General features: G+C 45.1%; 1 long non-coding RNA gene across 2 annotated transcripts; it reads left to right on the plus strand.

Moving 5' to 3' along the window:
• The first annotated feature begins 18,800 nt into the window (after nt 1-18,800).
• On the plus strand, nt 18,801-150,548 carry LOC125963620 (uncharacterized). Of its 2 annotated transcripts, none has more exons than XR_007475798.1 (3): nt 18,801-18,869; nt 20,362-20,443; nt 150,441-150,548. It is a non-coding gene; the product is annotated as an uncharacterized LOC125963620 (long non-coding RNA). The 2 variants fall into 2 exon arrangements; XR_007475797.1 differs by lacking the exon at nt 150,441-150,548 and adding an exon at nt 148,861-148,968.
• The last annotated feature ends 137,810 nt before the right edge of the window (nt 150,549-288,358 follow it).

The following is a 288,358-nucleotide window of genomic DNA, read 5'->3' on the forward strand; positions in this document are numbered from 1 at the left end:
AGGACACTCTTGCCAGGTTCCCATCCCCATGGGGATATGGGCCTTCTGCTCTGAGGTCAAAACGGCTGGCTTGCTCACAGTACCATGATGTGGGCCCTCTGCTGTGAGTTCACTCCGGCAAGGATCCCTTATCATCGGTGCTCTGAGCCGCCTGCTGGGAGGTAACAACTGCTGGATTCCTCAACTTTTTTATTCTATGTGCCCTCTGTTGTGAGGCTCCTCCTGCCTGCCTCACTGCCAGCCCCTTGGTGATGACTGTCCTATGGCTTGAGGCCACATGTGCTGTGTTCCTCACCTTTCGATGATGTGGCCCCACTCGTGTGAGGACACTCCTGCCTGGTTCCCATCCCCTTGGTGAGGTGGGCCCTCTGGCGAGAGTCTAATCCTGGCTGGGTTCCTCAGCGTTCTGTGAGGTAGGCCCTCTGCTGTGAGGTCACTCCTGCCTGGCTGGCACACGTCACCTTGGAGACGTAAGCCCTCTGGTGGCAGTTGGAGCGTGCAGGGTGCCTCCTCCTCTTGGTGATGACGGCCCTCTGGCGTCAGGCCCTAAATGGTGGGCTCCCCACATTTTCTGATGTGCGCCCAGTGGTGCGAGGACACTCCAGCCAGGTTCCCATTCCCATGGGGATGTGGGCCTTCTGCGCTGAGGTCCCAACGCCTGGGTTGCTCACAGTTTTATGATGTGGGCCCTCTGCTGTGAGTTCACTGTGGCCTGGATCCCATAGCCTCTGTGCTCTTGGCCGCCTGCTGGGAGGTTCCAACTGCTCGATTCCTCAACTTTTGTATTCTATGGGTCCTGTGTTGTGATGCTCCTCCTGCCTGCCTCACTCGCAACCCCTTCGTGATGTGAGTCTTCTGGTTTGAGGCCACATGTGCTGGGTTCCGCAACTTTCAATGATGTGGCCCCACTGGTGTGAGGACACTCCTGCCTGGTTCCCATCCCCTTGGTGATGTGGGCCTTCTGGTTACAGTCTTATCCTGGCTGGGTTCCTCACTCTTCTGTGAGGTAGGCCCTCTGCTGTGAGGTCAATCCTGCCTAACTTGCACACATCACCTTGGTGACGTGGGCCCTCTGTTGGCACATGGAACCTGCTGGGAGCCTCCTGCCCTCGGTGATGACGGCCCTCTAGCATCAGGCTCTAACTGCTGGGCTCCCCACGTTTTCTGATGTGAGCCCAGTGATGCCAGGACACTCCTGTCAGGTTCCCATCCCCATGGGGATGTGGGCTTTCTGCTCTGAGGTCCCAACGCCTGGGTTGCTCACAGTTTCATGATGTGGGCTCTCTGGTGTTAGTTCACTCCTGCCTGCATCCCATAGCTTCTGTGCTCTCGGCCGCCTGCTGGGAGGTTCCAAATGCTGGATTCCTCACCTTTTTTATTCTTTGGGCCCTCTGTTTTTAGGCTACTCCTACCTGCCTCACTCCCATCCCCTTCGTGATGTATGTCCTCTGATATGAGGCCACATGTGCTGGGTTCCTCACCTTTCGATGATGTGGCCCCACTGGTGGGAGGACAGTCCTGACTGGTTCCCATCACCTTGGTGTTGTGGGCCCTCTGGCGAGAGTCCCATCCTGCCTCGGTTCCTCACCCTTCTGTGAGATAGGCCCTCTGCTGTGAGGTCACTACTGCCTGGCTGGCGCATGCCACCTTGTAGACGTGGGCCCTCTGTTGGCAGTTGGAACCTGCTGGGAGTCTCCTCCCCTCAGTTATGAGGGACCCCTGGCGTCAGGCCCTAACTGCTGGGCTTCTGACATTTTCTGATATGTGCTAAGTGGTGCGAAGCCACTCCTGCCAGGTTCCCATCCCAATGGGGATGTGGGCCTTCTGTTCTGAGGTCCCAACGGCTGGGCTGCTCACAGGTTCATGATGTGGGCCCTCTGCTGTGAGTTCACTGCGGCCTGGATCCCATAGCCTCGGTGCTCTGGGCCACTTGCTGGGAGGTTCCAACTGCTGGATTCCTCAACTTTTATATTCTATGGACCCTGTGTTGTGAGGCCGGTCCTGGCAGCCTCATTCCGAACCCCTTGGTGATGTGGTTCCTGTGGTTTGAGGTTACATGTGCTGGGATCCTCACCTTTCGATGATGTTGTCCCACTGGTGTGGGGACACTCCTGCCTGGTTCCCATCCCCTTGGTGATGTGGGCCCTCTGGTGAGAGTCTGATCCTGGCTGTGTTCCTCACCCTTCTGTGAGGTGGGCCCTCTGCTGTGAGGTCACTCCTGCTGGGCTGGCACACATCGCCTTGGCGACGTCAGCCCTCTGGTGGCAGCTGGAGCCTGCTGGGAGCCTCCTCCTCTCGGTGATGAGTGCCCTCTAGCGTCAGGCCCTAACTTCTGAGCACCCCACATTTTCTGATGTGAGCCCAGTGATGCCAGGACACTCCTGTCATGTTCCCATCACCATGGGGATGTGGGCCTTCTGCTCTGAGGTCCCAATGTCTGGGTTGCTCACAGTTTCATGATGTGGGCTGTCTGGTGTTAGTTCACTCCGGCCTGGATCCCCTAGCCTCTGTGCTCTGGGCCGCCTGCTGGGAGGTTCCAACTGCTGGATTCCTCACCTTTCTTATTTTTGGGCCCTCTGTTATGAGTCTCCTCCTGCCTGCCTCACTCCCAGCCCCTTGGTGATGGGTGTCCTATGGTTTGAAGCCACATGTTCTGGGTTCCTCACATTTAGATGATGTGGCCCTACTCATGTGAAGACACTCCTGCCTGGTTCCAATCCATTTGGTGATGTGGGCCCTCTGGTGCGAGTCTGATCCTGACTGGGTTCGTCACACTTCTCTGAGGTGGGCCCTCTGCTGTGAGGTCATTCGTGCCTGGTTGGCACACATCGCCTTGGCGACGTCAGCCCTCTGGTGGCAGTTGGAGCCTGCTGGGAGCCTCCTTCCCTTGGTGATGAGGGTCCTCTGGCGTCAGGCCCTAACTGCTGGTCTCCCAAAATTTTCTGATACGTTCTCAGTGGTGCGAGGACACTCCTACCAGATTTCCATCCCCATGGGGATGTGGGCCTCCTGCTCTGAGGTCCCAATGGCTGGGTTGCTAAGTTTCATGACATGGGCCCTCTTCTGTGAGTTCACTGTGGCCTGGATCCCATAGCCTCAGTGCTCTGGGCCGCCTGCTGGGAGGTTCCAACTGCTGGATTCCTCACTTTTTTATTCTATGGGCCCAGTGTTGTGAGGCTACTCCTGCCTGCCTCACTCCGAGGCCCTTGGTGATGTGGGTCCTCTGGTTTGAGGACACATGTGCTGAGTACCTCACCTTTCGATGATGTGGCCCCACTGGTGTGAAGACACACCTGCCTGGTTCCCATCCCCTTGGTGATGTGGGCCCTCTGGTGAGAGTCTGATGTTGGCTGGGTTTTTCACCCTTCTGTGAGGTGGGACATCTGCTGTGAGGTAACTCCTGCCTGGCTTGCTCACGTTGCCTTGGCAACGTGAGCCCTCAGGTGGCAGTTGGAGCCTGCTGGGAATCTCCTCCCCTCAGTTACGAGAGCTCTGGATAAAACACATATGCCGTTTTTTGCCAAGTGCATTATTTTCCAAGTTCTGTCTATTTTCCTATGTTTTAAGAGCGACTCCCGTGTACCTTCTGAAACCGGTTTCCAGCAATTCTACCCCGCATTCAAGTCCTCTTCGCAGCCTTACTTCAGTATAATTTTGGATGATAGCTGTCATTTATAACTCGGCAGGTTTGTGAATTACAGTGCCCCTGAGCTCCTTTCTTCAACTCGCTTTCTTGTGAGCTGGCCGCAACACCGCAGGATCTCTTCAGGCCCTAATCTAGTTCCAGCACGGCACACGGAGCCTTTGGTTCATTCGTCTTCCTGGTGGGAAATGAGAGTTATATTTGCCCGTCCAGACACCTCCAGCTAGTCTCCCATTGCTTCTCCTTATTCCTGTTCATCTTCCGAAGAAATTGCAAACTGGGCCAAACAGGAGGTTAAAGGCACTGACTCTCCAAGTGGGGAGAGTGTTAGTAAAGCATCTGGAATGTTGCACCTGAGTACCAGGGGACGAAAACTGAGACACATTTGAACACGTTTCCCGATCACTCGGTAGATAATACTCTGCGTTCCACATGCATGTTTTAGCTGAAGGAAGAATCCCTTAAACCTGGAGAGTTGAGATCCATGGAATGGGTACCATGCAATATGACTTCAAAGGGTCTGCATTTGCTCACCGAACCTCACCAATCCTATCACTGCTGCCTTTATGCCACTGTACACATGCTTGATTCTCTTTCGGAGACATATAACTCCATAGGTTTTAAGATTCTTACTAGTCAGGTATATTATTAGGCGTTTAATATGGGGTGTTGTGTCCACTTCGTTGAGCAAGGAGTAGCTCTTGTCTATTACATATTTGGCTTATGGAACGGTATCTGTGCTAATTTCAATCTCTGGTTTTATGCAGCACCCCAACTCACCTTTCCTCTTAAGCAAGCATAAGTTGGTTTTCTACATTTGAGACCCTGTTCTGTTTTGTAATTCAGTTCCTGTGTAGCCAACTTTACATTCGGTGTAGTAGTGATATCTTATGATGTTTCTTTTTCTGTGTGACTTATTTCACTTAGAATCATCGTACCTGAATCCACTCATTATGCTGCTACAGGCCTGATGACATAGATTTCATTGCTGAGTGATATTGCATTGTACGTAAGTACCACAACTTCTTTATACATTTTTCGCTTTCTGCGATATTGAACTTGTACCGTAAACGAGGTTCTTGTAAACAGAGCCATCCCAAACTTTGGGGTGGCTGTGTCTTTTTGATTTTAATTTCCCTAAGCTATAGGACCATAAGTGGAAGTGCCCTAGGCTCTGTTGCTTTGTTTTGTAGATGTTTCAGGAAACACCATTCACTTCTCCAGAGTGGCTGTTGGCAATTTACATCCCGCCCATCAGCATAACAAGGCTCCCAGTTCTCCATGGCCTGTCCTGCCTTTCTGGATTTTACACTTTTTTCAGATGGCCCTTTTGACCGGGGGGCAGTGAGACTTCATTGTAGTGCAGATTTCCTTTGCAAGCTTGCTTGGTTGGCCAAAAAGGGCATATGCGTTTTTTCCTGAATATATTCAGGAAAAAACGCACATGCCCTTTTTGGCCAAGTGCATCATTGTGGACGTTCTGCCTCTTTTCCTATGCTTTACATGCAATTCCAGTCTACCTCCTGAAATCGGTTTCCTGCAATTCTGCCCCACTTTCAAGTCCTCTTGGCAGCATTACTTCAATATATTTTTGGACAATAGCTGTCATTTATAAGTCTGCAGGTTTGTGAATTACAGTGCCCCTGAGCTCCTTTCTTCAACTCGCTTTCTTTTGAGCTGGCCGCAACACCGCAAGATTGCTTCAGGACTTAGTGTGTTTCCGGCATGGCACGCTGACCCTTTGGTTAATTCCTCTTCCTGGTTGGAAATGAGAGTTAAATTTGCCCGTCCAGACACCTCCAGCTAGTCTCTCATTGGTTCTCCCTATTCCTGTTCATCTTCCGCAGAAATTGCAAAGTGGGCCAAACAGGAGGTTAAAGGCACTGACTCTCCAAGTGGGGAGAGTGTCAGTAAAGCGTCTGGAATGTTGAACCCGAGTACCAGGGGACGAAAACTGAGACACTTTGGAACACGTTTCCCGATCACACAGTGGATCATACTCTGGGTTCCACATGCATGTTTTAGCTGAAGGAAGAATCCCTTAAACCAGGAGAGTTGAGACCCATGGAATGGGTACCATGCAATATGACTTCAAAGGGTCTGCATTTGCTCACTGAACCTCACCAATCCTATTACTGCTGCGCTTATGCCGCTGTACACATGCTTGATTCTCTTTCGGAGACATATAAATACATAGGTTTTAAGGTTCTTACTAGTCAGGTATATTCTTAGGCGTTTAATATGGCGTCTTGAGTCCAATTCGTTGAGCAAGGAGTAGCTCTTTTCTATTACATATTTGGCTTATGGAACGGTATCTGTGCCAATTTCAATCTCTGGTTTCATGCAGCACCCCAATTCACCATTCCGCTTAAGCAAGCATAAGTTGGTTTTCTACATTTGAGACCCTGTTCTGTTTTGTAATTCAGTCCCTGTGTAGCCAAGTTTACATTCCGTGTAGTAGTGATATTTTATGATGTTTCTTTTTCTGTGTGACTTTTTTCACTTAGAATCATCGTACCTGACTCCACTCATTATGCTGCTATGGGCCTGATGACATAGATTTCATTGCTGAGTGATATTGCATTGTACGTAAGTACCACAACTTCTTTATCCATTTTTCACTTTCTGCGATATTGAACTTGTACCATAAACGAGGTTCTTGTAAACAGAGCCGTCCCAAACTTTGGGGTGGTTCTGTCTTTTTGATTTTAATTTCACTAAGCTATAGGACCATATGTGGAAGTGCCCTAGGCTCTGTTGCTTTGTTTTTTAGATGTTTCAGGAAACACCATACACTTCTCCAGAGTGGCTCTTGGCAATTTACATCCCGCCCATCAGCATAACAAGGCTCCCAGTTCTCCATGGCCTGTCCTGCCTTTCTGGATTTTACACTTTTTTCAGATGGCCCTTTTGACCAGGAGGCAGTGAGACTTCATTGTAGTGCAGATTTCCTTTGCAAGCTTGCTTGGTTGGCCAAAAAGTGCGTATGCGTTTTTTCCTGAATATATTCAGGAAAAAACGCATACGCCCTTTTTGGCCACGTGCATCACTGTGGACGTTCTGCTTCTTTTCCTATGCTTTGCATGCAATTCCAGTCTACATCCTGAAATCGGTTTCCTGCAATTCTGCCCCGCTTTCAAGTCCTCTTGGCAGCCTTACTTCAATATATTTTTGGACGATAGCTGTCATTTATAACTCTGCATGTTTGTGAATGACATTGCCCCTGAGCTTCTTTCTTCAACTCGCTTTCTTGTGAGCTGACCGCAACACCACTGGATTGCTTCAGGCCCTAGTGTGGTTCCGGCACGGCACACTGAGCCTTTGGTTAATTCCTGTTCCTGGTGGAAATGAGAATTAAGTTTGCCCGTCCAGACACCTCCAGCTGGTCTCTCATGGGTTCTCTCTATTCCTGTTCATCTTACGCAGAAATTGCAAACTGGGCCAAACAGGAGGTTAAAGGCACTGACTCTCCAAGTGGGGAGAGTGTTAGTAAAGCGTCTGGAATGTTGCACCCGAGTACCAGGGGACGAAAACTGAGACACATTCGAACACGTTTCCCAGTCACATGGTGGATCATACTCTGGGTTCCACATGCATGTTTTAGCTGAAGGAAGAATCCCTTAAACCTGGAGAGTTGAGAACCATGGAATGGGTACCATGAAATATGACTTCAAAGGGTCCGCATTTGCTCACCGAACCTCACCAATCCTATCACTGCTGCGTTTATGCCGCTGTACACACGCTTGATTCTCTTTCGGAGACATATAACTCCATAGGTTTTAAGATTCTTACTTGTCAGGTATATTCTTAGGCGTTTAATATGGGGTGTTGAGTCCACTTCGTTGAGCAAGGAGTAGCTCTTGTCTATTACATATTTGGCTTATGGAATGGTATCTGTGCTAATTTCAATCTCTGGTTTTATGCAGCACCCCAACTCACCTTTCCCCTTAAGCAAGCATAAGTTGGTTTTCTACATTTGAGACCCTGTTCTGTTTTGTAATTCAGTTCCTGTGTAGCCAAGTTTACATTCCGTGTAGTAGTGATATCTTCTGATGTTTCTTTTTCTCTGTGACTTATTTCACTTAGAATCATCGTACCTGAATCCACTCATTATGCTGCTATGGGCCTTATGACATAGATTTCATTGCTTAGTGATATTGCATTGTACGTAAGTACCACAACTTCTTTATCCATTTTTCGCTTTCTGTGATATTGAACTTGTACCATAAACGAGGTTCTTGTAAACAGAGCCGTCCCAAACTTTGGGGTGGCTGTGTCTTTTTGATTTTAATTTCCCTAAGCTATAGGACCATAAGTGGAAGTGCCCTAGGTTCTGTTGCTTTGTTTTTTAGATGTTTCAGGAAACACCATACACTTCTCCAGAGTGGCTGTTGGCAATTTACATCCCGCCCATCAGCATGACAAGGCTCCCAGTTCTCCATGGCCTGTCCTGCCTTTCTGGATTTTACACTTATTTCAGATGGCCCTTTTGACCAGGGGGCAGTGAGACTTCATTGTAGTGCAGATTTCCTTTCAAGCTTGCTTGGTTGGCCAAAAAGGGCGTATGCGTTTTTTCCTGAATATATTCAGGAAAAAACGCATACGCCCTTTTTGGCCAAGTGCATCATTGTGGACGTTCTGCCTCTTTTCCTATGCTTTACATGCAATTCCAGTCAACCTCCTGAAATCGGTTTCCTGCAATTCTGCCCCGCTTTCAAGTCCTCTTGGCAGCCTTACTTCAATATATTTTCGGACGATAGCTGTCATTTATAACTCTGCAGGTTTCTGAATTACAGTGCCCCTGAGCTCCTTTCTTCAACTCGCTTTCTTGTGAGCTGGCCGCAACACTGCAGGATTGCTTCAGGCCCTCGTGTGGTTCCGGCATGGCATGCTGAGCCTTTGGTTAATTTCTCTTCCTGGTGGGAAATGAGAGTTAAATTTGCCCGTCCAGACACCTACAGCTAGTCTCTCATTGGTTCTCCCTATTCCTGTTCATTTTCCACAGAAATTGCAAACTGGGCCAAACAGGAGGTTAAAGGCACTGACTCTCCAAGTGGGGAGAGTGTTAGTAAAGCGTCTGGAATGTTGCACCCGAGTACCAGGGGACGAAAACTGAAACACATTTGAACACGTTTCCCGATCACACGGTGGATCATACTCTGGGTTCCACATGCATGTTTTAGCTGAAGGAAGAATCCCTTAAGCCTGTAGAGTTGAGACCCATGGAATGGGTACCATGCACTATGACTTCAAATGGTCTGCATTTGCTCACCGAACCTTACCAATCCTATCACTACTGCATTTATGCCGCTGTACACACGCTTGATTCTCTTTCGGAGACATATATATCCATAGGTTTTAAGATTCTTACTAGTCAAGTATATTCTTAGGCGTTTAATATGGGGTGTTGAGTCCACTTCGTTGAGCAAGGAGTAGCTCTTGTCTATTACATATTTGGCTTATGGAATGGTATCTGTGCTAATTTCAATCTCTGGTTTTATGCAGCACCCCAACTCACCTTTCCCCTTAAGCAAGCATAAGTTGGTTTTCTACATTTGAGACCCTGTTCTGTTTTGTAATTCAGTTCCTGTGTAGCCACGTTTACATTCCGTGTAGTAGTGATATCTTCTGATGTTTCTTTTTCTCTGTGACTTATTTCACTTAGAATCATCGTACCTGAATCCACTCATTATGCTGCTATGGGCCTGATGACATAGATTTCATTGCTGAGTGATATTGCATTGTACGTAAGTACCACAACTTCTTTATCCATTTTTCACTTTCTGTGATATTGAACTTGTACCGTAAACGATGTTTTTGTAAACAGAGCCGTCCCAAACTTTGGGGTGGCTGTGTCTTTTTGATTTTAATTTCCCTAAGCTATAGGGCCATAAGTGGAAGTGCCCTAGGTTCTGTTGCTTTGTTTTTTAGATGTTTCAGGAAACACCATACACTTCTCCAGGGTGGCTGTTGGAAATTTACATCCCGCCCATCAGCATGACAAGGCTCCCAGTTCTGCATGGCCTGTCCTGCCTTTCTGGATTTTACACTTTTTTCAGATGGCCCTTTTGACTGGGGGGCAGTGAGACTTCATTGTAGTGCAGATTTCCTTTGCAAGCTTGCTTGGTTGGCCAAAAAGGTCGTATGCGTTTTTTCCCGAATATATTCAGGAAAAAACGCATACGCCCTTTTTGGCCAAGTGTATCATTGTGGACGTTCTGCCTCTTTTCCTATGCTTTACATGCAATTCCAGTCTACCTCCTGAAATCGGTTTCCTGCAATTCTGCCCCGCTTTCAAGTCCTCTTCGCAGCCTTACTTCAATATATTTTTGGACGATAGCTGTCATTTATAACTCTGCATGTTTGTGAATGACAGTGCCCCTGAGCTCCTTTCTTCAACTCGCTTTCTTGTGAGCTGGCCGCAACACTGCAGGATTGCTTCAGGCCCTAGTGTGGTTCCGGCATGGCATGCTGAGCCTGTGGTTAATTCCTCTTCCTGGTTGGAAATGAGAGTTAAATTTGCCCGTCCAGACACCTCCAGCTATTCTCTCATTGGTTCTCCCTATTCCTGTTCATTTTCCGCAGAAATTGCAAAGTGGGCCAAAGAGGAGATTAAAGGCACGGACTCTACAAGTGGGGAGAGTGTTTGTAAAGAGTCTGGAATGTTGCACCCGAGTTCCAGGGGACGAAAACTGAGACACATTTGAACACGTTTCCCGATCACACGGTGGATCATATTCTGGGTTCCACATGCATGTTTTAGCTGAAGGAAGAATCCCTTAAACCTGGAGAATGGAGACCCATGGAATGGGTACCATGCAATATGACTTCAAAGGGTCTGCATTTCTCATTGAACCTCACCAATCCTATCACTGCTGCCTTTATGCCGCTGTACACACGCTTGTTTCTCTTTCGGAGACATATAAATCCATACGTTTTAAGATTCTTATTAGTCAGGTATATTATTAGGCGTTTAATATGGGGTGTTGAGTCCACTTCGTTGAGCAAGGAGTAGCTCTTGTCTATTACATATTTGGCTTATCGAACGGTATCTTTGCTAATTTCAATCTCTGGTTTTATGCAGCACCCCAACTCACCTTTCCCCTTAAGCAAGCATAAGTTGGTTTTCTACATTTGAAACCCTGTTCTGTTTTGTAATTCAGTTCCTGTGTAGCCAAGTTTACATTCCGTGTAGTAGTGATATCTTCTGATGTTTCTTTTTCTCTGTGACTTATTTCACTTAGAATCATCGTACCTGAATCCACTCATTATGCTGCTACATGCCTGATGACATAGATTTCATTGCTGAGTGATATTGCATTGTACGTAAGTACCACAACTTCTTTATCCATTTTTCGCTTTCTGTGATATTGAACTTGTACCGTAAACGAGGTTCTTGTAATCAGAGCTGTCCCAAACTTTGGGGTGGCTGTGTCTTTTTGATTTTAATTTCCCTAAGCTATAGGACCATAAGTGGAAGTGCCCTAGGTTCTGTTGCTTTGTTTTTTAGATGTTTCAGGAAACACCATACACTTCTCCAGAGTGGCTGTTGGCAATTTACATCCCGCCCATCAGCATGACAAGGCTCCCAGTTCTCCATGGCCTGTCCTGCCTTTCTGGATTTTACACTTTTTTCAGATGGCCCTTTCGACCGGGGGGCAGTGAGACTTTATTGTAGTGCAGATTTCGTTTGCAAGCTTGCTTGGTTGGCCAAAAAGGGCGTATGCGTTTTTTCCTGAATATATTCAGGAAAAAACGCATACGCCCTTTTTGCCCAAGTGCATCATTGTGGACGTTCTGCCTCTTTTCTTATGCTTTACCTGCAATTCCAGTCTACCTCCTGAAATCGGTTTCCTGCAATTCTGCCCCGCTTTCAAGTCCTCTTGGCAGCCTTACTTCAATATATTTTTGGACGATAGCTGTCATTTATAACTCTGCAGGTTTGTGAATTACAGTGCCCCTGAGCTCCTTTCTTCAACTCGCTTTCTTGTGAGCTGGCCACAACACTGCAGGATTGCTTCAGGCCCTAGTGTGGTTCCGGCATGGCACGCTGACCCTTTGGTTAATTCCTCTTCCTGGTGGGAAATGAGAGTTAAATTTGCCCGTCCAGACACCTCCAGCTAGTCTCTCATTGGTTCTCCCTATTCCTGTACATTTTCCGCAGAAATTGCAAACTGGGCCAAACAGGAGGTTAAAGGCACTGACTCTCCAAGTGGGGAGAGTGTTAGTAAAGCGTCTGGAATGTGGCACCCGAGTTCCAGGGGACAAAAACTGAGACACATTTGAACACGTTTCCCGATCACACGGTGGATCATACTCTGGGTTCCACATGCATGTTTTAGGTGAAGGAAGAATCCCTTAAGCCTGGAGAGTTGAGACCCATGGAATGGGTACCATGCAATATGATTTTAAAGGGTCTGCATTTCTCACCGAACCTAACCAATCCTATCACTACTGTGTTTATGCTGCTGTACACACGCTTGATTCTCTTTCGGAGACATATAAATCCATAGGTTTTAAGCTTCTTACTAGTCAGGTATATTCTTAGGCGTTTAATATGGGTTGTTGAGTCCACTTCGTTGAGCAAGGAGTAGCTCTTGTCTATTACATATTTGGCTTATGGAATGGTATCTGTGCTAATTTCAATGTCTGGTTTTATGCAGCACCCCAACTCACCTTTCCCCTTAAGGAAGCATAAGTTGGTTTTCTACATTTGAGACCCTGTTCTGTTTTGTAATTCAGTTCCTGTGTAGCCAAGTTTACATTCCGTGTAGTAGTGATATCTTCTGATGTTTCTTTTTCTCTGTGACTTATTTCACTTAGAATCATCGTACCTGAATCCACTCATTATGCTGCTACGGGCCTGATGACATAGATTTCATTGCTGAGTGATATTGCATTGTAGGTAAGTACCACAACTTCTTTATCCGTTTTTCATTTTCTGTGATATTGAACTTGTACCGTAAACGAGGTTCTTGTAAACAGAGCCGTCCCAAAATTTGGGGTGGCTGTGTCTTTTTGATTTTAATTTCCCTAAGCTATAGGACCATAAGTGGAAGTGCCCTAGGTTCTGTTGCTTTGTTTTTTAGATGTTTCAGGAATCACCATACACTTCTCCAGAGTGGCTGTTGGCAATTTACATCCCGCCCATCAGCATAACAAGGCTCCCAGTTCTCCATGGCCTGTCCTGCCTTTCTGGATTTTACACTTCCTTCAGATGACCCTTTTGACCGAGGGGCAGTGAGACTTCATTGTAGTGCAGATTTCCTTTGCAAGCTTGCTTGGTTGGCCAAACAGGGCGTATGCGTTTTTTCCTGAATATATTCAGGAAAAAATGCATACGCCCTTTTTGGCCAAGTGCATCATTGTGGACATTCTGCCTCTTTTCCTATGCTTTACATGCAATTCCAGTCTACCTCCTGAAATCGGTTTCCTGCAATTCTGCCCCGCTTTCAAGTCCTCTTGGCAGCCTTACTTCAATATATTTTTGGACAATAGCTGTCATTTATAACTCTGCAGATTTGTGAATTACAGTGCCCCTGAGCTCCTTTCTTCAACTCGCTTTCTTGTGAGCTGGCCGCAACACTGCAGGATTGCTTCAGGCCCTAGTGTGGTTCCGGCTTGGCACGCTGACCCTTTGGTTAATTTCTCTTCCTGGTGGGAAATGAGAGTTAAATTTGCCCGTCCAGACACCTCCAGCTAGTCTCTCATTGGATCTCCCTATTCCTGTTCAATTTCCGCAGAAATTGCAAACTGGGTCAAACAGGAGGTTAAAGGCACTGACTCTCCAAGTGGGGAGAGTGTTAGTAAAGCGTCTGGAATGTTGCACCCAAGTACCAGGGGACGAAAACTGAGACACATTTGAACACGTTTCCCGATCACACGGTGGATCATACTCTGGGTTCCACTTGCATGTTTTAGCTGAAGGAAGGATCCCTTAAACCTGGAGAGTGGAGACCCATGGAATGGTTACCATGCAATATGACTTCAAAGGGTCTGCATTTGCTCACCGAACCTCACCAATCCTATCACTACTGCGTTTATGCCACTGTACACATGCTTGATTCTCTTTCGGAGACATATAAATCCATAGGTTTTAAGATGCTTACTAGTCAGGTATATTCTTAGGCGTTTAATATGGGGTGTTGAGTCCACTTCGTTGAGCAAGGAGTAGCTCTTGTCTATTACATATTTGGCTTATGGAATGGTATCTGTGCTAATTTCAATGTCTGGTTTTATGCAGCACCCCAACTCACCTTTCCCCTTAAGCAAGCATAAGGTGGTTTTCTACATTTGAGACCCTGTTCTGTTTTGTAATTCAGTTCCTGTGTAGCCAAGTTTACATTCCGTGTAGTAGTGATATCTTCTGATGTTTCTTTTTCTCTGTGACTTATTTCACTTAGAATCATCGTACCTGAATCCACTCATTATGCTGCTATGGGCCTGATGACATAGATTTCATTGCTGAGTGATATTGCATTGTACGTAAGTACCACAACTTCTTTATCCATTTTTCGCTTTCTGTGATATTGAACTTGTACCGTAAACGAGGTTCTTGTAAACAGAGCCGTCCCAAAATTTGGGGTGCCTGTGTCTTTTTGATTTTAATTTCCCTAAGGTATAGGACCATAAGTGGAAGTGCCCTAGTTTCTGTTGCTTTGTTTTTTAGATGTTTCAGGAAACACCATACACTTCTCCAGAGTGGCTGTTGGCAATTTACATCCCACCCATCAGCATAACAAGGCTCCCAGTTCTGCATGGCCTGTCCTGCCTTTCTGGATTTTACACTTTTTTCAGATGGCCCTTTTGACCGGGGGCAGTGAGACTTCATTGTAGTGCAGATTTTCTTTGCAAGCTTGCTTGGATGGCCAAAAAGAGCATATGCGTTTTTTCCTGAATATATTCAGGAAAAAACGCATACGCCCTTTTTGGCCAAGTGCATCATTGTGGACGTTCTGCCTCTTTTCCTATGCTTTACATGCAATTCCAGTCTACCTCCTGAAATCGGTTTCCTGCAATTCTGCCCCGCTTTCAAGTCCTCTTGGCAGCCTTACTCCAATATATTTTTGGACGATAGCTGTCATTTATAACTCTGCAGGTTTGTGAATTACAGTGCCCCTGAGCTCCTTTCTTCAACTCGCTTTCTTGTGAGCTGGCCGCAACACTGCAGGATTGCTTCAGGCCCTAGTGTGGTTCCAGCTTGGCACGCTGACCCTTTGGTTAATTCCTCTTCCTGGTGGGAAATGAGAGTTAAATTTGCCCGTCCAGACACCTCCAGCTAGTCTCTCATTGTTTCTCCCTATTCCTGTTCATTTCCGCAGGAATTGCAAACTGGGCCAAACAGGAGGTTAAAGGCACTGACTCTCCAAGTGGGGAGAGTGTTAGTAAAGCGTCTGGAATGTTGCACCCGAGTACCAGGGGACGAAAACTGAGACACATTTGAACACGTTTCCGATCACTCGGTGGATCATACTCTGGGTTCCACATGCATGTTTTAGCTGAAGGAAGAATCCCTTAAACCTGGAGAGTGGAGACCCATGGAATGGGTACCATGCAATATGACTTCAAAGGCTATGCATTTGCTCACTGAACCTCACCAATCCTATCACTGCTGCGTTTATGCCACTGTACACACGCTTGATTCTCTTTCGGAGACATATAAATCTATAGGTTTTAAGATTCTTACTAGTCAGGTATATTCTTAGGCGTTTAATATGGGGTGTTGAGTCCACTTCGTTGAGCAAGGAGTAGCTCTTGTCTATTACATATTTGGCTTATGGAACGGTATCTGTGCTAATTTCAAAGTCTGGTTTTATGCAGCACCCCAATTCACCTTTCCCCTTAAGCAAGCATAAGTTGGTTTTCTACATTTGAGACCCTGTTCTGTTTTGTAATTCAGTTCCTGTGTAGCCAAGCTTACATTCCGTGTAGTGGTGTTATCTTATGATGTTTCTTTTTCTCTGTAACTTATTTCACTTAGAATCATCGTACCTGAATCCACTCATTAGGCTGCTATGGGCCTGATGACATCGATTTCATTGCTGAGTGATATTGCATTGTACGTAAGTACCACAACTTCTTTATCCATTTTTCTCTTTCTGTGATATTGAACTTGTACCGTAAACGAGGTTCTTGTAAACAGAGCCGTCCCAAACTTTGGGATGGCTGTGGCTTTTTGATTTTAATTTCCGTAAGCTATAGGACCATAAGTGGAAGTGCCCTAGGCTCTGTTGCTTTGTTTTTTAGATGTTTCAGGAAACACCATACACTTCTCCAGAGTGGCTGTTGGCAATTTACATCCCGCCCTTCAGCATAACAAGGCTCCCAGTTCTGCATGGCCTGTCCTGCCTTTCTGGCTTTTACACTTTTTTCAGATGGCCCTTTTGACCGGGGGGCAGTGAGACTTCATTGTAGTGCAGATTTCCTTTGCAAGCTTGCTTGGTTGGCCAAAAAGGCCGTATGCGTTTTTTCCTGAATATATTCAGGAAAAAACGCATACGCCCTTTTTGGCCAAGTGCATCATTGTGGACGTTCTGCCTCTTTTTCTATGCTTTACATGCAATTCCATTCTACCTCCTGAAAAAAGTTTCGTGCAATTCTGCCCCGCTTTCAAGTCCTCTTGGCAGCCTTACTTCAATATATTTTTGGACGATAGCTGTCCTTTATAACTCTGCAGGTTTGTGAATTACGGTGCCCCTGAGCTCCTTTCTTCAACACGCTTTCTTGTGAATTGGCCGCAACACTGCATGATTGCTTCAGGCCCTAGTGTGGTTCCGGCATAGCACACTGAGCCTTTGGTTAATTCCTCTTCCTGGTGGGAAATGAGAGTTAAGTTTGCCCGTCCAGACACCTCCAGCTAGTCTCTCATTGGTTCTCCCTATTCCTGTTCATTTTCCGCAGAAATTGCAAACTGGGCCAAACAGGAGGTTAAAGGCACTGACTCTCCAAGTGGGGAGAGTGTTAGTAAAGCGCCTGGAATGTTGCACCCAAGTACCAGGGGACGAAAACTGAGACACATTTGAACACGTTTCCCAATCACATGGTGGATCATACTCTGGGTTCCACATGCATGTTTTAGGTGAAGGAAGAATCCCTTAAACCTGGAGAGTTGAGAACCATGGAATGGGTACCATGCACTATGACTTCAAAGGGTCTGCATTTGCTCACCGAACCTCACCAATCCTATCACTGCTGCGTTTATGCCGCTGTACACACGCTTGATTCTCTTTAGGCGACATATAAATCCATAGGTTTTAAGATTCTTACTAGTCAGGTATATTCTTAGGCGTTTAATATGGGGTGTTGAGTCCACTTCGTTGAGCAAGGAGTAGCTCTTGTCTATTACATATTTGGCTTATGGAACGGTATCTGTGCTAATTTCAATCTCTGGTTTTATGCAGCACCCCAACTCACCTTTCCCCTTAAGCAAGCATAAGTTGGTTTTCTACCTTTGAGACCCTGTTCTGTTTTGTAATTCAGTTCCTGTGTAGCCAAGTTTACATTCCGTGTAGTAGTGATATCTTACGATGTTTCTTTTTTTCTGTGACTTATTTCACTTAGAATCATCGTACTTGAATCCAGTCATTATGCTGCTATGGGCCTGATGACATAGATTTCATTGCTGAGTGATATTGCATTGTACGTAAGTACCACAACTTCTTTATCCATTTTTCGCTTTCTGTGATATTGAACTTGTACCGTAAACGAGGTTCTTGTAAACAGAGCTGTCCCAAACTTTGGGGTGGCTGTGTCTTTTTGAATTTAATTTCCCTAAGCTATAGAACCATAAGTGGAAGTGCCCTAGGTTCTGTTGCTTTGTTTTGTAGATGTTTCAGGAAACACCATACACTTCTCCAGAGTGGCTGTTGGCAATTTACATCCTGCCCATCAGCATAACAAGGCTCCCAGTTCTCCATGGGCTGTCCTGCCTTTCTGGATTTTACACTTTTTTCAGATGGCCCTTTTGACCGGGGGGCAGTGAGACTTCATTGTAGTGCAGATTTCCTTTGCAAGCTTGCTTGGTTGGCGAAAAAGGGCGTATGCGTTTTTTCCCGAATATATTTAGGAAAAAATGCATACGCCCTTTTTGGCCAAGTGCATCATTGTGGACGTTCTGCCTCTTTTCCTGTGCTTTACATGCAATTCCAGTCTACCTCCTGAAATTGGTTTCCTGCAATTCTGCCCCGTTTTCAAGTCCTCTTCGCAGCCTTACTTGAATATATTTTTGGACGATAGCTGTCATTTATAACTCTGCAGGTTTGTGAATGACAGTGCCCCTGAGCTCCTTTCTTCAACTCGCTTTCTTGTGAGCTCGCCGCAACACTGCAGGATTGCTTCAGGCCCTAGTGTGGTTCCGGAATGGCATGCTGAGCCTTTGGTTAATTCCTCTTCCTGGTGGGAAATGAGAGTTAAATTTGCCCGTCCAGACACCTCCAGCTAGTCTCTCATTGGTTCTCCCTATTCCTGTTCATTTTCCGCAGAAATTGCAAACTGGGCCAAAGAGGAGGTTAAAGGCACTGACTCTACAAGTGGGGAGAGTGTTAGTAAAGCGTCTGGAATGTTGCACCCGAGTTCCAGGGGACGAAAACTGAGACACATTTGAACACGTTTCCCGATCACACGGTGGATCATACTGTGGGTTCCACATGCATGTTTTAGCTGAAGGAAGGATCCCTTAAACCTGTATAGTTGAGACCCATAGAATGGGTACCATGCAATATGACTTCAAAGGGTCTGCATTTGCTCACTGAGCCTCACCAATCCTGTCACTGCTGCGTTTATGCCGCTGTACACGCGCTTGATTCTCTTTCGGAGACATATAAATCCATAGGTTTTAAGATTCTTACTAGTCAGGTATATTCTTAGGCTTTTAATATGGGGTGTTGAGTCCACTTCGTTGAGCAAGGAGTAGCTCTTGTCTATTACATATTTGGCTTATGGAACGGTATCTTTGCTCATTTCAATCTCTGGTTTTATGCAGCACCCCAACTCACCTTTCCCCTTAAGCAAGCATAAGTTGGTTTTCTACATTTGAGACCCTGTTCTGTTTTGTAATTCAGTTCCTGTGTAGCCAAGTTTACATTCCATGTAGTAGTGATATCTTATGATGTTTCTTTTTCTCTGTGACTTATTTCACTTAGAATCATCGTACCTGAATCCACTCATTATGCTGCTACGGGCCTGATGACATAGATTTCATTGCTGAGTTATACTGCATTGTACGTAAGTACCACAACTTCTTTATCCATTTTTCGCTTTCTGTGATATTGAACTTGTACCGTAAACGAGGTTCTTGTAAACAGAGCCGTCCCAAACTTTGGGGTGGCTGTGTCTTTTTGATTTTAATTTCCCTAAGCTATAGGACCATAAGTGGAAGTGCCCTAGGTTCTGTTGCTTTGATTTTTAGATGTTTCAGGAAACACCATACACTTCTCCAGAGTGGCTGTTGGCAATTTACATCCCGCCCATCAGCATAACAAGGCTCCCAGTTCTGCATGGCCTGTCCTGCCTTTCTGGATTTTACACTTTTTTCAGATGGCCCTTTTGACCGTGGGGCAGTGAGACTTCATTGTAGTGCAGATTTCCTTTGCAAGCTTGCTTGGTTGGCCAAAAAGGGCGTATGCGTTTTTTCCTGAATATATTCAGGAAAAAACGCATACGCCCTTTTTTGCCAAGTGCATCATTGTGGACGTTCTGCCTCTTTTCCTATGCTTTACATGCAATTCCAGTCTACCTCCTGAAATCGGTTTCCTGCAATTCTGCCCCGCTTTCAAGTCCTCTTGGCAGCCTTACTCCAATATATTTTTGGACGATAGCTGTCATTTATAACTCTGCATGTTTGTGAATGACAGTGCCCCTGAGCTCCTTTCTTCAACTCGCTTTCTTGTGAGCTGGCCGCAACACTGCATGATTGCTTAAGGCCCTAGTGTGGTTCCAGCTTGGCACACTGAGCCTTTGGTTAATTCCTCTTCCTGGTGGGAAATGAGAGTTAAATTTGCCCGTCCAGACACCGCCAGCTAGTCTCTGATTGTTTCTCCCTATTCCTGTTCATGTCCGCAGAAATTGCAAACTGCGCCAAACAGGAGGTTAAAGGCACTGACTCTCCAAGTGGGGAGAGTGTTAGTAAAGCATCTGGAATGTTGCACCCGAGTACCAGGGGACGAAAACTGAGACACATTTGAACACGTTTCCGATCACACGGTGGATCATACTCTGGGTTCCACATGCATGTTTTAGCTGAAAGAAGAATCCCTTAAACCTGGAGATTTGAGACCCATGGAATGGGTACCATGCAATATGACTTCAAAGGATCTGCATTTGCTCACCGAACCTCACCAATCCTATCACTGCTGCGTTTATGCCACTGTACACACGCTTGATTCTCTTTCGGAGACATATAAATCTATAGGTTTTAAGATTCTTACTAGTCAGGTATATTCTTAGGCGTTTAATATGGGGTGTTGAGTCCACTTCGTTGAGCAAGGAGTAGCTCTTGTCTATTACATATTTGGCTTATGGAATGGTATCTGTGCTAATTTCAATGTCTGGTTTTATGCAGCACCCCAATTCACCTTTCCCCTTAGGCAAGCATAAGTTGCTTTTCTACATTTGAGACCCTGTTCTGTTTTGTAATTCAGTTCCTGTGTAGCCAAGTTTACATTCCGTGTAGTAGTGATATCTTCTGATGTTTCTTTTTCTCTGTGACTTATTTCACTTAGAATCATCGTACCTGAATCCACTCATTATGCTGCTACGGGCCTGATGACATAGATTTCATTGCTGAGTTATACTGCATTGTACGTAAGTACCACAACTTCTTTATCCATTTTTCGCTTTCTGTGATATTGAACTTGTACCGTAAACGAGGTTCTTGTAAACAGAGCCGTCCCAAACTTTGGGGTGGCTGTGTCTTTTTGATTTTAATTTCCCTAAGCTATAGGACCATAAGTGGAAGTGCCCTAGGTTCTGTTGCTTTGATTTTTAGATGTTTCAGGAAACACCATACACTTCTCCAGAGTGGCTGTTGGCAATTTACATCCCGCCCATCAGCATAACAAGGCTCCCAGTTCTGCATGGCCTGTCCTGCCTTTCTGGATTTTACACTTTTTTCAGATGGCCCTTTTGACCGTGGGGCAGTGAGACTTCATTGTAGTGCAGATTTCCTTTGCAAGCTTGCTTGGTTGGCCAAAAAGGGCGTATGCGTTTTTTCCTGAATATATTCAGGAAAAAACGCATACGCCCTTTTTTGCCAAGTGCATCATTGTGGACGTTCTGCCTCTTTTCCTATGCTTTACATGCAATTCCAGTCTACCTCCTGAAATCGGTTTCCTGCAATTCTGCCCCGCTTTCAAGTCCTCTTGGCAGCCTTACTCCAATATATTTTTGGACGATAGCTGTCATTTATAACTCTGCATGTTTGTGAATTACAGTGCCCCTGAGCTCCTTTCTTCAACTCGCTTTCTTGTGAGCTGGCCGCAACACTGCATGATTGCTTAAGGCCCTAGTGTGGTTCCAGCTTGGCACGCTGAGCCTTTGGTTAATTCCTCTTCCTGGTGGGAAATGAGAGTTAAATTTGCCCGTCCAGACACCTCCAGCTAGTCTCTGATTGTTTCTCCCTATTCCTGTTCATGTCCGCAGAAATTGCAAACTGCGCCAAACAGGAGGTTAAAGGCACTGACTCTCCAAGTGGGGAGAGTGTTAGTAAAGCATCTGGAATGTTGCACCCGAGTACCAGGGGACGAAAACTGAGACACATTTGAACACGTTTCCGATCACACGGTGGATCATACTCTGGGTTCCACATGCATGTTTTAGCTGAAGGAAGAATCCCTTAAACCTGGAGATTTGAGACCCATGGAATGGGTACCATGCAATATGACTTCAAAGGATCTGCATTTGCTCACCGAACCTCACCAATCCTATCACTGCTGCGTTTATGCCACTGTACACACGCTTGATTCTCTTTCGGAGACATATAAATCTATAGGTTTTAAGATTCTTACTAGTCAGGTATATTCTTAGGCGTTTAATATGGGGTGTTGAGTCCACTTCGTTGAGCAAGGAGTAGCTCTTGTCTATTACATATTTGGCTTATGGAACGGTATCTGTGCTAATTTCAATCTCTGGTTTTATGCAGCACCCCAACTCACCTTTCCCCTTAAGCAAGCATAAGTTGGTTTTCTACATTTGAGACCCTGTTCTGTTTTGTAATTCAGTTCCTGTGTAGCCAAGTTTACATTCCGTGTAGTAGTGTTATCTTATGATGTTTCCTTTTCTCTGTGACTTATTTCACTTAGAATCATCGTACCTGAATCCACTCATTATGCTGCTATGGACCTGATGACATAGATTTCATTGCTGAGTGATATTGCATTGTACGTAAGTACCACAACTTCTTTATCCATTTTTCTCTTTCTGTGATATTGAACTTGTACCGTAAACGAGGTTCTTGTAAACAGAGCCGTCTCAAACTTTGGGGTGGCTGTGTCTTTTTGATTTTAATTTCCCTAAGCTATAGGACCATAAGTGGAAGTGCCCTAGGCTCTGTTGCTTTGTTTTGTAGATGTTTCAGGAAACACCATACACTTCTCCAGAGTGGCTGTTGGCAATTTACATCCCGCCCATCAGCATAACAAGGCTCCCAGTTCTCCATGGCCTGTCCTGCTTTTCCGGATTTTACACTTTTTTCAGATGGCCCTTTTGACCGGGGGGCAGTGAGACTTCATTGTAGTGCAGATTTCCTTTGCAAGCTTGCTTGGTTGGCCAAAAAGAGCATATGCGTTTTTTCCTGAATATATTCAGGAAAAAACGCATACGCCCTTTTTGGCCAAGTGCATCCTTGTGGACGTTCTGCCTCTTTTCCTATGCTTTACATGCAATTCCAGTCCACCTCCTGAAATCAGTTTCCTGCAATTCTGCCCCGCTTTCAAGTCCTCTTGGCAGCCTTACTTCAATATATTTTTGGACGATAGCTGTCATTTATAACTCTGCAGGTTTGTGAATTACACTGCCCCTGAGCTCCTTTCTTCAACTCGCTTTCTTGTGAGCTGGCCGCAGCATGGCAGGATTGCTTCAGGCCCTAGTGTGGTTCCGGCATGGCACGCTGAGCCTTTGGTTAATTCCTCTTGCTGGTGGGAAATGAGAGTTAAATTTGCCCGTCCAGACACCTCCAGCTAGTCTCTCATTGGTTCTCCCTATTCCTGTTCATTTTCCGCAGAAATTGCAAACTGGGCCAAACAGGAGGTTAAAGGCACTGACTCTCCAAGTGGGGAGAGTGTTAGTAAAGCGTCTGGAATGTTGCACCCGAGTACCAGGGGACGAAAACTGAGACACATTTGAACACGTTTCCCGATCACATGGAGGATCATACTCTGGGTTCCACATGCATGTTTTAGCTGAAGGAAGAATCCCTTAAACCTGTATAGTTGAGACCCATGGAATGGGTACCATGCAATATGACTTCAAAGGGTCTGCATTTGCTCACCGAATCTCACCAATCCTATCACTGCTCTGTTTATGCCGCTGTACACATGCTTGATTCTCTTTCGGAGACATATAAATCCATAGGTTTTAAGATTCTTACTAGTCAGGTATATTCTTAGGCGTTTAATATGGGGTGTTGAGTCCACTTCGTTGAGCAAGGAGTAGCTCTTGTCTATTACATATTTGGCTTATGGAACGGTATCTGTGCTAATTTCAATCTCTGGTTTTATGCAGCACCCCAACTCACCTTTCCCCTTAAGCAAGCATAAGTTGGTTTTCTACATTTGAGACCCTGTTCTGTTTTGTAATTCAGTTCCTGTGTAGTCAAGTTTACATTCCGTGTAGTAGTGATATCTTATGATGTTTCTTTTTCTCTGTGACATATTTCACTTAGAATCATCGTACCTGAATCCACTCATTATGCTGCTATGGGCCTGATGACATAGATTTCATTGCTGAGTGATATTGCATTGTACGTAAGTACCACAACTTCTTTATCCATTTTTCGCTTTCTGTGATATTGAACTTGTACCGTAAACGAGGTTCTTGTAAACAGAGCCGTCCCAAACTTTGGGGTGGCTGTGTCTTTTTGATTTTAATTTCCCTAAGCTATAGGACCATAAGTGGAAGTGCCCTAGGCTCTGTTGCTTTGTTTTGTAGATGTTTCAGGAAACACCATACACTTCTCCAGAGTGGCTGTTGGCAATTTACATCCCGCCCATCAGCATAACAAGGCTCCCAGTTCTCCATGGCCTGTCCTGCCTTTCTGGATTTTACACATTTTTCAGATGGCCCTTTTGACCGGGGGCAGTGAGACTTCATTGTAGTGCAGATTTCCTTTGCAAGCTTGCTTGGTTGGCCAAAAAGGGCTTATGCGATTTTTCCTGAATATACTCAGGAAAAAACGCATACGCCCTTTTTGGCCAAGTGCATCATTGTGGACGTTCTGCCTCTTTTCCTATGCTTTACATGCAATTCCAGTCTACCTCCTGAAATTGGTTTCCTGCAATACTGACCCGCTTTCAAGTCCTCTTGGCAGCCTTACTTCAATATATTTTTGGACGATAGCTGTCATTTATAACTCTGCAGGTTTGTGAATGACAGTGGCCCTGAGCTCCTTTCTTCAACTCGCTTTCTTGTGAATTGGCCGTAACACTGCATGATTGCTTCAGGCCCTAGTGTGGTTCCGGCATAGCACACTGAGCCTTTGGTTAATTCCTCTTCCTGGTGGGAAATGAGAGTTAAATTTGCCCGTCCAGACACCTCCAGCTAGTCTCTCATTGGTTCTTCCTATTCCTGTTCATTTTACGCAGAAATTGCAAACTGGGCCAAACAGGAGGTTAAAGGCACTGACTCTCCAAGTGGGGAGAGTGTTAGTAAAGCGTCTGGAATGTTGCACCCGAGTACCAGGGGAGGAAAACTGAGACACATTTGAACACATTTCCCGATCACACGGTGGATCATACTCTGGGTTCCACATGCATGTTTTAGCTGAAGGAAGAATCCCTTAAACCTGGAGAGTTGGGACCCCTGGAATGGGTACCATGCAATATGACTTCAAGGTTCTGCGTTTGCTCACCGAACCTCACCAATCCTATCACTGCTCTGTTTATGCCGCTGTACACATGCTTGATTCTCTTTCGGAGACATATAAATCCATAGGTTTTAAGATTCTTACTAGTCAGGTATATTCTTAGGCGTTTAATATGGGGTGTTGAGTCCACTTCGTTGAGCAAGGAGTAGCTCTTGTCTATTACATATTTGGCTTATGGAACGGTATCTGTGCTAATTTCAATCTCTGGTTTTATGCAGCACCCCAACTCACCTTTCCCCTTAAGCAAGCATAAGTTGGTTTGCTACATTTGAGCCCCTGTTCTGTTTTGTAATTCAGTTCCTGTGTAGCCAAGTTTACATTCCGTGTAGTAGTGATATCTTATGATGTTTCTTTATCCGTGTGACTTATTTCACTTAGAATCATCGTAGCTGAATCCACTCATTATGCTGCTATGGGCCTGATGACATAGATTTCATTGCTGAGTGATATTGCATTGTACGTAAGTACCACAACTTCTTTATCCATTTTTCGCTTTCTGTGATATTGAACTTGTACCGTAAACGAGGTTCTTGTAAACAGAGCCGTCCCAAACTTTGGGGTGGCTGTGTCTTTTTGATTTTAATTTCCCTAAGCTATAGGACCATAAGTGGAAGTGCACTAGGCTCTGTTGCTTTGTTTTGTAGATGTTTCAGGAAACACCATACACTTCTCCAGAGTGGCTGTTGGCAATTTACATCCCGCCCATCAGCATAACAAGGCTCCCAGTTCTCCATGGCCTGTCCTGCCTTTTTGGATTTTACACTTTTTTCAAATGGCCCTTTTGACCGGGGGCAGTGAGACTTCATTGTAGTGCAGATTTCCTTTGCAAGCTTGCTTGGTTGGCCAAAAAGGGCTTATGCGATTTTTCCTGAATATACTCAGGAAAAAAAGCATACGCCCTTTTTGGCCAAGTGCATCATTGTGGACGTTCTGCCTCTTTTCCTATGGTTTACATGCAATTCCAGTCTACCTCCTGAAATTGGTTTCCTGCAATACTGACCCGCTTTCAAGTTCTCTTGGCAGCCTTACTTCAATATATTTTTGGACGATAGCTGTCATTTATAACTCTGCAGGTTTGTGAATGACAGTGGCCCTGAGCTCCTTTCTTCAACTCGCTTTCTTGTGAATTGGCCGCAACACTGCATGATTGCTTCAGGCCCTAGTGTGGTTCCGGCATAGCACACTGAGCCTTTGGTTAATTCCTCTTCCTCATGGGAAAGGAGAGTTAAATTTGCCCGTCCAGACACCTCCAGCTAGTCTCTCATTGGTTCTTCCTATTCCTGTTCATTTTCCGCAGAAATTGCAAACTGGGCCAAACAGGAGGTTAAAGGCACTGACTCTCCAAGTGGGGAGAGTGTTAGTAAAGCGTCTGGAATGTTGCACCCGAGTACCAGGGGAGGAAAACTGAGACAAATTTGAACACGTTTCCCGATCACACGGTGGATCATACTCTGGGTTCCACATGCATGTTTTAGCTGAAGGAAGAATCCCTGAAACCTGGAGAGTTGAGACCCATGGAATGGGTACCATGCAATATGACTTCAAAGGCTATGCATTTGCTCACTGAACCTCACCAGTCCTATCACTGCTGCGTTTATGCCGCTGTACACACGCTTGATTCTCTTTCGGAGACATATAAATCCCTAGGTTTTAAGATTCTTACTAGTCAGGTATATTCTTAGGCGTTTAATATGGGGTGTTGAGTCCACTTCGTTGAGCAAGGAGTAGCTCTTGTCTATTAAATATTTGGCTTATGGAACGGTATCTGTGCTAATTTCAATCTCTGGTTTTATGCAGCACCCCAATTCACCTTTCCCCTTAAGCAAGCATAAGTTGGTTTTCTACATTTGAGACCCTGTTCTGTTTTGTAATTCAGTTCCTGTGTAGCCAAGTTTACATTCCGTGTAGTGGTGTTATCTTATGATGTTTCTTTTTCTCTGTGACTTATTTCACTTAGAATCATCGTACCTGAATCCACTCATTATGCTGCTACGGGCCTGATGACATAGATTTCATTGCTGAGTGATATTGCATCGTATGTAAGTACCACAATTTCTTTATCCATTTTTTGCTTTCTGTGATATTGAACTTGTACCGTAAACGAGGTTCTTGTAAACAGAGCCGTCCCAAACTTTGGGGTGGCTGTGTCTTTTTGATTTTAATTTCCCTAAGCTATAGGACCATAAGTGGAAGTGCCCTAGGCTCTGTTGCTTTGTTTTTTAGATGTTTCAGGAAACACCATACAGTTCTCCAGAGTGGGTGTTGGCAATTTACTTCCTGCCCATCAGGATAACAAGGCTCCCAGTTCTGCATGGCCTGTCCTGACTTTCTGGATTTTACACTTTTTTCAGATGGCTCTTTTGACCGGGGGGCAGTGAGACTTCATTGTAGTGCAGATTTCCTTTGCAAGCTTGCTTGGTTGGCCAAACAGGGCGTATGCGTTTTTTCCTGAATATATTCAGGAAAAAACGCATATGCCCTGTTTGGCCAAGTGCATCATTGTGGACGTTCTGCCTCTTTTCCTATGCTTTACATGCAATTCCAGTCTACCTCCTGAAATCGGTTTCCTGCAATTCTGCCCCGCTTTCAAGGTCTCTTGGAAGCGTTACTTCAATATATTTTTAGACGATAGCTGTCATTTATAACTCTGCATGTTTGTGAATTACAGTGCCCCTGAGCTCCTTTCTTAAACTCGCTTTCTTGTGAGCTGGCCGCAACACTGCAGTATTGCTTCAGGCCCTAGTGTGGTTCCGGCACGGCACGCAGACCCTTAGGTTAATTCCTCTTCCGGGTGGGAAATGAGAGTTAAATTTGCCCGTCCAGACACCTCCAGCTAGTCTCTCATTGGTTCTCCCTATTCCTGTTCATTTTCCGCAGAAATTGCACACTGGGCCAAACAGGAGGTTAAAGGCACTGACTCTCCAAGTGGGGAGAGTGTTAGTAAAGCGTCTGGAATGTTGCACCCGAGTACCAGGGTATGAAAATTGAGACACATTTGAACACGATTCCCGATCACACGGTGGATCATACTCTGGGTTCCACATGCATGTTTTAGCTGAAGGAAGAATCCCTAAAACCTGAAGAGTTGAGACCCATGGAATGGGTACCATGCAATATGACTTCAAAGGGTCTGCATTTGCTCACCGAATCTCACCAATCCTATCACTGCTGTGTTTATGCCGCTGTACACACGCTTGATTCTCTTTCGGAGACATATAAATCCATAGGTTTTAAGATTCTTACTAGTCAGGAATATTCTTAGGCGTTTAATATGGGGTGTTGAGTCCACTTCGTTGAGCAAGGAGTAGCTCTTGTCTATTACATATTTGGCTTATGGAATGGTATCTATGCTAATTTCAATCTCTGGTTTTATGCAGCACCCCAATTCACCTTTCCCCTTAAGCAAGCATAAGTTGGTTTTCTACATTTGAAACCCTGTTCTGTTTTGTAATTCAGTTCCTGTGTAGCCAAGTTTACATTCCGTGTAGTACTGATATCTTATGATGTTTCTTTTTCTCTGTGACTTATTTCACTTAGAATCATCGTACCTGAATCCACTCATTATGCTGCTACGGGCCTGATGACATAGATTTCATTGCTGAGTGATATTGCATTGTACGTAAGTACCACAACTTCTTTATCCATTTTTCGCTTTCTGTGATATTGAACTTGTACCGTAAACGAGGTTCTTGTAAACAGAGCCGTCTCAAACTTTGGGGTGGCTGTGTCTTTTTGATTTTAATTTCCCTAAGCTATAGGACCATAAGTGGAAGTGCCCTAGGCTCTGTTGCTTTGTTTTGTAGATGTTTCAGGAAACACCATACACTTCTCCAGAGTGGCTGTTGGCAATTTACATCCCGCCCATCAGCATAACAATGGTCCCAGTTCTGCATGGCCTGTCCTGCCTTTCTGGATTTTACACTTTTTTCAGATGGCCCTTTTGACCGGGGGGCAGTGAGACTTCATTGTAGTGCAGATTTCCTTTGCAAGCTTGCTTGGTTGGCCAAAAAGGGCTTATGCGTTTTTTCCTGAATATACTCAGGAAAAAACGCACACGCCCTTTTGGCCAAGTGCATCATTGTGGACGTTCTGCCTCTTTTCCTATGCTTTACCTGCAATTCCAGTCTACCTCCTGAAATCGGTTTCCTGCAATTCTGCCCCGCTTTCAAGTCCTCTTGGCAGACTTACTTCAATATATTTTTGGACGATAGCTGTCATTTATAACTCTGCAGGTTTGTGAATGACAGTGGCCCTGAGCTCCTTTCTTCAACACGCTTTCTTGTGAGCTGGCCGCAACACCACAGGATTGCTTCAGGCCCTAGTGTGGTTCCGGCACGGCACACTGAGCCTTTGGTTAATTCCTGTTCCTGGTGGAAATGAGAATTAAAGTTTCCCGTCCAGAAACCGCCAGCTGGTCTCTCATTGGTTCTCCCTATTCCTGTTCATCTTACGCAGAAATTGCAAACTGGGCCGAACAGGAGGTTAAAGGCACTGACTCTCCAAGTGGGGAGAGTGTTAGTAAAGCGTCTGGAATGTTGCACCCGAGTACCAGGGGACGAAAACTGAGACAAATTTGAACACGTTTCCCAATCACACGGTGGATCATACTCTGGGTTCCACATGCATGTTTTAGCTGAAGGAAGAATCCCTTAAACCTGGAGAGTTCAGACCCATGGAATGGGTACCACGCAATACGACTTCAAAGGGTCTGCATTTGCTCACCGAACCTCACCAATCCTATCACTGCTGCGTTTATGCCGCTGTACACACGCTTGATTCTCTTTCGGAGACATATAAATCCATAGGTTTTAAGATTCTTACTTGTCAGGTATATTCTTAGGCGTTTAATATGGCGTCTTCAATCCACTTCTTTGAGCAAGGAGTAGCTCTTGTCTATTACATATTTGGCTTATGGAACGGTATCTGTGTCATTTAAATCTCTGGTTTTATGCAGCACCCCAACTCACCTTTCCCCTTAAGCAAGCATAAGTTGGTTTTCTACATTTGAGACCCTGTTCTGTTTTGTAATTCAGTTCCTGTGTAGCCAAGTTTACATTCCGTGTAGTAGTGATATCTTATGATGTTTCTTTTTCTCTGTGACTTATTTCACTTAGAATCATCGTACATGAATCCACTCATTATGCTGCTACAGGCCTGATGACATAGATTTCATTGCTGAGTGATATTGCATTGTACGTAAGTACCACAACTTCTTTATCCATTTTTCGCTTTCTGTGATATTGAACTTGTACCGTAAACGAGGTTCTTGTAAACAGAGCCATCCCAAACTTTGGGGTGGCTGTGTCTTTTTGATTTTAATTTCCCTAAGCTATAGGACCATAAGTGGAAGTGCACTAGGCTCTGTTGCTTTGTTTTGTAGATGTTTCAGGAAGCACCATACACTTCTCCAGAGTGGCTGTTGGCAATTTACATCCCGCCCATCAGCATAACAAGGCTCCCAGTTCTCCATGCCCTATCCTGCCTTTCTGGATTTTACACTTTTTTCAGATGGCCCTTTTGTCCGGGGGACAGTGAGACTTCATTGTAGTGCAGATTTCCTTTGCAAGCTTGCTTGGTTGGCCAAACAGGGCGTATGCGTTTTTTCCTGAATATATTCAGGAAAAAACGCATATGCCCTTTTTGGCCAAGTGCATCATTGTGGACGTTCTGCCTCTTTTCCTATGCTTTACCTGCAATTCCAGTCTACCTCCTGAAATCGGTTTCCTGCAATTCTGCCCCACTTTCAAGTCCTCTTGGCAGGCTTACTTCAATATATTTTTGGACGATAGCTGTCCTTTATAACTCTGCAGGTTTGTGAATTACTGTGCCCCTGAGCTCCTTTCTTCAACTCGCTTTCTTGTGAATTGGCTGCAATACTGCATGATTGCTTCAGGCCCTAGTGTGGTTCCGGCATGGCACACTGAGCCTTTGGTTAATTCCTCTTCCTGGTGGGAAATGAGAGTTAAATTTGCCCGTCCAGACACCTCCAGCTAGTCTCTCATTGGTTCTCCCTATTCCTGTTCATTTTCCGCAGAAATTGCAAACTGGGCCAAACAGGAGTTTAAAGACACTGACTCTCCAAGTGGAGAGAGTGTTAGTAAAGCGTCTGGAATGTTGCACCCGAGTACCAGGGGACAAAAACTGAGACACATTTGAACACGTTTCCCAATCACACGGTGGATCATACTCTGGGTTCCACATCCATGTTTTAGCTGAAGGAAGAATTCCTTAAACCTGGAGAGTTGAGACCCATGGAATGGGTACCATGCACTATGACTTCAAAGGGTCTGCATTTGCTCACCAAACCTCACCAATCCTATCACTGCTGCGTTTATGCCGCTGTACACACGCTTGATTCTCTTTCGGAGACATATAAATCCATAGGTTTTAAGATTCTTACAAGTCAGGTATATTCTTAGGCGTTTAATATGGGGTGTTGAGTCCACTTCGTTGAGCAAGGAGTAGCTCTTGTCTATTACATATTTGGCTTATGGAACGGTATCTGTGCTAATTTCAATCTCTGGTTTTATGCAGCACCCCAACTCACCTTTCCCCTTAAGCAAGCATAAGTTGGTTTTCTACATTTGAGACCCTGTTCTGTTTTGTAATTCAGTTCCTGTGTAGCCAAGTTTACATTCCGTGTAGTAGTGATATCTTATGATGTTTCTTTTTCCGTGTGACTTATTTCACTTAGAATCATCGTAGCTGAATCCACTCATTATGCTGCTACGGGCCTGATGACATAGATTTCATTGCTGAGTGATATTGCATCGTACGTAAGTACCACAACTTCTTTATCCATTTTTTGCTTTCTGTGATATTGAACTTGTACCGTAAACGAGGTTCTTGTAAACAGAGCCGTCCCAAACTTTGGGGTGGCTGTGTCTTTTTGATTTTAATTTCCCTAAGCTATAGGACCATAAGTGGAAGTGCCCTAGGCTCTGTTGCTCTGTTGTTTAGATGTTTCAGGACACACCATACACTTCTCCAGAGTGGCTGTTGGCAATTTACATCCCGCCCATCAGCATAACAAGGCTCCCAGTTCTCCATGGCCTGTCCTGCCTTTCTGGATTTTACACTTTTTCAGATGGCCCTTTTGACCGGGGGCAGTGAGACTTCATCGTAGTGCAGATTTCCTTTGCAAGCTTGCTCGGTTGGCCAAAAAGGGCTTATGCGATTTTTCCTGAATATACTCAGGAAAAAACGCATACGCCCTTTTTGGCCAAGTGCATCATTGTGGACGTTCTGCCTCTTTTCCTATGGTTTACATGCAATTCCAGTCTACCTCCTGAAATTAGTTTCCTGCAATACTGACCCGCTTTCAAGTCCTCTTGGCAGCCTTACTTCAATATATTTTTGGACGATAGCTGTCATTTATAACTCTGCAGGTTTGTGAATTACAGTGCCCCTGAGCTCCTTTCTTCAACTCGCTTTCTTGTGAATTGGCCACAACACCGCAGGATTGCTTCAGGCACTAGTGTGGTTCCGGCATGGCACGCTGAGCCTTTGGTTAATTCCTCTTCCTGGTGGGAAATGAGAGTTAAATTTGCCCGTCCAGACACCTCCAGCTAGTCTCTCATTGGTTCTCCCTATTCCTGTTCATTTTCCGCAGAAATTGCACACTGGGCCAAACAGGAGGTTAAAGACACTGACTCTCCAAGTGGGGAGAGTGTTAGTAAAGCGTCTGGAATGTTGCACCCGAGTACCAGGGGACGAAAATTGAGACACATTTGAACACATTTCGCGATCACACGGTAGATCATACTCTGGGTTCCACATGCATGTTTTAGCTGAAGGAAGAATCCCTAAAACCTGGAGAGTTGAGACCCATGGAATGGGTACCATGCAATATGACTTCAAAGGGTCTGCATTTGCTCACCGAATCTCACCAATCCTATCACTGCTCTGTTTATGCCGCTGTACACATGCTTGATTCTCTTTCGGAGACATATAAATCCATACGTTTTAAGATTCTTACTAGTCAGGTATATTCTTAGGCGTTTAATATGGGGTGTTGAGTCCACTTCGTTGAGCAAGGAGTAGCTCTTGTCTATTACATATTTGGCTTATGGAACGGTATCTGTGCTAATTTCAATCTCTGGTTTTATGCAGCACCCCAACTCACCTTTCCCCTTAAGCAAGCATAAGTTGGTTTTCTACATTTGAGACCCTGTTCTGTTTTGTAATTCAGTTCCTGTGTAGTCAAGTTTACATTCCGTGTAGTAGTGATATCTTATGATGTTTCTTTTTCTCTGTGACATATTTCACTTAGAATCATCGTACCTGAATCCACTCATTATGCTGCTATGGGCCTGATGACATAGATTTCATTGCTGAGTGATATTGCATTGTACGTAAGTACCACAACTTCTTTATCCATTTTTCGCTTTCTGTGATTTTGAACTTGTACCGTAAACGAGGTTCTTGTAAACAGAGCCGTCTCAAACTTTGGGGTGGCTGTGTCTTTTTGATTTTAATTTCCCTAAGCTATAGGACCATAAGTGGAAGTGCCCTAGGCTCTGTTGCTTTGTTTTGTAGATGTTTCAGGACACACCATACACTTCTCCAGAGTGGCTGTTGGCAATTTACATCCCGCTCATCAGCATAACAAGGCTCCCAGTTCTCCATGGCCTGTCCTGCCTTTCTGGATTTTACACTTTTTTCAGATGGCCCTTTTGACCGGGGGCAGTGAGACTTCATTGTAGTGCAGATTTCCTTTGCAAGCTTGCTTGGTTGGCCAAAAAGGGCTTATGCGATTTTTCCTGAATATACTCAGGAAAAAACGCATACGCCCTTTTTGGCCAAGTGCATCATTGTGGACGTTCTGCCTCTTTTCCTATAGTTTACATGCAATTCCAGTCTACCTCCTGAAATTAGTTTCCTGCAATACTGACCCGCTTTCAAGTCCTCTTGGCAGCCTTATTTCAATATATTTTTGGACGATAGCTGTCATTTATAACTCTGCAGGTTTGTGAATTACAGTGCCCCTGAGCTCCTTTCTTGAACTCGCTTTCTTGTGAGCTGGCCACAACACCGCAGGATTGCTTCAGGGACTAGTGTGGTTCCGGCATGGCACGCTGAGCCTTTGGTTAATTCCTCTTCCTGGTGGGAAATGAGAGTTAAATTTGCCCGTCCAGACACCTCCAGCTAGTCTCTCATTGGTTCTCCCTATTCCTGTTCATTTTCCGCAGAAATTGCACACTGGGCCAAACAGGAGGTTAAAGACACTGACTCTCCAAGTGGGGAGAGTGTTAGTAAAGCGTCTGGAATGTTGCACCCGAGTACCAGGGGATGAAAATTGAGACACATTTGAACACATTTCCTGATCACACGGTAGATCATACTCTGGGTTCCACATGCATGTTTTAGCTGAAGGAAGAATCCCTAAAACCTGGAGAGTTGAGACCCATGGAATGGGTACCATGCAATATGACTTCAAAGGGTGTGCATTTGCTCACCGAATCTCACCAATCCTATCACTGCTCTGTTTATGCCGCTGTACACATGCTTGATTCTCTTTCGGAGACATATAAATCCATAGGTTTTAAGATTCTTACTAGTCAGGTATATTCTTAGGCGTTTAATATGGGGTGTTGAGTCCACTTCGTTGAGCAAGGAGTAGCTCTTGTCTATTACATATTTGGCTTATGGAACGGTATCTGTGCTAATTTCAATCTCTGGTTTTATGCAGCACCCCAACTCACCTTTCCCCTTAAGCAAGCATAAGTTGGTTTTCTACATTTGAGACCCTGTTCTGTTTTGTAATTCAGTTCCTGTGTAGTCAAGTTTACATTCCGTGTAGTAGTGATATCTTCTGATGTTTCTTTTTCTCTGTGACATATTTCACTTAGAATCATCGTACCTGAATCCACTCATTATGCTGCTATGGGCCTGATGACATAGATTTCATTGCTGAGTGATATTGCATTGTACGTAAGTACCACAACTTCTTTATCCATTTTTCGCTTTCTGTGATATTGAACTTGTACCGTAAACGAGGTTCTTGTAAACAGAGCCGTCCCAAACTTTGGGGTGGCTGTGTCTTTTTGATTTTAATTTCCCTAAGCTATAGGACCATAAGTGGAAGTGCCCTAGGCTCTGTTGCTTTGTTTTGTAGATGTTTCAGGAAACACCATACACTTCTCCAGAGTGGCTGTTGGCAATTTACATCCCGCCCATCAGCATAACAAGGCTCCCAGTTCTCCATGGCCTGTCCTGCCTTTCTGGATTTTACACTTTTTTCAGATGGCCCTTTTGACCGGGGGCAGTGAGACTTCATTGTAGTGCAGATTTCCTTTGCAAGCTTGCTTGGTTGGCCAAAAAGGGCTTATGCGATTTTTCCTGAATATATTCAGGAAAAAACGCATATGCCCTGTTTGGCCAAGTGCATCATTGTGGACGTTCTGCCTCTTTTCCTATGCTTTACATGCAATTCCAGTCTACCTCCTGAAATCGGTTTCCTGCAATTCTGCCCCGCTTTCAAGGTCCCTTGGAAGCCTTACTTAAATATATTTTTGGACGATAGCTGTCATTTATAACTTTGCAGGTTTGTGAATGACAGTGCCCCTGAGCTCCTTTCTTCAACTCGCTTTCTTGTGAGCTGGCCGCAACACTGCAGGATTGCTTCAGGCCCTAGTGTGGTTCCGGCACGGCACGCAGACCCTTAGGTTAATTCCTCTTCCGGGTGGGAAATGAGAGTTAAATTTGCCCGTCCAGACACCTCCAGCTAGTCTCTCATTGGTTCTCCCTATTCCTGTTCATTTTCCGCAGAAATTGCACACTGGGCCAAAGAGGAGGTTAAAGGCACTGACTCTCCAAGTGGGGAGAGTGTTAGTAAAGCGTCTGGAATGTTGCACCCGAGTACGAGGGTATGAAAATTGAGACACATTTGAACACGATTCCCGATCACACGGTGGATCATACTCTGGGTTCCACATGCATGTTTTAGCTGAAGGAAGAATCCCTAAAACCTGAAGAGTTGAGACCCATGGAAAGGGTACCATGCAATATGACTTCAAAGGGTCTGCATTTGCTCACCGAATCTCACCAATCCTATCACTGCTGTGTTTATGCCGCTGTACACACGCTTGATTCTCTTTCGGAGACATATAAATCCATAGGTTTTAAGATTCTTACTAGTCAGGTATATTCTTAGGCGTTTAATATGGGGTGTTGAGTCCACTTCGTTGAGCAAGGAGTAGCTCTTGTCTATTACATATTTGGCTTATGGAACGGTATCTATGCTAATTTCAATCTCTGGTTTTATGCAGCACCCCAACTCACCTTTCCCCTTAAGCAAGCATAAGTTGGTTTTCTACATTTGAAACCCTGTTCTGTTTTGTAATTCAGTTCCTGTGTAGCCAAGTTTACATTCCGTGTAGTACTGATATCTTATGATGTTTCTTTTTCTCTGTGACTTATTTCACTTAGAATCATCGTACCTGAATCCACTCATTATGCTGCTACGGGCCTGAAGACATAGATTTCATTGCTGAGTGATATTGCATTGTACGTAAGTACCACAACTTCTTTATCCATTTTTCGCTTTCTGTGATTTTGAACTTGTACCGTAAACGAGGTTCTTGTAAACAGAGCCGTCTCAAACTTTGGGGTGGCTGTGTCTTTTTGATTTTAATTTCCCTAAGCTATAGGACCATAAGTGGAAGTGCCCTAGGCTCTGTTGCTTTGTTTTGTAGATGTTTCCGGAAACACCATACACTTCTCCAGGGTGGCTGTTGGCAATTTACATCCCTACCATCAGCATAACAATGGTCCCAGTTCTGCATGGCCTGTCCTGCCTTTCTAGATTTTACACTTTTTTCAGATGGCCCTTTTGACCGGGGGGCAGTGAGACTTCATTGTAGTGCAGATTTCCTTTGCAAGCTTGCTTGGTTGGCCAAAAAGGGCTTATGCGTTTTTTCCTGAATATACTCAGGAAAAAACGCACACGCCCTTTTGGCCAAGTGCATCATTGTGGACGTTCTGCCTCTTTTCCTATGCTTTACCTGCAATTCCAGTCTACCTCCTGAAATAGGTTTCCTGCAATTCTGCCCCGCTTTCAAGTCCTCTTGGCAGACTTACTTCAATATATTTTTGGACGATAGCTGTCATTTATAACGCTGCAGGTTTGTGAATGACAGTGGCCCTGAGCTCCTTTCTTCAACACGCTTTCTTGTGAGCTGGCCGCAACACCACAGGATTGCTTCAGGCCCTAGTGTGGTTCCGGCACGGCACACTGAGCCTTTGGTTAATTCCTGTTCCTGGTGGAAATGAGAATTAAAGTTTCCCGTCCAGACACCGCCAGCTGGTCTCTCATTGGTTCTCCCTATTCCTGTTCATCTTACGCAGAAATTGCAAACTGGGCCGAACAGGAGGTTAAAGGCACTGACTCTCCAAGTGGGGAGAGTGTTAGTAAAGCGTCTGGAATGTTGCACCCGAGTACCAGGGGACGAAAAGTGAGACACATTTGAACACGTTTCCCAATCACACGATGGATCATACTCTGGGTTCCACATGCATGTTTTAGCTGAAGGAAGAATCCCTTAAACCTGGAGAGTTGAGACCCATGGAATGGGTACCACGCAATACGACTTCAAAGGGTCTGCATTTGCTCACCGAACCTCACCAATCCTAACACTGCTGCGTTTATGCCGCTGTACACACGCTTGATTCTCTTTCGGAGACATATAAATCCATAGGTTTTAAGATTCTTACTTGTCAGGTATATTCTTAGGCGTTTAATATGGCGTCTTCAATCCACTTCTTTGAGCAAGGAGTAGCTCTTGTCTATTACATATTTGGCTTATGGAACGGTATCTGTGCTCATTTCAATCTCTGGTTTTATGCAGCACCCCAACTCACCTTTCCCCTTAAGCAAGCATAAGTTGGTTTTCTACATTTGAGACCCTGTTCTGTTTTGTAATTCAGTTCCTGTGTAGCCAAGTTTACATTCCGTGTAGTACTGATATCTTATGATGTTTCTTTTTCTCTATGACTTATTTCACTTAGAATCATCGTACTTGAATCCAGTCATTATGCTGCTATGGGCCTGATGACATAGATTTCATTGCTGAGTGATATTGCATTGTACGTAAGTACCACAACTTCTTTATCCATTTTTCGCTTTCTATGATATTGAACTTGTACCGTAAACGAGGTGCTTGTAAACAGAGCCATCCCAAAATTTGGGGTGGCTGTGTCTTTTTGATTTTAATTTCCCTAAGCTATAAGACCATAAGTGGAAGTGGCCTAGGCTCTGTTGCTTTGTTTTTTAGATGTTTCAGGAAACACCATACACTTCTCCAGAGTGGCTGTTGGCAATTTACATCCCGCCCATCAGCATAACAAGGCTCCCAGTTCTCCATGGCCTGTCCTGCCTTTCTGGATTTTACACTTTTATCAGATGGCCCTTTTGACCGGGGGGCAGTGAGACTTCATTGTAGTGCAGATTTCCCTTGCAAGCTTGCTTGGTTGGCCAAACAGGGCGTATGCGTTTTTTCCTGAATATATGAAGGAAAAAACGCATACGCCCTCTTTGGCCAAGTGCATCATTGTGGACGTTCTGCCTCTTTTCCTATGCTTTACATGCAATTGCAGTCTACATCCTGAAATCGGTTTCCTGCAATTCTGCCCCGCTTTCAAGTCCTCTTGGCAGCCTTACTTCAATATATTTTTGGACGATAGCTGTCATTTATAACTCTGCATGTTTGTGAATGACAGTGCCCCTGAGCTCCTTTCTTCAACTCCCTTTCTTGTGAGCTGGCCGCAACACTGCAGGATTGCTTCAGGCCCTAGTGTGGTTCCTACACGGCACGCAGAGCCTTTGGTTAATTCCTCTTCCTGGTGGGAAATGAGAGTTAAATTTGCCCGTCCAGACACCTCCAGCTAGTCTCTCATTGGTTCTCCCTATTCCTGTTCATTTTCCGCAGAAATTGCAAACTGGGCCAAACAGGAGGTTAAAGGCACTGACTCTCCAAGTGGGGAGAGTGTTAGTAAAGCGTCTGGAATGTTGCACCCGAGTACCAGGGGACGAAAACTGAGACACATTTGAACACGTTTCCCGATCACACGGAGGATCATACTCTAGGTTCCACATGCAAGTTTTAGCTGTAGGAAGAATCCCTAAAACCTGGAGAGTTGAGACCCATGGAATGGGTACCATGCAATATGACTTCAAAGGGTCTGCATTTGCTCACCGAACCTCAACAATCCTATCACTGCTGTGTTTATGCCGCTGTACACACTCTTGATTCTCTTTCGGAGACATATAAATCCATAGGTTTTAAGATTCTTACTAGTCAGGTATATTCTTAGGCGTTTAATATGGGGTGTTGAGTCCACTTCGTTGAGCAAGGAGTAGCTCTTGTCTATTACATATTTGGCTTATGGAACGGTATCTGTGCTAATTTCAATCTCTGGTTTTATGCAGCAACCCAACTCACCTTTCCCCTTAAGCAAGCATAAGTTGGTTTTCTACATTTGAGACCCTGTTCTGTTTTGTAATTCAGTTCTTGTGTAGCCAAGTTTATATTCCGTGTAGTAGTGATATCTTATGATGTTTCTTTTTCTCTGTGACTTATTTCACTTAGAATCATCGTACCTGAATCCACTCATTATGCTGCGACGGGCCTGATAACATAGATTTCATTGCTGAGTGATATTGCATTGTACGTAAGTACCACAACTTCTTTATCCATTTTTCGCTTTCTGTGATATTGAACTTGTACCGTAAACGAGGTTCTTGTAAACAGAGCCGTCCCAAACTTTGGGGTGGCTGTGTCTTTTTGATTTTAATTTCCCTAAGCTATAGGACCATAAGTGGAAGTGCCCTAGGCTCTGTTGCTTTGTTTTTTAGATGTTTCAGGAAACACCATACACTTCTCCAGAGTGGCTGTTGGCAATTTACATCCTGCCCATCAGCATAACAAGGCCCCCAGTTCTCCATGGCCTGTCCTGCCTTTCTGGATTTTACACTTTTTTCAGATGGCCCTTTTGACCGGGGGGCAGTGAGACTTCATTGTAGTGCAGATTTCCTTTGCAAGCTTGCTTGGTTGGCCAAAAAGGGCTTATGCGTTTTTTCCTGAATATACTCAGGAAAAAACGCATATGCCCTTTTTGGCCAAGTGCATCATTGTGGACGTTCTGCCTCTTTTCCTATGCTTTACCTGCAATTCCAGTCTACCTCCTGAAATCGGTTTCCTGCAATTCTGCCCCACTTTCAAGTCCTCTTGGCAGCCTTACTTCAATATATTTTTGGACGATAGCTGTCCTTTATAACTCTGCAGGTTTGTGAATTACTGTGCCCCTGAGCTCCTTTCTTCAACTCGCTTTCTTGTGAATTGGCCGCAATACTGCATGATTGCTTCAGGCCCTAGTGTGGTTCCGGCATGGCACACTGAGCCTTTGGTTAATTCCTCTTCCTGGTGGGAAATGAGAGTTAAATTTGCCCGTCCAGACACCTCCAGCTAGTCTCTCATTGGTTCTCCCTATTCCTGTTCATTTTCCGCAGAAATTGCAAACTGGGCCAAACAGGAGGTTAAAGACACTGACTCTCCAAGTGGAGAGAGTGTTAGTAAAGCGTCTGGAATGTTGCACCCGAGTACCAGGGGACAAAAACTGAGACACATTTGAACACGTTTCCCAATCACACGGTGGATCATACTCTGGGTTCCACATCCATGTTTTAGCTGAAGGAAGAATCCCTTAAACCTGGAGAGTTGAGACCCATGGAATGGGTACCATGCACTATGACTTCAAAGGGTCTGCATTTGCTCACCAAACCTCACCAATCCTATCACTGCTGCGTTTATGCCGCTGTACACACGCTTGATTCTCTTTTGGAGACATATAAATCCATAGGTTTTAAGATTCTTACTAGTCAGGTATATTCTTAGGCGTTTAATATGGGGTGTTGAGTCCACTTCGTTGAGCAAGGAGTAGCTCTTGTCTATTACATATTTGGCTTACGGAACGGTATCTGTGCTAATTTCAATCTCTGGTTTTATGCAGCACCCCAACTCACCTTTCCCCTTAAGCAAGCATAAGTTGGTTTTCTACATTTGAGACCCTGTTCTGTTTTGTAAATCAGTTCCTGTGTAGCCAAGTTTACATTCCGTGTAGTACTGATATCTTATGATGTTTCTTTTTCTCTATGACTTATTTCACTTAGAATCATCGTACTTGAATCCAGTCATTATGCTGCTATGGGCCTGATGACATAGATTTCATTGCTGAGTGATATTGCATTGTACGTAAGTACCACAACTTCTTTATCCATTTTTCGCTTTCTATGATATTGAACTTGTACCGTAAACGAGGTGCTTGTAAACAGAGCCATCCCAAAATTTGGGGTGGCTGTGTCTTTTTGATTTTAATTTCCCTAAGCTATAAGACCATAAGTGGAAGTGGCCTAGGCTCTGTTGCTTTGTTTTTTAGATGTTTCAGGAAACACCATACACTTCTCCAGAGTGGCTGTTGGCAATTTACATCCCGCCCATCAGCATAACAAGGCTCCCAGTTCTCCATGGCCTGTCCTGCCTTTCTGGATTTTACACTTTTATCAGATGGCCCTTTTGACCGGGGGGCAGTGAGACTTCATTGTAGTGCAGATTTCCCTTGCAAGCTTGCTTGGTTGGCCAAACAGGGCGTATGCGTTTTTTCCTGAATATATGAAGGAAAAAACGCATACGCCCTCTTTGGCCAAGTGCATCATTGTGGACGTTCTGCCTCTTTTCCTATGCTTTACATGCAATTGCAGTCTACATCCTGAAATCGGTTTCCTGCAATTCTGCCCCGCTTTCAAGTCCTCTTGGCAGCCTTACTTCAATATATTTTTGGACGATAGCTGTCATTTATAACTCTGCATGTTTGTGAATGACAGTGCCCCTGAGCTCCTTTCTTCAACTCCCTTTCTTGTGAGCTGGCCGCAACACTGCAGGATTGCTTCAGGCCCTAGTGTGGTTCCTACACGGCACGCAGAGCCTTTGGTTAATTCCTCTTCCTGGTGGGAAATGAGAGTTAAATTTGCCCGTCCAGACACCTCCAGCTAGTCTCTCATTGGTTCTCCCTATTCCTGTTCATTTTCCGCAGAAATTGCAAACTGGGCCAAACAGGAGGTTAAAGGCACTGACTCTCCAAGTGGGGAGAGTGTTAGTAAAGCGTCTGGAATGTTGCACCCGAGTACCAGGGGACGAAAACTGAGACACATTTGAACACGTTTCCCGATCACACGGAGGATCATACTCTAGGTTCCACATGCAAGTTTTAGCTGTAGGAAGAATCCCTAAAACCTGGAGAGTTGAGACCCATGGAATGGGTACCATGCAATATGACTTCAAAGGGTCTGCATTTGCTCACCGAACCTCAACAATCCTATCACTGCTGTGTTTATGCCGCTGTACACACTCTTGATTCTCTTTCGGAGACATATAAATCCATAGGTTTTAAGATTCTTACTAGTCAGGTATATTCTTAGGCGTTTAATATGGGGTGTTGAGTCCACTTCGTTGAGCAAGGAGTAGCTCTTGTCTATTACATATTTGGCTTATGGAACGGTATCTGTGCTAATTTCAATCTCTGGTTTTATGCAGCAACCCAACTCACCTTTCCCCTTAAGCAAGCATAAGTTGGTTTTCTACATTTGAGACCCTGTTCTGTTTTGTAATTCAGTTCTTGTGTAGCCAAGTTTATATTCCGTGTAGTAGTGATATCTTATGATGTTTCTTTTTCTCTGTGACTTATTTCACTTAGAATCATCGTACCTGAATCCACTCATTATGCTGCTACGGGCCTGATAACATAGATTTCATTGCTGAGTGATATTGCATTGTACGTAAGTACCACAACTTCTTTATCCATTTTTCGCTTTCTGTGATATTGAACTTGTACCGTAAACGAGGTTCTTGTAAACAGAGCCGTCCCAAACTTTGGGGTGGCTGTGTCTTTTTGATTTTAATTTCCCTAAGCTATAGGACCATAAGTGGAAGTGCCCTAGGCTCTGTTGCTTTGTTTTTTAGATGTTTCAGGAAACACCATACACTTCTCCAGAGTGGCTGTTGGCAATTTACATCCTGCCCATCAGCATAACAAGGCCCCCAGTTCTCCATGGCCTGTCCTGCCTTTCTGGATTTTACACTTTTTTCAGATGGCCCTTTTGACCGGGGGGCAGTGAGACTTCATTGTAGTGCAGATTTCCTTTGCAAGCTTGCTTGTTTGGCCAAAAAGGGCTTATGCGTTTTTTCCTGAATATACTCAGGAAAAAACGCATACGCCCTTTTTGGCCACGTGCATCATTGTGGACGTTCTGCCTCTTTTCCTATGCTTTACCTGCAATTCCAGTCTACCTCCTGAAATCGGTTTCCTGCAATTCTGCCCCGCTTTCAAGTCCTCTTGGCAGCCTTACTTCAATATATTTTTGGACGATAGCTGTCATTTATAACTCTGCAGGTTTGTGAATGACAGTGCCCCTGAGCTCCTTTCTTCAACGCGCTTTCTTGTGAGCTGGCCGCAACACCACAAGATTGCTTCAGGCCCTAGGGTGGTTCCGGCATATCACACTGAGCCTTTGGTTAATTCCTGTTCCTGGTGGAAATGAGAATTAAATTTTCCCGTCCAGACACCTCCAGCTGGTCTCTCATTGGTTCTCCCTATTCCTGTTCATCTTACGCAGAAATTGCAGACTGGGCCAAACAGGAGGTTAAAGGCACTGACTCTCCAAGTGGGGAGAGTGTTAGTAAAGCGTCTGGAATGTTGCACCCGAGTACCAGGGGACGAAAACTGAGACACATTTGAACACGTTTCCCAATCACACGGTGGATCATACTCTGGGTTCCACATGCATGTTTTAGCTGAAGGAAGAATCCCTTAAACCTGGAGAGTTGAGACCCATGGAATGGGTACCACGCAATACGACTTCAAAGGGTCTGCATTTGCTCACCGAACCTCACCAATCCTATCACTGCTGCGTTTATGCCGCTGTACACACGCTTGATTCTCTTTCAGAGACATATAAATCCATAGGTTTTAAAATTCTTACTTCTCAGGTATATTCTTAGGCGTTTAATATGGCGTCTTGAATCCACTTCTTTGAGCAAGGAGTAGCTCTTGTCTATTACATATTTGGCTTATGGAACGGTATCTGTGCTAATTTCAATCTCTGGTTTTATGCAGCACCCCAACTCAGCTTTCCCCTTAAGCAAGCATAAGTTGGTTTTCTACATTTGAGACCCTGTTCTGTTTTGTAATTCAGTTCCTGTCTAGCCAAGTTTACATTCCGTGTAGTAGTGATATCTTCTGATGTTTCTTTTTCTCTGTGACTTATTTCACTTAGAATCATCGTACCTGAATCCACTCATTATGCTGCTACAGGCCTGATGACATAGATTTCATTGCTGAGTGATATTGCATTGTACGTAAGTACCACGACTTCTTTATCCATTTTTCGCTTTCTGTGATATTGAACTTGTACCGTAAACGAGGTTCTTGTAAACAGAGCCGTCCCAAAATTTGGGGTGGCTGTGTCTTTTTGATTTTAATTTCCCTAAGCTATAGGACCATAAGTGGAAGTGGCCTAGGCTCTGTTGCTTTGTTTTTTAGATGTTTCAGGAAACACCATACACTTCTCCAGAGTGGCTGTTGGCAATTTACATCCCGCCCATCAGCATAACAAGGCTCCCTGTTCTGCAAAGCCTGTCCTGCCTTTCTGGATTTTACAGTTTTTTCAGATGGCCCTTTTGACCGGGGGGCAGTGAGACTTCATTGTAGTGCAGATTTCTTTGCAAGCTTGCTTGGTTTGCCAAAAAGGGTGTATGCGTTTTTTCCTGAATATACTCAGGAAAAAATGCATACGCCCTTTTTGGCCAAGTGCATCATTGTGGACGTTCTGCCTCTTTTCCTATGCTTTACCTGCAATTCCAGTCTACCTCCTGAAATCGGTTTCCTGCAATTCTGCCCCGCTTTCAAGTCCTCTTGGCAGCCTTACTTGAATATATTTTTGGACGATAGCTGTCATTTATAACTCTGCAGGTTTGTGAATTGCAGTTCCCCTGTGCTCCTTTCTTCAACTCGCTTTCTTGTGAATTGGCCGCAACACTGCAGGAATCCTTCAGGCCCTAGTGTGGTTCCGGAATAGCACGCTGAGCCTTTGGTTAATTCCTCCTCCTGGTGGGAAATGAGAGTTAAATTTGCCCGTCCAGACACCTCCAGCTAGTCTCTCATTGGTTCTCCCTATTCCTGTTCATTTTCCACAGAAATTGCAAACTGGGCCAAACAGGAGGTTAAAGGCACTGACTCTGCAAGTGGGGAGAGTGTTAGTAAAGCATCTGGAATGTTGCACCCGAGTACCAGGGGACGAAAACTGAGACACATTTGAACACGTTTCCCGATCACACGGTGGATGATACTCTGGGTTCCACATGCATGTTTTAGCTGAAGGAAGAATCCCTTAAACCTGGAGAGTTGAGACCCATGGAACGGGTACCATGCACTATGACTTCAAAGGGTCTGCATTTGCTCACCGAACCTCACCAATCCTATCACTGCTGCGTTTATGCCGCTGTACACACACTTGATTCTCTTTCGGAGACATATAAATCCATAGGTTTTAAGATTCTTACTAGTCAGGTATATTCTTAGGCGTTTAATATGGGGTGTTGAGTCCACTTCGTTGAGCAAGGAGTAGCTCTTGTCTATTACATATTTGGCTTATGGAACGGTATCTGTGCTAATTTCAATCTCTGGTTTTATGCAGCACCCCAACTCACCTTTCCCCTTAAGCAAGCATAAGTTGGTTTTCTACATTTGAGACCCTGTTCTGTTTTGTAATTCAGTTCCTGTGTAGCCAAGTTTACATTCCGTGTAGTAGTGATATCTTATGATGTTTCTTTTTCTGTGTGACTTATTTCACTTAGAATCATCGTACCTGAATCCACTCATTATGCTGCTATGGGCCTGATGACATAGATTTCATTGCTGAGTGATATTGCATTGTACGTAAGTACCACAACTTCTTTATCCATTTCTCGCTTTCTGTGATATTGAACTTGTACCATAAACGAGGTTCTTGTAAACAGAGCCATCCCAAACTTTGGGGTGGCTGTGTCTTTTTGATTTTAATTTCCCTAAGGTATAGGACCATAAGTGGAAGTGCCCTAGGCTCTGTTGCTTTGTTTTGTAGATGTTTCAGGAAACACCATACACTTCTCCAGAGTGGCTGTTGGCAATTTACATCCCGGCCATCAGCATGACAAGGCTCCCAGTTCTCCATGGCCTGTCCTGCCTTTCTGGATTTTACACTTTTTTCAGAGGGCCCTTTTGACCGGGGCGCAGTGAGACTTTATTGTAGTGCAGATTTCCTTTGAAGGGTTGCTTGGTTGGCCAAAAAGTGCGTATGCATTTTTTCCTGAATATATTCGGGAAAAAACGCATATGCCCTTCTTGGCCAAGTGCATCATTGTGGACGTTCTGTCTCTTTTCCTATGCTTTACATGCAATTCCAGTCTACCTCCTGAAATCGGTTTCCTGCAATTCTGCCCCACTTTCAAGTCCTCTTGGCAGCCTTACTTCAATATATTTTTGGACGATAGCTGTCATTTATAACTCTGCAGGTTTGTGAATGACAGTGCCCCTGAGCTCCTTTCTTCAACTCGCTTTCTTGTAAGCTGGCCGCAACCCCGCAGGATTGCTTCAGGCCCTAGTGTGGTTCTGGCATGGCACGCTGAGCCTTTGGTTAATTCCTCTTCCTGGTGGGAAATGAGAGTTAAATTTGCCCGTCCAGACACCTCCAGCTAGTCTCTCATTTGTTCTCCCTATTCCTGTTCATTTTCCGCAGAAATTGCAAACTGGGCCAAACAGGAGGTTAAAGGCACTGACTCTCCAAGTGGGGAGAGTGTTAGTAAAGCGTCTGGAATGTTGCACCCGAGTACCAGGGGACGAAAACTGAGACATATTTGAACACATTTCCCGATCACACAGTGGATCATACTCTGGGTTCCACATGCATGTTTTAGCTGAAAGAAGAATCCCTTAAACCTGGAGAGTTGAGACCCATGGAATGGGTACCATGCAATATGACTTCAAAGGGTCTGCATTTGCTCACCGAACCTCACCAATCCTATCACTGCTGCGTTTATGCCACTGTACACACGCTTGATTCTCTTTCGGAGACATATAAATCTATAGGTTTTAAGATTCTTACTAGTCAGGTATATTCTTAGGCGTTTAATATGGGGTGTTGAGTCCACTTCGTTGAGCAAGGAGTAGCTCTTGTCTATTACATATTTGGCTTATGGAACGGTATCTGTGCTAATTTCAATCTCTGGTTTTATGAAGCACCCCAACTCACCTTTCCCCTTAAGCAAGCATAAGTTGGTTTTCTACATTTGAGACACTGTTCTGTTTTGTAATTCAGTTCCTGTGTAGCCAAGTTTACATTCCGTGTAGTAGTAATATCTTATGATGTTTCTTTTTCTGTGTGACTTATTTCACTTAGAATCATCGTACCTGAATCCACTCATTATGCTGCTTTGGGCCTGATGACATAGATTTCATTGCTGAGTGATATTGCATTGTACGTAAGTACCACGTCTTCTTTATCCATTTTTCGCTTTCTGTGATATTGAACTTGTACCATAAACGAGATTCTTGTAAACAGAGCCATCCCAAACTTTGGGGTGGCTGTGTCTTTTTGATTTTAATTTCCCTAAGCTATAGGACCATAAGTGGAAGTGCCCTAGGCTCTGTTGCTTTGTTTTTAGATGTTTCAGGAAACACCATACACTTCTCCAGAGTGGCTGTTGGCAATTTACATCCCGCCCATCAGCATGACAAGGCTCCCAGTTCTCCATGGCCTGTCCTGCCTTTCTGGATTTTACACTTTTTTCAGATGGCCCTTTTGAATGGGGGGAAGTGAGACTTCATTGTAGTGCAGATTTCCTTTGCAAGCTTGCTTGGTTGGCCAAAAAGCGCTTATGCGTTTTTTCCTGAATATACTCAGGAAAAAACGCATACGCCCTTTTTGGCCAAGTGCATCATTGTGGACGTTCTGCCTCTTTTCCTATGCTTTACCTGCAATTCCAGTCTACCTCCTGAAATCGGTTTCCTGCAATTCTGCCCCGCTTTCAAGTCCTCTTGGCAGCCTTACTTCAATATATTTTTGGACGATAGCTGTCATTTATAACTCTGCAGGTTTGTGAATGACAGTGCCCCTGAGCTCCTTTCTTCAACGCGCTTTCTTGTGAGCTGGCCACAACACCACAGGATTGCTTCAGGCCCTAGGGTGGTTCCGGCATAGCACACTGAGCCTTTGGTTAATTCCTGTTCCTGGTGGAAATGAGAATTAAATTTTCCCGTCCAGACACCTCCAGCTGGTCTCTCATTGGTTCTCCCTATTCCTGTTCATCTTACGCAGAAATTGCAGACTGGGCCAAACAGGAGGTTAAAGGCACTGACTCTCCAAGTGGGGAGAGTGTTAGTAAAGCGTCTGGAATGTTGCACCCGAGTACCAGGGGACGAAAACTGAGACACATTTGAACACGTTTCCCAATCACACGGTGGATCATACTCTGGGTTCCACATGCATGTTTTAGCTGAAGGAAGAATCCCTTAAACCTGGAGAGTTGAGACCCATGGAATGGGTACCACGCAATACGACTTCAAAGGGTCTGCATTTGCTCACCGAACCTCACCAATCCTATCACTGCTGCGTTTATGCTGCTGTACACACGCTTGATTCTCTTTCGGAGACATATAAATCCATAGGTTTTAAGATTCTTACTTGTCAGGTATATTCTTAGGCGTTTAATATGGCGTCTTGAATCCACTTCTTTGAGCAAGGAGTAGCTCTTGTCTATTACATATTTGGCTTATGGAACGGTATCTGTGCTAATTTCAATCTCTGGTTTTATGCAGCACCCCAACTCAGCTTTCCCCTTAAGCAAGCATAAGTTGGTTTTCTACATTTGAGACCCTGTTCTGTTTTGTAATTCAGTTCCTTTCTAGCCAAGTTTACATTCCGTGTAGTACTGATATCTTATGATGTTTCTTTTTCTCTGTGACTTATTTCACTTAGAATCATCGTACCTGAATCCACTCATTATGCTGCTTTGGGCCTGATGACATAGATTTCATTGCTGAGTGATATTGCATTGTACGTAAGTACCACGTCTTCTTTATCCATTTTTCGCTTTCTGTGATATTGAACTTGTACCATAAACGAGATTCTTGTAAACAGAGCCATCCCAAACTTTGGGGTGGCTGTGTCTTTTTGATTTTAATTTCCCTAAGCTATAGGACCATAAGTGGAAGTGCCCTAGGCTCTGTTGCTTTGTTTTTAGATGTTTCAGGAAACACCATACACTTCTCCAGAGTGGCTGTTGGCAATTTACATCCCGCCCATCAGCATGACAAGGCTCCCAGTTCTCCATGGCCTGTCCTGCCTTTCTGGATTTTACACTTTTTTCAGATGGCCCTTTTGAATGGGGGGAAGTGAGACTTCATTGTAGTGCAGATTTCCTTTGCAAGCTTGCTTGGTTGGCCAAAAAGCGCTTATGCGTTTTTTCCTGAATATACTCAGGAAAAAACGCATACGCCCTTTTTGGCCAAGTGCATCATTGTGGACGTTCTGCCTCTTTTCCTATGCTTTACCTGCAATTCCAGTCTACCTCCTGAAATCGGTTTCCTGCAATTCTGCCCCGCTTTCAAGTCCTCTTGGCAGCCTTACTTCAATATATTTTTGGACGATAGCTGTCATTTATAACTCTGCAGGTTTGTGAATGACAGTGCCCCTGAGCTCCTTTCTTCAACGCGCTTTCTTGTGAGCTGGCCACAACACCACAGGATTGCTTCAGGCCCTAGGGTGGTTCCGGCATAGCACACTGAGCCTTTGGTTAATTCCTGTTCCTGGTGGAAATGAGAATTAAATTTTCCCGTCCAGACACCTCCAGCTGGTCTCTCATTGGTTCTCCCTATTCCTGTTCATCTTACGCAGAAATTGCAGACTGGGCCAAACAGGAGGTTAAAGGCACTGACTCTCCAAGTGGGGAGAGTGTTAGTAAAGCGTCTGGAATGTTGCACCCGAGTACCAGGGGACGAAAACTGAGACACATTTGAACACGTTTCCCAATCACACGGTGGATCATACTCTGGGTTCCACATGCATGTTTTAGCTGAAGGAAGAATCCCTTAAACCTGGAGAGTTGAGACCCATGGAATGGGTACCACGCAATACGACTTCAAAGGGTCTGCATTTGCTCACCGAACCTCACCAATCCTATCACTGCTGCGTTTATGCTGCTGTACACACGCTTGATTCTCTTTCGGAGACATATAAATCCATAGGTTTTAAGATTCTTACTTGTCAGGTATATTCTTAGGCGTTTAATATGGCGTCTTGAATCCACTTCTTTGAGCAAGGAGTAGCTCTTGTCTATTACATATTTGGCTTATGGAACGGTATCTGTGCTAATTTCAATCTCTGGTTTTATGCAGCACCCCAACTCAGCTTTCCCCTTAAGCAAGCATAAGTTGGTTTTCTACATTTGAGACCCTGTTCTGTTTTGTAATTCAGTTCCTTTCTAGCCAAGTTTACATTCCGTGTAGTACTGATGTCTTATGATGTTTCTTTTTCTCTGTGACTTATTTCACTTAGAATCATCGTACCTGAATCCACTCATTATGCTGCTACAGGCCTGATGACATAGATTTCATTGCTGAGTGATATTGCATTGTACGTAAGTACCACGACTTCTTTATCCATTTTTCGCTTTCTGTGATATTGAACTTGTACCGTAAACGAGGTTCTTGTAAACAGAGCCGTCTCAAACTTTGGGGTGGCTGTGTCTTTTTGATTTTAATTTCCCTAAGCTATAGGACCATAAGTGGAAGTGCACTAGGCTCTGTTGCTTTGTTTTGTAGATGTTTCAGGAAACACCATACACTTCTCCAGAGTGGCTGTTGGCAATTTACATCCCGCCCATCAGCATGACAAGGCTCCCAGTTCTCCATGGCCTGTCCTGCCTTTCTGGATTTTACACTTTTTTCAGATGGCCCTTTTGAATGGGGGGAAGTGAGACTTCATTGTAGTGCAGATTTCCTTTGCAAGCTTGCTTGGTTGGCCAAAAAGCGGCTATGCGTTTTTTCCTGAATATACTCAGGAAAAACGCATACGCCCTTTTTGGCCAAGTGCATCATTGTGGACGTTCTGCCTCTTTTCCTATGCTTTACCTGCAATTCCAGTCTACCTCCTGAAATCCGTTTCCTGCAATTCTGCCCCGCTTTCAAGTCCTCTTGGCAGCCTTACTTCAATATATTTTTGGACGATAGCTGTCATTTATAACTCTGCAGGTTTGTGAATGACAGTGCCCCTGAGCTCCTTTCTTCAACGCGCTTTCTTGTGACCTGGCCGCAACACCACAGGATTGCTTCAGGCCCTAGGGTGGTTCCGGCATGGCACACTGAGCCTTTGGTTAATTCCTGTTCCTGGTGGAAATGAGAATTAAATTTTCCCGTCCAGACACCTCCAGCTGGTCTCTCATTGGTTCTCCCTATTCCTGTTCATCTTACGCAGAAATTGCAAACTGGGCCAAACAGGAGGTTAAAGGCACTGACTCTCCAAGTGGGGAGAGTGTTAGTAAAGCGTCTGGAATGTTGCACCCGAGTACCAGGGGACGAAAACTGAGACACATTTGAACACGTTTCCCAATCACACGGTGGATCATACTCTGGGTTCCACATGCATGTTTTAGCTGAAGGAAGAATCCCTTAAACCTGGAGAGTTGAGACCCATGGAATGGGTACCACGCAATACGACTTCAAAGGGTCTGCATTTGCTCACCGAACCTCACCAATCCTATCACTGCTGCGTTTATGCCGCTGTACACACGCTTGATTCTCTTTCGGAGACATATAAATCCATAGGTTTTAAGATTCTTACTTGTCAGGTATATTCTTAGGCGTTTAATATGGCGTCTTGAATCCACTTCTTTGAGCAAGGAGTAGCTCTTGTCTATTACATATTTGGCTTATGGAACGGTATCTGTGCTCATTTCAATCTCTGGTTTTATGCAGCACCCCAACTCACCTTTCCCCTTAAGCAAGCATAAGTTAGTTTTCTACATTTGAGACCCTGTTCTGTTTTGTAATTCAGTTCCTGTGTAGTCAAGTTTACATTCCGTGTAGTAGTGATATCTTATGATGTTTCTTTTTCTCTGTGACATATTTCACTTTGAATCATCGTACCTGAATCCACTCATTATGCTGCTACAGGTCTGATGACATAGATTTCATTGCTGAGTGATATTGCATTGTACGTAAGTACCACAACTTCTTTATCCATTTTTCGCTTTCTGTGATATTGAACTTGTACCGTAAACGAGGTTCTTGTAAACAGAGCCGTCTCAAACTTTGGGGTGGCTGTGTCTTTTTGATTTTAATTTCCCTAAGCTATAGGACCATAAGTGGAAGTGCACTAGGCTCTGTTGCTTTGTTTTGTAGATGTTTCAGGAAACACCATACACTTCTCCAGAGTGGCTGTTGGCAATTTACATCCCGCCTATCAGCATAACAAGGCTCCAAGTTCTGCATGGCCTGTCCTGCCTTTCTGGATTTTACACTTTTTGCAGATGGCCCTTTTGACCGGGGGGCAGTGAGACTTCATTGTAGTGCAGATTTCCTTTGCAAGCTTGCTTGGTTGGCCAAAAAGGGCTTATGCGTTTTTTCCTGAATATACTCAGGAAAAAACGCATACGCCCTTTTTGGCCAAGTGCATCATTGTGGACGTTCTGCCTCTTTTCCTATGCTTTACCTGCAATTCCAGTCTACCTCCTGAAATTGGTTTCCTGCAATTCTGCCCCTCTTTCAAGTCCTCTTGGCAGCCTTACTTCAATATATTTTTGGACGATAGCTGTCCTTTATAACTCTGCAGGTTTTTGAATTACAGTGCCCCTGAGCTCCTTTCTTCAACTCGCTTTCTTGTGAATTGGCCGCAACACTGCACGATTGCTTCAGGCCCTAGTGTGGTTCCGGCATGGCACACTGAGCCTTTGGTTAATTCCTCTTCCTGGTGGGAAATGAGAGTTAAATTTGCCCGTCCAGACACCTCCAGCTAGTCTCTCATTGGTTCTCCCTATTCCTGTTCATTTTCTGAAGAAATTGCAAACTGGGCCAAACAGGAGGTTAAAGGCACTGACTCTCCAAGTGGGGAGAGTGTTAGTAAAGCGTCTGGAATGTTGCACCCGAGTACCAGGGGACGAAAACTTAGACACATTTGAACACGTTTCCGATCACACGGTGGATCATACTCTGTGTTCCACATGCATGTTTTAGCTGAAGGAAGAATCCCTTAAACCTGGAGATTTGAGACCCATGGAATGGGTACCATGCAATATGACTTCAAAGGGTCTGCATTTGCTCACCGAACCTCACCAATCCTATCACTGCTGCGTTTATGCCGCTGTACACACGCTTGATTCTCCTTCGGAGACATATAAATCCATAGGTTTTAAGATTCTTACTAGTCAGGTATATTCTTAGGCGTTTAATATGGGGTGTTGAGTCCAATTCGTTGAGCAAGGAGTAGCTCTTGTCTATTACATATTTGGCTTATGGAATGGTATCTGTGCTAATTTCAATGTCTGGTTTTATGCAGCACCCCAACTCACCTTTCCCCTTAAGCAAGCATAAGTTGGTTTTCTACATTTGAGACCCTGTTCTGTTTTGTAATTCAGTTCCTGTGTAGCCAAGTTTACATTCCGTGTAGTACTGATATCTTATGATTTTTCTTTTTCTCTGTGACTTATTTCACTTAGAATCATCGTACTTGAATCCAGTCATTATGCTGCTATGGGCCTGATGACATAGATTTCATTGCTGAGTGATATTGCATTGTACGTAAGTACCACAACTTCTTTATCCATTTATCGCTTTCTGTGATATTGAACTTGTACCGTAAACGAGGTTCTTGTAAACAGAGCCGTCCCAAAATTTGGGGTGGCTGTGTCTTTTTGATTTTAATTTCCCTAAGCTATAGGACCATAAGTGGAAGTGCCCTAGGCTCTGTTGCTTTGTTTTTTAGATGTTTCAGGAAACACCATACACTTCTCCAGAGTGGCTGTTGGCAATTTACATCCCGCCCATCAGCATAACAAGGCTCCCAGTTCTCCATGGCCTGTCCTGCCTTTCTGGATTTTACACTTTTTGCAGATGGCCCTTTTGACCGGGGGGCAGTGAGACTTCATTGTAGTGCAGATTTCCTTTGCAAGCTTGCTTGGTTGGCCAAAAAGGGCGTATGCGTTTTTTCCTGAATATATTCTGGAAAAAACGCATACGCCCTTTTTGGCCAAGTGCATCATTGTGGACGTTCTGCCTCTTTTCCTATGCTTTACATGCAATTCCTGTCTACCTTCTGAAATCGGTTTCCTGCAATTCTGGCCCGCTTTCAAGTTCTCTTGGCAGCCTTACTTCAATATATTTTTGGACGATACCTGTCATTTATAACTCTGCAGGTTTGTGAATTACAGTGCCCCTGAGCTCCTTTCTTCAACTCGCTTTCTTGTGAGCTGGCCGCAACACCGCAGGATTGTTTCAGGACCTAGTGTGGTTCCGGCACGGCATGCTGAGCCTTTGTTTAATTCCTCTTCCTGGTGGGAAATGAGACTTAAATTTGCCTGTCCAGACACCTCCAGCTAGTCTCTCATGGGTTCTCCCTATTCCTGTTCATTTTCCGCAGAAATTGCAAACTGGGCCAAACAGGAGGTTAAAGGCACTGACTCCCCAAGTGGGGAGAGTGGTAGTAAAGCGTCTGGAATGTTGCACCTGAGTACCATGGGACAAAAACTGAGACACATTTGAACACATTTCCCGATCACACGGTGGATCATACTCTGGGTTCCACATGCATGTTTTAGCTGAAGGAAGAATCCCTTAAACCTGGAGAGTTGAGACCCATGGAATGGGTACCATGCAATATGACTTCAAAGGGTCTGCATTTGCTCACCGAACCTCACCAATCCTATCACTGCTGCGTTTATGCCACTGTACACACGCTTGATTCTCTTTCGGAGACATATAAATCCATAGGTTTTAAGATTCTTACTAGTCAGGTATAAGCTTAGGCGTTTAATATGGGGTGTTGAGTCCACTTTGTTGAGCAAGGAGTAGCTCTTGTCTATTACATATTTGGCTTATGGAACGGTATCTGTGCTAATTTCAATCTCTGGTTTTATGAAGCACCCCAACTCACCTTTCCCCTTAAGCAAGCATAAGTTGGTTTTCTACATTTGAGACACTGTTCTGTTTTGTAATTCAGTTCCTTTCTAGCCAAGTTTACATTCCGTGTAGTAGTAATATCTTATGATGTTTCTTTTTCTGTGTGACTTATTTCACTTAGAATCATCGTACCTGAATCCACTCATTATGCTGCTTTGGGCCTGATGACATAGATTTCATTGCTGAGTGATATTGCATTGTACGTAAGTACCACGACTTCTTTATCCATTTTTCGCTTTCTGTGATATTGAACTTGTACCATAAACGAGATTCTTGTAAACAGAGCCATCCCAAACTTTGGGGTGGCTGTGTCTTTTTGATTTTAATTTCCCTAAGCTATAGGACCATAAGTGGAAGTGCCCTAGGCTCTGTTGCTTTGTTTTTAGATGTTTCAGGAAACACCATACACTTCTCCAGAGTGGCTGTTGGCAATTTACATCCCGCCCATCAGCATGACAAGGCTCCCAGTTCTCCATGGCCTGTCCTGCCTTTCTGGATTTTACACTTTTTTCAGATGGCCCTTTTGAATGGGGGGAAGTGAGACTTCATTGTAGTGCAGATTTCCTTTGCAAGCTTGCTTGGTTGGCCAAAAAGCGCTTATGCGTTTTTTCCTGAATATACTCAGGAAAAAACGCATACGCCCTTTTTGGCCAAGTGCATCATTGTGGACGTTCTGCCTCTTTTCCTATGCTTTACCTGCAATTCCAGTCTACCTCCTGAAATCGGTTTCCTGCAATTCTGCCCCGCTTTCAAGTCCTCTTGGCAGCCTTAGTTCAATATATTTTTGGACGATAGCTGTCATTTATAACTCTGCAGGTTTGTGAATGACAGTGCCCCTGAGCTCCTTTCTTCAACGCGCTTTCTTGTGAGCTGGCCACAACACCACAGGATTGCTTCAGGCCCTAGGGTGGTTCCGGCATAGCACACTGAGCCTTTGGTTAATTCCTGTTCCTGGTGGAAATGAGAATTAAATTTTCCCGTCCAGACACCTCCAGCTGGTCTCTCATTGGTTCTCCCTATTCCTGTTCATCTTACGCAGAAATTGCAGACTGGGCCAAACAGGAGGTTAAAGGCACTGACTCTCCAAGTGGGGAGAGTGTTAGTAAAGCGTCTGGAATGTTGCACCCGAGTACCAGGGGACGAAAACTGAGACACATTTGAACACGTTTCCCAATCACACGGTGGATCATACTCTGGGTTCCACATGCATGTTTTAGCTGAAGGAAGAATCCCTTAAACCTGGAGAGTTGAGACCCATGGAATGGGTACCACACAATACGACTTCAAAGGGTCTGCATTTGCTCACCGAACCTCACCAATCCTATCACTGCTGCGTTTATGCTGCTGTACACACACTTGATTCTCTTTCGGAGACATATAAATCCATAGGTTTTAAGATTCTTACTTGTCAGGTATATTCTTAGGCGTTTAATATGGCGTCTTGAATCCACTTCTTTGAGCAAGGAGTAGCTCTTGTCTATTACATATTTGGCTTATGGAACGGTATCTGTGCTAATTTCAATCTCTGGTTTTATGCAGCACCCCAACTCAGCTTTCCCCTTAAGCAAGCATAAGTTGGTTTTCTACATTTGAGACCCTGTTCTGTTTTGTAATTCAGTTCCTTTCTAGCCAAGTTTACATTCCGTGTAGTACTGATATCTTATGATGTTTCTTTTTCTCTGTGACTTATTTCACTTAGAATCATCGTACCTGAATCCACTCATTATGCTGCTACAGGCCTGATGACATAGATTTCATTGCTGAGTGATATTGCATTGTACGTAAGTACCACGACTTCTTTATCCATTTTTCGCTTTCTGTGATATTGAACTTGTACCGTAAACGAGGTTCTTGTAAACAGAGCCGTCTCAAACTTTGGGGTGGCTGTGTCTTTTTGATTTTAATTTCCCTAAGCTATAGGACCATAAGTGGAAGTGCACTAGGCTCTGTTGCTTTGTTTTGTAGATGTTTCAGGAAACACCATACACTTCTCCAGAGTGGCTGTTGGCAATTTACATCCCGCCCATCAGCATGACAAGGCTCCCAGTTCTCCATGGCCTGTCCTGCCTTTCTGGATTTTACACTTTTTTCAGATGGCCCTTTTGAATGGGGGGAAGTGAGACTTCATTGTAGTGCAGATTTCCTTTGCAAGCTTGCTTGGTTGGCCAAAAAGCGGCTATGCGTTTTTTCCTGAATATACTCAGGAAAAACGCATACGCCCTTTTTGGCCAAGTGCATCATTGTGGACGTTCTGCCTCTTTTCCTATGCTTTACATGCAATTCCAGTCTACCTCCTGAAATCGGTTTCCTGCAATTCTGCCCCGCTTTCAAGTCCTCTTGGCAGCCTTACTTCAATATATTTTTGGACGATAGCTGTCATTTATAACTCTGCAGGTTTGTGAATGACAGTGCCCCTGAGCTCCTTTCTTCAACGCGCTTTCTTGTGAGCTGGCCGCAACACCACAGGATTGCTTCAGGCCCTAGGGTGGTTCCGGCATGGCACACTGAGCCTTTGGTTAATTCCTGTTCCTGGTGGAAATGAGAATTAAATTTTCCCGTCCAGACACCTCCAGCTGGTCTCTCATTGCTTCTCCCTATTCCTGTTCATCTTACGCAGAAATTGCAAACTGGGCCAAACAGGAGGTTAAAGGCACTGACTCCCCAAGTGGGGAGAGTGGTAGTAAAGCGTCTGGAATGTTGCACCCGAGTACCAGGGGACGAAAACTGAGACACAATTGAACACGTTTCCCAATCACACGGTGGATCATACTCTGGGTTCCACATGCATGTTTTAGCTGAAGGAAGAATCCCTTAAACCTGGAGAGTTGAGACCCATGGAATGGGTACCACGCAATACGACTTCAAAGGGTCTGCATTTGCTCACCGAACCTCACCAATCCTATCACTGCTGCGTTTATGCCGCTGTACACACGCTTGATTCTCTTTCGGAGACATATAAATCCATAGGTTTTAAGATTCTTACTTGTCAGGTATATTCTTAGGCGTTTAATATGGCGTCTTGAATCCACTTCTTTGAGCAAGGAGTAGCTCTTGTCTATTACATATTTGGCTTATGGAACGGTATCTGTGCTCATTTCAATCTCTGGTTTTATGCAGCACCCCAACTCACCTTTCCCCTTAAGCAAGCATAAGTTAGTTTTCTACATTTGAGACCCTGTTCTGTTTTGTAATTCAGTTCCTGTGTAGTCAAGTTTACATTCCGTGTAGTAGTGATATCTTATGATGTTTCTTTTTCTCTGTGACATATTTCACTTTGAATCATCGTACCTGAATCCACTCATTATGCTGCTACAGGTCTGATGACATAGATTTCATTGCTGAGTGATATTGCATTGTACGTAAGTACCACAACTTCTTTATCCATTTTTCGCTTTCTGTGATATTGAACTTGTACCGTAAACGAGGTTCTTGTAAACAGAGCCGTCTCAAACTTTGGGGTGGCTGTGTCTTTTTGATTTTAATTTCCCTAAGCTATAGGACCATAAGTGGAAGTGCACTAGGCTCTGTTGCTTTGTTTTGTAGATGTTTCAGGAAACACCATACACTTCTCCAGAGTGGCTGTTGGCAATTTACATCCCGCCCATCAGCATAACAAGGCTCCAAGTTCTGCATGGCCTGTCCTGCCTTTCTGGATTTTACACTTTTTGCAGATGGCCCTTTTGACCGGGGGGCAGTGAGACTTCATTGTAGTGCAGATTTCCTTTGCAAGCTTGCTTGGTTGGCCAAAAAGGGCTTATGCGTTTTTTCCTGAATATACTCAGGAAAAAACGCATACGCCCTTTTTGGCCAAGTGCATCATTGTGGACGTTCTGCCTCTTTTCCTATGCTTTACCTGCAATTCCAGTCTACCTCCTGAAATTGGTTTCCTGCAATTCTGCCCCTCTTTCAAGTCCTCTTGGCAGCCTTACTTCAATATATTTTTGGACGATAGCTGTCCTTTATAACTCTGCAGGTTTTTGAATTACAGTGCCCCTGAGCTCCTTTCTTCAACTCGCTTTCTTGTGAATTGGCCGCAACACTGCACGATTGCTTCAGGCCCTAGTGTGGTTCCGGCATGGCACACTGAGCCTTTGGTTAATTCCTCTTCCTGGTGGGAAATGAGAGTTAAATTTGCCCGTCCAGACACCTCCAGCTAGTCTCTCATTGGATCTCCCTATTCCTGTTCATTTTCTGCAGAAATTGCAAACTGGGCCAAACAGGAGGTTAAAGGCACTGACTCTCCAAGTGGGGAGAGTGTTAGTAAAGCGTCTGGAATGTTGCACCCGAGTACCAGGGGACGAAAACTTAGACACATTTGAACACGTTTCCGATCACACGGTGGATCATACTCTGTGTTCCACATGCATGTTTTAGCTGAAGGAAGAATCCCTTAAACCTGGAGATTTGAGACCCATGGAATGGGTACCATGCAATATGACTTCAAAGGGTCTGCATTTGCTCACCGAACCTCACCAATCCTATCACTGCTGCGTTTATGCCGCTGTACACACGCTTGATTCTCCTTCGGAGACATATAAATCCATAGGTTTTAAGATTCTTACTAGTCAGGTATATTCTTAGGCGTTTAATATGGGGTGTTGAGTCCAATTCGTTGAGCAAGGAGTAGCTCTTGTCTATTACATATTTGGCTTATGGAATGGTATCTGTGCTAATTTCAATGTCTGGTTTTATGCAGCACCCCAACTCACCTTTCCCCTTAAGCAAGCATAAGTTGGTTTTCTACATTTGAGACCCTGTTCTGTTTTGTAATTCAGTTCCTGTGTAGCCAAGTTTACATTCCGTGTAGTACTGATATCTTATGATTTTTCTTTTTCTCTGTGACTTATTTCACTTAGAATCATCGTACTTGAATCCAGTCATTATGCTGCTATGGGCCTGATGACATAGATTTCATTGCTGAGTGATATTGCATTGTACGTAAGTACCACAACTTCTTTATCCATTTTTCGCTTTCTGTGATATTGAACTTGTACCGTAAACGAGGTTCTTGTAAACAGAGCCGTCCCAAAATTTGGGGTGGCTGTGTCTTTTTGATTTTAATTTCCCTAAGCTATAGGACCATAAGTGGAAGTGCCCTAGGCTCTGTTGCTTTGTTTTTTAGATGTTTCAGGAAACACCATACACTTCTCCAGAGTGGCTGTTGGCAATTTACATCCCGCCCATCAGCATAACAAGGCTCCCAGTTCTCCATGGCCTGTCCTGCCTTTCTGGATTTTACACTTTTTGCAGATGGCCCTTTTGACCGGGGGGCAGTGAGACTTCATTGTAGTGCAGATTTCCTTTGCAAGCTTGCTTGGTTGGCCAAAAAGGGCGTATGCGTTTTTTCCTGAATATATTCTGGAAAAAACGCATACGCCCTTTTTGGCCAAGTGCATCATTGTGGACGTTCTGCCTCTTTTCCTATGCTTTACATGCAATTCCTGTCTACCTTCTGAAATCGGTTTCCTGCAATTCTGGCCCGCTTTCAAGTTCTCTTGGCAGCCTTACTTCAATATATTTTTGGACGATACCTGTCATTTATAACTCTGCAGGTTTGTGAATTACAGTGCCCCTGAGCTCCTTTCTTCAACTCGCTTTCTTGTGAGCTGGCCGCAACACCGCAGGATTGTTTCAGGCCCTAGTGTGGTTCCGGCACGGCACGCTGAGCCTTTGTTTAATTCCTCTTCCTGGTGGGAAATGAGACTTAAATTTGCCTGTCCAGACACCTCCAGCTAGTCTCTCATGGGTTCTCCCTATTCCTGTTCATTTTCCGCAGAAATTGCAAACTGGGCCAAACAGGAGGTTAAAGGCACTGACTCCCCAAGTGGGGAGAGTGGTAGTAAAGCGTCTGGAATGTTGCACCCGAGTACCAGGGGACGAAAACTGAGACATATTTGAACACATTTTCCGATCACACGGTGGATCATACTCTGGGTTCCACATGCATGTTTTAGCTGAAGGAAGAATCCCTTAAACCTGGAGAGTTGAGACCCATGGAATGGGTACCACGCAATACGACTTCAAAGGGTCTGCATTTGCTCACCGAACCTCACCAATCCTATCACTGCTGCGTTTATGCCACTGTACACACGCTTGATTCTCTTTCGGAGACATATAAATCCATAGGTTTTAAGATTCTTACTACTCAGGTATAATCTTAGGCGTTTAATATGGGGTGTTGAGTCCACTTCGTTGAGCAAGGAGTAGCTCTTGTCTATTACATATTTGGCTTATGGAACAGTATCTGTGCTAATTTCAATCTCTGGTTTTATGCAGCACCCCAACTCACCTTTCCCCTTAAGCAAGCATAAGTTGGTTTTCTACATTTGAGACCCTGTTCTGTTTTGTAATTCAGTTCCTGTGTAGCCAAGTTTACATTCCGTGTAGTAGTAATATCTTATGATGTTTCTTTTTCAGTTTGACTTATTTCACTTAGAATCATCGTACCTGAATCCACTCATTATGCTGCTTTGGGCCTGATGACATAGATTTCATTGCTGAGTGATATTGCATTGTACGTAAGTACCACAACTTCTTTATCCATTTCTCGCTTTCTGTGATATTGAACTTGTACCATAAACGAGGTTCTTGTAAACAGAGCCATCCCAAACTTTGGGGTGGCTGTGTCTTTTTGATTTTAATTTCCCTAAGCTATAGGACCATAAGTGGAAGTGCCCTAGGCTCTGTTGCTTTGTTTTTAGATGTTTCAGGAAACACCATACACTTCTCCAGAGTGGCTGTTGGCAATTTACATCCCGCCCATCAGCATAACAAGGCTCCCAGTTCTCCATGGCCTGTCCTGCCTTTCTGGATTTTACACTTTTTTCAGATGGCCCTTTTTACCGGGGGGAAGTGAGACTTCATTGTAGTGCAGATTTCCTTTGCAAGCTTGCTTGGTTGGCCAAAAAGGGCGTATGCATTCCTTCCTGAATATATTCAGGAAAAAACGCATACGCCCTTTTTGGCCAAGTGCATCATTGTGGAAGTTCTGCCTCTTTTCCTATGCTTTACATGCAATTCTAGTTTACCTCCTGAAATCGGTTTCCTGCAGTTCTGCCCCGCTTTCAAGTCCTCTTGGCAGCCTTACTTCAATATATTTTTGGACGATACCTGTCATTTATAACTCTGCAGGTTTGTGAATTACAGTGCCCCTGAGCTCCTTCCTTCAACTCGCTTTCTTGTGAGCTGGCCGCAACACCGCAGGATTGCTTCAGGCCCTAGTGTGGTTCTGGCATGGCACGCTGAGCCTTTGGTTAATTCCTCTTCCTGGTGGGAAATGAGAGTTAAATTTGCCCGTCCAGACACCTCCAGCTAGTCGCTCATGGGTTCTCCCAATTCCTGTTCATCTTCCACAGAAATTGCAAACTGGGCCAAACAGGAGGTTAAAGGCACTGACTCTCCAAGTGGGGAGAGTGTTAGTAAAGCGTCTGGAATGTTGCACCACAGTACCGCGGGACAAAAACTGAGACACATTTGAACACATTTCCCGATCACACGGTGGATCATACTCTGGGTTCCACATGCATGTTTTAGCTGAAGGAAGAATCCCTTAAACCTGGAGAGTTGAGACCCATGGAATGGGTACCATGCAATATGACTTCAAAGGGTCTGCATTTGCTCACCGAACCTCACCAATCCTATCACTGTTGCGTTTATGCCACTGTACACACGCTTGATTCTCTTTCGGAGATATATAAATCCATAGGTTTTAAGATTCTTAGTAGTCAGATATATAGTTAGGTGTTTAATATGGGGTGTTGAGTCCACTTCGTTGAGCAATGAGTAGCTCTTGTTATTACATATTTGGCTTATGGAACGGTATCTGTGCTAATTTCAATCTCTGGTTTTATGCAGCACCCCAACTAACCTTTCCCCTTAAGCAAGCATAAGTTGGTTTTCTACATTTGAGACCCTGTTCTGTTTTGTAATTCAGTTCCTGTGTAGCCAAGTTTACATTCCGTTAATTAGAGATATATTATGATGTTTCTTTTTCTGTGTGACTTATTTCACTTAGAATCATCGTACCTGAATCCACTCATTATGCTGTTACGGGCCTGATGACATAGATTTCATTGCTGAGTGATATTGCATTGTACGTAAGTACCACAACTTCTTTATCCATATTTCACTTTCTGCGATATTGAACTTGTACCGTAAACGAGGTTCTTGTAAACAGAGTCGTCCCAAACTTTGGGGTGGCTGTGTCTTTTTGATTTTAATTTCCCTAAGCTATAGGACCATAAGTGGAAGTGCCCTAGGCTCTGTTACTTTGTTTTGTAGATGTTTCAGGAAACACCATACACTTCTCCAGAATGGCTGTTGGCAATTTACATCCCGCCCATCAGCATAACAAGGCTCCCAGTTCTGCATGGCCTGTCCTGCCTTTCCGGATTTTACACTTTTTTCAGATAACCCCTTAGACTGGGGGGCAGTGAGACTTCATTGTAGTGCATATTTCCTTTGCAAGCTTGCTTGGTTGGCCAAAAAGTGTGTATGCGTTTCTTCCTGAATATATTCTGGAAAAAACGCATACGCCCTTTTTGGCCAAGTGCATCATTGTGGACGTTCTGCCTCTTTTCCTATGCTTTACATGCAACGCCAGTCTACCTCCTGAAATTGGTTTCCTGCAATTCTGCCCCGCTTTCAAGTCCTCTTGGCAGCCTTATTTCAATAAATTTTTGGACGATAGCTGTCATTTATAACTCTGTAGGTTTGTGAATTACAGTGCCCCTGAGCTCCTTTCTTCAACTCGCTTTTTTGTGAGCTGGCCGCAACACCACAGGATTGCTTCAGGCCCTAGTGTGGTTCTGGCATGGCACGCTGAGCCTTTGGTTAATTCCTCTTCCTGGTGGGAAATGAGAGTTAAATTTGCCCGTCCAGACACCTCCAGCTAGTCTCTCATTGGTTCTCCCTATTCCTGTTCATTTTCCGCAGAAATTGCAAACTGGGCCAAACAGGAGGTTAAAGGCACTAACTCTCCAAGTCGGGAGAGTGTTAGTAAAGCATCTGGAATGTTGCACCCGAGTACAAGGGGACGAAAACAGAGACACATTTGAACACGTTTCCTGATCACACGGTGGATCATACTCTGGGTTCCACATGCATGTTTTAGCTGAAGGAAGAATCCCTTAAACCTGGAGAGTTGAGACCCATGGAATGGGTACCATGCAATATGACTTCAAAGGGTCTGCATTTGCTCACCGAACCTCACCAATCCTATCACTGCTGCATTTATGCCGCTGTACACATGCTTGATTCTCTTTCGGAGACATATAAATCCATAGGTTTTAAGATTCTTACTACTCAGGTATATTCTTAGGCGTTTAATATGGGGTGTTGGGTCCACATCGTTGAGCAAGGAGTAGCTCTTGTCTATTACATATTTGGCTTATGGAACGGTATCTGTGTTAATTTCAATCTCTTGTTTTATGCAGCACCCCAGCTCACGTTTCCCCTTAAGCAAGCATAAGTTGGTTTTCTGCATTTGAGACCCTGTTCTGTTTTGTAATTCAGTTCCTGTGTAGCCATGTTTACATTCCGTGTAGTCGTGATATCTTATGATGTTTCTTTTTCTCTGTGACTTATTTCACTTAGAATCATCGTACCTGAATCCACTCATTATGCTGCTAAGGGCCTGATGACATAGATTTCATTGCTGAGTGATCTTGCATTGTACGTAAGTACCACAATATCTTTATCCATTTTTCGCTTTCTGTGATATTGAACTTGTACTGTAAATGATGTTCTTGTAAACAGAGCCATCCCAAACTTTGGGGTGGCTGTGTCTTTTTGATTTTAATTTCCCTAAGCTATAGGACCATAAGTGGAAGTGCCCTAGGCTCTGTTGCTTTGTTTTTTGGATGTTTCAGGAAACACCATAGACTTCTCCAGAGTGGCTGTTGGCAATTTACATCCCGCCCATCAGCATAACAAGGCTCCCAGTTCTCCATGGCCTATCCTGACTTTGTGGATTTTACACTTTTTTCAGATGGCTCTTTTGACCTGGGGGCAGTGAGACTTCATTGTAGTGCAGATTTCCTTTGCAAGCTTGCTTGGTTGGCCAAAAAGTGCGTATGCGTTTTTTCCTGAATATATTCAGGAAAAAACGCATACGCCCCTTTTGGCCAAGTGCATCATTGTGGACGTTCTGCCTCTTTTCCTATGCTTTACATGCAATTCCAGTCTACCTCCTGAAATCGGTTTCCTGCAGTTCTGCCCCGCTTTCAAGTCCTCTTGGCAGCCTTACTTCAATATATTTTTGGACGATAGCTGTCATTTATAACTCTGCAGGTTGTGAATTACAGTGCCCCTGAACTCCTTCCTTCAACTCGCTTTCTTCTTAGCTGGCAGCAACACCGCAGGATTGCTTCAGGCCCTAGTGTGCTTCCGGCACGGCATGCTGAGCCTTTGGTTAATTCCTCTTCCTGGTGGGAAATGAGAGTTAACTTTGCCAGCCCAGACACCTCCAGCTAGTCTCTCATTGGTTCTCCCTATTCCTGTTCATCTTCCGCAGAAATTGCAAACTGGGCCAAATAGGAGGTTAAAGGCACTGACTCTCCAAGTGGGGAGAGTGTTAGTAAAGTGTCTGGAATGTTGCACCAGAGTACCAGGGGACAAAAACTGAGACACATTTGAACACGTTTCCAGATCACACGGTGGATCATACTCTGGGTTCCACATGCATGTTTTAGCTGAAGGAAGAATCCCTTAAACCTGGAGAGTTGAGACCCATGGAATGGGTACCATGCAATATGACTTCAAAGGGTCTGCATTTGCTCACCGAACCTCACCGATCCTATCACTGCTGCGTTTATGCCGCTGTACACACACTTGATTCTCTTTCGGAGACATATAAATCCATAGGTTTTAAGATTCTTACTAGTCAGGTATATTCTTAAGCGTTTAATATGTGGTGTTGTGTCCACATCGTTGAGCAAAGAGTAGCTCTTGTCTATTACATATTTGGCTTATGGAGTGGTATGTGTGCTAATTTCAATCTCTGGTTTTATGCAGCACCCCAACTCACCTTTCCCCTTAAGCAAGCATAAGTTGGTTTTCTACATTTGAGCCCCTGTTCTGTTTTGTAATTCAGTTCCTGTGTAGCCAAGTTTACATTCCGTGTATTAGTGATATCTTATTATGTTTCTTTTTCTGTGTGACTTATTTCACTTAGAATCATCGTAGCTGAATCCACTCATTATGCTTCTACAGGCCTGATGACATAGATTTCATTGCTGAGTGATATTGCATTGTACGTAAGTACCACAATTTCTTTATCCATTTTTCGCTTTCTGCGATATTGAACTTGTACCGTAAACGAGGTTCTTGTAAACAGAGCCGTCCCAAACTTTGGGGTGAATGTGTCTTTTTGATTTTAATATCCCGAAGGTATAGGACCATAAGTGGCAGTGCCCTAGGCTCTGTTGCTTTGTTTTTTACATGTTTCAGGAAACACCATACACTTCTCCAGAGTGGCTGTTGGCAATTTACATCCCGCCCATCAGCATAACAAGGCTCCCAGTTCTCCATGGCCTGTCCTGCCTTTCTGGATTTTACACTTTTTTCAGATGGCCCTTTTGACCGGGGGGAAGTGAGACTTCATTGTAGTGCAGATTTCCTTTGCAAGCTTGCTTGGTTGGCCAAAAAGGGCGTATGCGTTTTTTCCTGAATATATTCAGGAAAAAACGCATACGCCCTTTTTGGCCAAGTGCATCATTGTGGACGTTCTGCCTCTTTTCCTATGCTTTAAATGCAATTCCAGTCTACCTCCTGAAATCGGTTTCCTGCAATTCTGCCCCGCTTTCAAGTCCTCTTGGCAGCCTTACTTCAATATATTTTTGGACGATAGCTGTCATTTATAACTCTGCAGGTTTGTGAATTACAGTGCCCCTTTCTTCAACTCGCTTTCTTGTGAGCTGGCCGCAACACCGCAGGATTGCTTCAGGCCCCAGTGTGGTTCCGGCACGGCAAGCTGAGCCTTTGGTTAATTCCTCCTCCTGGTGGGAAATGAGAGTTAAATATGCCCGTCCAGACAGCTACCTCACTCTCAACCCCTTGATGATGTGGGTCCTCTGGTTTGTGGCCACCTTTGCTGGGTTCCTCACCTTTCGATGATGTGGCCCCACTAGTGTGAGGACACTCCTGCCTGGTTCTCATCTACGTGGCTATGTGGACCCCCTGGTGAGAGTCTGTTCCTGGCTGTGTTCCTCACCTTCTGTGAGGGAGACCCTCTGCTGATAGGTCACTCCTGCATGGCTGGCACACATTGCCTTGGTGAAGTCAGCTATGTGGTGGCAGTTGGAACCTGCTGGGAATCTCCTCCCCCCGGTGATGAGGGCCCTCTTGCCTCAGGCCCTAACTGCTGGGCTCACCAACTTTTCTTAGTGAGCCCAATGATGCTTCGGCACGCCTCTTAGGATCCCATCTCCATGGGGATGTGGGCCTTCTGCTCTGAGGTCCGAACGGCTGGGTTGTTCACATTTTCATGATGTGGGCTCTCTGGTGTTAGTTCACAGAGGCCTGGATCCCATAGCCTCTGTGCTCTTGGCCGCCTGCTGAGAGGTTCCAACTGCTGGATTCCTCACTTTTTCAATTTTTTGGGCCCTCTGTTGTGAGGATCCTCCTGCCTGCCTCACTCCCAGCCCCTTCGTGATGTGTGTCGTCTGGTTTGAGGCCACATGTGCTGGGTTCATCACCTTTCGATGATGTGGGAGCAATGGTCTTAGGAGACTCCTGCCTGGTTCACATCCCCTTGGTGATGTGGGCCCTCTGTTGAGAGTCTGATGCTGGCTAGGTTCCTCACCCATCTGTGAGGTGGGCCGTCTGCTGTGAGGTCACTCCTGCCTGGCTTGCTCACCTCGCCTTGTGGACATGAGCCCTCTGGTGGCACTTGGAGCCTGCTGGGAGCCTCCTCCCCTCGGTGATGAGGGCCCTCTGGCGTCAGGCCCTAACTGCTGGGCTCCCCACATTTTGTGATGTGCACACAGTGGTGCGAGGACACTCCAGCCAGGTTCACATCCCCATTGGGATGTGGGCCTTCTGCTCTGAGGTCCCAATGCCTGGGTTGCTCACAGTTTCATGATGTGGGCTCTCTGGTGTTAGTTCACTCCTGCCTGCATCCCATAGCTTCTGTGCTCTGGGCCGCCTGCTGGGAGGTTCCAACTGCTGGATTCCTCACCTTTCTTATTCTTTGGGCCCTCTGTTTTTAGGCTACTCCTGCCTGCCTCACTCCCATTCCCTTTGTGATATGTGTCCTCTGATTTGAGGCCACATGTGCTGGGTTCCGCACCTTTTGATGATGTGGCCCCACTGGAGGGAAGACAGTCCTGACTGGTTCCCATCCCCTTGCTGATGTGGGCCCTCAGGTGAGAGTCTGATCCTGTCTGGGTTCCTCACCCTTCTGTGAGGTGGGCCCTCTGCTGTGAGGTCAATCATGCCTGTCTGGCACACGTCACCTTGGCGATGTGGGCCCTCTGGTGGCAGTTGGAGTGTGCTGGGATCCTCCTCCCCTCGGTGATGAGGGCCCTCTTGCCTTAGGCCATAACTGCTGGGCTCCCCACATTTTCTGATGTGCGCCAAGTGAGTGAGGACACTCTTGCCATGTTCCCATCCCCATGGGGATATGGGCCTTCTGCTCTGAGGTCAAAACGGCTGGCTTGCTCACAGTACCATGATGTGGGACCTCTGCTGTGAGTTCACTCTGGCAAGGATCCCTTATCATCGGTGCTCTGAGCTGCCTGCTGGGAGGTTCCAACTGCTGGATTCCTCAACTTTTTTATTCTATGTGCCCTCTGTTGTGAGGCTCCTCCTGCCTGCCTCACTGCCAGCCCCTTGGTGATGACTGTCCTATGGCTTGAGGCCACATGTGCTGCGTTCCTCACCTTTCGATGATGTGGCCCCACTTGTGTGAGGACACTCCTGCCTGGTTCCCATCCCCTTGGTGAGGTGGGCCCTCTGGCGAGAGTCTAATCCTGGCTGGGTTCCTCAATGTTCTGTGAGGTAGGCCCTCTGCTGTGAGGTCACTCCTGCCTGGCTGGCACACGTCACCTTGGAGACGTGAGCCCTCTGGTGGCAGTTGGAGCGTGCAGGGTGCCTCCTCCTCTCGGTGATGATGGCCCTCTGGCGTCAGGCCCTAAATGGTGGGCTCCCCACATTTTCTGATGTGCGCCCAGTGGTGCGAGGACACTCCAGCCAGGTTCCCATTCCCATGGGGATGTGGGCCTTCTGCGCTGAGGTCCCAACGCCTGGGTTGCTCACAGTTTTATGATGTGGGCCCTCTGCTGTGAGTTCACTGCAGCCTGGATCCCATAGCCTCGGTGTTCTGAGCCGCCTGCTGGAAGGTCTAAATGCTGGAATCCTCACGTTTTTTATATTATGTGCCCTGTGTTGTGAGGCTACTCCTGCCTGCCTCACTCCAAGGCCCTTGGTGATGTGGGTCCTCTGGTTTGAGGACACATGTGCTGGGTTCCTCACCTTAAGATGATGAGGCCCCACTGGTGTGAGGATAATCCTGACTGGTTCCCATCCCCTTTGTGATGTGGGCCCTCTGGTGAGAGTCTGATCCTGGCTGGGTTCCTCACCCATCTGTGAGGTGGGCCCTCTACTATCAGGTAACTCTTGCCTGGCTTGCTCACCTCGCCTTGTTGACATGAGCCTTCTGGTGGCACTTGGACCCTGCTGGGAGCCTCCTCACCTCTGTGATGAAGGCCCTCTGACGTCAGGCCCTAACTGCTGGGCTCCCCAACTTTTCTTAGTGAGCCCAGTGATGCTTGGGCACTCCTCTTAGGTTCCCATCTCCATGGGGATGTGGGCCTTCTGCTCTGAGGTTCCAACAGCTGGGTTGATCACAATTTCATGATGTGGGCTCTCTGGTGTTAGTTTACTGTGGCCTGGATCCCATAGCCTCTGTGCTCTTGGCCGCCTGCTGGGAGGTTCCAACTGCTCGATTCCTCAACTTTTGTATTCTATGGGTCCTGTGTTGTGATGCTCCTCCTGCCTGCCTCACTCGCAACCCCTTCGTGATGTGGGTCCTCTGGTTTGAGGCCACATGTGCTGGGTTCCTCACCTTTCAATGATGTGGCCCCACTGGTGTGAGGACACTCCTGCCTGGTTCCCATCCCCTTGGTGATGTGGGCCTTCTGGTGACAGTCTTATCCTGGCTGGGTTCCTCACTCTTCTGTGAGGTAGGTCCTCTGCTGTGAGGTCAATCCTGCCTGACTTGCACACATCACCTTGGCGACGTGGGCCCTCTGTTGGCACATGGAACCTGCTGGGAGCCTCCTGCCCTCGGTGATGATGGCCCTCTAGCATCAGGCCCTAACTGCTGGGCTCCCCACGTTTTCTGATGTGAGCCCAGTGATGCCAGGACACTCCTGTCAGGTTCCCATCCCCATGGGGATGTGGGCTTTCTGCTCTGAGGTCCCAACGCTTGGGTTGCTCACAGTTTCATGATGTGGACTCTCTGGTGTTAGTTCACTCCTGCCTGCATCCCATAGCTTCTGTGCTCTCGGCCGCCTGCTGGGAGGTTCCAAATGCTGGATTCCTCACCTTTTTTATTCTTTGGGCCCTCTGTTTTTAGGCTACTCCTACCTGCCTCACTCCCATCCCCTTTGTGATGTATGTCCTCTGATATGAGGCCGCATGTGCTGGGTTCCTCACCTTTCGATGATGTGGCCCCACTGGTGGGAGGACAGTCCTGACTGGTTCCCATCCCCTTGGTGTTGTGAGCCCTCTGGCGAGAGTCTCATCCTGCCTCGGTTCCTCACCCTTCTGTAAGATAGGCCTTCTGCTGTGAGGTCACTACTGCCTGGCTGGTGCATGCCACCTTGTAGACGTGGGCCCTCTGTTGGCAGTTGGAACCTGCTGGGAGTCTCCTCCCCTCAGTTATGAGGGCCCCCTGGCGTCAGGCCCTAACTGCTGGTCTCCCAAAATTTTCTGATACGTTCTCAGTGGTGCGAGGACACTCCTACCAGATTTATATCCCCATGGGGATGTGGGCCTCCTGCTCTGAGGTCCCAATGGCTGGGTTGCTCAGTTTCATGACATGGGCCCTCTTCTGTGAGTTCACTGTGGCCTGGATCCCATAGCCTCGGTGCTCTGGGCCGCCTGCTGGGAGGTTCCAAATGCTGGATTCCTCACTTTTTTATTCTATGGGCCCAGTGTTGTGAGGCTACTCCAGCCTGCCTCACTCCGAGGCCCTTGGTGATGTGGGTCCTCTGGTTTGAGGACACATGTGCTGAGTACCTCACCTTTCGATGATGTTGTCCCACTGGTGTGAAGACACTCCTGCCTGGTTCCCATCCCCTTGGTGATGTGGGCCCTCTGGGGAGAGTCTGATGTTGGCTGGGTTTCTCACCCTTCTGTGAGGTGGGACCTCTGCTGTGAGGTAACTCCTGCCTGGCTTGCTCACCTCACCTTGTGGACATGAGCCCTCTGGTGGCACTTGGAGCCTGCTGGGAGCCTCCTCCCCTCGATTATGAGAGCTCTGGATAAAACACATATGCCCTTTTTTGCCAAGTGCATTATTTTCCAAGTTCTATCTCTTCTCCTATGCTTTAAGAGTGACTCCCGTGTACCTTCTGAAATCGGTTTCCAGCAATTCTGCCCCGCATTCAAGTCTTCTTCACAGCCTTACTTCAGTATAATTTTGGATGATAGCTGTCATTTATAACTCTGCAGGTTTGTGAATTACAGTGCCCCTGAGCTCCTTTCTTCAACTCGCTTTCTTGTGAGCAGGCCGCAACACCTCAGGATTGCTTCAGGCTCTAATCTAGTTCCAGCACGGCCCGCTGAGCCTTTGGTTAATTCCTCTTCCTGGTGGGAAGTGAGAGTTAAATTTGCCCGTCCAGACAACTCCAACTAGTCTCTCATTTGTTCTCCCTATTCCTGTTCATCTTCCGCAGAAATTGCAAACTGGGCCAAACAGGAAGTTAAAGGCACTGACTCTCCAAGTGGGGAGAGTGTTAGTAAAGCGTCTGGAATGTTGCACCTGAGTACCATGGGACAAAAACTGAGACACATTTGAACACATTTCCCGATCACATGGTGGATCATATTCTGGGTTCCACATGCATGTTTTAGCTGAAGGAAGAATCCCTTAAACATGGAGAGTTGAGACCCATGGAATGGGTACCATGCAATATGACTTCAAAGGGTCTGCATTTGCTCACCGAACCTCACCAATCCTATCACTGCTGCCTTTATGCCACTACACACACGCTTGATTTTCTTTCGGACACATATAAATCCATAGGTTTTAAGATTCTTACTAATAAGGTATATTCTTAGGTGTTTAATATGGGGTGTTGAGTCCATTTCGTTGAGCAAGGAGTAGCTCTTGTCTGTTACATATTTAGCTTATGGAAAGGTATGTGTGCTATTTTCAATCTCTGGTTTTATGCAGTACCCGAACTCACCTTTCCCCTTAAGCAAGCATAAGTTGGTTTTCTACATTTGAGACCCTGTTCTGTTTTGTAATTCAGTTCCTGTGTAGCCAAGGTTACATTCCGTGTATTAGTGATATCTTATGATGTTTCTTTTTCTGTGTGACTTATTTCACTTAGAATCATCGTAGCTGAATCCACTCATTATGCTGCTATGGGCCTGATGACATAGATTTCATTGCTGAGTGATATTCCATTGTACGTAAGTATCACAACTTCTTTATCCATTTTTCGCTTTCTGCGATATTGAACTTGTACCGTAAACACAGTTCGTGTAAACACAGCCGTCCCAAACATTGGGGTGGCTGTGTCTTTTTGATTTTAATTTCCCTAAGCTATAGGACCATAAGTGGAAGTGCCCTAGGCTCTGTTGCATTGTTTTTTAGATGTTTCAGGAAACACCATACACTTCTCCAGAGTGGCTGCTGGCAATTTACATCCCGCCCATCAGCATAACAAGGCTCCCAGTTCTCCATGGCCTGTCCTGCCTTTCTGGATTTTACACTTTTTTCAGATGGCCCTTTTGACTGGGGGGAAGTGAGACTTCATTGTAGTGCAGATTTCCTTTGCAAGCTTGCTTGGTTGGCCAAAAAGGGCGTATGCGTTTTTTCCTGAATATATTCAGGAAAAAACGCATACGCCCTTTTTGGCCAAGTGCATCATTGTGGACGTTCTGCCTCTTTTCCTATGCTTTAAATGCAATTCCAGTCTACCTCCTGAAATCGGTTTCCTGAAATTCTGCCCCGCTTTCAAGTCCTCTTGGCAGCCTTACTTCAATATATTTTTGGACGTTATCTGTCATTTATAACCCTGCAGGTTTGTGAATTACAGGGACCCTGAGCTCCTTTCTTCAACTCGCTTTCTTGTGAGCTGGCCGCAAACCTGCAAGACTGCTTCAGGCCCTAATCTGCTTCTGGCAGGGCATGCTGAGCCTTTGGTTAATTCCTCTTTCTGGTGGGAAATGAGTGTTAAATATGCCCGTCCAGACACCTACCTCACTCTCAACCCCTTGGTGATGTGGGTCCCCTGGTTTGTGGCCACCTTTGCTGGGTTCCTCACCTTTCGATGATGTGGCCCCACTAGTGTGAGGACACTCCTGCCTGGTTCTCATCCACGTGGCTATGTGGACCCCCTGGTGAGAGTCTGTTCCTGGCTGTGTTCCTCACCCTTCTGTGAGGGAGACCCTCTGCTGATAGGTCACTCCTGCATGGCTGGCACACATTGCCTTGGTGAAGTCAGCCGTGTGGTGGCAGTTGGAACGTGCTGGGAATCTCCTCCCCCCGGTGATGAGGGCCCTCTTGCGTCAGGCCCTAACTGCTGGGCTCACCAAATTTTCTTAGTGAGCCCAATGATGCTTGGGCACTCCTCTTAGAATCCCATCTCCATGGGGATGTGGGCCTTCTGCTCTGAGGTCCCAACGGCTGGGTTGTTCGCATTTTCATGATGGGGGCTCTCTGGTGTTAGTTCACAGAGGCCTGGATCCCATAGCCTCTGTGCTCTTGGCCACCTGCTGAGAGGTTCCAACTGCTGGATTCCTCACTTTTTAAATTTTTTGGGCGCTCTGTTGTGAGGATCCTCCTGCCTGCCTCACTCCCAGCCCCTTCGTGATGTGTGTCGTCTGGTTTGAGGCCACATGTGCTGGGTTCCTCACCTTTCGATGATGTGGGACCAATGGTCTTAGGAGACTCCTGCCTGGTTCACATCCCCTTGGTGATGTGGGCCCTCTGTTGAGAGTCTGATGCTGGCTGGGTTCCTCACCCATCTGTGAGGTGGGCCGTCTGCTGTGAGGTCACTCCTGCCTGGCTTGCTCACCTCGCCTTGTGGACATGAGCCCTCTGGTGGCACTTGGAGCCTGCTGGGAGCCTCCTCCCCTCGGTGATGAGGGCCCTCTGGCGTCAGGCCCTAACTGCCGGGCTCCCCATATTTTGTGATGTGTGCCCAGTGGTGCGAGGACACTCCAGCCAGGTTCACATCCCCATTGGGATGTGGGCCTTCTGCTCTGAGGTCCCAACGCCTGGGTTGCTCACAGTTTCATGATGTGGGCTCTCTGCTGTTACTTCACTCCTGCCTGCATCCCATAGCTTCTGTGCTCTGGGCCGCCTGCTGGGAGGTTCCAACTGCTGGATTCCTCACCTTTCTTATTCTTTGGGCCCTCTGTTTTTAGGCTACTCCTGCCTGCCTCACTCCCATTCCCTTTGTGATATGTGTCCTCTGATTTGAGGCCACATGTGCTGGGTTCCGCACCTTTCGATGATGTGGCCCCACTGGAGGGAAGACAGTCCTGACTGGTTCCCATCCCCTTGCTGATGTGGGCCCTCAGGTGAGAGTCTGATCCTGGCTGGGTTCCTCACCCTTCTGTGAGGTGGGCCCTCTGCTGTGAGGTCAATCATGCCTGTCTGGCACACGTCACCTTGGCGACATGGGCCCTCTGGTGGCAGTTGGAGTGTGCTGGGATCCTCCTCCCCTCGGTGATGAGGGCCCTCTTGCCTTAGGCCATAACTGCTGGGCTCCCCACATTTTCTGATGTGCGCCAAGTGAGTGAGGACACTCTTGCCATGTTCCCATCCCCATGGGGATATGGGCCTTCTGCTCTGAGGTCAAAACATCTGGCTTGCTCACAGTACCATGATGTGGGACCTCTGCTGTGAGTTCACTCCGGCAAGGATCCCTTATCATCGGTGCTCTGAGCTGCCTGCTGGGAGGTTCCAACTGCTGGATTCCTCAACTTTTTTATTCTATGTGCCCTCTGTTGTGAGGCTCCTCCTGCCTGCCTCACTGCCAGCCCCTTGGTGATGACTGTCCTATGGCTTGAGGCCACATGTGCTGCGTTCCTCACCTTTCGATGATGTGGCCCCACTTGTGTGAGGACACTCCTGCCTGGTTCCCATCCCCTTGGTGAGGTGGGCCCTCTGGCGAGAGTCTAATCCTGGCTGGGTTCCTCAATGTTCTGTGAGGTAGGCCCTCTGCTGTGAGGTCACTCCTGCCTGGCTGGCACACATCACCTTGGAGACATGAGCCCTCTGGTGGCAGTTGGAGCGTGCAGAGTACCTCCTCCTCTCGGTGATGACGGCCCTCTGGCGTCAGGCCCTAAATGGTGGGCTCCCCACATTTTCTGATGTGCGCCCAGTGGTGCGAGGACACTCCAGCCAGGTTCCCATTCCCATGGGGATGTGGGCCTTCTGCACTGAGGTCCCAACGCCTGGGTTGCTCACAGTTTTATGATGTGGGCCCTCTGCTGTGAGTTCACTGCAGCCTGGATCCCATAGCCTCGGTGTTCTGAGCCATCTGCTGGAAGGTCTAAATGCTGGAATCCTCACGTTTTTTATATTATGTGCCCTGTGTTGTGAGGCTACTCCTGCCTGCCTCACTCCAAGGCCCTTGGTGATGTGGGTCCTCTGGTTTGAGGACACATGTGCTGGGTTCCTCACCTTAAGATGATGAGACCCCACTGGTGTGAGGATAATTCTGAGTGGTTCCCATCCCCTTTGTGATGTGGGCCCTCTGGTGAGAGTCTGATCCTGGCTGGGTTCCTCACTCATCTGTGAGGTGGGCCCTCTACTATCAGGTAACTCTTGCCTGGCTTGCTCACCTCGCCTTGTTGACATGAGCCCTCTGGTGGCACTTGGACCCTGCTGGGAGCCTCCTCACCTCTGTGATGAGGGCCCTCTGACGTCAGGCCCTAACTGCTGGGCTCCCCAACTTTTCTTAGTGAGCCCAGTGATGCTCGGGCACTCCTCTTAGGTTCCCATCTCCATGGGGATGTGGGCCTTCTGCTCTGAGGTTCCATCGGCTGGGTTGATCACAATTTCATGATGTGGGCTCTCTGGTGTTAGTTTACTGTGGCCTGGATCCCATAGCCTCTGTGCTCTTGGCCACCGGCTGAGAGGTTCCAACTGCTCGATTCCTCAACTTTTGTATTCTATGGGTCCTGTGTTGTGATGCTCCTCCTGCCTGACTCACTCGCAACCCCTTCGTGATGTGGGTCCTCTGGTTTGAGGCCACATGTGCTGGGTTCCTCACCTTTCAATGATGTGGCCCCACTGGTGTGAAGACACTCCTGCCTGGTTCCCATCGCCTTGGTGATGTGGGCCTTCTGGTGACAGTCTTATCCTGGCTGGGTTCCTCACTCTTCTGTGAGGTAGGCCCTCTGCTGTGCGGTCAATCCTGCCTGACTTGCACACATCACCTTGGTGACGTGGGCCCTCTGTTGGCACATGGAACCTGCTGGGAGCCTCCTGCCCTCAGTGATGAGGGCCGTATAGCATCAGGCCCTAACTGCTGGGTTCCCCACGTTTTCTGATGTGAGCCCAGTGATGCCAGGACACTCCTGTCAGGTTCCCATCCCCATGGGGATGTGGGCTTTCTGCTCTGAGGTCCCAACGCTTGGGTTGCTCACAGTTTCATGATGTGGGCTCTCTGGTGTTAGTTCACTCCTGCCTGCATCCCATAGCTTCTGTGCTCTCGGCCACCTGCTGGGAGGTTCCAAATGCTGGATTCCTCACCTTTTTTATTCTTTGGGCCCTCTGTTTTTAGGCTACTCCTACCTGCCTCACTCCCATCCCCTTTGTGTTGTATGTCTTCTGATATGAGGCCGCATGTGCTGGGTTCCTCACCTTTCGATGATGTGGCCCCACTGGTGGGAGGACAGTCCTGACTGGTTCCCATCCCCTTGGTGTTGTGAGCCCTCTGGCGAGAGTCTCATCCTGCCTCGGTTCCTCACCCTTCTGTGAGATAGACCCTCTGCTGTGGGGTCACTACTGCCTGGCTGGCGCATGCCACCTTGTAGATGTTGGCCCTCTGTTGGCAGTTGGAACCTGCTGGGAGTCTCCTCCCCTCAGTTATGAGGGCCCACTGGCGTCAGGCCCTAACTGCTGGGTTCCTAACATTTTCTGATATGTGCTAAGTGGTGCAAGGCCACTCCTGCCAGGTTCCCATCCCAATGCGCATGTGGGCCTTCTGTTCTGTGGTCCCAAAGGCTGGGCTGCTCACAGGTTCATGATGTGGGCCCTCTGCTGTGAGTTCACTGTGGCCTGGATCCCATAGCCTCGGTGCTCTGGGCCGCTTGCTGGGAGGTTCCAACTGCTGGATTCCTCAACTTTTATATTCTATGGACCCTGTGTTGTGAGGCCGGTCCTGCCTGCCTCATTCCGAACCCCTTGGTGATGTGGTTCCTCTGGTTTGAGGACACATGTGCTGGGATCCTCACCTTTCGATGATGTTGTCCCACTGGTGTGGGGACACTCCTGCCTGGTTCCCATCCCCTTGGTGATGTGGGCCCTCTGGTGAGAGTCTGATCCTGGCTGTGTTCCTCACCCTTCTGTGAGGTGGGCCCTCTGTTGTGAGGTTACTCCTGCCGGGCTGGCACACATCGCCTTGGCGACGTTGACCCTCTGTTGGCACATGGAGCCTGCTGTGAGCCTCCTCCCCTTGGTGATGAGTGCCCTCTAGCATCAGGCCCTAACTTCTGAGCACCCCACGTTTTCTGATGTGAGCCCAGTGATGCCAGGACACCCCTGTCATGTTCCCATCACCTTGGGGATGTGGACCTTCTGCTCTGAGGTCCCAATGTCTGGGTTGCTCATAGTTTCATGATGTGGGCTGTCTGGTGTTAGTTCACTCCGGCCTGGATCCCCTAGCCTCTGTGCTCTGGGCCACCTGCTGGGAAGTTGCAACTGCTGGATTCCTCACCTTTCTTATTTTTGGGCCCTCTGTTGTGAGGCTCCTCCTGCCTGCCTAACTCCCAGCCCCTTGGTGATGGGTGTCCTATGGTTTGAAGCCACATGTTCTGGGTTCCTCACCTTTAGATGATGTGGTCCTACTCATGTGAGGACACTCCTGCCTGGTTCCAATCCATTTGGTGATGTGGGCCCTCTGGTGCGAGTCTGATCCTGACTGGGTTCGTCACACTTTTCTGAGGTGGGCCCTCTGCTGTGAGGTCATTCGTTCCTGGTTGGCACACATCGCCTTGGCGCCGTCAGCCCTCTGGTGGCAGTTGGAACCTGCTGGGAGCCTCCTTCCCTTGGTGATGAGGGTCCTCTGGCGTCAGGCCCTAACTGCTGGTCGCCCAAAACTTTCTGATACGTTCTCAGTGGTGCGAGGACACTCCTACCAGATTTCCATCCCCATGGTGATGTGGGCCTCCTGCTCTGAGGTCCCAATGGCTGGGTTGCTCAGTTTCATGACATGGGCCCTCTTCTGTGAGTCCACTGTGGCCTGGATCCCATAGCCTCGGAGCTCTGGGCTGCCTGCTGGGAGGTTCCAACTGCTGGATTCCTCACTTTTTTATTCTATGGGCCCAGTGTTGTGAGGCTACTCCAGCCTGCCTCACTCTGAGGCCCTTGGTGATGTGGGTCCTCTGGTTTGAGGACACATGTGCTGAGTACCTCACCTTTCGATGATGTGGCCCCACTGGTGTGAAGACACTCCTGCCTGTTTCCCATCCCCTTGGAGATGTGGGCCCTCTGGTGAGAGTCTGATGTTGGCAGGGTTTCTCACCCTTCTGTGAGGTGGAACCTCTGCTGTGAGGTAACTCCTGCCTGGCTTGCTCACATTGCCATGGCAATGTGAGCCCTCAGGTGGCAGTTGGAGCCTGCTGGGAATCTCCTCCCCTCAGTTATGAGAGCTCTGGATAAAACACATATGCCCTTTTTTGCCAAGTGCATTATTTTCCAAGTTCTGTCTCTTTTCCTATGCTTTAAGAGCGACTCCCGTGTACCTTCTGAAATCGGTTTCCAACAATTCTGCCCCGCATTCAAGTCCTCTTCGCAGCCTTACTTCAGTATAATTTTGGATGACAGCTGTCATTTATAACTCTGCAGGTTTGTGAATTACAGTGCCCCTGAGCTCCTTTCTTCAACTCGCTTTCTTGTGAGCTGGCCGCAATACCGCAGGATCTCTTAAGACCCTAATCTAGTTCCAGCACGGCACGCGGAGCCTTTGGTCCATTCGTCCTCCTGGTGGGAAATGAGAGTTAAATTTGCCCGTCCAGACACCTACAGATAGTCTCCCATTGCTTCTCCTTATTCCTGTTCATCTTCCGAAGAAATTGCAAACTGGGCCAAACAGGAGGTTAAAGGCACTGACTCTCCAAGTGGGGAGAGTGTTAGTAAAGCGTCTGGAATGTTGCATCCGAGTACCAGGGGACAAAAACTGAGACACATTTGAACACGTTTCCCGATCACACAGTGGATCATACTCTGCGTTCCACATGCATGTTTTAGCTGAAGGAAGAATCCCTTAAACCTGGAGAGTTGAGACCCATGGAATGGGTACCATGCAATATGACTTCAAAGGGTCTGCATTTGCTCACCGAACCTCACCAATCCTATCACTGCTGCGTTTATGCCACTGTACACACGCTTGATTCCCTTTTGGAGACATAAAAATCCATAGGTTTTAAGATTCTTACTAGTCTGGTATATTCTTAGGCGTTTAATATGGGGTGTTGAGTCCACTTCGTTGAGCAAGGAGTAGCTCTTGTCTATTACATATTTGGCTTATGGAACGGTATCTGTGCTAATTTCAATCTCTGGTTTTATGCAGCACCTCAACTCACCTTTCCCCTTAAGCAAGCATAAGTTGGTTTTCTATATTTGAGACCCTGTTCTGTTTTGTACTTCAGTTCCTGTGTACCCAAGTTTACATTCCGTGTAGTAGTGATATCTTATGATGTTTCTTTTTCTGTGTGACTTATTTCACTTAGAATCATCGTACCTGAATCCACTCATTATGCTGCTACGGGCCTGATGACATAGATTTCATTGCTGAGTGATATTGCATTGTACGTAAGTACCACAACATCTTTATCCATTTTGTGCTTTCTGTGATATTGAACTTGTACCGTAAACGAGGTTCTTGTAAACAGAGCCGTCCCAAACTTTGGGGTGGTTGTGTCTTTTTGATTTTAATTTCCCTAAGCTATTGGACCATAAGTGGAAGTGCCCTAGGCTCTGTTGCTTTGTTTTTTAGATGTTTCAGGAATCACCATACACTTCTCCAGAGTGGCTGTTGGCAATTTACATCCCGCCCATCAGCATAACAAGGCTCCCAGTTCTCCATGGCCTGTCCTGCCTTTCTGGATTTTACACTTTTTTCAGATGGCCCTTTTGACTGGGGGGCAGTGAGACTTCATTGTAGTGCAGATTTCCTTTGCAAGCTTGCTTGGTTGGCCAGGAAGGGCGTATGCGTTTTTTCCTGAATATATTCAGGAACAAACTCATACGCCCTTTTTGGCCAAGTGTATCATTGTGGAAATTCTGCCTCTTTTCCTATGCTTTACATGCAATTCCAGTCTACCTCCTGAAATCGGTTTCCTGCAATTCTGCCCGCTTTCAAGTCCTCTTGGCAGCCTTACTTCAATATATTTTTGGAGGATAGCTGTCATTTGTAACTCTGCAGGTTTGTGACTGACAGTGCGCCTGAGATACTTTCTTCAACTCGCTTTCTTGTGAGCTGGCCGCAACACTGCAGTATTTCTTCAGGCCCTAGTGTGGTTCCGGCACGGCATGCTGAGCCTTTGGTTAATTCCTCTTCCTGGTGGGAAATGAGAGTTAAATTTGCCCGTCCAGACACCTCCAGCTACTCTCTCATTGGTTCTCCCTATTCCTGTTCATTTTCCGCAGAAATTGCAAACTGGGCCAAACAGGAGGTTAAAGGCACTGACTCTCCAAGTGGGAAGAGTGTTAGTAAACCTTCTGAAAAGTTGCACCCGAGTACCAGGGGACGAAAACTGAGACACATTTGAACATGTTTCCCGATCACATGGTGGATCATACTCTGGGTTCCACATGCATGTTTTAGCTGAAGGAAGAATCCCTTAAACCTGGAGAGTTGAGACCCATGGAATGGGTACCATGCAATATGACTTCAAAGGGTCTGCATTTGCTCACCGAACCTCACCAATCTTATCACTGCTGCTTTTATGCTGCTGTACACACGCTTGATTCTCTTTCGGAGACATATAAATCCATAGGTTTTCAGATTCTTACTAGTCAGGTATATTCTTAGGCGTTTAATATGGGGTGTTGAGTCCACTTCGTTGAGCAAGGAGTAGCTCTTGTCTATTACATATTTGGCTTATGGAATGGTATCTGTGCTAATTTCAATCTCTGGTTTTATGCAGCACCCCAACTCACCTTTCCCCTTAAGCAAGCGTAAGTTGGTTTTCTACTTTTGAGACCCTGTTCTGTTTTGTAATTCAGTTCCTGTGTAGACAAGTTTACATTCCGTGTATTAGGGATATCTTATGATGTTTCTTTTTCTGTGGGACTTATTTCACTTAGAATCATCGTAGCTGAATCCACTCATTATGCTGCTATGGGCCTGATGACATAGATTTCATTGCTGAGTGATATTGCATTGTACGTAAGTACCACAACTTCTTTATCCATTTTTCGCTTTCTGCGATATTGAACTTGTACAGTAAACGAGGTTCTTGTAAACAGAGCCGTCCCAAACTTTGGGGTGGCTGTGTCTTTTTGATTTTAATTTCCCTAAGCTATAGGACCATAAGTGGAAGTACCCTAGGCTCTGTTGCTTGGTTTTTTAGATGTTTCAAGAAACACCATAGACTTCTCCAGAGTGGCTGTTGGCAATTTACATCCCGCCCATAAGCATGACAAGGCTCCCAGTTCTCCATGGCCTGTCATGACTTTCTGGATTTTACACTTTTTTCAGATGGCCCTTTTGACCGGGGGGCAGTGAGACTTCATTGTAGTGCAGATTTCCTTTGCAAGCTTGCTTGGTTGGCCAAAAAGAGCATATGCGTTTTTTCCTCAATATATTCGGGAAAAAACTCATACGCCCTTTTTGGCCAAGTGCATCATTGTGGATGTTCTGCCTCTTTTCCTATGCTTTACATGCAATTCCAGTCTACCTCCTGAAATCGGTTTCCTGCAATTCTGCCCCGCTTTCAAGTCCTCTTGGCAGTCTTACTTCAATATATTTTTGGACGATAGCTGTCATTTATAACTCGGCAGGTTGTGAATTACAGTGCCCCTGAGCTCCTTTCTTCAACTCGCTTTATTGTGAGCTGGCCGCAACACCGCAGGATTGCTTCAGGCCCTAGTGTGGTTCTGGCATGGCCCGCTGAGCCTTTGGTTAATTCCTCTTCCTGGTGGGAAATGAGAGTTAAATTTGCCCGTCCAGACACCTCCAGCTAGTCTCTCATGGGTTCTCCCTATTCCTGTTCATCTTCCGCAGAAATTGCAAACTGGGCCAAACAGGAGGTTAAAGGCACTGACTCTCCAAGTGGGGAGAGTGTTAGTAAAGCGTCTGGAATGTTGCACCCGAGTACCAGGGGACGAAAACTGAGACACATTTGAACACGTTTCCCGATCACACGGTGGATCATACTCTGGGTTCCACATGCATGTTTTAGCTGAAGGAAGAATCCCTTAAACCTGAAGAGTTGACACCCATGGAATTGGTAATATGCAATATGACTTCATAGGGTCTGCATTTGCTCACCGAACCTCACCAATCCTATCACTGCTGCGTTTATGCCGCTGTACACACGCTTGATTCTCTTTTGGAGACATATAAATCCATAGGTATTAAGATTCTTACCAGTCACGTATATTCTTAGGTGTTTAATATTCGGTGTTGAGTCCACTTCGTTGAGCAAGGAGTAGCTCTTGTCTATTACATATTTGGCTTATGGAACGGTATCTGTGCTCATTTCAATCTCTGGTTTTATGCAGCACCCCAACTCATCTTTCCCCTTAAGTAAGCATAAGTTGATTTTCTACATTTGAGACCCTGTTCTGTTTTGTAATTCAGTTCCTGTGTAGCCAAGTTTACATTCTCTGTATTAGTGATATACTATGATGTTTCCTTTTCTGTGTGACTTATTTCACTTAGAATCATCGTACCTGAATCCACTCTTTATGTTGCTATGTGCCTGATCTCATAGATTTCATTGCTGAGTGATATTGCATTGTACGTAAGTACCACAACGTCTTTATCCATTTTTCGCTTTCTGCGATATTGAACTTGTACCGTAAACGAGGTTCTGGTAAACAGAGCCGTTCCAAACTTTGGGGTGGCTGTGTCTTTTTAATTTTAATTTCCCTAAGCTATAGGACCATAAGTGGAAGTACCCTAGGCTCTGTTGCTTTGTTTTTTAGATGTTTCAGGAAACACCATACACTTCTCCAGAGTGGCTGTTGGCAATTTACATCCCGCCCATCAGCATAACAAGGCTCCCAGTTCTCCATGGCCTGTCCTGCCTTTCTGGATTTTACACTTTTTTCAGATGGCCCTTTTGACCGGGGGGCAGTGAGACTTCATTGTAGTGCAGATTTCCTTTGCAAGCTTTCTTGGTTGGCCATAAAGTGCGTATGCGTTTTTTCCCGAATATATTCTGAAAAAAACGCATACGCCCTTTTTGGCCAAGAGCATCATTGTGGACGTTCTGCCTCTTTTCCTATGCTTTACATGCAATTCCAGTCTACCTCCTGAAATTGGTTTCCTGCAATTCTGCCCCGCTTTCAAGTCCTCTTGGCAGCCTTACTTCAATATATTTTTGGACGATAGCTGTCATTTATAACTCTGCAGGTTTGTGAATGACAGTGCCCCTGAGCTCCTTTCTTCAACTCGCTTTCTTGTGAGCTGGCCGCAACACCGCAGGATTGCTTCAGGCCCTAGTGTGTTTCCGGCATGGCACTCTGAGCCTTTGGTTAATTCCTCTTCCTGGTGGGAAATGAGAGTTAAATTTGCCCGTCCAGACACCTCCAGCTAGTCTCTCATTGGTTCTCCCTATTCCTGTTCATTTTACGCAGAAATTGCAAACTGGGCCAAACAGGAGGTTAAAGGCACTGACTCTCCAAGCGGGGAGAGTGTTAGTAAAGCGTCTGGAATGTTGCACCCGAGTACCAAGGATGAAAACTGAGACACATTTGAACACGTTTCCCGATCACACAGTGGATCATACTCTGCGTACCTCATGCATGTTTTAGCTGAAGGAAGAATCCCTTAAACCTGGAGAGTTGAGACCCATGGAATGGGTACCATACAATATGACTTCAAAGGGTCTGCATTTGCTCACCGAACCTCACCAATGCTATCACTGCTGCGTTTATGCCGCTGTACACACACTTCATTCTCTTTCAGAGACATATACATCCATAGGTTTTAAGATTCTTACTAGTCAGGTATATTCTTTGGCGTTTAATATGGGGTGTTGTGTCCACTTCGTTGAGCAAGTAGTAGCTCTTGTCTATTACATATTTGGCTTATGGAACGGTATCTGTGCTAATTTCAATCTCTGGTTTTATGCCGCACCCCAACTCACCTTTCCCCTTCAGCAAGCATAAGTTGGTTTTCTACATTTGAGACCGTGTTCTGTTTTGTAATTCAGTTCCTGTGTAGCCAAGTTTACATTCCGTGTATTAGTGATATCTTATGATGTTCCTTTTTCTCTGTGACTTATTTCACTTAGAATCATTGTATCTGAAATCACTCATTATGCTGCTAAGGGCGTGATGACATAGATTTCATTGCTGAGTGATATTGCATTGTACGTAAGTACCACAACTTCTTTATCCATTTTTCGCATTCTGTGATATTGAACTTGTACCGTAAACGAGGTTCTTGTAAACAGAGCCGTCCCAAACTTTGGGGTGGCTGTGCCTTTTTGATTTTATTTTCCCTAAGCTGTAAGACCATAAGTGGAAGTGCCCTAGGCTCTGTTGCTTTGTTTCTTAGATGTTTCAGGAAACAGGATACACTTCTCCAGAGTGGCTGTTGGCAATTTACATCCCGCCCATCAGCATAACAAGGCTCCCAGTTCTCCATGGCCTGTCCTGCCTTTCTGGATTTTACACTTTTTTCAGATGGCCCTTTTGACTGGGGGGAAGTTAGACTTCATTGTAGTGCAGATTTCCTTTGCAAGCTTGCTTGGTTGCGCAAAAGGGCGTATGCGTTTCTTCCTGAATATATTCAGGAAAAAACCCATCCGCCCTTTTTGGCCAAGTGCATGATTGTCTATGTTCTGAATCTTTTCATATGTTTTCAATGCAATTCCAGTCTACCTCCTGAAATCGGTTTCCTGCAATTCTGCCTTGCTGTCAGTGCCTCTTCATAGCCTTACCTCAATATACTTTGGAAAATAGTTGGCGTTTATAACTGCAGTTTTTTGAATTGCAGTTGCCCTTAGTTCCATTTTTCAGCTCTTATTTTTGTGATCTTGCCTCATATCCACAGGATTTCTTCAGGCCCTATTCTTCTTCTGGGGCGCCTTGCTGTGCCTTTGGTTAATTCTTCTTCCTATGTGAAATTACAGTGACATGTGCCCATTGAAACCGCTACAGCTATTTTCTCACTGGTTCCCCCTATTCCCATTCATCCTCCGCACTAACTGCAGACTGTGCGATACCGGAACTTAAAGGCATTGACTCTCCATGTGGGGATGTTGTTAGTAAAGTGGCTGGAATGTTGATCCGGAGCCCCAGGAGAGGAAAATGAGGTGCATTTTAGAAACCTTTCCCGATCATATGGTATACCATCTGCTGGATTTCCCATGCATGGTTTAGCTGTAGGAAGATTCCCTTCAACCTGGAGTGTTGGGACCCTTGGAATGAGTAGCATGAAGTATTGCATTAAACTTTCAGCATTTGCTCACCAAAGCTCACCAATCCTCTCAGCCCCAAGTGTCCAGCCTTATGTCTTATCCAGCTGTGGGTTTATATGTGGTCATTACAGGTTGCATCACAGCCCCTGAGCGAATTTTGTAAGAATTTTTCTCTCTTTCATTGTTTCTGCATTTTGGTTTTAAAATTTATTTCTATAACGGGGTTTAGCTCATTTTCACTGCTGTGTTTGTGCCGCTCTGCACACACTTGATTCCCTTATGGAGATATATCAATACATGGGTTTTAAGATTCTTATTACTCAGATATATTTCTCTGTGGTGTATAGGGTGTGTTGAGGTCAGTTCATTGAGCAAGGTGTAGATCTTGTCTAATACCTATTTGGTTTATTGAACGGTATCTGTGCTAATTTCAAACTCTGGTTTTATGCATCACCCCACCTCTCCTTTCCCCTTAAGCTGACATAAGTGTGTTTTCTAAATGTGAGACACTGTTGTATTTTGTAATTCATTTTTTCTGGAGCCATATTTATCCTCCCTCTATAAGTGATATCTTATGATATGTTTCTTTTTCTGTTTGACTTATTTCAAGTAGTATTATCGGACCTAAATCCACTCTTTATCCTTCTACTAGCCTTATTACATTGATTTCATGGTGAAGAGATATTCCATTGTACATAAGTACCACATTTTCTTTATCCATTGTTCTCTTTCCTGGGATATTTAAGGTGTACTGAAGTTGAGGTTCTTGTAAACAGAGTAGCCCTAAACTGTGGTGTGCTTGTGTCTTTTTGATTTTAATTTCCCTAAGCTATAGGACCATAAGTCGAAGTGCCCTAGGCTCTGTTCCTTTGTTTTTTAGATGTGTCAGGAAACACCATACACTTCTCCAGAGTGGCTGTTGGCAATTTACATCCCTCCCATCAGCATAACAAGGCTCCCAGTTCTCCATGGCCTGTCCTGCCTTTCTGGATTTTACACTTTTTTCAGATGGCCCTTTTGACTGGGGGGAAGTTAGACTTCATTGTAGTGCAGATTTCCTTTGCAAGCTTGCTTGGTTGCGCAAAAGGGCGTATGCGTTTCTTCCTGAATATATTCAGGAAAAAACCCATCCGCCCTTTTTGGCCAAGTGCATGATTGTCTATGTTCTGAATCTTTTCATATGTTTTCAATGCAATTCCAGTCTACCTCCTGAAATCGGTTTCCTGCAATTCTGCCTTGCTGTCAGTGCCTCTTCATAGCCTTACCTCAATATACTTTGGAAAATAGTTGGCGTTTATAACTGCAGTTTTTTGAATTGCAGTTGCCCTTAGTTCCATTTTTCAGCTCTTATTTTTGTGATCTTGCCTCATATCCACAGGATTTCTTCAGGCCCTATTCTTCTTCTGGGGCGCCTTGCTGTGCCTTTGGTTAATTCTTCTTCCTATGTGAAATTACAGTGACATGTGCCCATTGAAACCGCTACAGCTATTTTCTCACTGGTTCCCCCTATTCCCATTCATCCTCCGCACTAACTGCAGACTGTGCGATACCGGAACTTAAAGGCATTGACTCTCCATGTGGGGATGTTGTTAGTAAAGTGGCTGGAATGTTGATCCGGAGCCCCAGGAGAGGAAAATGAGGTGCATTTTAGAAACCTTTCCCGATCATATGGTATACCATCTGCTGGATTTCCCATGCATGGTTTAGCTGTAGGAAGATTCCCTTCAACCTGGAGTGTTGGGACCCTTGGAATGAGTAGCATGAAGTATTGCATTAAACTTTCAGCATTTGCTCACCAAAGCTCACCAATCCTCTCAGCCCCAAGTGTCCAGCCTTATGTCTTATCCAGCTGTGGGTTTATATGTGGTCATTACAGGTTGCATCACAGCCCCTGAGCGAATTTTGTAAGAATTTTTCTCTCTTTCATTGTTTCTGCATTTTGGTTTTAAAATTTATTTCTATAACGGGGTTTAGCTCATTTTCACTGCTGTGTTTGTGCCGCTCTGCACACACTTGATTCCCTTATGGAGATATATCAATACATGGGTTTTAAGATTCTTATTACTCAGATATATTTCTCTGTGGTGTATAGGGTGTGTTGAGGTCAGTTCATTGAGCAAGGTGTAGATCTTGTCTAATACCTATTTGGTTTATTGAACGGTATCTGTGCTAATTTCAAACTCTGGTTTTATGCATCACCCCACCTCTCCTTTCCCCTTAAGCTGACATAAGTGTGTTTTCTAAATGTCAGACACTGTTGTATTTTGTAATTCATTTTTTCTGGAGCCATATTTATCCTCCCTCTATAAGTGATATCTTATGATATGTTTCTTTTTCTGTTTGACTTATTTCAAGTAGTATTATCGGACCTAAATCCACTCTTTATCCTTCTACTAGCCTTATTACATTGATTTCATGGTGAAGAGATATTCCATTGTACATAAGTACCACATTTTCTTTATCCATTGTTCTCTTTCCTGGGATATTTAAGGTGTACTGAAGTTGAGGTTCTTGTAAACAGAGTAGCCCTAAACTGTGGTGTGCTTGTGTCTTTTTGATTTTAATTTCCCTAAGCTATAGGACCATAAGTCGAAGTGCCCTAGGCTCTGTTCCTTTGTTTTTTAGATGTTTCAGGAAACACCATACACTTCTCCAGAGTGGCTGTTGGCAATTTACATCCCTCCCATCAGCATAACAAGGCTCCCAGTTCTCCATGGCCTGTCCTGCCTTTCTGGATTTTACACTTTTTTCAGATGGCCCTTTTGACCGGGGGGCAGTGAGACTTCATTGTAGGGCAGATTTCCTTTGCAAGCTTGCTTGCTTGGCCAAAAAGTGCGTATGCATTTTTTCCTGAATATATTCAGGAAAAAACGCATACGCCCTTTTTGGCCAAGTGCATCATTGTGGACGTTCTGCCTCTTTTCCTATGCTTTACATGCAATACCAGTCTACCTCCTGAAATTGATTTCCTGCAATTCTGCCCCGCTTTCCAATCCTCTTGGCAACCTTACTTCAATATATTTTTGGACGATTGCTGTCATTTATAACTCTGCAGGTTTGTGAATGACAGTGTCCCTCAGCTCCTTTCTTCAACTTGATTTCTTATGAGCTGGCCACAACACCGCAGGATTCCTTCAGGCCCTAATGTGGTTCAGGCATGGCACACTGAGCCTTTGGTTAATTCCTCTTCCTGGTGGGAAATGAGAGTTAAATTTGCCCGTCCAGACACCTCCAGCTGGTCTCTCATTGGTTCTCCCTGTTCCTGTTCATTTTCCGCAGAAATTGCAAACTCGGCCAAACAGGAGGTTAAAGGCACTGACTCTCCAAGTGGGGAGAGTGTTAGGAAAGCGTCTGGAATGTTGCACCCGAGTACCAGGGGACGAAAACTGAGACACATTTGAACACGTTTCCCGATCACACGGTGGACCATACTCTGGGTTCCACATGCATGTTTTAGCTGAAGGAAGAATCCCTTAAACCTGGAGAGTTGAGACCCATTGAATGGATACCATGCAATATGACTTCAAAGGGTCTGCATTTGCTCACTGAACCTCACCAATCCTATCACTGCTGCGTTTATGCCGCTGTACACACACTTGATTCTCTTTCAGAGACCTATAAATCCATAGGTTTTAAGTTTCTTACTAGTCAGGTATATTCTTAGGCGTTTAATATGGGATGTTGAGTCCACTTCGTTGAGCAAGGAGTAGCTCTTGTCTATTACATATTTGGCTTATGGAACGGTATTTGTGGTCATTTCAATCTCTGGTTTTATGCAGCACCCCAACTCACCATTCCCCTTAAGCAAGCATAAGTTGGTTTTCTACATTTGAGCCCCTGTTCTGTTTTGTAATTCAGTTCCTGTGTAGCCAAGTTTACATTCCGTGTATTAGTGGTATCTTATGATGTTCCTTTTTCTCTGTGACTTATTTCACTTAGAATCATCGTACCTGAATCGACTCATTATGCTCCTACAGGCCTGATGACATAGATTTCATTGCTGAGTGATGTTGCATTGTACGTAAGTACCACAACTTCTTTATCCATTTTTCGCTTTCTGTGATATTTAACATGTACCGTAAACGAGGTTCTTGTAAACAGAGCCATCACAAACATCGGGGTGGCTGTGTCTCTTTGATTTTAATTTCCCTAAGCTATAGGACCATAAGTGGAAGTGCCCTAGGCTCTGTTGCTTTGTTTTTTAGATGTTTCAGGAAACACCATACACTTCTCCAGAGTGGCTGTTGGCAATTTACATCCCGGCCATCAGCATAACAAGGCTCCCAGTTCTCCATGGCCTGTCCTACCATTCTGGATTTTACACTTTTTTCAGATGGCCCTTTTGACTGGGGGGCAGTGAGACTTCATTATAGTGCAGACTTCCTTTGCAAGCTTGCTTGGTTGGCCAAAAAGGGCGTATGCGTTTTTTCCTGAATATATTCAGGAAAAAACGCATACGCCCTTTTTGGCCAAGTGCATCACTGTGGACGTTCTGCCTCTTTTCCTATGCTTTACATGCAATTCCAGTCTACCTCCTGAAATCGGTTTCCTGCAATTCTGACCCGCTTTCAAGTCCTCTTGGCAGCCTTACTTCAATATATTTTTGGACGATAGCTGTCATTTATAACTCTGCAGGTTTGTGAATTACAGTGCCCCTGAGCTCCTTTCTTCAACTCGCTTTCTTGTGAGCTGGCCGCAGCACCACAGGATTGCTTCAGGCCCTAGTGTGGTTCCGGCATGGCACGCTGAGCCTTTGGTTAATTCCTCTTCCTGGTGGGAAATGAGAGTTAAATTTGCCCGTCCAGACACCTCCAGCTAGTCTCTCATGGGTTCTCCCTATTCCTGTTCATTTTCCACAGAAATTGCAAACTGGGCCAAACAGGAGGTTAAAGGCACTGACTCTCCAAGTGGGGACAGTGTTAGTAAAGCGTCTGGAATGTTGCACCCGAGTACCAGGGGACGAAAACTGAGACACATTTGAACACGTTTCCCGATCACACGGTGGATCATACTCTGTGTTCCACATGCATGTTTTAGCTGAAGGAAGAATCCCTTAAACCTGGAGAGTTGAGACCCATGGACTGGGTACCATGCAATATGACTTCAAAGGGTCTGCATTTGCTCACCGAACCTCACCAATCCTATCACTGCTGCGTTTATGCCGCTGTACACACGCTTGTTTCTCTTTCGGAGACATATATATCCATAGCTTTTAAGATTCTTACTAGTCAGGTATATTCTTAGGCGTTTAATATGGGGTATTGAGTCCACTTCGTTGAGCAAGGCGTAGCTCTTGTCTATTACATATTTGGCTTATGGAACGGTATCTGTGCTCATTTCAATCTCTAGTTTTATGCAGCACCCAAACTCACTTTTCCACTTAAGGAAGCATAAGTTGGTTTTCTACATTTGAGACCCTGTTCTGTTTTGTAATTCAGTTCCTGTGTAGCCAAGTTTACATTCAGTGTATTAGTGATATCTTATGATGTTTCTTTCTCTGTGTGACTTATTTCAGTTAGAATCATCGTACCTGAATCCACTCATTTTGCTGCTACGGGCCTGATGACAAAGATTTCATTGCTGAGTGATATTTCATTGTATGTAAGTACCACAACATCTTTATCCATTTTTCGATTTCTGTGATATTGAACTTGTACCGTAAACGAGGTTCTTGTAAACAGAGCCGTCCCAAATTTTGGGGTGGCTGTGTCTTTTTGATTTTAATTTCCCTAAGCTATAGGACCATAAGTGGAAGTGCCCTAGGCTCTGTTGCTTTGTTTTTTAGATGTTTCAGGAAACACCATACACTTCTCCAGAGTGGCTGTTGGCAATTTACATCCCCCCCATCAGCATAACAATGCTCCCAGTTCTCCATGGCCTTTGCTGCCTTTCTGGATTTTACACTTTTTTCAGATGGCCCTTTTGACCAGGGGCAGTGAGACTTCATTGTAGTGCAGATTTCCTTTGCAAGCTTGCTTGGTTGGCCAAAAAGGGCGTATGCGTTTTTTCCTGAATATATTCAGGAAGAAACGCATACGCCCTTTTTGGCCAAGTGCATCATTGTGGACGTTCTGCCTCTTTTCCTATGCTTTACATGCAATTCCAGTCTACCTCCTGAAATCGGTTTCCTGCAATTCTGCCCCGCTTTCAAGTCCTCTTGGCAGCCTTACTTCAATATATTTTTGGACGATAGCTGTCATTTATAACTCAGCAGGTTGTGAATTACAGTGCCCCTGAGCTCCTTTCTTCAACTCGCTTTATTGTGAGCTGGCCGCAACACCACAGGATTGCTTCAGGCCCTAGTGTGGTTCCGGCATGGCACGCTGAGCCTTTGGTTAATTCCTCTTCCTGGTGGGAAATGAGAGTTAAATTTGCCCGTCCAGACACCTCCAGCTAGTCTCTCATGCGTTCTCCCTATTCCTGTTCATCTTCCGCAGAAATTGCAAACTGGGCCAAACAGGAGGTTAAAGGCACTGACTCTCCAAGTGGGGAGAGTGTTAGTAAAGTGTCTGGAATGTTGCACCCGAGTACCAGGGGACGAAAACTGAGACACATTTGAACACGTTTCCCGATCACACGGTGGATCATACTCTGGGTTCCACATGCATGTTTTAGCTGAAGGAAGAATCCCTTAAACCTGAAGAGTTGAGACCCATGGAATTGGTAATATGCAATATGACTTCATAGGGTCTGCATTTGCTCACCGAACCTCACCAATCCTATCACTGCTGCGTTTATGCCACTGTACACACGCTTGATTCTCTTTTGGAGACATATAAATCCATAGGTATTAAGATTCTTACCAGTCACGTATATTCTTAGGTGTTTAATATTCGGTGTTGAGTCCACTTCGTTGAGCAAGGAGTAGCTCTTGTCTATTACATATTTGGCTTATGGAACGGTATCTGTGCTCATTTCAATCTCTGGTTTTATGCAGCACCCCAACTCATCTTTCCCCTTAAGTAAGCATAAGTTGATTTTCTACATTTGAGACCCTGTTCTGTTTTGTAATTCAGTTCCTGTGTAGCCAAGTTTACATTCTCTGTATTAGTGATATACTATGATGTTTCTTTTTCTGTGTGACTTATTTCACTTAGAATCATCGTACCTGAATCCACTCTTTATGTTGCTATGTGCCTGATCTCATAGATTTCATTGCTGAGTGATATTGCATTGTACGTAAGTACCACAACGTCTTTATCCATTTTTCGCTTTCTGCGATATTGAACTTGTACCGTAAACGAGGTTCTGGTAAACAGAGCCGTCCCAAACTTTGGGGTGGCTGTGTCTTTTTGATTTTAATTTCCCTAAGCTATAGGACCATAAGTGGAAGTGCCCTAGGCTCTGTTGCTTTGTTTTTTAGATGTTTCAGGAAACACCATACACTTCTCCAGAGTGGCTGTTGGCAATTTACATCCCGCCCATCAGCATAACAAGGCTCCCAGTTCTCCATGGCCTGTCCTGCCTTTCTGGATTTTACACTTTTTTCAGATGGCCCTTTTCACCGGGGGGCAGTGAGACTTCATTGTAGTGCAGATTTCCTTTGCAAGCTTTCTTGGTTGGCCATAAAGTGCGTATGCGTTTTTTCCCGAATATATTCTGAAAAAAACGCATACGCCCTTTTTGGCCAAGAGCATCATTGTGGACGTTCTGCCTCTTTTCCTATGCTTTACATGCAATTCCAGTCTACCTCCTGAAATCGGTTTCCTGCAATTCTGCCCTGCTTTCAAGTCGCCTTGGCAGCCTTACTTCAATATATTTTTGGACGATAGCTGTCATTTATAACTCTGCAGGTTTGTGAATTACAGTGCCCCTGAGCTCCTTTCTTCAACTCGCTTTCTTGTGAGCTGGCCGCAACACCGCAGGATTGCTTCAGGCCCTAGTGTGTTTCTGGCATGGCACTCTGAGCCTTTGGTTAATTCCTCTTCCTGGTGGGAAATGAGAGTTAAATTTGCCCGTCCAGACACCTTCAGCTAGTCTCTCATTGGTTCTGCCTATTCCTGTTCATTTTCCGCAGAAATTGCAAACTGGGCCAAACAGGAGGTTAAAGGCACTGACTCTCCAAGCGGGGAGAGTGTTAGTAAACCATCTGGAATGTTGCACCCGAGTACCAAGGACGAAAACTGAGACACATTTGAACACGTTTCCCGATCACACGGTGGATCATACTCTGCTTACCTCATGCATGTTTTAGCTGAAGGAAGAATCCCTTAAACCTGGAGAGTTGAGACCCATGGAATGGGTACCATGCAATATGACTTCAAAGGGTCTGCATTTGCTCACCGAACCTCACCAATCTTATCACTGCTGCTTTTATGCTGCTGTACACACGCTTGATTCTCTTTCGGAGACATATAAATCCATAGGTTTTCAGATTCTTACTAGTCAGGTATATTCTTAGGCGTTTAATATGGGGTGTTGAGTCCACTTCGTTGAGCAAGAGTAGCTCTTGTCTATTACATATTTGGCTTATGGAATGGTATCTGTGCTAATTTCAATCTCTGGTTTTATGCAGCACCCCAACTCACCTTTCCCCTTAAGCAAGCGTAAGTTGGTTTTCTACATTTGAGACCCTGTTCTGTTTTGTAATTCAGTTCCTGTGTAGACAAGTTTACATTCCGTGTATTAGGGATATCTTATGATGTTTCTTTTTCTGTGGGACTTATTTCACTTAGAATCATCGTAGCTGAATCCACTCATTATGCTGCTATGGGCCTGATGACATAGATTTCATTGCTGAGTGATATTGCATTGTACGTAAGTACCACAACTTCTTTATCCATTTTTCGCTTTCTGCGATATTGAACTTGTACCGTAAACGAGGTTCTTGTAAACAGAGCCGTCCCAAACTTTGGGGTGGCTGTGTCTTTTTGATTTTAATTTCCCTAAGCTATAGGACCATAAGTGGACGTGCCCTAGGCTCTGTTGCTTGGTTTTTTAGATGTTTCAAGAAACACCATAGACTTCTCCAGAGTGGCTGTTGGCAATTTACATCCCACCCATAAGCATGACAAGGCTCCCAGTTCTCCATGGCCTGTCCTGACTTTCTGGATTTTACACTTTTTTCAGATGGCCCTTTTGACCGGGTGGCAGTGAGACTTCATTGTAGTGCAGATTTCCTTTGCAAGCTTGCTTGGTTGGCCAAAAATGGTGTATGCGTTTTCTCCTGAATATATTTAGGAAAAACCGCTTATGCCCTTTTTGGCCAAGTGCATCATTGTGGACGTTCTGCCTCTTTTCCTATGCTTTACATGCAATTCCAGTCTACCTCCTGAAATCGGTTTCCTGCAATTCTGCCCCGCTTTCAAGTCCTTTCGGCAGCCTTACTTCAATATATTTTTGGACGATAGCTGTCATTTATAACTCTGCAGGTTTGTGAATGACAGTGCCCCTGAGCTCCTTTCTTCAACTTGATTTCTTGTCAGCTGGCCGCAACACCGCAGGATTGCTTCAGGCCCTAGTGTGGTTCCGGCACGGCATGCTGAGCTTTTGGTTAATTCCTCTTCCTGGTGGGAAATGAGAGTTAAATTTGCCCGTCCAGACACCTCCAGCTAGTCTCTCATTGGTTCTCCCTATTCCTGTTCATTTTCCGCAGAAGTTCCAAACTGGGCCAAACAGGAGGTTAAAGACACTGACTCTCCAAGTGGGGAGAGTGTTAGTAAAGCGTCTGGAATGTTGCACACGAGTACCAGGGGACGAAAACTGAGACACATTTGAGCACGTTTCCCGATCACACGGTGGATCATACTCTGGGTTCCACATGCATGTTTTAGCTGAAGGAAGAATCCCTTAAACCTGGAGAGTTGAGATCCATGAAATGGGTACCATGCAATATGACTTCAAAGGGTCTGCATTTGCTCACCGAACCTCACCGATCCTATCACTGCTGCATTTATGCCGCTGTACACACGCTTGATTCACTTTCGGAGACCTATAAATCCATAGGTTTTAATATTCTTACCTGTCAGCTATATTCTTAGGCGTTCAATATGGGGTGTTGAGTCCACTTCATTGAGCAAGGAGTAGCTCTTGTCTATTACATATTTGGCTTATGGAACGGTATCTGTGCTAATTTCAATCTCTGGTTTTATGCAGCACCCCAACTCACCTTTCCCCTTAAGCAAGCATAAGTTGGTTTTCTACATTTGAGCCCCTGTTCTGTTTTGTAATTCAGTTCCTGTGTAGCCAGGTTTACATTCCATGAATTAGTGATATCTTATGATGTTTGTTTTTCTGTGTGACTTATTTCACTTAGAATCATCGTACCTGAATGCACTCTTTATGCTGCTACGGGCCTGATGACATAGATTTCATTGCTGAGTGATATTGCATTGTACGTAAGTATCACAACTTCTTTATCCATTTTTCGATTTCTGTGATATTGAACTTGTACCGTAAACGAGGTTCTTGTAAACAGAGCCGTCCCAAATTTTGGGGTGGCTGTGTCTTTTTGATTTTAATTTCCCTAAGCTATAGGACCATAAGTGGAAGTGCCCTAGGCTCTGTTGCTTTGTTTTTTAGATGTTTCAGGAAACACCATACACTTCTCCAGAGTGGCTGTTGGCAATTTACATCCCCCCCATCAGCATAACAATGCTCCCAGTTCTCCATGGCCTTTGCTGCCTTTCTGGATTTTACACTTTTTTCAGATGGCCCTTTTGACCAGGGGCAGTGAGACTTCATTGTAGTGCAGATTTCCTTTGCAAGCTTGCTTGGTTGGCCAAAAAGGGCGTATGCGTTTCTTCCTGAATATATTCAGGAAGAAACGCATACGCCCTTTTTGGCCAAGTGCATCATTGTGGACGTTCTGCCTCTTTTCCTATGCTTTACATGCAATTCCAGTCTACCTCCTGAAATCGGTTTCCTGCAATTCTGCCCCGCTTTCAAGTCCTCTTGGCAGCCTTACTTCAATATATTTTTGGACGATAGCTGTCATTTATAACTCAGCAGGTTGTGAATTACAGTGCCCCTGAGCTCCTTTCTTCAACTCGCTTTATTGTGAGCTGGCCGCAACACCACAGGATTGCTTCAGGCCCTAGTGTGGTTCCGGCATGGCACGCTGAGCCTTTGGTTAATTCCTCTTCCTGGTGGGAAATGAGAGTTAAATTTGCCCGTCCAGACACCTCCAGCTAGTCTCTCATGGGTTCTCCCTATTCCTGTTCATCTTCCGCAGAAATTGCAAACTGGGCCAAACAGGAGGTTAAAGGCACTGACTCTCCAAGTGGGGAGAGTGTTAGTAAAGTGTCTGGAATGTTGCACCCGAGTACCAGGGGACGAAAACTGAGACACATTTGAACACGTTTCCCGATCACACGGTGGATCATACTCTGGGTTCCACATGCATGTTTTAGCTGAAGGAAGAATCCCTTAAACCTGAAGAGTTGAGACCCATGGAATTGGTAATATGCAATATGACTTCATAGGGTCTGCATTTGCTCACCGAACCTCACCAATCCTATCACTGCTGCGTTTATGCCACTGTACACACGCTTGATTCTCTTTTGGAGACATATAAATCCATAGGTATTAAGATTCTTACCAGTCACGTATATTCTTAGGTGTTTAATATTCGGTGTTGAGTCCACTTCGTTGAGCAAGGAGTAGCTCTTGTCTATTACATATTTGGCTTATGGAACGGTATCTGTGCTCATTTCAATCTCTGGTTTTATGCAGCACCCCAACTCATCTTTCCCCTTAAGTAAGCATAAGTTGATTTTCTACATTTGAGACCCTGTTCTGTTTTGTAATTCAGTTCCTGTGTAGCCAAGTTTACATTCTCTGTATTAGTGATATACTATGATGTTTCTTTTTCTGTGTGACTTATTTCACTTAGAATCATCGTACCTGAATCCACTCTTTATGTTGCTATGTGCCTGATCTCATAGATTTCATTGCTGAGTGATATTGCATTGTACGTAAGTACCACAACGTCTTTATCCATTTTTCGCTTTCTGCGATATTGAACTTGTACCGTAAACGAGGTTCTGGTAAACAGAGCCGTCCCAAACTTTGGGGTGGCTGTGTCTTTTTGATTTTAATTTCCCTAAGCTATAGGACCATAAGTGGAAGTGCCCTAGGCTCTGTTGCTTTGTTTTTTAGATGTTTCAGGAAACACCATACACTTCTCCAGAGTGGCTGTTGGCAATTTACATCCCGCCCATCAGCATAACAAGGCTCCCAGTTCTCCATGGCCTGTCCTGCCTTTCTGGATTTTACACTTTTTTCAGATGGCCCTTTTCACCGGGGGGCAGTGAGACTTCATTGTAGTGCAGATTTCCTTTGCAAGCTTTCTTGGTTGGCCATAAAGTGCGTATGCGTTTTTTCCCGAATATATTCTGAAAAAAACGCATACGCCCTTTTTGGCCAAGAGCATCATTGTGGACGTTCTGCCTCTTTTCCTATGCTTTACATGCAATTCCAGTCTACCTCCTGAAATCGGTTTCCTGCAATTCTGCCCTGCTTTCAAGTCGCCTTGGCAGCCTTACTTCAATATATTTTTGGACGATAGCTGTCATTTATAACTCTGCAGGTTTGTGAATTACAGTGCCCCTGAGCTCCTTTCTTCAACTCGCTTTCTTGTGAGCTGGCCGCAACACCGCAGGATTGCTTCAGGCCCTAGTGTGTTTCTGGCATGGCACTCTGAGCCTTTGGTTAATTCCTCTTCCTGGTGGGAAATGAGAGTTAAATTTGCCCGTCCAGACACCTCCAGCTAGTCTCTCATTGGTTCTGCCTATTCCTGTTCATTTTCCGCAGAAATTGCAAACTGGGCCAAACAGGAGGTTAAAGGCACTGACTCTCCAAGCGGGGAGAGTGTTAGTAAACCATCTGGAATGTTGCACCCGAGTACCAAGGACGAAAACTGAGACACATTTGAACACGTTTCCCGATCACACGGTGGATCATACTCTGCGTACCTCATGCATGTTTTAGCTGAAGGAAGAATCCCTTAAACCTGGAGAGTTGAGACCCATGGAATGGGTACCATGCAATATGACTTCAAAGGGTCTGCATTTGCTCACCGAACCTCACCAATCTTATCACTGCTGCTTTTATGCTGCTGTACACACGCTTGATTCTCTTTCGGAGACATATAAATCCATAGGTTTTCAGATTCTTACTAGTCAGGTATATTCTTAGGCGTTTAATATGGGGTGTTGAGTCCACTTCGTTGAGCAAGAGTAGCTCTTGTCTATTACATATTTGGCTTATGGAATGGTATCTGTGCTAATTTCAATCTCTGGTTTTATGCAGCACCCCAACTCACCTTTCCCCTTAAGCAAGCGTAAGTTGGTTTTCTACATTTGAGACCCTGTTCTGTTTTGTAATTCAGTTCCTGTGTAGACAAGTTTACATTCCGTGTATTAGGGATATCTTATGATGTTTCTTTTTCTGTGGGACTTATTTCACTTAGAATCATCGTAGCTGAATCCACTCATTATGCTGCTATGGGCCTGATGACATAGATTTCATTGCTGAGTGATATTGCATTGTACGTAAGTACCACAACTTCTTTATCCATTTTTCGCTTTCTGCGATATTGAACTTGTACCGTAAACGAGGTTCTTGTAAACAGAGCCGTCCCAAACTTTGGGGTGGCTGTGTCTTTTTGATTTTAATTTCCCTAAGCTATAGGACCATAAGTGGACGTGCCCTAGGCTCTGTTGCTTGGTTTTTTAGATGTTTCAAGAAACACCATAGACTTCTCCAGAGTGGCTGTTGGCAATTTACATCCCACCCATAAGCATGACAAGGCTCCCAGTTCTCCATGGCCTGTCCTGACTTTCTGGATTTTACACTTTTTTCAGATGGCCCTTTTGACCGGGTGGCAGTGAGACTTCATTGTAGTGCAGATTTCCTTTGCAAGCTTGCTTGGTTGGCCAAAAATGGTGTATGCGTTTTCTCCTGAATATATTTAGGAAAAACCGCTTATGCCCTTTTTGGCCAAGTGCATCATTGTGGACGTTCTGCCTCTTTTCCTATGCTTTACATGCAATTCCAGTCTACCTCCTGAAATCGGTTTCCTGCAATTCTGCCCCGCTTTCAAGTCCTTTCGGCAGCCTTACTTCAATATATTTTTGGACGATAGCTGTCATTTATAACTCTGCAGGTTTGTGAATGACAGTGCCCCTGAGCTCCTTTCTTCAACTTGATTTCTTGTCAGCTGGCCGCAACACCGCAGGATTGCTTCAGGCCCTAGTGTGGTTCCGGCACGGCATGCTGAGCTTTTGGTTAATTCCTCTTCCTGGTGGGAAATGAGAGTTAAATTTGCCCGTCCAGACACCTCCAGCTAGTCTCTCATTGGTTCTCCCTATTCCTGTTCATTTTCCGCAGAAGTTCCAAACTGGGCCAAACAGGAGGTTAAAGACACTGACTCTCCAAGTGGGGAGAGTGTTAGTAAAGCGTCTGGAATGTTGCACACGAGTACCAGGGGACGAAAACTGAGACACATTTGAGCACGTTTCCCGATCACACGGTGGATCATACTCTGGGTTCCACATGCATGTTTTAGCTGAAGGAAGAATCCCTTAAACCTGGAGAGTTGAGATCCATGAAATGGGTACCATGCAATATGACTTCAAAGGGTCTGCATTTGCTCACCGAACCTCACCGATCCTATCACTGCTGCATTTATGCCGCTGTACACACGCTTGATTCACTTTCGGAGACCTATAAATCCATAGGTTTTAATATTCTTACCTGTCAGCTATATTCTTAGGCGTTCAATATGGGGTGTTGAGTCCACTTCATTGAGCAAGGAGTAGCTCTTGTCTATTACATATTTGGCTTATGGAACGGTATCTGTGCTAATTTCAATCTCTGGTTTTATGCAGCACCCCAACTCACCTTTCCCCTTAAGCAAGCATAAGTTGGTTTTCTACATTTGAGCCCCTGTTCTGTTTTGTAATTCAGTTCCTGTGTAGCCAGGTTTACATTCCATGAATTAGTGATATCTTATGATGTTTGTTTTTCTGTGTGACTTATTTCACTTAGAATCATCGTACCTGAATGCACTCTTTATGCTGCTACGGGCCTGATGACATAGATTTCATTGCTGAGTGATATTGCATTGTACGTAAGTACCACAACGTCTTTATCCATTTTTCGCTTTCTGCGATATTGAACTTGTACCGTAAACGAGGTTCTGGTAAACAGAGCCGTCCCAAACTTTGGGGTGGCTGTGTCTTTTTGATTTTAATTTCCCTAAGCTATAGGACCATAAGTGGAAGTGCCCTAGGCTCTGTTGCTTTGTTTTTTAGATGTTTCAGGAAACACCATACACTTCTCCAGAGTGGCTGTTGGCAATTTACATCCCGCCCATCAGCATAACAAGGCTCCCAGTTCTCCATGGCCTGTCCTGCCTTTCTGGATTTTACACTTTTTTCAGATGGCCCTTTTCACCGGGGGGCAGTGAGACTTCATTGTAGTGCAGATTTCCTTTGCAAGCTTTCTTGGTTGGCCATAAAGTGCGTATGCGTTTTTTCCCGAATATATTCTGAAAAAAACGCATACGCCCTTTTTGGCCAAGAGCATCATTGTGGACGTTCTGCCTCTTTTCCTATGCTTTACATGCAATTCCAGTCTACCTCCTGAAATCGGTTTCCTGCAATTCTGCCCTGCTTTCAAGTCGCCTTGGCAGCCTTACTTCAATATATTTTTGGACGATAGCTGTCATTTATAACTCTGCAGGTTTGTGAATTACAGTGCCCCTGAGCTCCTTTCTTCAACTCGCTTTCTTGTGAGCTGGCCGCAACACCGCAGGATTGCTTCAGGCCCTAGTGTGTTTCTGGCATGGCACTCTGAGCCTTTGGTTAATTCCTCTTCCTGGTGGGAAATGAGAGTTAAATTTGCCCGTCCAGACACCTCCAGCTAGTCTCTCATTGGTTCTGCCTATTCCTGTTCATTTTCCGCAGAAATTGCAAACTGGGCCAAACAGGAGGTTAAAGGCACTGACTCTCCAAGCGGGGAGAGTGTTAGTAAACCATCTGGAATGTTGCACCCGAGTACCAAGGACGAAAACTGAGACACATTTGAACACGTTTCCCGATCACACGGTGGATCATACTCTGCGTACCTCATGCATGTTTTAGCTGAAGGAAGAATCCCTTAAACCTGGAGAGTTGAGACCCATGGAATGGGTACCATGCAATATGACTTCAAAGGGTCTGCATTTGCTCACCGAACCTCACCAATCTTATCACTGCTGCTTTTATGCTGCTGTACACACGCTTGATTCTCTTTCGGAGACATATAAATCCATAGGTTTTCAGATTCTTACTAGTCAGGTATATTCTTAGGCGTTTAATATGGGGTGTTGAGTCCACTTCGTTGAGCAAGAGTAGCTCTTGTCTATTACATATTTGGCTTATGGAATGGTATCTGTGCTAATTTCAATCTCTGGTTTTATGCAGCACCCCAACTCACCTTTCCCCTTAAGCAAGCGTAAGTTGGTTTTCTACATTTGAGACCCTGTTCTGTTTTGTAATTCAGTTCCTGTGTAGACAAGTTTACATTCCGTGTATTAGGGATATCTTATGATGTTTCTTTTTCTGTGGGACTTATTTCACTTAGAATCATCGTAGCTGAATCCACTCATTATGCTGCTATGGGCCTGATGACATAGATTTCATTGCTGAGTGATATTGCATTGTACGTAAGTACCACAACTTCTTTATCCATTTTTCGCTTTCTGCGATATTGAACTTGTACCGTAAACGAGGTTCTTGTAAACAGAGCCGTCCCAAACTTTGGGGTGGCTGTGTCTTTTTGATTTTAATTTCCCTAAGCTATAGGACCATAAGTGGACGTGCCCTAGGCTCTGTTGCTTGGTTTTTTAGATGTTTCAAGAAACACCATAGACTTCTCCAGAGTGGCTGTTGGCAATTTACATCCCACCCATAAGCATGACAAGGCTCCCAGTTCTCCATGGCCTGTCCTGACTTTCTGGATTTTACACTTTTTTCAGATGGCCCTTTTGACCGGGTGGCAGTGAGACTTCATTGTAGTGCAGATTTCCTTTGCAAGCTTGCTTGGTTGGCCAAAAATGGTGTATGCGTTTTCTCCTGAATATATTTAGGAAAAACCGCTTATGCCCTTTTTGGCCAAGTGCATCATTGTGGACGTTCTGCCTCTTTTCCTATGCTTTACATGCAATTCCAGTCTACCTCCTGAAATCGGTTTCCTGCAATTCTGCCCCGCTTTCAAGTCCTTTCGGCAGCCTTACTTCAATATATTTTTGGACGATAGCTGTCATTTATAACTCTGCAGGTTTGTGAATGACAGTGCCCCTGAGCTCCTTTCTTCAACTTGATTTCTTGTCAGCTGGCCGCAACACCGCAGGATTGCTTCAGGCCCTAGTGTGGTTCCGGCACGGCATGCTGAGCTTTTGGTTAATTCCTCTTCCTGGTGGGAAATGAGAGTTAAATTTGCCCATCCAGACACCTCCAGCTAGTCTCTCATTGGTTCTCCCTATTCCTGTTCATTTTCCGCAGAAGTTCCAAACTGGGCCAAACAGGAGGTTAAAGACACTGACTCTCCAAGTGGGGAGAGTGTTAGTAAAGCGTCTGGAATGTTGCACACGAGTACCAGGGGACGAAAACTGAGACACATTTGAGCACGTTTCCCGATCACACGGTGGATCATACTCTGGGTTCCACATGCATGTTTTAGCTGAAGGAAGAATCCCTTAAACCTGGAGAGTTGAGATCCATGAAATGGGTACCATGCAATATGACTTCAAAGGGTCTGCATTTGCTCACCGAACCTCACCGATCCTATCACTGCTGCATTTATGCCGCTGTACACACGCTTGATTCACTTTCGGAGACATATAAATCCATAGGTTTTAATATTCTTACCTGTCAGCTATATTCTTAGGCGTTCAATATGGGGTGTTGAGTCCACTTCATTGAGCAAGGAGTAGCTCTTGTCTATTACATATTTGGCTTATGGAACGGTATCTGTGCTAATTTCAATCTCTGGTTTTATGCAGCACCCCAACTCACCTTTCCCCTTAAGCAAGCATAAGTTGGTTTTCTACATTTGAGCCCCTGTTCTGTTTTGTAATTCAGTTCCTGTGTAGCCAGGTTTACATTCCATGAATTAGTGATATCTTATGATGTTTGTTTTTCTGTGTGACTTATTTCACTTAGAATCATCGTACCTGAATGCACTCTTTATGCTGCTACGGGCCTGATGACATAGATTTCATTGCTGAGTGATATTGCATTGTACGTAAGTATCACAACTTCTTTATCCATTTTTCGCTTTCTGTGATATTGAACTTGTACCGTAAACGAGGTTCTTGTAAATAGAGCCATCCCAAACTTTGGGGTGGCTGTGTCTTTTTGATTTTAATTTCCCTAAGCTATAGGACCATAAGTGGAAGTACCCTAGGCTCTGTTGCTTTGTTTTTTAGATGTTTCAGGAAACACCATACATTTCTCCAGAGTAGCTGTTGGCAATTTACATCCCGCCCATCAGCATAACAAGGCTCCCAGTTCTCCATGGCCTGTCCTGCCTTTCTGGATTTTACACTTTTTTCAGATGGCCCTTTTCACCGGGGGGCAGTGAGACTTCATTGTAGTGCAGATTTCCTTTGCAAGCTTTCTTGGTTGGCGAAAAAGGGCATATGCGTTTTTTCCTGAATATATTCAGGAAAAAACGCATATGCCCTTTTTGGCCAAGAGCATCATTGTGGACGTTCTGCCTCTTTTCCTATGCTTTACATGCAATTCCAGTCTACCTCCTGAAATCGGTTTCCTGCAATTCTGCCCCGCTTTCAAGTCCTCTTGGCAGCCTTACTTCAATATATTTTTGGACGATAGATGTCATTTATAACTCTGCAGGTTTGTGAATGACAGTGCCCCTGAGCTCCTTTCTTCAACTCGCTTTCTTGTGAGCTGGCCGCAACACCGCAGGATTGCTTCAGGCCCTAGTGTGTTTCCGGCATGGCACTCTGAGCCTTTGGTTAATTCCTCTTCCTGGTGGGAAATGAGAGTTAAATTTGCCCGTCCAGACACCTCCAGCTAGTCTCTCATTGGTTCTCCCTATTCCTGTTCATTTTACGCAGAAATTGCAAACTGGGACAAACAGGAGGTTAAAGGCGCTGACTCTCCAAGCGGGGAGAGTGTTAGTAAAGCATCTGGAATGTTGCACCCGAGTACCAAGGACGAAAACTGAGACACATTTGAACACGTTTCCCGATCACACAGTGGATCATACTCTGCGTACCTCATGCATGTTTTAGCTGAAGGAAGAATCCCTTAAACCTGGAGAGTTGAGACCCATGGAATGGGTACCATACAATATGACTTCAAAGGGTCTGCATTTGCTCACCGAACCTCACCAATGCTATCACTGCTGCGTTTATGCCGCTGTACACACACTTCATTCTCTTTCAGAGACATATACATCCATAGGTTTTAAGATTCTTACTAGTCAGGTATATTCTTTGGCGTTTAATATGGGGTGTTGAGTCCACTTCGTTGAGCAAGGAGTAGCTCTTGTCTATTACATATTTGGCTTATGGAACGGTATCTGTGCTAATTTCAATCTCTGGTTTTATGCCGCACCCCAACTCACCTTTCCCCTTCAACAAGCATAAGTTGGTTTTCTACATTTGAGACCGTGTTCTGTTTTGTAATTCAGTTCCTGTGTAGCCAAGTTTACATTCCGTGTATTAGTGATATCTTATGATGTTTCTTTTTCTGTGTGACTTATTTCACTTAGAATAATTGTATCTGAAATCACTCATTATGCTGCTAAGGGCGTGATGACATAGATTTCATTGCTGAGTGATATTGCATTGTATGTAAGTACCACAACTTCTTTATCCATTTTTCGCATTCTGTGATATTGAACTTGTACCGTAAACGAGGTTCTTGTAAACAGAGCCGTCCCAAACTTTGGGGTGGCTGTGCCTTTTTGATTTTATTTTCCCTAAGCTGTAAGACCATAAGTGGAAGTGCCCTAGGCTCTGTTTCTTTGTTTCTTAGATGTTTCAGGAAACAGGATACACTTCTCCAGAGTGACTGTTGGCAATTTACATCCCGCCCATCAGCATAACAAGGCTCCCAGTTCTCCATGGCCTGTCCTGCCTTTCTGGATTTTACACTTTTTTCAGAGGGCCCTTTTGACTGGGGGGAAGTTAGACTTCATTGTAGTGCAGATTTCCTTTGCAAGCTTGCTTGGTTGCCCAAAAGGGCGTATGCGTTTCTTCCTGAATATATTCAGGAAAAAACCCATCCGCTCTTTTTGGCCAAGTGCATGATTGTCTATGTTCTGAATCTTTTCATATGTTTTCAATGCAATTCCAGTCTACCTCCTGAAATCGGTTTCCTGCAATTCTGCCCTGCTTTCAAGTCCTCTTGGCAGCCTAAGTTCAATATATTTTTGGATGATAGCTGTCATTTATAACTCTTTAGTTTTGTGAATGACAGTGCCCCTGAGCTCCTTTCTTCAACTCACTTTCTTGTGAGCTGGCCGCAACACTGCAGGATTGCTTCAGGCCCTAGTGTGGTTCCGGCATGGCATGGTGAGACTTTGGTTAATTGCACTTCCTGGTGGGAAATGAGAGTTAAATTTGCCCATCCAGACACCTCCAGCTAGTCTCTCGTTGGCTCTCCCTATTCCTGTTCATTTTCCGCAGAAAGTGCAAACTGGGCCAAACAGGAGGTTGAAGGCATTGACTCTCCAAGTGGGGAGAGTGTTAGTAAAGCGTGTAGAATTTTGCACCCAAGTACCAGGGGATGAAAACTGAGACACATTTGAACATGTTTCCCGATTACACGGTGGATCATACTCCGGGATCCAAATGCATGTTTTAGCTGAAGGAAGAAACCCTTAAACCTGGAGAGTTGAGACCCATGGAATGGGTACCATGCAATATGACTTCAAAGGGTCTGCATTTGCTCACCAAACCTTACCAATCCTATCACTGCTGTGTTTATGCTGCTGTACACACGCTTGATTCTCTTTCGGAGACATATAAATCCATAGGTTTTAAGATTCTTACTAGTCAGGTATATTCTTAGGCGTTTAATATGTGGTGTTGAGTCCACTTCGTTGAGCAAGGAGTAGCTCTTGTCTATGACATATTTTGCTTATGGAACGGTTTCTGTGCTACTTTCAATCTCTGGTTTTATGCAGCACCCCAACTCACCTTTCCCCTTAAGCAAGCATAAGTTGGTTTTCTGCATTTGAGACCCTGTTCTGTTTTGTAATTCAGTTCCTGTGTAGCCAAGTTTACATTCCGTGTATTAGTGATATCTTATGATGTTTCTTTTTCTGTGTGACTTATTTCACTTAGAATCATCGTACCTGAATCCACTCATTATGCTGCGATGGGCCTGATGACATAGATTTCGTTGCTGAGTGATATTGCATTGTACGTAAGTACCACAACTTCTTTATCCATTTTTCGCTTTCTGTGATATTGAACTTGTACCGTAGACGAGGTTCTTGTAAACAGAGCCGTCCCAAACTTTGGTGTGGCTGTGTCGTTTTGATTTTAATTTCCCTAAGCTATAGGACCATAAGTGGAAGTGCCCTAATGCTCTGTTGCTTTGTTTTTTACATGTTTCAGGAAACACCATACACTTCTCCAGAGTGGCTGTTGGCAATTTACATCCCGCCCATCAGCATAACAAGGCTCCCAGTTCTCCATGGCCTGTCCTGCCTTTCTGGGTTTTACACTTTTTTCAGATGTCCCTTTTGACTGGGGGGAAGTGAGACTTCATTTTAGTGCAGATTTCCTTTGCAAGCTTGCTTGGTTGGCCATAAAGGGCGTATGCGTTTTTTCCTGAATATATTCAGGAAAAAACGCATACGCCCTTTTTGGCCAAGTGCATCATTGTGGACGTTCTGCCTCTTTTCCTATGCTTTACATGCAATTCCTGTCTACCTCCTGAAATCGGTTTCCTGCAATTCTGCCCCGCTTTCAAGTCCTCTTGGCAGCCTTACTTCAATATATTTTTGGACGATAGCTGTCATTTATAACTCTGCAGGTTTGTGAATGACAGTGCCCCTGAGCTCCTTTCTTCAACTTGCTTTCTTGTGAGCTGGCCGCAACACTGCAGGATTGCTTCAGGCCCTAGTGTGGTTCCGGCATGGCACGCTGAGCCTTTGGTTAATTCCTCTTCCTGGTGGGAAATGAGAGTTAAATTTGCCCTTACAGACACCTCCAGCTACTCTCTCATTGGTTCTCCCTATTCCTGTTCATTTTCCGCAGAAATTGCAAACTGTGCCAAACAGGAGGTTAAAGGCATTGACTCTCCAAGTGGGAAGAGTCTTAGTAAAGCGTCTGGAATGTTGCACCCAAGTACCAGGAGACATAAACTGAGACACATTTGAACACATTTGCCGATGACACGGTGGTTCATACTCTGGGTTCCACATGCATGTTTTAGCTGAAGGAAGAATCTCTTATACCTGGAGAGTTCAGACCCATGGAATGGGTAATATGCTATATGACTTCAAAGGGTCTGCAATTACTCACCGAACCTCACCAATCCTATCATTGCTGCGTTTATGTCACTGTACACACGCTTGATTCTCTTTCGGAGACATATAAATCCATAGGTTTTAAGATTCTTACTAGTCAGGTATATTCTTAGACGTTTAATATGGGGTGTTGAGTCCACTTCGTTGAGCAAGGAGTAGCTCTTGTCTATTACATATTTGGCTTACGGAACGGTATCTGTGCTAATTTCAATCTCTGGTTTTATGCAGCACCCAAACTCACCTTTCCCCTTAAGCAAGCATAAGTTGGTTTTCTACATTTGAGACCCTGTTCTGTTTTGTAATTCAGTTCCTGTGTAGCCATGTTTACATTCCGTGTATTAGTGATATCTTATGATGTTTCTTTTTCTGTGTGACTTATTTCACTTAGAATCATCGTACCTGAATCCACTCATTATGCTGCTATGGGCCTGATGACATAGATTTCTTTGCTGAGTGACATTGCATTGTACGTAAGTACCATAACTTCTTTATCCATTTTTCGCTTTCTGTGATACTGAACTTGTACCGTAAATGAGTTTCTTGTAAACAGAGCCGTCCCAAAATTTGGGGTGGCTGTGTCTTTTTGATTTTAATTTCCCTAAGCTATAGGACCATAAGTGGAAGTGCCCTAGACTCTGTTGCTTTGTTTTTTAGATGTTTCAGGAAACACCATACATTTCTCCAGAGTGGCTGTTGGCAATTTACATCCCGCCCATCAGCATAACAAGGCTCCCAGTTCTCCATGGCCTGTCCTGCCTTTCTGGATTTTACACTTTTTTCAGATGGCCCTTTTGACCTGGGGGCAGTGAGACTTCATTGTAGTGCAGATTTCCTTTGCAAGCTTGCTTGGTTGGCCGAAAATTGCGTATGCGTTTTTTTCCTGAATATATTCAGGAAAAAACGCATATGCTGTTTTTGGCCAAGTGCATCATTGTGGACGTTCTGCCTCTTTTCCTATGCTTTACATGCAATTCCAGTCTACCTCCTGAAATCGGTTTCCTGCAATTCTGCCTTGTTGTCAGTGCCTCTTCATCGCCTTACCTCAATATACTTTTGGAAAATAGTTGGACTGTATAACTCTGCAGGTTTTTGAATTGCAGTTGCCCTTAGTTCCATTTTTCAGCTCTTATTTTTGTGATCTTGCCTCATATCCACAGGATTTCTTCAGGCCCTATTCTTCTTCTGGGGCACCTTGCTGTGCCTTTGGTTAATTCTTCTTCCTATGTGAAATTAGAGTGACATGTGGCCATTGAAACTGCTACAGCTATTTTCTCACTGGTTCCCCCTATTCCCATTCATCCTCCGCACTAACTGCAGACTGTGCGATACCAGAACTTAAAGGCATTGACTCTCCATGTGGGGATGTTGTTAGTAAAGTGGCTGGAATGTTGATCCGGAGCCCCAAGAGAGGAAAATGAGGTGCGTTTTAGAAACCGTTCCTGATCATATGGTATACCATCTGCTGGATTTCCCATGCATGGTTTAGCTGTAGGAAGATTCCCTTCAACCTGGAGTGTTGGGACCCTTGGAATGAGTAGCATGAAGTATTGCATTAAACTTTCAGCATTTGCTCACCAAAGCTCACCAATCCTCTCAGCCCCAAGTGTCCAGCCTTATGTCTTATCCAGCTGTGGGTTTATATGTGGTCATTCCAGGTTGCATCACAGCCCCTGAGCGAATTTTGTAAGAATTTTTCTCTCTTTCATTGTTTCTGCGTTTTGGTTTTAAAATTTATTTCTATAATGGGGTTTAGCTCATTTTCACTGCTGTGTTTGTGCCACTCTGCACACACTTGATTCCCTTATGGAGATATATCAATACATGGGTTTTAAGATTCTTATTACTCAGATATATTTCTCTGTGGTGTATAGGGTGTGTTGAGGCCAGTTCATTGAGCAAGGTGTAGATCTTGTCTAATACCTATTTGGTTTATTGAACGGTATCTGTGCTAATTTCAAACTCTGGTTTTATGCATCACCCCACCTCTCCTTTCCCCTTAAGCTGACATAAGTGTGTTTTCTAAATGTGAGACAGTGTTCTGTTTTGTAATTCATTTTTTGTGCAGCCATATTTATCCTCCCTCTATAAGTGATATCTTATGATATATTTCTTTTTCTGTTTGACTTATTTCAAGTAGTATTATCGGACCTAAATCCACTCTTTATCCTTCTACTAGCCTTATTACATTGATTTCATGGTGAAGAGATATTCCATTGTACATAAGTACCACATTTTCTTTATCCATTGTTCTCTTTCCTGGGATATTTAAGGTGTACTGAAGTTGAGGTTCTTGTAAACAGAGTAGCCCTAAACTGTGGTGTGCTTGTGTCTTGTTGATTTTTAGACTTCCCTAGATATACTCCCGTGATTGGAAGTGCCCTATGCTCTGTAGCTCTGTTTTTTAGATGATTTAGGAACCACCATACACTTCTCCGGAGTGGCTCTCGGCAGGTCACACACTGTCCATCAGCGTATAAAGGCTCCCTGTTCTCTATGGCCTGTCCTGCATTTCTGGTTTTTACAATTTTTTCGGATGGCCCTTTTGACCGGTGGGAAATGAGACTTCTTTGTTGTGCACATTTGCATTGCTTGCTTGCTTCGTTGCCCATAAAGTGCGTATGCGTTTTTTCCTGGATATATTCAGGAAAAAAACGCATACTCCCTTTTGGGCCAACTGCATCATTGTCGAAATTCTGCCGCTTTTCATGTGCTTTAAAGACGAGTCCAATCTATCTCTTGAAATCTGTTTCTTGCAATTCTGTCTTGCATTCAGATCCTCTTCTTTGCCTTACCTCAACATATTTTTGGACGTTAGTTTTCATTTATAACTCTGCAGGTTTGTGAATTGCAGTGACCCTGAGCTCCATTTTTTAAGTTGCTCTTTTGTGAGCTGGCCTCAAAGCTGCAGGATTGCTTCAGGCCCTATTTTGGCTCCAGCGAGGCGGGCTGAGCCTTTTTTTAATTCTTATTCTTAATGGGAAATTAGAGAGACATGTGCCCGTCCAAACCCCTACAACTATTCTCTCATTGGTTCCCCCTCTTCCCGTTCATCCTCCTCACAATTTGCAAAATGTGTGAAACAGAAGTTTAAATGTGCTGATTCTCTAAGTGGGGAGATTCTAAGTAACGTGGCTGGAATGATGAACAGGAGCACCAGGAGAGGATAAATGAGGTGCATTTTAGACACATCTCCCGATCACATGGTGTACAGTCCTCTGGGTTTTCCATGCATGTTTTAGCTGTAGGAAGATTCCTTGAACCTGCAGATTTGGGACCCATTGAATGGGTACCAGGTAGTATTACTTTAAAGGGTGTGCATTTCCTCACCCAACCTCACATTTCTCTTAGCGCGAACAGTTTCCAGCCTTATGTCTCATCCTGCTGTGGGTCTAGATGTGTTCAATCCATGTTGCATCACCGTCCCTGAGGAAAAGTTGTAAGAGGTTTTCTCTGTCTCTCTGTCGTTTATTTTTTTCAATTTATTACTATATTGGTTACAGCTGATTTTCAAAGCTCTGTTTCTTGCTGCTGTACATCCACTTGATTCACGTACAGAGAGACATCAATAAATTCTTTTTCAGATTCTTACCAGTCATAGATATTCTTTTCCGGTGACTTGAGTGTGCTGAGTGCAGTCCTTTTAGCTACCGTGTAGGCCTTGTTGATTATCAGTTTGGTATTTGGAATGGTATCTTTGCTAATTTCAACCTCCTGGATGATGCCTCACCCCTCCCCACCTTTCCCGTTTAGCAGCCTTACGCGTGTTTTCTACATATTTGACTATGTTTTTGTTTTGTAATTTATTTCATGTGTAGCCATTTTGGATTCCACCTTTAAGTGATATCTTATGATATGTGTCTTTTTCTTTTTGAATTATGTCACTTAGAACGATCATACGTAACTCCTCCGGAGTTGTTACAACTGGCCATATTTCATTGATTTCCAGGCTGAGTAATATTCCACTCTACATAAGTACCACATCTCTATCCATTTTTTCCCTCCAGAGACATTTAAGTTATATCCTAGTCGAGGATCTTTTAAACAGAGAGGCAGTAAACATTAGGGTGCCTGTGTCCTCTCGATTTTTGTTTTTCCCAAGATATACTCCCATGAGTGCAAGTGCCCTATGCTCTGTAGCTCATTTTTTAGATGCTTTAGTAAACACAATACACTTCTCCAGAATGGCCGTTGGCAATATACATTTCCACTATAAGCCTCACAGGGCTCCCTCTTCTCCTTGCCCTGTCCTGCATTTCTGGTGTTTACACTTTATGAGGATGGCTCTTCTGACTGATGTGAAGTGATATCTTTTGTAGTATTGATTTCCAGTGCCCACCTGTTTGGTTGGCTAAAAAAGTGTATGCCCTTTTCTTGAATATATACAGAAAAAAACGCATACAGCCTTTTTGGCCAACTGCAATGTTGGCAATGTTCAGCCCCTTTTCTTGTGCTTAATGGCGAGTCCTTTCTACCTCCTCAAATCCCTTTCCTGCCATTCTCCCTTGCTTACCAATCCTTTTCTCTGACTTTCCTCAAGACATTTTTCAGTGATAGATATTTTCAACTCTGCAGTTTCGTGAATTTTACTGCCCCTGAGTTCCATTGTTCAACTTGTGTTTATGGGAACTGGCCACAAAGCAGTGGGATTTCCTCAAGCCCTATACTCTTTCCATGGGCAACCCTAGCCTTTGGTCAATTCGTCTTCCTGATTGGAAATTAGAGTGACATGTGCCTGTCTGAACACCTAGGACTTGTCTCTCATTGTTCCTCATCCTTCCGCTTCATCCTCTGGACAAATTCCAAACTGTACGCAACAGGATTTTGACAGTGCTGACATCTCCAAGTGGGGAGACTGTTAGTAAAGACGCTGGAGGGGTGAACCCGAGCACCAGGAGATGAGGAGATGAGATGCCTTTTCCAAACTCTTCCCGATCAGACGGTATACCATCCTCTGGGTGTGACAGACATGTTTTAGCAGTAGGAAGAGTCCCATTCATGTAAGGAGAACACCAGGGCTTTTTCAAAATCAGTGTCTCCCCGAAACCCAAACTGGGGAGTTTTTTAAGCTACGGCTACACATATGTTCATTAAGGGCCTTGGGAAGTAGGCAGAGTCCAAACTTTAGATGATTGAAGTCTTCAGGGTCAGAAGCACTCACCACCGGCTTCCCTTAGGTTACACTTTAACTGTCATTGATAGATGATGTCAATAAAAATATCTATTCTTTTTCCGATTATTTCCCCTTATAGGTTATTGCAAAATATTGAGTGTAGTTCCCTGTGCTATACAGTAGTTCCTTGTTGATGATCTATTTTATACATAGCAGTGTGTATGTGTTAATTCCAAACTGTTAATTTATCCCTCCTCCCACCTTTCCCCTTTGGTAATAATAAATTATAAGATTTTATACTTCTCAGAAATGGGGGAGCTGAAAGAGAGGTATCATTTTCAATGGAAAAGCATTTAAAACAAGATTGAAGCTTTAACCAAGATTATTAGATGTACATCCTTGGAAAGAAATCACTTCATTTCTCTAATATTGACTTGACAAATAAGACAAACCTTTTCACTGAACTTGCTTATAATAAAGTGATGGAAATATCAAATGGAAGTGTTAGAAACATCTTATTTTACCCGAGCCTTACAAACTGTTCTATGTTAACTACAGTTTGACTCACACATCTGTTCATTGAAGTTACAATAGTCTCAATTTCTGTTACTGATCCTCCAGAGTGGACCCCAACAAGTGTCCCCCTGCCCAGTGTCATTGAGGCCAACAGATCGAGACTGAGTTTGGTTCACAAGCAAAGGAAACTTTATATTTTGATCAGAGAATGGAGAGGTGAGAGCATGCACTACCCCGTGGGCTGTGGGCTGGGCTGCTGTGTAGAGATCCTGTGAGAGTCAGTGGGAGGGAGGGGCTGGAGCTCTCGAGGGCCGGGTTGGCTGCAGCTCAGGCTCTATATCTCGGAGTCTGCACTGGGCCCCAGGAGCTGAGGTGTCGACCCAGCCATTCTGCACTAAGAAATCTGGTCTGAAGTGCCGGGTGTGGAACCTCTGCATGCGGAACCCTAGGAGCACGTGAAATTAGACAAAGCACAAAGGATAAAAAAGGTCAGACTTGACTTTATTGCCCAGATTCTATTTTTATCTCCCAGGGATTTTTAATGGGCTTTGCTGGGGACAAACCCCTCCTCTGCCTTTTGTCCCGTTCCTCATTCTTGGAGTGCTGAGGGTGCAGACCCTTCTTCTGTAACTGCTGAGTGCTGAGTTGGGAGCCCTCATACCAGGGGACGAGGGTCAGAACTTCTCCCCAGCAGCCTCCAGGTGACGTTGATTGGCCCCAGGACCCCTGCCTCCCTGCTCGTCCGCCTGAGCACCAGCATTGGAAGTGTTATAGATTCTAATGACCTTTAAGGGTCCAGGAAAGAGATGTGCAGAGATGCTGTGGGGGCCGGTTTCACCCCGCCCCACATTTGTTCGGCCACCTTAGGCTGACCGTTTCTGCCAGCCTAGATGCTCTGACCAGTAGTCTGCTCTTTCTTCAATTAGGCCCCTGAATTAACGTAAAAACAGCACCAGGTGTCAGAGCCCTGCCCGCTCAACTCCCAGACAGTCCAGGGTCAGTGGTGATCAAGGACCATGATGGCCACTGAGTCAACAGCCTTTTGAAGTAAACAGGAGTCCAGCCGGTCTTATTGGCCACCATCATCACGGTGTCTGTAGGCTTTTCTATGGTGACAGTGTGATATACGGTTCCCCCGCCAAGATTATTAGCTCCCCTCTGGGTGCAGTAAGTCCTGCAAGCAGTAGTCTACTCCTTCGGGACACACTATTGTTGTTTTATGAGAGAAACTCCAGGTCAAGTGATGTTCACACGAGTCGTCATGGTGCCCTGTTGCCCCCGGTTATCTCTCTGGATGTTGGAGTTGGAGGGCCTCCTCACTCGAGGTCGGTGTGCCCACGGAGCGAACCCTGCAACTTCAGGGCATGGTTGGTGATTAGGATCACCACGTGGGGTCCTTTTCCCTTAGGAGGGAGGTGGCCTTTTGGGCTGCTGATTTCCAGGTTTTTAGATACCGCCAGTATCTTGGCCAGATGTGGCAGTGGGCCAAGCCCCTTGGTGACTGTAGTTTATCCTACCTGGATGGCATTCTTGCATTGTTCCATTTCAAGTGGTCCCAGTTTTTGCACTAATTCTCCAATGGCGATTCACCTTTCACTGGGAATGGAAAGGTCAAAGGGTTTAGCTCAATTAGGGAGTTCCAGGGCAAGGGTCTGAATTGACTGCTCTTTCCATTCTTGAAAGGCCACTTCTGGATTCTGTTCAAAAGGATCATCATCTTTTCCTTTCAGTGTTTCATATAGAGGCCCAGCTAGTAGACTGTAGTTAGGGATCCAGAAGCAGCAAACCCTGGCCTCCCCAGGAACCCCTAAGCTGTCTTCTAGTTTTAGAAAGGGGTAAGGCTGCAAATGGTTTCTTCCCTTTCCTGGGATGGGCTTCTCTGACCTTGTGTGAGAATGAAGCCCAGGCAGGTCACCGCAGTCAGTGATATTTGAGCTTTTTCTTGGACAACTTCTATCCTTTATTGGCTTGGTAGTTCAGAGACCTCCTTAGTAGGGCTGGCGATCAGAATGTCATCTGCATATTGAAGGAGGGTTTCCTTTTCCAGAGGTAGAACTTTTCGGTCTTTAGCTAAGCTTTCCCCAAAGATGGTGTGGGAATTTTTGAACCCTTGGGGCAAGACGGCCCGGAAGTATTGTTTTAGTTGTATGTTGAGTCCTGCCACTCACAAGCCAAAATTTCTTGTGACTCTGGGACTAATAGAATACAAAAGAAGGCATCATTGAAGACTAATACAGAATACCATATCCTGGTGGTTGGTAGAATGACCAGCAGGGTGTAGGAATCAGGAGCAACTGGAGGTATATCCTTGGTGGCTTCACTGACTGTCCTGACATCCTTTACCAGGTCCCCAGCAGCCCATGGGGCTCTCGTGGTCAGGCCAATCCCAGGATATGGAGCTCTCCTGGGCAGGTACCCCACCCCCAACCCAGCCCACGGGGCTCTCATGGTCAGGCCCTTCCCAGGATACAGAGCTACCCTTGCAGGTACCGTGGCAGGGCTGGGCACACAGGAACCGTGCACATAGCCCTCATTGAAGAGCACCCCCATCTCACCTGTCGCTCAGAGCTGACACAGAGCACCTCAGAGCAGGACTTGAACTAACAAACAGCAGCTCCGACAGGTCTGTGACCCTGGGCATCACTCTGTGTGGCCTCCCTCCACCTGGTCTTCCAGAGAATTCCACTGCACCCGGGGCACCAGGCCTCTGTCTCCAACCACCACCCACCCCCTCCTCTCCCTGACTCCTGGGTTCCTCTCATTAGGAGAGGGTTTTCTTGAAGTTGTCTCCCACTCATGGGCCAGATAAAATGATTAGAAAACAAGCCAAAGCTGCAGCCCCTTGTCTATCCTGACTCTCAGGAGCCCACACGTGTTCCTTGGACCTGGCCAAGGTTCAGCAAGTTCCATTTTCTGCAACTGTGAGCCCCTGAGGGGTGATGATTGGCTGACCTGGGCAGCCTTACCGTGCCAGCCAGCCCTCCCCAGGTGTGCCTGGGTTGAGATCAATATAAATACCACTCCAGGCAGCAAGAGCCCCTACAGCTGTGCCTGATGCCATTTTCTCTGCCCTGTCAGCAGTCTCGGGGCTGGGCTGGTGGGAGGGAGTGAGAGGCCACGGCTTTGTGGGTGGCCCAGTGTGAGTGGGGCTCTGCTGGACTTTCTGCAGCAGTTGCCAGGCTGCCACCTGCTAAAGAAGAGGATGTGTCACCCATACCTGCTGCTGGAATTTCTCCCTGGGCAGAGGTGAGGAAGGAAAAAAGCAGTGGGGGCAGGGACAGGACGGGTATCTCAGGCAGGGAAATGGAAATCTTCCAGAAGAGCACCCAGGGCCAGGACCATCCTGGCTGGCCTGCAGGCACCAAGTCAGCTGGCATGCTGCCACTCGTGTGGCTCCATGGCCCTTCCTCTAGGCTTTCAAGTCCTTGTATATATTCAGGTGTTTTACCTGGGAAGGGTGGGAACAGTTCAGCAGCAACTGGCCTGGGGCTCAGCTCACGTTTACTCACAGATGCCTCGGCACGGTGCCCCAGCTTTGCAATGAGGACGCTTGTTGTGTGGGGGCTGCTGGCTGAATGGGAGACGATTCCCCACCACTGACCAACTTCAGAATTGTTTACAACTGGAGCAAGTGCCCTGATACGGTTTTCCTCTGAGTAACTGGCGGGTTCTGTTTTTTTTTTCTCTTTTTCGTTTTTGGTTCAAGGTAGATTTTATTCCTCTTTTTTGTATTTACAGATATAAGCATGGAAATAATTTATTCATATAAATACATGTATGTGAAGGGAATAATTGTTTATTCTGTTTTATTTTTTAAATTTTATTTCTTTTTAATTTTGAATTTTATTTTATATTTTTATACAGCAGGTTCTTATTGGTTATCTATTTTATACATATAAATGTTTACATGCCAATCCCAATCTCTCAACTCCTCCCACCACCACCCCCCCAAGAGCTTTCCCCCCTTGTTGTCCATACGATTGTTGTCTACATCTGTTGCTCTATTTATGCCTTGCAAAACAGTTAATCTGTACAGTTTTTCTAGGTTCCACATATATGCATGAATATACAAGATTTGTTTTTCTCTTTCTGACTTACTTCACTCTGTATGACAGTCTCTAGATCCATCGACGTCTCTACAAATGACCCAATTTCATTCCTTTCATGGCTTAGTAATATTCCATTTTATATATGTACCACATCTTTATGCATTCGTCTGTCTGTGGGCATTTAGGTTGCTTCCATTACCTCGATATTGTAAATAGTGATGCAATGAACATTGCGGTGAATGTCTCTTTTTGATTTATGGTTTTGTCTGGGTATATGTCCAGTACTGGGATTGCTGTATCATATGGTAATTCTATTATTAGTTTCTTAAGAAACTCCATATTGTTCTCCATAGTGACTGTATCAATTTATATTCCCAACAATAGTGGAAGAGGGTTCCTTTTCTCCACACCCTTTCCAGCATTTGTTGTTTGTAGATTTTCAGATGATGCCCATTCTAACAGGTGTGAGGTGATACCTCATTGTTGAGTCCATTTCGTTGAGCAAGGGGTAGGTCTTGTCTATTACATATTTGGCTTATGGAACGGTATCTGTGCTAATTTCAAACTCTGGTTTTATGCAGCACCCCAACTCACCTTTCCCCTTAAGCAAGCATAAGTTGGTTTTCTAAACTTGAGACCCTGTTCTGTTTTGTAATTCAGTTCATGTGTAGCCAAGTTTACATTCCATGCATTAGTGATACCTTATGATGTTTCTTTTTCTGTGTGACTTATTTCACTTAGAATCATCGTGCCTCAATCCACTCATTATGCTGCTACAGGCCTGGTGACACAGATTTCATTGCTGAGTGGTATTCTGTTGTACGTAAGTACCGCAACTTCTTTATCAATTATTTGTTCTCTGGGATATTTAACTTGTATTGTAGAAGAGGTTCCTGTAAACAGAGCCGTCCCAAATTTTGGGGTGGCTGTGTCTTTTTGATTTTAATTTCCCTAAGCTATAGGACCATAAGTGGAAATGCCCTAGACTCTGTTGCTTTGTTTTTCAGATGTATCAGGAAACACCATACACTTCTCCAGAGTGGCTGTTGGCAATTTACATCCTGCCCATCAGCATAACAAGGCTCCTTTTTCCCCATGGCCTGTCTTGCCTTTCTGGATTTTACACTTTTCTCAGATGGCCCTTTAGACCGGGGGGAAGTGACACTTCATAGTAGTTCGGATTTCCATTGCAAGCTTGCTTGGTTTGCCAAAAAGGGCGTATGTGTTTTTTCCTGAATATATTCAGGAACAAACTCATACGCCCTTTTTTGCCAAGTGCATCATTGTCGATGTTCTGCCTCTTTTCCTATGCTTTAAATGCAAATCCAGTCTACCTCCTGAAATCGGTTTCCTGCAATTCTGCCCCGCTTTCAAGTCCTCTTGGCAGCCTTACTTCAATATATTTTTGGACGATAGCTGTCATTTATAACTCTGCAGGTTTGTGAATGACAGTGCCCCTGAGCTCCTTTCTTCAACTCGCTTTCTTGTGAGCTGGCCGCAAACCCGCAAGACTGCTTCAGGCCCTAATCTGCTTCTGGAAGGGCATGCTGAGCCTTTGGTTAATTCCTCTTCCTGGTGGGAAATGAGTGTTAAATATGCCCGTCCAGACACCTACCTCACTCTCAACCCCTTGGTGATGTGGGTCCTCTGGTTTGTGGCCACCTTTGCTGGGTTCCTCACCTTTCAATGATGTGGCCCCACTAGTGTGAGGACACTCCTGCCTTGTTCTCATCCACGTGGTTATGTGGACCCCCTGGTGAGAGTCTGTTCCTGGCTGTGTTCCTCACCCTTCTGTGAGGGAGACCCTCTGCTGATAGGTCACTCCTGCATGGCTGGCACACATTGCCTTGGTGAAGTCAGCCGTGTGGTGGCAGTTGGAGCGTGCTGGGAATCTCCTCCCCCCGGTGATGAGGGCCCTCTTGCGTCAGGCCCTAACTGCTGGGCTCACCAACTTTTCTTAGTGAGCCCAGTGATGCTTTGGCACTCCTCTTAGGATCCCATCTCCATGGGGATGTGGGCCTTCTGCTCTGAGGTCCGAACGGCTGGGTTGTTCACATTTTCATGATGTGGGCTCTCTGGTGTTAGTTCACAGAGGCCTGGATCCCATAGCCTCTGTGCTCTTGGCCGCCTGCTGGGAGGTTCCAACTGCTGGATTCCTCACTTTTTTAATTTTTGGGGCCCTCTGTTGTGAGGATCCTCCTGCCTGCCTCACTCCCAGCCCCTTCGTGATGTGTGTCGTCTGGTTTGAGGTCACATGTGCTGGGTTCCTCACCTTTCGATGATGTGGGACCAATGGTCTTAGGAGACTCCTGCCTGGTTCACATCCCCTTGGTGATGTGGGCCCTCTGTTGAGAGTCTGATCCTGGCTGGGTTCCTCACCCATCTGTGAGGTGGGCCGTCTGCTGTGAGGTCACTCCTGCCTGGCTTGCTCACCTCGCCTTGTGGACATGAGCCCTCTAGTGGCAATTGGAGCCTGCTGGGAGCCTCCTCCCCTAGGTGATGTGGGCCCTCTGGCGTCAGGCCCTAACTGCTGGGCTCCCCACATTTTGTGATGTGCGCCCAGTGGTGCGAGGACACTCCAGCCAGGTTCACATCCCCATTGGGATGTGGGCCTTCTGCTCTGAGGTCCCAACGCCTGGGTTGCTCACAGTTTCATGATGTGGGCTCTCTGCTGTTAGTTCACTCCTGCCTGCATCCCATAGCTTCTGTGCTCTCGGCCGCCTGCTGGGAGGTTCCAACTGCTGGATTCCTCACCTTTCTTATTCTTTGGGCCCTCTGTTTTTAGGCTACTCCTGCCTGCCTCACTCCCATTCCCTTTGTGATATGTGTCCTCTGATTTGAGGCCACATGTGCTGGGTTCCGCACCATTCGATGATGTGGCCCCACTGGAGGGAAGACAGTCCTGACTGGTTCCCATCCCCTTGCTGAAGTGGGCCCTCAGGTGAGAGTCTGATCCTGGCTGGGTTCCTCACCCTTCTGTGAGGTGGGCCCTCTGCTGTGAGGTCAATCATGCCTGTCTGGCACACGTCACCTTGGCGACGTGGGCCCTCTGGTGGCAGTTGGAGTGTGCTGGGATCCTCCTCCCCTCGGTGATGAGGGCCCTCTTGCCTTAGGCCATAACTGCTGGGCTCCCCACATTTTCTGATGTGCGCCAAGTGAGTGAGGACACTCTTGCCAGGTTCCCATCCCCATGGGGATATGGGCCTTCTGCTCTGAGGTCAAAACGTCTGGCTTGCTCACAGTACCATGATGTGGGACCTCTGCTGTGAGTTCACTCCGGCAAGGATCCCTTATCATCGGTGCTCTGAGCCGCCTGCTGGGAGGTTCCAACTGCTGGATTCCTCAACTTTTTTATTCTATGTGCCCTCTGTTGTGAGGCTCCTCCTGCCTGCCTCACTGCCAGCCCCTTGGTGATGACTGTCCTATGGCTTGAGGCCACATGTGCTGCGTTCCTCACCTTTCGATGATGTGGCCCCACTCGTGTGAGGACACTCCTGCCTGGTTCCCATCCCCTTGGTGAGGTGGGCCCTCTGGCGAGAGTCTAATCCTGGCTGGGTTCCTCAACGTTCTGTGAGGTAGGCCCTCTGCTGTGAGGTCACTCCTGCCTGGCTGGCACACGTCACCTTGGAGACGTGAGCCCTCTGGTGGCAGTTGGAGCGTGCAGGGTGCCTCCTCCTCTCGGTGATGATGGCCCTCTGGCGTCAGGCTCTAAATGGTGGGCTCCCCACATTTTCTGATGTGCGCCCAGTGGTGCGAGGACACTCCAGCAAGGTTCCCATTCCCATGGGGATGTGGGCCTTCTGTGCTGAGGTCCCAACGCCAGGGTTGCTCACAGTTTTATGATGTGGGGCCTCTGCTGTGAGTTCACTGTGGCCTGGATCCCATAGCCTCGGTTTTCTGGGCCGCCTGCTGGAAGGTCTAAATGCTGGAATCCTCACGTTTTTTATATTATGTGCCCTGTGTTGTGAGGCTACTCCTGCCTGCCTCACTCCAAGGCCCTTGGTGATGTGGGTCCTCTGGTTTGAGGACACATGTGCTGGGTTCCTCACCTTAAGATGATGAGGCCCCACTGGTGTGAGGATAATCCTGACTGGTTCCCATCCCCTTTGTGATGTGGGCCCTCTGGTGAGAGTCTGATCCTGGCTGGGTTCCTCACCCATCTGTGAGGTGGGCCCTCTACTATCAGGTAACTCTTGCCTGGCTTGCTCACCTCGCCTTGTTGACATGAAGCCCTCTGGTGGCACTTGGACCCTGCTGGGAGCCTCCTCACCTCTGTGATGAGGACCCTCTGACGTCAGGCCCTAACTGCTGGGCTCCCCAACTTTTCTTAGTGAGCCCAGTGATGCTCGGGCACTCCTTTTAGGTTCCCATCTCCATGGGGATGTGGGCCTTCTGCTCTGAGGTTCCAACGGCTGGGTTGATCACAATTTCATGATGTGGGCTCTCTGGTGTTAGTTCACTGTGGCCTGGATCCCATAGCCTCTGTGCTCTTGGCCGCCTGCTGGGAGGTTCCAACTGCTCGATTCCTCAACTTTTGTATTCTATGGGTCCTGTGTTGTGATGCTCCTCCTGCCTGCCTCACTCGCAACCCCTTCGTGATGTGGGTCCTCTGGTTTGAGGCCACATGTGCTGGGTTCCGCAACTTTCAATGATGTGGCCCCACTGGTGTGAGGACACTCCTGCCTGGTTCCCATCCCCTTGGTGATGTGGGCCTTCTGGTGACAGTCTTATCCTGGCTGGGTTCCTCACTCTTCTGTGAGGTAGGCCCTCTGCTGTGAGGTCAATCCTGCCTGACTTGCACACATCACCTTGGTGATGTGGGCCCTCTGTTGGCACATGGAACCTGCTGGGAGCCTCCTGCCCTCGGTGATGACGGCCCTCTAGCATCAGGCCCTAACTGCTGGGCTCCCCACGTTTTCTGATGTGAGCCCAGTGATGCCAGGACACTCCTGTCAGGTTCCCATCCCCATGGGGATGTGGGCTTTCTGCTCTGAGGTCCCAACGCCTGGGTTGCTCACAGTTTCATGATGTGGGCTCTCTGGTGTTAGTTCACTCCTGCCTGCATCCCATAGCTTCTGTGCTCTCGGCCGCCTGCTGGGAGGTTCCAAATGCTGGATTCCTCACCTTTTTTATTCTTTGGGCCCTCTGTTTTTAGGCTACTCCTACCTGCCTCACTCCCATCCCCTTTGTGATGTATGTCCTCTGATATGAGGCCACATGTGCTGGGTTCCTTACCTTTCGATGATGTGGCCCCACTGGTGGGAGGACAGTCCTGCCTGGTTCCCATCCCCTTGGTGTTGTGGGCCCTCTGGCGAGAGTCTCATCCTGCCTCGGTTCCTCACCCTTCTGTGAGATAGGCCCTCTGCTGTGAGGTCACTACTGCCTGGCTGGCGCATGCCACCTTGTAGACGTGGGCCCTCTGTTGGCAGTTGGAACCTGCTGGGAGTCTCCTCCCCTCATTTATGAGGGCCTCCTGGCGTCAGGCCCTAACTGCTGGGCTCCTAACATTTTCTGATATGTGCTAAGTGGTGCGAAGCCACTCCTGCCAGGTTCCCATCCCAATGGGGATGTGGGCCTTCTGTTCTGAGGTCCCAACGGCTGGGCTGCTCACAGGTTCATGATGTGGGCCCTCTGCTGTGAGTTCACTGCGGCCTGGATCCCATAGCCTCGGTGCTCTGGGCCACTTGCTGGGAGGTTCCAACTGCTGGATTCCTCAACTTTTGTATTCTATGGACCCTGTGTTGTGAGGCCGGTCCTGCCAGCCTCATTCCGAACCCCTTGGTGATGTGGTTCCTGTGGTTTGAGGCTACATGTGCTGGGATCCTCACCTTTCGATGATGTTGTCCCACTGGTGTGGGGACACTCCTGCCTGGTTCCCATCCCCTTGGTGATGTGGGCCCTCTGGTGAGAGTCTGATCCTGGCTGTGTTCCTCACCCTTCTGTGAGGTGGGCCCTGTGCTGTGAGGTCACTCCTGCCGGGCTGGCACACATCGCCTTGGCGACCTTGGCCCTCTGGTGGCAGCCTGAGCCTGCTGGGAGCCTCCTCCTCTCGGTGATGAGTGCCCTCTAGCGTCAGGCCCTAACTTCTGAGCACCCCACGTTTTCTGATGTGAGCCCAGTGATGCCAGGACACTCCTGTCATGTTCCCATCACCATGGGGATGTGGGCCTTCTGCTCTGAGGTCCCAATGTCTGGGTTGCTCACAGTTTCATGATGTGGGCTGTCTGGTGTTAGTTCACTCCGGCCTGGATCCCCTAGCCTCTGTGCTCTGGGCCGCCTGCTGGGAGGTTCCAACTGCTGGATTCCTCACCTTTCTTATTTTTGGGCCCTCTGTTATGAGGCTCCTCCTGCCTGCCTCATTCCCAGCCCCTTGGTGATGGGTGTCCTATGGTTTGAAGCCACATGTTCTGGGTTCCTCACCTTTAGATGATGTGGCCCTACTCATGTGAGGACACTCCTGCCTGGTTCCAATCCATTTGGTGATGTGGGCCCTCTGCTGCGAGTCTGATCCTGGCTGTGTTCCTCACCCTTCTGTGAGGTGGGCCCTCTGCTGTGAGGTCATTCGTGCCTGGTTGGCACACATCGCCTTGGCGACGTCAGCCCTCTGGTGGCAGTTGGAGCCTGCTGGGTGCCTCCTTCCCTTGGTGATGAGGGTCCTCTGGCGTCAGGCCCTAACTGCTGGTTGCCCAAAATTTTCTGATACGTTCTCAGTGGTGCGAGGACACTCCTACCAGATTTCCATCCCCATGGTGATGTGGGCCTCCTGCTCTGAGGTCCCAATGGCTGGGTTGCTCAGTTTCATGACATGGGCCCTCTTCTGTGAGTTCACTGTGGCCTGGATCCCATAGCCTCGGTGCTCTGGGCCGCCTGCTGGGAGGTTCCAACTGCTGGATTCCTCACTTTTTTATTCTATGGGCCCAGTGTTGTGAGGCTACTCCTGCCTGCCTCACTCCGAGGCCCTTGGTGATGTGGGTCCTCTGGTTTGAGGACACATGTGCTGAGTACCTCACCTTTCGATGATGTGGCCCCACTGGTGTGAAGACACTCCTGCCTGGTTCCCATCCCCTTGGTGATGTGGGCCCTCTGGTGAGAGTCTGATGTTGGCTGAGTTTCTCACCCTTCTGTGAGGTGGGACCTCTGCTGTGAGGTAACTCCTCCCTGGCTTGCTCACATTGCCTTGGCAATGTGAGCCCTCAGGTGGCAGTTGGAGCCTGCTGGGAATCTCCGCCCCTCAGTTATGAGAGCTCTGGATAAAACACATATGCCCTTTTTTGCCAAGTGCATTATTTTCCAAGTTCTGTCTCTTTTCCTATGCTTTAAGAGCGACTCCCGTGTACCTTCTGAAATCGGTTTCCAGCAATTCTGCCCCGCATTCAAGTCGTCTTCGCAGCCTTACTTCAGTATAATATTGGATGATAGCTGTCATTTATAACTCCGCAGGTTTGTGAACTACAGTGCACCTCAGCTCCTTTCTTCAACTCGCTTTCTTGTGAGCTGGCCGCAAAACCGCAGGATCTCTTCAGGCGCTAATCTAGTTCCAGTACGGCACACGGAGCCTTTGGTTCATTCGTCTTCCTGGTGGGAAATGAGAGTTAAATTTGCCCGTCCAGACACCTACAGATAGTCTCCCATTGCTTCTCCTTATTCCTGTTCATCTTCCGAAGAAATTGCAAACTGGGCCAAACAGGAGGTTAAAGACACTGACTCTCCAAGTGGGGAGAGTGTTAGTAAAGCGTCTGGAAAGTTGCACCGAGTAGCAGGGGACGAAAAATGAGATACATTTGAACACGTTTCCCGATCACACGGTGGATCATACTCTGGGTTTCACATGCATGTTTTAGCTGAAGGAAGAATCCCTTACACCGGGAGAGTTGGGACCCATGGAATGGGTACCATGGAATATGACTTCAAAGGGTCTGCATTTGCCACCGAACCTCACCAATCCTATCACTGCTGCGTTTATGCCGCTGTACACACGCTTGATTCTCTTTCGGAGACATATAAATCCATAGGTTTTAAGATTCTTACTAGTCAGGTATATTCTTAGGCGTTTAATATGGGGTGTTGAGTCCACTTCGTTGAGCATGGAGTAGCTCTTGTCTATTACATATTTGGCTTATGGAACGATATCTGTGCTAATTTCAATCTCTGGTTTTATGCAGCACCCCAACTCACCTTTCCCCTTAAGCAAGCATAAGTTGGTTTTCTACATTGGAGACCCTGTTCTGTTTTGTAATTCAGTTCCTGTGTAGCCAAGTTTACATTCCGTGTAGTAGTGATATCTTATGATGTTTCTTTTTCTCTTTGACTTATTTCACTTAGAATCATCGTACCTGAATCCACTCATTTTGCTGCTACGGGCCTGATAACATAGATTTCATTGCTGAGTGATATTGCATTGTACATAAGTACCACAACTTCTTTATCCATTTTTCGCTTTCTGCGATATTGAACTTGTACCGTAAACGAGGTTCTTGTAAACAGAGCCGTCCCAAACTTTGGGGTGGCTGTGTCTTTTTGATTTTAATTTCCCTAAGCTATAGGACCATAAGTGGAATTGGCTTAGGCTCTGTTGCTTTGTTTTGTAGATGTTTCAGGAAACACCATACACTTCTCCAGAGTGGCTGTTGGCAATTTACATCCCACCCATCAGCATAACAAGGTTCCCAGTTCTCCATGGCCTGTCCTGCCTTTCTGGATTTTACACTTTTTTCAGATGGCCCTTTTGACCGGGGGGCAGTGAGACTTCATTGTAGTGCAGATTTCCTTTGCAAGCTTGCTTGGTTGGCCAAACAGGGCGTATGCGTTTTTTCCTGAATATATTCAGGAAAAAACGCATACACCCTGTTTGGCCAAGTGCATCATTGTGGACGTTCTGCCTCTTTTCCTATGCTTTACATGCAATTCCAGTCTACCTCCTGAAATCGGTTTCCTGCAATTCTGACCCGCTTTCAAGTCCTCTTGGCAGCCTTACTTCAATATATTTTTCGACGATAGCTGTCATTTATAACTCTGCATGTTTGTGAATTACAGTGCCCCTGAGCTCCTTTCTTCAACTCGCTTTCTTGTGAGCTGGCCGCAACACCACAATATTGCTTCAGGCCCTAGTGTGGTTCCGGCATGGCACGCTGAGCCTTTGGTTAATTCCTCTTCCTGGTGGGAAATGAGAGTTAAATTTGCTCGTCCAGACACCTCCAGCTAGTCGCTCATGGGTTCTCCCTATTCCTGTTCATCTTCCACAGAAATTGCAAACTGGGTCAAACAGGAGGTTAAAGGCACTGACTCTCCAAGTGGGGAGAATGTTAGTAAAGCGTCTGGAATGTTGCAGCCGAGTACCAGGGGACGAAAACTGAGACACATTTGAACACGTTTCCCGATCACACGGTGGATCATACTCTGGGTTCCACATGCATGTTTTAGCTGAAGGAAGAATCCCTTAAACTTGGAGAGTTGAGACCCATGGAATGGGTACCATGCAATATGACTTCAAAGGCTCTGCATTTGCTCACTGAACCTCACCAATCCTATCACTGCTGCGTTTATGCCGCTGTACACACACTTGATTCTCTTTCGAAGACATATAAATCCATAGGTTTTAAGATTCTTACTAGTCAGATATATTGTTAGGCGTTTAATATGGGGTGTTGAGTCCACTTCGTTGAGCAAGGAGTAGCTCTTGTCTATTACATATTTGGCTTATGGAACGGTATCTGTGCTAATTTCAATCTCTGCTTTTATGCAGCACCCCAACTCACCTTTCCCCTTAAGCAAGCATAAGTTGGTTTTCTACATTTGAGACCCTGTTCTGTTTTGTAATTCAGTTCCTGTGTAGCCAAGTTTACATTCCGTGTAGTAGTGATATCTTATGATGTTTCTTTTTCTGTGTGACTTATTTCACTTAGAATCATTGTACCTGAATCCACTCATTATGCTGCTATGGGCATGATGATATAGATTTCATTGCTGAGTGATATTGCATTGTACGTAAGTACCACAACTTCTTTATCCATTTTTCGCTCTCTGTGATATTGAACTTGTACCGTAAATGAGGTTCTTGTAAACACAGCCGTCCCAAACTTTGGGGTGGCTGTGTCTTTTTGATTTTAATTTCCCTAAGCTATAGGACCATAAGTGGAAGTGCCCTAGGCTCTGTTGCTTTGTTTTGTAGATGTTTCAGGAAACACCATACACTTCTCCAGAGTGGCTGTTGGCAATTTACATCCCGACCATCAGCATAACAAGGCTCCCTGTTCTGCATGGCCTGTCCTGCCTTTCTGGATTTTACACTTTTTTCAGATGGCCCCTTTGACCAGGGGGCAGTGAGACTTCATTGTAGTGCAGATTTCCTTTGCAAGCTTGCTTGGTTGGCCAAAAAGGGCGTATGCGTTTTTTCCTGAATATATTCAGGAAAAAACGCATACGCCCTTCTTGGCCAAGTGCATCATTGTGGACGTTCTGCCTCTTTTCCTATGCTTTACATGCAATTCCAGTCTACCTCCTGAAATCGGTTTCCTGCAATTCTGCCCCGCTTTCAAGTCCTCTTGGCAGCCTTACTTCAATATATTTTTGGACGATAGCTGTCATTTATAACTCTGCAGGTTTGTGAATGACAGTGCCCCTGAGCTCCTTTCTTCAACTCGCTTTCTTGTGAGCTGGCCGCAACCCCGCAGGATTGCTTCACACTCTAGTGTGGTTCTGTCATGGCACGCTGAGCCTTTGGTTAATTCCTCTTCCTGGTGGGAAATGAGAGTTAAATTTGCCCGTCCAGACACCTCCAGCTAGTCTCTCATTGGTTCTCCCTATTCCTGTTCATTTTCCGCAGAATTTGCAAACTGGGCCAAACAGGAGGTTAAAGGCACTGACTCTCCAAGTGGGGAGAGTGTTAGTAAAGCGTCTGGAATGTTGCACCCGAGTACCATGGGACGGAAACTGAGACACATTTGAACACGTTTCCCGATCACACGGTGGATCATACTCTGGGTTCCACATGCATGTTTTAGCTGAAGGAAGAATCCCTTAAACCTGGAGAGTTGAGACCCATGGAATGGGTACCATGCAATATGACTTCAAAGGGTCTGCATTTGGTCAGCGATCCTCACCAATCCTATCACTGCTGCGTTTATGCCGCTATACACACACTTGATTCTCTTTCGGAGACATATAAATCCATAGGTTTTAAGATTCTTACTAGTCAGGTATATTCTTGGGCATTTAATATGGGGTGTTGTGTCCACTTCATTGAGCAAGGAGTAGCTCTTGTCTATTACATATTTGGCTTATGGAATGGTATCTGTGGTAATTTTAATCTCTGGTTTTATGCAGCACCCCAAGTCACCTTTCCCCTTAAGCAAGCATAAGTTGGTTTTCTACATTTGAGACCCTGTTCTGTTTTGTAATTCAGTTCCTGTGTAGCCAAGTTTACATTCCGTGTATTAGTGATATCTTATGATGTTTCTTTTTCTGTGTGACTTATTTCACTTAGAATCATCATAGCTGAATCCACTCATTATGCTGCTACGGGCCTGATGACATAGATTTCATTGCTGAGTGATATTGCATTGTACCTAAGTACCACAACTTCTTTATCCAATTTTCGCTTTCTGTGATATTGAACTTGTACCGTAAACGAGGTTCTTGTAAACAGAGCCGTCCCAAACTTTGGGGTAGATGTGTGTTTTTGATTTTAATTTCCCTAAGCTATAGGACCATAAGTGGAAGTACCCTAGGCTCTGTTGCTTTGTTTTTTAGATGTTTCAGGAAACACCATACACTTCTCCAGAGTGGCTGTTGGCAATTTACATCCCACCCATCAGCATAACAAGGCTCCCGCTTCTCCATGGCCTGTCCTGCCTTCCTGGATTTTACACTTTTTTCAGATGGCCCTTTTGACTGGGGGGAAGTGAGACTTCATTGTAGTGCAGATTTCCTTTGCAAGCTTGCTTGGTTGGCCAAAAAGGACGTATCCGTTTTTTCCTGAATATATTCAGGAAAAAACGCATACGCCCTTCTTGGCCATGTGCATCATTGTGGACGTTCTGCCTCTTTTCCTATGCTTTAAATGCAATTCCAGTCTACCTCCTGAAATCGGTTTCCTGCAATTCTGCCCCGCTTTCGAGTCCTCTTGGCAGCCTTACTTCAATATATTTTTGGACGATAGCTGTCATTTATAACTCTGCAGGTTTGTGAATTACAGTGCCCCTGAGCTCCTTCCTTCAACTCGCTTTCTTGTGAGCTGGCCGCAACACCGCAGGATTGCTTCAGGCCCTAGTGTGGTTCTGGCATAACACGCTGAGCCTTTGGTTAATTCCTCTTCCTGGTCGGAAATGAGAGATAAATTTGCCCATCCAGACACCTCCAGCTAGTCTCTCATGGGTTCTCCCTATTCCTGTTCATCTTCCACAAAATTTGCAAACTGGGCCAAACAGGAGATTAAAGGCACTGACTCTCCAAGTGGGGAGAGTTTTAGTAAAGCGTCTGGAATGTTGCACCCGAGTAGCAGGGGACAAAAACTGAGACACATTTGAACACGTTTCCCGATCACATGGTGGATCATACTCTGGGTTCCACATGCATGTTTTAGCTGAAGGAAGAATCCCTTAAACCTGGAGAGTTGAGACCCATGGAATGGGTACTATGCAATATGACTTCAAAGGGTCTGCATTTGCTCACCAAACCTCACCAATCCTATCACTGCTGCATTTATGCCGCTGTACACACGCTTCATTCTCTTTCACAGACATATAAATCCATAGGTTTTAAGATTCTTACTAGTCAGGTATATTCTTAGGCGTTTAATATGGTGTCTTGAGTCCACTTTGTTGAGCAAGGAGTAGCTCTTGTCTATTACATATTTGGCTTACGGAACGGTATCTGTGCTAATTTCAATCTCTGGTTTTATGCAGCACCCCAACTCTCCTTTCCCCTTAAGCAAGGATATGTTGGTTTCCTACATTTGAGACCCTGTTCTGTTTTGTAATTCAGTTCCTGTGTAGCCAAGTTTACCTTCCGTGTAGTAGTGATTTCTTATTATGTTTCTTTTTCTGTGTGACTTATTTCACTTAGAATCATCGTACCTGAATCCACTCATTATGCTGCTATGGGCCTGATGACATAGATTTCATTGCTGAGTGATATTGCATTGTACGTAAGTACCACGACTTCTTTATCCATTTTTCACTTTCTGTGATATTGAACTTGTACCGTAAACGAGGTTCTTGTAAACAGAGCCGTTCCAAACTTTGGGGTGGCTGTGTCTTTTTGATTTTAATTTCCCTAATCTATAGGACCATAAGTGGAAGTGCCCTAGGCTCTGTTGCTTTGTTTTTTAGATGTTTCAGGAAACAGCATACACTTCTCCAGAGTGGCTGTTGGCAATTTACATCCCGCCCATCAGCGTAACAAGGCTCCCAGTTTTCCATGGCCTGTCCTGCCTTTCTGGATTGTACCCTTTTTTCAGATGGCCCTTTTGACCGGGGAGCAGTGAGACTTCGTTGTAGTGCAGATTTTCTTTGCAAGCTTGCTTGGTTGGCCAAAAAGGCCGTATGCGTTTTTTCCTGAATATATTCAGGAAAAAACGCATGCGCCCTTTTTGGCTAAGTGCATCATTGTGGACGTTCTGCCTCTTTTCCTATGCTTTACATGCAATTCCAGTCTACCTCCTGAAATCGGTTTCCTGCAATTCTGCCCCGCTTTCAAGTCCTCTTGGCAGCCTTACTTCAATATATTTTTGGAAGATAGCTGTCATTTATAACTCTGCAGGATTGTGAATGACAGTGCCCCTGAGCTCCTTTCTTCAACTTGCTTTCTTGTGAGCTGGCCGCAACACCGCAGGATTGCTTCAGGCCCTAGTGTGGTTCCGGCATGGCACGCTGAGCCTTTGGTTAATTCCTCTTCCTGGTGGGAAATGAGAGTTAAATTTGCCCGTCCAGACACCTCCAGCAAGCCTCTCATTGGTTCTCCCTATTCCTGTTCATTTTCCGCAGAAATTGCACACTGGGCCAAACAGGAGGTTAAAGGCACTGACTCTCCAATGGGGAGAGTGTTAGTAAAGCGTCTGCAATGTTGCACCCGAGTACCAGGGGACGAAAACTGAGACACATTTGAACACGTTTCCCGATCACACGGTGGATCATACTCTGGGTTCCACATGTATGTTTTAGCTGAAGGAAGAATCCCTTAAACCTGGAGAGTTGAGACCCATGGAATGGGTACCAGGCAATATGACTTCAAAGGGTCTGCATTTGCTCACTGAACCTCACCAATCCTATCACTGCTGCGTTTATGCCGCTGTACACACGCTTGATTCTCTTTCGGAGACATATAAATCCATAGGTTTTAAGATTCTTACTAGTCAGGTATATTCTTAGGCGTTTAATATGGGGTGTTGAGTCCACTTCGTTGAGCATGGAGTAGCTCTTGTCTATTACATATTTGGCTTATGGAACGATATCTGTGCTAATTTCAATCTCTGGTTTTATGCAGCACCCCAACTCACCTTTCCCCTTAAGCAAGCATAAGTTGGTTTTCTACATTGGAGACCCTGTTCTGTTTTGTAATTCAGTTCCTGTGTAGCCAAGTTTACATTCCGTGTAGTAGTGATATCTTATGATGTTTCTTTTTCTCTTTGACTTATTTCACTTAGAATCATCGTACCTGAATCCACTCATTTTGCTGCTACGGGCCTGATAACATAGATTTCATTGCTGAGTGATATTGCATTGTACATAAGTACCACAACTTCTTTATCCATTTTTCGCTTTCTGCGATATTGAACTTGTACCGTAAACGAGGTTCTTGTAAACAGAGCCGTCCCAAACTTTGGGGTGGCTGTGTCTTTTTGATTTTAATTTCCCTAAGCTATAGGACCATAAGTGGAATTGGCTTAGGCTCTGTTGCTTTGTTTTGTAGATGTTTCAGGAAACACCATACACTTCTCCAGAGTGGCTGTTGGCAATTTACATCCCGCCCATCAGCATAACAAGGCTCCCAGTTCTCCATGGCCTGTCCTGCCTTTCTGGATTTTAAACATTTTTCAGATGGCCCTTTTGACCTGGGGGCAGTGAGACTTCATTGTAGTGCAGATTTCCTTTGCAAGCTTGCTTGGTTGGCCAAACAGGGCGTATGCGTTTTTTCCTGAATATATTCAGGAAAAAACGCATACACCCTGTTTGGCCAAGTGCATCATTGTGGACGTTCTGCCTCTTTTCCTATGCTTTACATGCAATTCCAGTCTACCTCCTGAAATCGGTTTCCTGCAATTCTGCGCCGCTTTCAAGTCCTCTTGGCAGCCTTACTTCAATATATTTTTCGACGATAGCTGTCATTTATAACTCTGCATGTTTGTGAATTACAGTGCCCCTGAGCTCCTTTCTTCAACTCGCTTTCTTGTGAGCTGGCCGCAACACCACAATATTGCTTCAGGCCCTAGTGTGGTTCCGGCATGGCACGCTGAGCCTTTGGTTAATTCCTCTTCCTGGTGGGAAATGAGAGTTAAATTTGCTCGTCCAGACACCTCCAGCTAGTCGCTCATGGGTTCTCCCTATTCCTGTTCATCTTCCACAGAAATTGCAAACTGGGTCAAACAGGAGGTTAAAGGCACTGACTCTCCAAGTGGGGAGAATGTTAGTAAAGCGTCTGGAATGTTGCAGCCGAGTACCAGGGGACGAAAACTGAGACACATTTGAACACGTTTCCCGATCACACGGTGGATCATACTCTGGGTTCCACATGCATGTTTTAGCTGAAGGAAGAATCCCTTAAACTTGGAGAGTTGAGACCCATGGAATGGGTACCATGCAATATGACTTCAAAGGCTCTGCATTTGCTCACTGAACCTCACCAATCCTATCACTGCTGCGTTTATGCCGCTGTACACACACTTGATTCTCTTTCAGAGACATAGAAATCCATAGGTTTTAAGATTCTTACTAGTCAGGTATATTCTTAGGCGTTTAATATGGGGTGTTGAGTCCACTTCGTTGAGCAAGGAGTAGCTCTTGTCTATTACATATTTGGCTTATGGAACGGTATCTGTGCTAATTTCAATCTCTGGTTTTACGCAGCACCCCAACTCACCTTTCCCCTTAAGCCAGCATAAGTTGGTTTTCTACATTTGAGACCCTGTTCTGTTTTGTAATTCAGTTCCTGTGTAGCCAAGTTTATATTCCGTGTAGTAGTGATATCTTATGATGTTTCTTTTTCTGTGTGACTTATTTCATGTAGAATTATCGTACCTGAATCCACCTATTATGATGCTACGGGCCTGATGACATAGATTTCATTGCTGAGAGATATTGCATTGTTCGTAAGTACCACAACTTCTTTATCCATTTTTCGCTTTCTGTGATATTGAACTTGTACCGTAAACGAGGTTTTTGTAAACAGAGCCATCCCAAACTTTGCGGTGGCTGTGTCTTTTTGATTTTAAATTCCCTAAGCTATAGGACCATATGTGCAAGTGCCCTAGCCTTTGCTGCTTTGTTTTTTAGATGTTTCAGGAAACACCATACACTTCTCCAGAGTGGCTGTTGGTAATTAAATCCCGCCCATCAGCATAACAAGGCTCACAGTTCTCCATGGCCTGTCCTGCTTTTCTGTATTTTACACTTCTTTCTGATGGCCCTTTTGACCAGGGGGAAGTGAGACTTCATTGTAGTGCAGATTTCCTTTGCAAGCTTGCTTGGTTGGCCAAAAAGGGCGTATGCGTTTTTTCCTGAATATATTCAGGAAAAAACGCATACGGGCTTTTTGGCCATGTGCATCATTGTGGACGTTCTGCCTCTTTTCCTATGCTTTACATGCAATTCCAGTCTACCTCCTGAAATCGGTTTCCTGCAATTCTGCCCCGCTTTCAAGTCCTCTTGGCAGCCTTACTTCAATATATTTTTGGACGATAACTGTCATTTATAACTCTGCAGGTTTTTGAATGACAGTGCCCCTGAGCTCCTTTCTTCAACGCGCTTTCTTGTGAGCTGGCCGCAACACCGCAGGATCGCTTCAGGCCCTAGTGTTGTTCCGGCACGGCACGCTGAACCTTTGGTTAATTCATCTTCCTGGTGGGAAATGAGAGTTAAATTTGCCCGTCCAGACACCTCCAGCTAGTCTCTCATTGGTTCTCCCTATTGCTGTTCATCTTCCGCAGAAATTGCAAACTGGCCCAAACAGGAGGTTAAAGGCACTGACTCTCCAAGTGGGGAGAGTGTTAGTAAAGCGTCTGGAATGTTGCACCCGAGTACCAGGGGACGAAAACTGAGACACATTTGAACACGTTTCCCGATCACACGCTGGATCATACTCTGGGTTCCACATGCATGTTTTAGCTGAAGGAAGAATCCCTTAAACCTGGAGAGTTGAGACCCATGGAATGGGTACCATGCAATATGACTTCAAAGGGTCTGCATTTGCTCACCGAACCTCACCGATCCTATCACTGCTGCGTTTATGCCGCTATACACACACTTGATTCTCTTTCGGAGACATATAAATCCATAGGTTTTAAGATTCTTACTAGTCAGGTATATTCTTAGGCATTTAATATGGGGTGTTGTGTCCACTTCATTGAGCAAGGAGTAGCTCTTGTCTATTACATATTTGGCTTATGGAATGGTATCTGTGGTAATTTTAATCTCTGGTTTTATGCAGCACCCCAAGTCACCTTTCCCCTTAAGCAAGCATAAGTTGGTTTTCTACATTTGAGACCCTGTTCTGTTTTGTAATTCAGTTCCTGTGTAGCCAAGTTTACATTCCGTGTATTAGTGATATCTTATGATGTTTCTTTTTCTGTGTGACTTATTTCACTTAGAATCATCATAGCTGAATCCACTCATTATGCTGCTACGGGCCTGATGACATAGATTTCATTGCTGAGTGATATTGCATTGTACCTAAGTACCACAACTTCTTTATCCAATTTTCGCTTTCTGTGATATTGAACTTGTACCGTAAACGAGGTTCTTGTAAACAGAGCCGTCCCAAACTTTGGGGTAGATGTGTGTTTTTGATTTTAATTTCCCTAAGCTATAGGACCATAAGTGGAAGTACCCTAGGCTCTGTTGCTTTGTTTTTTAGATGTTTCAGGAAACACCATACACTTCTCCAGAGTGGCTGTTGGCAATTTACATCCCACCCATCAGCATAACAAGGCTCCCGCTTCTCCATGGCCTGTCCTGCCTTCCTGGATTTTACACTTTTTTCAGATGGCCCTTTTGACTGGGGGGAAGTGAGACTTCATTGTAGTGCAGATTTCCTTTGCAAGCTTGCTTGGTTGGCCAAAAAGGACATATCCGTTTTTTCCTGAATATATTCAGGAAAAAACGCATACGCCCTTCTTGGCCATGTGCATCATTGTGGACGTTCTGCCTCTTTTCCTATGCTTTAAATGCAATTCCAGTCTACCTCCTGAAATCGGTTTCCTGCAATTCTGCCCCGCTTTCGAGTCCTCTTGGCAGCCTTACTTCAATATATTTTTGGACGATAGCTGTCATTTATAACTCTGCAGGTTTGTGAATTACAGTGCCCCTGAGCTCCTTCCTTCAACTCGCTTTCTTGTGAGCTGGCCGCAACAGCGCAGGATTGCTTCAGGCCCTAGTGTGGTTCTGGCATAACACGCCTTTGGTTAATTCCTCTTCCTGGTGGGAAATGAGAGAAAAATTTGCCCATCCAGACACCTCCAGCTAGTCTCTCATGGGTTCTCCCTATTCCTGTTCATCTTCCACAAAATTTGCAAACTGGGCCAAACAGGAGATTAAAGGCACTGACTCTCCAAGTGGGGAGAGTTTTAGTAAAGCGTCTGGAATGTTGCACCCGAGTAGCAGGGGACAAAAACTGAGACACATTTGAACACGTTTCCCGATCACATGGTGGATCATACTCTGGGTTCCACATGCATGTTTTAGCTGAAGGAAGAATCCCTTAAACCTGGAGAGTTGAGACCCATGGAATGGGTACTATGCAATATGACTTCAAAGGGTCTGCATTTGCTCACCGAACCTCACCAATCCTATCACTGCTGCATTTATGCCGCTGTACACACGTTTGATTCTCTTTCGGAGACATATAAATCCATAGGTTTTAAGATTCTTACTAGTCAGGTATATTCTTAGGCGTTTAATATGGGGTGTTGAGTCCACTTCGTTGAGCAAGTAGTAGCTCTTGTCTATTACATATTTGGCTTATGGAACGGTATCTGTGCTAATTTCAATCTCTGCTTTTATGCGGCACCCCAACTCACCTTTCCCCTTAAGCAAGCATATGTTGGTTTTCTACATTTGAGACCCTGTTCTGTTTTGTAATTCAGTTCCTGTGTAACCAAGTTTACATTCCGTGTAGTAGTGATATCTTATGATGTGTCTTTTTCTGTGTGACTTATTTCACTTACAATCATCATACGTGAATCCACTCATTATGCTGCTATGGGGCTGATGACATAGATTTCATTGCAGAGTGATATTGCATTGTTCGTAAGTACCACAACTTCTTTATCCATTTTTCGCTTTCTGCGATATTGAACTTGTACCGTAAACGACGTTCTTGTAAACACAGCCGTCCCAAATTTTGGAGTGGCTGTGTCGTTTTGATTTTAATTTCCCTAAGCTATAGGACCATAAGTGGAAGTGCCCTAGGCTCTGTTGCTTTGTTTTTTGGATGTTTCAGGAAACACCATACACTTCTCCAGAGTGGCTGTTGGCAATTTACATCCCGCCCATCAGCATAACAAGGCTCCCAGTTCTCCATGGCCTGTCCTGCCTTTCTGGATTTTACACTTTGTTCAGATGGCCCTTTTGACCGGGGGGCAGTGAGACTTCATTGTAGTGCAGATTTCCTTTGCAAGCTTGCTTGTTTGGTGAAAAAGGGCGTATGCGTTTTTTCCTGAATATATTCAGGAAAAAACGCATACGCCCTTTTTGGCCAAGTGCATCATTGTGGACGTTCTGCCTATTTTCCTATGCTTTACATGCAATTCCAGTCTACCTCCTGAAATCGGTTTCCTGCAATTCTGCCCCACTTTCAAGTCCTCTTGGCAGCCTTACTTCAATATATTTTTGGACGATAGCTGTCATTTATAACTCTGCAGGTTTGTGAATTACAGTGCCCCAGAGCTCCTTTCTTCAACTCGCTTTCTTGTGAGCTGGCCGCAACACCGCAAGATTGCTTCAGGCCCTAGTGTGGTTCTGGCATGGCACGCTGAGCCTTTGGTTAATTCCTCTTCCTGGTGGGAAATGAGAGTTAAATTTGCCCGTCCAGACACCTCCAGCTAGTCTCTCATTGGTTCTCCCTATTCCTGTTCATTTTCCGCAGAAATTGCAAACTGGGCCAAACAGGAGTTTAAAGGCACTGACTCTCCAAGTGGGGAGAGTGTTAGTAAAGCGTCTGCAATGTTGCACCCGAGTACCAGGGGACGAAAACTGAGACACATTTGAACACGTTTCCCGATCACACGGTGGATCATACTCTGGGTTCCACATGTATGTTTTAGCTGAAGGAAGAATCCCTTAAACCTGGAGAGTTGAGACCCATGGAATGGGTACCAGGCAATATGACTTCAAAGGGTCTGCATTTGCTCACTGAACCTCACCAATCCTATCACTGCTGCGTTTATGCCGCTGTACACACGCTTGATTCTCTTTCGGAGACATATAAATCCATAGGTTTTAAGATTCTTACTAGTCAGATATATTCTTAGGCGTTTAATATGGGGTGTTGAGTCCACTTCGTTGAGCAAGGAGTAGCTCTTGTCTATTACATATTTGGCTTATGGAACTGTATCTGTGCTAATTTCAGTCGCTGGTTTTATGCAGCACCCCAACTCACCTTTCCCCTTAAGCAAGCATAAGTTGGTTTTCTACATTTGAGACCCTGTTCTGTTTTGTAATTCAGTTCCTGTGTAGCCAAGTTTACATTCCGTGTAGTAGTGATATCTTATGATGTTTCTTTTTCTGTGTGACTTATTTCACTTAGAATCATCGTACCTGAATCCACTCATTATGCTGCTACGGGCCTGATGACATAGATTTCATTGCTGAGTGATATTGCATTGTACGTAAGTACCACAACTTCTTTATCCATTTTTCACTTTCTGTGATATTGAACTTGTACCGTAAACGAGGTTCTTGTAAACAGAGCCGTCCCAAACTTTGGGGTGGCTGTGTCTTTTTGATTTTAATTTCCCTAAGCTATAGAACCATAAGTGGAAGTGCCCTAGGCTCTGTTGCTTTGTTTTGTAGATGTTTCAGGAAACACCATACACTTCTCCAGAGTGGCTGTTGGCAATTTACATCCCGCCCATCAGCATAACAAGGCTCCCAGTTCTCCATGGCCTGTCCTGCCTTTCTGGATTTTACACTTTTTTCAGATGGCCCTTTTGACCGGGGGGCAGTGAGACTTCATTGTAGTGCAGATTTCCTTTGCAAGCTTGCTTGGTTGGCCAAAAAGGGCGTATGCGTTTTTTCCTGAATATATTCAGGAAAAAACGCATACGCCCTTTTTGGGCAAGTGCATCATTGTGGACCTTCTGCCTCTTTTCCTATGCTTTACGTGCAATTCCAGTCTACCTCCTGAAATCGGGTTCCTGCAATTCTGCCCCACTTTCAAGTCCTCTTGGCAGCCTTACTTCAATATATTTTTGGACGTTAGCTGTCATTTATAACTCTGCAGGTTTGTGAATGACAGTGCCCCTGAGCTCCTTTCTTCAACTCGCATTCTTGTGAGCTGGCTGCAACACCGCAGGATTGCTTCAGGCCCTAGTGTGGTTCCGGCACGGCACGCTGAGCCTTTGGTTAATTCCTCTTCCTGGTGGGAAATCAGAGTTAAATTTGCCCGTCCAGACACCTCCAGCTAGTCTCTCATTGGTTCTCCGTATTCCTGTTCATTTTCCGAAGATATTGCAAACTGGGCCAAACAGGAGGTTAAAGGCACTGACTCTCCAAGTGGGGAGAGTGTTAGTAAAGCGTCTGGAATGTTGCACCCGAGTACCAGGGTACGAAAACTGAGACACATGTGAACACGTTTCCCGATCACACGGTGGATCATACTCTGGGTTCCACATGCATGTTTTAGCTGAAGGAAGAATCCCTTAAACCTGGAGAGTTGAGACCCATGGAATGGGTACCATGCAATATGACTTCAAAGGGTCTGCATTTGCTCACCGAACCTCATCTATCCTATCACTGCTGCGTTTATGCCGCTGTACACACGCTTGATTCTCTTTCGGAGACATATAAATCCATAGGTTTTAAGATTCTTACTAGTCAGGTATATTCTTAGGCGTTTAATATGGGGTGTTGAGTCCACTTCGGAGAGCAAGGAGTAGCTCTTGTCTATTACATATTTGGCTTATGGAACGGTATCTGTGCTAATTTCAATCTCTGGTTTTATGCAGCACCCCAACTCACCTTTCCCCTTAAGCAAGCATAAGTTGGTTTTCTGCATTTGAGACCCTGTTCTGTTTTGTAATTCAGTTCCTGTGTAGCCAAGTTTAAATTCCGTGTATTAGTGATATCTTATGATGTTCCTTTTTCTCTGTGACTTATTTCACTTAGAATCATTGTACATGAATCCACTCATTATGGTGCTAAGGGCCTGATGACATAGACTTCATTGCTGTGTGATATTTCATTGTACGTAAGTACCACAACTTCTTTATCCATTTTTCGCTTTCTGTGATATTGAACTTGTACCATAAACGAGGTTCTTGTAAACAGAGCCGTCCCAAACTTTAGGGTGGCTGTGTCTTTTTGATTTTAATTTCCCTAATCTATAGGACCATAAGTGGAATTGGCCTAGGCTCTGTTGCTTTGTTTTTTAGATGTTTCAGGAAACACCATACACTTCTCCAAAGTGGCTGTTGGCAATTTACATCCCGCCCATCAGCATAACAAGGCTCCCAGTTCTCCATGGCCTGTCCTGCCTTTCTGGATTTTACACTTTTTTCAGATGGCCCTTTTGACCGGGGGGCAGTGAGACTTCATTGTAGTGCAGATTTCCTTTGCAAGCTTGCTTGGTTGGCCAAAAAGTGCGTATGCGGTTTTTCCTGAATATATTTAGGAAAAAACGCATACGCCCTTTTTGGGCAAGTGCATCATTGTGGACGTTCTGCCTCTTTTCCTATGCTTTACATGCAATTCCAGTCTACCTCCTGAAATCGGTTTCCTGCAATTCTGCCCCGCTTTCAAGTCCTCTTGGCAGCCTTACTTCAAGATATTTCTGTACGATAGCTGTCATTTATAACTCTGCAGGTTTGTGAATTACAGTGCCCCTGAGCTCCTTTCTTCAACTCGCATTCTTGTGAGCTGGCTGCAACACCGCAGGATTTCTTCAGGCCCTAGTGTGGTTCCGGCATGGCACGCTGAGCCTTTTGTTAATTCCTCTTCCTGGTGGGAAATGAGAGTTAAATTTGCCCGTCCAGACACCTCCAGCTAGTCTCTCATGGGTTCTCCCTATTCCTGTTCATTTTCCGCAGAAATTGAAAACTGGGCCAAACACGAGGTTAAAGGCACTGACTCTCCAAGTGGGGAGAGTGTTAGTAAAGCGTCTGGAATGTTGCACCCGAGTACCAGGGGACGAAAACTGAGATACATGTGAACACGTTTCCCGATCACACGGTGGATCATACTCTGGGTTCCACATGCATGTTTTAGCTGAAGGAAGAATCCCTTAAACCTGGAGAGTTGAGACCCATGGAATGGGTACCATGCAATATGACTTCAAAGGGTCTGCATTTGCTCACCGAACCTCATCTATCCTATCACTGCTGCGTTTATGCCGCTGTACACACGCTTGATTCTCTTTCGGAGACATATAAATCCATAGGTTTTAAGATTCTTACTAGTCAGGTATATTCTTAGGCGTTTAATATGGGGTGTTGAGTCCACTTCGGAGAGCAAGGAGTAGCTCTTGTCTATTACATATTTGGCTTATGGAACGGTATCTGTGCTAATTTCAATCTCTGGTTTTATGCAGCACCCCAACTCACCTTTCCCCTTAAGCAAGCATAAGTTGGTTTTCTGCATTTGAGACCCTGTTCTGTTTTGTAATTCAGTTCCTGTGTAGCCAAGTTTACATTCCGTGTATTAGTGATATCTTATGATGTTCCTTTTTCTCTGTGACTTATTTCACTTAGAATCATTGTACATGAATCCACTCATTATGGTGCTAAGGGCCTGATGACATAGACTTCATTGCTGTGTGATATTTCATTGTACGTAAGTACCACAACTTCTTTATCCATTTTTCGCTTTCTGTGATATTGAACTTGTACCATAAACGAGGTTCTTGTAAACAGAGCCGTCCCAAACTTTGGGGTGGCTGTGTCTTTTTGATTTTAATTTCCCTATTCTATAGAACCATAAGTGGAAGTGCCCTAGGCTCTGTTGCTTTGTTTTGTAGATGTTTCAGGAAACACCATACACTTCCCCAGAGTGGCTGTTGGCAATTTACATCCCACCCATCAGCATAACAAGGCTCCCAGTTCTCCATGGCCTGTCCTGCCTTTCTGGATTTTACACTTTTTTCAGATGGCCCTTTTGACCGGGGGGCAGTGAGACTTCATTGTAGTGCAGATTTCCTTTGCAAGCTTGCTTGGTTGGCCAAAAAGGGCGTATGCGTTTTTTCCTGAATATATTCAGGAAAAAACGCATACGCCCTTTTTGGGCAAGTGCATCATTGTGGACGTTCTGCCTCTTTTCCTATGCTTTACGTGCAATTCCAGTCTACCTCCTGAAATCGGTTTCCTGCAATTCTGCCCCACTTTCAAGTCCTCTTGGCAGCCTTACTTCAATATATTTTTGGACGTTAACTGTCATTTATAACTCTGCAGGTTTGTGAATGACAGTGCCCCTGAGCTCCTTTCTTCAACTCGCATTCTTGTGAGCTGGCTGCAACACCACAGGATTGCTTCAGGCCCTAGTGTGGTTCCGGCACGGCACGCTGAGCCTTTGGTTAATTCCTCTTCCTGGTGGGAAATGAGAGTTAAATTTGCCCGTCCAGACACCTCCAGCTAGTCTCTCATTGGTTCTCCGTATTCCTGTTCATTTTCCGAAGATATTGCAAACTGGGCCAAACAGGAGGTTAAAGGCACTGACTCTCCAAGTGGGGAGAGTGTTAGTAAAGCGTCTGGAATGTTGCACCCGAGTACCAGGGGACGAAAACTGAGACACATGTGAACACGTTTCCCGATCACACGGTGGATCATACTCTGGGTTCCACATGCATGTTTTAGCTGAAGGAAGAATCCCTTAAACCTGGAGAGTTGAGACCCATGGAATGGGTACCATGCAATATGACTTCAAAGGGTCTGCATTTGCTCACCGAACCTCATCTATCCTATCACTGCTGCGTTTATGCCGCTGTACACACGCTTGATTCTCTTTCGGAGACATATAAATCCATAGGTTTTAAGATTCTTACTAGTCAGGTATATTCTTAGGCGTTTAATATGGGGTGTTGAGTCCACTTCGGAGAGCAAGGAGTAGCTCTTGTCTATTACATATTTGGCTTATGGAACGGTATCTGTGCTAATTTCAATCTCTGGTTTTATGCAGCACCCCAACTCACCTTTCCCCTTAAGCAAGCATAAGTTGGTTTTCTGCATTTGAGACCCTGTTCTGTTTTGTAATTCAGTTCCTGTGTAGCCAAGTTTACATTCCGTGTATTAGTGATATCTTATGATGTTCCTTTTTCTCTGTGACTTATTTCACTTAGAATCATTGTACATGAATCCACTCATTATGGTGCTAAGGGCCTGATGACATAGACTTCATTGCTGTGTGATATTTCATTGTACGTAAGTACCACAACTTCTTTATCCATTTTTCGCTTTCTGTGATATTGAACTTGTACCATAAACGAGGTTCTTGTAAACAGAGCCGTCCCAAACTTTAGGGTGGCTGTGTCTTTTTGATTTTAATTTCCCTAATCTATAGGACCATAAGTGGAATTGCTCTAGGCTCTGTTGCTTTGTTTTTTAGATGTTTCAGGAAACACCATACACTTCTCCTGAGTGGCTGTTGGCAATTTACATCCCGCCCATCAGCATAACAAGGCTCCCAGTTCTCCATGGCCTGTCCTGCCTTTCTGGATTTTACACTTTTTTCAGATGGCCCTTTTGACCGGGGGGCAGTGAGACTTCATTGTAGTGCAGATTTCCTTTTCAAGCTTGCTTGGTTGGCCAAAAAGTGCGTATGCGGTTTTTCCTGAATATATTCAGGAAAAAACGCATACGCCCTTTTTGGGCAAGTGCATCATTGTGGACGTTCTGCCTCTTTTCCTATGCTTTACATGCAATTCCAGTCTACCTCCTGAAATCAGTTTCCTGCAATTCTGCCCCGCTTTCAAGTCCTCTTGGCAGCCTTACTTCAAGATATTTCTGTACGATAGCTGTCATTTATAACTCTGCAGGTTTGTGAATTACAGTGCCCCTGAGCTCCTTTCTTCAACTCGCATTCTTGTGAGCTGGCTGCAACACCGCAGGATTTCTTCAGGCCCTAGTGTGGTTCCGGCATGGCACGCTGAGCCTTTGGTTAATTCCTCTTCCTGGTGGGAAATGAGAGTTAAATTTGCCCATCCAGACACCTCCAGCTAGTCTCTCATGGGTTCTCCCTATTCCTGTTCATTTTCCGCAGAAATTGAAAACTGGGCCAAACACGAGGTTAAAGGCACTGACTCTCCAAGTGGGGAGAGTGTTAGTAAAGCGTCTGGAATGTTGCACCCGAGTACCAGGGGACGAAATCTGAGACACATGTGAACACGTTTCCCGATCACACGGTGGATCATACTCTGGGTTCCACATGCATGTTTTAGCTGAAGGAAGAATCCCTTAAACCTGGAGAGTTGAGACCCATGGAATGGGTACCATGCAATATGACTTCAAAGGGTCTGCATTTGCTCACCGAACCTCATCTATCCTATCACTGCTGCGTTTATGCCGCTGTACACACGCTTGATTCTCTTTCGGAGACATATAAATCCATAGGTTTTAAGATTCTTACTAGTCAGGTATATTCTTAGGCGTTTAATATGGGGTGTTGAGTCCACTTCGGAGAGCAAGGAGTAGCTCTTGTCTATTACATATTTGGCTTATGGAACGGTATCTGTGCTAATTTCAATCTCTGGTTTTATGCAGCACCCCAACTCACCTTTCCCCTTAAGCAAGCATAAGTTGGTTTTCTGCATTTGAGACCCTGTTCTGTTTTGTAATTCAGTTCCTATGTAGCCAAGTTTACATTCCGTGTATTAGTGATAACTTATGATGTTTCTTTTTCTGTGTGACTTATTTCACTTAGAATCATCGTACCTGAATCCACTCATTATGCTGCTATGGGCCTGATGACATAGATTTCATTGCTGAGTGATATTGCATTGTACATAAGTACCACAACTTCTTTATCCATTTTTCGCTTTCTGTGATATTGAACTTGTACCGTAAACGATGTTCTTGTAAACAGAGCCGTCCCAAAATTTGGGGTGGCTGTGTCTTTTTGATTTTAATTTCCCTAAGCTATAGGACCATAGTGGAAGTGCCCTAGGTTCTGTTGCTTTGTTTTTTAGATGTTTCAGGAAACACCATACACTTCACCAGAGTGGCTGTTGGCAATTTACATCCCGCCCATCAGCATAACAAGGCTCCCAGTTCTGCATGGCCTGTCCTGCCTTTCTGGATTTTACACTTTTTTCAGATGGCCCTTTCGACCGGGGGGCAGTGAGACTCCATTGTAGTACAGATTTCCTTTGCAAGCTTGCTTGGTTGGCCAAAAAGGGCGTATGCGTTTTTTCCTGAATATATTCAGGAAAAAACGCATACGCCCTTTTTGGGCAAGTGCATCATTGTGGACGTTCTGCCTCTTTTCCTATGCTTTACATGCAATTCCAGTCTACCTCCTGAAATCGGTTTCCTGGAATTCTAACCCGCTTTCAAGTCCTCTTGGCAGCCTTACTTCAATATATTTTTGGACGATAGCTGTCATTTATAACTCTGCAGGTTTGTGAATTACAGTGCCCCTGAGCTCCTTTCTTCAACTCGCTTTCTTGTGAGCTGGCCGCAACACTGCAGGATTGCTTCAGGCCCTAGTGTGGTTCCAGCATGGCACGCTGAGCCTTTGGTTAATTCCTCTTCCTGGTGGGAAATGAGAGTTAAATTTGCCCGTCCAGACACCTCCAGCTTGTCTCTCATTGGTTCTCCCTATTCCTGTTCATTTTCCGCAGAAATTGCAAACTGGGCCAAACAGGAGGTTAAAGGCACTGACTCTCAAGTGGGGAGAGGGTTAGTAAAGCGTCTGGAATGTTGCACCCGAGTACCAGGGGACGAAAACTGAGACACATTTGAACACGATTCCCGATCAAATGGTGGATCATACTCTGGGTAACACAGGCATGTTTTAGCTGAAGGAAGAATTCCTTAAACCTGGAGAGTTGAGACCCATGGAATGGGTACCATGCAATATGACTTCAAAGGGTCTGCATTTCTCACCGAACCTCACCAATCCTATCACTGCTGCGTTTATGCCGCTGTACACACGCTTGATTCTCTTTTGGAGACATATAAATCCATAGGTTTTAAGATTCTTACTTGTCAGGTATATTCTTAGGCGTTTAATATGGGGTGTTGAGTCCACTTCGTTGAGCAAGGAGTAGCTCTTGTCTATTACATATTTGGCTTATGGAATGGTATCTGTGCTAATTTCAATCTCTGGTTTTATGCAGCACCCCAACTCACCTTTCCCCTTAAGCAAGCATAAGTTGGTTTTCTACATTTGAGACCATGTTCTGTTTTGTAATTCAGTTCCTGTGTAGCCAAGTTTACATTCCGTGTAGTACTGATATCTTATGATGTTTCTTTTTCTCTGTGACTTATTTCACTTAGAATCATCGTACCTGAATCCACTCATTATGCTGCTACGGGCCTGATGACATAGATTTCATTGCTGAGTGATATTGCATTGTACGTAAGTACCACAACTTCTTTATCCATTTTTCGCTTTCTGTGATATTGAACTTGTACCGTAAACGAGGTTCTTGTAAACAGAGCCATCCCAAACTTTGCGGTGGCTGTGTCTTTTTGATTTTAATTTCCCTAAGCTATAGCACCATAAGTGGAAGTGCCCTAGGCTCTGTTGCTTTGTTTTTTAGATGTTTCAGGAAACACCGGTCACTTCTCCAGAGTGGCTGTTGGCAATTTACATCCCGCCCATCTGCATAACAAGGCTCCCAGTTCTCCATTGCCTGTGCTGCCTTTCTGGATTTTACACTTTTTTCAGATGGCCCTTTTGACCGGAGGGCTGTGAGACTTCATTGTAGTGCAGATTTCGTTTGCAAGCTTGCTTGGTTGGCCATAAAGGGCGTATGCGTTTTTTCCTGAATATATTCAGGAAAAAACGCACACGCCCTTTTTGGGCAAGTGCATCATTGTGGACGTTTTGCCTCTTTTCCTATGCTTTACATGCAATTCCAGTCTATCTCCTGAAATCAGTTTCCTGCAATTCTGCTCCGCTTTCAAGTACTTTGGCAGCCTTACTTCAATATATTTTTGGACGATAGCTGTCATTTATAACTCTGCAGGTTTGTGAATGACAGTGCCCCTGAGCTCCTTTCTTCAACTCGCTTTCTTGTGAGCTGGCCGCAACACCGCAGGATTGCTTCAGGCTTTAGTGTGGTTCCGGCACGGCACACTGAGCATTTGGTTAATTCTTCTTCCTGGTGGGAAATGAGAGTTAAATTTGCCCGTCCAGACACCTCCAGCTAGTCTCTCATGGGTTCTCCCTATTCCTGTTCATTTTCCGCAGAAATTGCAAACTGGGACAAACAGAAGGTTAAAGGCACTGACTCTCCAAGTGGGGAGAGTGTTAGTAAAGCGTCTGGAATGTTGCACCCGAGTACCAGGGGACGAAAACTGAGACACATTTGAACACGTTTCCCGATCACACGGTGGATCATACTCTGGGTTCCACATGCATGTTTTAGCTGAAGGAAGAATCCCTTAAACCTGGAGAGTTGAGACCCATGGAATGGGTACCATGCAATATGACTTCAAAGGGTCTGCATTTGCTCACCGAACCTCAGCAATACTATCACTGCTGCATTTATGCCGCTGTACACATGCTTGATTCTCTTTCGGAGACATATAAATCCGTACGTTTTAAGATTCTTACTAGTCAAGTATATTCTTAGGCATTTAATATAGGGTGTTGAGTCCACTTCGTTGAGCAAGGAGTAGCTCTTGTCTATTACATATTTGGCTTATGGAACGGTATCTGTGCTAATTTCAATCTCTGGTTTTATGCAGCACCCCAACTCACCTTTCCCCTTAAGCAAGCATAAGTTGGTTTTCTACATTTGAGACACTGTTCTGTTTTGTAATTCAGTTCCTGTGTAGCCAAGTTTACATTCCGTGTAGTAGTGATATCTTATGATGTTTCTTTTTCTCTGTGACTTATTTCACTTAGAATCATCGTACCTGAATCCACTCATTATGCTACTATGGGCCTGATGACATAGATTTCATTGCTGAGTGATATTGCATTGTACGTAAGTACCACAACTTCTTTATCCATTTTTCACTTTCTGTGATATTGAACTTGTACCATAAACGAGGTTCTTGTAAACAGAGCAGTCCCAAAATTTGGGGTGGCTGTGTCTTTTTGATTTTAATTTCCCTAAGCTATAGGACCATAAGTGGAAGTGCCCTAGGTTCTGTTGCTTTGTTTTGTAGATGTTTCAGGAAACACCATACACTTCTCCAGAGTGTCTGTTGGCAATTTACATCCCGCCCATCAGCATAACAAGGCTCCCAGTTCTCCATGGCCTGTCCTGCCTTTCTGGATTTTACACTTTTTTCAGATAGCCCTTTTGACCAGGGGGCAGTGAGACTTCATTGTAGTGCAGATTTCCTTTGCAAGCTTGCTTGGTTGGCCAAAAAGGGCTTATGCGTTTTTTCCTGAATAAACTCAGGAAAAAACGCATACGCACTTTTTGGCCAAGTGCATCATTGTGGACGTTCTGCCTCTTTTCCTATGCTTTACCTTCAATTCCAGTCTACCTCCTGAAATCGGTTTCCTGCATTTCTGCCCCGCTTTCAAGTCCTCTTGGCAGCCTTACTTCAATATATTTTTGGACGATAGCTGTCCTTTATAACTCTGCAGGTTTGTGAATTACAGTGCCCCTGAGCTCCTTTCTTCAACTCGCTTTCTTGTGAATTGGCCGCAACACTGCATGATTGCTTCAGGCCCTAGTGTGGTTCTGGCATAGCACACTGAGCCTTTGGTTAATTCCTCTTCCTGGTGGGAAATGAGAGTTAAATTTGCCCGTCCAGACACCTCCAGCTAGTCTCTCATTGGTTCTCCCTATTCCTGTTCATTTTCCACAGAAATTGCAAACTGGGCCATACAGGAGGTTAAAGGCACTGACTCTCCAAGTGGGGAGAGTGTTAGTAAAGCGTCTGGAATGTTGCACCCGAGTACCAGGGGACGAAAACTGAGACACATTTGAACACGTTTCCCGATCACACGGTGGATCATACTCTGAGTTCCACATGCATGTTTTAGCTGAAGGAAGAATCCCTTAAACCTGGAGAGTTGAGACCCATGGAATGGGTACCATGCAATATGACTTCAAAGGGTCTGCATTTGCTCACCGAACCTCAGCAATACTATCACTGCTGCATTTATGCCGCTGTACACATGCTTGATTCTCTTTCGGAGACATATAAATCCGTACGTTTTAAGATTCTTACTAGTCAAGTATATTCTTAGGCATTTAATATAGGGTGTTGAGTCCACTTCGTTGAGCAAGGAGTAGCTCTTGTCTATTACATATTTGGCTTATGGAACGGTATCTGTGCTAATTTCAATCTCTGGTTTTATGCAGCACCCCAACTCACCTTTCCCCTTAAGCAAGCATAAGTTGGTTTTCTACATTTGAGACACTGTTCTGTTTTGTAATTCAGTTCCTGTGTAGCCAAGTTTACATTCCGTGTAGTAGTGATATCTTATGATGTTTCTTTTTCTCTGTGACTTATTTCACTTAGAATCATCGTACCTGAATCCACTCATTATGCTACTATGGGCCTGATGACATAGATTTCATTGCTGAGTGATATTGCATTGTACGTAAGTACCACAACTTCTTTATCCATTTTTCACTTTCTGTGATATTGAACTTGTACCATAAACGAGGTTCTTGTAAACAGAGCAGTCCCAAAATTTGGGGTGGCTGTGTCTTTTTGATTTTAATTTCCCTAAGCTATAGGACCATAAGTGGAAGTGCCCTAGGTTCTGTTGCTTTGTTTTGTAGATGTTTCAGGAAACACCATACACTTCTCCAGAGTGTCTGTTGGCAATTTACATCCCGCCCATCAGCATAACAAGGCTCCCAGTTCTCCATGGCCTGTCCTGCCTTTCTGGATTTTACACTTTTTTCAGATAGCCCTTTTGACCAGGGGGCAGTGAGACTTCATTGTAGTGCAGATTTCCTTTGCAAGCTTGCTTGGTTGGCCAAAAAGGGCTTATGCGTTTTTTCCTGAATAAACTCAGGAAAAAACGCATACGCACTTTTTGGCCAAGTGCATCATTGTGGACGTTCTGCCTCTTTTCCTATGCTTTACCTGCAATTCCAGTCTACCTCCTGAAATCGGTTTCCTGCATTTCTGCCCCGCTTTCAAGTCCTCTTGGCAGCCTTACTTCAATATATTTTTGGACGATAGCTGTCCTTTATAACTCTGCAGGTTTGTGAATTACAGTGCCCCTGAGCTCCTTTCTTCAACTCGCTTTCTTGTGAATTGGCCGCAACACTGCATGATTGCTTCAGGCCCTAGTGTGGTTCTGGCATAGCACACTGAGCCTTTGGTTAATTCCTCTTCCTGGTGGGAAATGAGAGTTAAATTTGCCCGTCCAGACACCTCCAGCTAGTCTCTCATTGGTTCTCCCTATTCCTGTTCATTTTCCACAGAAATTGCAAACTGGGCCATACAGGAGGTTAAAGGCACTGACTCTCCAAGTGGGGAGAGTGTTAGTAAAGCGTCTGAAATGTTGCACTGAGTACAAGGGGACGAAAACTGAGACACATTTGAACACGTTTCCCAATCACACGGTGGATCATACTCTGGGTTCCACATGCATGTTTTAGCTGAAGGAAGAATCCCTTAAACCTGGAGAGTTGAGACCCATGGAATGGGTACCATGCAATATGACTTCAAAGGGTCTGCATTTGCTCACCGAACCTCACCAATCCTGTCACTGCTGCGTTTATGCCGCTATACACGCGCTTGATTCTCTTTCGGAGACATATAAATCCATAGGTTTTAAGATTATTACTAGTCAGGTATATTCTTAGGCGTTTAATATGGGGTGTTGAGTCCACTTCGTTGAGCAAGGAGTAGCTCTTGTCTATTACATATTTGGCTTATGGAATGGTATCTGTGCTAATTTCAATCTCTGGTTTTATGCAGCACCCCAACTCACCTTTCCCCTTAAGCAAGCATAAGTTGGTTTTCTACATTTGAGACCCTGTTCTGTTTTGTAATTCAGTTCCTGTGTAGCCAAGTTTACATTCCGTGTAGTAATGATATCTTATGATGTTTCTTTTTCTCTGTGACTTATTTCACTTAGAATCATCGTACCTGAATCCACTCATTATGCTGCTACTGGCCTGATGACATAGATTTCATTGCTGAGTGATATTGCATTGTACATAAGTACCACAACTTCTTTATCCATTTTTCGCTTTCTGCGATATTGAACTTGTACCGTAAACGAGGTTCTTGTAAACAGAGCCGTCCCAAACTTTGGGGTGGCTGTGTCTTTTTGATTTTAATTTCCCTAAGCTATAGGACCATAAGTGGAAGTGCCCTAGGCTCTGTTGCTTTGTTTTGTAGATGTTTCAGGAAACACCATACACTTCTCCAGAGTGGCTGTTGGCAATTTACATCCCGCCCATCAGCATAACAAGGCTCCCAGTTCTGCATTGCCTGTGCTGCCTTTCTGGATTTTACACTTTTTTCAGGTGGCCCTTTTGACCAGGGGGCAGTGAGACTTCATTGTAGTGCAGATTTCCTTTGCAAGCTTGCTTGGTTGGCCAAAAAGAGCATATGTGTTTTTTCCTGAATATATTCAGGAAAAAAGGCATACGCCCTTTTTGGCCAAGTGCATCATTGTGGACGTTCTGCCTCTTTTCCTATGCTTTACATGCAATTCCAGTCTACCTCCTGAAATCGGTTTCCTGCAATTCTACCCCGCTTTCAAGTCCTCTTGGCAGCCTTACTTCAATATATTTTTGGACGATAGCTGTCATTTATAACTCTGCAGGTTTGTGAATGACAGTGTCCCTGAGGTCCTTTCTTCAACTCGCTTTCTTGTGAGCTGGCCGCAACACCGCAGGATTGCTTCAGGCCCTAGTGTTGTTCCGGCATGGCACGCTGAGCCTTTGGTTAATTCCACTTCCTGGTGGGAAATGAGAGTTGAATTTGCCTGTCCAGACACCTCCAGCTAGTCTCTCATTGGTTCTCCCTATTCCTGTTCATTTTCCGCAGAAATTGCAAACTGGGCCAAACAGGAGGTTAAAGGCACTGACTCTCCAAGTGGGGAGAGTGTTAGTAAAGCGTCTGGAATGTTGCACCCGAGTACCAGGGGACGAAAACTGAGACACATTTGAACACGTTTCCGATCACACGGTGGATCATACTCTGGGTTCCACATGCATGTTTTAGCTGAAGGAAGAATCCCATAAACCTGGAGAGTTGAGACCCATGGAATGGGTACCATGCAAAATGACTTCAAAGGGTCTGCATTTGCTCACCGAACCTCACCAATCGTATCACTGCTGCGTTTATGCCGCTGTACACACGCTTGATTCTCTTTCAGAGACATATAAATCCATAGGTTTTAAGATTCTTACTAGTCAGGTATATTCTTAGGCGTTTAATATGGGGTGTTGGGGCCACCTCATTGAGGAAGGAGTAGCTCTTGTCTATTACATATTTGGCTTATGGAACGGTATCTGTGCTAATTTCAATCTCTGGTTTTATGCAGCACCCCAACTCACCTTTCCCCTTAAGCAAGCATAAGTTGGTTTTCTACATTTGAGACCCTGTTCTGTTTTGTAATTCAGTTCCTGTGTAGCCAAGTTTACATTCCGTGTATTAGTGATATCTTATGATGTTTCTTTTTCTGTGTGACTTATTTCACTTAGAATCATCGTACCTGAATCCACTCATTATGCTGCTACAGGCCTGATGACATAGATTTCATTGCTGAGTGATATTGCATTGTACGTAGGTACCACAACTTCTTTATCCATTTTTCGCTTTCTGTGATATTGAACTTGTACCGTAAACGAGGTTCTAGTAAACAGAGCCGTCCCAAACTTTGGGGTGGCTGTGTCTTTTTGATTTTAATTTCCCTAAACTATAGAACCATAATCGGAAGTGCCCTAGGCTCTGTTGCTTTGTTTTTTAGATGTTTCAGGAAACACCATACCCTTCTCCAGAGTGGTTGTTGGCAATTTACATCCCACCCATCAGCATAACAAGGCTCCCAGTTCTCCATGGCCTGTCCTGCCTTTCTGGATTTTACACTTTTTTCAGATGGCCCTTTTGATCGGGGAGAAGTGAGACTTCATTGTAGTGCAGATTTCCTTTGCAAGCTTGCTTGGTTGGCCAAAAGGGCGTATGCGTTTTTTCCTGAATATATTCAGGAAAAAACGCATACGCCCTTTTTGGCCAAGTGCATCATAGTGGACGTTCTGCCTCTTTTCCTATGCTTTACATGCAATTCCAGTCTACCTCCTGAAATCGGTTTCCTGCAATTCTGCCCCGCTTTCAAGTCCTCTTGGCAGCCTTACTTCAATATATTTTTGCACGATAACTGTCATTTATAACTCTGCAGGTTTGTGAATTACAGTGCCCCTGAGCTCCTTTCTTCAACTCACTTTCTTGTCAGCTGGCCGCAACACTCCAGGATTGTTTCAGGCCCTAGTGTGGTTCCGGCACGGCACGCTGAGTCTTTGGTTAATTCCTCTTCCTGGTGGGAAATGAGAGTTAAATTTGCCCGTCCAGACACCTCCAGCTACTCTCTCATTGGTTCTCCGTATTCCTGTTCATTTTCCGAAGATATTGCAAACTGGGCCAAACAGGAGGTTAAAGGCACTGACTCTCCAAGTGGGGAGAGTGTTAGTAAAGCGTCTGGAATGTTGCACCCGACTACCAGGGGACGAAAACTGAGAGAGATGTGAACACGTTTCCCGATCATATGGTGGATCATACTCTGGGTTCCACATGCATGTTTTAGCTGAAGGAAGAATCCCTTAAACCTGGAGAGTTGAGACCCATGGAATGGGTACCATGAAATATGACTTCAAAGGGTCTGCATTTGCTCACCGAACCTCATCTATCCTATCACTGCTGCGTTTATGCCGCTGTACACACGCTTGATTCTCTTTCGGAGACATATAAATCCATAGGTTTTAAGATTCTTACTAATCAGGTATATTCTTAGGCGTTTAATATGGGGTGTTGAGTCCACTTCGGTGAGCAAGGAGTAGCTCTTGTCTATTACATATTTGGCTTATGGAACGGTATCTGTGCTAATTTCAATCTCTGGTTTTATGCAGCTCCCCAACTCACCTTTCCCCTTAAGCAAGCATAAGTTGGTTTTCTGCATTTGAGACCCTGTTCTGTTTTGTAATTCAGTTCCTGTGTAGCCAAGTTTACATTCCGTGTATTAGTGATATCTTATGATGTTTCTTTTTCTGTGTGACTTATTTCACTTAGAATCATCGTACCTGAATCCACTCATTATGCTCCTACAGGCCTGATGACATAGATTTCATTGCTGAGTGATATTGCATTGTACGTAAGTACCACAACATCTTTATCCATTTTTCGCTTTCTGTGATATTGAACTTGTACCATAAACGAGGTTCTTGTAAACAGAGCCGTCCCAAACTTTGGGGTGGCTGTGTCTTTTTGATTTTAATTTCCCTAATCTATAGGACCATAAGTGGAAGTGCCCTAGGCTCTGTTGCTTTGTTTTTTAGATGTTCCAGGAAACACCATACACTTCTCCAGAGTGGCTGTTGGCAATTTACATCCGGCCCATCAGCATAACAAGGCTCCCAGTTCTCCATGGCCTGTCCTGCTTTTCTGGATTTTACACTTTTTTCAGATGGCCCTTTTGATTGGGGGAAGTGAGACTTCATAGATGTGCAGATTTCCTTTGCAAGCTTGCTTGGTTGGCCAAAAAGGGCGTATGCGTGTTTTCCTGAATATACTCAGGAAAAAACGCTTACGCCCTTTTTGGCCAAGTGCATCATTGTGGACTTTCTGCCTCTTTTCCTATGCTTTACATGCAATTCCAGTCTACATTCTGAAATCGGTTTCCTGCAATTCTGCCCCGCTTTCAAGTCCTCTTGGCAGCCTTACTTCAATATATTTTTGGGTGATAGCTGTCATTTATAACTCTGCAGGTTTGTGAATTACAGTGCCCCTGAGATCCTTCCTTCAACTCGCTTTCTTGTGAGCTGGCCGCAACACCGCAGGATTGCTTCAGGCCCTAGTGTGGTTCAGTCATGGCACGCTGAGCCTTTGGTTAATTCCTCTTCCTGTTGGGAAATGAGAGTTAAATTTGCCCGTGCAGACACCTCCAGCTAGTCTCTCATTGGTTCTCCCTATTCCTGTTCATCTTACGCAGAAATTGCAAACTGGGGCAAACAGGGGGTTAAAGGCACTGACTCTCCAAGTGGGGCGAGTGTTAGTAAAGCATCTGGAATGTTGCACCCAAGTACCAGGGGACGAAAACTGAGACACATTTGAACACGGTTCCCAATCACACGGTGGATCATACTCTGGGTTCCACATGCATGTTTTAGCTGAAGGAAGAATCCCTTAAACCTGGAGAGTTGAGACCCATGGAATGGGTACCATGCAATATGACTTCAAAGGGTCTGCATTTGCTCACCGAACCTCACCAATCCTATCACTGCTGCGTTTATGCCGCTGTACACACGCTTGATTCTCTTTCGGAGACATATAAATCCATAGGTTTTAAGATTCTTACTAATCAGGTATATTCTTAGGCGTTTAATATGGGGTGTTGAGTCCACTTCGGTGAGCAAGGAGTAGCTCTTGTCTATTACATATTTGGCTTATGGAACGGTATCTGTGCTAATTTCAATCTCTGGTTTTATGCAGCACCCCAACTCACCTTTTCCCTTAAGCAAGCATAAGTTGGTTTTCTGCATTTGAGACCCTGTTCTGTTTTGTAATTCAGTTCCTGTGTAGCCAAGTTTACATTCCGTGTATTAGTGATATCTTATGATGTTTCTTTTTCTGTGTGACATATTTCACTTAGAATCATCGTACCTGAATCCACTCATTATGCTCCTACAGGCCTGATGACATAGATTTCATTGCTGAGTGATATTGCATTGTACGTAAGTACCACAACATCTTTATCCATTTTTCGCTTTCTGTGATATTGAACTTGTACCATAAACGAGGTTCTTGTAAACAGAGCCGTCCCAAACTTTGGGGTGGCTGTGTCTTTTTGATTTTAATTTCCCTAATCTATAGGACCATAAGTGGAAGTGCCCTAGGCTCTGTTGCTTTGTTTTTTAGATGTTTCAGGAAACACCATACACTTCTCCAGAGTGGCTGTTGGCAATTTACATCCGGCCCATCAGCATAACAAGGCTCCCAGTTCTCCATGGCCTGTCCTGCTTTTCTGGATTTTACACTTTTTTCAGATGGCCCTTTTGATTGGGGGAAGTGAGACTTCATAGATGTGCAGATTTCTTTTGCAAGCTTGCTTGGTTGGCCAAAAAGGGCGTATGCGTGTTTTCCTGAATATACTCAGGAAAAAACGCTTACGCCCTTTTTGGCCAAGTGCATCATTGTGGACTTTCTGCCTCTTTTCCTATGCTTTACATGCAATTCCACTCTACATTCTGAAATCGGTTTCCTGCAATTCTGCCCCGCTTTCAAGTCCTCTTGGCAGCCTTACTTCAATATATTTTTGGGTGATAGCTGTCTTTTATAACTCTGCAGGTTTGTGAATTACAGTGCCCCTGAGATCCTTCCTTCAACTCGCTTTCTTGTGAGCTGGCCGCAACACCGCAGGATTGCTTCAGGCCCTAGTGTGGTTCAGTCATGGCACGCTGAGCCTTTGGTTAATTCCTCTTCCTGTTGGGAAATGAGAGTTAAATTTGCCCGTGCAGACACCTCCAGCTAGTCTCTCATTGGTTCTCCCTATTCCTGTTCATCTTACGCAGAAATTGCAAACTGGGGCAAACAGGGGGTTAAAGGCACAGACTCTCCAAGTGGGGCGAGTGTTAGTAAAGCATCTGGAATGTTGCACCCAAGTACCAGGGGACGAAAACTGAGACACATTTGAACACGGTTCCCAATCACACGGTGGATCATACTCTGGGTTCCACATGCATGTTTTAGCTGAAGGAAGAATCCCTTAAACCTGAAGAGTTGAGACCCATGGAATGGGTACCATGCAATACGACTTCAAAGGGTCTGCATTTGCTCACCGAACCTCACCAATCCTATCACTGCTGCATTAATGCCGCTGTACACACGTTTGATTCTCTTTCGGAGACATATAAATCAATAGGTTTTAAGATTCTTACTAGTCTGGTATATTCTTAGGCGTTTAATATGGGGTGTTGAGTGCACTTCGTTGAGCAAGGAGTAGCTCTTGTCTATTACATATTTGGCTTATGGAACGGTATCTGTGCTAATTTCAATCTCTGGTTTTATGCAGCACCCCAACTCACCTTTCCCCTTAAGCAAGCATAAGTTGGTATTCTACATTTGAGACCCTGTTCTGTTTTGTAATTCAGTTCCTGTGTAGCCAAGTTTACATTCCATGTAGTAGTGATATCTTATGATGTTTATTTTTCTGTGTGACTTATTTCACTTAGAATCATCGTACCTGAATCCACTCATTATGCTGCTACGGGCCTGATGACATAGATTTCATTGCTGAGTGATATAGCATTGTACGTAAGTACCACAACTTCTTTATCCATTTTTCGCTTTCTGTGATATTGAACTTGTACCGTAAACGAGGTTCTTGTAAACAGAGCCATCCCAAACTTTGGGGTGGCTGTGTCTTTTTGATTTTAATTTCCCTAAGCTATAGGACCATAAGTGGAAGTGCCCTAGGCTCTGTTGCTTTGTTTCGTAGATGTTTCAGGAAACACCATACACTTCTCCAGAGTGGCTGTTGGCAATTTACATCCCGCCCATCAGCATGACAAGGCTCCCAGTTCTCCATGGCCTGTCCTGCCATTCTGGATTTTACACTTTTTTCAGATGGCCCTTTTGACCGGGGGGCAGTGAGACTTCATTGTAGTGCAGATTTCCTTTGCAAGTTTGCTTGGTTGGCCAAAAAGGGCGTATGCGTTTTTTCCTGAATATATTCAGGAAAAAACGCATACGCCCTTTTTGGCCAAGTGCATCATTGTGGACGTTCTGCCTCTTTTCCTATGCTTTACATACAATTCCAGTCTACCTCCTGAAATCGGTTTCCTGCAATTCTGTCCCAGTTTCAAGTCCTCTTGGCAGCCTTACTTCAATATATTTTTGGACGATAGCTGTCATTTATAACTCTGCAGGTTTGTGAATGACAGTGCCCCTGAGCTCCTTTTTTCAACTCGCATTCTTGTGAGCTGGCCGCAACACCGCAGGATTGCTTCAGGCCCTAGTGTGGTTCCGGCATGGCTCGCTGAACCTTTGGTTAATTCCTCTGCCTGGTGGGAAATGAGAGTTAAATTTGCCCGTCCAGACACCTCCAGCTAGTCTCTCATGGGTTCTCCATATTCCTGTTCATTTTCCGCAGAAATTGGAAACTGGGCCAAACAGGAGGTTAAAGGCACTGACTCTCCAAGTGCGGAGAGTGTTAGTAAAGCATCTGGAATGTTGCACCCGAGTACCAGGGGACGAAAACTGAGACACATTTGAACACATTTCCCGATCACATGGTGGATCATACTCTGGGTTCCACATGCATGATTTAGCTGAAGGAAGAATCCCTTAAACCTGGAGAGTTGAGACCCATGTAATGTGTACCATGCAATATGACTTCAAAGGGTCTGCATTTGCTCACCGATCCTCACCAATCGTATCACTGCTTCGTTTATGCCGCTGTACACACGCTTGTTTCTCTTTCAGAGACATATAAATCCATAGGTTTTAAGATTCTTACTAGTCAGGTATATTCTTAGGCGTTTAGTATGGGGTGTTAGGGCCACCTCATTGAGCAAGGAGTAGCTCTTGTCTATTACATATTTGGCTTATGGAACGGTATCTGTGCTAATTTCAATCTCTGGTTTTATGCAGCACCCCAACTCACCTTTCCCCTTAAGCAAGCATAAGTTGGTTTTCTACATTTGAGACCCTGTTCTGTTTTGTAATTCAGTTCCTATGTAACCAAGTTTACATTCCGTGTATTAGTGATAACTTATGATGTTTCTTTTTCTGTGTGACTTATTTCATTTAGAATCCTCGTACCTGAATCCACTCATTATGCTGCTACGGGCCTGATGACATAGATTTCATTGCTGAGTGATATTGCATTCTACGTAATTACCACAACTTCTTTATCTATTTTTCGCTTTCTGTGATATTGAACTTGTACCGTAAACGAGGTTCTTGTAAGCAGAGCCGTCCCAAACTTTGGGGTGGCTGTGTCTTTTTGATTTTAATTTCCCTAAGCTATAGAACCATAAGTGGAAGTGCCCTAGGCTCTGTTGCTTTGTTTTTTAGATGTTTCAGGAAACACCATACACTTCTCCAGAGTGGCTGTTGGCAATTTACATCCCACCCATCAGCATAACAAGGCTCCCAGTTCTCCATGGCCTGTCCTGCCTTTCTAGATTTTACACTTTTTTCAGATGGCCCTTTTGACCGGGGGGCAGTGAGACTTCATTGTAGTGCAGATTTTCTTTGCAAGCTTGCTTGGTTGGCCAAAAAGGGCGTATGCGTTTTTTCCTGAATATATTCAGGAAAAAACGCATACGCCCTTTTTGGCCAAGTGCATCATTGTGGACGTTCTGCCTCTTTTCCTATGCTTTACATGCAATTCCAGTCTACCTCCTGAAATCGGTTTCCTGCAATTCTCTCCCAGTTTCAAGTCCTCTTGGCAGCCTTACTTCAATATATTTTTGGACGATAGCTGTCATTTATAACTCTGCAGGTTTGTGAATGACAGTGCCCCTGAGCTCCTTTCTTCAACTCGCATTCTTGTGAGCTGGCCGCAACACCGCAGGATTGCTTCAGGCCCTAGTGTGGTTCCGGCATGGCTCGCTGAACCTTTGGTTAATTCCTCTGCCTGGTGGGAAATGAGAGTTAAATTTGCCCGTCCAGACACCTCCAGCTAGTCTCTCATGGGTTCTCCCGATTCCTGTTCATTTTCGGCAGAAATTGCAAACTGGGCCAAACAGGAGTTTAAAGGCACTGACTCTCCAAGTGCGGAGAGTGTTAGTAAAGCATCTGGAATGTTGCACCCGAGTACCAGGGGACGAAAACTGAGACACATTTGAACACATTTCCCGATCACATGGTGGATCATACTCTGGGTTCCACATGCATGTTTTAGCTGAAGGAAGAATCCCTTAAACCTGGAGAGTTGAGACCCATGGAATGGGTACCATGCAATATGACTTCAAAGGGTCTGCATTTGCTCACCGATCCTCACCAATCGTATCACTGCTGTTTTTATGCTGCTGTACACACGCTTGATTCTCTTTTGGAGACATATAAATCCATAGGTTTTAAGATTCTTACTAGTCAGGTGTATTCTTAGGCGTTTAATATGGGGTGTTGAGTCCACTTCATTGAGCAAGGAGTAGCTCTTGTCTATTACATATTTGGCTTATGGAACGGTATCTGTGCTAATTTCAATCTCTGGTTTTATGCAGCACCCCAACTCACCTTTCCCCTTAAGCAAGCATAAGTTGGTTTTCTGCATTTGAGACCCTGTTCTGTTTTGTAATTCAGTTCCTGTGTAGCCAAGTTTACACTCCGTGTATTAGTGATATCTTATGATATTCCTTTTTCTCTGTGACTTATTTCACTTTGAATCATTGTACATGAATCCACTCATTATGCTGCTAAGGGCCTGATGACATAGACTTCATTGTTGAGTGATATTGCATTGTACGTAAGTACCACAACTTCTTTATCCATTTTTCGCTTTCTGTGATATTGAACTTGTACCGTAAACGAGGTGCTTGTAAACAGAGCCGTCCCAATCTTTAGGGTGGCTGTGTCTTTTTGATTTTAATTTCCCTAAGCTATAGGACCATAAGTGGAATTGGCCTAGGCTCTGTTGCTTTGTTTTTTAGATGTTTCAGGAAACACCATACACTTCTCCAGAGTGGCTGTTGGCAATTTACATCCCGCCCATCAGCATAACAAGGCTCCCAGTTCTCCATGGCCTGTCCTGCCTTTCTGGATTTTACACTTTTTTCAGATGGCCCTTTTGACCGGGGGGCAGTGAGACTTCATTGTAGTGCAGATTTCCTTTGCAAGCTTGCTTGGTTGGCCAAAAAGTGCGTATGCGGTTTTTCCTGAATATATTCAGGAAAAAACGCATACGCCCTTTTTGGGCAAGTGCATCATTGTGGACGTTCTGCCTATTTTCCTATGCTTTACATGCAATTCCAGTCTACCTCCTGAAATCGGTTTCCTACAATTCTGCCCCGCTTTCAAGTCCTCTTGGCAGCCTTACTTCAAGATATTTCTGTACGATAGCTGTCATTTATAACTCTGCAGGTTTGTGAATTACAGTGCCCCTGAGCTCCTTTCTTCAACTCGCATTCTTGTGAGCTGGCTGCAACACCGCAGGATTGCTTCAGGCCCTAGTGTGGTTCCGGCATGGCACGCTGAGCCTTTGGTTAATTCCTCTTCCTGGTGGGAAATGAGAGTTAAATTTGCCCGTCCAGACACCTCCAGCTAGTCTCTATTGGGTTCTCCCTATTCCTGTTCATTTTCCGCAGAAATTGCAACCTGGGCCAAACACGAGGTTAAAGGCACTGACTCTCCAAGAGGGGAGAGTGTTAGTAAAGCGTCTGGAATGTTACACCCGAGTACCAGGGGATGAAACCTGAGACACATTTGAACACGTTTCCCGATCACACGGTGGATCATACTCTGGGTTCCACATGCATGTTTTAGCTGAAGGAAGAATCCCTTAAACCTGGAGAGTTGAGACCCATGGAATGGGTACCATGCAATATGACTTCAAAGGGTCCGCATTTGCTTACCGAACCTCACCAATCCTATCACTGCTGCGTTTATGCCGCTGTACACATGCTTGATTCTCTTTCGGAGACATATAAATCCGTAGGTTTTAAGATTCTTACTAGTCAGGTACATTCTTAGGCATTTAATATGGGGTGTTGAGTCCACTTCGTTGAGCAAGGAGTAGCTCTTGTCTATTACATATTTGGCTTATGGAACGGTATCTGTGCTAATTTCAATCTCTGGTTTTATGCAGCACCCCAACTCACCTTTCCCCTTAAGCAAGCATAAGTTGGTTTTCTACATTTGAGACCCTGTTCTGTTTTGTAATTCAGGTCCTGTGTAGCCAAGTTTTCATTCCGTGTATTAGTGATATCTTATGATGTTTCCTTTTCTGTGTGACTTATTTCACTTAGAATAATCGTACCTGAATCCACTCATTATGCTGCTACGGGCCTGATGACATAGATTTCATTGCTGAGTGATATTGCATTGTACGTAATTACCACAACTTCTTTATCCATTTTTCGCTTTCTGTGACATTGAACTTGTACCGTAAATGAGGTTCTTGTAAACAGAGCCTTCCCAAAATTTGGGGTGCTGTGTCTTTTTGATTTTAATTTCCCTAAGCTATAGGACCATAAGTGGAAGTGCCCTAGGCTCTGTTGCTTTGTTTCTTAGATGTTACAGGAAACACCATACACTTCTCCAGTGTGGCTGTTGGCAATTTAAATCCCGCCCATCAGCATAACAAGGCTCCCAGTTCTCCATGGCCTGTCCTGCCTTTCTGGATTTTACACTTTTTTCAGATGGCCCTTTTGACCGGGGAGCAGTGAGACTTCATTTTAGTGCAGATTTAATTTGCAAGCTTGCTTGGTTGGCCAAAAATGACGTATGTGTTTTTTCCTGAATATATTCAGAAAAAAACGCATACGCACTTTTTGGCCAAGTGCATCATTGTGGACGTTCTGCCTCTTTTCCTATGCTTTACATGCAATTCCAGTCTACCTCCTGAAATCGGTTTCCTGCAATTCTGCCCCGCTTCCAAGTCCTCTTGGCAGCCTTACTTCAATATATTTTTGGATGATAGTTGTCATTTATAACGCTGTAGGTTTGTGAATGACAGTGTCCCTGAGCTCCTTTCTTCAACTCGCTTTCTTGTGAGCTGGCCGCAACACTGCAGGATTGCTTCAGGCCCTAGTGTGGTTCCGGCATGGCTCGCTGAACCTTTGGTTAATTCCTCTTCCTGGTGGGAAATGAGAGTTAAATTTGCCCGTCCAGACACCTCCAGCTAGTCTCTCATTGGTTCTCCGTATTCCTGTTCATTTTCCGAAGATATTGCAAACTGGGCCAAACAGGAGGTTAAAGGCACTGACCCTCCAAGTGGGGAGAGTGTTAGTAAAGCGTCTGGAATGTTGCACCCGACTACCAGGGGACGAAAACTGAGACAGATGTGAACACGTTTCCCGATCATATGGTGGATCATACTCTGGGTTCCACATGCATGTTTTAGCTGAAGGAAGAATCCCTTAAACCTGGAGAGTTGAGACCCATGTAATGTGTACCATGCAATATGACTTCAAAGGGTCTGCATTTGCTCACCGAACCTCATCTATCCTATCACTGCTGCGTTTATGCCGCTGTACACACGCTTGATTCTCTTTCGGAGACATATAAAACCATAGGTTTTAAGATTCTTACTAATCAGGTATATTCTTAGGCGTTTAATATGGGGTGTTGAGTCCACTTCGGTGAGCAAGGAGTAGCTCTTGTCTATTACATATTTGGCTTATGGAACGGTATCTGTGCTAATTTCAATCTCTGGTTTTATGCAGCACCCCAACTCACCTTTTCCCTTAAGCAAGCATAAGTTGGTTTTCTGCATTGGAGGCCCTGTTCTGTTTTGTAATTCAGTTCCTGTGTAGCCAAGTTTACATTCCGTGTATTAGTGATATCTTATGATGTTTCTTTTTCTGTGTGACTTATTTCACTTAGAATCATCGTACCTGAATCCACTCATTATGCTCCTACAGGCCTGATGACATAGATTTCATTGCTGAGTGATATTGCATTGTACGTAAGTACCACAACATCTTTATCCATTTTTCGCTTTCTGTGATATTGAACTTGTACCATAAACGAGGTTCTTGTAAACAGAGCCATCCCAAACTTTGGGGTGGCTGTGTCTTTTTGATTTTAATTTCCCTAATCTATAGGACCATAAGTGGAAGTGCCCTAGGCTCTGTTGCTTTGTTTTTTAGATGTTTCAGGAAACACCATACACTTCTCCAGAGTGGCTGTTGGCAATTTACATCCGGCCCATCAGCATAACAAGGCTCCCAGTTCTCCATGGCCTGTCCTGCTTTTCTGGATTTTACACTTTTTTCAGATGGCCCTTTTGATTGGGGGAAGTGAGACTTCATAGATGTGCAGATTTCTTTTGCAAGCTTGCTTGGTTGGCCAAAAAGGGCGTATGCGTGTTTTCCTGAATATACTCAGGAAAAAACGCTTACGCCCTTTTTGGCCAAGTGCATCATTGTGGACTTTCTGCCTCTTTTCCTATGCTTTACATGCAATTCCAGTCTACATTCTGAAATCGGTTTCCTGCAATTCTGCCCCGCTTTCAAGTCCTCTTGGCAGCCTTACTTCAATATATTTTTGGGTGATAGCTGTCATTTATAACTCTGCAGGTTTGTGAATTACAGTGCCCCTGAGATCCTTCCTTCAACTCGCTTTCTTGTGAGCTGGCCGCAACACCGCAGGATTGCTTCAGGCCCTAGTGTGGTTCAGTCATGGCACGCTGAGCCTTTGGTTAATTCCTCTTCCTGTTGGGAAATGACAGTTAAATTTGCCCGTGCAGACACCTCCAGCTAGTCTCTCATTGGTTCTCCCTATTCCTGTTCATCTTACGCAGAAATTGCAAACTGGGGCAAACAGGGGGTTAAAGGCACTGACTCTCCAAGTGGGGCGAGTGTTAGTAAAGCATCTGGAATGTTGCACCCAAGTACCAGGGGACGAAAACTGAGACATATTTGAACACGGTTCCCAATCACACGGTGGATCATACTCTGGGTTCCACATGCATGTTTTAGCTGAAGGAAGAATCCCTTAAACCTGAAGAGTTGAGACCCATGGAATGGGTACCATGCAATACGACTTCAAAGGGTCTGCATTTGCTCACCGAACCTCACCAATCCTATCACTGCTGCGTTAATGCCGCTGTACACACGTTTGATTCTCTTTCGGAGACATATAAATCAATAGGTTTTAAGATTCTTACTAGTCTGGTATATTCTTAGGCGTTTAATATGGGGTGTTGAGTGCACTTCGTTGAGCAAGGAGTAGCTCTTGTCTATTACATATTTGGCTTATGGAACGGTATCTGTGCTAATTTCAATCTCTGGTTTTATGCAGCACCCCAACTCACCTTTCCCCTTAAGCAAGCATAAGTTGGTATTCTACATTTGAGACCCTGTTCTGTTTTGTAATTCAGTTCCTGTGTAGCCAAGTTTACATTCCATGTAGTAGTGATATCTTATGATGTTTCTTTTTCTGTGTGACTTATTTCACTTAGAATCATCGTACATGAATCCACTCATTATGCTGCTACGGGCCTGATGACATAGATTTCATTGCTGAGTGATATAGCATTGTACGTAAGTACCACAACTTCTTTATCCATTTTTCACTTTCTGTGATATTGAACTTGTACCGTAAACGAGGTTCTTGTAAACAGAGCCATCCCAAACTTTGGGGTGGCAGTGTCTTTTTGATTTTAATTTCCCTAAGCTATAGGACCATAAGTGGAAGTGCCCTAGGCTCTGTTGCTTTGTTTCATAGATGTTTCAGGAAACACCATACACTTCTCCAGAGTGGCTGTTGGCAATTTACATCCCGCCCATCAGCATGACAAGGCTCCCAGTTCTCCATGGCCTGTCCTGCCATTCTGGATTTTACACTTTTTTCAGATGGCCCTTTTGACCGGGGGGCAGTGAGACTTCATTGTAGTGCAGATTTCCTTTGCAAGTTTGCTTGGTTGGCCAAAAAGGGCGTATGCGTTTTTTCCTGAATATATTCAGGAAAAAACGCATACGCCCTTTTTGGCCAAGTGCATCATTGTGGACGTTCTGCCTATTTTCCTATGCTTTACATGCAATTCCAGTCTACCTCCTGAAATCGGTTTCCTGCAATTCTGCCCCGCTTTCAAGTCCTCTTGGCAGCCTTACTTCAAGATATTTCTGTACGATAGCTGTCATTTATAACTCTGCAGGTTTGTGAATTACAGTGCCCCTGAGCTCCTTTCTTCAACTCGCATTCTTGTGAGCTGGCTGCAACACCGCAGGATTGCTTCAGGCCCTAGTGTGGTTCCGGCACGGCACGCTGAGCCTTTGGTTAATTCCTCTTCCTGGTGGGAAATGAGAGTTAAATTTGCCCGTCCAGACACCTCCAGCTAGTCTCTCATTGGTTCTCCGTATTCCTGTTCATTTTCCGAAGATATTGCAAACTGGGCCAAACAGGAGGTTAAAGGCACTGACTCTCCAAGTGGGGAGAGTGTTAGTAAAGCGTCTGGAATGTTGCACCCGACTACCAGGGGACGAAAACTGAGACAGATGTGAACACGTTTCCCGATCATATGGTGGATCATACTCTGGGTTCCACATGCATGTTTTAGCTGAAGGAAGAATCCCTTAAACCTGGAGAGTTGAGACCCATGGAATGGGTACCATGCAATATGACTTCAAAGGGTCTGCATTTGCTCACCGAACCTCATCTATCCTATCACTGCTGCGTTTATGCCGCTGTACACACGCTTGATTCTCTTTCGGAGACATATAAATCCATAGGTTTTAAGATTCTTACTAGTCAGGTATATTCTTAGGCGTTTAATATGGGGTGTTGAGTCCACTTCGGTGAGCAAGGAGTAGCTCTTGTCTATTACATATTTGGCTTATGGAACGGTATCTGTGCTAATTTCAATCTCTGGTTTTATGCAGCACCCCAACTCACCTTTTCCCTTAAGCAAGCATAAGTTGGTTTTCTGCATTGGAGGCCCTGTTCTGTTTTGTAATTCAGTTCCTTTGTAGCCAAGTTTACATTCCGTGTATTAGTGATATCTTATGATGTTTCTTTTTCTGTGTGACTTATTTCACTTAGAATCATTGTACCTGAATCCACTCATTATGCTCCTACAGGCCTGATGACATAGATTTCATTGCTGAGTGATATTGCATTGTACGTAAGTACCACAACATCTTTATCCATTTTTCGCTTTCTGTGATATTGAACTTGTACCATAAACGAGGTTCTTGTAAACAGAGCCGTCCCAAACTTTGGGGTGGCTGTGTCTTTTTGATTTTAATTTCCCTAATCTATAGGACCATAAGTGGAAGTGCCCTAGGCTCTGTTGCTTTGCTTTTTAGATGTTTCAGGAAACACCATACACTTCTCCAGAGTGGCTGTTGGCAATTTACATCCAGCCCATCAGCATAACAAGGCTCCCAGTTCTCCATGGCCTGTCCTGCTTTTCTGGATTTTACACTTTTTTCAGATGGCCCTTTTGATTGGGGGAAGTGAGACTTCATAGATGTGCAGATTTCTTTTGCAAGCTTGCTTGGTTGGCCAAAAAGGGCGTATGCGTGTTTTCCTGAATATACTCAGGAAAAAACGCTTACGCCCTTTTTGGCCAAGTGCATCATTGTGGACTTTCTGCCTCTTTTCCTATGCTTTACATGCAATTCCAGTCTACATTCTGAAATCGGTTTCCTGCAATTCTGCCCCGCTTTCAAGTCCTCTTGGCAGCCTTAGTTCAATATATTTTTGGGTGATAGCTGTCATTTATAACTCTGCAGGTTTGTGAATTACAGTGCCCCTGAGATCCTTCCTTCAACTCGCTTTCTTGTGAGCTGGCCGCAACACCGCAGGATTGCTTCAGGCCCTAGTGTGGTTCAGTCATGGCACGCTGAGCCTTTGGTTAATTCCTCTTCCTGTTGGGAAATGAGAGTTAAATTTGCCCGTGCAGACACCTCCAGCTAGTCTCTCATTGGTTCTCCCTATTCCTGTTCATCTTACGCAGAAATTGCAAACTGGGGCAAACAGGGGGTTAAAGGCACTGACTCTCCAAGTGGGGCGAGTGTTAGTAAAGCATCTGGAATGTTGCACCCAAGTACCAGGGGACGAAAACTGAGACATATTTGAACACGGTTCCCAATCACACGGTGGATCATACTCTGGGTTCCACATGCATGTTTTAGCTGAAGGAAGAATCCCTTAAACCTGAAGAGTTGAGACCCATGGAATGGGTACCATGCAATACGACTTCAAAGGGTCTGCATTTGCTCACCGAACCTCACCAATCCTATCACTGCTGCGTTAATGCCGCTGTACACACGTTTGATTCTCTTTCGGAGACATATAAATCAATAGGTTTTAAGATTCTTACTAGTCTGGTATATTCTTAGGCGTTTAATATGGGGTGTTGAGTGCACTTCGTTGAGCAAGGAGTAGCTCTTGTCTATTACATATTTGGCTTATGGAACGGTATCTGTGCTAATTTCAATCTCTGGTTTTATGCAGCACCCCAACTCACCTTTCCCCTTAAGCAAGCATAAGTTGGTATTCTACATTTGAGACCCTGTTCTGTTTTGTAATTCAGTTCCTGTGTAGCCAAGTTTACATTCCATGTAGTAGTGATATCTTATGATGTTTCTTTTTCTGTGTGACTTATTTCACTTAGAATCATTGTACCTGAATCCACTCATTATGCTGCTACGGGCCTGATGACATAGATTTCATTGCTGAGTGATATAGCATTGTACGTAAGTACCACAACTTCTTTATCCATTTTTCGCTTTCTGTGATATTGAACTTGTACCGTAAACGAGGTTCTTGTAAACAGAGCCATCCCAAACTTTGGGGTGGCTGTGTCTTTTTGATTTTAATTTCCCTAAGCTATAGGACCATAAGTGGAAGTGCCCTAGGCTCTGTTGCTTTGTTTCGTAGATGTTTCAGGAAACACCATACACTTCTCCAGAGTGGCTGTTGGCAATTTACATCCCGCCCATCAGCATGACAAGGCTCCCAGTTCTCCATGGCCTGTCCTGCCATTCTGGATTTTACACTTTTTTCAGATGGCCCTTTTGACCGGGGGGCAGTGAGACTTCATTGTAGTGCAGATTTCCTTTGCAAGTTTGCTTGGTTGGCCAAAAAGGGCGTATGCGTTTTTTCCTGAATATATTCAGGAAAAAACGCATACGCCCTTCTTGGCCAAGTGCATCATTGTGGACGTTCTGCGTATTTTCCTATGCTTTACATGCAATTCCAGTCTACCTCCTGAAATCGGTTTCCTGCAATTCTGCCCCGCTTTCAAGTCCTCTTGGCAGCCTTACTTCAAGATATTTCTGTACGATAGCTGTCATTTATAACTCTGCAGGTTTGTGAATTACAGTGCCCCTGAGCTCCTTTCTTCAACTCGCATTCTTGTGAGCTGGCTGCAACACCGCAGGATTGCTTCAGGCCCTAGTGTGGTTCCGGCACGGCACGCTGAGCCTTTGGTTAATTCCTCTTCCTGGTGGGAAATGAGAGTTAAATTTGCCCGTCCAGACACCTCCAGCTAGTCTCTCATTGGTTCTCCGTATTCCTGTTCATTTTCCGAAGATATTGCAAACTGGGCCAAACAGGAGGTTAAAGGCACTGACTCTCCAAGTGGGGAGAGTGTTAGTAAAGCGTCTGGAATGTTGCACCCGAGTACCAGGGGACGAAAACTGAGACACATGTGAACACGTTTCCCGATCACACGGTGGATCATACTCTGGGTTCCACATGCATGTTTTAGCTGAAGGAAGAATCCCTTAAACCTGGAGAGTTGAGACCCATGGAATGGATACCATGCAATATGACTTCAAAGGGTCTGCATTTGCTCACCGAACCTCACCAATCCTATCACTGCTGCGTTTATGCCGCTGTACAAACGCTTGATTCTCTTTCGGAGACATATAAATCCATAGGTTTTAACATTCTTACTAGTCAGATATGATCTTAGGCGTTTAATATGGGGTGTTGTGCCCACTTCGTTGAGCAAGGAGTAACTCTTGTCTATTACATATTTGGCTTATGGAACGGTATCTGTGCTAATTTCAATCTCTGCTTTTATGCAGCACCCCAACTCACCTTTCCCCTTAAGCAAGCGTAAGTTGGTTTTCTACATTTGAGCCCCTGTTCTGTTTTGTAATTGAGTTCCTGTGTAGCCAAGTTTACATTCCGTGTATTAGTGATATCTTATGATGTTTCTTTTTCTGAGTGACTTATTTCACTTAGAATCATCGGAGGTGAATCCACTCATTATGCTTCTACGGGCCTGATGACATAGATTTCATTGCTGAGTGATATTGCATTGTACGTAAGTACCACAACTTCTTTATCCATTTTTCACTTTCTGCGATATTGAAATTGTACCGTAAACGAGGTTCTTGTAAACAGAGCCGTCCCAAACTTTGGGGTGGCTGTGTCTTTTTGATTTTAAATCCCTAATCTATAGGAACATAAGTGGAAGTGACCCAGGCTCTTTTGCTTTGTTTTTTAGATGTTTCAGGAAACACCATACACTTCTCCAGAGTGGCTGTTGGCAATTTACATCCCGCCCATCAGCATAACAAGGCTCCCAGTTCTCCACAGCCTGTCCTGCCTTTCTGGATTTTACACTTTTTTCAGATGGCCCTTTTGACCGGGTGGAAATGAGACTTCATTGTAGTGCAGATTTCCTTTGCAAGCTTGCTTGGTTGGCCAAAAAGGGCGTATGCGTTTTTTCCTGAATATATTCAGGAAAAAACGCATACGCCCTTTTTGGCCAAGTGCATCATTGTGGACGTTCTGCCTCTTTTCCTATGCTTTACATGCAATTCCAGTCTACCTCCTGAAATCGGTTTCCTGCAATTCTGCCCCGCTTTCAAGTCCTCTTGGCAGCCTTACTTCAATATATTTTTGGACGTTAGCTGTCATTTATAACTCTGCAGGTTTGTGAATGACAGTGCCCCTGAGCTCCTTTCTTCAACTCGCTTTCTTGTGAGCTGGCCGCAACACCGCAGGATTGCTTCAGGCCCTAGTGTGGTTCCGGCACGGCACGCTGAGCCTTTGGTTAATTCCTCTTCCTGGTGGGAAATGAGAGTTAAATTTGCCCGTCCAGACACCTCCAGCTAGTCTCTCATTGCTCCTCCGTATTCCTGTTCATCTTCCACAGAAATAGCAAACTGGGCCAACAGGAGGTTAAAGGCACTGATTCTCCAAGTGGGGAGAGTGTTAGTAAAGCATCTGGAATGTTGCACCCGAGTACCTGGGGATGAAAACTGAGACACATTTGAACACGTTTCCCGATCACACGGTGGATCATACTCTGGGTTCCACATGCATGTTTTATCTGAAAGAAGAATCCCTTAAACCTGGAGATTTGAGACCCATGGAATGGGTACCATGCAAAATGACTTCAAAGGGTCTGCATTTGCTCACCGAACCTCACCAATCTCTGGTTTTATGCAGCACCCCAACTCACCATTCCCCTTAAGCAAGCGTAAGTTGGTTTTCTACATTTGAGCCCCTGTTCTGTTTTGTAATTGAGTTCCTGTGTATTCAAGTTTACATTCCATGTATTAGTGATATCTTATGATGTTTCTTTTTCTGAGTGACTTATTTCACTTAGAATCATCGGAGCTGAATCCACTCATTATGCTGCTACGGGCCTGATGACATAGATTTCATTGCTGAGTGATATTGCATTGTACGTAAGTACCACAACTTCTTTATCCATTTTCCACTTTCTGCGATATTGAAATTGTACCGTAAACGAGGTTCTTGTAAACAGAGCCGTCCCAAACTTTGGGGTGGCTGTGTCTTTTTGATTTTAAATCCCTAATCTATAGGACCATAAGTGGAAGTGCCCTAGGCTCTGTTGCTTTGTTTTTTAGATGTTTCAGGAAACACCATACACTTCTCCAGAGTGGCTGTTGGCAATTTACATCCCGCCCATCAGCATAACAAGGCTCCCAGTTCTCCACAGCCTGTCCTGCCTTTCTGGATTTTACACTTTTTTCAGATGGCCCTTTTGACCGGGTGGAAATGAGACTTCATTGTAGTGCAGATTTCCTTTGAAAGCTTGCTTGGTTGGCCAAAAAGGGCGTATGCGTTTTTTCCTGAATATATTCAGGAAAAAACGCATACGCCCTTTTTGGCCAAGTGCATCATTGTGGACGTTCTGCCTCTTTTCCTATGCTTTACATGCAATTCCAGTCTACCTCCTGAAATCGGTTTCCTGCAATTCTGCCCCGCTTTCAAGTCCTCTTGGCAGCCTTACTTCAATATATTTCTGGACGATAGCTGTCATTTATAACTCTGCAGGTTTGTGAATGACAGTGCCCCTGAGCTCCTTTCTTCAACGCGGTTTCTTGTGAGCTGGCCGCAACACAACATGATTGCTTCAGGCCCTAGTGTGGTTCCGGCATGGCACGCTGAGCCTTTGGTTAATTCCTCTTCCTGGTGGGAAATGAGAGTTAAATTTGCCCGTCCAGACACCTCCAGCTAGTCTCTCATTGGTCCTCCGTATTCCTGTTTATCTTCCACAGAAATAGCAAACTGGGCCAACAGGAGGTTAAAGGCACTGATTCTCCAAGTGGGGAGAGTGTTAGTAAAGCGTCTGGAATGTTGCACCCGAGTACCTGGGGACGAAAACTGAGACACATTTGAACACGTTTCCCGATCACACGGTGGATCATACTCTGGGTTCCACATGCATGTTTTAGCTGAAGGAAGAATCCCTTAAACCTGGAGAGTTGAGACCCGTGGAATGGGTACCATGCAATATGACTTCAAAGGGTCTGCATTTGCTCACCGAACCTCACCAATCCTATCACTGCTGCGTTTATGCCGCTGTACACACGCTTGATTCTCTTTCAGAGACATATAAATCCATAGGTTTTAACATTCTTACTAGTCAGATATGATCTTAGGCGTTTAATATGGGGTGTTGTGTCCACTTCGTTGAGCAAGGAGTAACTCTTGTCTATTACATATTTGGCTTATGGAACGGTATCTGTGCTAATTTCAATCTCTGCTTTTATGCAGCACCCCAACTCACCTTTCCCCTTAAGCAAGCGTAAGTTGGTTTTCTACATTTGAGACCCTGTTCTGTTTTGTAATTGAGTTCCTGTGTATTCAAGTTTACATTCCATGTATTAGTGATATCTTATGATGTTTCTTTTTCTGAGTGACTTATTTCACTTAGAATCATCGGAGCTGAATCCACTCATTATGCTGCTACGGGCCTTATGACATAGATTTCATTGCTGAGTGATATTGCATTGCACGTAAGTACCACAACTTCTTTATCCATTTTTCACTTTCTGCGATATTGAAATTGTACCGTAAACGAGGTTCTTGTAAACAGAGCCGTCCCAAACTTTGGGGTGGCTGTGTCTTTTTGATTTTAAATCCCTAATCTATAGGACCATAAGTGGAAGTGACCCAGGCTCTTATGCTTTGTTTTTTAGATGTTTCAGGAAACACCATACACTTCTCCACAGTGGCTGTTGGCAATTTACATCCCGCCCATCAGCATAACAAGGCTCCCAGTTCTCCACAGCCTGTCCTGCCTTTCTGGATTTTACACTTTTTTCAGATGGCCCTTTTGACCGGGTGGAAATGAGACTTCATTGTAGTGCAGATTTCCTTTGCAAGCTTGCTTGGTTGGCCAAAAAGGGCGTATGCGTTTTTTCCTGAATATATTCAGGAAAAAACGCATACGCCCTTTTTGGCCAAGTGCATCATTGTGGACGTTCTGCCTCTTTTCCTATGCTTTACATGCAATTCCAGTCTACCTCCTGAAATCGGTTTCCTGCAATTCTGCCCCGCTTTCAAGTCCTCTTGGCAGCCTTACTTCAATATATTTTTGGACGTTAGCTGTCATTTATAACTCTGCAGGTTTGTGAATGACAGTGCCCCTGAGCTCCTTTCTTCAACTCGCTTTCTTGTGAGCTGGCCGCAACACCGCAGGATTGCTTCAGGCCCTAGTGTGGTTCCGGCACGGCACGCTGAGCCTTTGGTTAATTCCTCTTCCTGGTGGGAAATGAGAGTTAAATTTGCCCATCCAGACACCTCCAGCTAGTCTCTCATTGGTCCTCCGTATTCCTGTTCATCTTCCACAGAAATAGCAAACTGGGCCAACAGGAGGTTAAAGGCACTGATTCTCCAAGTGGGGAGAGTGTTAGTAAAGCGTCTGGAATGTTGCACCCGAGTACCTGGGGACGAAAACTGAGACACATTTGAACACGTTTCCCGATCACACGGTGGATCATACTCTGGGTTCCACATGCATGTTTTATCTGAAAGAAGAATCCCTTAAACCTGGAGATTTGAGACCCATGGAATGGGTACCATGCAATATGACTTCAAAGGGTCTGCATTTGCTCACCGAACCTCACCAATCTCTGGTTTTATGCAGCACCCCAACTCACCATTCCCCTTAAGCAAGCGTAAGTTGGTTTTCTACATTTGAGCCCCTGTTCTGTTTTGTAATTGAGTTCCTGTGTATTCAAGTTTACATTCCATGTATTAGTGATATCTTATGATGTTTCTTTTTCTGAGTGACTTATTTCACTTAGAATCATCGGAGCTGAATCCACTCATTATGCTGCTACGGGCCTGATGACATAGATTTCATTGCTGAGTGATATTGCATTGTACGTAAGTACCACAACTTCTTTATCCATTTTCCACTTTCTGCGATATTGAAATTGTACCGTAAACGAGGTTCTTGTAAACAGAGCCGTCCCAAACTTTGGGGTGGCTGTGTCTTTTTGATTTTAAATCCCTAATCTATAGGACCATAAGTGGAAGTGCCCTAGGCTCTGTTGCTTTGTTTTTTAGATGTTTCAGGAAACACCATACACTTCTCCAGAGTGGCTGTTGGCAATTTACATCCCGCCCATCAGCATAACAAGGCTCCCAGTTCTCCACAGCCTGTCCTGCCTTTCTGGATTTTACACTTTTTTCAGATGGCCCTTTTGACCGGGTGGAAATGAGACTTCATTGTAGTGCAGATTTCCTTTGAAAGCTTGCTTGGTTGGCCAAAAAGGGCGTATGCGTTTTTTCCTGAATATATTCAGGAAAAAACGCATACGCCCTTTTTGGCCAAGTGCATCATTGTGGACGTTCTGCCTCTTTTCCTATGCTTTACATGCAATTCCAGTCTACCTCCTGAAATCGGTTTCCTGCAATTCTGCCCCGCTTTCAAGTCCTCTTGGCAGCCTTACTTCAATATATTTCTGGACGATAGCTGTCATTTATAACTCTGCAGGTTTGTGAATGACAGTGCCCCTGAGCTCCTTTCTTCAACGCGGTTTCTTGTGAGCTGGCCGCAACACAACATGATTGCTTCAGGCCCTAGTGTGGTTCCGGCATGGCACGCTGAGCCTTTGGTTAATTCCTCTTCCTGGTGGGAAATGAGAGTTAAATTTGCCCGTCCAGACACCTCCAGCTAGTCTCTCATTGGTCCTCCGTATTCCTGTTTATCTTCCACAGAAATAGCAAACTGGGCCAACAGGAGGTTAAAGGCACTGATTCTCCAAGTGGGGAGAGTGTTAGTAAAGCATCTGGAATGTTGCACCCGAGTACCTGGGGACGAAAACTGAGACACATTTGAACACGTTTCCCGATCACACGGTGGATCATACTCTGGGTTCCACATGCATGTTTTAGCTGAAGGAAGAATCCCTTAAACCTGGAGAGTTGAGACCCGTGGAATGGGTACCATGCAATATGACTTCAAAGGGTCTGCATTTGCTCACCGAACCTCACCAATCCTATCACTGCTGCGTTTATGCCGCTGTACACACGCTTGATTCTCTTTCAGAGACATATAAATCCATAGGTTTTAACATTCTTACTAGTCAGATATGATCTTAGGCGTTTAATATGGGGTGTTGTGTCCACTTCGTTGAGCAAGGAGTAACTCTTGTCTATTACATATTTGGCTTATGGAACGGTATCTGTGCTAATTTCAATCTCTGCTTTTATGCAGCACCCCAACTCACCTTTCCCCTTAAGCAAGCGTAAGTTGGTTTTCTACATTTGAGACCCTGTTCTGTTTTGTAATTGAGTTCCTGTGTATTCAAGTTTACATTCCATGTATTAGTGATATCTTATGATGTTTCTTTTTCTGAGTGACTTATTTCACTTAGAATCATCGGAGCTGAATCCACTCATTATGCTGCTACGGGCCTGATGACATAGATTTCATTGCTGAGTGATATTGCATTGCACGTAAGTACCACAACTTCTTTATCCATTTTTCACTTTCTGCGATATTGAAATTGTACCGTAAACGAGGTTCTTGTAAACAGAGCCGTCCCAAACTTTGGGGTGGCTGTGTCTTTTTGATTTTAAATCCCTAATCTATAGGACCATAAGTGGAAGTGACCCAGGCTCTTATGCTTTGTTTTTTAGATGTTTCAGGAAACACCATACACTTCTCCAGAGTGGCTGTTGGCAATTTACATCCCGCCCATCAGCATAACAAGGCTCCCAGTTCTCCACAGCCTGTCCTGCCTTTCTGGATTTTACACTTTTTTCAGATGGCCCTTTTGACCGGGTGGAAATGAGACTTCATTGTAGTGCAGATTTCCTTTGCAAGCTTGCTTGGTTGGCCAAAAAGGGCGTATGCGTTTTTTCCTGAATATATTCAGGAAAAAACGCATACGCCCTTTTTGGCCAAGTGCATCATTGTGGACGTTCTGCCTCTTTTCCTATGCTTTACATGCAATTCCAGTCTACCTCCTGAAATCGGTTTCCTGCAATTCTGCCCCGCTTTCAAGTCCTCTTGGCAGCCTTACTTCAATATATTTTTGGACGTTAGCTGTCATTTATAACTCTGCAGGTTTGTGAATGACAGTGCCCCTGAGCTCCTTTCTTCAACTCGCTTTCTTGTGAGCTGGCCGCAACACCGCAGGATTGCTTCAGGCCCTAGTGTGGTTCCGGCACGGCACGCTGAGCCTTTGGTTAATTCCTCTTCCTGGTGGGAAATGAGAGTTAAATTTGCCCATCCAGACACCTCCAGCTAGTCTCTCATTGGTCCTCCGTATTCCTGTTCATCTTCCACAGAAATAGCAAACTGGGCCAACAGGAGGTTAAAGGCACTGATTCTCCAAGTGGGGAGAGTGTTAGTAAAGCGTCTGGAATGTTGCACCCGAGTACCTGGGGACGAAAACTGAGACACATTTGAACACGTTTCCCGATCACACGGTGGATCATACTCTGGGTTCCACATGCATGTTTTATCTGAAGGAAGAATCCCTTAAACCTGGAGATTTGAGACCCATGGAATGGGTACCATGCAATATGACTTCAAAGGGTCTGCATTTGCTCACCGAACCTCACCAATCTCTGGTTTTATGCAGCACCCCAACTCACCTTTCCCCTTAAGCAAGCGTAAGTTGGTTTTCTACATTTGAGCCCCTGTTCTGTTTTGTAATTGAGTTCCTGTGTATTCAAGTTTACATTCCATGTATTAGTGATATCTTATGATGTTTCTTTTTCTGAGTGACTTATTTCACTTAGAATCATCGGAGCTGAATCCACTCATTATGCTGCTACGGGCCTGATGACATAGATTTCATTGCTGAGTGATATTGCATTGTACGTAAGTACCACAATTTCTTTATCCATTTTTCACTTTCTGCGATATTGAAATTGTACCGTAAATGAGGTTCTTGTAAACAGAGCCGTCCCAAACTTTGGGGTGGCTGTGTCTTTTTGATTTTAAATCCCTAATCTATAGGACCATAAGTGGAAGTGCCCTAAGCTCTTTTGCTTTGTTTTTTAGATGTTTCAGGAAACACCATACACTTCTCCAGAGTGGCTGTTGGCAATTTACATCCCGCCCATCAGCATAACAAGGCTCCCAGTTCTCCAGAGCCTGTCCTGCCTTTCTGGATTTTACACTTTTTTCACATGGCCCTTTTGACCGGGGGGAAGTGAGACTTCATTGTAGTGCAGATTTCCTTTGCAAGCTTGCTTGGTTGGCCAAAAAGGGCGTATGCGTTTTTTCCTGAATATGCCCTTTTTGGCCAAGTGCATCATTGTGGACGTTCTGCCTCTTTTCCTATGCTTTACATGCAATTCCAGTCTACCTCCTGAAATCGGTTTCCTGCAATTCTGCCCCGCTTTCAAGTCCTCTTGGCAGCCTTACTTCAATAGATTTTTGGACGATAGCTGTCATTTATAACTCTGCAAGTTTGTGAATTACAGTGCCCCTGATCTCCTTTCTTCAACTCGCTTTCTTGTGAGATGGCCGTAACACCGCAGGATTGCTTCAGGCCCTAGTGTGTTTCCGGTATGGCACGCTGAGCCTTTGGTTAATTCCTCTTCCTGGTGGGAAATGAGAGTTAAATTTGCCCGTCCAGACACCTCCAGCTAGTCTCTCATTGGTTCTCCCTATTCCTGTTCATTTTCCACAGAAATTGCAAACTGGGCCAAACAGGAGGTTAAAGGCACTGACTCTCCAAGTGGGGAGAGTGTTAGTAAAGCGTCTGGAATGTTGCACCCGAGTACCAGGGGACGAAAACTGAGACACATTTGAACACGTTTCCGATCACACGGTGGATCATACTCTAGGTTCCACATGCATGTTTTAGCTGAAGGAAGAATCCCTTAAACCTGGAGATTTGAGACCCATGGAATGGGTACCATGCAATATGACTTAAAAGGGTCTGCATTTCTCACCGAACCTCACCAATCCTATCACTGCTGCCTTTATGCCGCTGTACACACGCTTGATTCTCTTTCGGAGACATATAAATCCATAGGTTTTAAGATTCTTACTAGTCAGGTATATTCTTAGGCGTTTAATATGGGGTGTTGAGTCCACTTGGTTGAGCAATGAATAGCTCTTGTCTATTACATATTTGGCTTATGGAATGGTATCTGTGCTAATTTCAATCTCTGGTTTTATGCAGCACCCCAACTCACCTTTCCCCTTAAGCAAGCGTAAGTTGGTTTTCTACATTTGAGACCCTGTTCTGTTTTGTAATTCAGTTCCTGTGTAGACAAGTTTACATTCCGTGTAGTAGTGATATCTTATGATGTTTCTTTTTCTCTGTGACTTATTTCACTTAGAATCATCGTACCTGAATCCACTCATTATGCTGCTATGGGCCTGATGACATAGATTTCATTGCTGAGTGATATTGCATTGTACGTAAGTACCACAACTTCTTTATCCATTTTTCGCTTTCTGTGATATTTAACTTGTACCGTAAATGAGGTTCTTGTAAACAGAGCCGTCCCAAACTTTGGGGTGGCTGTGTCTTTTTGATTTTAATTTCCCTAAGCTATAGGACCATAAGTGGAAGTGCCCTAGGCTCTGTTGCTTTGTTTTTTAGATGTTTCAGGAAACACCATACACTTCTCCAGAGTGGCTGTTGGCAATTTACATCCCGCCCATCAGCATAACAAGGCTCCCAGTTCTGCATGGCCTGTCCTGCCTTTCTGGATTTTACACTTTTTTCAGATGGCCCTTTTGACCGGGGGGCAGTGAGACTTCATTGTAGTGCAGATTTCCTTTGCAAGCTTGCTTGGTTGGCCAAAAAGAGCATATGCGTTTTTTCCTGAATATATTCAGGAAAAAACTCATACGCCCTTTTTGGCCAAGTGCATCATTGTGGACGTTCTGCCTCTTTTCCTATGCTTTACATGCAATTCCAGTCTACCTCCTGAAATCGGTTTCCTGCAATTCTGCCCCGCTTTCAAGTCCTCTTGGCAGCCTTACTTCAATATATTTTTGGACGATAGCTGTCATTTATAACTCTGCAAGTTTGTGAATTACAGTGCCCCTGAGCTCCTTTCTTCAACTCGCTTTCTTGTGAGATGGCCGCAACACCGCAGGATTGCTTCAGGCCCTAGTGTGTTTCCGGTATGGCATGCTGAGCCTTTGGTGAATTCCTCTTCCTGGTGGGAAATGAGAGTTAAATTTGCCCGTCCAGACACCTCCAGCTAGTCTCTCATTGGTTCTCCCTATTCCTGTTCATTTTCCGCAGAAATTGCAAACTGGGCCAAACAGGAGGTTAAAGGCACTGACTCTCCAAGTGGGGAGAGTGTTAGTAAAGCATCTGGAATGTTGCACCCGAGTACCAGGGGACGAAAACTTAGACACATTTGAACACGTTTCCCGATCACACGGTGGATCATACTCTGGGTTCCACATGCATGTTTTAGCTGAAGGAAGAATCCCTTAAACCTGGAGATTTGAGACACATGGAATGGGTACCATGTAATATGACTTCAAAGGGTCTGCATTTCTCACCGAACCTCACCAATCCTATCACTGCTGCCTTTATGCCGCTGTACACACGCTTGATTCTCTTTCGGAGACATATTAATCCATAGGTTTTAAGATTCTTACTTGTCAGGTATATTCTTAGGCTTTTAATATGGGGTGTTGAGTCCACTTGGTTGAGCAAGGAGTAGCTCTTGTCTATTACATATTTGGCTTATGGAAAGGTATCTGTGCTAATTTCAATCTCTGGTTTTATGCAGCACCCCAACTCACCTTTCCCCTTAAGCAAGCATAAGTTGGTTTTCTACATTTGAGACCCTGTTCTGTTTTGTAATTCAGTTCCTGTGTAGCCAAGTTTACATTCCGTGTAGTAGTGATATCTTATGATGTTTCTTTTTCTCTGTGACTTATTTCACTTAGAATCATCGTACCTGAATCCACTCATTATGCTGCTATGGGCCTGATGACATAGATTTCATTGCTGAGTGATATTGCATTGTACGTAAGTACCACAACTTCTTTATCCATTTTTCGCTTTCTGTGATATTGAACTTGTACCGTAAACGAGGTTCTTGTAAACAGAGCCGTCCCAAACATTGTGGTGGCTGTGTCTTTTTGATTTTAATTTCCCTAAGCTATAGGACCATAAGTGGAAGTGCCCTAGGCTCTGTTGCTTTGTTTTTTAGATGTTTCAGGAAACACCATACACTTCTCCAGAGTGGCAGTTGGCAATTTACATCCCGCCCATCAGCATAACAAGGCTCCCAGTTCTGCATGGCCTGTCCTGCTTTTCTGGATTTTACACTTTTTTCAGATGGCCCTTTTGACCGGGGGGCAGTGAGACTTCATTGTAGTGCAGATTTCCTTTGCAAGCTTGCTTGGTTTGCCAAAAAGAGCATATGTGTTTTTTCCTGAATATATTCAGGAAAAAACTCATACGCCCTTTTTGGCCAAGTGCATCATTGTGGACGTTCTGCCTCTTTTCCTATGCTTTACATGCAATTCCAGTCTACCTCCTGAAATCGGTTTCCTGCAATTCTGCCCCGCTTTCAAGTCCTCTTGGCAGCCTTACTTCAATATATTTTTGGACGATAGCTGTCATTTATAACTCTGCAGGTTTGTGAATTACAGTGCCCCTGAGCTCCTTTCTTCAACTCGCTTTCTTGTGAGCTGGCCGCAACACTGCAGGATTGCTTCAGGCCCTAGTGTGGTTCCGGCACGGCACGCAGAGCCTTTGGTTAATTCCTCTTCATGGTGGGAAATGAGAGTTAAATTTGCCCGTCCAGACACCTCCAGCTAGTCTCTCATTGGTTCTCCTTATTCCTGTTCATTTTCCACAGAAATTGCACACTGGGCCAAACAGGAGATTAAACGCACTGACTCTCCAAGTGGGGAGAGTGTTAGTAAAGCGTCTGGAATGTTGCACCCGAGTACCAGGGGACGAAAATTGAGACACATTTGAACACGTTTCCCGATCACATGGTGGATCATACTCTGGGTTCCACATGCATGTTTTAGCTGAAAGAAGAATCCCTAAAACCTGGAGAGTTGAGACCCATGGAATGGGTACAATGCAATATGACTTCAAAGGGTCTGCCTTTGCTCACCGAATCTCACCAATCCTATCACTGCTGTGTTTATGCCGCTGTACACACGCTTGATTCTCTTTCGGAGACATATAAATCCATAGGTTTTAAGATTCTTACTAGTCAGGTATATTCTTAGGTGTTTAATATGGGGTGTTGAGTCCACTTCGTTGAGCAAGGAGTAGCTCTTGTCTATTACATATTTGGCTTATGGAACGGTATCTGTGCTAATTTCAATCTCTGGTTTTATGCAGCACCCCAACTCACCTTTCCCCTTAAGCAAGCATAAGTTGGTTTTCTACATTTGAGACCCTGTTCTGTTTTGTAATTCAGTTCCTGTGTAGCCAAGTTTACATTCCGTGTAGTAGTGATATCTTCTGATGTTTCTTTTTCTCTGTGACTTATTTCACTTAGAATCATCGTACCTGAATCCACTCATTATGCTGCTATGGGCCTGAGGACATAGATTTCATTGCTGAGTGATATTGCATTGTACGTAAGTACCACAACTTCTTTATCCATTTTTTGCTTTCTGTGATATTGAACTTGTACCGTAAACGAGGTTCTTGTAAACAGAGCCGTCTCAAACTTTGGGGTGGCTGTGTCTTTTTGATTTTAATTTCCCTAAGCTATAGGACCATAAGTGGAAGTGCCCTAGGTTCTGTTGCTTTGTTTTTTAGATGTTTAAGGAAACACCATACACTTCTCCAGAGTGTCTGTTGGCAATTTACATCCCGCCCATCAGCATAACAAGGCTCCCAGTTCTCTATGGCCTGTCCTGCCTTTCTGGATTTTACACTTTTTTCAAATGGCCCTTTTGACTGGGGGGCAGTGAGACTTCATTGTAGTGCAGATTTCCTTTGCAAGCTTGCTTGGTTGGCCAAAAAGGGCGTATGCGTTTTTTCCTGAATATATTCAGGAAAAAACGCATACGCCCTTTTTGGCCAAGTGCATCATTTTGGACGTTCTACCTCTTTTCCTATGCTTTACATGCAATTCCAGTCTACCTCCTGAAATCGGTTTCCTGCAATTCTGCCCCGCTTTCAAGTCCTCTTGGCAGCCTTACTTCAATATATTTTTGGACGATAGCTGTCATTTATAACTCTGCAGGTTTGTGAATGACAGTGCCCCTGAGCTCCTTTCTTCAACTCGCTTTCTTGTGAGCTGGCCACAACACCGCAGGATTGCTTCAGGCACTAGTGTGGTTCCAGCATGGCACGCTGAGCCTTTGGTTAATTCCTCTTCCTGGTGGGAAATGAGAGTTAAATTTGCCCGTCCAGACACCTCCAGCTAGTCTCTCATTGGTTCTCCCTATTCCTGTTCATCTTCCGCAGAAATTGCACACTGCGCCAAACAGGAGGTTAAAGGCACTGACTCTCCAAGTGGGGAGAGTGTTAGTAAAGCGTCTGGAATGTTGCACCCGAGTACCAGGGGACGAAAACTGAGACACATTTGAACACGTTTCCCGATCACACGGTGGATCATACTCTGGGTTCCACATGCATGTTTTAGCTGAAGGAAGAATCCCTTAAACCTGGAGAGTTGAGACCCATGGAATGGGTACCATGAAATATGACTTCAAAGGGTCTGCATTTGCTCACCGAACCAAAGCAATCCTATCACTGTTGCGTGTATGCCGCTGTACACACGCTTGATTCTCTTTCGGAGACATATAAATCCATAGGTTTTCAGATTCTTTCTAGTCAGGTATATTCTTAGGCGTTTAATATGAGGTGTTGAGTCCACTTCTTTGAGCAAGGAGTAGCTCTTGTCTGTTACATATTTGGCTTATGGAACGGTATCTGTGCTCATTTCAATCTCTGGTTTTATGCAGCACCCCAACTCACCTTTCCCCTTAAGCAAGCATAAGTTGGTTTTCTACATTTGAGTCCCTGTTCTGTTTTGTAATTCAGTTTCTGTGTAGCCTAGTTTACATTCCGTGTATTAATGATATCTTATGATGTTTCATTTTCTGTGTGACTTATTTCACTTAGAATCATCGTACCTGAGTCCACTCATTATGTTGGTATGGGCCTGATGACATAGATTTCATTGCTGAGTTATATTGCATTGTACGTAAGTACCACAACTTCTTTATCCATTTTTCCCTTTCTGTGATACTGAACTTGTACCGTAAACGAGGTTCTTGTAAACACAGCCGTCCCAAAGTTTGGGGTGGCTGTGTCTTTTTTATTTTAATTTCCCTAAGCTATAGGACCATAAGCGGAAGTGCCCTAGGCTCTGTTGCTCTGTTTTTTAGATGTTTCAGGAAACACCATACACTTCTCCAGAGTGGCTCTTGGCAATTTACATCCCGCCCATCAGCATAACAAGGCTCCCAGTTCTCCATGAGCTGTCCTGCCTTTCTGAATTTTACACTTTTTTCAGATGGCCCTTTTGATTGGGGGGAAGTGAGACTTCATTTTAGTGCAGATTTCCTTTGCAAGCTTCCTTGCTTGGCCAAAAAGGGCGTATGCGTTTTTTCCTGAATATATTCAGGAAAAAACGCATACGCCCTTTTTGGCCAAGTGCATCATTGTGGACGTTCTGCCTCTTTTCCTATGCTTTACATGCAATTCCAGTCTACCTCCTGAAATCGCTTTCCTTCAATTCTGCCCCACATTCAAGTCCTCTTGGCAACCTTACTTCAATATATTTTTGGACGATAGCTGTCATTTATAACTCTGCAGGGTTGTGAATTACAGTGCCCCTGAGCTCCTTTCTTCAACTCGCTTTCTTGTGAGCTGGCCGCAACACCACAGGATTGCTTCAGGCCCTAGTGTGATTCCGGCACGGCACGCTGAGCCTTTGGTTAATTCCTCTTCCTGGTGGGAAATGAGAGTTAAATTTGCCCACCCAGGCGCGTCCAGCTAGTCTCTCATTGGTTCTCCCTATTCCTGTTCATTTTCCGCAGAAATTGCAAACTGGGCCAAACAGGAGGTTAAAGGCACTGACTCTCCAAGTGGGGAGAGTGTTAGTAAAGTGTCTGGAATGTTGCACCCGAGTACCAGGGGACGAATGCTGAGACACATTTGAACACATTTCCGGATTACACGGTGGATCATACTCTGGGTTCCACATGCATGTTTAATTGAAAGAAGAATCCCTTAAACCTGGAGAGTTGAGACCCATGGAATGGGTACCATGCAATATGACTTCAAAGGGTCTGCATTTGCTCACCGAACCTCACCAATGCTATCACTGTTGCGTTTATGCCACTGTACACATGCTTGATTCTCTTTCGGAGACATAGAAGTCCATAGGTTTTAAGATTCTTACTAGTCAGGTATAATCTTAGTTGTTTAATATGGGGTGTTGAGTCCACTTCGTTGAGCAAGGAGTAGCTCTTGTCTATTACATATTTGGCTTATGGAACGGTATCTGTGCTCATTTCAATCTCTGGTTTTATGCAGCACCCCAACTCACCTTTCCCCTTCAGCAAGCATAAGTTGGTTTTCTACATTTGAGACCCTGTTCTGTTTTGTAATTCAGTTCCTGTGTAGCCAAGTTTACATTCCGTGTATTAGTGATATCTTATGATGTTTCTTTTTCTGTGTGACTTATTTAACTTAGAATCATCGTACCTGAATCCACTCATTATGCTGCTACGGGCCTGATGACATAGATTTCATTGCTGAGTGATATTGCATTGTACGTAAGTACCACAACTTCTTTATCCTTTTTCACTTTCTGTGATATTGAACTTGTACCGTAAACGAGGTTCTTGTAAACAGAGCCGTCCCAAACTTTGGGGTGGCTGTGTCTTTTTGATTTTAATTTCCCAAAGCTATAGGACCATAAGCGGAAGTGGCCTAAGCTCTGTTGCTTTCTTTTTTAGATGTTTCATGAAACAGCATACACTTCTCCAGAGTGACTGTTGGCAATTTACATCCCGCCCAACAGCATAACAAGGCTCCCAGTTCTCCATGGCGTGTCCTGCCTCTCTGGATTTTACACTTTTTTCAGATGGCCCTTTTGACCGGGGGGCAGTGAGACTTCATTGCAGTGCAGATTTCCATTGCAAGCTTGCTTGGTTGGCCAAAAAGGGCGTATGCGTGTTTTCCTGAATATATTCAGGAAAACACGCCTACGCGCTTCTTGGCCAAGTGCATCATTGTGGACGTTCTGCCTCTTTTCCTATGCTTTACATGCAATTCCATTCTACCTTCTGAAATCGGTTTCCTGCAATTCTGCCTCACATTCAAGTCCTCTTGGCAGCCTTACTTCAATATATTTTTGGACGATAGCTGTCATTTATAACTCTGCAGGTTTGTGAATTACAGTGCACCTGAGCTCCTTTCTTCAACTCGCTTTCTTGTGATCTGGCCGCAACCCCGCAGGATTGCTTCAGGCCCTAGTGTGGTTCTGGCATGGCACACTGAGCGTTTGGTTAATTCCTCTTCCTGGTGGGAAATGAGAGTTAAATTTGCCCGTCCAGACACCTCCAGCTAGTCTCTCATTGGTTCTCCCTATTCCTGTATGTTTTCCGCAGAAATTGCAAACTGGGCCAAACAGGAGATTAAAGGCACTGACTCTCCAAGTGGGGAGAGTGTTAGTGAAGCGTCTGGAATGTTGCACCCGAGTACCAGGGGACGAAAACTGAGACACATTTGAACACGTTTCCCGATCACACGGTTTATCATACACTTGGTTCCACATGCATGTTTTAGCTGAAGGAAGAATCCCTTAAACCTGGAGAGTTGAGACCCATGGAATGGGTACCATGCATTATGACTTCAAAGGGTATGCATTTGGTCACCGAACCTCACCAATCCTATCACTGCTGCATTTATGCCACTGTACACACGCTTGATTCTCTTTTGGAGACATATAAATCCATAGGTTTTAAGATTCTTACTAGTCAGGTATATTGTTATGCGTTTAATATGGGGTGTTGAGTCCACTTCGTTGAGCAAGGAGTAGCTCTTGTCTATTACATATTTGGCTTATGGAACGGTATCTGTGCTCATTTCAATCTCTGGTTTTATGCAGCACCCCAACTCACCTTTCCCCTTAAGCAAGCATAAGTTGGTTTTCTACATTTGAGACCCTGTTCTGTTTCGTAATTCAGTTCCTGTGTAGCCAAGTTTACATTCCGTGTATTAGAGATATCTTATGATGTTTCTTTTTCTGTGTGACTTATTTCACTTAGAATCATCGTACCTGAATCCACTCATTATGCTGCTATGGGCCTGATGACATAGATTTCATTGCTGAGTGATATTGCATTGTACGTAAGTACCACAACTTCTTTATCCATTTTTCACTTTCTGCCATATTGAACTTGTACCGTAAAGGAGGTTCTTGTAAACAGAGCCGTCCCAAACTTTGGGGTTGCTGTGTCTTTTTTATTTTAATTTCCCTAAGCTATAGGACCATAAGTGGAAGTGCCCTAGGCTCTGTTGCTTTGTTTTTAGATGTTTCAGGAAACACCATACACTTCTCCGGAGTGGCTGTTGGCAATTTACATCCCGCCCATCAGCATGACAAGGCTCCCAGTTCTCCATGGCCTGTCTTGCCTTTCTGGATTTTACACTTTTTTCAGATGGCCCTTTTGACCGGGGGGCAGTGAGACTTCATTGTAGTGCAGATTTCCTTTGCAAGCTTGCTTGGTTGGCCAAAAAGGGCGTATGCGTTTTTTCCTGAATATATTCAGGAAAAAACGCATACGCCCTTTTTGGCCAAGTGCATCATTGTGGACATTCTGCCGCTTTTCCTATGCTTTACATGCAATTCCAGTCTACCTCCTGAAATCGGTTTCCTGCAATTCTGCCCCACATTCAAGTCCTCTTGGCAGCCTTACTTCAATATATTTTTCGACGATAGCTGTCATTTATAACTCTGCAGGTTTGTGAATTACAGTGCCCCTGAGCTCCTTTCTTCAACTCGCTTTCATGTGAGCTGGCCGCAACCCCGCAGGATTGCTTCAGGCCCTAGTGTGGTTCTGGCATGGCACGCTGAGCCTTTGGTTAATTCCTCTTCCTGGTGGGAAATGAGAGTTAAATTTGCCCGTCCAGACACCTCCAGCTAGTCTCTCATTGGTTCTCCCTATTCCTGTATGTTTTCCACAGAAATTGCAAACTGGGCCAAACAGGAGATTAAAGGCACTGACTCTCCAAGTGGGGAGAGTGTTAGTAAAGCGTCTGGAATGTTGCACCCGAGTACCAGGGGACGAAAACTGAGACACATTTGAACACGTTTCCCGATCACACGGTTTATCATACTCTGGGTTCCACATGCATGTTTTAGGTGAAGGAAGAATCCCTTAAACCTGGAGAGTTGAGACCCATGGAATGGGTACCATGCAATATGACTTCAAAGGGTCTGCATTTGCTCACCGAACCTCACCAATCCTATCACTGTTGCGTTTATGCCACTGTACACACACTTGATTCTCTTTCGGAGACATATAAATCCATAGGTTTTAAGATTCTTACTAGTCAGATATATTCTTAGGTGTTTAATATGGGGTGCTGTGTCCACTTCGTTGAGCAAGGAGTAGCTCTTGTTATTACATATTTGACTTATGGAACGGTATCTGTGCTAATTTCAATCTCTGGTTTTATGCAGCACCCCAACTAACCTTTCCCCTTAAGCAAGCATAAGTTGGTTTTCTTCATTTGAGACCCTGTTCTGTTTTGTAATTCAGTTCCTCTGTAGCCAAGTTTACATTCCATGTATTAGAGATATCTTATGATGTTTCTTTTTCTGTGTGACTTATTTCACTTAGAATCATCGTACCTGAATCCACTCATTATGCTGTTATGGGCCTGATGACATAGATTTCATTGCTGAGTGATATTGCATTGTACGTAAGTACCACAACTTCTTTATCCATTTTTCGCTTTCTGTGATATTGAACTTGTACCGTAAATGAGGTTTTTGTAAACAGAGCCGTCCCAAACTTTGGGGTGGCTGTGTCTTTTTCATTTTAATTTTCCTAAGCTATAGGACCATAAGTGGAAGTGCCCTAGGCTCTGTTGCTTTGTTTTTAGATGTTTCAGGAAACACCATACACTTCTCCAGAGTGGCTGTTGGCTATTTACATCCCGCCCATCAGCATGACAAGGCTCCCAGTTCTCCATGGCCTGTCCTGCCTTTCTGGATTTTACACTTTTTTCAGATGGCCCTTTTGACTGGGGGGCAGTGAGACTTCATTGTAGTGCAGATTTCCTTTGCAAGCTTGCTTGGTTGGCCAAAAAGGACGTATGCGTTTTTTCCTGAATATATTCAGGAAAAAACGCATACGCACTTTTTGGCCAAGTGCATCATTATGGACGTTCTGCCTCTTTTCCTATGCTTTACATGCAATTCCAGTCTACCTCCTGAAATCGGTTTCCTGCAATTCTGCCCCGCTTTCAAGTCCTCTTGGCAGCCTTACTTCAATATATTTTTGGATGATACCTGTCATTTATAACTCTGTAGGTTTGAGAATTACAGTGCCCCTGAGCTCCTTTCTTCAACTCACTTTCTTGTGAGCTGGATGCAACACAGCAGTATTGCTTCAGGCCCTAGTGTGGTTCCGGCATGGCCCGCTGAGCCTTTGGTTAATTCCTCTTCCTGGTGGGAAATGAGAGTTTACTTTGCCCGTCCAGACACCTCCATCTAGTCTCTCGTTTGTTCTCCCTATTCCTGTTCATCTTCCGCAGAAATTGCAAACTGGGCCAAATAGGAGGTTAAAGGCACTGACTCTCCAAGTGGGGAGAGTGTTAGTAAAGCGTCTGGAATGTTGAACCTGAGTACCAGGGAACGAAAACTGAGACACATTTGAACACGTTTCCCGATCACACGGTGGATCATACTCTGGGTTCCACATGCATGTTTTAGCTGAAGGAAGAATCCCTTAAACCTGGAGAGGTGAGACCCATGGAATGGGTACCATGCAATATGACTTCAAAGGGTCTGCATTTGCTCACCGAACCTCACCAATTCTATCACTGCTGCGTGTATGCCGCTGTACACACGCTTGATTCTCTTTCGGAGAGATATAAATCCATAGGTTTTCAGATTCTTTCTAGTCAGGTATATTCTTAGGCGTTTAATATGGGGTGTTGAGTCCACTTCTTTGAGCAAGGAGTAGCTCTTGTCTATTACATATTTGGCTTAAGGAATGGTATCTGTGCTAATTTCAATCTCTGGTTTTATGCAGCACCCCAACTCACCTTTCCCCTTAAGCAAGCATAAGTTGGTTTTCTACATTTGAGACCCTGTTCTGTTTTGTAATTCAGTTCCTGTGTAGCCAAGTTTACATTCCGTGTATTAGTGATATCTTATGATGTTTCTTTTTCTGTGTGACTTATTTCACTTAGAATCATCGTACCTGAATCCACTCATTATGCTGCTACGGGCCTGATGACATAGATTTCATTGCTGAGTGATATTGCATTGTACGTAAGTACCACAACTTCTTTATCCATTTTTCGCTTTCTGTGATATTGAACTTGTATCGTAAACGAGGTTCTTGTAAACAGAGCCGTCCCAAACTTTGGGGTGGCTGTGTCTTTTTGATTTTAATTTCCCTAAGCTATAGGACCATAAGTGGAAGTGGCCTAGGCTCTGTTGCTTTGTTTTTTAGATGTTTCAGGAAACACCATACACTTCCCCAGAGTGGCTGTTGGCTATTTACATCCTGCCCATCAGCATAACAAGGCTCCCAGTTCTCCGGGGCCTGTCCTGACTTTCTGGATTTTTCACTTTTTTCAGATGGCCCTTTTGACCGGGGGGCAGTGAGACTTCATTGTAGTGCAGATTTCCTTCGCAAGCTTGCTTGGTTGGCCAAAAAGGGCGTATGCGTTTTTTCCTGAATATATTCAGGAAAAAACGCATACGCCCTTTTTGGCCAAGTGCATCATTGTGGACGTTCTGCCTCTTTTCCTATGCTTTACATGCAATTCCAGGCTACCTCCTGAAATCAGTTTCCTGCAGTTCTGCCCTGCTTTCAAGTCCGCTTGGCAGCCTTACTTCAATATATTTTTGGACGATAGCTGTCATTTATAACTCTGCAGGTTTGTGAATTACAGTGCCCCTGAGCTCCTTCCTTCAACTCGCTTTCTTGTGAGCTGGCCGCAACACCGCAGGATTGCTTCAGGCCCTAGTGTGGTTCTGGCATAACATGCTGAGCCTTTGGTTAATTCCTCTTCCTGGTGGGAAATGAGAGTTAAATTTGCCCACCCAGACACCTCCAGCTAGTCTCTCATTGGTTCTCCCTATTCCTGTTCATTTTCCACAGAAATTGCAAACTGGGCCAAACAGGAGGTTAAAGGCACTGACTCTCCAAGTGGGGAGAGTGTTAGTAAAGCGTCTGGAAAGTTGCACCCGAGTACCAGGGGACAAAAACTGAGACACATTTGAACATGTTTCCCGATCACACGGTGGATCATACTCTGGGTTCCACTTGCATGTTTTAGCTGAAGGAAGAATCCCTTAAACCTGGAGAGTTGAGACCCATGGAATGGGTACCATGCAATATGACGTCAAAGTGTCTGCATTTGGTCACCGAACCTCACCAATCCTATCACTGCTGCGTTTATGCCGCTGTACACACGCTTGATTCTCTTTCGGAGACGTATAAATCCATAGGTTTTAAGATTCTTCCTAGTCAGGTATATTCTTAGGCGTTTAATATGGGGTGTTGTGTCCACTTCGTTGAGCAAGGAGTAGCTCTAGTCTATTACATATTTGGCTTATGGAATGGTATCTGTGCTAATTTCAATCTGGTTTTATGCAGCACCCCAACTCACCTTTCCCCTTAAGCAAGCATAAGTTGGTTTTCTACATTTGAACCCCTGTTCTGTTTTGTAATTCAGTTCCTGTGTAGCCAAGTTTACATTCCGTGTATTAGTGATATCTTATGATGTTTCTTTTTCTCTGTGACTTATTTCACTTAGAATCATCGTACCTGAATCCACTCATTATGCTGCTACGGGCCTGATGACATAGATTTCATTGCTGAGTGATATTGAATTGTACGTAATTACCACAACTTCTTTATCCATTTTTCGCTTTCTGTGATATTGAACTTGTACCGTAAACGAGGTTCTTGTAAACAGAGCCGTCCCTAAATTTGGGGTGGCTCTGTCTTTTTGATTTTAATTTCCGTAAGCTATAGGACCATAAGTGGAAGTGCCCTAGGCTCTGTTGCTTTGTTTTTTAGATGTTTCAGGAAACACCATACACTTCTCCAGAGTGGCTGTTGGCAATTTACATCCCGCCCATCAGCATAACAAGGCTCCCAGTTCTCCATGACCTGTCCTGCCTTTCTGGATTTTACACTTTTTTCAGATGGCCCTTTTGACCGGGGGGGCAGTGAGACTTCATTGTAGTGCAGATTTCCTTTGCAAGCTTGCTTGGTTGGCCAAAAAGGGCGTATGCGTTTTTTCCTGAATATATTCAGGAAAAAACGCATATGCACTTTTTGGGCAAGTGCATCATTGTGGACGTTCTGCCTCTTTTCCTATGCTTTACATGCAATTCCAGTCTACCTCCTGAAATCGGTTTCCTGCAATTCTGCCCCGCTTTCAAGTCGTCTTGGCAGCCTTACGTCAATATATTTTTGGACGATAGCTGTCATTTATAACTCTGCAGGTTTGTGAGTTACAGTGCCCCTGAGCTCCTTTCTTCAACTCGCTTTCTTGTGAGCTGGCCGCAACACCACAGGATTGCTTCAGGCCCTAGTGTGATTCCGGCACGGCACGATGAGCCTTTGGTTAATTCCTCTTCCTGGTGGGAAATGAGAGTTAAATTTGCCCACCCAGGCGCGTCCAGCTAGTCTCTCATTGGTTCTCCCTATTCCTGTTCATTTTCCGCAGAAATTGCAAACTGGGCCAAACAGGAGGTTAAAGGCACTGACTCTCCAAGTGGGGAGAGTGTTAGTAAAGCGTCTGGAATGTTGCACCCGAGTACCAGGGGACGAAAACTGAGACACATTTGAACACGTTTCCCGAACACACGGTGGATCATACTCTGGGTTCCACATGCATGTTTTAGCTGAAGGAAGAATCCCTTAAACCTGGAGAGTTGAGACCCGTGGAAAGGGTAATATGCAATATGATTTCAAAGGGTCTGCATTTGCTCACCGAACCTCAGCAATCCTATCACTGCTGCGTTTATGCCGCTGTACACATGCTTGATTCTCTTTCGGAAACATATAAATCCATAAGTTTTAACATTCTTACTAGTCAGGTATATTCTTAGCCGTTTAATATGGGGTGTTGAGTTCACTTCGTTGAGCAAGAAGTAGCTCTTGTCTATTACATATTTGGCTTATGGAACGGTATCTGTGCTAATTTCAATCTCTGGTTTTATGCAGCACCCCAACTCACCTTTCCCCTTAAGCAAGCATAAGTTGGTTTTCTACATTTGAGTCCCTGTTCTGTTTTGTAATTCAGTTCCTGTGTAGCCTAGTTTACATTCCGTGTAGTACTGATATCTTATGATGTTTCTTTTTCTCTGTGACTTATTTCACTTAGAATCATCGTACCTGAATCCACTCATTATGCTGCTACGGGCCTGATGACATAGATTTCATTGGTGAGTGATACTGCATTATACGTAAGTACCACAACTTCTTTATCCATTTTTCGCTTTCTGTGATATTGAACTTGTACCGTAAACGAGGTTCTTGTAAACAGAGCCGTCCCAAAATTTGGGGTGTCTGTGTCTTTTTGATTTTAATTTCCCTAAGCTATAGGACCATAAGTGGAAGTGGCCTAGGCTCTGTTGCTTTGTTTTTTAGATGTTTCAGGAAACACCATACACTTCTCCAGGGTGGCTGTTGGCAATTTACATCCCGCCCATCATCATAACAAGGCTCCCAGTTCTGCATGGCCTGTCCTGCCTTTCTGGATTTTACACTTTTTTCAGATGGCCCTTTTCACCGGGGGGCAGTGAGACTTCATTGTAGTGCAGATTTCCTTTGCAAGCTTGCTTGGTTGGCCAAACAGGGTGTATGCGTTTTTTCCTGAATACATTCAGGAAAAAACGCATACGCCCTTTTTGGCCAAGTGCATCATTGTGGACGTTCTGCCTCTTTTCCTATGCTTTACATGCAATTCCAGTCTACCTCCTGAAATCGGTTTCCTGCAATTCTGCCCCGCTTTCAAGTCCTCTTGGCAGCCTTACTTCAATATATTTTTGGACGATAGCTGTCATTTATAACTCTGCAGGTTTGTGAATTAGAGTGCCCCTGAGCTCCTTTCTTCAACTCGCTTTCTTGTGAGCTGGCCGCAACACCGCAGGATTGCTTCAGGCCCTAGTGTTGTTCCGGCATGGCACGCTGAGCCTTTGGTTAATTCCTCTTCCTGGTGGGAAATGAGAGTTGAATTTGCCCGTCCAGACACCTCCAGCTAGTCTCTCATGGGTTCTCCCTATTTCTGTTCATCTTCCGCAGAAATTGCAAACTGGGCGAAACAGGAGGTTAAAGGCACTGACCCTCCAAGTGGGGAGAGTGTTAGTAAAGCGTCTGGAATGTTGCACCCGAGTACCAGGGTACGAAAATCGAGACACATTTGAACACGTTTCCCGATCACACAGTGGATCATACTCTGGGTTCCACATGCTTGTTTTAGCTGAAGGAAGACTCCCTTAAACCTGGAGAGTGGAGACCCATGGAATGGGTACCATGCAATATGACCTCAAAGGGTCTGCATTTGCTCACCGAATCTCACCAGTCCTATCACTGCTCTGTTTATGCCACTATACACATGCTTGATTCTCTTTCGGAGACATATAATTCCATAGGTTTTAAGATTCTTACTAGTCAGGTATATTCTTAGGCGTTTAATATGGGCTGTTGAGTCCACTTCGTTGAGCAAGGAGTAGCTCTTGTCTATTACATATTTGGCTTATGGAACGGTATCTGTGCTAATTTCAATCTCTGGTTTTATGCAGCACCCCAACTCACCTTTCCCCTTAAGCAAGCATAAGTTGGTTTTCTGCATTTGAGACCCTGTTCTGTTTTGTAATTCAGTTCCTGTGTAGCCAAGTTTACATTCCGTGTATTAGTGATATCTTATGATGTTCCTTTTTCTCTGTGACTTATTTCACTTAGAATCATCGTACCTGAATCCACTCATTATGCTGCTACGGGCCTGATGACATAGATTTCATTGCTGAGTGATATTGCATTGTACGTAAGTACCACAACTTCTTTATCCATTTTTCGCTTTCTGTGATATTGAACTTGTACCGTAAACGAGGTTCTTGTAAACAGAGCCCTCTCAAACTTTGGGGTGGCTGTGTCTTTTTGATTTTAATTTCCCTAAGCTATAGGACCATAAGTCGAAGTGCCCTAGGCTCTGTTGCTTTGTTTTGTAGATGTATCAGGAAACACCATACACTTCTCCAGAGTGGCTGTTGGCAATTTACATCCCGCCCATCAGCATAACAAGGCTCCCAGTTCTCCATGGCCTGTCCTGCCTTTCTGGATTTTAAACTTTTTTCAGATGGCCCTTTTGACCTGGGGGCAGTGAGACTTCATTGTAGTGCAGATTTCCTTTGCAAGCTTGCTTGGTTGGCCAAAAAGGGCTTATGCGTTTTTTCCTGAATATACTCAGGAAAAAACGCATACGCCCTTTTTGGCCAAGTGCATCATTGTGGACATTCTGCCTCTTTTCCTATGCTTTACATACAATTCCAGTCTACCTCCTGAAATCGGTTTCCTGCAATTCTGCCCCGTTTTCAAGTCCTCTTGGCAGCCTTACTTCAATATATTTTTGGACGATAGCTGTCCCTTATAACTCTGCAGGTTTGTGAATTACAGTGCCCCTGAGCTCCTTACTTCAACTCGCTTTCTTGTGAATTGGCCGCAACACTGCATGATTGCTTCAGGCCCTAGTGTGGTTCCAGCATAGCACACTGAGCCTTTGGTTAATTCCTCTTCCTGGTGGGAAATGAGAGTTAAATTTGCCTGTCCAGACACCTCCAGCTAGTCTCTCATTGGTTCTCCCTATTCCTGTTCATTTTCCGCAGAAATTGCAAACTGGGCCAAACAGGAGGTTAAAGGCACTGACTCTCCAAGTGGGGAGAGTGTTAGTAAAGCGTCTGGAATGTTGCACCCGAGTACCAGGGGACGAAACCTGAGACACATTTGAACACGTTTCCCAATCACACGGTGGATCATACTCTGGGTTCCACATGCATGTTTTAGCTGAAGGAAGAATCCCTTAAACCTGGAGAGTTGAGACCCATGGAATGGGTACCATGCACTTTGACTTCAAAGGGTCTGCATTTGCTCACCGAACCTCACCAATCCTATCACTGCTGCGTTTATGCCGCTGTACACACGCTTGAATCTCTTTTGGAGACATATAAATCCATAGGTTTTAAGATTCTTACTAGTCTGGTATATTCTTAGGCGTTTAATATGGGGTGTTGAGTCCACTTCGTTGAGCAAGGAGTAGCTCTTGTCTATTACATATTTGGCTTATGGAACGGTATCTTTGCTAATTTCAATCTCTGGTTTTATGCAGCACCCCAACTCACCTTTCCCCTTAAGCAAGCATAAGTTGGTTTTCTACCTTTGAGACCCTGTTCTGTTTTGTAATTCAGTTCCTGTGTAGCCAAGTTTACATTCCGTGTAGTAGTGATATCTTATGATGTTTCTTTTTCTCTGTGACTTATTTCACTTAGAATCATCGTACCTGAATCCACTCATTATGCTGCTACGGGCCTGATGACATAGATTTCATTGCTGAGTGATACTGCATTGTACGTAAGTACCACAACTTCTTTATCCATTTTTCGCTTTCTGTGATATTGAACTTGTACCGTAAACGAGGTTCTCGTAAACAGAGCCATCCCAAAATTTGGGGTGGCTGTGTCTTTTTGATTTTAATTTCCCTAAGCTATAGGACCATAAGTGGAAGTGCCCTAGGCTCTGTTGCTTTGTTTTTTGGATGTTTCAGGAAACACCATACACTTCTCCAGAGTGGCTGTTGGCAATTTACATCCCGCCCATCAGCATAACAAGGCTCCCAGTTCTGCATGGCCTGTCCTGCCTTTCTGGATTTTACACTTTTTTCAGATGGCCCTTTTGACCGGGGGGAAGTGAGACTTCATTGTAGTGCAGATTTCCTTCGCAAACTTGCTTGGTTGGCCAAAAAGTGGGTATGCGTTTTTTCCTGAATATATTCAGGAAAAAACGCACACGCACTTTTTGGCCAAGTGCATCATTGTGGACGTTCTGCCTCTTTTCCTATGCTTTAAATGCACTTCCTGTCTACCTCCTGAAATCGGTTTCCTGCAATACTGCCCCACTTTCAAGTCCTCTTGGCAGCCTTACTTCAATATATTTTTGGACGATAGCTGTCATTCATAACTCTGCAGATTTGTGAATGACAGTGCCCCTGAGCTCCTTTCTTCAGCTCGCTTTCTTGTGAGCTGGCCGCAACACCGCAGGATTGCTTCAGGCCCTAGTGTGGTTCCGGTATGGCATGCTGAGCCTTTGGTTAATTCCTCTTCCTGGTGGGAAATGAGAGTTAAATTTGCCCGTCCAGACACCTCCAGCTAGTCTCTCATGGGTTCTCCCTATTCCTGTTCATTTTCCGCAGAAATTGCAAACTGGGCCAAACAGGAGGTTAAAGGCACTGACTCTCCAAGTGGGGAGAGTGTTAGTAAAGCGTCTGGAATGTTGCACCCGAGTACCAGGGGACGAAAACTGAGACACATTTGAACACGTTTCCGATCACACGGTGGCTCATACTCTGGGTTCCACATGCATGTTTTAGCTGAAGGAAGAATCCCATAAACCTGGAGAGTTGAGACCCATGGAATGGGTACCATGCAATATGACTTCAAAGGGTCTGCATTTCTCACCGAACCTCACCAATCCTATCACTGCTGCCTTTATGCCGCTGTACACACGCTTGATTCTCTTTCGGAGACATATAAATCCATAGGTTTTAAGATTCTTACTTGTCAGGTATATTCTTAGGCGTTTAATATGGGGTGTTGAGTCCACTTCGTTGAGCAAGGAGTAGCTCTTGTCTGTTACATATTTGGCTTATGGATTGGTATCTGTGCTAATTTCAATCTCTGGTTTTATGCAGCACCCCAACTCACCTTTCCCCTTAAGCAAGCATAAGTTGGTTTTCTACATTTGAGACCCTGTTCTGTTTTGTAATTCAGTTCCTGTGTAGCCAAGTTTACATTCCGTGTAGTAGTGATATCTTATGATGTTTCTTTTTCTCTGTGACTTATTTCAGTTAGAATCATCGTACCTGAATCCAACATTATGCTGCTACGGCCCTGATGACATAGATTTCATTGCTGAGTGATATTGCATTGTACGTAAGTACCACAACTTCTTTATCCATATTTCGCTTTCTGTGATATTGAACTTGTACCGTAAACGAGGTTCTTGTAAACAGAGCCATCCCAAACTTTGGGGTGGCTGTGTCTTTTTGATTTTAATTTCCCTAAGCTATAGGACCATAAGTGGAAGTGCCCTAGGTTCTGTTGCTTTGTTGTTTAGATGTTTCAGGAAACACCATACACTTCTCCAGAGTGGCTGTTGGCAATTTACATCCCGCCCATCATCATAACAAGGCTCCCAGTTCTGCATCGCCTGTCCTGCCTTTCTGGATTTTACACTTTTTTCAGATGGCCCTTTTGACCGGGGGGCAGTGAGAGTTCATTGTAGTGCAGATTTCCTTTGCAAGCTTGCTTGGTTGGCCAAAAAGGGCGTATGCGTTTTTTCCTGAATATATTCAGGAAAAAACGCATACGCCCTTTTTGGCCAAGTGCATCACTGTGGACGTTCTGCCTCTTTTCCTATGCTTTACATGCAATTCCAGTCTACCTCCTGAAATCGGTTTCCTGCAATTCTGCCCCGCTTTCAAGTCCTCTTGGCAGCCTTACTTCAATATATTTTTGGATGATAGCTGTCATTTATAACTCTGCATGTTTGTGAATTACAGTGCCCCTGAGCTCCTTTCTTCAACTCGCTTTCTTGTGAGCTGGCCGCAACACCGCAGGATTGCTTCAGGCCCTAGTGTGGTACCGGCACGGCACGCAGAGCCTTTGGTTAATTCCTCTTCCTGGTGGGAAATGAGAGTTAAATTTGCCCGTCCAGACACCTCCAGCTAGTCTCTCATGGGTTCTCCCTATTCCTGTTCATTTTCCGCAGAAATTGCAAACTGGGCCAAACAGGAGGTTAAAGGCACTGACTCTCCAAGTGGGGAGAGTGTTAGTAAAGCGTCTGGAATGTTGCACCCGAGTACCAGGGGACGAAAACTGAGACACATTTGAACACGTTTCCGATCACACGGTGGCTCATACTCTGGGTTCCACATGCATGTTTTAGCTGAAGGAAGAATCCCTTAAACCTGGAGATTTGAGACCCATGGAATGGGTACCGTGCAATATGACTTCAAAGGGTCTGCATTTCTCACCGAACCTCACCAATCCTATCACTGCTGCGTTTATGCCTCTGTACACATGCTTGATTCTCTTTTGGAGACATATAAATCCATAGGTTTTAAGATTCTTACTTGTCAGGTATATTCTTAGGCGTTTAATATGGGGTGTTGAGTCCACTTCTTTGAGCAAGGAGTAGCTCTTGTCTGTTACATATTTGGCTTATGGAATGGTATCTGTGGTAATTTCAATCTCTGGTTTTATGCAGCACCCCAACTCACCTTTCCCCTTAAGCAAGCATAAGTTGGTTTTCTACATTTGAGACCCTGTTCTGTTTTGTAATTCAGTTCCTGTGTAGCCAAGTTTACATTCCGTGTAGTAGTGATATCTTATGATGTTTCGTTTTCTGTGTGACTTATTTCACTTAGAATCATCGTACCTGAATCCACTCATTATGCTGCTACGGCCCTGATGACATAGATTTCATTGCTGTGTGATATTGCATTGTACGTAAGTACCACAACTTCTTTATCCATATTTCACTTTCTGTGATATTGAACTTGTACCGTAAACGAGGTTCTTGTAAACAGAGCCATCCCAAACTTTGGGGTGGCTGTGTCTTTTTGATTTTAATTTCCCTAAGCTATAGGACCATAAGTGGAAGTGCCCTAGGTTCTGTTGCTTTGTTTTTTAGATGTTTCAGGAAACACCATACACTTCTCCAGAGTGGCTGTTGGCAATTTACATCCCGCCCATCATCATAACAAGGCTCCCAGTTCTGCATGGCCTGTCCTGCCTTTCTGGATTTTACACTTTTTTCAGATGGCCCTTTTGACCGGGGGGCAGTGAGACTCCATTGTAGTGCAGATTTCCTTTGCAAGCTTGCTTGGTTGGCCAAAAAGTGCGTATGCGTGTTTTCCTGAATATATTCAGGAAAAAACGCATACGCCCTTTTTGGCCAAGTGCATCATTGTGGACGTTCTGCCTCTTTTCCTATGCTTTACATGCAATTCCAGTCTACCTCCTGAAATCGGTTTCCTGCAATTCTGCCCCGCTTTCAAGTCCTCTTGGCAGCCTTACTTCAATATATTTTTGGACGATAGCTGTCATTTATAACTCTGCAGGTTTGTGAATTAGAGTGCCCCTGAGCTCCTTTCTTCAACTCGCTTTCTTGTGAGCTGGCCGCAACACCGCAAGATTGCTTCAGGCCCTAGTGTGGTTCCGTTATGGCATGCTGAGCCTTTGGTTAATTCCTCTTCCTGGTGGGAAATGAGAGTTAAATTTGCCCGTCCAGACACCTCCAGCTAGTCTCTCATGGGTTCTCCCTATTCCTGTTCATTTTCCGCAGAAATTGCAAACTGGGCCAAACAGGAGGTTAAAGGCACTGACTCTCCAAGTGGGGAGAGTGTTACTAAAGCGTTTGGAATGTTGCACCCGAGTACCAGGGGACGAAAACTGAGACACATTTGAACACGTTTCCGATCACACGGTGGATCATACTCTGGGTTCCACATGCATGTTTTACCTGAAGGAAGAATCCCTTAAACCTGGAGATTTGAGACCCATGGAATGGGTACCATGCAATATGACTTCAAAGGGTCTTCATTTCTCACCGAACCTCACCAATCCTATCACTGCTGCCTTTATGCCGCTGTACACACACTTGATCCTCTTTCGGAGACATATCAATCCATAGGTTTTAAGATTCTTACTAGTCAGGTATATTCATAGGCGTTTAATATGGGGTGTTGAGTCCATTTCGTTGAGCAAGGAGTAGCTCTTGTCTATTACATATTTGGCTTATGGAACGGTATCTGTGCTAATTTCAAAGTCTGGTTTCATGCAGCACCCCAATTCACCTTTCCCCTTAAGCAAGCATAAGTTGGTTTTCTACATTTGAGACCCTCTTCTGTTTTGTAATTCAGTTCCTGTGTAGCCAAGTTTACATTCCGTGTAGTACTGATATCTTATGATGTTTCGTTTTCTGTGTGACTTATTTCACTTAGAATCATCGTACCTGAATCCACTCATTATGCTGCTACGGCCCTGATGACATAGATTTCATTGCTGAGTGATATTGCATTGTACGTAAGTACCACAACTTCTTTATCCATATTTCGCTTTCTGTGATATTGAACTTGTACCGTAAACGAGGTTCTTGTAAACAGAGCCGTCCCAAAATTTGGGGTGCTTGTGTCTTTTTGATTTTAATTTCCCTAAGCTATAGGACCATAAGTGGAAGTGGCCTAGGCTCTGTTGCTTTGTTTTTTAGATGTTTCAGGAAACACCATACACTTCTCCAAAGTGGCTGTTGGCAATTTACATCCCGCCCATCAGCATAACAAGGCTCCCAGTTCTCCATGGCCTGTCCTGCCTTTCTGGATTTTACACTTTTTTCAGATGGCCCTTTTGACCGGGGGGCAGTGAGAGTTCATTGTAGTGCAGATTTCCTTTGCAAGCTTGCTTGGTTAGCCAACAGGGCGTATGAGTTTTTTCCTGAATATATTCAGGAAAAAACGCATATGCCCTGTTTGGCCAAGTGCATCATTGTGGACGTTCTGCCTCTTTTCCTATGCTTTACATGCAATTCCAGTCTACCTCCTGAAATCAGTTTCCTACAATTCTGCCCCACTTTCAAGTCCTCTTGGCAGCCTTACTTCAATATATTTTTGGACGATAGCTGTCATTTATAACTCTGCAGGTTTGTGAATTACAGAGCCCCTGAGCTCCTTTCTTCAACTCGCTTTCTTGTGAGCTGGCCGCAACACTGCAGGATTGCTTCAGGCCCTAGTGTGGTTCCGGCACGGCACGCAGAGCCTTTGGTTAATTCCTCTTCCTGGTGGGAAATGAGAGTTAAATTTGCCCATCCAGACACCTCCAGCTAGTCTCTCATTGGTTCTCCCTATTCCTGTTCATTTTCCGCAGAAATTGCAAACTGGGCCAAACAGGAGGTTAAAGGCACTGACTCTCCAAGTGGGGAGAGTGTTAGTAAAGCGTCTGGAATGTTGCACCCGAGTACCAGGGGATGAAAACTGAGACACATTTGAACACGTTTCCCGATCACATGGTGGATCATACTCTGGGTTCCAAATGCATGTTTTAGCTGAAGGAAGAAACATTAAACTTGGAGAGTTGAGACCCATGGAAAGGGTACCATGCAATATGACTTCAAATGGTCTGCATTTGCTCACCGCTCCTCATCAGTCCTATCACTGCTGCGTTTTTGTTGCTGTACACACGCTTGATTCTCTTTCGGAGACATAGAAATACATAGGTTTTAAGATTCTTACTCGTCAGGTATATTCTTATGCGTTTAATATGGGGTGTTGAGCCCACTTCGTTGAGCAAGGAGTAGCTCTTGTCTATTACATATTTGGCTTATGGAACGGTATCTGTGCTAATTTCAATCTCTGGTTTTATGCAGCACCCCAACTCACCTTTCCCCTTAAGCAAGCATAAGTTGGTTTTCTACATTTGAGACCCTGTTCTGTTTTGTAATTCAGTTCCTGTGTAGCCAAGTTTCCATTCCGTGTAGTAGTGATATCTTGTGATGTTTCTTTTTCTGTGTGACTTATTTCACTTAGAGTCATCGTACCTGAATCCACTCATTATGCTGCTACGGGCCTGATGACATAGATTTCATTGCTGAGTGATATTGCATTGTACGTAAGTACCACAACTTCTTTATCCATTTTTCGCTTTCTGTGATATTGAACTTGTACCGTACACGAGGTTCTTGTAAACAGAGCCGTCCTAAACTTTGGGATGGCTGAGTCTTTTTGATTTTCATTTCCCTAAGCTATAGGATCATAAGTGGAAGTGCCCTAGGCTCTGTTGCTTTGTTTTTTACATGTTTCAGGAAACACCATACACTTCTCCAGAGTGGCTGTTGGCAATTTACATCCCGTCCATCAGCATAACAAGGCTCCCAGTTCTCCATGGCCTGTCCTGCCTTTCTGGATTTTACACTTTTTTCAGATGGCCCTTTTGACCGGTGGGAAGTGAGACTTCATTGTAGTGCAGATTTCCTTTGCAAGCTTGCTTGGTTGGCTAAAAGGGGCGTATGCGTTTCTTCCTGAATATATTCATGAAAAAAAACATACGCCCTTTTTGGCCAAGTGCATCATTCTGGATGTTCTGCCTGTTTTCCTATGCTTTACATGCAATTCCAGTCTACCTCGTGAAATCGGTTTCATGCAGTTCTGCCCCGCGTTCAAGTGCTCTTGGCAGCCTTACTTCAATATATTTTTGGACGATAGCTGTCATTTATAACTCTGCAGATTTGTGAATGACAGTGCACCTGAGCTCCTTTCTTCAACTGACTTTCTTATGAGCTGGCCGAAACACCGCAGGATTGCTTCAGGCCCTAGTGTGGTTCCAAGATGGCACGCTGAGCCTTTGGTTAATTCCTCTTCCTGGTGGGAAAGGAGAGTTAAATTTGCCCGTCCAGACACCTCCAGCTAGTCTCTCATTGGTTCTCCCTATTCCTGTTCATCTTACGCAGAAATTGCAAACTGGGCCAAACAGGAGGTTAAAGGCACTGACTCTCCAAGTGAGGAGAGTGTTAGTAAAGCGTCTGGAATGTTGCACCCGAGTACCTGGGGATGAAAACTGAGACACATTTGTACACGTTTCCCGATCACACGGTGGATCATACTCTGGGTTCCACATGCATGTTTTAGCTGAAGGAAGAATCCCTTAAACTTGGAGAGTTGAGACCCATGGAAAGGGTACCATGCAATATGACTTCAAAGGGTCTGCATTTGCTCAGCGCTCCTCATCAATCCTATCACTGCTGCGTTTTTGCTGCTGTACACACGCTTGATTCTCTTTCGGAGACATATAAATCCATAGGTTTTAAGATTCTTACTAGTCAGGTATATTCTTAAGCGTTTAATATGGGGTGTTGAGTCCACTTCGTTGAGCAAGGAGTAGCTCTTGTCTATTACATATTTGGCTTATGGAACGGTATCTGTGCTAATTTCAATCTCTGGTTTTATGCAGCACCCCAACTCACCTTTCCCCTTAAGCAAGCATAAGTTGGTTTTCTACATTTGAGACCCTGTTCTGTTTTGTAATTCAGTTCCTGTGTAGCCAAGTTTACATTCCGTGTAGTACTGATATCTTATGATGTTTCTTTTTCTCTGTGACTTATTTCACTTAGAATCATCGTACCTGAATCCACTCATTATGCTGCTACGGGCCTGATGACATAGATTTCATTGGTGAGTGATACAGCATTATACGTAAGTACCACAACTTCTTTATCCATTTTTCGCTTTCTGTGATATTGAACTTGTACCGTAAACGAGGTTCTTGTAAACATTGCCGTCCCAAAATTTGGGGTGGCTGTGTCTTTCTGATTTTAATTTCCCTAAGCTATAGGACCATAAGTGGAAGTGCCCTAGGCTCTGTTGCTTTGTTTTTTGGATGTTTCAGGAAACACCATACACTTCTCCAGAGTGGCTGTTGGCAATTTACATCCCGCCCATCAGCATAACAAGGCTCCCAGTTCTGCATGGCCTGTCCTGCCTTTCTGGATTTTACACTTTTTTCAGTTGGCCCTTTTGACCAGGGGGAAGTGAGACTTTATTGTAGTGCAGATTTCCTTTGCAAACTTGCTTGGTTGGCCAAAAAGTGCGTATGCGTTTTTTCCTGAATATATTCAGGAAAAAAAGCATACGCACTTTTTGGCCAAGTGCATCATTGTGGACGTTCTGCCTCTTTTCCTATGCTTTAAATGCACTTCCTGTCTACCTCCTGAAATCGGTTTCCTGCAATACTGCCCCTCTTTCAAGTCCTCTTGGCAGCCTTACTCCAATATATTTTTGGACGATAGCTATCATTTATAACTCTGCAGGTTTGTGAATTACAGTGCCCCTGAGCTCCTTTCTTCAACTCGCTTTCTTGTGAGCTGGCCGCAACACCGCAAGATTGCTTCAGGCCCTAGTGTGGTTCCGTTATGGCACGCTGAGCCTTTGGTTAATTCCTCTTCCTGGTGGGAAATGAGAGTTAAATTTGCCCGTCCAGACACCTCCAGCTAGTCTCTCATGGGTTCTCCCTATTCCTGGTCATTTTCCGCAGAAATTGCAAACTGGGCCAAACAGGAGGTAAAAGGCACTGACTCTCCAAGTGGGGAGAGTGTTAGTAAGGCGTCTGGAATGTTGCACCCGAGTACCAGGGGACGAAAACTGAGACACATTTGAACACGATTCCCGATCAAACGGTGCATCATAATCTGGGTACCACAGGCATGTTTTAGCTGAAGGAAGAATCCCTTAAACCTGGAGAGTTGAGACCCATGGAATGGGTACCATGCAATATGACTTCAAAGGGTCTGCATTTGCTCACCGAACCTCACCAATCCTATCACTGCTGCGTGTATGCCGCTGTACACACGCTTTATTCTCTTTGGGAGACATATAAATCCATAGGTTTTAAGATTCTTACTTGTCAGGTATATTCTTAGGCGTTTAATATGGGGTGTTGAGTCCACTTCGTTGAGCAAGGAGTAGCTCTTGTCTGTTACATATTTGGCTCATGGAATGGTATCTGTGCTAATTTCAATCTCTGGTTTTATGCAGCACCCCAACTCACCTTTCCCCTTAAGCAAGCATAAGTTGGTTTTCTACATTTGAGACCCTGTTCTGTTTTGTAATTCAGTTCCTGTGTAGCCAAGTTTACATTCCGTGTAGTAGTGATATCTTATGATGTTTCTTTTTCTCTGTGACTTATTTCACTTAGAATCATCGTACCTGAATCCACTCATTATGCTGCTACGGCCCTGATGACATAGATTTCATTGCTGAGTGATATTGCATTGTACGTAAGTACCAGAACTTCTTTATCCATTTTTCGCTTTCTGCAATATTGAACTTGTACCGTAAACGAGGTTCTTGTAAACAGAGCCGTCCCAAACTTTTGGGTGGCTGTGTCTTTTTGATTTTAATTTCCCTAAGCTATAGGACCATAAGTGGAAGTGCCCTAGGCTCTGTTGCTTTGTTTTTTAGATGTTTCAGGAAACACCATACACTTCTCCAGAGTGGCTGTTGGCAATTTACATCCCGCCCATCAGCATAACAAGGCTCTCAGTTCTCCATGGCCTGTCCTGCCTTTCTGGATTTTACACTTTTTTCAGATGGCCCTTTTGACCAGGGGGAAGTGAGACTTCATTGTAGTGCAGATTTCATTTGCAAGCTTGCTTGGTTGGCCAAAAAGGGCGTATGCGTTTTTTCCTGAGATAAAAACGCATACGCCCTTTTTGGCCAAGTGCATCATTGTGGACGTTCTGCCTGTTTTCCTATGCTTTACATGCAACTCCAGTCTACCTCCTGAAATCGGTTTCCTGCAATTCTGCCCCGCTTTCAAGTCCTCTTGGCAGCCTTACTTCAATATATTTTTGGACGATAGCTGTCATTTATAACTCTGCAGGTTTGTGAATTACAGTGCCCCTGAGCTCCTTTCTTAAACTCGCTTTCTTGTGAGCTGGCCGCAACACCACAGGATTGCTTCAGGCCCTAGTGTGGTTCCGGCATGGCACGCTGAGCCTTTGGTTAATTCCTCTTCCTGGTGGGAAATGAGAGTTAAATTTGCCCGTCCAGACACCTCCAGCTAGTCTCTCATTGGTTCTCCCTATTCCTGTTCATTTTACGCAGAAATTGCAAACTGCGCCAAACAGGAGGTTAAAGGCACTGACCCTCCAAGTGGGGAGAGTGTTAGTAAAGTGTCTGGAATGTTGCACCCGAGTACCAGGGGACGAAAACTGAGACACATTTGAACACGTTTCCCGATCACATGGTGGATCATACTCTGGGATCCACATGCATGTTTTAGCTGAAGGAAGAATCCCTTAAACCTGGAGAGTTGAGACCCATGGAATGGGTACCATGCAATATGACTTCAAAGGGTCTGCATTTGCTCACCGAACCTCACCAATCCTATCACTGCTGCGTTTATGCCGCTGTACACACGCTTGATTCGCTTTCAGAGACATATAAATCCATAGGTTTTAAGATTCTTACTAGTCAGGTATATTCTTAGGCGTTTAATATGGGGTGTTGAGTCCACTTCGTTGAGCAAGGAGTAGCTCTTGTCTATTACATATTTGGCTTATGGCAAGGTATCTGTGCTAATTTCAATCTCTGGTTTTATGCAGCACTCCAAGTCACCTTTCCCCTTAAGAAAGTATAAGTTGGTTTTCTACATTTGAGACCCTGTTCTGTTTTGTAATTCAGTTCCTGTGTAGCCAAGTTTACATTCCGTGTAGTAGTGATATCTTATGATGTTTCTTTTTCTGTGTGACTTATTTCACTTAGAATCATCGTACCTGAATCCACTCATTATGCTGCTACGGGCCTGATGACACAGATTTCATTGCTGAGTGATATTGCATTGTACGTAAGTACCACAACTTCTTTATCCATTTTTCGCTTTCTGTGATATTGAACTTGTACCGTAAACGAGGTTCTTGTAAACAGAGCCGTCCCAAACTTTGGGGTGGCTGTGTCTTTTTGATTTTAATTTCCCTAAGCTATAGGACCATAAGTGGAAGTGCCCTAGGCTCTGTTGCTTTGTTTTTTAGATGTTTCATGAAACAGCATACACTTCTCCAGAGTGGCTGTTGGCAATTTACATCCCGCCCATCAGCATAACAAGGCTCCCAGTTCTCCATGGCCTGTCCTGCCTTTCTGGATGTTACACTTTTTTCAGATGGCCCTTTAGACCTGGGGTCAGTGAGACTTCATTGTAGTGCGGATTTCATTTGCAAGCTTGCTTGGTTGGCCAAAAAGGGCGTATGCGTTTTTTCCTGAATATATTTAGGAAAAAACGCATACGCCCTTTTTGGCCAAGTGCATCATTGTGGACGTTCTGTCTCTTTTCCTATGCTTTACATGCAATTCCAGTCTACCTCCTGAAATCAGTTTCCTGCAATTCTGCCCCGCTTTCAAGTCCTCTTGGCAGCCTTACTTCAATATATTTTTGGACCATAGCTGTCATTTATAACTCTGCACGTTTGTGAATTACAGTGCCCCTGAGCTCCTTTCTTCAACTCGATTTCTTGTGAGCTGCCCGCAACACCGCCGGGTTGATTCAGGCCCTAGTGTGGTTCCGGCATGGCACGCTGAGCCTTTGGTTAATTCCTCTTCCTGGTGGGAAATGAGAGTTAAATTTGCCCGTCCAGACACCTCCAGCTAGTCTCTCATTGGTTCTCCCTATGCCTGTTCATCTTCCGCAGAAATTGCAAACTGGACCAAACAGGAGGTTAAAGGCACTGACTCTCCATGTGGGGAGAGTGTTAGTAAAGCGTCTGGAATGTTGCACCCGAGTACCAGGGGACGAAAACTGAGACACATTTGAACACGTTTGCCGATCACATGGTGGATCATACTCTGGGTTCCACATGCATGTTTTAGCTGAAGGAAGAATACCTTAAACCTGGAGAGTTGAGACCCATGGAATGGGTACCATGCTATATGACTTCAAAGGGTCTGCATTTGCTCACCGAAGCTCACCAATGCTATCACTGCTGCGTTTATGCTGCTGTACACACGCTTCATTCTCTTTCAGAGACATATAAATCCATAGGTTTTAAGATTCTTACTAGTCAGGTATATTCTTAGGCGTTTAATATGGGGTGTTGAGTCCACTTCATTGAGCAAGGAGTAGCTCCTGTCCTTTACATATTTGGCTTATGGAACGGTATCTGTGCTAATTTCAATCTCTTGTTTTATGCAGCACCCCAACTCACCTTTCCCCTTAAGCAAGCATAAGTTGGTTTTCTACATTTGAAACCCTTTTCTGTTTTGTAATTCAGTTCCTGTGTAGCCAAGTTTATATTCCGTGTAGTAGAGATATCTTATGATGTTTCTTTTTCTGTGTGACTTATTTCACTTAGAATCATTGTACCAGAATCCACTCATTATGCTGCTATGGGCCTGATGACATAGATTTCATTGCTGAGTGATATTGCATTGTACGTAAGTATCACAACTTCTTTATCCATTTTTCCCTTTCTGCGATATTGAACTTGTATCGTAAACGAGGTTCTTGTTAACAGAGCCGGCCCCAACTTTGGGGTGGCTGTGTCTTTTTGATTTTAATTTCCCTAAGCTATAGGACCATAAGTTGAAGTGCCCTAGGCTCTGTTGCTTTGTTTTTTAGATGTTTCAGGAAACACCATACACTTCTCCAGAGTGGCTGTTTGCAATTTACATCCCGCCCTTCAGCATAACAAGGCTCCCAGTTCTCCATGGCCTGTCCTGCCTTTCTGGATTTTACACTTTTTTCAGATGGCCCTTTTGACCGGGGGGCAGTGAGACTTCATTGTAGTGCAGATTTCCTTTGCAAGCTTGCTTGGTTGGCCAGAAAGGGCGTATGCGTTTTTCCTGAATATATTCAGGAAAAATCGCATACACCCTTTTTGGCCAAGTGCATCATTGTTGACGTTCTGCCTCTTTTCCTATGCTTTACATGCAATTCCAGTCTACCTCCTGAAATCGGTTTCCTGCAATTCTGCACCGCTTTCAACTCCTCTTGGCAGCATTACTTCAATATATTTTTGGACGATAGCTGTCATTTATAACTCTGCAGGTTTGTGAATGACAGTGCACCTGAGCTCCTTTCTTCAACTGACTTTCTTATGAGCTGGCCGCAACACCGCAGGATTGCTTCAGACCCTACTGTGGTTCCGACATGGCACGCTGTGCCTTTGGTTAATTCCTCTTCCTGGTGGGAAAGGAGAGTTAAATTTGCCCGTCCAGACACCTCCAGCTAGTCTCTCATGGGTTCTCCCTATTCCTGTTCATTTTCCGCAGAAATTGCAAACTGGGCCAAACAGGAGGTTAAAGGCACTGACTCTCCAAGTGGGGAGAGTGTTAGTAAAGCGTCTGGAATGTTGCACCCGAGTACCAGGGGATGAAAACTGAGACACATTTGAACACGTTTCCCGATCACATGGTGGATCATACTCTGGGTTCCAAATGCATGTTTTAGCTGAAGGAAGAAACATTAAACTTGGAGAGTTGAGACCCATGGAAAGGGTACCATGCAATATGACTTCAAATGGTCTGCATTTGCTCACCGCTCCTCATCAGTCCTATCACTGCTGCGTTTTTGTTGCTGTACACACGCTTGATTCTCTTTCGGAGACATAGAAATACATAGGTTTTAAGATTCTTACTCGTCAGGTATATTCTTATGCGTTTAATATGGGGTGTTGAGCCCACTTCGTTGAGCAAGGAGTAGCTCTTGTCTATTACATATTTGGCTTATGGAACGGTATCTGTGCTAATTTCAATCTCTGGTTTTATGCAGCACCCCAACTCACCTTTCCCCTTAAGCAAGCATAAGTTGGTTTTCTACATTTGAGACCCTGTTCTGTTTTGTAATTCAGTTCCTGTGTAGCCAAGTTTCCATTCCGTGTAGTAGTGATATCTTGTGATGTTTCTTTTTCTGTGTGACTTATTTCACTTAGAGTCATCGTACCTGAATCCACTCATTATGCTGCTACGGGCCTGATGACATAGATTTCATTGCTGAGTGATATTGCATTGTCCGTAAGTACCACAACTTCTTTATCCATTTTTCGCTTTCTGTGATATTGAACTTGTACCGTACACGAGGTTCTTGTAAACAGAGCCGTCCTAAACTTTGGGATGGCTGAGTCTTTTTGATTTTAATTTCCCTAAGCTATAGGATCATAAGTGGAAGTGCCCTAGGCTCTGTTGCTTTGTTTTTTACATGTTTCAGGAAACACCATACACTTCTCCAGAGTGGCTGTTGGCAATTTACATCCCGTCCATCAGCATAACAAGGCTCCCAGTTCTCCATGGCCTGTCCTGCCTTTCTGGATTTTACACTTTTTTCAGATGGCCCTTTTGACCGGTGGGAAGTGAGACTTCATTGTAGTGCAGATTTCCTTTGCAAGCTTGCTTGGTTGGCTAAAAGGGGCGTATGCGTTTCTTCCTGAATATATTCATGAAAAAAAACATACGCCCTTTTTGGCCAAGTGCATCATTCTGGATGTTCTGCCTGTTTTCCTATGCTTTACATGCAATTCCAGTCTACCTCGTGAAATCGGTTTCCTGCAGTTCTGCCCCGCGTTCAAGTGCTCTTGGCAGCCTTACTTCAATATATTTTTGGACGATAGCTGTCATTTATAACTCTGCAGATTTGTGAATGACAGTGCACCTGAGCTCCTTTCTTCAACTGACTTTCTTATGAGCTGGCCGAAACACCGCAGGATTGCTTCAGGCCCTAGTGTGGTTCCGAGATGGCACGCTGAGCCTTTGGTTAATTCCTCTTCCTGGTGGGAAAGGAGAGTTAAATTTGCCCGTCCAGACACCTCCAGCTAGTCTCTCATTGGTTCTCCCTATTCCTGTTCATCTTACGCAGAAATTGCAAACTGGGCCAAACAGGAGGTTAAAGGCACTGACTCTCCAAGTGAGGAGAGTGTTAGTAAAGCGTCTGGAATGTTGCACCCGAGTACCTGGGGATGAAAACTGAGACACATTTGTACACGTTTCCCGATCACACGGTGGATCATACTCTGGGTTCCACATGCATGTTTTAGCTGAAGGAAGAATCCCTTAAACTTGGAGAGTTGAGACCCATGGAAAGGGTACCATGCAATATGACTTCAAAGGGTCTGCATTTGCTCAGCGCTCCTCATCAATCCTATCACTGCTGCGTTTTTGCTGCTGTACACACGCTTGATTCTCTTTCGGAGACATAGAAATACATAGGTTTTAAGATTCTTACTAGTCAGGTATATTCTTAGGCATTTAATATGGGGTGTTGAGTCCACTTCGTTGAGCAAGGAGTAGCTCTTGTCTATTAGATATTTGGCTTATGCAACGGTGTCTCTGCTAATTTCAATCTCTGGTTTTATGCAGCACCCCAACTCACCTTTCCCCTTAAGCAAGCATAAGTTGGTTTTCTACATTTGAGACCCTGTTCTGTTTTGTAATTCAGTTCCTGTGTAGCCAAGTTTACATTCCGTGTATTAGTGATATCTTATGATGTTTCTTTTTCTCTGTGACTTATTTCACTTAGAATCATCATACCTGAATCCACTCATTATGCTGCTATGGGCCTGATGACATAGATTTCACTGATGAGTGATATTGCATTGTACGTAAGTACCACAACTTCTTTATCCATTTTTCGCTTTCTGTGATATTGAACTTTTACCGTAAAAGAGGTTCTTGTAAACAGAGCCGTCCCAAACTTTGGGGTGGCTGTGTCTTTTTGATTTTAACTTCCCTAACCTATAGGACCATAAGTGGAAGTGCCCTAGGCTCTGTTGCTTTGTTTTTTAGATGTTTCAGGAAACACCATACACTTCTTCAGAGTGGCTGTTGGCAATTTACATCCCGCCCATCAGCATAACAAGGCTCCCAGTTCTCCATGGCCTGTCCTGCCTTTCTGGATTTTACACTTTTTTCAGATGGCCCTTTTGACCGGGGGGCAGTGAGACTTCATTGTAGTGCAGATTTCCTTTGCAAGCTTGCTTGGTTGGCGAAAAAGTGCGTATGCGTTTTTTCCTGAATATATTCGGGAAAAAACGCATACGCCCTTTTTGGCCAAGTGCATCATTGTGGACGTTCTGCCTCTTTTCCTATGCTTTACATGCAATTCCAGTCTACCTCCTGAAATCGGTTTCCTGCAATTCTGCCCCGCTTTCAAGTCCTCTTGGCAGCCTTACTTCAATATATTTTTGGACGATAACTGTCATTTATAACTCTGCAGGTTTGTGAATGACAGGGCCCCTGAGCTCCTTTCTTCAACTCGCTTTCTTGTGAGCTGGCCGCAAACCCGCAAGACTGCTTCAGGCCCTAATCTGCTTCTGGCAGGGCACGATGAGCCTTTGGTTAATTCCTCTTCCTGGTGGGAAATGAGTGTTAAATATACCCGTCCAGACACCTACCTCACTCTCAACCCCTTGGTGATGTGGGTCCTCTGGCTTGTGGCCACCTTTGCTGGGGTCCTCACCTTTCGATGATGTGGCCCCACTAGTGTGAGGACACTCCTGCCTGGTTCTCATCCACGTTATTATGTGGACCCCCTGGTGAGAGTCTGTTCCTGGCTGTGTTCCTCACCCTTCTGTGAGGGAGACCCTCTGCTGATAGGTCACTCCTGCATGGCTAGTACACATTGCCTTGGTGAAGTCTGCCATGTGGTGGCAGTTGGAGCGTGCTGGGAATCTCCTCCCACCAGTGATGAGGGCCCTCTTGCATCAGGCCCTAAATGGTGGGCTCCCCACATTTTCTGATGTGCGCCCAGTGGTGCGAGGACACTCCAGCCAGGTTCCCATTCCCATGGGGATGTGGGCCTTCTGTGCTGAGGTCTCAACGCCTGGGTTGCTCACAGTTTTATGATGTGGGCCCTCTGCTGTGAGTTCACTGCGGCCTGGATCCCATAGCCTCGGTGTTCTGAGCCGCCTGCTGGAAGGTCTAAATGCTGAAATCCTCACGTTTTTTATATTATGTGCTCTGTGTTGTGAGGCTACTTCTGCCTGCCTCACTCCAAGGCCCTTGGTGATGTGGGTCCTGTGGTTTGAGGACACATGTGCTGGGTTCCTCACCTTAAGATGTTGAGGCCCCACTGGTGTGAGGATAATCCTGACTGGTTCCCATCCCCTTTGTGATGTGTGTCCTCTGGTGAGAGTCTGATCATGGCTGGGTTCCTCACCCATCTGTGAGATGGGCCCTCTACTATCAGGTAACTCTTGCCTGGCTTGCTCACCTCGCCTTGTTGACATGAGCCCTCTGGTGGCACTTGGACCCTGCTGGGAGCCTCCTCACCTCTGTGATGAGGGCCCTCTGACGTCAGGCCCTAACTGCTGGGCTCCCCAAATTTTCTTAGTGAGCCCAGTGATGCTCGGGCACTCCTCTTAGGTTCCCATCTCCATGGGGATGTGGGCCTTCTGCTCTGAGGTTCCAACGGCTGGGTTGATCACAATTTCATGATGTGGGCTCTCTGGTGTTAGTTCACTGTGGCCTGGATCCCATAGCCTCTGTGCTCTTGGCCGCCTGCTGGGAGGTTCCAACTGCTGGATTCCTCACTTTTTTAATTTTTTAGGCCCTCTGTTGTGAGGATCCTACTGCCTGCCTCACTCCCAGCCCCTTCGTGATGTGTGTCCTCTGGTTTGAGGCCACATGTGCTGGGTTCCTCACCTTTTGATGATGTGGGACCAATAGTCTTAGGAGACTCCTGCCTGGTTCCCATCCCCTTGGTGATGTGGGCTCTCTGTTGAGAGTCTGATCCTGGCTGGGTTCCTCACCCTTCTGTGAGGTGGGCCGTCTGCTGTGAGGTCACTCCTACCTGGCTTGCTCACCTCGCCTTGTGGACATGAGAGCTCTGGTGGCACTTGGAGCATGCTGGGAGCCTCCTCCCCTCGGTGATGAGGGCCCTCTGGCGTCAGTCCCTAACTGCTGGGCTCCCCACATTTTGTGATGTGCGCCCAGTGGTTCGAGGACACTCCAGCCAGGTTCACATCCCCATTGGGATGTGGGCCTTCTGCTCTGAGGTCCCAACGGCTGGGTTGTTCACAGTTTCATGATGTGGGCTCTCTGCTGTTAGTTCACTCTGGCCTGGATGCCATAGCCTCTGTGCTCTGGGCCGCCTGCTGGAAGGTTCCAACTGCTCGATTCCTCAACTTTTGTATTCTATGGGTCCTGTGTTGTGATGCTCCTCCTGCCTGCCTCACTCGCAACCCCTTCGTGATGTGGTTCCTCTGGTTTGAGGCCACATGTGCTGGGTTCCGCAACTTTCAATGATGTGGACCCACTGGTGTGAGGACACTCCTGCCTGGTTCCCATCCCCTTGGTGATGTGGGCCTTCTGGTGACAGTCTTATCCTGCCTGGGTTCCTCACTCTTCTGTGACGTAGGCCGTCTGCTGTGAGGTCAATCCTGCCTGACTTGCACACATCACCTTGGCGACGTGGGCCCTCTGTTGGCACATGGAACCTGCTGGGAGCCTCCTGCCCTTGGTGATGATGGCCCTCTAGCATCAGGCCCTAACTGCTGGGCTCCCCACGTTTTCTGATGTGAGCCCAGTGATGCCAGGACACTCCTGTCAGGTTCCCATCCCCATGGGGATGTGGGTTTTCTGCTTCGAGGTCCCAAAACCTGGGTTGCTCACAGTATTATGATGTGGGCTCTCTGGTGTTAGTTCACTCCTGCCTGCATCCCATGGCTTCTGTGCTCTCGGCCGCCTGCTGGGAGGTTCCAAATGCTGGATTCCTCACCTTTTTTATTCTTTGGGTCCTCTGTTTTTAGGCTACTCCTACCTGCCTCACTCCCATCCCCTTTGTGATTTATGTCCTCTGATATGAGGCCGCATGTGCTGGGTTCCTCACCTTTCGATGATGTGGCCCCACTGGTGGGAGGACAGTCCTGACTGGTTCCCATCCCCTTGGTGTTGTGAGCCCTCTGGCGAGAGTCTCATCCTGCCTCGGTTCCTCACCCTTCTGTGAGATAAGCCCTCTGCAGTGAGGTCACTACTGCCTGGCTGGCGCATGCCACCTTGTAGACGTGGGCCCTCAGTTGGCAGTTGGAACTTGCTGGGAGTCTCCTCCCCTCAGTTATGAGGGCTCCCTGGCGTCAGGCCCTAACTGCTGGGCTCCTAACATTTTCTGATATGTGCTAAGTGGTGCGAAGCCACTCCTGCCAAGTTCCCATCCCAATGGGGATGTGGGTCTTCTGTTCTGAGGTCCCAACGGCTGGGCTGCTCACAGGTTCATGATGTGGGCCCTCTGCTGTGAGTTCACTGCGGCCTGGATCCCATAGCCTCGGTGCTCTGGGCCACTTGTTGGGAGGTTCCAACTGCTGGATTCCTCAACTTTTATATTCTATGGACCCTGTGTTGTGAGGCTGGTCCTGCCAGCCTAATTCTGAACCCCTTGGTGATGTGGTTCCTCTGGTTTGAGGCTACATGTGCTGGGATCCTCACATTTCGATGATGTTGTCCCACTGGTGTGGGGACACTCCTGCCTGGTTCCCATCCCCTTGGTGATGTGGGCCCTCTGGTGCGAGTCTGATCCTGACTGGGTTCGTCACACTTCTCTGAGGTGGGCCATCTGCTGTTAGGTCATTTGTGCCTGGTTGGCACACATCGCCTTGGCGAGGTCAGCCCTCTGGTGGCAGTTGGAGCTTGCTGGGAGCCTCCTTCCCTTGGTGATGAGGGTCCTCTGGCGTCAGGCCTTAACTGCTGATCGCCCAAAATTTTCTGATACGTTCTCAGTGGTGCGAGGACACTCCTACCAGATTTCCATCCCCATGGGGATGGGGGCCTCCTGCTCTGAGGTCCCAATGGCTGGGTTGCTCAGTTTCATGACATGGGCCCTCTTCTGTGAGTTCACTGTGGCCTGGATCCCATAGCCTCGGTGCTCTGGGCCACCTGCTGGGAGGTTCCAACTGCTGGATTCCTCACTTTTTTATTCTATGGGCCCAGTGTTGTGAGGCTACTCCTGCCTGCCTCACTCCGAGGCCCTTGGTGATGTGGGTCCTCTGGTTTGAGGACACATGTGCTGAGTACCTCACCTTTCGATGATGTGGCCCCACGGGTGTGAAGACACTCCTGCCTGGTTCCCATCCCCTTGGTGATGTGGGCCCTCTGGTGAGAGTCTGATGTTGGCTGGGTTTCTCACCCTTCTGTGAGTTGGGACCTCTGCTGATAGGTATCTCCTGCCTGGCTTGCTCACGTTGCCTTGGCAACGTGAGCCCTCAGGTGGCAGTTGGAGCCTGCTGGGAATCTCCTCCCCTCAGTTATGAGAGCTCTGGATAAAACACATATGCACTTTTTTGCCAAGTGCATTATTTTCCAAGTTCTGTCTCTTTTCCTATGCTTTAAGAGCGACTCACGTGTATTTTCTGAAATCGGTTTCCTGCAATTCTGCCCCGTTTTCAAGTCCTCTTGGCAGCCTTACTTCAATATATTTTTGGACCATAGCTGTCATTTATAACTCTGCAGGTTTGTGAATGACAGTGCCCCTGAGCTCCTTTCTTCAACTCGCTTTCTGTGAGCTCTCCACAACACCGCAGGATTGCTTCAGGCCCTAGTGTGGTTCCGGCACGGCACACTGAGCCTTTGGTTAATTCCTCTTCCTGGTGGGAAATTAGAGTTAAATTGGCCCGTCCAGACACCTCCAGCTAGTCTCTCATTGGTTCTCCCTATTCCTGTTCATCCTATGCAGAAATTGCAAACTGGGCCAAACAGGAGGTTAAAGGCACTGACTCTCCAAGTGAGGAGAGTGTTAGTAAAGCGTCTGGAATGTTGCACCCGAGTACCAGGGGACGAAAACTGAGACACATTTGAACACGTTTCCCGATCACACGGTGGATCATACTCTGGGTTCCACATGCATGTTTTAGCTGAAGGAAGAATCCCTTAAACCTGGAGAGTTGAGACCCATGGAATGGGAACCATGCAATATGACTTCAAAGGGTCTGCATTTGCTCACCGAACCTCACCAATCCTATCACTGCTGCGTTTATGCCGCTGTACACACGCTTGATTCTCTTTCGGAGACATATAAATCCATAGGTTTTAAGATTCTTACTAGCCAGGTATATTGTTAGGCGTTTAATATGGGGTGTTGAGTCCACTTCGTTGAGCAAGGAGTAGCTCTTGTCTATTACATATTTGGCTTATGGAACGGTATCTGTGCTACTTTCAATCTCTGGTTTTATGCAGCACCCCAACTCACCTTTCCCCTTAAGCAAGCATAAGTTGGTTTTCTACATTTGAGACCCTGTTCTGTTTTGTAATTCAGTTCCTGTGTAGCCAAGTTTACATTCCGTGTAGTAGTGATATCTTATGATGTTTCTTTTTCTGTGTGACTTATTTCACTTAGAATCATCGTACCTGAATCCACTCATTATGCTGCTACGGGCCTGATGACATAGATTTCATTGTTGAGTGATATTGCATTGTACGTAAGTACCACAACTTCTTTATCCCTTTTTCGCTTTCTGCGATATTGAACTTGTACCGTAAATGAAGTTCTTGTAAACAGAGCCGTTCCAAAATTTTGGGTGGCTGTGTCTTTTTGATTTTAATTTCCCTAAGCTATAGGACCATAAGTGGAAGTGCCCTAGGCTCTGTTGCTTTGTTTCTTAGATGTTTCACGAAACAACGTTCACTTCTCCAGAGTGGCTGTTGGCAATTTACATCCCGCCCATCAGCATAACAAGGCTCCCAGTTCTCCATGGCCTGTCCTGCCTTTCTGGATTTTACAATTTTTTCAGATGGTCCTTTTGACAGGGGGGCAGTGAGACTTCATTGTAGTGCAGATTTCCTTTGCAAGCTTGCTTGGTTGGCCATAAAGGGCGTATGCGTTTTTTCCTGAATATATTCAGGAAAAAACGCATACGCCCTTTTTGGCCAAGTGCATCATTGTGGACGTTCTGCCTCTTTTCCTATGCTTTAAATGCAATTCCAGTCTACCTCCTGAAATCGGTTTCCTGCAATTCTGCCCCGTTTTCAAGTCCTCTTGGCAGCCTTACTTCAATATATTTTTGGACGATAGCTATCATTTATAACTCTGCAGGTTTGTGAATTACAGTGCCCCTGAGCTCCTTTCTTCAACTCGCTTTCTTGTGAGCTGGCCGCAACACCGCAGGATTGCTTCAGGCTTTAGTGTGGTTCCGGCACGGCACGCTGAGCCTTTGGTTAATTCCTCTTCCTGGTGGGAAATGAGAGTTAAATTTGCCCGTCCAGACACCTCCAGCTAGTCTCTCATTGGTTCTCCCTATTCCTGTTCACCTTCCGCAGATATTGCAAACTGGGCCAAACAGGAGGTTAAAGGCACTGACTCTCCAAGTGGGGAGAGTGTTAGTAAAGCGTCTGGAATGTTGCACCCGAGTACCAGGGGACGAAAACTGAGACACATTTGAACACGTTTCCCGATCACACAGTGGATCATAATCTGGGTTCCACATGCATGTTTTAGCTGAAGGAAGAATCCCTTAAACCTGGAGAGTTGAGACCCATGGAATGGGTACCATGCAATATGACTTCAAAGGGTCTGCATTTGCTTACCGAACCTCACCAATCCTATCACTGCTGTGTTTATGCCACTGTACACACGCTTTATTCTCTTTCAGAGACATATAAATCCAGAGGTTTTAAGATTCTTACTAGTCAGGTATATTCTTAGGCTTTTAATATGGGGTGTTGTGTCCACTTCGTTGAGCAAGGAGTAGCTCTTGTCTATTACATATTTGGGTTATGGAACGGTATCTGTGGTAATTTCAATCTCTGGTTTTATGCAGCACCCCATGTCACCTTTCCCCTTAAGCAAGCATAAGTTGGTTTTCTACATTTGAGACCCTGTTCAGTTTTGTAATTCAGTTTCTGTGTAGCCAAGTTTACATTCCATGTATTAGTGATATCTTATGATGTTTCTTTTTCTGTGTGACTTATTTCACTTAGAATCATCGTACCTGAATCCACTCATTATGCTTCTATGGGCCTGATGACATAGATTTCATTGCTGAGTGATATTGCATTCTACGTAATTACCACAACTTCTTTATCCATTTTCCGCTTTCTGTGATATTGAACTTGTACCGTAAACGAGGTTCTTGTAAACAGAGCCGTCCCAAAATTTGGGGTGGCTGTGTCTTTTTGATTTTAATTTCCCTAAGCTATAGGACCATAAGTGGAAGTGCCCTAGGCTCTGTTGCTTTGTTTTTTAGATGTTTCAGGAAACACCATACAGTTCTCCAGAGTGGCTGTTGGCAATTTACATCCCGCCCTTCAGCATAACAAGGCTCCCAGTTCTCCATGACCTGTCCTGCCTTTCTGGATTTTACACTTTTTTCAGATGGCCCTTTTGACCAGGGGGGCGGCAGTGAGACTTCATTGTAGTGCAGATTTCCTTTGCAAGCTTGCTTGGTTGGCCAAAAAGGGCGTATGCGTTTTTTTCTGAAAAAACCAGCTAGTGGCCCTTGGCTCCATTTTTCTGCTCTTATTGTTGTGATCTTGCCTCATATCCACAGGATTTCTTCAGGCCCTATTCTTCTCTGGGGTGCCTTGCTCTCCCTTTGGTTAATTCTTCTTCCTGATGTGAAATTAGAGTGACATGTGCCCATTGAAACGGCTACAGCTATTTTCTCACTGGTTCCCCCTATTCCCATTCATCCTCCGCACTAACTGCAGACTGTGCGATACCGGAACTTAAAGGCATTGACTCTCCATGTGGGGATGTTGTTAGTAAAGTGGCTGGAATGTTGATCCGGAGTTCCAGGTGAGGAAAATGAGGTGCGTTTTAGAAACCTTTCCCGATCATATGGTATACCATCCGCTGGATTTCCCATGCATGGTTTAGCTGTAGGATAGGAAGATTCCCTTCAACCTGGAGTGTTGGGACCCTTGGAATGAGTAGCATGAAGTATTGCATTAAACTTTCGGCAGTTGCTCACTAAAGCTCACCAATCCTCTCAGCCCCAAGTGTCCAGCCTTATGTCTTATCGAGCTCTGGGTTTATATGTGGTCATTCCTGGTTGCATCACAGCCCCTGAGCGAATTTTGTAAGAATTTTTCTCTCTTTCATTGTTTCTGCGTTTTGGTTTTAAAATTTATTTCTATAATGGGGTTTAGCTCATTTTCACTGCTGTGTTTGTGCCGCTCTGCACACACTAGATTCCCTTATGGAGATATATCAATACATGGGTTTTAAGATTCTTATTACTCAGATATATTTCTCTGCGGTGTATTGGGTGTGTTGAGGTCAGTTCATTGAGCAAGGTGTAGATCTTGTCTCATACCTATTTGGTTTATTGAACGGTATCTGTGCTAATTTCAAACTCTGGTTTTATGCATCACCCCACCTCTCCTTTCCCCTTAAGCTGACATAAGTGTGTTTTCTAAATGTGAGACACTGTTGTGTTTTCTAAATGTGAGACACTGTTGTGTTTTGTAATTCATTTTTTGTGCAGCCATATTTATCCTCCCTCTATAAGTGATATCTTATGATATGTTTCTTTTTCTGTTTGACTTATTTCAAGTAGTATTATCGGACCTAAATCCACTCTTTATCCTTCTACTAGCCTTATTACATTGATTTCATGGTGAAGAGATATTCCATTGTACATAAGTACCACATTTTCTTTATCCATTGTTCTCTTTCCTGGGATATTTAAGGTGTACTGAAGTTGAGGTTCTTGTAAACAGAGTAGCCCTAAACTGTGGTGTGCTTGTGTGTTGTTGATTTTTAGACTTCCCTAGATATACTTCCGTGATTGGAAGTGCCCTATGCTCTGTAGCTCTGTTTTTTAGATGATTTAGGAACCACCATACACTTCTCCAGAGTGGCTCTCGGCAGTTCACACACTGTCCATCAGCGTATAAAGGCTCCCTGTTCTCCATGGCCTGTCCTGCATTTCTGGTTTTTACAATTTTTTCGGATGGCCCTTTTGACCGGTGGGAAATGAGACTTCTTTGTTGTGCACATTTGCATTGTTTGCTTGTTTGGTTGCCCATAAAGTACGTATGCGTTTTTTCCTGGATATATTCAGGAAAAAACGCATACTCCCTTTTGGGCCAACTGCATCATTGTCGAAATTCTGCCGCTTTTCATGTGCTTTAAAGACGAGTCCAATCTTCTCTTGAAATCTGTTTCTTGCAATTCTGTCTTGCATTCAGATCCTCTTCTTTGCCTTACCTCAACATATTTTTGGACGTTAGTTTTCATTTATAACTCTGCAGGTTTGTGAATTGCAGTGACCCTGAGCTCCATTTTCTAAGTTGCTCTTTTGTGAGCTGGCCTCAAAGCCGCAGGATTGCTTCAGGCCCTATTTTGGCTCCGGCAAGGCGGGCTGAGCCTTTTTTTAATTCTTATTCTTAATGGGAAATTAGAGTGACATGTGCCCGTCCAAACCCCTACAACTATTCTCTCATTGGTTTCCCCTCTTCCCGTTCATCCTCCTCACAATTTGCAAAATGTGTGAAACAGAAGTTTAAATGTGCTGATTCTCTAAGTGGGGAGATTCTAAGTAACGTGGCTGGAATGATGAACAGGAGCACCAGGAGAGGATAAATGAGGTGCATTTTAGACACATCTCCCGATCACATGGTGTACAGTCCTCTGGGTTTTCCATGCATGTTTTAGCTGTAGGAAGATTCCTTGAACCTGCAGATTTGGGACCCATTGAATGGGTACCTGGTAGTATTACTTTAAAGGGTGTGCATTTCCTCACCCAACCTCACATTTCTCTTAGCGCAAACAGTTTCCAGCCTTATGTCTCATCCTGCTGTGGGTCTAGATGTGTTCAATCCATGTTGCATCACCGTCCCTGAGGAAAAGTTGTAAGAGCTTTTCTCTGTCTCTCTGTCATTTATTTTTTTCAATTTATTACTATATTGGTTACAGCTGATTTTCAAAGCTCTGTTTCTTGCTGCTGTACATCCACTTGATTCACGTACAGAGAGACATCAATAAATTCTTTTTCAGATTCTTACCAGTCATAGATATTCTTTTCCGGTGACTTGAGTGTGCTGAGTGCAGTTCTTTTAGCTACCGTGTAGGCCTTGTTGATTATCAGTTTGGTATTTGGAATGGTATCTTTGCTAATTTCAACCTCCTGGATGATGCCTCACTCCTCCCCACCTTTCCCGTTTAGCAGCCTTACGCGTGTTTTCTACATATTTGACTATGTTTTTGTTTTGTAATTTATTGCATGTGTAGCCATTTTGGATTCCACCTTTAAGTGATATCTTATGATATGTGTCTTTTTCTTTTTGAATTATGTCACTTAGAATGATCATACGTAACTCCTCCGGAGTTGTTACAACTGGCCATATTTCATTGATTTCCAGGCTGAGTAATATTCCACTCTACATAAGTACCACATCTCTATCCATTTTTTCCCTCCAGAGACATTGAAGTTCTATCCTAGTCGAGGATCTTTTAAACAGAGAGGCAGTAAACATTGGGGTGCCTGTGTCCTCTCGATTTTTGTTTTTCCCAAGATATACGCCCATGAGTGCAAGTGCCCTATGCTCTGTAGCTCATTTTTTAGATGCTTTAGTAAACACAATACACTTGTCCAGAATGGCCGTTGTCAATATACATTTCCACTATAAGCCTCACAGGGCTCCCTCTTCTTGCCCTGTCCTGCATTTCTGGTGTTTACACTTTATGAGGATGGCTCTTCTGACTGATGCGAAGTGATATCTTTTGTAGTATTGATTTCCAGTGCCCACCTGTTTGGTTGGCTAAAAAAGTGTATGCCCTTTTCTTGAATATATACAGAAAAAAACGCATACAGCCTTTTTGGCCAACTGCAATGTTGGCAATGTTCAGCCCCTTTTCTTGTGCTTAATGGCGAGTCCTTTCTACCTCCTCAAATCCCTTTCCTGCCATTCTCCCTTGCTTACCAATCCTTTACTCTGACTTTCCTCAAGACATTTTTCAGTGATAGATATTTTCAACTCTGCAGTTTCATGAATTTTACTGCCCCTGAGTTCCATTGTTCAACTTGTGTTTATGGGAACTGGCCACAAAGCAGTGGGATTTCCTCAAGCCCTATACTGTTTCCATGGGCAACCCTAGCCTTTGGTCAATTCGTGTTCCTGATTGGAAATTAGAGTGACATGTGCCTGTCTGAACACCTAGGACTTGTCTCTCATTGTTCCTCATCCTTCCGCTTCATCCTCTGGACAAATTCCAAACTGTACGCAACGGGATGTTGACAGTGCTGACATCTCCAAGTGGGGAGACTGTTAGTAAAGACGCTGGAGGGGTGAACCCGAGCACCAGGAGATGAGGAGATGAGATGCCTTTTCCAAACTCTTCCCGATCAGACGGTATACCATCCTCTGGATGTGACAGACATGTTTTAGCAGTAGGAAGAGTCCCATTCATGTAAGGAGAACACCAGGGCTTTTTCAAAATCAGTGTCTCCCCGAAACCCAAACTGGGGAGTTTTTTAAGCTATGGCTACACATATGTTCATTAAGGGCCTTGGGAAGTAGGCAGAGTCCAAACTTTAGATGATTGAAGTCTTCAGGGTCAGAAGCACTCACCACCGGCTTCCCTTAGGTTACACTTTAACTGTCATTGATAGATGATGTCAATAAAGATATCTATTCTTTTTCCGATTATTTCCCCTTATAGGTTATTGCAAAATATTGAGTGTAGTTCCCTGTGCTATCCAGTAGTTCCTTGTTGATGATCTATTTTATACATAGCAGTGTGTATGTGTTAATTCCAAACTGTTAATTTATCCCTCCTCCCACCTTTCCCCTTTGGTAATAATAAATTATAAGATTTTATACTTCTCAGAAATGGGGGAGCTGAAAGAGAGGTATCATTTTCCATGGAAAAGCATTTAAAACAAGATTGAAGCTTTAACCAAGATTATTAGATGTACATCCTTGGAAAGAAATCACTTCATTTCTCTAATATTGACCTGACAAATAAGACAAACCTTTTCACTGAACTTGCTTATAATAAAGTGATGGAAATATCAAATGGAAGTGTTAGAAACATCTTATTTTACCCGAGCCTTACAAACTGTTCTATGTTAACTACAGTTTGGCTCACACATCTGTTCATTGAAGTTACAATAGTCTCAATTTCTGTTACTGATCCTCCAGAGTGGACCCCAACAAGTGTCCCCCTGCCCAGTGTCATTGGGGCCAACAGATCGAGACTGAGTTTGGTTCACAAGTAAAGGAAACTTTATATTTTGATCAGAGAATGGAGAGGTGAGAGCATGCACTACCCCGTGGGCTGTGGGCTGGGCTGCTGTGTAGAGATCCTGTGAGAGTCAGTGGGAGGGAGGGGGCGGAGCTCTCGAGGGCCGGGTTGGCTGCAGCTCAGGCTCTATATCTCGGAGTCTGCACTGGGCCCCAGGAGCTGAGGTGTCGACCCAGCCATTCTGCACTAGGAAATCTGGTCTGAAGTGCCGGGTGTGGAACCTCTGCATGCGGGACCCTAGGAGCACGTGAAATTAGACAAAGCACAAAGGATAAAAAAGGTCAGACTTGACTTTATTGCCCAGATTCTATTTTTATCTCCCAGGGATTTTTAATGGGCTTTGCTGGGGACAAACCCCTCCTCTGCCTTTTGTCCCGTTCCTCATTCTTGGAGTGCTGAGGGTGCAGACCCTTCTTCTGTAACTGCTGAGTGCTGAGTTGGGAGCCCTCACACCAGGGGACGAGGGTCAGAACTTCTCCCCAGCAGCCTCCAGGTGACGTTGATTGGCCCCAGGACCCCTGCCTCCCTGCTCGTCCGCCTGAGCACCAGCATTGGAAGTGTTATAGATTCTAATGACCTTTAAGGGTCCAGGAAAGAGATGTGCAGAGACGCTGTGGGGGCCGGTTTCACCCCGCCCCACATTTGTTCGGCCACCTTAGGCTGACCGTTTCTGCCAGCCTAGATGCTCTGACCAGTAGTCTGCTCTTTCTTCAATTAGGCCCCTGAATTAACGTAAAAACAGCACCAGGTGTCAGAGCCCTGCCCGCTCAACTCCCAGACAGTCCAGGGTCAGTGGTGATCAAGGACCATGATGGCCACTGAGTCGACAGCCTTTTGAAGTAAACAGGAGTCCAGCTGGTCTTATTGGCCACCATCATCACGGTGTCTGTAGGCTTTTCTATGGTGACAGTGTGATATACGGTTCCCCCGCCAAGATTATTAGCTCCCCTCCGGGTGCAGTAAGTCCTGCAAGCAGTAGTCTACTCCTTCGGGACACACTATTGTTGTTTTATGAGAGAAACTCCAGGTCAAGTGATGTTCACACGAGTCGTCATGGTGCCCTATTGCCCCCGGTTATCTCTCTGGATGTTGGAGTTGGAGGGCCTCCTCACTCGAGGTCGGTGTGCCCACGGAGCGAACCCTGCAACTTCAGGGCATGGTTGGTGATTAGGATCACCATGTGGGGTCCTTTTCCCTTAGGAGGGAGATGGCCTTTTGGGCTGCTGACTTCCAGGTTTTTAGATACCGCCAGTATCTTGGCCAGATGTGGCAGTGGGCCAAGCCCCTTGGTGACTGTAGTTTATCCTACCTGGATGGCATTCTTGCATTGTTCCATTTCAAGTGGTCCCAGTTTTTGCACTAATTCTCCAATGGCGATTCACCTTTCACCAGGAATGTAAAGGTCAAAGGGTTTAGCTCAATTAGGGAGTTCCCGGGCAAGGGTCTGAATTGACTGCTCTTTCCATTCTTGAAAGGCCACTTCTGGATTCTGTTCAAAAGGATCATCATCTTTTCCTTTCAGTGTTTCATATAGAGGCCCAGCTAGTAGACTGTAGTTAGGGATCCAGAAGCAGCAAACCCTGGCCTCCCCAGGAACCCCTAAGCTGTCTTCTAGTTTTAGAAAGGGGTAAGGCTGCAAATGGTTTCTTCCCTTTCCTGGGATTGGCTTCTCTGACCTTCTGTGAGAATGAAGCCCAGGCAGGTCACCGCAGTCTGTGATATTTGAGCTTTTTCTTGGACAACTTCTATCCTTTATTGGCTTGGTAGTTTAGAGGCCTCCTTAGTAGGGCTGGCGATCAGAATGTCATCTGCATATTGAAGGAGGGTTTCCTTTTCCAGAGGTAGAACTTTTCGGTCTTTAGCTAAGCTTTCCCCAAAGATGGTGAGGGAATTTTTGAACCCTTGGGGCAAGACGGCCCGGAAGTATTGTTTTAGTTGTATGTTGAGTCCTGCCACTCACAAGCCAAAATTTCTTGTGACTCTGGGACTAATGGAATACAAAAGAAGGCATCATTGAAGACTAATACAGAATACCATGTCCTGGTGGTTGGTAGAATGACCAGCAGGGTGTAGGAATCAGGAGCAACTGGAGGTATATCCTCGGTGACTTCACTGACTGTCCTGACATCTTTTACCAGGTCCCCAGCAGCCCATGGGGCTCTCGTGGTCAGGCCAATCCCAGGATATGGAGCTCTCCTGGGCAGGTACCCCAACCCCAACCCAGCCCACGGGGCTCTCATGGTCAGGCCCCTCCCAGGATACAGAGCTACCCTTGCAGGTACCGTGGCAGGGCTGGGCACACAGGAACCGTGCACATAGCCCTCATTGAAGAGCACCCCCAGCTCACCTGTCGCTCAGAGCTGACACAGAGCACCTCAGAGCAGGACTTGAACTAACAAACAGCAGCTGTGACAGGTCTGTGACCCTGGGCATCACTCTGTGTGGCCTCCCTCCACCTGGTCTTCCAGAGACTTCCACTGCACCCGGGGCACCAGGCCTCTGTCTCCAACCACCACCCACCCCTCCTCTCCCTGACTCCTGGGTTCCTCTCATTAGGAGAGGGTTTTCTTGAAGTTGTCTCCCACTCATGGGCCAGATAAAATGATTAGAAAACAAGCCAAAGCTGCAGCCCCTTGTCTATCCTGACTCTCAGGAGCCCACACCTGTTCCTTGGACCTGGCCGGTTCAGCAAGTTCCATTTTCTGCAACTGTGAGCCCCTGAGGGGTGATGATTGGCTGACCTGGGCAGCCTTACCGTGCCGGCCAGCCCTCCCCAGGTGTGCCTGGGTTGAGATCAATATAAATACCACTCCAGGCAGCAAGAGCCCCTGCAGCTGTGCCTGACGCCATTTTCTCTGCCCTGTCAGCAGTCTCGGGGCTGGGCTGGTGGGAGGGAGTGAGAGGCCACGGCTTTGTGGGTGGCCCAGTGTGAGTGGGGCTCTGCTGGACTTTCTGCAGCAGTTGCCAGGCTGCCACCTGCTAAAGAAGAGGATGTGTCACCCATACCTGCTGCTGGAATTTCTCCCTGGGCAGAGGTGAGGAAGGAAAAAAGCAGTGGGGGCAGGGACAGGACGGGTATCTCAGGCAGGGAAATGGAAATCTTCCAGAAGAGCACCCAGGGCCAGGACCATCCTGGCTGGCCTGCAGGCACCAAGTCAGCTGGCATGCTGTCACTCATGTGGCTCCATGGCCCTTCCTCTAGGCTTTCAAGTCCTTGTATATATTCAGGTGTTTTACCTGGGAAGGGTGGGAACAGTTCAGCAGCAACTGGCCTGGGGCTCAGCTCACGTTTACTCACAGATGCCTCGGCACGGTGCCCCAGCTTTGCAATGAGGACGCTTGTTGTGTGGGGGCTGCTGGCTGAATGGGAGACGATTCCCCACCACTGACCAACTTCAGAATTGTTTACAACTGGAGCAAGTGCCCTGATACGGTTTTCCTCTGAGTAACTGGTGGGTTCTGTTTTTTTTTTCTCTTTTTCGTTTTTGATTCAAGGTAGATTTTATTCCTCTTTTTTGTATTTACAGATATAAGCATGGAAATAATTTATTCATATAAATACATGTATGTGAAGGGAATAATTGTTTTTCCTGTTTTATTTTTTAAATTTTATTTCTTTTTAATTTTGAATTTTATTTTATATTTTTATACAGCAGGTTCTTATTGGTTATCTATTTTATACATATAAATGTTTACATGCCAATCCCAATCTCTCAACTCCTCCCACCACCACGCCTCCAAGAGCTTTCCCCCCTTGTTGTCCATACGATTGTTGTCTACATCTGTTGCTCTATTTATGCCTTGCAAAACGGTTAATCTGTACAGTTTTTCTAGGTTCCACATATATGCATGAATATACAAGATTTGTTTTTCTCTTTCTGACTTACTTCACTCTGTATGACAGTCTCTAGATCCATCGACGTCTCTACAAATGACCCAATTTCATTCCTTTCATGGCTTAGTAATATTCCATTTTATATATGTACCACATCTTTATGCATTCGTCTGTCTGTGGGCATTTAGGTTGCTTCCATTACCTCGATATTGTAAATAGTGATGCAATGAACATTGCGGTGAATGTCTCTTTTTGATTTATGGTTTTGTCTGGGTATATGTCCAGTACTGGGATTGCTGTATCATATGGTAATTCTATTATTAGTTTTTTAAGAAACTCCATATTGTTCTCCATAGTGACTGTATCAATTTATATTCCCAACAATAGTGGAAGAGGCTTCCTTTTCTCCACACCCTTTCCAGCATTTGTTGTTTGTAGATTTTCAGATGATGCCCATTCTAACAGGTGTGAGGTGATACCTCATTGTTGAGTCCATTTCGTTGAGCAAGGGGTAGGTCTTGTCTATTACATATTTGTCTTATGGAACGGTATCTGTGCTAATGTCAAACTCTCGTTTTATGCAGCACCCCAACTCACCTTTCCCCTTAAGCAAGCATAAGTTGGTTTTCTAAACTTGAGACCCTGTTCTGTTTTGTAATTCAGTTCATGTGTAGCCAAGTTTACATTCCGTGCATTAGTGATACCTTATGATGTTTCTTTTTCTGTGTGACTTATTTCACTTAGAATCACCGTGCCTCAATCCACTCATTATGCTGGTACAGGCCTGGTGACACAGATTTCATTGCTGAGTGGTATTCTGTTGTACGTAAGTACCGCAACTTCTTTATCAATTATTTGTTCTCTGGGATGTTTAACTTGTACTGTAGAAGAGGTTCCTGTAAACAGAGCTGTCCCAAATTTTGGGGTGGCTGTGTCTTTTTGATTTTAATTTCCCTAAGCTATAGGACCATAAGTGGAAATGCCCTAGACTCTGTTGCTTTGTTTTTCAGATGTATCAGGAAACACCATACACTTCTCCAGAGTGGCTGTTGGCAATTTACATCCCGCCCATCAGTATAACAAGGCTCCTTTTTCCCCATGGCCTGTCTTGCCTTTCTGGATTTTACACTTTTATCAGATGGCCCTTTAGACCGGGGGGAAGTGACACTTCATAGTAGTTCGGATTTCCATTGCAAGCTTGCTTGGTTTGCCAAAAAGGGCGTATGTGTTTTTTCCTGAATATATTCAGGAACAAACTCATACGCCCTTTTTTGCCAAGTGCATCATTGTCGATGTTCTGCCTCTTTTCCTATGCTTTAAATGCAAATCCAGTCTACCTCCTGAAATCGGTTTCCTGCAATTCTGCCCCGCTTTCAAGTCCTCTTCGCAGCCTTACTTCAATATATTTTTGGACGTTATCTGTCATTTATAACTCTGCAGGTTTGTGAATTACAGGGCCCCTGAGCTCCTTTCTTCAACTCGCTTTCTTGTGAGCTGGCCGCAAACCCGCAAGACTGCTTCAGGCCCTAATCTGCTTCTGGCAGGGCACGTGAGCCTTTGGTTAATTCCTCTTCCTGGTGGGAAATGAGTGTTAAATATGCCCGTCCAGACACCTACCTCACTCTCAACCCCTTGGTGATGTGGGTCCTCTGGTTTGTGGCCACCTTTGCTGGGTTCCTCACGTTTCGATGATGTGGCCCCACTAGTGTGAGGACACTCCTGCCTGGTTCTCATCCACGTGGTTATGTGGACCCCCTGGTGAGAGTCTGTTCCTGGCTGTGTTCCTCACCCTTCTGTGAGGGAGACCCTCTGCTGATAGGTCACTCCTGCATGGCTGGCACACATTGCCTTGGTGAAGTCAGCCATGTGGTGGCAGTTGGAACGTGCTGGGAATCTCCTCCCCCCGGTGATGAGGGCCCTCTTGCGTCATGCCCTAACTGCTGGGCTCACCAACTTTTCTTAGTGAGCCCAGTGATGCTTTGGCACTCCCCTTAGGATCCCATCTCCATGAGGATGTGGGCCTTCTGCTCTGAGGTCCCAACGGCTGGGTTGTTCACATTTTCATGATGTGGGCTCTCTGGTGTTAGTTCACAGAGGCCTGGATCCCATAGCCTCTGTGCTCTTGGCCGCCTGCTGGGAGGTTCCAACTGCTGGATTCCTCACTTTTTTAATTTTTTGGGCCCTCTGTTGTGAGGATCCTCCTGCCTGCCTCACTCCCAGCCCCTTCGTGATGTGTGTCGTGTGGTTTGAGGCCACATGTGCTGGGTTCCTCACCTTTCGATGATGTGGGACCAATGGTCTTAGGAGACTCCTGCATGGTTCACATCCCCTTGGTGATGTGGGCCCTCTGTTGAGAGTCTGATCCTGGCTGGTTTCCTCACCCATCTGTGAGGTGGGCCGTCTGCTGTGAGGTCACTCCTGCCTGGCTTGCTCACCTCGCCTTGTGGACATGAGCCCTCTGGTGGCACTTGGAGCCTGCTGGGAGCCTCCTCCCCTCGGTGATGAGGGCCCTCTGGCGTCAGGCCCTAACTGCTGGGCTCCCCACATTTTGTGATGTGCGCCCAGTGGTGCGAGGACACTCCAGCCAGGTTCACATCCCCATTGGGATGTGGGCCTTCTGCTCTGATGTCCCAACGCCTGGGTTGTTCACAGTTTCATGATGTGGGCTCTCTGTTGTTAGTTCACTCCTGCCTGCATCCCATAGCTTCTGTGCTCTCGGCCGCCTGCTGGGAGGTTCCAACTGCTGGATTCCTCACCTTTCTTATTCTTTGGGCCCTCTGTTTTTAGGCTACTCCTGCCTGCCTCACTCCCATTCCCTTTGTGATATGTATCCTCTGATTTGAGGCCACATGTGCTGGGTTCCGCACCTTTCGATGATGTGGCCCCACTGGAGGGAAGACAGTCCTGTCTGGTTCCCATCCCCTTGCAGATGTGGGCCCTCAGGTGAGAGTCTGATCCTGGCTGGGTTCCTCACCCTTCTGTGAGGTGGGCCCTCTGCTGTGAGGTCAATCATGCCTGTCTGGCACACGTCACCTTGGCGACGTGGGCCCTCTGGTGGTAGTTGGAGTGTGCTGGGATCCTCCTCCCCTCGGTGATGAGGGCCCTCTTGACTTAGGCCATAACTGCTGGGCTCCCCACATTTTCTGATGTGCGCCAAGTGAGTGAGGACACTCTTGCCAGGTTCCCATCCCCATGGGGATATGGGCCTTCTGCTCTGAGGTCAAAACGTCTGGCTTGCTCACAGTACCATGATGTGGGCCCTCTGCTGTGAGTTCACTCCGGCAAGGATCCCTTATCATCGGTGCTCTGAGCCGCCTGCTGGGAGGTTCCAACTGCTGGATTCCTCAACCTTTTTATTCTATGTGCCCTCTGTTGTGAGGCTCCTTCTGCCTGCCTCACTGCCAGCCCCTTGGTGATGACTGTCCTATGGCTTGAGGCCACATGTGCTGCGTTCCTCACCTTTCGATGATGTGGCCCCACTCGTGTGAGGACACTCCTGCCTGGTTCCCTTCCCCTTGGTGAGGTGGGCCCTCTGGCGAGAGTCTAATCCTGGCTGGGTTCCTCAACGTTCTGTGAGGTAGGCCCTCTGCTGTGAGGTCACTCCTGCCTGGCTGGCACACGTCACCTTGGAGACGTGAGCCCTCTGGTGGCAGTGGGAGCGTGCAGGGTGCCTCCTCCTCTCGGTGATGACGGCCCTCTGGCGTCAGGCCCTAAATGGTGGGCTCCCCACATTTTCTGATGTGCGCCCAGTGGTGCGAGGACACTCCAGCCAGGTTCCCATTCCCATGGGGATGTGGGCCTTCTGCGCTGAGGTCCCAACGCCTGAGTTGCTCACAGTTTTATGATGTGGGCCCTCTGCTGTGAGTTCACTGTGGCCTGGATCCCATAGCCTCGGTGCTCTGGGCCGCTTGCTGGGAGGTTCCAACTGCTGGATTCCTCACGTTTTTTATATTATGTGCCCTGTGTTGTGAGGCTACTCCTGCCTGCCTCACTCCAAGGCCCTTGGTGATGTGGGTCCTCTGGTTTGAGGACACATGTGCTGGGTTCCTCACCTTAAGATGATGAGGCCCCACTGGTGTGAGGATAATCCTGACTGGTTCCCATCCCCTTTGTGATGTGGGCCCTCTGGTGAGAGTCTGATCCTGGCTGGGTTCCTCACCCATCTGTGAGGTGGGCCCTCTACTATCAGGTAACTCTTGCCTGGCTTGCTCACCTCGCCTTGTTGACATGAAGCCCTCTGGTGGCACTTGGACCCTGCTGGGAGCCTCCTCACCTCTGTGATGAGGACCCTCTGACGTCAGGCCCTAACTGCTGGGCTCCCCAACTTTTCTTAGTGAGCCCAGTGATGCTCGGGCACTCCTTTTAGGTTCCCATCTCCATGGGGATGTGGGCCTTCTGCTCTGAGGTTCCAACGGCTGGGTTGATCACAATTTCATGATGTGGGCTCTCTGGTGTTAGTTCACTGTGGCCTGGATCCCATAGCCTCTGTGCTCTTGGCCGCCTGCTGGGAGGTTCCAACTGCTCGATTCCTCAACTTTTGTATTCTATGGGTCCTGTGTTGTGATGCTCCTCCTGCCTGCCTCACTCGCAACCCCTTCGTGATGTGGGTCCTCTGGTTTGAGGCCACATGTGCTGGGTTCCGCAACTTTCAATGATGTGGCCCCACTGGTGTGAGGACACTCCTGCCTGGTTCCCATCCCCTTGGTGATGTGGGCCTTCTGGTGACAGTCTTATCCTGGCTGGGTTCCTCACTCTTCTGTGAGGTAGGCCCTCTGCTGTGAGGTCAATCCTGCCTGACTTGCACACATCACCTTGGTGATGTGGGCCCTCTGTTGGCACATGGAACCTGCTGGGAGCCTCCTGCCCTCGGTGATGACGGCCCTCTAGCATCAGGCCCTAACTGCTGGGCTCCCCACGTTTTCTGATGTGAGCCCAGTGATGCCAGGACACTCCTGTCAGGTTCCCATCCCCATGGGGATGTGGGCTTTCTGCTCTGAGGTCCCAACGCCTGGGTTGCTCACAGTTTCATGATGTGGGCTCTCTGGTGTTAGTTCACTCCTGCCTGCATCCCATAGCTTCTGTGCTCTCGGCCGCCTGCTGGGAGGTTCCAAATGCTGGATTCCTCACCTTTTTTATTCTTTGGGCCCTCTGTTTTTAGGCTACTCCTACCTGCCTCACTCCCATCCCCTTTGTGATGTATGTCCTCTGATATGAGGCCACATGTGCTGGGTTCCTCACCTTTCAATGATGTGGCCCCACTGGTGGGAGGACAGTCCTGACTGGTTCCCATCCCCTTGGTGTTGTGGGCCCTCTGGCGAGAGTCTCATCCTGCCTCGGTTCCTCACCCTTCTGTTAGATAGGCCCTCTGCTGTGAGGTCACTACTGCCTGGCTGGCGCATGCCACCTTGTAGACGTGGGCCCTCTGTTGGCAGTTGGAACCTGCTGGGAGTCTCCTCCCCTCAGTTATGAGGGCCCCCTGGCGTCAGGCCCTAACTGCTGGGCTCCTAACATTTTCTGATATGTCCTAAGTGGTGCGAAGCCACTCCTGCCAGGTTCCCATCCCAATGGGGATGTGGGCCTTCTGTTCTGAGGTCCCAATGGCTGGGCTGCTCACAGGTTCATGATGTGGGCCCTCTGCTGTGAGTTCACTGCGGCCTGGATCCCATAGCCTTGGTGCTCTGGGCCACTTGCTGGGAGGTTCCAACTGCTGGATTCCTCAACTTTTATATTCTATGGACCCTGTGTTGTGAGGCCGGTCCTGCCAGCCTCATTCCGAACCCCTTGGTGATGTGGTTCCTCTGGTTTGAGGCTACATGTCCTGGGATCCTCACCTTTCGATGATGTTGTCCCACTGGTGTGGGGACACTCCTGCCTGGTTCCCATCCCCTTGGTGATGTGGGCCCTCTGGTGAGAGTCTGATCCTGGCTGTGTTCCTCACCCTTCTGTGAGGTGGGCCCTCTTCTGTGAGGTCACTCCTGCCGGGCTGGCACACATCGCCTTGGCGACGTTGGCCCTCTGGTGGCAGCTGGAGCCTGCTGGGAGCCTCCTCCTCTTGGTGATGAGTGCCCTCTAGCGTCAGGCCCTAACTTCTGAGCACCCCACGTTTTCTGATGTGAGCCCAGTGATGCCAGGACACTCCTGTCATGTTCCCATCACCATGGGGATGTGGGCCTTCTGCTCTGAGGTCCCAATGTCTGGGTTGCTCACAGTTTCATGATGTGGGCTGTCTGGTGTTAGTTCAGTCTGGCCTGGATCCCCTAGCCTCTGTGCTCTGGGCCGCCTGCTGGGAGGTTCCAACTGCTGGATTCCTCACCTTTTTTATTTTTCGGCCCTCTGTTATGAGGCTCCTCCTGCCTGCCTCACTCCCAGCCCCTTGGTGATGGGTGTCCTATGGTTTGAAGCCACATGTTCTGGGTTCCTCACATTTAGATGTTGTGGCCCTACTCATGTGAGGACACTCCTGCCTGGTTCCAATCCATTTGGTGATGTGGGCCCTCTGGTGCGAGTCTGATCCTGACTGGGTTCGTCACACTTCTCTGAGGTGGGCCCTCTGCTGTGAGGTCATTCGTGCCTGGTTGGCACACATCGCCTTGGCGACGTCAGCCCTCTGGTGGCAGTTGGAGCCTGCTGGGAGCCTCCTTCCCTTGGTGATGAGGGTCCTCTGGCATCAGACCCTAACTGCTGGTCGCCCAAAATTTTCTGATACGTTCTCAGTGGTGCGAGGACACTCCTACCAGATTTCCATCCCCATGGGGATGTGGGCCTCCTGCTCTGAGGTCCCAATGGCTGGGTTGCTCAGTTTCATGACATGGGCCCTCTTCTGTGAGTTCACTGTGGCCTGGATCCCATAGCCTCGGTGCTCTGGGCCGCCTGCTGGGAGGTTCCAACTGCTGAATTCCTCACTTTTTTATTCTATGGGCCCAGTGTTGTGAGGCTACTCCTGCCTGCCTCACTCCGAGGCCCTTGGTGATGTGGGTCCTGTGGTTTGAGGACACATGTGCTGAGTACCTCACCTTTCGATGATGTGGCCCCAGTGGTGTGAAGACACTCCTGCCTGGTTCCCATCCCCTTGGTGATGTGGGGCCTCTGGTGAGAGTCTGATGTTGGCTGGGTTTCTCACCCTTCTGTGAGGTGGGACCTCTGCTGTGAGGTAACTCCTGCCTGGCTTGCTCACGTTGCCTTGGCAATGTGAGCCCTCAGGTGGCAGTTGGAGCCTGCTGGGAATCTCATCCCCTCAGTTATGAGAGCTCTTGATAAAACACATATGCCCTTTTTTGCCAAGTGCATTATTTTCCAAGTTCTGTCTCTTTTCTTATGCTTTAAGAGCGACTCCCGTGTACCTTCTGAAATCGGTTTCCAGCAATTCTGCCCCGCATTCAAGTCCTCTTCGCAGCCTTACTTCAGTATAATTTTGGATGATAGCTGTCATTTATAACTCCGCAGGTTTGTGAATTACAGTGCCCCTCAGCTCCTTTCTTCAACTCGCTTTCCTGTGAGCTGGACGAAAAACCGCAGGATCTCTTCAGGCCCTAATCTAGTTCCGGCACGGCACGCGGAGCCTTTGGTTAATTCCTCTTCCTGGTGGGAAATGAGAGTTAAATTTGCCCGACCAGACACCTACAGATAGTCTCCCATTGCTTCTCCTTATTCCTGTTCATCTTCCGAAGAAATTGCAAACTGGGCCAAACAGGAGGTTAAAGGCACTGACTCTCCAAGTGGGGAGAGTGTTAGTAAACCGTCTGGAAAGTTGAACCGAGTAGCAGGAGACGAAAAATGAGATACATTTGAACACGTTTCCCGATCACATGGTGGATCATACTCTGGGTTCCACATGCATGTTTAGCTGAAGGAAGAATCCCTTACACCAGCAGAGTTGGGACCCACGGAATGGGTACCATGCAATATGACTTCAAAGGGTCTGCATTTGCTCACCGAACCTCACCAATCGTATCACTGCTGCATTTATGCTACTGTACACATGCTTAATTCTCTTTCGGAGACATATAAATCCATTGGTTTTAAGATTCTTACTAGTCAGGTATATTCTTAGGTGTTTAATATGGCGTGTTGAGTCCACTTCGTTGAGCAAGGAGTACCTCTTGTCTATTATATATTTGGATTATGGAACGGTATCTGTGCTAATTTCAATCTCTGGTTTTATGTAGCACCCCAACTCACGTTTCCCCTTAAGCAAGCAAAAGTTGGTTTTCTACATTTGAGACCCTGTTCTGTTTTGTAATTCAGTTCCTGTGTAGCCAAGTTTACATTCCGTGTAGTAGTGATATCTTATGATGTTTCTTTCTCTGTGTGATTTATTTCATTTAGAATCATTGTACCTGCATCTACTCATTATGCTGCTACGGGCGTGATGACATAGATTTCATTGCTGAGTGATATTGCATTGTACGTAAGTACCACAACTTCTTTATCCATTTTTCGCTTTCTGCGATATTGAACTTGTACTGTAAAGGAGGTTCTTGTAAACAGAGCCATCCCAAACTTTGGGGTGGCTGTGTCTTTTTGATTTTAATTTCCCTAAGTTATAGGACCATAAGTGGAAGTGCCCTAGGCTCTGTTGCTTTGTTTTTTAGATGTTTCAGGAAACAGGATACACTTCTCCAGAGTGACTGTTGGCAATTTACATTCCACCCGTCAGCATAACAAGGCTCCCAGTTCTCCATGGCCTGTCCTGCCTTTCTGGATTTTACACTTTTTTAAGATGGCCCTTTTGACTGCGGGGAAGTGAGACTTTATTGTAGTGCAGATTTCCTTTGCAAGCTTGCTTGGTTGGCCAAAAAGTGTGTATGCGTTTTTTCCTGAATATGTTCAGGAAAAAACGCATAGGCCCTTTTTGGCCAAGTGCATCATTGTGGACGTTCTGCCTCTTTTCCTATGCTTTAAGTGCAATTACTGTCTACCTCCTGATATCGGTTTCCTGCAATTCTGCCCTGCTTTCAAGTCTTCTTGGCAGCCTTACTTCAATATATTTTTGGACGATAGCTGTCATTTCTAACTCTGCAGGTTTGTGAATGACAGTGCCCCTGAGCTCCTTTCTTCAACTCGCTTTCTTGTAAGCTGGCCGCAACGCCGCAGGATTGCTTCAGGCCCTAGTGTGGTTCCGGCACGGCACACTGAGCCTTTGGTTAATTCCTCTACCTGGTGGGGAATGAGAGTTAAATTTGCCTGTCCAGACACCTCCAGCTAGTTTCTCATTGGTTCTCCATATTCCTGTTCATCTTAAGCAGAAATTGCAAACTGGGCCAAATAGGAGGTTAAAGACACTGACTCTCCAAGTGGGGAGAGTGTTAGTAAAGCGTCTGGAATGTTGCACCCAAGTACCAGGGGACGAAAAGTGAGACACATTTGAACACATTTCCCGATCACACGGTGGATCATACTCTGGGTTCCACATGCATGTTTTAGCTGAAGGAAGAATCCCTTAAACCTGGAGATTTGAGACCCATGGAATGGGTACCATGCAATATGACTTCAAAGGGTCTGCATTTGCTCACCGAACCTCACCAAACCTATCACTGCTGCGTTTATGCCGCTGTACACATGCTTGATTCTCTTTCGGAGACATATAAATGCATAGGTTGTAAGATTCTTACTAGTCAGGTATATTCTTAGGCGTTTAATATAGGGTGTTGAGTCCACTTCGTTGAGCAAGGAGTAGCTCTTGTCTATTACATATTTGGCCAATGGAATGGTATCTGTGCTAATTTCAATCTCTGGTTTTATGCAGCACCCCAACTCACCTTTCCCCTTAAGAAAGCATAAGTTGGTTTTCTACATTTGAGACCCTGTTCTGTTTTGTAATTCAGTTCCTGCGTAGCCAAGTTTACATTCTGTGTATTAGTGATATCTTATGATGTTTCTTTTTCTGTGTGACTTATTTCACTTAGAATCATCGTACCTGAATCCACTCATTATGCTGCTACGGGCCTGATGACATAGATTTCATTGCTGAGTGTTATTGCATTGTACGTAAGTACCACAACTTCTTATCCATTTTTCGCTTTCTGTGATATTGAACTTGTACCGTAAACGAGGTTCTTGTAAACAGAGCCGTCCCAAACTTTGGGGTGGCTGTGTCTTTTTGATTTTAATTTCCCTAAGCTATAGGACCATAAGTGGAATTGCCCTAGGCTTTGTTGCTTTGTTTTTTAGATGTTTCAGGAAACACCATACACTTCTCCACAGTGGCTGTTGGCAATTTACATCCCGCCCATCAGCATAACAAGGCTCCAAATTCTCCATAGCCTGTCCTGCCTTTCTAGATGTTACACTTTTTTCAGATGTCCCTTTTGACCAGGGGTCACTTAGACTACATTGTAGTGCAGATTTCCTTTGCAAGCTTGCTTGGTTGGCCAAAAAGGGCGTATGCGTTTTTTCCTGAATATGTTCAGGAAAAAACGCATACGCCCTTTTTGGCCAAGTGCATCATTGTGGACGTTCTGCCTCTTTTCCTATGCTTTACATGCAATTCCAGTCTACCTCCTGAAATCGGTTTCCTGCAATTCTGCCCCGCTTTCAAGTCCTCTTGGCAGCCTTACTTCAATATATTTTTGGATGATAGCTGTCATTTATAACTCTGCAGGTTTGTGAATTACAGTGCCCCTGAGCTCCTTTCTTTAACTCTCTTTCTTATGAGCTGGCCGCAACACAGCAGGATTGCTTCAGGCTCTACTGTGGTTCCGGCACGGCACGTTGAGCCTTTGGTTAATTCCTCTTCCTGGTGGGAAATGAGAGTTAAATTTGCCCGTGCAGACACCTCCAGCTAGTCTCTCATTGGTTCTCCCTATTCCTGTTCATTTTCCGCAGAAATTGCAAACTGGGCCAAACAGGAGGTTAAAGGCACTGACTCTCCAAGTGGGGAGAGTGTTAGTAAAGCGTCTGGAATGTTGCACCCGAGTACCAGGGGACGAAAACTGAGACACATTTGAACACGTTTCCCGATCACACGGTGGATCATACTCTGGGTTCCACATGCATGTTTTAGCTGAAGGAAGAATCCCTTAAACCTGGAGATTTGAGACCCGTGGAAAGGGTAATATGCAATATGACTTCAAAGGGTCTGCATTTGCTCACCGAACCTCAGCAATCCTATCACTGCTGCATTTATGCCGCTGTACACACGCTTGATTCTCTTTCGGAGACATATAAATCCATAGGTTTTAAGATTCTTACTAGTCAGGTATATTCTTAGGCGTTTAATATGGGGTGTTGAGTCCACTTCGTTGAGCAAGGAGTAGCTCTTGTCTATTACATATGTGGCTTATGGAACGGTATCTGTGCTAATTTCAATCTCTGGTTTTATGCAGCACCCCAACTCACCTTTCCCCTTAAGCAAGCATAAGTTGGTTGTCTACATTTGAGACCCTGTTCTGTTTTGTAATTCAGTTCCTGTGTAGCCAAGTTTACATTCCGTGTAGTAGTGATATGTTATGATGTTTCATTTTCTGTGTGACTTATTTCACTTAGAATCATCGTACCTGAATCCACTCATTATGCTGCTACGGGCCTGATGACATAGATTTCATTGCTGAGTGATATTGCATTGTACGTAAGTACCACAACTTCTTTATCCATTTTTCGCTTTCTGTGATATTGAACTGGTACCGTAAACGAGGTTCTTGTAAACAGAGCCGTCCCAAACTTTGGGTGGCTGTGTCTTTTTGATTTTAATTTCCCTAAGCTATAGGGCCATAAGTGGAAGTGCCCTAGGCTCTGTTGCTTTGTTTTTTAGATGTTTCAGGAAACACCATACACTTCTCCACAGTGGCTGCTGGCAATTTACATCCCGCCCATCAGCATAACAAGGCTCCCAGTTCTGCATTGCCTGTCCTGCCTTTCTGGATTTCACACTTTTTTCAGATGGCCCTTTTGACCAGGGGGCAGTGAGACTTCATTGTAGTGCAGATATCCTTTGCAAGCTTGCTTGGTTGGCCAAAAAGGGCGTATGCGTTTTTTCCTGAATATATTCAGGAAAAAACGCATACGCCCTTTTTGGCCAAGTGCATCATTGTGGACCTTCTGCCTCTTTTCCTATGCTTTACATGCAATTCCAGTCTACCTCCTGAAATCGGTTTCCTGCAATTCTGCCCCGCTTTTAAGTCCTCTTGGCAGCCTTACTTCAATATATTTTTGGACGATAGCTGTCATTTATAACTCTGCAGGTTTGTGAATTACAGTGCCCCTGAGCTCCTTTCTTTAACTCGCTTTCTTATGAGCTGGCCGCAACACAGCAGGATTGCTTCAGGTTCTTGTGTGGTTCCGGCATGGCCCGTTGAGCCTTTGGTTAATTCCTCTTGGTGGTGGGAAATGAGAGTTAAATTTGCCCGTCCAGACACCTCCAGCTAGTCTCTCATTGGTTCTCCCTATTCCTGTTCATCTTATGCCGAAATTGCAAACTGGGCCAAACAGGAGGTTAAAGGCACTGACTCTCCAAGTGGGGAGAGTGGTAGTAAAGCGTCTGGAATGTTGCACCCGAGTACCAGGGGACGAAAACTGAGACACATTTGAACACGTTTCCCGATCACACGGTGGATCATACTCTGGGTTCCACATGCATGTTTTCGCTGAAGGAAGAATCCCTTAAACCGGGAGAGTTGAGACCCTTGGAATGGGTACCATGCAATATGACTTCAAAGGGTCTGCATTTGCTCACTGAACCTCACCAATCCTACCACTGCTGCATTTATGCCGCTATACACACGCTTGATTCTCTTTCAGAGACATATAAATCCATAGGTTTTAAGATTCTTACTAGTCAGGTATATTCTTTGGCATTTAATATGGGGTGTTGAGACCACTTCGTTGAGGAAGGAGTAGCTCTTGTCTGTTACATATTTGGCTTATGGAACGGTATCTGTGCTAATTTCAATCTCTGGTTTTATGCAGCACCCCAACTCACCTTTCTCCTTAAGCTAGCATAAGTTGGTTGTCTACATTTGAGACCCTGTTCTGTTTTGTAATTCTGTTCCTGTGTAGCCAAGTTTACATTCCGTGTAGTAGTGATATCTTATGATGTTTCTTTTTCTCTGTGACTTATTTCACTTAGAATCATCGCACCTGAATCCACTCATTATGCTGCTACGGGCCTGATGACATAGATTTCATTGCTGAGTGTTATTGCATTGTACGTAAGTACCACAACTTCTTATCCATTTTTCGCTTTCTGTGATATTGAACTTGTACCGTAAACGAGGTTCTTGCAAACAGAGCCGTCCCAAACTTTGGGGTGGCTGTGTCTTTTTGATTTTAATTTCCCTAAGCTATAGGACCATAAGTGGAATTGCCCTAGGCTTTGTTGCTTTGTTTTTTAGATGTTTCAGGAAACACCATACACTTCTCCACAGTGGCTGTTGGCAATTTACATCCCGCCCATCAGCATAACAAGGCTCCAAATTCTCCATAGCCTGTCCTGCCTTTCTGGATTTTACACTTTTTTCAGATGTCCCTTTTGACCTGGGGTCACTTAGACTACATTGTAGTGCAGATTTCCTTTGCAAGCTTGCTTGGTTGGCCAAAAAGGGCGTATGCGTTTTTTCCTGAATATGTTCAGGAAAAAACGCATACGCCCTTTTTGGCCAAGTGCATCATTGTGGACGTTCTGCCTCTTTTCCGATGCTTTACATGCAATTCCAGTCTACCTCCTGAAATCGGTTTCCTGCAATTCTGCCCCGCTTTCAAGTCCTCTTGGCAGCCTTACTTCAATATATTTTTGGATGATAGCTGTCATTTATAACTCTGCAGGTTTGTGAATTACAGTGCCCCTGAGCTCCTTTCTTTAACTCGCTTTCTTATGAGCTGGCCGCAACACAGCAGGATTGCTTCAGGCTCTACTGTGGTTCCGGCATGGCACGTTGAGCCTTTGGTTAATTCCTCTTCCTGGTGGGAAATGGGAGTTAAATTTGCCCTTGCAGACACCTCCAGCTAGTCTCTCATTGGTTCTCCCTATTCCTGTTCATTTTCCGCAGAAATTGCAAACTGGGCCAAACAGGAGGTTAAAGGCACTGACTCTCCAAGTGGGGAGAGTGTTAGTAAAGCGTCTGGAATGTTGCACCCGAGTATCAGGGGACGAAAACTTAGACACATTTGAACACGTTTCCCGATCACACGGTGGATCATACTCTGGGTTCCACATGCATGTTTTAGCTGAAGGAAGAATCCCTTAAACCTGGAGAGTTGAGACCCGTGGAAAGGGTAATATGCAATATGACTTCAAAGGGTCTGCATTTGCTCACCGAACCTCAGCAATCCTATCACTGCTGCATTTATGCCGCTGTACACACGCTTGATTCTCTTTCGGAGACATATAAATCCATAGGTTTTAAGATTCTTACTAGTCAGGTATATTCTTAGGCGTTTAATATGGGGTGTTGAGTCCACTTCGTTGAGCAAGGAGTAGCTCTTGTCTATTACATATGTGGCTTATGGAACGGTATCTGTGCTAATTTCAATCTCTGGTTTTATGCAGCACCCCAACTCACCTTTCCCCTTAAGCAAGCATAAGTTGGTTGTCTACATTTGAGACCCTGTTCTGTTTTGTAATTCAGTTCCTGTGTAGCCAAGTTTACATTCCGTGTAGTAGTGATATGTTATGATGTTTCATTTTCTGTGTGACTTATTTCACTTAGAATCATCGTACCTGAATCCACTCATTATGCTGCTACGGGCCTGATGACATAGATTTCATTGCTGAGTGATATTGCATTGTACGTAAGTACCACAACTTCTTTATCCATTTTTCGCTTTCTGTGATATTGAACTTGTACCGTAAACGAGGTTCTTGTAAACAGAGCCGTCCCAAACTTTGGGTGGCTGTGTCTTTTTGATTTTAATTTCCCTAAGCTATAGGACCATAAGTGGAAGTGCCCTAGGCTCTGTTGCTTTGTTTTTTAGATGTTTCAGGAAACACCATACACTTCTCCAGAGTGGCTGTTGGCAATTTACATCCCACCCATCAGCATAACAAGGCTCCCAGTTCTCCATGGCCTGTCCTGCCTTTCTAGATTTTACACTTTTTTCAGATGGCCCTTTTGACCGTGGGGCAGTGAGACTTCATTGTAGTGCAGATTTCCTTTGCAAGCTTGCTTGGTTGGCCAAAAAGAGCGTATGTGTTTTTTCCTGAATATATTCAGGAAAAAACGCATACGCCCTTTTTGGCGAAGTGCATCATTGTGGACGTTCTGCCTCTTTTCCTGTGCTTTACATTCAATTCCAGTCTACCTCCTGAAATCGGTTTCCTGCAATTCTGCCCCGCTTTCAAGTCCTCTTGGCAGCCTTACTTCAATATATTTATGGACGACAGCTATCATTTATAACTCTGCAGGTTTGTGAATTACAGTGCCCCTGAGCTCCTTTCTTCAACTCGCTTTCTTGTGAGCTGGCCGTAACACCGCAGGACTGCTTCAGGCCCTAGTGTGGTTGCGGCACGGCACGCTGAGCCTTTGGTTAATTCCTCTTCCTGGTGGGAAATGAGAGTTAAATTTGCCCGTCCAGACACCTCCAGCTAGTCTCTCATTGGTTCTCCCTATTCCTGTTCATTTTCCGCAGAAATTGCAAACTGGGCCAAACAGGAGGTTAAAGGCACTGACTCTCCTAGTGGGGAGAGTGTTAATAAAGCGTCTGGAATGTTGCACCCGAGTACCAGGGGACGAAAACTGAGACACATTTGAACACATTGCCCGATCACACGGTGGATCATATTCTGGGTTCCACATGCATGATTTAGCTGAAGGGAGAATCCCTTAAACCTGGAGAGTTGAGAACCATGGAAAGGGTACCATGCAATATGACTTCAAAGGGTCTGTATTTGCTCACCGAACTTCACCATTCCTATCACTGCTGCGTTTATGCAGCTGTACACACGCTGATTCTCTTTCGGAGACATATAAATCCATAGGTTTTAAGATTTTAATAGTCAGGTATATTCTTAGGCGTTTAATATGCGGTGTTGAATCCACTTCGTTGAGCAAGGAGTAGCTCTGGTCTATTACATATTTGGCTTATAGAACGGTATCTGTGCTAATTTCAATCTCTGGTTTTATGCAGCACCTCAACTCACCTTTCCCCTTAAGCAAGCATAAGTTGGTGTTCTACATTTCAGACCTGTTCTGTTTTGTAATTCAGTTCCTGTGTAGCCAAGTTTACATTCTGTGTATTAGTGATATCTTATGATGTTTCTTTTTCCGTGTGACTTATTTCACTTAGAATCATCGTACCTGAATCCACTCATTATGCTGCTACGGGCTTGATGACATAGATTTCATTGCTGAGTGATATTGCATTGTACGTAAGTACCACAACTTCTTTATCCATTTTTCGCTTTCTGTGATATTGAACTTGTACCGTAAACGAGGTTCTTGTAAACAGAGGCGTCCCAGACTTTCGGGTGGCTGTGTCTTTTTGATTTTAATATACCTATGCTATAGGACCATAAGTGGAAGTGTCCTAGGCTCTGTTGCTTTGTTTTGTAGATGTTTCAGGAAACACCATACACTTCTCCAGAGTGGCTGTTGGCAATTTACATCCCGCCCATCAGCATAACAAGGCTCCCAGTTCTCCATGGCCTGTCCTGCCTTTCTGGATTTTACACTTTTTACAGATGGCCCTTTTGACCGGGGGTCACTGAGACTTCATTGTAGTGCAGATTTCCTTTGCAAGCTTGCTTGGTTGGCCAAAAAGGACGTATGCGTTTTTTCCTGAATATATTCAGGTAAAAACGCATACGTCCTTTTTGACCAAGTGCATCATTGTGGACGTTCTGCTTCTTTTCCTATGCTTTACATGGCAATTCCAGTCTACCTCCTGAAATCGGTTTCCTGCAATTCTGCCCCGCTTTCAAGTCCTCTTGGCAACCTTACTTCAATATATTTTTGGACGATAATTGTCATTTTTAACTCTGCAAGTTTCTGAATTACAGTGCCCCTGAGCTCCTTTCTTCAACTCGCTTTCTTGTGAGCTGGCCGCAACACCGCGGGATTGTTTCAGGCCCTAGTGTGGTTCTGGCACGGCACGCTGAGCCTTTGCTTAATTCCTCTTCCTGGTGGGGAATGAGAGTTAAATTTGCCCGTCCAGACACCTCCAGCTAGCCTCTCATTGGTTCTCCCTATTCCTGTTCATCTTACGCTGAAATTGCAAACTGGGCCAAACAAGAGGTTAAAGGCACTGACTCTCCAAGTGGGGAGAGTGTTAGTAAAGCGTCTGGAATGTTGCACCCGAGTTCCAGGGGACGAAAACTGAGACACATTTGAACACATTTCCCGATCACACGGTGGATCATACTCTGGGTTCCACATGCATGTTTTAGCTGAAGGAAGAATCCCTTAAACCTGGAGAGTTGAGACCCATGGAATGGGTACCATGCAATATGACTTCAAAGGGTCTGCATTTGCTCACCGAACCTCACCAAACCTATCACTTCTGCATTTATGCCGCTGTACGCATGCTTGATTCTCTTTCAGAGACATATAAATCCATAGGTTTTAAGATTCTTACTAGTCAGGTATATACTTAGGCGTTTAATATGGCGTGTTGAGTCCACTTCGTTGAGCAAGGAGTAGTTCTTGTCTATTACATATTTGGCTAATGGAACGGTATGTGTGCTAATTTCAATCTCTGGTTTTATGCAGCACCCCAACTCACCTTTCCCCTTAAGCAAGCATAAGTTGGTTTTCTACATTTGAGACCCTCTTCTGTTTTGTAATTCAGTTCCTGTGTAGCCAAGTTTACATTCCGCGTATTAGTCATATCTTATGATGTTTCTTTTTCTGTGTGACTTATTTCACTTAGAATCATAGTACCTGAATCCACTCATTATGCTGCTACGGCCCTGATGACAAAGATTTCATTGCTGAGTGATATTGCATTGTACGTAAGTACCACAACGTCTGTAACCATTTTTCGCTTTCTGTGATATTGAACTTGTACCGGAAATGAGGTTCTTGTAAACAGAGCTATCCCAAAATTTGGGGTGGCTGTGTCTTTTTGACTTAACTTCCCTAAGCTATAGGACCATAAGTGGAAGTGCCCTAGGCTCTGTTGCTTTGTTTTGTAGATGTTTCAGGAAACACCATACACTTCTCCAGAGTGGCTGTTGGCAATTTACATCCCGCCCATCAGCATAACAAGTCTCCCAGTTCTCCATGGCCTGTCCTGCCTTTCTGGATTTTACACTTTTTTCAGATGGCCCTTTTGACCGGGGGGCAGTGAGACTTCATTGTAGTGCAGATTTCCTTTGCAAGCTTGCATGGTTGGCCAAAAAGGGCGTATGCGTTTTTTCCTGTATATATTCAGGAAAAAACACATACACAGTTTTTGGCCAAGTGGATCATTGTGGACGTTCTGCCTCTTTTCCTATGCTTTACATGCAATTCCAGTCTACCTCCTGAAATCGGTTTCCTGCAATTCTGCCCCGCTTTCAAGTCCTCTTGGCAGCCTTACTTCAATATATTTTTGTATGATAGCTGTCATTTATAACTCTGCATGTTTGTGAATTACAGTGCCCCTGAGCTCCTTTCTTCAACTCGCTTTCTTGTGAGCTGGCCGCAACACCGCAGGATTGCTTCAGGCCCTAGTGTGGTTCTGGCATGGCACACTGAGCCTTTGGTTAATTCCTCTTCCTGGTGGGAAATGTGAGTTAAATTTGCCCGTCCAGACACCTCCAGCTAGTCTCTCATTGGTTCTCCCTATTCCTGTTCATTTTCCGCAGAAATTGCAAACTGGGCCAAACAGAAGGTTAAAGGCACTGACTCTCCAAGTGGGGAGAGTGTTAGTAAAGCGTCTGGAATGTTGCACCTGAGTACCAGGGGACGAAAACTGAGACACATTTGAACACATTTCCCGATCACACGGTGGATCATACTCTGGGTTCCACATGCATGTTTTCGCTGAAGGAAGAATCCCTTAAACCGGGAGAGTTGAGACCCTTGGAATGGGTACCATGCAATATGACTTCAAAGGGTCTGCATTTGCTCACTGAACCTCACCAATCCTACCACTGCTGCATTTATGCCGCTATACACACGCTTGATTCTCTTTCAGAGACATATAAATCCATAGGTTTTAAGATTCTTACTAGTCAGGTATATTCTTTGGCATTTAATATGGGGTGTTGAGACCACTTCGTTGAGGAAGGAGTAGCTCTTGTCTGTTACATATTTGGCTTATGGAACGGTATCTGTGCTAATTTCAATCTCTGGTTTTATGCAGCACCCCAACTCACCTTTCTCCTTAAGCTAGCATAAGTTGGTTGTCTACATTTGAGACCCTGTTCTGTTTTGTAATTCTGTTCCTGTGTAGCCAAGTTTACATTCCGTGTATTAGTGATATCTTATGATGTTTCTTTTTCTCTGTGACTTATTTCACTTAGAATCATCGCACCTGAATCCACTCATTATGCTGCTACGGGCCTGATGACATACATTTCATTGCTGAGTGATATTGCATTGTACGTAAGTACCACAACTTCTTTATCCATTTTTCGCTTTCTGTGATATTGAACTTGTACCGTAAACGAGCTTCTTGTAAACAGAGCCGTCCCAAACTTTGGGGTGGCTGTGTCTTTTTGATTTTAATTTCCCTAAGCTATAGGACCATAAGTGGAAGTGCCCTAGGCTCTGTTGCTTTGTTTTTTAGATGTTTCAGGAAACACCATACACTTCTCCAGAGTGGCTGTTGGCAATTTACATCCCGCCCATCAGCATAACAAGGCTCCCAGTTCTCCATGGCCTGTCCTGCCTTTCTGGATTTTACACTTTTTTCAGATGGCCCTTTTGACCGGGGGGCAGTGAGACTTCATTGTAGTGCAGATTTCCTTTGGAAGCTTGCTTCGTTGGCCAAAAAGGGCGTATGCGTTTTTTCCTGAATATATTCAGGAAAAAACGCATACGCCCTTTTTGGCCAAGTGCATCATTGTGGACGTTCTGCCTCTTTTCCGATGCTTTACATGCAATTCCAGTCTACCTCCTGAAATCGGTTTCCTGCAATTCTGCCCCGCTTTCAAGTCCTCTTGGCAGCCTTACTTCAATATATTTTTGGATGATAGCTGTCATTTATAACTCTGCAGGTTTGTGAATTACAGTGCCCCTGAGCTCCTTTCTTTAACTCGCTTTCTTATGAGCTGGCCGCAACACAGCAGGATTGCTTCAGGCTCTACTGTGGTTCCGGCACGGCACGTTGAGCCTTTGGTTAATTCCTCTTCCTGGTGGGAAATGAGAGTTAAATTTGCCCTTGCAGACACCTCCAGCTAGTCTCTCATTGGTTCTCCCTATTCCTGTTCATTTTCCGCAGAAATTGCAAACTGGGCCAAACAGGAGGTTAAAGGCACTGACTCTCCAAGTGGGGAGAGTGTTAGTAAAGCGTCTGGAATGTTGCACCCGAGTACCAGGGGACGAAAACTTAGACACATTTGAACACGTTTCCCGATCACACGGTGGATCATACTCTGGGTTCCACATGCATGTTTTAGCTGAAGGAAGAATCCCTTAAACCTGGAGAGTTGAGACCCGTGGAAAGGGTAATATGCAATATGACTTCAAAGGGTCTGCATTTGCTCACCGAACCTCAGCAATCCTATCACTGCTGCATTTATGCCGCTGTACACACGCTTGATTCTCTTTCGGAGACATATAAATCCATAGGTTTTAAGATTCTTACTAGTCAGGTATATTCTTAGGCGTTTAATATGGGGTGTTGAGTCCACTTCGTTGAGCAAGGAGTAGCTCTTGTCTATTACATATGTGGCTTATGGAACGGTATCTGTGCTAATTTCAATCTCTGGTTTTATGCAGCACCCCAACTCACCTTTCCCCTTAAGCAAGCATAAGTTGGTTGTCTACATTTGAGACCCTGTTCTGTTTTGTAATTCAGTTCCTGTGTAGCCAAGTTTACATTCCGTGTAGTAGTGATATGTTATGATGTTTCATTTTCTGTGTGACTTATTTCACTTAGAATCATCGGAGCTGAATCCACTCATTATGCTGCTACGGGCCTGATGACATAGATTTCATTGCTGAGTGATATTGCATTGTACGTAAGTACCACAACTTCTTTATCCATTTTTCGCTTTCTGTGATATTGAACTTGTACCGTAAACGAGGTTCTTGTAAACAGAGCCGTCCCAAACTTTGGGGTGGCTGTGTCTTTTTGATTTTAATTTCCCTAAGCTATAGGACCATAAGTGGAAGTGCCCTAGGCTCTGTTGCTTTGTTTTTTAGATGTTTCAGGAAACACCATACACTTCTCCAGAGTGGCTGTTGGCAATTTACATCCCGCCCATCAGCATAACAAGGCTCCCAGTTCTCCATGGCCTGTCCTGCCTTTCTAGATTTTACACTTTTTTCAGATGGCCCTTTTGACCGTGGGGCAGTGAGACTTCATTGTAGTGCAGATTTCCTTTGCAAGCTTGCTTGGTTGGCCAAAAAGGGCGTATGTGTTTTTTCCTGAATATATTCAGGAAAAAACGCATACGCCCTTTTTGGCCAAGTGCATCATTGTGGACGTTCTGCCTCTTTTCCTATGCTTTACATTCAATTCCAGTCTACCTCCTGAAATCGGTTTCCTGCAATTCTGCCCCGCTTTCAAGTCCTCTTGGCAGCCTTACTTCAATATATTTTTGGACGACAGCTGTCATTTATAACTCTGCAGGTTTGTGAATTACAGTGCCCCTGAGCTCCTTTCTTCAACTCGCTTTCTTGTGAGCTGGCCGTAACACCGCAGGACTGCTTCAGGCCCTAGTGTGGTTGCGGCACGGCACGCTGAGCCTTTGGTTAATTCCTCTTCCTGGTGGGAAATGAGAGTTAAATTTGCCCGTCCAGACACCTCCAGCTAGTCTCTCATTGGTTCTCCCTATTCCTGTTCATTTTCCGCAGAAATTGCAAACTGGGCCAAACAGGAGGTTAAAGGCACTGACTCTCCTAGTGTGGAGAGTGTTAATAAAGCATCTGGAATGTTGCACCCGAGTACCAGGGGACGAAAACTGAGACACATTTGAACACATTGCCCGATCACACGGTGGATCATACTCTGGGTTCCACATGCATGATTTAGCTGAAGGGAGAATCCCTTAAACCTGGAGAGTTGAGAACCATGGAAAGGGTACCATGCAATATGACTTCTAAGGGTCTGCATTTGCTCACCGAACTTCACCATTCCTATCACTGCTGCGTTTATGCAGCTGTACACACGCTTGATTCTCTTTCGGAGACATATAAATCCATAGGTTTTAAGATTTTAATAGTCAGGTATATTCTTAGGCGTTTAATATGCGGTGTTGAATCCACTTCGTTGAGCAAGGAGTAGCTCTGGTCTATTACATATTTGGCTTATAGAACGATATCTGTGCTAATTTCAATCTCTGGTTTTATGCAGCACCTCAACTAACCTTTCCCCTTAAGCAAGCATAAGTTGGTGTTCTACATTTCAGACCTGTTCTGTTTTGTAATTCAGTTCCTGTGTAGCCAAGTTTACATTCTGTGTATTAGTGATATCTTATGATGTTTCTTTTTCCGTGTGACTTATTTCACTTAGAATCATCGTACCTGAATCCACTCATTATGCTGCTACGGGCTTGATGACATAGATTTCATTGCTGAGTGATATTGCATTGTACGTAAGTACCACAACTTCTTTATCCATTTTTCGCTTTCTGTGATATTGATCTTGTACCGTAAACGATGTTCTTGTAAACAGAGGCGTCCCAAACTTTGGGTGGCTGTGTCTTTTTTATTTTAATTTCCCTAAGCTATAGGACCATAAGTGGAAGTGCCCTAGGCTCTGTTGCTTTGTTTTTTAGATGTTTCAGGAAACACCATACACTTCTCCAGAGTGGCTGTTGGCAATTTACATCCCGCCCATCAGCATAACAAGGCTCCCAGTTCTCCATGGCCTGTCCTGCCTTTCTGGATTTTACACTTTTTACAGATGGCCCTTTTGACCGGGGGTCACTGAGACTTCATTGTAGTGCAGATTTCCTTTGCAAGCTTGCTTGGTTGGCCAAAAAGGACGTATGCGTTTTTTCCTGAATATATTCAGGAAAAAACGTATATGTCCTTTTTGACCAAGTGCATCATTGTGGACGTTCTGCTTCTTTTCCTATGCTTTACATGGCAATTCCAGTCTACCTCCTGAAATCGGTTTCCTGCAATTCTGCCCCGCTTTCACGTCCTCTTGGCAGCCTTACTTCAATATATTTTTGGACGATAATTGTCATTTTTAACTCTGCAAGTTTCTGAATTACAGTGCCCCTGAGCTCCTTTCTTCAACTCGCTTTCTTGTGAGCTGGCCGCAACACCGCGGGATTGTTTCAGGCCCTAGTGTGGTTCTGGCACGGCACGCTGAGCCTTTGCTTAATTCCTCTTCCTGGTGGGGAATGAGAGTTAAATTTGCCCGTCCAGACACCTCCAGCTAGCCTCTCATTGGTTCTCCCTATTCCTGTTCATCTTACGCTGAAATTGCAAACTGGGCCAAACAAGAGGTTAAAGGCACTGACTCTCCAAGTGGGGAGAGTGTTAGTAAAGCGTCTGGAATGTTGCACCCGAGTTCCAGGGGACGAAAACTGAGACACATTTGAACACATTTCCCGATCACACGGTGGATCATACTCTGGGTTCCACATGCATGTTTTAGCTGAAGGAAGAATCCCTTAAACCTGGAGAGTTGAGACCCATGGAATGGGTACAATGCAATATGACTTCAAAGGGTCTGCATTTGCTCACCGAACCTCACCAAACCTATCACTTCTGCATTTATGCCGCTGTACACATGCTTGATTCTCTTTCAGAGACATATAAATCCATAGGTTTTAAGATTCTTACTAGTCAGGTATATTCTTAGGCGTTTAATATGGCGTGTTGAGTCCACTTCGTTGAGCAAGGAGTAGTTCTTGTCTATTACATATTTGGCTAATGGAACGGTATCTGTGCTAATTTCAATCTCTGGTTTTATGCAGCACACCAACTCACCTTTCCCCTTAAGCAAGCATAAGTTGGTTTTCTACATTTGAGACCCTGTTCCGTTTTGTAATTCAGTTCCTGTGTAGCCAAGTTTACATTCCGTGTAGTACTGATATCATATGATGTTTCTTTTTTTCTGTGACTTATTTCACTTAGAATCATCGTACCTGAATCCACTCATTATGCTGCTACGAACCTGATGACATAGATTTCATTGCTGAGGGATACTGCATTATACGTAAGTACCACAACTTCTTTATCCATTTTTCGCTTTCTGCAGTATTGAACTTGTACCGTATTCGAGGTTCTTGTAAACAGAGCCGTCCCAAACTTTGGGGTGGCTGTGTCTTTTTGATTTCAATTTCCCTAAGCTATAGGACCATATGTGCAAGTGCCCTAGGCTCTGTTGCTTTGTTTTTTAGATGTTTCAGGAAACACCATACACTTCTCCAGAGTGGCTGTTGGCAATTTACATCCCGCCCATCAGCATAACAAGCCTCCCAGTTCTCCATGGCCTGTCCTGCATTTCTGGATTTTACACTTTTTTCAGATGCCCCTTTTGACCGGGGGGGCAGTGAGACTTCATTGTAGTGCAGATTTCCTTTGCAAGCTTGCTTGGTTGGCCATAAAGGGCGTATGCGTTTTTTCTTAAATATATTCAGGAAAAAACGCATATGCCCTTTTTGGCCAAGCGCATCACTGTGGACGTTCTGCCTCTTTTCCTATGCTTTACATGCAATTCCTGTCTACCTCCTGAAATCGGTTTCCTGCAATTCTGCCCCGCTTTCAAGTCCTCTTGGCAGCCTTACTTCAATATATTTTTGGACGATAGCTGTCATTTATACCTCTGCAGGTTTGTGAATTACAGTGCCCCTGAGCTCCTTTCTTCAACTCGCTTTCTTGTGAGTTGGCCGCAACACCGCAGGATTGCTTCAGGCCTTAGTGTGATTCCGGCACAGCACTCTGAGCCTTTGTTTAATTCCTCTTCCTGGTGGGAAATGAGATTTAAATTTGCCCGTCCAGACACCTCCAGCTAGTCTCTCATTGGTTCTCCCTATTCCTGTTCATCTTCCGCAGAAATTGCAAACTGGGCCAAACAGGAGGTTAAAGGCACTGACTCTCCAAGTTGGGAGAGTGTTAGTAAAGCGTCTGGAATGTTGCACCCTAGTAGCAGGGGACGAAAACTGAGACACATTTGAACACGTTTCCCGATCACACGGTGGATCATACTCTGGGTTCCACATGCATGTTTTAGCTGAAGGAAGAATCCCTTAAACCTGCAGAGTGCAGACCCATGGAATGGTTACCATGCAATATGACTTCAAAGGGTCTGCATTTGCTCACTGAACCTCACCAATCCTATCACTACTGCGTTTATGCCGCTGTACACACGCTTGATTCTCTTTCGGAGACATATATATCAATAGGTTTTAAGATTCTTACTAGTCAGGTATATTCTTAGGCGTTTAATATGGGGTGTTGAGTCCACTTCGTTGAGCAAGGAATATCTCTTGTCTATTACATATTTGGCTTATGGAACGGTATCTGTGCTCATTTCAATCTCTGGTTTTATGCAGCACCCCAACTCACCTTTCCCCTTAAGCAAGCATAAGTTGGTTTTCTACATTTGAGACCCTGTTCTGTTTTGTAATTCAGTTCCTGTGTAGCCAAGTTTACATTCCGTGTAGTAGTGATATCTTCTGATGTTTCTTTTTCTCTGTGACTTATTTCACTTAGAATCATCGTACCTGAATCCACTCACAATGCTGCTATGGGCCTGATGACATAGATTTCATTGCTGAGTGATATTGCATTGTACATAAGTACCACAACTTCTTTATCCATTTTTCGCTTTCTGCAGTATTGAACTTGTACCGTATTCGAGGTTCTTGTAAACAGAGCCGTCCCAAACTTTGGGGTGGCTGTGTCTTTTTGATTTCAATTTCCCTAAGCTATAGGACCATATGTGCAAGTGCCCTAGGCTCTGTTGCTTTGTTTTTTAGATGTTTCAGGAAACACCATACACTTCTCCAGAGTGGCTGTTGGCAATTTACATCCCGCCCATCAGCATAACAAGCCTCCCAGTTCTCCATGGCCTGTCCTGCATTTCTGGATTTTACACTTTTTTCAGATGGCCCTTTCGACCGGGGGGCAGTGAGACTCCATTGTAGTACAGATTTCCTTTGCAAGCTTGCTTGGTTGGCCAAAAAGGGCGTATGCGTTTTTTCCTGAATATATTCAGGAAAAAACGCATACGCCCTTTTTGGCCAAGTGCATCATTGTGGACGTTCTGCCTCTTTTCCTATGCTTTACATGCAATTCCAGTCTACCTCCTGAAATCGGTTTCCTGGAATTCTGACCCGCTTTCAAGTCCTCTTGGCAGCCTTACTTCAATATATTTTTGGACGATAGCTGTCATTTATAACTCTGCAGGTTTGTGAATTACAGTGCCCCTGAGCTCCTTTCTTCAACTCGCTTTCTTGTGAGCTGGGCGCAACACTGCAGGATTGCTTCAGACCCTAGTGTGGTTCCAGCATGGCACGCTGAGCCTTTGGTTAATTCCTCTTCCTGGTGGGAAATGAGAGTTAAATTTGCCCGTCCAGACACCTCCAGCTAGTCTCTCATTGGTTCTCCCTATTCCTGTTCATTTTCCGCAGAAATTGCAAACTGGGCCAAACAGGAGGTTAAAGGCACTGACTCTCCAAGTGGGGAGAGGGTTAGTAAAGCGTCTGGAATGTTGCACCTGAGTACCAGGGGACGAAAACTGAGACACATTTGAACACGATTCCCGATCAAACGGTGCATCATACTCTGGGTACCACAGGCATGTTTTAGCTGAAGGAAGAATTCCTTAAACCTGGAGAGTTGAGACCCATGGAATGGGTACCATGCAATATGACTTCAAAGGGTCTGCATTTCTCACCAAACCTCACCAATCCTATCACTGCTGCGTTTATGCCGCTGTACACACGCTTGATTCTCTTTTGGAGACATATAAATCCATAGGTTTTAAGATTCTTACTTGTCAGGTATATTCTTAGGCGTTTAATATGGGGTGTTGAGTCCACTTCGTTGAGTAAGGAGTAGCTCTGGTCTATTACATATTTGGCTTATGGAATGGTATCTGTGCTAATTTCAATCTCTGGTTTTATGCAGCACCCCAACTCACCTTTCCCCTTAAGCAAGCATAAGTTGGTTTTCTACATTTGAGACCCTGTTCTGTTTTGTAATTCAGTTCCTGTGTAGCCAAGTTTACATTCCGTGTAGTACTGATATCTTATGATGTTTCTTTTTCTCTGTGACTTATTTCACTTAGAATCATCGTACATGAATCCACTCATTATGCTGCTACGGGCCTGATGACATAGATTTCATTGCTGAGTGATATTTCATTGTACGTAAGTACCACAACTTCTTTATCCATTTTTCGCTTTCTGTGATATTGAACTTGTACCGTAAACGAGGTTCTTGTAAACAGAGCCATCCCAAACTTTGGGGTGGCTGTGTCTTTTTGATTTTAATTTCCCTAAGCTATAGGACCATAAGTGGAAGTGCCCTAGGCTCTGTTGCTTTGTTTTGTAGATGTTTCAGGAAACACCATACACTTCTCCAGAGTGGCTGTTGGCAATTTACATCCCGCCCATCAGCATAACAAGGCTCCCAGTTCTCCATGGCCTGTCCTGCCTTTCTGGATTTTACACTTTTTTCAGATAGCCCTTTTGACCGGGGGGTTGTGAGACTTCATTGTAGTGCAGATTTCGTTTGCAAGCTTGCTTGGTTGGCCATAAAGTGCGTATGCGTTTTTTCCTGAATATATTCAGGAAAAAACGCACACGCCCTTTTTGGGCAAGTGCATCATTGTGGACGTTTTGCCTCTTTTCCCATGCTTTACATGCAATTCCAGTCTATCTCCTGAAATCAGTTTCCTGCAATTCTGCCCCGCTTTCAAGTCCTTTGGCAGCCTTACTTCAATATATTTTTGGACGATAGCTGTCATTTATAACTCTGCAGGATTGTGAATGACAGTGCCCCTGAGCTCCTTTCTTCAACTCGCTTTCTTGTGAGCTGGCCGCAACACCGCAGGATTGCTTCAGGCCTTAGTGTGGTTCCGGCACGGCACACTGAGCATTTGGTTAATTCTTCTTCCTGGTGGGAAATGAGAGTTAAATTTGCCCGTCCAGACACCTCCAGCTAGTCTCTCATGGGTTCTCCCTATTCCTGTTCATTTTCCGCAGAAATTGCAAACTGGGACAAACAGAAGGTTAAAGGCACTGACTCTCCAAGTGGGGAGAGTGTTAGTAAAGCCTCTGGAATGTTGCACCCGAGTACCAGGGAACGAAAACTGAGACACATTTGAACACGTTTCCCGATCACACGGTGGATCATACTCTGGTTCCACATGCATGTTTTAGCTGAAGGAAGAATCCCTTAAACCAGGAGAGTTGAGACCCATGAAATGGGTACCATGCAATATGACTTCAAAGGGTCTGCATTTGCTCACCGAACCTCAGCAATACTATCACTGCTGCATTTATGCCGCTGTACACATGCTTGATTCTCTTTCGGAGACATATATATCCGTACGTTTTAAGATTCTTACTAGTCAAGTATATTCTTAGGCATTTAATATAGGGTGTTGAGTCCACTTCGTTGAGCAAGGAGTAGCTCTTGTCTATTACATATTTGGCTTATGGAACGGTATCTGTGCTAATTTCAATCTCTGGTTTTATGCAGCACCCCAACTCACCTTTCCCCTTAAGCAAGCATAAGTTGGTTTTCTACATTTGAGACCCTGTTCTGTTTTGTAATTCAGTTCCTGTGTAGCCAAGTTTACATTCCGTGTAGTACTGATATCTTATGATGTTTCTTTTTCTCTGTGACTTATTTCACTTAGAATCATCGTACCTGAATCCACTCATTATGCTGTTACGGGCCTGATGACATAGATTTCATTGCTGAGTGATATTGCATTGTACGTAAGTACCACAACTTCTTTATCCATTTTTCGCTTTCTGTGATATTGAACTTGTACCGTAAACGAGGTTCTTGTAAACAGAGCCGTCCCAAAATTTGGGGTGGCTGTGTCTTTTTGATTTAAATTTCCCTAAGCTATAGGACCATAAGTGGAAGTGCCCTAGGCTCTGTTGCTTTGTTTCTTAGATGTTTCAGGAAACACCATACACTTCTCCAGAATGGCTGTTGCCAATTTACATCCCGCCCATCAGCATAACAAGGCTCCCAGTTCTCCACGGCCTGTCCTGCCTTTCTGGATTTTACACATTTTTCAGATGTCCCTTTTGACCGGGGGGCAGTGAGACTTCATTGTAGTGCAGATTTCCTTTGCAAGCTTGCTTGGTTGGCCAAAAAGGGCGTATGCGTTTTTTCCTGAATATATTCAGGAAAAAACGCATACGCCCTTTTTGGCCAAGTGCATCATTGTGGACGTTCTGCCTCTTTTCCTATGCTTTACATGCAATTCCAGTCTACCTCCTGAAATCGGTTTCCTGCAATTCTGCCCTGCTTTCAATTCCTCTTGGCAGCCTTACTTCAATATATTTTTGGACGATAGCTGTCATTTATAACTCTGCAGGTTTGTGAATTACAGTGCCCCTGAGCTCCTTTCTTCAACTCGCTTTCTTGTGAGCTGGCCGCAACACCGCAGGATTGCTTCAGGCCCTAGTGTTGTTCCGGCATGGCACGCTGAGCCTTTGGTTAATTCCTCTTCCTGGTGGGAAATGAGAGTTGAATTTGCCCGTCCAGACACCTCCAGCTAGTCTCTCATTGGTTCTCCCTATTTCTGTTCATTTTCCGCAAAAATTGCAAACTGGGCCAAACAGGAGGTTAAAGGCACTGACTCTCCAAGTGGGGAGAGTGTTAGTAAAGTGTCTGGAATGTTGCACCCGAGTACCAGGGGACGAAAACTGAGACACATTTGAACACGTTTCCGATCACACGGTGGATCATACTCTGGGTTCCACATGCATGTTTTAGCTGAAGGAAGAATCCCATAAACCTGGAGAGTTGAGACCCATGGAATGGGTACCATGGAATATGACTTCAAAGGGTCTGCATTTGCGCACGGAACCTCACCGATCCTATCACTGCTGCGTTTAGGCCGCTGTGCACACACTTGATGCCCTTTCGGAGACATATAAATCCATAGGTTTTAAGATTCTTACTAGTCAGGTATATTCTTAGGTGTTTAATAGGGGTGTTGTGTCCACTTCGTTGAGCAAGGTGTAGCTCTTGTCTATTACATATTTGGCTTATGGAATGGTATCTGTGCTAATTTCAATCTCTGGTTTTAGGCATCACCCCAACTCACCTTTCCCCTTAAGCAAGAATAAGTTGGTTTTCTACATTTGAGACCCTGTTCTGTTTTGTAATTCAGTTCCTGTGTAGCCAAGTTTACATTCCGTGTAGTAGTGATATGTTATGATGTTTCATTTTCTGTGTGACTTATTTCACTTAGAATCATCGTACCTGAATCCACTCATTATGCTGCTACGGGCCTGATGACGTAGATTTCATTGCCTAGTGATATTGCATTGTACGTAAGTACCACAACTACTTTATCCATATTTTGCTTTCTGTGATATTGAACTTGAACCGTAAACGAGGTTCTTGTAAACAGAGCCGTCCCAAACTTTGGGGTGGCTGTGTCTTTTTGATTTTAATTTCCCTAAGCTATAGGACATTAAGTGGAAATGGCCTATGCTCTGTTGCTTTGTTTTTTAGATGTTTCAGGAAACACCATACACTTCCCCAGAGTGGCTGTTGGCAATTTACATCCCGCCCATCAGCATAACAAGGCTCCCAGTTCTCCGTGGCCTGTCCTGACTTTCTGGATTTTACACTTTTTTCAGATGGCCCTTTTGACCGGGGGGCAGTGAGACTTCATTGTAGTGCAGATTTCCTTCGCAAGCTTGCTTGGTTGGCCAAAAAGGGCGTATGCATTTTTTTCTGAATATATTCAGGAAAAAACGCATACGCACCTTTGGCCAAGTGCATCATTGTGGACGTTCTGCCTCTTTTCCTATGCTTTACATGCAATGCCAGTCTACCTCCTGAAATCGGTTTCCTGCAATTCTGCCCCGCTTTCAAGTCCTCTTGGCAGCCTTACTTCAATATATTTTTGGACGATAGCTGTCATTTATAACTCTGCAGGTTTGTGAATAACAGTGCCTCTGAGCTCCTTTCTTCAACACGCTTTCTTGTGAGCTGGCCGTAACACTGCAGATTGCTACAGGCCCTAGTGTGTTTCCAGCAGGGCACACTGAGCCTTTGGTTAATTCCTCTTCCTGGTGGGAAATGAGAGTTAAATTTGCCGGTCCAGACACCTCCAGCTAGTCTCTCATTGGTTCTCCCTATTCCTGTTCATCTTACGCAGAAATTGCAAACTGGGCCAAACAGGAGGTTAAAGGCCCTGATTCTCCAAGGGGGGAGAGTGTTAGTAAAGCATCTGGAATGTTGCACCCGAGTACCAAGGGTCGAAAACTGAGACACATTTGAACACGTTTCCCGATCACACGGTGGATCATACTCTGGGTTCCACATGCATGTTTTAGCTGAAGGAAGAATACTTAAACCTGGAGAGTTGAGACCCATTGAATGGGTACCATGCAATATGACTTCAAAGGGTCTGCATTTGCTCACCGAACCTCACCAATCCTATCACTGCTGCGTTTAGGCCGTTGTACACATGCTTGATTCTCTTTTGGAGACATAGAAATCCATAGGATTTAAGATACTTACTAGTCAGGTATCTTCTTAGGCGTTTAATATGGGGTGTTGTGTCCACTTCGTTGAGCAAGGAGTAGCTCTTGTCTATTACATATTTGGCTTATGGAACGGTATCTGTGCTCATTGCAATCTCTGGTTTTATGCAGTACCCCATCTCACCTTTCCCCTAAGCAAGCATAAGTTGCTTTTCTACATTTGAGACCCTGTTCTGTTTTGTAATTAAGTTCCTGTGTAGCCAAGTTTACATTCCGTGTAGTAGTGATATCTTATGATGTTTCTTTTTCTGTGTGACTTATTTCACTTACAATCATCGTACCTGAATCCACTCATTATGCTGCTACGGGCCTGATGACATAGATTTCATTGCTGAGTGATATTGCATTGTACGTAAGTACCACAACTTCTTTATCCATTTTTCGCTTTCTGCGATATTGAACTTGTACCGTAAAGGAAGTTCTTGTAAACCGAGCCATCCCAAACTTTGGGGTGTCTGTGTCTTTTTGATTTTAATTTCCCTAAGCTATAGGACCATAAGTGGAAGTGCCCTAGGCTCTGTTGCTTTGTTTTTTAGATGTTTCAGGAAACACCATACACTTCTCCAGAGTGGCTGTTGGCAGTTTACATCCGGCCCATCAGAATAACAAGGCTCCCAGTTCTCCATGGCCTGTCCTGACTTTCTGGATTTTACACTTTTTTCAGATGTCCCTTTTGACCTGGGGGCAGTGAGACTTCATTGTAGTGCAGATTTACTTTGCAAGCTTGCTTGGTTGGCCAAAAAGGGCGTATGCGTTTTTTCCTGAATATATTCAGGAAAAAACGCATACGCCCTTTTTGGCCAAGTGCATCATTGTGGACGTTCTGCCTCTTTTCCTATGCTTTACATGCAATTCCAGTCTACCTCCTGAAATCGGTTTCCTGCAATTCTGCCCCGCTTTCAAGTCCTCTTGGCAGCCTTACTTTAATATATTTTTGGACGATAGCTGTCATTTATAACTCTGCTGGTTTGTGAATGACAGTGCCCCTGAGCTCCTTTCTTCAACTCGCTTTCTTGTGAGCTGGCCGCAACACCGCAGGATTGCTTCAGGCCCTAGTGTGGTTCCGGCACGGCACGCTGAGCCTTAGGTTAATTCCTCTTCCTGGTGGGAAATGAGAGTTAAATTTGCCCGTCCAGACACCTTCAGCTAGTCTCTCATTGGTTCTCCCTATTCCTGTTCATTTTCCGCAGAAATTGCAAACTGGGCCAAACAGGAGGTTAAAGGCACTGACTCTCCAAGTGGGTAGAGTGTTAGTAAAGCGTCTGGAATGTTGCACCCGAGTACAAGGGGACAAAAACTGAGACACATTTGAACACGTTTCCCGATCACACGGTGGATCATACTCTGGGTTCCACATGCATGTTTTAGCTGAAAGAAGAATCCCTTAAACCTGGAGAGTTGAGACCCATGGAATGGGTACCATGCAATATGACTTCAAAGGGTCTGCATTTGCTCACTGAACCTCACCAATACTATCAATGCTGCGTTTATGCCACTGTACACACGCTTGATTCTCTTTCGGAGACATATAAATCCATAGGTTTTAAGATTCTTACTAGTCAGGTATATTCTTAGGCGTTTAATATGGGGTGTTGAGTCCACTTCGTTGAGCAAGGAGTAGCTCTTGTCTATTACATATTTGGCTTATGGAACGGTATCTGTGCTAATTTCAATCTCTGGTTTTATGCAGCACCCCAACTCACCTTTCCCCTTAAGCAAGCATAAGTTGGTGTTCTACATTTCAGTCCCTGTTCTGTTTTGTAATTCAGTTCCTGTGTAGCCAAGTTTACATTCCGTGTAGTAGTGATATCTTATGATGTTTCTTTTTCTGTGTGACTTATTTCACTTAGAATCATCGTACCTGAATCCACTCATTATGCTGCTACGGGTCTGATGACACAGATTTCATTGCTGAGTGATATTGCATTGTACGTAAGTACCACAACTTCGTTATCCATTTTTCGCTTTCTGTGATATTGAACTTGTACCGTAAAGGAGGTTCTTGTAAACAGAGCCGTCCCAAACTTTGGGGTGGCTGTGTCTTTTTGATTTTAATTTCCCTAAACTATAGGACCATAAGTGGAAGTGCCCTAGGCTCTGTTGCTTTGTTTTTTGGATGTTTCAGGAAACACCATACACTTCTCCAGAGTGGCTGTTGGCAATTTACATCCCGCCCATCAGCATAACAAGGCTTCCAGTTCTCCATGGCCTGTCCTGCCTTTCTGGATTTTAGACTTTTCTCAGATGGCCCTTTTGACAAGGGGGCAGTGAGACTTCATTGTAGTGCAGATTTCCTTTGCAAGCTTGCTTGTTTGGCCAAAAAGGGCGTATGCGTTTTTTCCTGAATATATTCAGGAAAAAACGCATACGCCCTTTTTGGCCAAGTGCATCATTGTGGACGTTCTGCCTCTTTTCCTATGCTTTACATGCAATTCCAGTCTAACTCCTGAAATCGTTTTCCTGCAATTACGCCCCACTTTCAAGTTCTCTTGGCAGCCTTACTTCAATATATTTTTGGACGATAGCTGTCATTTATAACTCTGCATGTCTGTGAATTACAGTGCCCCTGAGCTCCTTTCTTCAACTCGCTTTCTTGTGAGCTGGCCGCAACACCGCAGGATTGCTTCAGGCCCTAGTGTGGTTCTGGCATGGCACGCTGAGCCATTGGTTAATTCCTCTTCCTGGTGGGAAATGAGAGTTAAATTTTCCAGTCCAGACACCTCCAGCTAGTCTCTCATTGGTTCTCCCTATTCCTGTTCATCTTACGCAGAAATTGCAAACTGGGCCAAACAGGAGGTTAAAGGCACTGACTCTCCAAGTGGGGAGAGTGTTAGTAAAGTGTCTGGAATGTTGCACCCAAATACCAGGGGTCGAAAACTGAGACACATTTGAACACGTGTCCCGATCACACGGTGGATCATACTCTGGGTTCCAAATGCATGTTTTAGCTGAAGGAAGAATACTTAAACCTGGAGAGATGAGACCCATGGAATGGGTACCATGCAATATGACTTCAAAGGGTCGGCATTTGCTCACCGAACCTCACCAATGCTATAACTGCTGCGTTTATGCTGCTGTACACACGCTTTATTCTCTTTTGGAGACATATAAATCCATAGGTTTTAAGATTCTTACTAGTCAGGTATATTCTTAGGCGTTTAATATGAGGTGTTGAGTCCACTTCGTTGAGCAAGGAGTAGCTCTTGTCTATTACATATTTGGCTTATGGAACGGTATCTGTGCTCATTTCAATCTCTGGTTTTATGCAGCACCCCAACTCACCTTTCCCCTTAAGCAAGCATAAGTTGGTGTTCTACATTTGAGACCCTGTTCTGTTTTGTAATTCAGATCCTGTGTAGCCAAGTTTACATTCCGTGTATTAGTGATATCTTATGATGTTTCTTTTTCTCTGTGACTTATTTCTCTCAGAATCATCGTACCTGAATCCACTCATTATGCTGCTATGGCCTGATGACATAGATTTCATTGCTGAGTGATATTGTATTGTACGTAAGTACCACAACTTCTTTATCCATTTTTTGCTTTCTGTGATGTTGAACTTGTACCGTAAACGAGGTTCTTGTAAACAGAGCCGTCCCAAACTTTGGGGTGGCTGTGTGTTTTTGATTTTAATTTCCCTAAGCTATAGCACCATAAGCGGAAGTGACCTAGGCTCTGTTGCTTTGTTTTTTAGATGTTTCAGGAAACACCATACACTTCTCCAGAGTGGCTGTTGGCAATTTACATCCCACCCGTCAGCATAACAAGGCTCCCAGTTCTCCTTGTCCTGTCCTGCCTTTCTGGATTTTAGACTTTTGTCAGATGGCCCTTTTGACGGGGGGAAGTGAGACTTCATTGTAGTGCAGATTTCCTTTGCAAGCTTGCTTGGTTGGCCAAAAAGGGCGTATGCGTTTTTTCCTGAATATATTCAGGAAAAAACGCATACGCCCTTGTTGGCCAAGTGCATCATTGTGGACGTTCTGCCTCTTTTCCTATGCTTTACATGCAATTCCAGTCTACCTCCTGAAATCGGTTTCCTGCAATTCTGCCCCGCTTTCAAGTCCTCTTGGCAGCCTTACTTCAATATATTTTTGGACGATAGCTGTCATTTATAACTCTGCAGCTTTGTGAATGACAGTGCCCCTTAGCTCCTTTCTTCAACTCGCTTTCTTGTGAGCTGGCCGCAACACCGCAGGATTGCTTCAGGCCCTAGTGTGGTTCCGGCACGGCACGCTGAGCCTTTGGTTTATTCCTCTTCCTGGTGGGAAATGAGAGTTAAATTTTCCCGTCCAGACACCTCTAGCTAGTCTCTCATGGGTTCTCTCTATTCCTGTTCATTTTCCGCAGAAATTGCAAACTCGGCCAAACAGGAGGTTAAAGGCACTGACTCTCCAAGTGGGAAGAGTTTTAGTAAAGCGTGTGGAATGTTGCACCAGAGTACCAGGGGACGAAAACTGAGACACATTTGAACACATTTCCTGATCACAAGGTGGGTCATACTCTGGGTTCCACATGCATGTTTTAGCTGAAGGAACAATACTTAAACCTGGAGTGTTGAGACCCATGGAATGGGTACCATGTAATACTACTTCAAAGGGTCTGCATTTGCTCACTGAACCTCACCAATCCTATCACTGCTGCGTTTATGCCACTGTACACACGCTTGAATCTCTTTTGGAGACATATAAATCCATAGGTTTTCAGATTCTTACTAGTCAGGTATATTGTTAGGCGTTTAATATGGGGTGTTGAGTCCACTTCGTTGAGCAAGGAGTAGCTCTTGTCTATTACATATTTGGCTTATGGAACGGTATCTGTGCTAATTTCAATCTCTGGTTTTATGCAGCACCACAATTCACCTTTCCCCTTAAGCAAGCATAAGTTGGTTTTCTACATTTGAGACCCTGTTCTGTTTTGTAATTCAGTTCCTGTGTAGCCAAGTTTACATTCCGTGTAGTAGTGATATCTTATGATGTTTCTTTTTCTGTGTGACTTATTTCACTTAGAATCATCGTACCTGACTCCACTCATTATGCTGCTACAGGCCTGATGACATAATTTTCATTGCTGAGTGATATTGCATTGTACGTAAGTACCACAACTTCTTTATCCATTTTTCACTTTCTGTGATATTGAACTTGTACCGTAAACGATGTTCTTGTAAACAGAGCCATCCCAAACCTTGGGGTGGCTGTGTCTTTTTGATTTTAATTTTGCTAAGCTATAGGACCATAAGTGGAAGTGCCCTAGGCTCTGTTGCTTTGTTTTTTAGATGTTTCAGGAAACACCATACACTTCTCCAGAGTGGCTGTTGGCAATTTACATCCCGCCCATCAGCATAACAAGGCTCCCAGTTCTCCATGGCCTGTCCTGCCTTTCTGGATTTTACACTTTTTTCAGATGGCCCTTTTGACCGGGGGGCAGTGAGACTTCATTGTAGTGCAGATTTCCTTTGCAAGCTTTCTTGGTTGGCCAACAAGGGCGTATGCGTTTTTTCCTGAATATATTCAGGAAAAAACGCATACGCCCTTGTTGGCCAAGTGCATCATTGTGGACGTTCTGCCTCTTTTCCTATGCTTTACATGCAATTCCAGTCTACCTCCTGAAATCGGTTTCCTGCAATTCTGCCCCGCTTTCAAGTCCTCTTGGCAGCCTTACTTCAATATATTTTTGGACGATAGCTGTCATTTATAACTCTGCAGCTTTGTGAATTACAGTGCCCCTGAGCTGCTTTCTTCAACTCACTTTCTTGTGAGCTGGCCGCAACACCGCAGGATTGCTTCAGGCCCTAGAGTGGTTCTGGCATGGCACGCTGAGCCTTTGGTTAATTCCTCTTCCTGGTGGGAAATGAGAGTTAAATTTGCCCGTCCAGACACCTCCAGCTAGTCTCTCATTGTTTCTCCCTATTCCTGTTCATTTTCTGCAGAAATTGCAAACTGGGCCAAAGAGGAGGTTAAAGGCACTGAGTTTCCAAGTGGGGAGAGTGTTAGTAAAGCTTCTGGAAAGTTGCACCCGAGTATCATGGGACGAAAACTGAGACACATTTGAACACGTTTCCCAATCACCCGGTGGATCATACTCTGTGTTCCACATGCATGTTTTAGCTGAAGGAAGAATACATAAACCTGGAGAGTTGAGACCCATGGAATGGGTAGCATGCAATATGACACCAAAGGTTCCGCATTTGCTCACTGAACCTCACCAATCCTATCACTGCTGCATTTATTCTGCTGTACACACGCTTGATTCTGTTTTGGAGACATATAAATCCGTAGGTTTTAAGATTTTACTAGTCAGGTATATTCTTAGGCCTTTAATATGGGGTGTTGAGTCCACTTCGTTGAGCAAGGAGTAGCTCTTGTCTATTACATATTTGGCTTATGGAACGGTATCTGTGCTCATTTCAATCTCTGGTTTTATGCAGCACCCCAACTCACCTTTCCCCTTAAGCAAGCATAAGTTGGTTTTCTACATTTGAGACCCTGTTCTGTTTTGTAATTCAGTTCCTGTGTAGCCAAGTTTACATTCCGTGTATTAGTGATATCTTATGATGTTTCTTTTTCTGTGTGACGTATTTCACTTAGAATCATCATACCTGAATCCACTCATTATGCTGCTACGGGCTTGATGACATAGATTTCATTGCTGAGTGATATTGTATTGTACGTAAGTACCACAACTTCTTTATCCATTTTTCGCTTACTGTGATATTGAACTTGTACCGTAAATGAGGTTCTTCTAAACAACCCATCCCAAACTTTGGTGTGGCTGTGTCTTTTTGATTTTAATTTCCCTAAGCTATAGGACCATAAGTGGAAGTGCCCTAGGCTCTGTTGCTTTGTTTTTTGGATGTTTCAGGAAACACCATACACTTCTCCAGAGTGGCTGTTGGCAATTTACATCCCGCCCATCAGCATAACAAGGCTCCCAGTTCTCCATGGCCTGTCCTGCCTTTCTGGATTTTACACGTTATTCAGATGGCCCTTTTGATCGGCGGGCAGTGAGACTTCATCTTAGTGCAGATTTCCTTTGCAAGCTTGCTTGGTTGGCCAAAACATGCGTATGCGTTTTTTCTTGAATACAGGAAAAAACGCTTATGCCGTTTTTGGCCAAGTGCATCATTGTGGACGTTCTGCCTCTTTTCCTATGCTTTACATGCAATTCCAGTCTACATCCTGAAATCGGTTTCCTGCAATTCTGCCCTGCATTCAAGTCCTCTTGGCAGCCTTACTTCAATATATTTTTGGACGATAGCTGTCATTTATAACTCTGCAGGTTTGTGAATTACAGTGCCCCTGAGCTCCTTTCTTCAACTCGCTTTCTTGTGAGCTGGCCGCAACACCGCAAGATTGCTTCAGGCCCTAGTGTGGTTCAGGCATTGCACGTTGAGCCTTTGGCTAATTCCTCTTCCTGGTGGGAAATGAGAGTTAAATTTGCCCGTCCAGACACCTCCAGCTACTCTCTCATGGGTTCTCCCTATTCCTGTTCATCTTACGCAGAAATTGCAAACTGGGACAAACAGGAGGTTAAAGGCACTGACTCTCCAAGTGGGGAGAGTGTTAGTAAAGTGTCAGGAATGTTGCACCGAGTACCAGGGGATGAAAACTGAGACACATTTGAACACATTTCCCAATCACACGGTGGATCAGACTCTGGGTTCCACATGCATGTTTTAGCTGAAGGAAGAATCCCTTAAACCTGGAGAGTTGAGACCCATGGAATGGGTACCATGCAATATGACTTCAAAGGGTCTGCATTTGCTCACCGAACCTCACCAATCCTATCACTGCTGCGTTTATGCCGCTGTACACACGCTTGATTCTCTTTCGGAGACTTATCAATCCATAGGTTTAAGATTCTTACTAGTCAGGTATATTCTTAGGCGTTTAATATGGGGTGTTGAGTCCACTTCGTTGAGCCAGGAGTTGCTCTTGTCTAATACATATTTGGCTTATGGAACGGTATCTGTGCTCATTTCAATCTCTGGTTTTATGCAGCACCCCAACTCACCTTTCCCCTTAAGCAAGCATAAGTTGGTTTTCTACATTTGAGACCCTGTTCTGTTTTGTAATTCAGTTCCTCTGTAGCCAAGTTTACATTCCGTGTATTAGTGATAACTTATGATGTTTCTTTTTCTGTGTGACTTATTTCACTTAGAATCATCGTACCTGAATCCACTCATTATGCTGCTACGGGCCTGATGACATAGATTTCATTGCTGAGTGATATTGCATTGTACGTAAGTACCACAAATTCTTTATCCATTTTTCGCTTTCTGTGATATTGAACTTGTACTGTAATGAGGTTCTTGAAAACAGAGCCGTCTCAAAATTTGGGGTGGCTGTGTGTTTTTGATTTTAATTTCCCTAAACTATAGGACCATAAGTGGAAGTGCCCTAGGCTCTGTTGCTTTGTTTTTTAGATGTTTCAGGAAACACCATACACTTCTCCAGAGTGGCTGTTGGCAATTTACATCCCGCCCATCAGCATAACAAGGCTCCCAGTTCTGCATGGCCTGTCCTGCCTTTCTGGATTTTACACTTTTTTCAGATGGCCCTTTTGACCGGGGGGCAGTGAGACTTCATTGTAGTGCAGATTTCCTTTGCAAGCTTGCTAGGTTGGCCAAAAATGGCATATGCGTTTTTTCCTGAATATATTCAGGAAAGAACGCATACGCCCTTTTTGGCCAAGTGCATCATTGTGGACGTTCTGCCTCTTTTCCTATGCTTTACATGCAATTCCTGTCTACCTCCTAAAATCGATTTTCTGCAATTCTGCCCCGCTTTCAAGTCCTCTTGGCAGCCTTACTTCAATATATTTTTGGACGATAGTTGTCATTTATAACTCTGCAGGTTTGTGAATGACAGTGCCCCTGAGCTCCTTTCTTCAACTCGCTTTCTTGTGAGCTGACCGCAACACCACAGGATTGCTTCAGGCCCTAGTGTGGTTCCGGCATGGCACACTGAGCCTTTGGTTAATTCCTCTTCCTGGTGGGAAATGAGAGTTAAATTCGCCCGCTCAGACACCTCCAGCTAGTCTCTCATTGGTTCTCCCTATTCCTGTTCATCTTACACAGAAATTGCAAACTGGGCCAAACAGGAGGTTAAAGGCACTGACTCTCCATGTGGGGAGAGTGGTAGTAAAGCATCTGGAATGTTGCACCCAAGTACCAGGGGACGAAAACTGAGACACATTTGAACACGTTTCCCGATCACACGCTGGATCGTACTCTGGGTTCCACATGCATGTTTTAGCTGAAAGAAGAATCCCTTAAACCTGGAGAGTTGAGACCCATGGAATAGGTACCCTGCAATATGACTTCAAAGGTTCTGCATTTCCTCACTAAACCTCACCAATCCTATGACTGCTGCATTTATGCCGCTGTACACATGCTTGATTATCTTTCGGAGACATATAAATCCATAGGTTTTAAGATTCTTACTAGTCAGGTATATTCTTAGGCGTTTAATACGGGGTGTTGTGTCCACTTTTTTGAGCAAGGAGTAGCTCTTGCCTATTACATATTTGGCTTCTGGAACCGTATCTGTGCTAATTTCAATCTCTGGTTTTATGCAGCACCCCAACTCACCTTTACCTTAAGCAAGCATAAGTTGGTTTCTATATTTGAGACCCCGTTCTGTTTTGTAATTCAGTTCCTGTGTAGCCAAATTTACATTCCGTGTAGTAGTGATATCTTATGATGTTTCTTTTTCTGTGTGACTTATTTCACTTAGAATCACCGTACCTGAATCCACTCATTATGCTGCTACGGGCCTGATGACATAGATTTCATTGCTGAGTGATATTGCATTGTACGTAGGTAGCACAACTTCTTTATCCATTTTTCGCTTACTGCGATATTGCACTTGTACCGTAAAAAAGGTTCTTGTAAACAGAGCCGTCCCAAACTTTGGGGTGGCTGTGTCTTTTTGATTTTAATTTCCCTAAGCTATAGGACCATAAGTGGAAGTTCCCTAGGCTCTGTTGCTTTATTTTTTAGATGTTTCAGGAAACACCATACACTTCTGCAGAGTGGTTGTTGGCAATTTACATCCTGCCCATCAGCATAACAAGGCTCCCAGTTCTCCATGGCCTGTCCTGCCTTTCTGGATTTTACACTTTTTTCAGATGGCTCTTTTGACCGGGGGGCAGTGAGACTTCCTTGTAGTGCAGATTTCCTTTGCAAGCTTGCTTGGTTGGCCAAAAAGGGCGTATGCGTTGTTTCCTGAATATATTCAGGAAAAAACGCATACGCACTTTTTGGCCAAGTGCATCATTGTGGACGTTCTGCCTCTCTTCCTATGCTTTACATGCAATTCCAGTCTACCTCCTGAAATCGGTTTTCTGCAATTCTGCCCCAAATTCAAGTCCTCTTGGCAGCCTTACTTCAATATACTTTTGGACGATAGCTGTCATTTATATCTCTGCAGGTTGGTGAAATATAGGGGCCCTGAGCTCCTTTCTTCAACTCGCTTTCTTGTGAGCTGGCCGCAACACCGCAGGATTGCTTCAGGCCCTAGTGCGGTTCCAGCACGGAACGCTGAGCCTTTGGTTAATTCCTCTTCCAGGTGGGAAATGAGAGTTAAATTTGCCCGTCCAGACACCTCCAGCTAGTCTCTCATTGGTTGTCCTTATTCCTGTTCATTTTCCGCAGAAATTGCAAACTGGGCCAAACAGGAGGTTAAAGGCACTGACTCTCCAAGTGGGGAGAGTGTTAGTAAAGCGTCTGGAATGTTGCACCGGAGTACCAGGGGACAAAAACTGAGACACATTTGAACACGTTTCCCGATCACACGTTGGATCATACTCTGGGTTCCACATGCATGTTTTAGCTGAAGGAAGAGTCCCTTAAACCTGGAGAGTTGAGACCCATGGAATGGGTACCATGCAATATGACTTCAAAGGGTCTGCATTTGCTCACCAAACCTCACCAATTCTATCACTGCTGCGTTTATGCCGCTGTACACACGCTTGATTCTCTTTCCGAGACATATAAATCCATAGGTTTTCAGATTCTTTCTAGTCAGGTATATTCTTAGGAGTTTAATATGGGGTTTTGGGTCCACTTTGTTGAGCAAGGAGTAGCTCTTGTCTATTACATATTTGGCTTATGGAATGGTATCTGTGCTAATTTCAATCTCTGGTTTTATGCAGCACCCCAACTCACCTTTCCCCTTAAGCAAGCATAAGTTGGTTGTCTACATTTGAGACCCTGTTCTCTTTTGTAATTCAGTTCCTGTGTAGCCAAGATTACATTCCGTGTATTAGTGATATGTTATGATGTTTCTTTTTCTGTGTGACTTATTTCACTTAGAATCATCGTACCTGAGTCCACTCACTATGCTGCTACGTGCCTGATGACATAGATTTCATTGCTGAGTGATATTGCATTGTACGTAAGTACCACAAATTCTTTATCCATTTTTCGCTTTCTGTGATATTGAACTTGTACCGTAAACGAGGTTCTTGTAAACAGAGCCATCCCAAACTTTGGGGTGGCTGTGTCTTTTTGATTTTAATTTCCCTAAGCTATAGGACCATAAGTGGAAGTGCCCTAGGCTCTGTTGCTTTGTTTTGTAGATGTTTCAGGAAACACCATACACTTCTCCAGAGTGGCTGTTGGCAATTTACATCCCGCCCATCAGCATAACAAGGCTCCCAGTTCTCCATGGCCTGTCCTGCCTTTCTGGATTTTACACTTTTTTCAGATAGCCCTTTTGACCGGGGGGTTGTGAGACTTCATTGTAGTGCAGATTTCGTTTGCAAGCTTGCTTGGTTGGCCATAAAGTGCGTATGCGTTTTTTCCTGAATATATTCAGGAAAAAACGCACACGCCCTTTTTGGGCAAGTGCATCATTGTGGACGTTTTGCCTCTTTTCCCATGCTTTACATGCAATTCCAGTCTATCTCCTGAAATCAGTTTCCTGCAATTCTGCCCCGCTTTCAAGTCCTTTGGCAGCCTTACTTCAATATATTTTTGGACGATAGCTGTCATTTATAACTCTGCAGGATTGTGAATGACAGTGCCCCTGAGCTCCTTTCTTCAACTCGCTTTCTTGTGAGCTGGCCGCAACACCGCAGGATTGCTTCAGGCCTTAGTGTGGTTCCGGCACGGCACACTGAGCATTTGGTTAATTCTTCTTCCTGGTGGGAAATGAGAGTTAAATTTGCCCGTCCAGGCACCTCCAGCTAGTCTCTCATGGGTTCTCCCTATTCCTGTTCATTTTCCGTAGAAATTGCAAACTGGGACAAACAGAAGGTTAAAGGCACTGACTCTCCAAGTGGGGAGAGTGTTAGTAAAGCGTCTGGAATGTTGCACCCGAGTACCAGGGGACGAAAACTGAGACACATTTGAACACGTTTCCCGATCACACGGTGGATCATACTCTGGTTCCACATGCATGTTTTAGCTGAAGGAAGAATCCCTTAAACCAGGAGAGTTGAGACCCATGAAATGGGTACCATGCAATATGACTTCAAAGGGTCTGCATTTGCTCACCGAACCTCAGCAATACTATCACTGCTGCATTTATGCCGCTGTACACATGCTTGATTCTCTTTCGGAGACATATATATCCGTACGTTTTAAGATTCTTACTAGTCAAGTATATTCTTAGGCATTTAATATAGGGTGTTGAGTCCACTTCGTTGAGCAAGGAGTAGCTCTTGTCTATTACATATTTGGCTTATGGAACGGTATCTGTGCTAATTTCAATCTCTGGTTTTATGCAGCACCCCAACTCACCTTTCCCCTTAAGCAAGCATAAGTTGGTTTTCTACATTTGAGACCCTGTTCTGTTTTGTAATTCAGTTCCTGTGTAGCCAAGTTTACATTCCGTGTAGTACTGATATCTTATGATGTTTCTTTTTCTCTGTGACTTATTTCACTTAGAATCATCGTACCTGAATCCACTCATTATGCTGTTACGGGCCTGATGACATAGATTTCATTGCTGAGTGATATTGCATTGTACGTAAGTACCACAACTTCTTTATCCATTTTTCGCTTTCTGTGATATTGAACTTGTACCATAAACGAGGTTCTTGTAAACAGAGCCGTCCCAAAATTTGGGGTGGCTGTGTCTTTTTGATTTAAATTTCCCTAAGCTATAGGACCATAAGTGGAAGTGCCCTAGGCTCTGTTGCTTTGTTTCTTAGATGTTTCAGGAAACACCATACACTTCTCCAGAATGGCTGTTGCCAATTTACATCCCGCCCATCAGCATAACAAGGCTCCCAGTTCTCCACGGCCTGTCCTGCCTTTCTGGATTTTACACATTTTTCAGATGTCCCTTTTGACCGGGGGGCAGTGAGACTTCATTGTAGTGCAGATTTCCTTTGCAAGCTTGCTTGGTTGGCCAAAAAGGGCGTATGCGTTTTTTCCTGAATATATTCAGGAAAAAACGCATACGCCCTTTTTGGCCAAGTGCATCATTGTGGACGTTCTGCCTCTTTTCCTATGCTTTACATGCAATTCCAGTCTACCTCCTGAAATCGGTTTCCTGCAATTCTGCCCTGCTTTCAATTCCTCTTGGCAGCCTTACTTCAATATATTTTTGGACGATAGCTGTCATTTATAACTCTGCAGGTTTGTGAATTACAGTGCCCCTGAGCTCCTTTCTTCAACTCGCTTTCTTGTGAGCTGGCCGCAACACCGCAGGATTGCTTCAGGCCCTAGTGTTGTTCCGGCATGGCACGCTGAGCCTTTGGTTAATTCCTCTTCCTGGTGGGAAATGAGAGTTGAATTTGCCCGTCCAGACACCTCCAGCTAGTCTCTCATTGGTTCTCCCTATTTCTGTTCATTTTCCGCAAAAATTGCAAACTGGGCCAAACAGGAGGTTAAAGGCACTGACTCTCCAAGTGGGGAGAGTGTTAGTAAAGTGTCTGGAATGTTGCACCCGAGTACCAGGGGACGAAAACTGAGACACATTTGAACACGTTTCCGATCACACGGTGGATCATACTCTGGGTTCCACATGCATGTTTTAGCTGAAGGAAGAATCCCATAAACCTGGAGAGTTGAGACCCATGGAATGGGTACCATGGAATATGACTTCAAAGGGTCTGCATTTGCGCACGGAACCTCACCGATCCTATCACTGCTGCGTTTAGGCCGCTGTGCACACACTTGATGCCCTTTCGGAGACATATAAATCCATAGGTTTTAAGATTCTTACTAGTCAGGTATATTCTTAGGTGTTTAATAGGGGTGTTGTGTCCACTTCGTTGAGCAAGGTGTAGCTCTTGTCTATTACATATTTGGCTTATGGAATGGTATCTGTGCTAATTTCAATCTCTGGTTTTAGGCATCACCCCAACTCACCTTTCCCCTTAAGCAAGAATAAGTTGGTTTTCTACATTTGAGACCCTGTTCTGTTTTGTAATTCAGTTCCTGTGTAGCCAAGTTTACATTCCGTGTAGTAGTGATATGTTATGATGTTTCATTTTCTGTGTGACTTATTTCACTTAGAATCATCGTACCTGAATCCACTCATTATGCTGCTACGGGCCTGATGACGTAGATTTCATTGCCTAGTGATATTGCATTGTACGTAAGTACCACAACTACTTTATCCATATTTTGCTTTCTGTGATATTGAACTTGAACCGTAAACGAGGTTCTTGTAAACAGAGCCGTCCCAAACTTTGGGGTGGCTGTGTCTTTTTGATTTTAATTTCCCTAAGCTATAGGACATTAAGTGGAAATGGCCTATGCTCTGTTGCTTTGTTTTTTAGATGTTTCAGGAAACACCATACACTTCCCCAGAGTGGTTGTTGGCAATTTACATCCCGCCCATCAGCATAACAAGGCACCCAGTTCTCCGTGGCCTGTCCTGACTTTCTGGATTTTACACTTTTTTCAGATGGCCCTTTTGACCGGGGGGCAGTGAGACTTCATTGTAGTGCAGATTTCCTTCGCAAGCTTGCTTGGTTGGCCAAAAAGGGCGTATGCATTTTTTTCTGAATATATTCAGGAAAAAACGCATACGCACCTTTGGCCAAGTGCATCATTGTGGACGTTCTGCCTCTTTTCCTATGCTTTACATGCAATGCCAGTCTACCTCCTGAAATCGGTTTCCTGCAATTCTGCCCCGCTTTCAAGTCCTCTTGGCAGCCTTACTTCAATATATTTTTGGACGATAGCTGTCATTTATAACTCTGCAGGTTTGTGAATAACAGTGCCTCTGAGCTCCTTTCTTCAACACGCTTTCTTGTGAGCTGGCCGTAACACTGCAGATTGCTACAGGCCCTAGTGTGTTTCCAGCAGGGCACACTGAGCCTTTGGTTAATTCCTCTTCCTGGTGGGAAATGAGAGTTAAATTTGCCGGTCCAGACACCTCCAGCTAGTCTCTCATTGGTTCTCCCTATTCCTGTTCATCTTACGCAGAAATTGCAAACTGGGCCAAACAGGAGGTTAAAGGCCCTGATTCTCCAAGGGGGGAGAGTGTTAGTAAAGCATCTGGAATGTTGCACCCGAGTACCAAGGGTCGAAAACTGAGACACATTTGAACACGTTTCCCGATCACACGGTGGATCATACTCTGGGTTCCACATGCATGTTTTAGCTGAAGGAAGAATACTTAAACCTGGAGAGTTGAGACCCATTGAATGGGTACCATGCAATATGACTTCAAAGGGTCTGCATTTGCTCACCGAACCTCACCAATCCTATCACTGCTGCGTTTAGGCCGTTGTACACATGCTTGATTCTCTTTTGGAGACATAGAAATCCATAGGATTTAAGATACTTACTAGTCAGGTATCTTCTTAGGCGTTTAATATGGGGTGTTGTGTCCACTTCGTTGAGCAAGGAGTAGCTCTTGTCTATTACATATTTGGCTTATGGAACGGTATCTGTGCTCATTGCAATCTCTGGTTTTATGCAGTACCCCATCTCACCTTTCCCCTAAGCAAGCATAAGTTGCTTTTCTACATTTGAGACCCTGTTCTGTTTTGTAATTAAGTTCCTGTGTAGCCAAGTTTACATTCCGTGTAGTAGTGATATCTTATGATGTTTCTTTTTCTGTGTGACTTATTTCACTTACAATCATCGTACCTGAATCCACTCATTATGCTGCTACGGGCCTGATGACATAGATTTCATTGCTGAGTGATATTGCATTGTACGTAAGTACCACAACTTCTTTATCCATTTTTCGCTTTCTGCGATATTGAACTTGTACCGTAAAGGAAGTTCTTGTAAACCGAGCCATCCCAAACTTTGGGGTGTCTGTGTCTTTTTGATTTTAATTTCCCTAAGCTATAGGACCATAAGTGGAAGTGCCCTAGGCTCTGTTGCTTTGTTTTTTAGATGTTTCAGGAAACACCATACACTTCTCCAGAGTGGCTGTTGGCAGTTTACATCCGGCCCATCAGAATAACAAGGCTCCCAGTTCTCCATGGCCTGTCCTGACTTTCTGGATTTTACACTTTTTTCAGATGTCCCTTTTGACCTGGGGGCAGTGAGACTTCATTGTAGTGCAGATTTACTTTGCAAGCTTGCTTGGTTGGCCAAAAAGGGCGTATGCGTTTTTTCCTGAATATATTCAGGAAAAAACGCATACGCCCTTTTTGGCCAAGTGCATCATTGTGGACGTTCTGCCTCTTTTCCTATGCTTTACATGCAATTCCAGTCTACCTCCTGAAATCGGTTTCCTGCAATTCTGCCCCGCTTTCAAGTCCTCTTGGCAGCCTTACTTTAATATATTTTTGGACGATAGCTGTCATTTATAACTCTGCTGGTTTGTGAATGACAGTGCCCCTGAGCTCCTTTCTTCAACTCGCTTTCTTGTGAGCTGGCCGCAACACCGCAGGATTGCTTCAGGCCCTAGTGTGGTTCCGGCACGGCACGCTGAGCCTTAGGTTAATTCCTCTTCCTGGTGGGAAATGAGAGTTAAATTTGCCCGTCCAGACACCTTCAGCTAGTCTCTCATTGGTTCTCCCTATTCCTGTTCATTTTCCGCAGAAATTGCAAACTGGGCCAAACAGGAGGTTAAAGGCACTGACTCTCCAAGTGGGTAGAGTGTTAGTAAAGCGTCTGGAATGTTGCACCCGAGTACAAGGGGACAAAAACTGAGACACATTTGAACACGTTTCCCGATCACACGGTGGATCATACTCTGGGTTCCACATGCATGTTTTAGCTGAAAGAAGAATCCCTTAAACCTGGAGAGTTGAGACCCATGGAATGGGTACCATGCAATATGACTTCAAAGGGTCTGCATTTGCTCACTGAACCTCACCAATACTATCAATGCTGCGTTTATGCCACTGTACACACGCTTGATTCTCTTTCGGAGACATATAAATCCATAGGTTTTAAGATTCTTACTAGTCAGGTATATTCTTAGGCGTTTAATATGGGGTGTTGAGTCCACTTCGTTGAGCAAGGAGTAGCTCTTGTCTATTACATATTTGGCTTATGGAACGGTATCTGTGCTAATTTCAATCTCTGGTTTTATGCAGCACCCCAACTCACCTTTCCCCTTAAGCAAGCATAAGTTGGTGTTCTACATTTCAGTCCCTGTTCTGTTTTGTAATTCAGTTCCTGTGTAGCCAAGTTTACATTCCGTGTAGTAGTGATATCTTATGATGTTTCTTTTTCTGTGTGACTTATTTCACTTAGAATCATCGTACCTGAATCCACTCATTATGCTGCTACGGGTCTGATGACACAGATTTCATTGCTGAGTGATATTGCATTGTACGTAAGTACCACAACTTCGTTATCCATTTTTCGCTTTCTGTGATATTGAACTTGTACCGTAAAGGAGGTTCTTGTAAACAGAGCCGTCCCAAACTTTGGGGTGGCTGTGTCTTTTTGATTTTAATTTCCCTAAACTATAGGACCATAAGTGGAAGTGCCCTAGGCTCTGTTGCTTTGTTTTTTGGATGTTTCAGGAAACACCATACACTTCTCCAGAGTGGCTGTTGGCAATTTACATCCCGCCCATCAGCATAACAAGGCTTCCAGTTCTCCATGGCCTGTCCTGCCTTTCTGGATTTTAGACTTTTCTCAGATGGCCCTTTTGACAAGGGGGCAGTGAGACTTCATTGTAGTGCAGATTTCCTTTGCAAGCTTGCTTGTTTGGCCAAAAAGGGCGTATGCGTTTTTTCCTGAATATATTCAGGAAAAAACGCATACGCCCTTTTTGGCCAAGTGCATCATTGTGGACGTTCTGCCTCTTTTCCTATGCTTTACATGCAATTCCAGTCTAACTCCTGAAATCGTTTTCCTGCAATTACGCCCCACTTTCAAGTTCTCTTGGCAGCCTTACTTCAATATATTTTTGGACGATAGCTGTCATTTATAACTCTGCATGTCTGTGAATTACAGTGCCCCTGAGCTCCTTTCTTCAACTCGCTTTCTTGTGAGCTGGCCGCAACACCGCAGGATTGCTTCAGGCCCTAGTGTGGTTCTGGCATGGCACGCTGAGCCATTGGTTAATTCCTCTTCCTGGTGGGAAATGAGAGTTAAATTTTCCAGTCCAGACACCTCCAGCTAGTCTCTCATTGGTTCTCCCTATTCCTGTTCATCTTACGCAGAAATTGCAAACTGGGCCAAACAGGAGGTTAAAGGCACTGACTCTCCAAGTGGGGAGAGTGTTAGTAAAGTGTCTGGAATGTTGCACCCAAATACCAGGGGTCGAAAACTGAGACACATTTGAACACGTGTCCCGATCACACGGTGGATCATACTCTGGGTTCCAAATGCATGTTTTAGCTGAAGGAAGAATACTTAAACCTGGAGAGATGAGACCCATGGAATGGGTACCATGCAATATGACTTCAAAGGGTCGGCATTTGCTCACCGAACCTCACCAATGCTATAACTGCTGCGTTTATGCTGCTGTACACACGCTTTATTCTCTTTTGGAGACATATAAATCCATAGGTTTTAAGATTCTTACTAGTCAGGTATATTCTTAGGCGTTTAATATGAGGTGTTGAGTCCACTTCGTTGAGCAAGGAGTAGCTCTTGTCTATTACATATTTGGCTTATGGAACGGTATCTGTGCTCATTTCAATCTCTGGTTTTATGCAGCACCCCAACTCACCTTTCCCCTTAAGCAAGCATAAGTTGGTGTTCTACATTTGAGACCCTGTTCTGTTTTGTAATTCAGATCCTGTGTAGCCAAGTTTACATTCCGTGTATTAGTGATATCTTATGATGTTTCTTTTTCTCTGTGACTTATTTCTCTCAGAATCATCGTACCTGAATCCACTCATTATGCTGCTATGGCCTGATGACATAGATTTCATTGCTGAGTGATATTGTATTGTACGTAAGTACCACAACTTCTTTATCCATTTTTTGCTTTCTGTGATGTTGAACTTGTACCGTAAACGAGGTTCTTGTAAACAGAGCCGTCCCAAACTTTGGGGTGGCTGTGTGTTTTTGATTTTAATTTCCCTAAGCTATAGCACCATAAGCGGAAGTGACCTAGGCTCTGTTGCTTTGTTTTTTAGATGTTTCAGGAAACACCATACACTTCTCCAGAGTGGCTGTTGGCAATTTACATCCCACCCGTCAGCATAACAAGGCTCCCAGTTCTCCTTGTCCTGTCCTGCCTTTCTGGATTTTAGACTTTTGTCAGATGGCCCTTTTGACGGGGGGAAGTGAGACTTCATTGTAGTGCAGATTTCCTTTGCAAGCTTGCTTGGTTGGCCAAAAAGGGCGTATGCGTTTTTTCCTGAATATATTCAGGAAAAAACGCATACGCCCTTGTTGGCCAAGTGCATCATTGTGGACGTTCTGCCTCTTTTCCTATGCTTTACATGCAATTCCAGTCTACCTCCTGAAATCGGTTTCCTGCAATTCTGCCCCGCTTTCAAGTCCTCTTGGCAGCCTTACTTCAATATATTTTTGGACGATAGCTGTCATTTATAACTCTGCAGCTTTGTGAATGACAGTGCCCCTTAGCTCCTTTCTTCAACTCGCTTTCTTGTGAGCTGGCCGCAACACCGCAGGATTGCTTCAGGCCCTAGTGTGGTTCCGGCACGGCACGCTGAGCCTTTGGTTTATTCCTCTTCCTGGTGGGAAATGAGAGTTAAATTTTCCCGTCCAGACACCTCTAGCTAGTCTCTCATGGGTTCTCTCTATTCCTGTTCATTTTCCGCAGAAATTGCAAACTCGGCCAAACAGGAGGTTAAAGGCACTGACTCTCCAAGTGGGAAGAGTTTTAGTAAAGCGTGTGGAATGTTGCACCAGAGTACCAGGGGACGAAAACTGAGACACATTTGAACACATTTCCTGATCACAAGGTGGGTCATACTCTGGGTTCCACATGCATGTTTTAGCTGAAGGAACAATACTTAAACCTGGAGTGTTGAGACCCATGGAATGGGTACCATGTAATACTACTTCAAAGGGTCTGCATTTGCTCACTGAACCTCACCAATCCTATCACTGCTGCGTTTATGCCACTGTACACACGCTTGAATCTCTTTTGGAGACATATAAATCCATAGGTTTTCAGATTCTTACTAGTCAGGTATATTGTTAGGCGTTTAATATGGGGTGTTGAGTCCACTTCGTTGAGCAAGGAGTAGCTCTTGTCTATTACATATTTGGCTTATGGAACGGTATCTGTGCTAATTTCAATCTCTGGTTTTATGCAGCACCCCAACTCAGCTTTCCCCTTAAGCAAGCATAAGTTGGTTTTCTACATTTGAGACCCTGTTCTGTTTTGTAATTCAGTTCCTGTGTAGCCAAGTTTACATTCCGTGTAGTAGTGATATCTTATGATGTTTCTTTTTCTGTGTGACTTATTTCACTTAGAATCATCGTACCTGACTCCACTCATTATGCTGCTACAGGCCTGATGACATAATTTTCATTGCTGAGTGATATTGCATTGTACGTAAGTACCACAACTTCTTTATCCATTTTTCACTTTCTGTGATATTGAACTTGTACCGTAAACGATGTTCTTGTAAACAGAGCCATCCCAAACCTTGGGGTGGCTGTGTCTTTTTGATTTTAATTTTGCTAAGCTATAGGACCATAAGTGGAAGTGCCCTAGGCTCTGTTGCTTTGTTTTTTAGATGTTTCAGGAAACACCATACACTTCTCCAGAGTGGCTGTTGGCAATTTACATCCCGCCCATCAGCATAACAAGGCTCCCAGTTCTCCATGGCCTGTCCTGCCTTTCTGGATTTTACACTTTTTTCAGATGGCCCTTTTGACCGGGGGGCAGTGAGACTTCATTGTAGTGCAGATTTCCTTTGCAAGCTTTCTTGGTTGGCCAACAAGGGCGTATGCGTTTTTTCCTGAATATATTCAGGAAAAAACGCATACGCCCTTGTTGGCCAAGTGCATCATTGTGGACGTTCTGCCTCTTTTCCTATGCTTTACATGCAATTCCAGTCTACCTCCTGAAATCGGTTTCCTGCAATTCTGCCCCGCTTTCAAGTCCTCTTGGCAGCCTTACTTCAATATATTTTTGGACGATAGCTGTCATTTATAACTCTGCAGCTTTGTGAATTACAGTGCCCCTGAGCTGCTTTCTTCAACTCACTTTCTTGTGAGCTGGCCGCAACACCGCAGGATTGCTTCAGGCCCTAGAGTGGTTCTGGCATGGCACGCTGAGCCTTTGGTTAATTCCTCTTCCTGGTGGGAAATGAGAGTTAAATTTGCCCGTCCAGACACCTCCAGCTAGTCTCTCATTGTTTCTCCCTATTCCTGTTCATTTTCTGCAGAAATTGCAAACTGGGCCAAAGAGGAGGTTAAAGGCACTGAGTTTCCAAGTGGGGAGAGTGTTAGTAAAGCTTCTGGAAAGTTGCACCCGAGTATCATGGGACGAAAACTGAGACACATTTGAACACGTTTCCCAATCACCCGGTGGATCATACTCTGTGTTCCACATGCATGTTTTAGCTGAAGGAAGAATACATAAACCTGGAGAGTTGAGACCCATGGAATGGGTAGCATGCAATATGACACCAAAGGTTCCGCATTTGCTCACTGAACCTCACCAATCCTATCACTGCTGCATTTATTCTGCTGTACACACGCTTGATTCTGTTTTGGAGACATATAAATCCGTAGGTTTTAAGATTTTACTAGTCAGGTATATTCTTAGGCCTTTAATATGGGGTGTTGAGTCCACTTCGTTGAGCAAGGAGTAGCTCTTGTCTATTACATATTTGGCTTATGGAACGGTATCTGTGCTCATTTCAATCTCTGGTTTTATGCAGCACCCCAACTCACCTTTCCCCTTAAGCAAGCATAAGTTGGTTTTCTACATTTGAGACCCTGTTCTGTTTTGTAATTCAGTTCCTGTGTAGCCAAGTTTACATTCCGTGTATTAGTGATATCTTATGATGTTTCTTTTTCTGTGTGACGTATTTCACTTAGAATCATCATACCTGAATCCACTCATTATGCTGCTACGGGCTTGATGACATAGATTTCATTGCTGAGTGATATTGTATTGTACGTAAGTACCACAACTTCTTTATCCATTTTTCGCTTACTGTGATATTGAACTTGTACCGTAAATGAGGTTCTTCTAAACAACCCATCCCAAACTTTGGTGTGGCTGTGTCTTTTTGATTTTAATTTCCCTAAGCTATAGGACCATAAGTGGAAGTGCCCTAGGCTCTGTTGCTTTGTTTTTTGGATGTTTCAGGAAACACCATACACTTCTCCAGAGTGGCTGTTGGCAATTTACATCCCGCCCATCAGCATAACAAGGCTCCCAGTTCTCCATGGCCTGTCCTGCCTTTCTGGATTTTACACGTTATTCAGATGGCCCTTTTGATCGGCGGGCAGTGAGACTTCATCTTAGTGCAGATTTCCTTTGCAAGCTTGCTTGGTTGGCCAAAACATGCGTATGCGTTTTTTCCTGAATACAGGAAAAAACGCTTATGCCGTTTTTGGCCAAGTGCATCATTGTGGACGTTCTGCCTCTTTTCCTATGCTTTACATGCAATTCCAGTCTACATCCTGAAATCGGTTTCCTGCAATTCTGCCCTGCATTCAAGTCCTCTTGGCAGCCTTACTTCAATATATTTTTGGACGATAGCTGTCATTTATAACTCTGCAGGTTTGTGAATTACAGTGCCCCTGAGCTCCTTTCTTCAACTCGCTTTCTTGTGAGCTGGCCGCAACACCGCAAGATTGCTTCAGGCCCTAGTGTGGTTCAGGCATTGCACGTTGAGCCTTTGGCTAATTCCTCTTCCTGGTGGGAAATGAGAGTTAAATTTGCCCGTCCAGACACCTCCAGCTACTCTCTCATGGGTTCTCCCTATTCCTGTTCATCTTACGCAGAAATTGCAAACTGGGACAAACAGGAGGTTAAAGGCACTGACTCTCCAAGTGGGGAGAGTGTTAGTAAAGTGTCAGGAATGTTGCACCGAGTACCAGGGGATGAAAACTGAGACACATTTGAACACATTTCCCAATCACACGGTGGATCAGACTCTGGGTTCCACATGCATGTTTTAGCTGAAGGAAGAATCCCTTAAACCTGGAGAGTTGAGACCCATGGAATGGGTACCATGCAATATGACTTCAAAGGGTCTGCATTTGCTCACCGAACCTCACCAATCCTATCACTGCTGCGTTTATGCCGCTGTACACACGCTTGATTCTCTTTCGGAGACTTATCAATCCATAGGTTTAAGATTCTTACTAGTCAGGTATATTCTTAGGCGTTTAATATGGGGTGTTGAGTCCACTTCGTTGAGCCAGGAGTTGCTCTTGTCTAATACATATTTGGCTTATGGAACGGTATCTGTGCTCATTTCAATCTCTGGTTTTATGCAGCACCCCAACTCACCTTTCCCCTTAAGCAAGCATAAGTTGGTTTTCTACATTTGAGACCCTGTTCTGTTTTGTAATTCAGTTCCTCTGTAGCCAAGTTTACATTCCGTGTATTAGTGATAACTTATGATGTTTCTTTTTCTGTGTGACTTATTTCACTTAGAATCATCGTACCTGAATCCACTCATTATGCTGCTACGGGCCTGATGACATAGATTTCATTGCTGAGTGATATTGCATTGTACGTAAGTACCACAAATTCTTTATCCATTTTTCGCTTTCTGTGATATTGAACTTGTACTGTAATGAGGTTCTTGAAAACAGAGCCGTCTCAAAATTTGGGGTGGCTGTGTGTTTTTGATTTTAATTTCCCTAAACTATAGGACCATAAGTGGAAGTGCCCTAGGCTCTGTTGCTTTGTTTTTTAGATGTTTCAGGAAACACCATACACTTCTCCAGAGTGGCTGTTGGCAATTTACATCCCGCCCATCAGCATAACAAGGCTCCCAGTTCTGCATGGCCTGTCCTGCCTTTCTGGATTTTACACTTTTTTCAGATGGCCCTTTTGACCGGGGGGCAGTGAGACTTCATTGTAGTGCAGATTTCCTTTGCAAGCTTGCTAGGTTGGCCAAAAATGGCATATGCGTTTTTTCCTGAATATATTCAGGAAAGAACGCATACGCCCTTTTTGGCCAAGTGCATCATTGTGGACGTTCTGCCTCTTTTCCTATGCTTTACATGCAATTCCTGTCTACCTCCTAAAATCGATTTTCTGCAATTCTGCCCCGCTTTCAAGTCCTCTTGGCAGCCTTACTTCAATATATTTTTGGACGATAGTTGTCATTTATAACTCTGCAGGTTTGTGAATGACAGTGCCCCTGAGCTCCTTTCTTCAACTCGCTTTCTTGTGAGCTGACCGCAACACCACAGGATTGCTTCAGGCCCTAGTGTGGTTCCGGCATGGCACACTGAGCCTTTGGTTAATTCCTCTTCCTGGTGGGAAATGAGAGTTAAATTCGCCCGCTCAGACACCTCCAGCTAGTCTCTCATTGGTTCTCCCTATTCCTGTTCATCTTACACAGAAATTGCAAACTGGGCCAAACAGGAGGTTAAAGGCACTGACTCTCCATGTGGGGAGAGTGGTAGTAAAGCATCTGGAATGTTGCACCCAAGTACCAGGGGACGAAAACTGAGACACATTTGAACACGTTTCCCGATCACACGCTGGATCGTACTCTGGGTTCCACATGCATGTTTTAGCTGAAAGAAGAATCCCTTAAACCTGGAGAGTTGAGACCCATGGAATAGGTACCCTGCAATATGACTTCAAAGGTTCTGCATTTCCTCACTAAACCTCACCAATCCTATGACTGCTGCATTTATGCCGCTGTACACATGCTTGATTATCTTTCGGAGACATATAAATCCATAGGTTTTAAGATTCTTACTAGTCAGGTATATTCTTAGGCGTTTAATACGGGGTGTTGTGTCCACTTTTTTGAGCAAGGAGTAGCTCTTGCCTATTACATATTTGGCTTCTGGAACCGTATCTGTGCTAATTTCAATCTCTGGTTTTATGCAGCACCCCAACTCACCTTTACCTTAAGCAAGCATAAGTTGGTTTCTATATTTGAGACCCCGTTCTGTTTTGTAATTCAGTTCCTGTGTAGCCAAATTTACATTCCGTGTAGTAGTGATATCTTATGATGTTTCTTTTTCTGTGTGACTTATTTCACTTAGAATCACCGTACCTGAATCCACTCATTATGCTGCTACGGGCCTGATGACATAGATTTCATTGCTGAGTGATATTGCATTGTACGTAGGTAGCACAACTTCTTTATCCATTTTTCGCTTACTGCGATATTGCACTTGTACCGTAAAAAAGGTTCTTGTAAACAGAGCCGTCCCAAACTTTGGGGTGGCTGTGTCTTTTTGATTTTAATTTCCCTAAGCTATAGGACCATAAGTGGAAGTTCCCTAGGCTCTGTTGCTTTATTTTTTAGATGTTTCAGGAAACACCATACACTTCTGCAGAGTGGTTGTTGGCAATTTACATCCTGCCCATCAGCATAACAAGGCTCCCAGTTCTCCATGGCCTGTCCTGCCTTTCTGGATTTTACACTTTTTTCAGATGGCTCTTTTGACCGGGGGGCAGTGAGACTTCCTTGTAGTGCAGATTTCCTTTGCAAGCTTGCTTGGTTGGCCAAAAAGGGCGTATGCGTTGTTTCCTGAATATATTCAGGAAAAAACGCATACGCACTTTTTGGCCAAGTGCATCATTGTGGACGTTCTGCCTCTCTTCCTATGCTTTACATGCAATTCCAGTCTACCTCCTGAAATCGGTTTTCTGCAATTCTGCCCCAAATTCAAGTCCTCTTGGCAGCCTTACTTCAATATACTTTTGGACGATAGCTGTCATTTATATCTCTGCAGGTTGGTGAAATATAGGGGCCCTGAGCTCCTTTCTTCAACTCGCTTTCTTGTGAGCTGGCCGCAACACCGCAGGATTGCTTCAGGCCCTAGTGCGGTTCCAGCACGGAACGCTGAGCCTTTGGTTAATTCCTCTTCCAGGTGGGAAATGAGAGTTAAATTTGCCCGTCCAGACACCTCCAGCTAGTCTCTCATTGGTTGTCCTTATTCCTGTTCATTTTCCGCAGAAATTGCAAACTGGGCCAAACAGGAGGTTAAAGGCACTGACTCTCCAAGTGGGGAGAGTGTTAGTAAAGCGTCTGGAATGTTGCACCGGAGTACCAGGGGACAAAAACTGAGACACATTTGAACACGTTTCCCGATCACACGTTGGATCATACTCTGGGTTCCACATGCATGTTTTAGCTGAAGGAAGAGTCCCTTAAACCTGGAGAGTTGAGACCCATGGAATGGGTACCATGCAATATGACTTCAAAGGGTCTGCATTTGCTCACCAAACCTCACCAATTCTATCACTGCTGCGTTTATGCCGCTGTACACACGCTTGATTCTCTTTCCGAGACATATAAATCCATAGGTTTTCAGATTCTTTCTAGTCAGGTATATTCTTAGGAGTTTAATATGGGGTTTTGGGTCCACTTTGTTGAGCAAGGAGTAGCTCTTGTCTATTACATATTTGGCTTATGGAATGGTATCTGTGCTAATTTCAATCTCTGGTTTTATGCAGCACCCCAACTCACCTTTCCCCTTAAGCAAGCATAAGTTGGTTGTCTACATTTGAGACCCTGTTCTCTTTTGTAATTCAGTTCCTGTGTAGCCAAGATTACATTCCGTGTATTAGTGATATGTTATGATGTTTCTTTTTCTGTGTGACTTATTTCACTTAGAATCATCGTACCTGAGTCCACTCACTATGCTGCTACGTGCCTGATGACATAGATTTCATTGCTGAGTGATATTGCATTGTACGTAAGTACCACAAATTCTTTATCCATTTTTCGCTTTCTGTGATATTGAACTTGTACCATAAACGAGGTTCTTGTAAACAGAGCCGTCCCAAACTTTGGGGTGGCTGTGTCTTTTTGATTTTAGTTTCCCTAAGCTATAGGACCATAAGTGGAAGTGCCCTAGGCTTTGTTGCTTTGTTTTGTAGATGTTTCAGGAAACACCATACACTTCTCCAGAGTGGCTATTGGCAATTTACATCCCGCCCATCAGCATAACAAGG

Source organism: Orcinus orca, chromosome 2 (genome assembly GCF_937001465.1).
Source record: "Orcinus orca chromosome 2, mOrcOrc1.1, whole genome shotgun sequence".
Lineage (NCBI taxonomy): Eukaryota > Metazoa > Chordata > Mammalia > Artiodactyla > Delphinidae > Orcinus > Orcinus orca.